The sequence below is a fragment of the Mobula birostris genome, chromosome 7, assembly GCF_030028105.1.
Source record: "Mobula birostris isolate sMobBir1 chromosome 7, sMobBir1.hap1, whole genome shotgun sequence".
NCBI lineage: Eukaryota > Metazoa > Chordata > Chondrichthyes > Myliobatiformes > Myliobatidae > Mobula > Mobula birostris.
The window spans coordinates 10,624,370-10,900,114 of NC_092376.1; the positions used below are offsets into that span (position 1 = coordinate 10,624,370).

Sequence of the window (275,745 nt, forward strand, 5' to 3'; positions counted from 1 at the left end):
CTTTCAAGGATTCTACACTCATGCTCTTAGTAGTATTTATTTGTTATTATTTAGTTCTTTTTGTATTTGCAGTTTGCCCTCTTTTGCACATCTGTAGTTTGTCAGTCTGTGTGCAGTTTAATTCTACTGTATTTTGTTCTACTGTGAATGCAAAATAAATGAATCTCAGGGCTGTATATGATGGTTGTATATGGTGACAAATGTATTTTGATAATAAATTTACCCTGAGATTGCCTGCAAACTTAAAAAGACAATAATCAGAAATTAAAGATGTTAAGTTGTAATTTACCTTCAGCTCTGTGAAATTTTCTCTAAAAAGTTAGACGTTTCAATGCACATGTGGTAATTGTGAACCAATTAGTTTAATTGTCATCAGGTTAACATTTCAGCTTTAAAACACTTCTGAACAAAATACTGGTCATTAGTTACATGGCAAAAACAACAAAATATGAATCAGAAAATTTGTTACAAATTCCACCATGGACAGTCCCAAGCCCAGCTGTGAGAGAAGGAGGGTAGGGCATAGGGTTAGCAACCCCATTGTGTAAAAGCCCAATGCAACAGAAACTCCAAAGACCTCATCCCTGGGAGAAAGAGGACCTTTGATGATTGGCTACAACTGGGACAACTTTAAATGCCAGCTTAGGACAGAAGACTATCAAGCTACTGTCAGCGGCCTATGCCCCAGTAGGGGTGATGGGCTTAAGTAAGAAAACTTTACTAACGTTTTGGGATTTCCCCAAATGCTCTAAGCCTCCCAAAGAGGAGATTCGAAAGCCACTAAGACCAGTCATCCACTCAAGAGTACAAAATAGTTTTTGCTCAGCACTGTAATCTTGTAAAACTCCTTGGTACAAAACATACACTATGGAAACAGCACTATACTAAGCATGTTGTACCACATTTACAGGTCAGGCAAATGAAGTGTCAGTGGTCAGTACAATACATGTATTACATTTCAACAGGTTAGCTGGCTGTCTTGTTTTCCTCCAATGTTAAACTTCCAGATGACCATTCATGTTGAGATGTAGCTTTTAACAGTTAATTATCAAGTTGTGTCTGCAAGACAAAAAAGCAGATAAAAAAATTAATATACATACTTTACAACTACTAATTAGAGACAATATTTTGGTAGAATATCCTGGAGGGATTGCCCAATGAGGCCAGGATAGTACAAGTTAGAAAACACCTCACTAGGATTCAGATTCATTTATCACATGCACATTGAAGTACAGTGAAGTGTGTTGCTTGTGTGAACAACCAACACAACCAAGGGGTGCACAGGGGGCAGCCTGCAAGTGGTCTCTCGGTAATCAGCGGGAATTGGAGGAATAGATACGAAAGCAGATCTTCGTAAGATACAAGAGGAGTATTGTTATAGTGGTGGAGGATTTAACTTTCCCCAATACTGAATGAAACTCCTTTAGTGCAAGAAGTTCGTGAGAATGAAAGGGTTAACACAAATTTTTTGGGGGGGGGGGGGTTCATGCTCAGGTTCGAGGAGTAATAAGTCTTGTTCCATCTGAGTAGCTCCAACCTGATGGTATTAACATTGATTTCTCCAACTTGTGGTAATTTTTATCTCCTCCCTCCTCTTCCATTCTCGTTTCACCTCCTCTCCTCACCTTCCCATCACCCCCCTTTGGTGTCCTCCTTCTTCCCTTTATCTATGTTTAACTCTCCTCTCCTATCAGATTTCTCCTCCTTTATCCCTTCACCTCTTCCACCTATTGCTTCCCAGCTTCTTTCATCACCCACCTCCCCGTTCACCTGGTCCCACCTGTTACCTGCCAGCTTGGACTCTTCCCTCCCCCAGCTTCTCATTCTGGTTTCTTCCCCCTTGCTTTCCAGTTCTGATAAAGGGCCAATCAATTGTTTATTCCTCTCCATACAGGAAAAATCATTGAAGTCCTGTACCCGTGAACTCTATTCTAACTTACTGAATTGTAGCACAATTTTGATCAGTGAAGCAGCAAGTTTAATTATTGACCAACTATTTCTCAACAAGGAAGATCAAAGGGAAAGTGACGTTGCCTCACCAACCAGTCATCTGGCTTCAATCCCAGCCTCCTGTACTGTCCATAAGGTTCTGAGTGCTTGAGATTCCTCCCACATCTTAAAGATGAGTGGGTGGGTAGGTTAATTGGCTGCTGTAGATTTTCCTTGGTGTGTTGGGGCAGATGTTAGTGATAGAATGTGGCTATAAAGAGGATTAATGTAAACGGGTGCTTTGTGCGCCAGCAGGCTTGTCCAGCATGCTCTATGACCATGACCCTCTGTGAAAACAACATAACAGAACAGTGGTCCTGGTAAAATTCCCAGGGCAATAACCTTGATAGGCCTATATAAGACTGGAAGTAGAGGGGATTTTTCCCATAGTGGAAGAGTCTACCTGTAAAACAGACTCAAGAGGAGGTTAATGGGAATGATCCCTGAAATAAAAGGGTTAACATACGAGGGACATTTGATAACTCTGGGCCCGTACTTGCCAGAGCTGGGAAGAATGAGGGGCGATCTCATTGAAACCTATTGAATACTGAAAGGCTGAGATAGAATGGATGTAGAGGGGATATTTGCTATAGTGGGAGAGTCTAGCATTGTAAGGCACCGCCTCAGAATACAAGCACGTTACTTTAGAACAGAGACAAGGAGGGATTTCTTTTGCCATAGCTGGTGAATCTGGAATTACTTGTCAAAAACAGTTGTGGAGACCACGTCATTGAGTATATGTAAAGCTGAAGTTGATAGGTTCTTGACTAATAAGTGTGTTAAAGGTTATGAGCAGAAGATAGGAGAATTGCATTGAGGGGGAAAATAACCAGCCATGATAGAGTGGCAGAGACCCAACGGGCCAAATGGCCTAATTCTGCTCCTGTGTCTTATGGTCTTATAATATGGACAAGACAACGGGTTCTGGAGAGGCAACTTCCCGCAGAAACAATTCAGATTTCTAGATCTTGGATACAGGGCCTTCAGCCCAACAGTCCACGTTGGCCATACTGCCTACCCAGCTAGTTCCATTTTTCTGCATTTGGCCTAAATCACTCTAAGCACTGCGCCTCCAAGTGTTTCTTAAATCAGGGGACCCAACCTTTTTTGCACCGCGGACCGGTTTAAGATTGACAATATTCTTGCGGAACGGCTGACCCGGGGGGGGGGGGCGTGCGTGTTGAAATAGGGTTAAACTCACCTCAACATGTCTTTTACAGTTAGGGTTGCCAACTTTCTCACTCCCAAATAAGGGACGAAAGTAGCAGTCAAATCCCGGGACACTTTACCCCAGGAAAGACTACCATGACCATGAAGCCTTGCGCGGCCACCTGTGTGCGCATGCGTGACGATTTTTTCCCCACAAGTCGGTTTTGCCATCATCTTCCCGACTATACTGTATATACATTATTTCTTTATATAGGCTGTGAATTTATCATATCATTCCTGCTTTTACTATATGTTAGTGTTATTTGGTATGATTTGGTAGGTTATTTTTTTGGGTCTGGGAACACTCAAAAATTTTTCCCATATAAATTAATGGTAATTGCTTCTTCGCTTCACGCCATTTCAGCACGAAAGGTTTCATAGGAACACTCTACCTTAGCGGGGGAAATACACGACAAACCAATTTAGCCCAATATACGGGATGTCCCAGCAAATACGGGACAGTTGGCAACCCATTGTTCAAGCTCAACAGTGCGTGACAGGGAATGAGGAAAGGTGCAGCTGACTCATATCGTTTCCTCGCGGCCCGGTGGTTGGGGACCGCTGTCTTAAATGGCACCTCCTCTGGCACAAGAGATTCTGCAGATGATGGAAATCTAAAGCAACACACACAACGTGCTGGAGGAACTTAATACATCGGAATATACCCACCACAGATGCTGCCGGAACTGATAAGTCCCACAAGCATTTGTCTGTGCTGCACACTTCCGGCAGCTCGATCCATATACTCACATGCTCTACACGAAGAAGTTGCCTTTCAGGTCCCATTGAGTTTCATAGTCACAGAACACGACAGCACAGAAACAAGCACTTTGGCCCATTTAGTCCACACCAAAGTACTGATCTGCCTACTCCCATCAACTTGCATCAGGACCACAGTCCTCCCGTCCATGTAACTATCCAAATTTCACTTAAATGTTAAAATTAAACCCTCATCCACCACATTTCACCAAGTGAAATTCCCCTTATGTTCCCCTTAAACAGTTCACCTTTCACCCATTAACCCATGACCTCTAGTTCAAGTCTCACCCAACCTCAATGGAAAAAGCCTGTTTACATTTACCCCATCTGTACCCCTCGCAATTTTGTACACGTGTATCAAACCTCCCCAAGTCCCAGCAACAGATTGTAAATTTTTTTCTGCACTCTTTCAATCTTATTGATACATTTTCTGTAGGCAGATGACCAGATCTTTCCCCTTTCATCCTTTATCTATGCTCCCTTATCCGGGGGAAAACACTTGCTGTCCTGCATAAACTTTTAAATATCCATGTTAGGTTGCCTCTTTGTCTCCTACGTCCTAAGGAGTAGTCAGGTAGCATGGTAGCGTAGCAGCGCTTTACCGTTTGGGGTTCTATTCCCGCCGCTGCCTGGAACGTGTCCCCCGGGTTCTCCAGTTTCTTTCCCGTACACTCAATAGACGTTTAGGATTAGTAGGCTGTGAGCACGCTAAGTTGGTGCCAGTAGCTTGGTGACACTTTCAGACTCCTTGCAAGATGACGCAGGCAACATACAGCAACGTTTTTCAGGCAGCTCAAAAAATTACCAGATACTCTACTAGACATGCTTCTGAACTGCCATCGCTGCAATCCACAGCCTGTGATTTCCCTTTAAGGGATGTACTTTGGAACTGTCTGAACGAACTGGCCACTCTATGATATCCTGGGGCCTCCAGACTCGAGAATGCAGATATGGCTGTGGCAGCCATGCTGCGAATGGATGCTGAATCAAGGCCCGACAGTGGAAGACAAACCTGCGCTTGATTCCATTACTCCACACTGATAAAATCATTGTGGACCAGGGCAGAAAACAAATAGGTGCTCAGCACTGTCTTTCTGTTTGACTTGTCTCCCTCTCTTCTCACGACTACCATCAGGAATCTTATCAGGTTCAGTATCAGCTTTTGCCTTGCAGCCATCAGGTTCCTGGTCTGGCTTCACTCGCCCCAGTGAACTGACTCTGCAGCCTGTGGACTCACTTCAGGGAATCTGCGGCTCAGACTCTCTCTTATTTGTTTACTTTAAAAAAAAAACTATTTGCACAATTTGTCCTCTTTCGCACGTTTGTCAGTCTTGGTTGTGTGTGGCTTTCTGTGAATTCTACTGTTTCTTTGTTTTGTGGGTAACTGCAAAATGAATCTCAATGTTGTATGTGGTATATGTACTTTGATAATGAATTTGAACATTGGGCAATCCTTGCTGGTTTGATTTGACACAAAATGACACACTTCACTGTATGTTTCGATACACGTGACAAAGGAAGCAAATTTTTGATCTTTCCAACTCAGGTCCTCTAATTCCTAGCAGGATGTTCAACTTATTCAACTGTACAGCTGTACAACCTGCCTTTAGTTACCTTCCACCCGCTAATGATTTACAAACAAACATTCTAAAGTGCTTGTAAGAAATGTACTCAACAAAATCAGACACGGAGTTGCATGGGTAGATCTAACAGAGAAGCCACAGAGGAGGGTTTAACCAGCATCAGAGAGCAGGAGCAGGTCTGCAGGGAGGAAACCGTGAATGATGCAGGTTTGGGTCATTTTATTGCTATCTCAGTGATTACAGAGATGAGAGGGAGCAAGGTGAAGGCAAGAGCAGGAGGGTTAAATGTGACAGCCAATGCGTCTCTGTGCCTGATGGTCTAAAAAGGTTTCTGCACTGATATATTTAGGAGTTTATACCTTGAGGCGTAGGAATCTTAGAGGTGACCTTAGAGGTGTATAAATCACGAGGGGCGGTCTCCTTATCCGATGTCTAAAAAGGTTTTTGCATGGAAACATTTAGTTTATTCCTTGGAAAGTAGGAGACAGTTTATAACATCATGAGGGGCATGAGTTTAAGGTAAAGGGGTAAAGATTTAATAGGAACTTGAGGGGAACTGATTTTTTCAAAAACACAAAGGGTGATAATGTATGTGGAATAAGCTGCCAGAGGAAGTGACTGAGCCAGGTACGATAACAACTTTTAAATGACACTCGGATAGGTACATAATGGAAAGGTCCAAACAGTGGTAAGTGGGGCTGGTCTGTCTGGGGCATCTTGGTCATTTGGGCTGAAAGTCCTGTTTCCATGTTGTATGACTGTGAACTCTCTATTGAACACAGATTCTAAATCTCCACCGAGAAAGCATGGCTAGAGGCTGATTTATACTTCTGCGTCAAATCGACGCCGGTAGCTGTGAACCCTACACAAAGCCTACGCCGTAGCCTGACGCACACCTCTCCCAAAATGTAACTATGCGTCACGGCAACGCAGACTGCAACAACTGTGATTGGTCTGCTTGGTAGCATCGCATTTCCTCCTACGCTGCAATAGCTTCCCATTGGGCGACTGAAGGGCAGGGAAGGAACTCTGGCTGCAATGCTTTCCATAAAGCTTTACAGAAATTATGGAGGACACATTTCGCTTTTACGAAAAAAGATGCTTGCTTTAAACTTGTTTACCCCAAGAAAGACTACTGCGACCAAAAAGCCTTGTGTGGGCAGGTGTGTACGCATGCGCAACGTGCCCGAATTGCAGAGCAACGCAGACACACCAACGCACAAGTATAAATGCTCACAACACGCGTAGGTCACTTGCAGAGGTTACGGCGTCCATTTGACGCATAAGTATAAATCAGCCTTAACTCAACACGCCTGTAGGTATACACAAGATATAGGAGCAAAATTAGGCCATCGAGTCTGCTCCGCCATTCCAGCATGTCCGATTTATTTTCCCCCCTAACCCCATTCTCCTACCTTCTCCCTGTAGCCTTTGATGCCCTTACTACCTACCTTTGCTTTAAGTATACTTAATGACTTGGCCTCCAAAGCCATCTGTGGGAATGAATTCCACAGATTCACCACCCTCTCACAAAAAATCCTCATCTTGGTTTTAAAGGAATGTCCTTCTATCCTGAAGCTGTGCTCCTTGATCCTGGACTCTCCCACTATTGGAAAACTGCTGTCCACATCCACTCTATTCAGGCTTTTCAATATTCAATAGGTTTCAGTGAGATCCCCTCTCAATATTCTAAACTCCAGCGAGTGATGGCTCAGAGCCATCAAACAGTCCTCATACATTAACCTTTTCATTTCCAGGATCATTTTCGTAAACCTCCTCAGCACTTCCTCCAATGCCAGCACATCCCTTCTTAAATAAGGGGCCCAAAACTGCTCACAATACTCCAAGTGCAGTCTGAACATTGCCTTATAAAGCCTCAGCATTACGTCCTTGCTCTTATAATTCTAGACCTTGCGGAAGTACCAAGCATATTAATAAATGTGCAACTGTAGATGACAGGTTGTGTAGTCCCTACAGGTCAAGTATAACATAAGCGCAATTTTAACCACCTCTGCTCAGTACCATTAACATTCAATCCTTACTACAAGTCTATTGCCAGGAAGTAACCAATAAACCATTAACTATTCTTAAACACTAATTTGTAAGAAATGGAGAGATACAGAGAACAATATCCAGCTGGCACCACGGTAGCGTAGCAATTAGTGCAATGATATTACAGCTCAGGGCGTCAGAGTTTGGAGTTCATTTCCAGTGTCATCGATAAGGAGTCTCTGTCCGTCCTCCCAGTGTGCGTTTTCCCCAGGTGCTCTGCTTTTCTCCCCAGAGTCTGGAGTTGTAGTGCTTAGGTTAATTGGTCACCGTACATTGAGGCACGATTAGATTAGGGTTAAATGGGGGGTTGCTGGGAGGTGCAGCTTGAAGGGCCGATTCTGCATTGTACCTCTAAGTAACAAAAATAAGCTGCAGATCTTTTACTGCCATTAATAATCAGTTAACAGCTTTAACAAGTCAAATAAGTTCTGATAAAATGTTACAAAATTCAGAGCAAAGTCCGGGCTTCCATCTGTATTCTTTATCCCTGGGTCAAACATCATTGAATTAATGCAGGCTGACCTTTGCTTTTACATCTTAATGAGGACTGACAAACACAGTTAAAATAGATTTGTCATGCATACGCTAGGTTTCAATTTCTCGAGGCAGATTTGGCAAGGAGAACCTTCAAGATCAGTGCTACATTTAGCAGTCTTCCTGCTTCAACCCGCGGTTCCTTCCTGCTTTAGGAATCCATTACTCGCCACATACATTCACGTTTTCAAAATTCGCTGTGGTGTGTTAGCGCGACATGCAATACTTCTCAAGAGGATTGTGGGAGTGAAGCAAGTGAGTTTCTGTAATTCCAAGGGTCATCAAGACATTGGATCAAGGGGGAGGTTCCAGACAAGCAGTGAAAGATGATGAGACATCACAGCAGCCGAGGAAGTGAAGGAAGGCTGCAGCAGTGAATCTTACACTCCACTGACCCTGACCCCAATCTGTCAAGGACCGTGTGGTGGCTACTCGTGCATCAGCACCCCCATATTAAACAAGGCACGTACAGACATTCCCCCTGAACAGAATGCACCCTAATATCCCAGATCAGCCTCTAGAGCCACCTGAAGACCCAATAGACACCTCCTTCATCATACTCGACTTGAGTGATCACATTACTACTGCATGCAACAAAAATGACAACCGTCAACAATTATACAGAATGTAAAAATGAAGTTTGAAGTACAGATATGGAGTACAATGTGCATAAATACCAGCATGCATTTACAATGTAAACAACATTATAAGAAGTGGTTTCAAGTGTTTACAGTGCAGTGGAGGGGTAATAGAGGGGGTGGGGAGGGCTAACGAGTGGTTGAACAGATAATGCGTGTGCGGGAAGAAACTTTTAAGATGGCGTGAGGCTTTTGTTTTAATAGCCCGATACTGCTTTCCATTAGGGAACTTCCAGAAAAGGCAGTTTGCTGGGTGCGTAGCGTCTGCAATGATTTTTCCTGCCCTCTTTGATGATAGTGGAAGATCACCATCATCCCAATACCCAAGAAGAAGATACCATGCCTTAATATGACTGCTCAGTGGCTGTGGGGAGACGCACAAAGTCCTTGCAGACAGCAGAAGGGACTGAACCAGTGTTGCTGGTGCTGTAATAGCACTGTTATGCTAGCACGCCACCCCACTGCCTGAATAAAATTTCCATGGAGAGCCCAACAATTCTTTAATTGTAGAATCCTGTGGCGACTAGGTGGAACAGGCTGTCAGGGAAAATTAGTCATAGTCATACTTCATTGATCCCGGGAGAAATTGGTTTTCATTACAGTTGCACCATAAATAATAAATAGTAATAAAACCATAAATAGTTAAATAGTAATATGTAAATTATGCCAGGAAATTATGAAATAAGTCCAGGACCAGCCTATTGGCTCAGGGTGTCTGACCCTCCAAGGGAGGAGTTGTAAAGTTTGATGGCCACAGGCAGGAATGACTTCCTATGATGCTCTGTGTTGCATCTCGGTGGAATGAGTCTCTGGCTGAATGTACTCCTGTGCCCAACCAGTACATTATGTAGTGGATGGGAGACATTGTCCAAGATGGCATGCAACTTGGACAACATCCTCTTTTCAGACACCACCGTGAGAGAGTCCAGTTCCATCCCCACAACGTCACTGGCCTTACGAATGAGTTTGTTGATTCTGTTGGCGTCTGCTACCCTCAGCCTGCTGCCCCAGCACACAACAGCAAACGTGATAGCACTGGCCACCACAGACGCGTAGAACATCCTCAGTATCGTCCGACAGATGTTAAAGGACCTCAGTCTCTTCAGGAAATAGAGACGGCTCTGATCCTTCTTGTAGACAGCCTCAGTGTTCTTTGACCAGTCCAGTTTATTGTCAATTCGTATCCCCAGGTATTTGTAATCCTCCACCATGTCCGCACTGACCCCCTGGATGGAAACAGGGGTCACTGGTACCTTAGCTCTCCTCAGGTCTACCACCAGCTCCTTAGTCTTTTTCACATTAAGCTGCAGATAATTCTGCTCACACCATGTGACAAAGTTTCCTACCGTAACCCTGTACTCAGACTCATCTCCCTTGCTGATGCATCCAACTATGGCAGAGTCATCCAAAAACTTCTGAAGATGACAAGACTCTGTGCAGTAGTTGAAGTCTGAGGTGGAAATGGTGAAGAGAAAGGGAGACAAGACAGTCCCCTGTGGAGCCCCAGTGCTGCTGATCACTCTGTCGGACACAGTGTTGCAAGCACACATACTGTGGTCTGCCAGTCAGGTAATCAAGAATCCATGATACCAGGAAAGCATCCACCTGCATCGCTGTCAGCTTCTCCCCCAGCAGAGCAGGGCGGATGGTGCTGAACGCACTGGAGAAGTCAAAAAACATGATCCTCACAGTGCTCGCTGGCTTGTCCAGGTGGGCGTAGACACGGTTCAGCAGGTAGACGATGGCATCCTCAACTCCTAGTCGGGGCTGGTAGGCAAACTGGAGGGGATCTAAGTGTGGCCTGACCATAGGCCGGAGCAGCTCCAGAACAAGTCTCTCCAGGGTCTTCATGATGTGGGAGGTCAATGCCACCGGTTTGTAGTCATTGAGGCCGCTGGGGCGCGGCGTCTTCGGCACAGGGACGAGGCAGGACGTCTTCCACAGTACAGGAACCCTCCAGAGCCTCAGGCTCAGGTTGAAGACATGGGGAAGTACTCCACATAGCTGAGGGGCACAGGCTTTGAGCACCCTGGTACTGATACCATCTAGTCCTGCAGCCTTGCTTGGGTTGAGACGTTTCAGCTGCCTTCTCACCTGTTCAGCTGTGAAGCCCACTGTGGTGGTTTCGTGTGGGGAAGGGGTATAGTCATGAGAGCAGGGTGGGGGGCTCTGCAGGGGAGAGTGGAATATGTGTTGGTTGGGGCCCAACAACAGATGACTCTTGTGGGGGATGGGCAGGGGCCACAATGTCAAATCTGTAAAAGAACAGGTCAATTTCGTTGGCCCTATCCACACTGCCCTCAGCTCCTCTGCTGCTAGTTTGCCGGAACCCAGGGATGGTCCTCATCCCCCTCCAGACCTCTCTCATGTTGTTCTGCTGGAGTTTCCACTCAAGCTTCCTCCTGTACCTGTCTTTAGCCTCCCTGATCCTGGCTTTCAGGTCCCTCTGTATTGTCCTCAGCTCCTCCTTGTTTCCATCTCTAAAAGCCCTCTTTTTAGTGTTCAGGATGTCCTTAATGCCCTTTGTCACCCGTGGCTTGTTATTTGAATAACAAAGGACAGTTCTTGTCAGAACATTGCAGTCCACACAGAAGTTGATGTAATCGGTGATGCACTCTGTGAGCCCATCAATATCCTCTCCATGTGGCTCACAGAGTGCCTGCCAGTCTGTCACCTCAAAACAACCCTGGAGCGCCTCATTAGCCGGTCGACTGCAAACAGACCAAGTTAGATAAGAGTTGAAATTAAGTTTAGCAGCTTTTACCAGTGATCAACATCAGCATCGTCGAACTGCCCAGCCTCCACCGGTGTGGCATCCACCTCCATCCCATCTGTAGGAGAATTAACAATGACACCATTAGAGCTGTGTAGGAACCTCAAGTAAATATACACTCCATGGCTACTTTATTTGGTATAGGAGTGGAATCCAGTGTGGTTTTCTGCTGTAGCCCACCTACTTCAAGGTTCAATCTGATGTGCGTTCAGAGATGCTCTCCTGCACACCACTGCTGTAAGAAGTGGTTATTTGAGTTACTGTCACTTTCCTGTCAGCTTAGTCTGGCCATTCTCCTCCAACCTCTCTCATTAATACAGCATTTTCGCCCACTGGATTTTTTTCGCACCATTCTATGTAAACGCTAGAGACTGCTGTGTGTGAAAATCCCAGGAGATAGTCAGTTTTTGAGATATTCAAACCACTCCAACTGGGACCATCAATCATTTCGCCGTCAATGTCACTTAGATCTTATTTCTCCCATTCTGATGTTTGGTCTGCAACAACTGAACCTCTTGACCACGTCTGCATGCACTGAGTTGCTGCCACAAGATATTTGCATTAGTGAGGTATACAGGTGTACCTAATAAAATGGTCATCTCACATAAAAGGAGATTGCTGGAAACACTCATCAGTCAGGTGACATCTGTGGAAAGATGGATCAGTACTAGCAGGATTTCAATCCAAATCATGAACATAGTCCAAAGATGTACTGAGTAGGTTAACTGGTCATCATAATTGTCATCTTGTGATTAGATTAGGGTTAATCGGGGTTGTAGGGCGGTGTGGCTCAAAACACCTACTCTGCGCTGTAATGTTAAATCAATGTTCTGAATGTACTTACTTACCCCAACCACTTCATCTGGCAACTCTACCATCCACCCTCTGGGAGACAAAGTTGCCCTTCAAGTTTCTATTATCCTCTCAACTTAAACCCATGCCCTCTAGTTCCTGACTGCCCAGTCTTGGGAAAAAGACCAAGTGCACTCACCTTGTTTATACCCCTGATTTTATAAAGATCACCTCAGTCTCCCATGCTCTAAGGAGTAAAATCCTAGCCTGTCCTACCACTCCCCATAACCCAGTCCCAGTCCAGGCAACAGCTTCATAAACCTTCTCTGTACTCCTATTTTAATAACAGTATTAATAACGCATTGATCAGAGTGTACTCTATGCAGTTTTGGGCCACTTATCTAAGAAAGGATGTGGACACTGAAAGCAGATTCTGAATGTACGTGGTGAATGAAGTCGATTCCTACAGCAGGAGGGAACCACAGGTTGAAGCAGGATGACAGCTAAATGTAGCACGGGTCTTTAAGGCTCTCCTTGCCAAACCTGCCTCAAAGGAAGCTGAAACCTAGCGTACGTGTGACAAATCTGTTTATCTGTGTTTGTCAATCCTCGTTAAGATGTAAAAGCAAAGGGTCAAGAGGAAGTTGATGAGAAATACCTTGGGGATAAGGGTTAACGTACGAGGAGTGCTTGATGGCTCAAGGCCTGTACTTGTGGGAGTTTCCAGGTTTCTGTTCCTTTTAGCTTATCTCACCCATTTCCCTTCTAAAGTGCATCATTTTGCATTTTCTAGATCCATCTGTTCATGTCATTAATTCCCCTGAAGCGTACCTCAACCCTCCTCAACGGTTGGGTTGAGTTGCTCACCAATCTTGGCAATTTACTTGCAAACGTTTTGTCACCATGCAAGGACACATCACTGAAGATGTCTCCTTGAATGGTGATGAAACGTTTGCAAGGAAGTTGCCAAGATTGGAGAATAACTCAACCCAACCATCAACCGCTCAAGCTACATATTTTCTGAATTATTTCCAACCTGATACCGTAAACACAAAATTCTGAAAATTCAGAGCAACACACATAAAATGCTCCAGGAACTCAGCATGTCAGGCAGCATCTATGGAGGGAAATGAACAGCCGACGCTTCTGGCCAAAACCCTACATCAGGACTCAATTATACTACCAAGCTTTGATCTTGAACATTAATCACTTCAAGAGGATTATAATAGAAAAGCATGGATGTAAAGCCTCAGCTTTATCAGGCATTGGTCAAACCACATGGGGTGTTGCCAGCAACTTTGGGAATCTCATGTGCTGGGATTGGAGAGGCTCCAGAGGAAAGGGTTAACGTACAAGGAGTGCTTGATGCCTCTGGGCATGTAATCACTGGAGTTTAGAAGAATGGGGGTGGGGTGGTATCTCATTGAAACCTATTGAATATTGAAAGACCTGGATAGAATGGACATGGAGAGGATATTTCCTATAGGAGAGTCAAGGACCAGAGGACACAGCCTCAGAAAAGGAGGATGTCCCTTTAGAAAAGAGACGAGCAGGAACTTCTTTAGCCAAAGGGTGGTGAATCTGTGGAATTCATTGCCAGAGAAATGTGGAGGCCAAATCATTGGGTAGATTTAAAGCGGAGGTGGATAGATTCTTGGTTAGCCAGGGTGTCAAAAGTTACAGAAGAGGGCAGAAAAATGAGGTTGAGAGGGTTATAAATCGGGCATGATGGAGCAAACCCGAAGGGCCGAACTGCCTAATTCTGCCTATCTCTCATGGTCTTAAATGATGCACCTTCCCACCCATTAAAAGTTTATTTCACCTTCATTGTCAACAGCCGAGTCATCTGTCCGTACACCAGCCATGTGGAAAACCTGCTGGGCGGCTGACTGAGCCAGCATGCCCTCGAGTCTCTGCAGAGTCGCCTGTCCCTCCGGGTTCAAGTGGGAGAAAGCTTCGTCATACGTGCAGAATGTGGGAATGTCACCCTGGCCTTGTTCTGTGGGGAATGAAGGCAGAATTAGGTGATTATGAGTTTCAAACAGCAATCAGAATCAGGCTTATTATCACTGTATTACATGATGTGAAATGTGCTGTTCTGAGGCAAGAGTACTGTTAAAAACATTAATTTCTTTAAAGTACAAAATAAATGAGAACACATTCCAGCTCCAGGGACAACACATTTCAAGTCCAGTCCAAAGTGCACAAAAACACAGCCGGTCTCTGTTTGCACAGAAGATTGTGGCAAGGAACCCAAGACTGAACTCTCTTTTTAAACTCACTAATCCTGTGTGATTAATTTCTTGCTCCAAGCTCAGTAATTAGCTTCACAAATATTCATCTTATCACTTCAATGCCGTGACCATATCAGCTCTTTGTGGAGCATTTCCTCATAACTGTAAAAATAGCATTTCTTACGCCAACAGACACTCAATTCCATTTTGAAAATTGCACATTTGTTTCCACCCAACAGTGAATGAATTCTGGATCAGAAATCAGCCCAGAATTAAGTAGTTCCCTCTTAACACTGACTCTTTAAAGTTTCTTCCTCTGTGGACACTTAATTAGTCATAGTCATACTTTATTGATCCCGGGGGAAATTGGTTTTCGTTACAGTTGCACCATAAATAATAAATAGTAATAAAACCATAAATAGTTAAATAGTAATATGTAAATTATGCCAGTAAATTATGAAATAAGTCCAGAATCAGCTATTGGCTCAGGGTGTCTGACCCTCCAAGGGAGGAGTTGTAAAGTTTGATGGCCACAGGCAGGAATGACTTCCTATGGCGCTCTGTGCTGCATCTCAGTGGAATGAGTCTCTAGCTGAATGTACTCCTGTGCCCAACCAGTACATTATGTAGTGGATGGGAGACATTGTCCAAGATGGCATGCAACTTGGACAGCATCCTCTTTTCAGACACCACCATCAGAGAGTCCAGTTCCATCCCCACAACATCACTGGCCTTACGAATGAGTTTGTTGATTCTGTTGGTGTCTGACACCGTCAGCCCGCTGCCCCAGCACACAACAGCAAACATGATAGCACTGGCCACCACAGACTCGTAGAACATCCTCAGCATTGTCCGGCAGATGTTAAAGGACCTCAGTCTCCTCAGGAAATAGAGACGGCTCTGACCCTTCTTGTAGACAGCCTCAGCGTTCTTTGACCAGTCCAGTTTATTGTCAATTCGTATCCCATTGAATTGTCTTCAGTTATTTGGGGTAGCATGGTAATAGAGCAGCTAGCACAATTGCTTTGTGCACCAGGGTTCGCTGATTAAGAGTTAGATTCCCACCACTGTCTTTAAGGAATTTTTACATTCTCCCCATGACTGCACGGGTTTCTTCTGGGTGCTCTGGTTTCCTCCTACATTTCAACGATGTACGGGTTAAGGTTAGTGAGATATGCGGATGCTACACTGGCGCTGTAAGTGTGGTGACTTTTGCAGGTTGCCCTGAGCACATCCTCCGACTGTGTTGATGTAAAATGATGCAGCTGATTTTTGTTTAGATGTGCATGTGATAAATAAAGCTAATCTTTCTCTTCTCTCTATTTGTTAGGCAGACGTAGATTGACTCTTAACAAACAAAGGGGTCAAGGATACTTGGGGGAGGGGGGGTCAGAGTTGAGGTAACCATCACATCAGACACATCACTATTGAATGGCAGAGAAGTTGCTTATTCCTGATCATGCAAATGTTTGCAAGTTCAAACTAATCCTTGCCTCTCCCAACTTCAAGCTTATTTGGCATCCATACATGAATACTGTCAAACAAAAGTGTTCTTCCATGACCAAAGTGCAACACGCAGTACCAACATACACACTCAGCTAAAGGCACATATAGCATATAAGATAACAAACGCATAGTATCAGTAAAATACAGTCACCCAAAAAGGTAAGTAGTCCAAGACAGAGTCCATGAATGTTGCAGAAATCTGCAGTCGACCACAATCCAGTTTGTCTTCTGTTGAGTGAACGCTAGGGGGACAGCACTGACTCCAGCTTCGACGTTTTGCCACACCGCCTCCGACGCTCCTCTCCTGGGCGAATGTAAAGACAACTATATGGCTTGAGGCCCAATCCTTGCTATGGCTGAGGCTACACAGCTCCCACACCGTCCGCCAATAAATCATTGAATCCGATTTGCAGCATTCCACATTAACAACGTCGAACAGGTCTTGCGATCACAAGAGCAGTGATTAAGATGACCCCTCACTGTTAGTCTCCACACTGCCTGTGTGCACCAGCTGCTCCAATGCCTCTCCAACGCAGGCACAATCTGCACCAAGTCCACCTCCTTCACTTTCTCTGCCAATAAGCAACTTGTTGATGGGGTCGACCTGCAGTACTTTAAGTTCTTAATGTCCAGCAAGGTCTTGCGATCAAAAAAAGTATGTTTAAAAAAGACAACACCTTTGGCTGACCGCGTAGAAGCTGCTGTGATCAAACACGCTGCCATGTTACCAAAACAGTAGAACTTCCTTAACCACCATTGATGTGTGAACTCAGACGAGGTAAAGCAGGCTATTTAAACATCTCTCTGAAATGTTGCAAATAAGCTGCCTAATTGGCTCAGGTGTTAGAATACAGGTCCTGGAAATGTACACCAAATTTACATCAGAGTTGGAACCTTGGTCCAGCCACTGCCACCTGGTGGTTGAAATCAAAATGTCCAGAAATCCAAATCACCCAAAAAAAAATCACTGAAACATTATGGCTCGTGGAACCTAGCAGGTCAGGCAGCATCTAAGGAGAGGTATAAACAGTTCATATTACAGGCCAAGTCCTGATGATGGGTCTCTGTCTGAAACACCAATTGCAGGAAAGGTATGGCCACATTAGTGGGATTGTATTACAGACCATCCAATAGTCAACAAGACTTGGAAGAGCAAATCTGCAGAGAGATAGCAGGCAACTGCAGGAAACATAAAGTTGTGGTGGTAGGGGATTTTAATTTTCCATACATTGATTGGGACTCCCATACTGTTAGGGGTCTAGATGGTTTAAGAGTTTGTAAAATGTGTTCAGGAAAGTTTTCTAAATCAGTATATAGAGGGACCAACTAGAGGGGATGCAATATTGGAACTCCTGTTAGGAAACGAATTAGGGCAAGTGACAGAAGTCTGTGTAGGGGAGCACTTTGGTTCCAGTGATCATAACACCATTAGTTTCAATTTGATCATGGACAAGGATAGATCTGGTCCTAGGGTTGAGGTTCTGAACTGGAAGAAGGCCAAATTTGAAGAAATGAGGAAGGATCTAAAAAGCATGGATTGGGACAGGTTGTTCTCTGGCAAAGATGTGATTGGTAGGTGGGAAGCCTTCAAAGGGGAAATTTTGAGAGTGCAGAGTTTGTATGTTCCTGTCAGGATTAAAGGCAAATTGAATAGGAATAAGGAACCTTGGGGCTCAAGGGATATTGTAACTCTGATAAAGAAGAAGAGGGAGTTGTATGAAATGTATAGGAAACAGGGGGTAAATCAGGTGCTTGAGTATAAGAAGTGCAAGAAAATACTTAAGAAAGAAATCAGGAGGGCGAAAAGAAGATATGAGGTTGCCTTGGCAGTCAAAGTGAAGGATAATCCAAAGAGCTTTTACAAGTATATTAAGAGCAAAAGGATTGTAAGGGATAAAATTGGTCCTCTTGAAGATCAGAGTGGTCGGCTTTGTGCGGAACCAAAGAAAATGGGGGAGATCTTAAAAAGGTTTTTTGCGTCTGTATTTACTAAGGAAGCTGGCATGAAATCTATGGAATTGAGGGAATCAAGTAGTGAGACCATGGAAACTGTACAGATTGAAAAGGAGGAGGTGCTTGCTGTCTTGAGGAAAATTAAAGTGGATAAATCCCCGGGACCTGACAGAGTGTTCCCTCGGACCTTGAAGGAGACTAGTGTTGAAATTGCGGGGGCCCTGGCAGAAATATTTAAAATGTCGCTGTCTACGGGTGAAGTGCCGGAGGATTGGAGAGTGGCTCATGTTGTTCCGTTGTTTAAAAAAGGATCAAAAAGTAATCCGGGAAATTATAGGCCCGTGAGTTTAACGTCAGTAGTAGGTAAGTTATTGGAGGGAGTACTAAGAGACAGAATCTACAAGCATTTGGATAGACAGGGGCTTATTAGGGAGAGTCAACATGGCTTTGTGCGTGGTAGGTCATGTTTGACCAATCTGTTGGAGTTTTTCGAGGAGGTTACCAGGAAAGTGGATGAAGGGAAGGCAGTGGATATTGTCTACATGGACTTCAGTAAGGCCTTTGACAAGGTCCCGCATGGGAGGTTAGTTAGGAAAATTCAGTCGCTAGGTATACATGGAGAGGTGGTAAATTGGATTAGACATTGGCTCAATGGAAGAAGCCAGAGAGTAGGGGTAGAGAATTGCTTCTCTGAGTGGAGGCCTGTGACTAGTGGTGTGCCACAGGGATCAGTGCTGGGTCCATTGTTATTTGTCATCTATATCAATGATCTGGATGATAATGTGGTAAATTGGATCAGCAAGTTTGCTGATGATACAAAGATTGGAGGTGTAGTAGACAGTGAGGAAGGTTTTCAGAGCCTGCAGAGGGACTTGGACCAGCTGGAAAAATGGGCTGAAAAATGGCAGATGGAGTTTAATACTGACAAGTGTGAGGTATTGCACGTTGGAAGGACAAACCAACGTAGAACATACAGGGTTAATGGTAAGGCACTGAGGAGTGCAGTGGAACAGAGGGATCTGGGAATACAGATACAAAATTCCCTAAAAGTGTCGTCACAGGTAGATAGGGTCGTAAAGAGAGCTTTTGGTACATTGGCCTTTATTAATCAAAGTATTGAGTATAAGAGCTGGAATGTTATGATGAGGTTGTATAAGGCATTGGTGAGGCCGAATCTGGAGTATTGTGTTCAGTTTTGGTCACCAAATTACAGGAAGGATATAAATAAGGTTGAAAGAGTGCAGAGAAGGTTTACAAGGATGTTGCCGGGACTTGAGAAACTCAGTTACAGAGAAAGGTTGAATAGGTTAGGACTTTATTCCCTGGAGCATAGAAGAATGAGGGGAGATTTGATAGAGGTATATAAAATTATGACGGGTATAGATAGAGTGAATGCAAGCAGGCTTTTTCCACTGAGGCAAGGGGAGAAAAAAACCAGAGGACATGGGTTAAGGGTGAGGGGGGAAAGTTTAAAGGGAACATTTGGGGGGGGCTTCTTCACAGAGAGTGGTGGGAGTATGGAATGAGCTGCCAGTCGAGGTAGTAAATGCGGGTTCTTTTTTAACATTTAAGAATAAATTGGACAGATACATGGATGGGAGGTGTATGGAGGGATATAGTCCGTGTGCAGGTCAGTGGGACTAGGCAGAAAATGGTTCGGCACAGCCAAGAAGGGCCAAAGGGCCTGTTTCTGTGCTGTAGTTTCTATGGTTCTATGGTTTATACCTCTCCATAGATCAGAATCAAGTTTATTATCACCGGAATGTGTCGTGAAATTTGTTAACTTAGCAGCAGCAGTTCAATGCAACACATAATATAGAAAAAAAAATAAGTAAATCAATTACAGTATACCTATATTGAATAGATTAAAAAGCGTACAAAAAGTAGAAATAATATATATTAAAAAAAGTGAGGTAGTGTTCACGCGTTCAATGTCCATTTAGGTTTGGCAGAGGGGAAGAAGCTGTTCCTGAATCGCTGAGTGTGTGCCTTCAGGCTTCTATACCTGATGGTAACAGTGAGAAAAGGGCATGCCCTGGGTGCTGGAGGTCCTTAATAATGAACGCTGCCTTTCTGAGATACTGCTCCTTGAGATGCCCTGGCTACTTTGCAGGCTAGTACCAAAGATGGAGCTGACTAAATTTACAATCCTCTGCAGCTTCCTGCTGCCTGACCTGCCGAGTTCCTCCAGCTTTTTGAGGGCGTTTCTCAGTATTTCTAGTATCTGCAGAATCTCGTGTTACATTAGCAACATACAGTATTGTGCATAAGTCTTAGACACATATCTATCCAGGGTGCCTAAAATTTTTGCACAATACTGCAGTAATTTTATGTATTGCACCGTACTACTCCTTTTAAAAAAACAACCAAGTTCATGACATATGTGAGTAATGATAAACCTGATTCTATTCTGAGTCTCTGTTGTGGACTGAGAAGGGGGCAGGGAGAGGGGAAGGAGCAGGAAGCACCAGAGAGACATTCTGTAATGATCAATAAATCAATTGTTTGGAGTCGAATTACCTTGCCTGGTGTCTCAGGGCTGAGCGTGTCTGCGCCCACACCACCCCCACCCCGGCACTCCTTCTCTGCCTTCTGTCCCACACCTCTCCTGTGGCACTCCACCCTCACCATCCCCAACAACTTTTGCTCCTGCGAGATTTACAAATTCACTCTCCACTCCAGACAAATGCAGTTCCGTGCAAAGGTCTTAGGCTCCCTAGCTATATATATGAGCCAAAGATTTTTAAACTGTACCGTAATTTATGTACACGTGAAAAGCAGACCACCCCATCAGTGTGTAGAATGAGCTGCCAGAGCAAGTGGTTTAGGCTGATTATTGTACAGTGACATTTGGATAAGTACATGGTTAGGAAAGGGTTAAAGGATGTCGAGCATAGAACATTACTGCACAAGGCAAACCCTGTGGTGACACTTGTGGACTGTCCCCAACACAAATTTGGACTGTAGTGGTCATTGATACAAATGTTATCTCACTGTGTTTTGAGGTACATGTGACAAATAAAGATAATCTTCATAATCTTTAAAATTATAAGGGGTTTAGTTGGGGCAAATGCAAGCTGGTCATTTCCACTGAGATAGGATAAGACCAGAAATAGAGATCATAGGTTAAGGGTGAAAGGTGAAATGCTTAAGGGGAATCTGAGGGGGAAATTCTTCACTCAGAGGGTGGTGAGAGTGAGGAATGAGCTGTGGGTTCGATTTCAATACTTGAGAAGTTGGGTGGGTACATGAATGGGAGGGGTCTGGGTGTAAGTCAATGGAATTAGGCAGAACAACTGTTCAGCATGGCCCCATGTTCTATGACTCTAAAACTCACTCACCGTGAGCCTCCACATCATACTCCTCTCCTTCTTCGTCATCCTCCTCGAAATCATTCTCCGAGTCCGTGTCATCGGGGTCTGGATGTAGAGCCTGGCAGTCGCACATTGCTGTGAACATCTGATCCACTGAAAAGGAATAGCGACATCAACTTGTGGCTAACTTAATTTTGACTAAAAATGCTCCAGTCATCCCCTCAGTCCAGGGTCACATATGGGTCAAACAAAGGTAAATGGGATTAGCTGAGTCCTGATGAAGGGTCTCAGCCCAAAACTTCAACTATTCATTCCCCTCCATAGATGCTGTCTGACCTGCTGAGTTTCTCCAGTATTTTGTGTGTTACTCTGAATTTCCACCATCTGCAGAATCTCCTGAGATGATGACCTAACTCAGAAACGCCAGCTTTCCATCCGTAGAGTCACAGAAACAGGGCTCTCAGCCCATCTAATCTGAGCTATCCGAATTATTATGCTGCTTAATCCCACCGACCCGCACCCAGACCTCCATACCCCCTCATCCATGTACTGGATTCAATCTCTCACATAAATATTGAAATTGAACCTGCATTCACCACTTCTGTTGACAGCTTGTTCCACACATTCACCACCCTCTGGGTGAAGAAGTTCTCTCAGGTTCCCCTTAAGCATCTCACTTTTCACCCTTAACCCATGACCTCCAGTTCGAGTCTCACCCAACCTCAGTGGAAAAAGCCCTATCTATACCACACCGAATTTTAAAGGTAATGAAGGTTAGCTTTGTTTGTCACGTGTACTTTGAAACGTACAGCGAAATGTGTCGTTTGTGACAACAACCACTACACTCAGTGGCGAGTGTGGAATGAGCTCCCAGTGCAAGTGGTGCATGCTAGCTTGATCTCAATGGTCAAGAAAGGTTTGGAGAGGTACATGATGGGAGGGATAAAGAGGGCTCTGGTCTGGGTGCAGGTCGATGGGAGTAAGCAGCTTAACCGGCTGAGCAGGAAATTGATGGGCCAAAGGGTCTGTTTCTGTGGTGTAGTTTTCTATGACTATGCGTCTCATTTTTCACCTTTAGCCAACGACCACTAGTTCAAGTTGTTTTACCATTCACCCCCCTCATTTCTATACTGGCCACCTCTCCTCGCCCAGCCCTGATGCAGGATTTCAATCCAAAGTATTCTCAACTCCTTCCCTACCTGACCCCACAGATGCTGCTCTCCCCATTGAGTTCCTCCAAGAGATTGTTAGCTGCAGCACCTTCAAGTGCATTACCACCACTGAACTGTTTTCTGAAGAAAAAGCACACACAGCTCTTTTCCTCACCTGACATTGCCATTCTGTGGGTCAGGAAATTAAACATTTTGTTGCTGCTGCTTTTGGGGAGGACACTCCCCTAAACTGTGAAGCCACACGATCTCCAGGTTACACAGAACGGCACAGCATGGACCTGACCATCCAGCCACAACATCATGCCCACCTTGATGCCAATTTATACTAAATGTTCTCCTCCTGTGCATCAACAATATCCCTGCATATTCATGTGCCCATAGCGGTTAGCACTTTGCTTTCAATTCCCGCTGCCCTCTGTAAGGACTTCATACCTTCTCCCCATGGGCTTCCTCCCACAGTCCAAAGCCATACTGGTTAGTAGGTTAAATCATCACATGGGTGTAATTGGGCATCACAGGCTCATTGGGCTAGAAGAGCCTGTTACCATATCTCTGAATAAAATTTAAAAACTAAATTCTACCAAACTGTCTGCATTCACTACTATCTCTGGTAACTCATTCCAAACTACCACTCTGTTAAAGAAAAAAACTTGCCTTGCACATCTCCTTTAAATTCAAACCCCCTCTGACCTTAAAATGTCCCCAAATTCTTGACATTTCTACCCTGGAGAAATGATTCTGTCTTTTGTATCTATGACACTCATAATTTTAAAGTTCTCTATCAGGTCTCCCCTCAGCTTCCAACGCTTTAGGGAGAACAACCCACATTTGTCCAACCTTCCCTTCTAATTCAGACAGCACCCGTAAAGCTCTTCTGCACTCTCTCCGCAGACTTCACATCCCCTAACGGGGCTATCAAAACTGCACGATACTCCAGGTGCCATAAATCTTCTTTACCACCTTAGCCACTTTCAGGGAAATGTGGACCTGGACCCCACAGTCCAAAGTTCCCTCTGCAATCTACCTCTTAAGAGTGAGAACAGCGAACTCACTGGCGTTCTGCATTCAGCTACACTGTGTAATGGGTTCAGGCTTCAGAGGTGGCTGTGTGAGCACCGAATTCATGACCTGGCCAAACCAGGTACTGGCACAGGTCAACACCCACAGTACTGACAGCCAAATGGAGTTTGTTTATTTATTTAGAAATACTGCATACTTACAGGCTCTTCTGGCCTGAGGCCACTCTGCCCAATAACACTCGTGATTAATTAACCTACTAATCAGTAGGTCTTTGGAATATGGGAGGAAATCCATGCAGTCATATGGGGCGAGGGGTGGTTTGCAGGAGGTACATTAGCAGTGGAAATTGAACCCAGGTCACTTGCAATGAAAGGTAATTTGATAAAGGCAGGGATAATAATTAGAATACTGCAGAGGGGCTGATTCAAACCAGCAAGGTCGAGCACAACACCAATGAGGAGAGTGAACGACACAACTGCTGACAGAATATTGCGCAGAGTTGGTACTCACAAGCTGTTTTGTCCACTGGCACAAATCGAACCTCTGTGATCGGGTCGGCCTCATCATCGTCCTCTGCCTCTTCACCATCAGATGCCTTTTCTTCCATATTTGCTTCTTTGTCATCTTCTGTCAATGTAGAGGTAGTTTTTACTTAAAACTGATCAGTTAAATTAACTTTACCCTTCATAATTCATCCCCTACAATTCCACTGGATAGATTTCCAGCAGGATGGCGAGGTGGCGATACGGCTCTACTGAAGGAGGTGCAGGGCCCTCCTTTCCCCCCCATTAGCCTGCAGGTCACCCTTGATGTAGCACCTGCTTAGCCCCCCACCCGGATCAGGGTCATGTGAAGCCATAGGAGCAGCTGGTGCATATCACAAGTCCTGGTTCTGCGACCGCTGATACCAAGCAGACAATCTCAGAAGAGTACTGATAATGGCTGGGGTCATCTATCTTGTAAAGACTCTGTCCTGAAGAAGGCACTTGTGTAGGGAAAATTCCCCAAGAAAAATCATGGTCAATGGAAAGACCATGATCAGCCATGTCACATGACACTGCACCCAACGATGATGACGACGACAATGACTTTGGTACTTTAAGATAGCGAGATTCTTTTTTGTCCCTGGTTATATGATAAGAATGAAAAGGTGATCGTGGGATGGCGAACTGCATCAGAAACACCAGAGAATTGGTCTTTCTTAACCACATTTGTGCATGCCACCAAGCCTCAATCCCTGCTGGAAACTTAACCTCTTAAGAACTTTTCCAAAGTTAAGGGCATCCTGAATTTGTGAGAGCAGTTAGTGTTGTATTAAAAGTTCAAAGTTTAAAGTAAATTTATTATCAAGGTACGTTTATGTCACCACATACTACCCTGAGATTCATTTTATTGCAGGCATTCACAGTAGATACGAAGACACATGATAGAATCAAAGAAAAGCTACAAAGACTGATAACCAACATCTGAAGAAAATTTGTTCAAACATAAAAAATAATAAAAACAAACAAATAAATAAATAAATAATACAAAGGACATGAGTTGTAGAGCTCTTGAAAATAAGTCCATAAGCTGTGGAACCAGTTCAGTGTCGAGGTGAGTGAAATTATCCACACTGGTTCAGGAGCCTGATGGTTGAGGGGTAATAACTGTTCCTGAACCCAGCAGTATGTGATCTGAGGCTCTTGAACCTCCCACCTGATGGCAACTGCAAGAAGAGAGCACAGCTTGTATGGTTGGGTTCCTTGATGATGGATGCTGCTTTCTTGTGGCAGCACTCCTTGCATATGTGCACAATGGTGGGGAGAGCTTTCCCCGTGACGGACTGTGTCCACTACTTTTTGTAGGCTTTACCATTCTTAGTCATAGGTGCTTCCATATCAGGCCGTGATGCAACCAGTCTGGATACTCTCCACTGTGCTTTTATAGAAGTTTGTCAAGAATTTAGAAGACATATTATTTCTACGCAAACTTCTAAGAAAGTAGAGGTGCTATTGTGCCTTCTTTACAGTGGCACTTGTGTGCTGGTCCCAGGACCGATCCTCTGAAACGATGAAGGGCTTTGACCCATAAGGAATCAAGGATCCTGCTTTAGGCACAGGTGGATAAGGTGAAATGGACACCAAAGATCAAAACAACTTTATTATCAAGGTACATACCATATATGTCACCATATACAACTCAGACATTTACTCTCTCAAGAAGGTGATACAGGCCCCTCAGGACCCACACCATCAGGTTCAGTAACAGTCATTTCCCCTCATCCATCAGGCACTTGAATCAGAGGGGATAACTTCACTGAACAGTTCCTACAACCAATGGACTCACTTTCAAGGACTCTTCATCTCAATATTTAATGCTTATTATTAATTTGTCTGTTTTTTTTTCCTTTTTGTATTTGCAGTTCGTCGCTTTTTTACGCAATGGCTGTCTGACGTCTTGGTGTGTGTGGTTTTTCACTGATTCTATTGTGTTCCTTTGTATAGACTGTGAATACCTACAAGAAGATAATCAGATTAAGCTGTTACTGCCAAGCTCCATGAGAACGACATTCATTGGGCTAATTCAAGGCTGCTTACTGACATTTCCAGTGCACAAGTGTAAAGGAGAACAAAATAACTGTTACTCCGAATCTGATGCTGACAAAAAATAAAATAAAGAACACAATAATAAAAAATATAGTATAAACACATGAGATAGCTTATATACAGAGATTTATTATTTTCTTTTTTATTTTGAGATACATCAAGGAACAGACCCTTCTGGTCCACTGAGCTGTGTCGCCCAGCAACACCTTTTTAACCCTAGCCCAATCACGGGACAATTTACAATCACCAATTAATCTACTAACTGGTATACTTTTGGAGTGTGGAGGAAACCAGACCACCTGGAGGAAACCCAAGATGGTGCCGGAATTTAACTTTGAAGCCAAGCTGTAATGTCATCACGCTAACCGTTATGCTACCGTGGCGGCCTTTGAGGTACGTGAAGCGAGATGCAGAGGTATCCATTCATAAGGTGACTGACAGGAAATTATATAGTCGTGGTGGTGGGATGGGTTAGTGGGTGGAGGCGAAGATCAGTCTTACTACTTGGGGAAAGTAACTCCTTTTGAGTCTGATGGTCCCGGTGTGGAAATAGCCTCCTCCCTGATGGGAATGGAACAAACAGTCCGTGAGCAAAGTGGGTGGGATCCTTCATGATGTAATTGGCCTTACATAGAAATCTATAGCACATTACAGGCTCCTTTAGCCCACAATATTGTGCTGTCCATGTAATTTACTCTAGAAACTGCCTAGAATTTCCCTAGTGCATAGCCCTATTTTTCTAAGCTCCATTTACCCATTTAAGAGGCTCTTAAAAGACCCTATTGTATCCACTTCCACCACTGCAGCCGGTACTGCATTTCATGCACTCACCACTCTGTGTGAGAAACTTACCCCTCATATCCCTTCAGTACCTATTTCCAGGCACCTTAAAACTACGCCCCCTCATGTTAGTCATTTCAGCCCTGGGAAAAAGCCTCCGACTATCCACAAGATCAATGCCTCTCATCATCTTATACACCTCTATCAGGTCACCTCTCATCCTCCGTCGCTCCAAGGAGAAAAGGCCAAGTTCACTCAACCTATTCTCATAAGGAATGCCCTCAAATCCAGGAATCATCCTTATAAATCTCCTCTGCACTCTCTCTCTATAGTATCCATATCCTTCCTGTAGTGAGGTGACCAGAACTAAGTACAGTACTCCAAGTGGGGTCTGACCAAGGTCTTACATTACCTCACGGCTTTTGAAATCAATCCGACAGTTGATGAATGCCAACACGCCATGTGGCTTCTTAACACTGTCAACCTGTGCAGCAGCTTTGAGTGTCCTATGGACACGGACCCCAACATCTCTCAGATCCTCCACACTGCCAAGAGTCTTAGCATTAATATTATATTCAGCGTTCAAATTTGACCTACTAAAATGAACGACTTTATACTTATCTGGGTTGAAGTCCATCTGCCACTTCTCAGCCCAGTTCTGCTTCCTATCAATGCCCTGCTGTAACCTCAGACAACCCTCCGGACTATCCACAACACCCCCCAAACCTTTGTGTCATCAGCAAACTTACTAGCCCACCCTTTTACTTCCTCATCCAGGTCATTTATAAAAATCACAGAGGGGTCCCAGAACAGATCCCTGTGGAACACTACTGGTCACCGACTCCATGCAGAATACAAAAAATCTACAACTACCCTTTGCCTTCTGTGGGCGAGCCAATTCTGGATCCACAAAGCAAGGTCTCCTTGGATCCCATGCCCCCTTACTTTCTGAAGGTGCCTTGCATGGGGAATCTTATCAAGTGCCTTACTGAAATCCATATACACTACATCCACTGCTCTACCTTCATCAATGCATTTTGTTACATCCTCAAAGAACTCAATCAGGCTCGTAAGGCACGACCTGTCCTTGACAAAGCAATGCTGACTATCCGTAATCAAATTATGTCTCTCCAAATGCTCATAAATCCTGCCTCTTAGGACCTTCAACAACTTGCCACCACTGAAGTCAGACTCACTGGTCTATAATTTCCTAGGTTATCTCTACTCCCTTTCTTGAACAAGGGAAAAATATTTGCAAACCTCCAATCCTCCGGTACTTTTCCCGATCCAATTGATGACACAAAGATTGTCACAAGAGGCTCAGCAATCTCCTCACTTGCTTCCCAGAGTAGCCTGGGGTACATCTCATCCAGTCTCGGCATCTTATCTAACTCAATGCTTTTCAAAAGCTCCAGCACATCCTCTTTCTTGATGTCTATATGCTCAAGTGTTTCAGTCTTGCTGTAAGTCATCCCTACATTTGCCAAGGTCTTTTTCCCTGGTGAATACTGAAGCAAAGTACTCATTAAGTAACTCCGCTACCACCTCAGACTCCATGCACACGTTTCCACTATCGCACCTGATTGGTCCTTTTCTCATCCTCTTGCTCTTCACATACTTGTAGAATGCCTTGGGGTTTTCCTTAATCCTGCTCACCAAGGCCTTCTCGTGGCCCCTTCCGGCTCTCCTAATTCCATTCTTTAGCTCCTTCCTAGCAACCTTGTAAATTTTCTAGAGCTGTAACAGTACCTAGTTTCTTGAATCTTTTGTAAGCTTTTCTTTTTTCTTAACTAGATTTTCTACATCCTTTGTACGCCATGGTTCCTTAACCCCACCACTCCCTGAACATTTGCCACATTTCTGCCGTGCGTTTCCTGAGAGCATCTGCTCTGAATTTATGCTCCTTAGTTCCTGCCTAATAGCATCATTTCCCCTTACCCCAATTAAATGTTTTCTCAAATTGTCTGCTCCTATCCCTCTCCAGCGCTATGGTGAAGGAGATAAAGTTGTGATCATTACCTCCAAAATGCTCTCCCACAGAGAGATTTGACACCTGACCAGGTTCATTTCCAAATACCAGATCAAGTACAGCCTCTCCTCTAGTTGGCTTATCTACATAGTGTCAGGAAACCTTCCTGAACACACCTAACAAACTCCACCCCATCTAAACCCCTTGCTCTAGGAGATGATATTAGGGAAGTTAAAATCTCCATTCACAACCCTATTATTATTGTACCTTTTTAGTGTTAGAAACAGATGGAGTCCAACTCCATAGATAGTCTGAACTTCCAATTACACTGGATTCCAATTAACTCTGCCAACAGTTAATTGGGCAGCTGCTTTCTTGGGACAAGTCTTAAAGAACAAAAAAACTAATTGAGAAAAGAGTAGGGATTCTTTTTTATTTGGGACATTGTGATGCTTGATTGGAAAAGGAACAGTTGCTAACTAGAATGAGTTGTGGCCATTAGGCACTACACCATGCTTAGAAGGAACAGTTCGTAAATAACTCAAGTTGTGTGTGCTTTGTGTTATGTTATCCATTTGGGCTGATGGATGCAGATTCAAAAAGCAGTGATTTTTGATTATTGTGCTTTTTTGTTTTGACACTATTTGTTGCAGGAAGGCAGCCCATTATCTGCACTAGATGTTTGCACTGATTTTGTTCATTTAGTCAATTAAAAGAACACAGCAGCATGCACTGGATGAATTCTTTTATCGATAACTACTAGGAACTAATATGCAGTTTTATATTGTTGTGATAGTATTGGTAATGTTCTAATTTCTTCTGTATTTTATTAAATACGCAATTTGTTACTCAGTTTAATTGTAGTTTGTCTTTTTTATACTTTTTAAACTATTCCCACGAAGCTTTGGCTAATTGGGACAGCTGCTTAATTATGCCAAAATGTTCTGGACCCGCTATGTCCCAGTTAACCAGAATCCACTGTATGTAGAAGAGGAGAGATAAAGCAGGAGACCTCCTACTCCGCCTGACTTCATTATTAAAAGCTAAGAAAGGCACATACTCACCCCCCAGCTTGGCATTCACCATCACATACAGGTGCTCCTGGGGATAAACCGTCACGTCCCGGGACACAGCATGCAGACTGATGGATGGATATTCCAAGGAGAATCCCATGCCAGATCCATCAAACCAAGACAGTCGACTGGAAAACAAAAACAGGACGAAAATGTGAATTAATAAAACTCCTGCAAACAGTTCTTTAAAAATAATGAGATTAAATTAAACTTTATTGTCATTGTGCCGAGTACAGATACAAAGCCAATGAAATGCATTTAGCATCTGACCAGAAATGCAAAGAATAGTGTTATTTACAAACTAACTGTGAATAAAAAAGTGCTACAGCACACAAATATAAAAGTACTGAGACAGTACAATATGGATGCAATACTGCTTAGTGCTGTGATGTGAGGTTCAGCAGGGTCACAGCCTCAGGGAAGAAGCTCTTCCTGTGCCTGCTGGTGCGGGAGCAGAGACTCCTGTAGCGCCTACCAGATGAGAGGAGAGTAAAAAGTCCATGGTTAGGGTGAGATGCATCCCTGATAATGCTTTTTGCCCTGCCCAGGCAGCGTTTATGGTAGATGTTCTCATTGGTGGGCAATTGGGTGCTGATAATCCGCTGGGAAGTTTTCACCACACGCTGGAGTGCTTTGCAGTCCGATACGGGATAATTGCCATACCACACTGAGATGCAGTTGGTGAGTATGCTCACAATGGTACAGTGGTAAAGGTCCGTCAGTATCCTGGGACAGAGGTGAGCTTTCTTCATGCTCCACAGGAAATAAAGGTGCTGTTGCGCCTTTTTGATCAGGATGGAGGAGCCTGTTCTGAAACTACCTGACACTGCAGATAGTCAGTTAGGTACCAGGAAGTACCAGAGAACCATTGCCGGGGCAAATCAAGCTCTCCACCAACCAGGACTCCGGGATCACATTCTGGAATTCCAACCATTCTTTTCCATGGAAACAGGCCTTCCAACCCAACTGGTCCATGCCAAACAAAATGCCCATATGTTCATGTTTGTCCCATATCCCTCAGGCGTTTCCTATCTATGGTGTTGTCTAAATGCTGTTAATGTGCATGTCTCAACTGCCTCCTTTGTCGGCTCATTCCTTGTACACACAACACTCTGCACGAAGAAGCTGCTGTTTGGAAATAGTAGACTACAAGACATAGCAGATATTCTAGACCAGCCTTTGTCAAGCAACACACATAAAAATTGCTGGTGAACGCGGCAGGCCAGGCAGCATCTCTAGGAAGAGGTACAGTCGATGTTTCGGGCCGAGACCCTTCATCAGGACTAACTGAAAGAAGAGATAGTAAGAGATTTGAAAGTGGAAGGGGGAGGGGGAGATTCAAAATGATAGGAAAAGACAGGAGGGGTAGAGATGGAGCCAAGAGCTGGAAAGTTGATTGGCAAAAGGGATATGAGAGGATCATGAGACAGGAGGCCTAGGCAGAAAGAAAAGGGGGAGGGGGGGAAGCCCAGAGGATGGGCAAGGGGTATAGTGAGAGGGACAGAGGGAAATGCCCCCCATCCCCCTCATACCCCATCCGTTATTTATTTATACACACATTCTCCCTCTGTCCCTCTCACTATACCCCTTGCCCAACCTCTGGGTTCCCCCCCCCCCCCTTTTCTTTCTCCCTGGGCCTCCTGTCCCATGATCCTCTCATATCCCTTTCGCCAATCACCTGTCCAGCTCTTGGTTCCGTCCTTCCCCCTCCTGTCTTCTCCTATCATTTTGGATCTCCCCCTCCCCCTCTCAAATCTCTTACTAGCTCTTCCTTCAGTTAGTCCTGACGAAGGGTCTCGGCACGAAACGTCGACTGCACCTCTTCCTAGAGATGCTGCCTGGCCTGCTGCATTCACCAGCAACTGTTATGTGTGTTGCTTGAAATTCCAGCGTCTGCAGATTTCCTCGTGCCAGCCTTTGTCAACCTTTTTTGCCGTGGAGGAACCCTTGAAATAATTTTCAGGTCTCAGGGAACTCTGCGTAAAAATTATTATATCTACAGCACATGGTATGTTAGCATGATCAATAAGTTGTAGAAATAATAATCCAAACATAATTGTCAATGTTCTTTTGAGTAGAGAATGAAGTTTTAGCCAACCTTTCTTGAAAAAAAGAGGCAGTTAAGCTTAGCTTACCTTTCTTGAACTTAATCTCTTTTCGACTGAATTAAATTGAATCTTTACGTTACATCTCTAAGTATGCAATCATTGTAATTTATAAAAAATAGAACAGTCAATGTAACATAGAATCAGTGTGAATTAAACAGTCTGCTGGCCTGGTGGAAGAAGCTGTCCCGGAGCCTGTTGGTCCTGGCTTTTATGCTGCAGTACCATTTCCCGGATGGTAGCAGCTGGAATAGATTGTGGTTGCAGTGACTTGGGTCCCCAATGATCTTATGGGCCTTTTTTTTTATATATACACACCAGTGTCCTGAATCATGGGAAGTTCACAACTACAAATGTGCTGGGCTGTCTGCACCACTCTCTGCAGAGTCCTGCGATTAAGGGAGGTACAGTTCCCATACCAGGCAGTGATGCAGCCAGTCAGGATGCTCCCAGTTGCAGAAAGTTATTTGGATTTGGGGGCCCATACCAAACTTCATCAACTGTCTGAGGTGAAAGAGGCACTGTTTTGCCTTTTTCATCACACAGCTGGTGTGTACAGATCACCTGAGGTCCTCGATGATGTGGATGCCAAGGAACTTAAATCTGTTTACCCTCTCAACCCCAGATCCATTGATGTCAACAGGGGTTAGACAGTCTCCCTTACTCCAGTAATCCACAACCAGCTCCCTTGTTTTTGCAACATTGAGGAAGAGGTTGTTTTCTTGACACCACTGTGTCAGAGAGTGATTTCTTCTCTGTAGGCCACCTTGTTATTGTTTGAGATAATGTAGTGTTGTCAGCAAATTTAATTAACAGATTAGAGCTGTGGGTGGCGACACAGTCATGGGTATATGGGGAGTAAAGGAGGAGGACTTAGTACATACCCCTGAGGGGCTCCTGTGTTGAGAGTCAGAGGGGTGGAGGTGAGGGAGCCCACTCTTACCACCTGCTGGCAATCTGACAGGAAGTCCAGGATCCAGCTGCGCAAGGCAGGGTCAAGGCCAAGGTCTCTGAGTTTCTTGTCATGCCTGGATGGAATGATGGTGTTGAATGCTGAACTGCAGTCCAAGAACAGCATTCTCACATAAGCATCCTTCTTCTCCATGTTTTCTTTCCCTTTCATAAATTTTCAAAACTCATAAGGCAAACATAATGAATTTCTGTTAAATAACTGGCTTAAGCCAAAATGGAATTTAATTTTTCTAAAGGAAGGCTTGGTAGATTTAATTTCAGTAAAGTTTGTAAATTGATTTAATGCTATTTACAACATTTGTTGTCACAATATCAGGATTTTCTCATGGAGTCAACTTTTGATGGGACCATCAGTACAGGTGCCAACACAGTCCTTCCAAGACATTCCTCTGTTTCCAGCTATGAAGACCAATCATCAAATATATCTTAGCCTTTGCTTGTTTCGGGCAGCTCTTTGCAACAGAAAAAAAGTTTTCTTTAATTTCACCATCATTTACAAACCTTTCAAATGCTACAACATGACATTTATTGGTGAAGTCTGTTGACTCATCAACCTGGATAGAGAAGCTGTTGTTTTTCAGTTTATCACAAATAACTCTTCAGCATCATGTGACGTCATCAATACGTTGATTTATCTTACTGTCCGAGAGTGAAACCTGTTCAATTTCTCATATTGCATCTTGCCCTACCATTTTACCCACCAAGCATCACTAGGTTCTCACCAACTGTGTGACTTTTCCTTTTCTGGTTAATAAGCTCTGCTGCTAAATAACTTGTCTCCTGAACCCTTCTACTGACAGTGACTTTACTAACTGTTTGTTTTGAGATTCCAATCGCCGTTTAAAATAATGAGCACTTTTACGTGTCATATGGCTGTGTTTTGTAGTCAAGTGTCTTCTCAATTTAGCTGGAGCCATTGCTGCACTTGTAAGTTGTTTGCCACAGACTAGGCACAATGAAATAGGACAGCTTGGATCACCAGTCCATGTAAAGTCCATTGTCAAGACGAACTTCTTTGTGCGTCCGTTGTTGCATGATAAGAATGGCATTATAAACTAAACTAGAAAACTGCAAACTACATGAAAACTTCACAATACAATTCACTTCTAACCTGCACAATTCACATTTTGCAACATTTACAACAAAGCCGCAGGCCAGCAGCTGAGTCATGGCGTGTAAAAATTCCATCTTTAGAATGAAAATTTCCCTCCAATTTTCTACTGCACTGGTAGAGTTCAATTGCCTTTATAGGGAGATTGGCAGGGAGATTAGCGGGGGCTACTGAGGTGACTTTAAACTAGAATGGTTGGGGGGTGGGAATCAAATTAAAGAGGCTAGGCGTGAGGAGGTTAGTTCACTACAGGGAGATGGGAACCAGTGCAGAGAGGCAGAGGGGTGTAAAGTGAGGGTAGAAACAAAAAGTACTATGGAGAAAAGTAAAAGTGGCAGGCCAACAAATCCAGGGCAAGCATTAAAAAGGGACACTTTTCAGCATAATTGTATAAGGGCTAAGACAGTTGTAAAAGAGCGCCTGAAGGCTTTGTGTGTCAATGCAAGGAGCATTCGTAATAAGGTGGATGAATTGAAAGTGCAGATTGTTATTAATGATTATGATATAGTTGGGATCACAGAGACATGGCTCCAGAGTGACCAGGGATGAGAGCTCAACGTTCAGGGATATTCAATATTCAGGAGGGATAGACATGAAGGAAGGGGAGGTGGGGTGGTGTTGCTGGTTAAAGAAGAGATTAACACAATAGAAAGGAAGGACATAAGCCGGGAAGATGTGGAATCGATATGGGTAGAGCTGCGTAACACTAAGGGGCAGAAGACGCTGGTGGGAGTTGTGTACAGGCCACCTAACAGTAGTAGTGAGGTCGGAGATGGTATTAAACAGGAAATTAGAAATGTGTGCAATAAAGGAACAGCAGTTATAATGGGTGACTTCAATCTACATGTAGATTGGGTGAACCAAATTGGTAAAGGTGCTGAGGAAGAGGATTTCTTGGAATGGATGCGGGATAGTTTTTTGAACCAACATGTTGAGGAACCAACTAGAGAGCAGGCTATTCTGGACTGGGTTTTGAGCAATGAGGAAGGGTTAATTAGCAATCTTGTCGTGAGAGGCCCCTTGGGTAAGAGTGACCATAATATGGTGGAATTCTTCATTAAGATGGAGAGTGACATAGTTAATTCAGAAACAAAGGTTCTGAACTTAAAGAGGGGTAACTTTGAAGGTATGAGACGTGAATTAGCTAAGATAGACTGGCAAATGACACTTAAAGGATTGACGGTGGATATGCAATGGCAAGCATTTAAAGGTTGCATGGATGAACTGCAACAAATGTTCATCCCAGTTTGGCAAAAGAATAAATCAAGGAAGGTAGTGCACCCGTGGCTGACAAGAGAAATTAGGGATAGTATCAATTCCAAAGAAGCAGCATACAAATTAGCCAGAGAAAGTGGCTCACCTGAGGACTGGGAGAAATTCAGAGTTCAGCAGAGGAGGACAAAGGGCTTAATTAGGAAGGGGAAAAAAGATTATGAGAGAAAACTGGCAGGCAACATAAAAACGGACTGTAAAAGCTTTTATAGATATGTAAAAAGGAAAAGACTGGTAAAGACAAATGTAGGTCCCCTGCAGGCAGAAACAGGTGAATTGATTATGGGGAGCAAGGACATGGCAGACCAATTGAATAATTACTTTGGTTCTGTCTTCACTAAGGAGGACATAAATAATCTTCCAGAAATAGTAGGGGGCAGAGGGTCCAGTGAGATGGAAGAACTGAGGGAAATACATGTTAGTAGGGAAGTGGTGTTAGGTAAATTGAAGGGATTGAAGGCAGATAAATCCCCAGGGCCGGATGGTCTGCATCCCAGGGTGCTTAAGGAAGTAGCCCAAGAAATAGTGGATGCATTAGTGATAATTTTTCAAAACTCGTTAGATTCTGGACTAGTTCCTGAGGATTGGAGGGTGGCTAATGTAACTCCACTTTTTAAAAAAGGAGGGAGAGAGAAACTGGGGAATTATAGACCGGTTAGCCTAACGTCGGTGGTGGGGAAACTGCTGGAGTCAGTTATCAAGGATGTGATAACAGCACATTTGGAAAGCGGTGAAATGATCGGACAAAGTCAGCATGGATTTGTGAAAGGAAAATCATGTCTGACGAATCTCATAGAATTTTTTGAGGATGTAACTAGTAGAGTGGATAGGGGAGAACCAGTGGATGTGGTATATTTGGATTTTCAGAAGGCTTTTGACAAGGTCCCACACAGGAGATTAGTGTGCAAACTTAAAGCACACGGTATTGGGGGTAAGGTATTGGTGTGGGTGGAGAGTTGGTTAGCAGACAGGAAGCAAAGAGTGGGAATAAACGGGACCTTTTCAGAATGGCAGGCAGTGACTAGTGGGGTACCGCAAGGCTCAGTGCTGGGACCCCAGTTGTTTACAATATATATTAATGACTTGGATGAGGGAATTAAATGCAGCATCTCCAAGTTTGCGGATGACACGAAGCTGGGTGGCAGTGTTAGCTGTGAGGAGGATGCTAAGAGGATGCAGGGTGACTTGGATAGGTTGGGTGAGTGGGCAAATTCATGGCAGATGCAATTTAATGTGGATAAATGTGAAGTTATCCACTTTGGTGGCAAAAATAGGAAAACAGATTATTATCTGAATGGTGGCCGATTAGGAAAAGGGGAGGTGCAACGTGACCTGGGTGTCATTATACACCAGTCATTGAAAGTGGGCATGCAGGTACAGCAGGCGGTGAAAAAGGCGAATGGTATGCTGGCGTTTATAGCGAGAGGATTTGAGTACAGGAGCAGGGAGGTACTACTGCAGTTGTACAAGGCCTTGGTGAGACCACACCTGGAGTATTGTGTGCAGTCTTGGTCCCCTAATCTGAGGAAAGACATCCTTGCCATAGAGGGAGTACAGAGAAGGTTCACCAGATTGATTCCTGGGATGGCAGGACTTTCATATGAAGAAAGACTGGATGAACTGGGCTTGTACTCGTTGGAATTTAGAAGATTGAGGGGGGATCTGATTGAAACGCATAAGATCCTAAAGGGATTGGACAGGCTAGATGCAGGAAGATTGTTCCCGATGTTGGGGAAGTCCAGAACGAGGGGTCATAGTTTGAGGATAGAGGGGAAGCCTTTTAGGACCGAGATTAGGAAAAACTTCTTCACACAGAGAGTGGTGAATCTGTGGAATTCTCTGCCACAGGAAACAGTTGAGGCCAGTTCATTGGCTATATTTAAGAGGGAGTTAGATATGGCCCTTGTGGCTACGGGGGTCAGGGGGTATGGAGGGAAGGCTGGGGCAGTGTTCTGAGTTGGATGATCAGCCATGATCATAATACATGGCGGTGCAGGCTCGAAGGGCCGAATGGCCTACTCCTGCACCTATTTTCTATGTTTCTATAACCGCCTGTGACAATCAATTCCACAGATTTACCAGCCTCTGGCTAAAGAAATTCCTTCTGATCTCTGTTCTAAAGGGATGCCCTTTTATTCTGAGGCTGCCCCTGGACTCACCCACTATAGGAAACATCCTCTCTGCTTCCACTGTATCTAGGCCTTTCAATATTGGACAGGTTTCAATGAGATCTCCCCCCCATTCTTCTACACTCTAGTACAGTGTGTACAGGACCAAAGCCATCAAAGGCACCTCTTACTTTAGCCGTTTCATTCCTGGGATCATTCTCATAAACTTCCACGGGACCTTATAGGCACAATCCTTCTTAAATAAGGGGCCCAAAACTGCTCACAATGCACCAGGTGCGGTCTGACCACTGCCTTATAAATCCTCAGCATTACATCCTTACTTTTATATTCTAATTTTCTCAAAATGAATGCTGAGCAATTATCAATATTTCTTAAAGCATCAAACAATGAGAATCAATATGGCACACGGTGCATATTGCAAAAATCAGCAAGAATAGGCAGACAATTGACCCAGTACCTGTCTCTTTCTTGGAGCAACCAAAAGATTCAGGCCTGCTGTCTTCTCCCCTTCTCACCTTAGGAAGGATTTTTGCGTAAGGCCCTCACCTTTCCACATTTCAGGCTTCAAAGACAACAATTTCTTTTTATACACATCTTGATGAGGGCCAGTGACCTCATGCACCTACCCCGCCCCCCCCCCCCCCACCGGGGCAAGTACAAGGTCGGACGTCTGTACAGGACAGATCCAGGGGCCCAAGGTCAGGTCAGCAGGTGCTGAGGAGGAAGACCTGTGATCCCCAGGGCCAAGAACTGCAGGCAGGAAGACTTGAGGACAAGGGTTGGCAATTCTCAATGGCGGAAAAGGATAGAAAGACATTTGCTTTGCTGTTGTGTTCTGTGTTGTTCTGCTGAACATTCTGGGCATGCTACATTGACACTGGAATATGAGGCAACACTTGTGGGCTGCCCCCATCACATCCTCAGACTGTGTTAGTTGTTAATGCAAAGAACGTATTTTACTCTATGTTTAGTTATACAGTACGTGACAAATAAATCTACTCAAATTAAGCATCACTCAAGAGCCAATTCTATGGGAACACTCAGCAAGACGCCCAGAAGTCAGAGGCAGGTTTTAAGCAGAGAGAAGTATGAAGGCAGTGAGGCAAATCCAGAGCTTGGAACCCAAATGATAGAAGACACAGCCACTAAAGGACATTGGGGGTATGATAATATCATTCCTGGGTGTTGGGGAAATATCAGAGTAAGAGAGGGCTACCTAAGATGGAGAGAATTTCCTTCAACAAGGACAAGCAGAGTCACAGAATGACAGAGAGAAGACTGATAAGATTATTACTTATATAAGATTATCACTATCACCAACGCCTTTGTTCAAAATTCAAAGCAAATTTATTATCAAAGTACATATATGTAACCATATACTGCCTTGAAATTCCTTTTCTTGCAGATATTTACAGGGAAAAGAAATAAAATTGAATTTTAAAAGCCTACAAAACGTAATGAACATAGACCAGTCCACCACAAGTGAACTTGGCCTTTTCTCCTTCGAGTGATGGCAGATGAGAGTTGACCCAATAGAGCTGTATAAGATGATGAGAGGCATTGATCGTGTGGAAAGCCAGAGGCTTTTTCCCAGGGCTGAAATGGCTAACACGAGGGGGCATTGTTTTAAGGTGCTTGGAAGTAGGTACAAGGAGGATGTCAAAGGTAAGCTTTTCACACAGAGAGTGGTGGGTACATGGAATGCACTGCCAGTGGTAGCGGTAGAGGTGGATACAATAGGGTCTTTTGTACTTGGAGCTTAGAAAAATAGGGGGCTATGCGAAAGGGAAATTCTAGGCAGTTTCTAGAGTAGGTTACACGGTCGGCACAACTTTGTGGGCCGAAGGACCGGTAATGTGCTATAGATTTCTATGTTCTATAAGCCCTCTCCACCATTGAGCACTTCTACAAGGAGTGCTATTGCAGGAAAGCACCATCCATCATTAAGGCCACGCTCTCTTCTCACTGCTCCCATCGGGAAGGAGGTACAGGAGTGTTAGGCCCCACACCACCAGGTTCAGGAATAGTTGTTCAACCATCAGGTCCTGAACCGGCGTGAATAACTTCACTCACCTCAACAGTGAACTGACTCCATGACCTACGGACTCACTTTTAACGACTCTTGTTCACAATATTATATGTTTGTTTGTAAGGGCAGTTTGTCTTATGCAAATTGGTTGTTTGTCTCTGTTGTGTGTGGTTTCTCATTGACTCTATTGTGTTTCTCTGTATTTACCAAAAGAAAATAAATCTTGAGTACTATATGGTAACATGCACATACTTTGATCATAAATTTACTTTGAAGTTATACATAAACAAAGACTAACAAACAACCATTGTGCAAAAACAAACTGTGCAAATAAACATAAACCCTATCCTCATTATATGCGTCTTCCGACAATGCAGATTCACAGTTATGCATCAAACCTATTTCTACCAACTTCTCCTTACATGCGTCCAAAACTCACAGTTATGTGAGGCTGTTGGGATGAGAAGCACCTCTTTCCCGCCAATACAAGTCACGTGCGTACGCCTCAGTCTCAACTCCCACCAGTCTCGCACTGGTTTTGGCAGTTTGCGGATGTGCGATCTTGTGTTCTCAAACTTTTGTTGTTATTATCTACAGTGCACTGATTTTGTGCTTGAAATATTTAACAATGCCTCCTAAGTGTTCTATGTCAAGTCCTGGGCCATCAGCCAAGCGGCAGAGAACAGCTTTAACACTTGGAAAAAAAGTTGGAAATTATAAACAGGGCCGCGTCAGGTGAAGGTAACACAGCTCTGGGACGCTACTTCGGCCTGGGTGAGTCCACGATCAGAAACATACAGAAAAATGTTGAGAAAATAAAAAGTGAATTGATTAATTCATCACAAGTGTCTTCAAAGAATGTTACCAAAGTGCATAACCCGATTATGACAAAAATGGAGAAAATGTTGAGTTTGTACATTGAGCACGAAACAAAGAAAAAAAACAACACTCAGCTCCAATCATCTTCGTGTGAAAGCTTTGGAAATTTATGGTTGCCTTTGTTCAGAGGCTAGTGAGGGAGTGTCAAGTGATATTGTGAGCTTTAATGCAAGTAGAGGAGGGTTTTCTAAGTTTGTTAATCATCACAGGCTTCACAACTTAGCTGTGCGTGGTGAGCAAGCTAGTGCTGACCACGAAGCTGCTGAATGTTATCCTGTGCAGTTGTGGGCTGTGATAGGTGAGTTAGGCATCACACCCAAGCAGGTGTTTAATGCAGACGAGACCGGGCTTTTTTGGAAGCGTATGCCGAAACGCACTTACATAAGCAAGGATAAAAAGACTGTGTCAGGTTTCAAGGCAGCAAAGGATAGGTTGACTCTGCTTATGTGTTCCAATGCCGAAGGAGACTGTAAGATGAAGCTTCCCTTAGTTTGCCATTCACTAAACCAGATGAAGCCCCTGGCAGAATTTTTTAAGGCTGCAGAACACTTGGCACAGATGGCGTTGTCTTGTGGTACTGCTTTTGTGTCGTATTGGTATGAAAATGTGAATAAATTACAGATAAATCATATTTAGGAAGCCCTCCAGAACGCATCCCTATTTTCTCCATTTAAATAATTATTCACATTATGCATTTTCCATACTATGTGTCGACTGCGAGGAACGTATCCCCCATATGTGAGGAGGATCGGGTGTACTGAGAACAGGAGCAGTAACGAGTCCTTGAAGGTGAATTCATAGCTTGTAGACTCAGTTCAGCGTGGTAAGTGAAGCTACCCACGCCGGTTCAAGGGTAATAACTGCTCCTGAACGTGCTGCATGGTGCTGTGAGACCCAAGGCTTCCATGCCTCATGCTGGTTGGTGGTAGCAAGAAGAGAACGCAGCTTGGATTTGGTGGGGGGGGTTGTGGGAGGGGTCTTTCACTCCAAGTAATATTTTATTCTTCCTATGTTTCCATTGACTCCCCCACTCTCCACCACATACCTACACTCAAGGAATAATTTAACTCACTGATGAACTACCAAGCATTCCAATAAACCATTTTGTGTGGGTTATGGATGACTTACAGCTTCTAACTGCTTTAAACTCCTTGTCATCACCAGCAGCACAGCAAATAGCTTGATCTATTATACTGCTGCTTCCTGATGTGTGGGAACAATTCAATTCCCACTGGCAGTACTATCTCATTCTGGCCAAACTTTTACGCAAAGTCAACTGAATGGCAAGCAGGAATCCCCATATACGAAGTAAATTTATTATCAAAGTTCATATCCGTCTCCATAGGCTGCACTGAGATTCATCAGACATGCACAGCAAATACAAAGAAACACAACAGAATCAATGAAAAGCTGCACACAAAAGATAGACAGCCAGTGTGCAAAAAGACATCAAGCTGTGCAACTACATAAGAAACATAAAATAATAATAATAATAATAAATGCCGATAACATGAGTTGCGGAGTTCTTGAAAGCGAGTCTGAAAGTCATGGAATCAGTTCAGTGTTGAGGTGAGTGAAGTTATCCACTCTGGTTCAGGAGACTGATAGTTGAAGGGTGATAACTTTTCCTGAACCTGGTGGTGTGGGACCCAAGGCTCCTGTACCTTCTTCCTGATGGCAGCAGTGGGAAGGAAGACAGCATGGCCTGGATGGTGGGGGTCCCTGATGATGGATTGTGATTTCCTGCAAAAACACTCGTGTAAACGTGCTCAGTGGTAGGAGGGCTTTCAAAGGCTAGGCTAGTGCATCTTTAATGCTACCATCCTTGCAATGATCCGCAGACTTGGAGAAAATCGTGACAGGATTTTGGTTACCTGGCACAGCAGAGGCCATTCTGCCTACATTGTATGGACTGTGAAATGAATCAGAGATGGGTAATCTCTGCCATTTTCGAAAACAGCCAGCAGCAGGCAATTAATTAATCTATCAATTAGTCATGGGATGTGAGTATCTCTGGTAATTCCATTCACTGCCTGTCTCTCAACCGGAGATACACTCAGCCACCACATTATCAGGTACAGGAGTGAAGCCCAGTGTGATCTTCTGCTGTTGTAGCCCATCCACCCCAAGGTTCAACGTGTTGTGCATTCAAAGACACTCTTCTCTACATCACTGTTGTATCAAGTGGTAATTTGAGTTAGTCACCTTCCTGTCAGCTTGAACCAGTCTGGCATTCTCCTCTGACCTCTCCCATAAACAAGGAGTTATCACCCACAGAAATGCTGCTCACTGGATTTTTTTGTTTTTCCACACCATTCTCTGCACACTCAGGAGACTGTTGAGTATAAAATTCCCAGGAGATCAGCAATTTCTGAGATACTCAAGCCACCCCGTCTGGCACCAGCAATCATTGCACAGGCAAAGTTACTTAGATCACATTTGTTCCCCATCTGATATTTGATCTGAATAACAACTGAACCTCTTGACCACGTCTGCATGCTTTTATGCATGGAGTTGCTGCTACATGATTGGCTGATTAGATATTTGCATGAATGAGCAAGTACACAGGTGTACCTAATAAAGTGGCCACTGAGCATAGATCTAACCTAATGAGGTGAATGAGGAAGGATAGTGGGCAAGACTAAAACCAGAGAGCACAGTCACAGAATAGAGCAGGTATTCCCAGCCTTTGTTATGCCATGGACCAACACTATTAAGCAAGGGGTCCGTGAACTCCAGGTTGGGAACCCCTGCCTTCAGGAACACATACTAAGCAGATGCCAGGTGGTACTTAAGGAGATGGCAGACCAGCTTGTTTTCCCACTTAGTTATTGTTAATCCAGCTTCCCTCAGCAGCCCACAATCTGCTGGAGGAACGCTGTGGGGGTTGGGGGGGGGGGGGGGGAGAAGAAAAGAAAAGAAAAATGGCATAAAGAAGATTGGGAATGCCTGTCTTCAGAGCATCACTCCTACTGGGACATAGGCCACCAACAGCAGCTCACCACAGTCCTCTGCTCTAGACCAGTCTTTCAAGTTGTCCACCATCTGCTGAGACCCAGGGATGAGGTCTTCGGAGCTTCTGTTGGCATTTCTGTAGCTCTGGGGTTTGATGGGACGAGGCTGCTAGCTCCACACCTAACCCCTCGTCTTTTGTAGCCGGGCTTGGATCCGCCCTGGTGGAGTTTATTTACTAGTGAAACTCCCTTTCTTCCTGTGCATCTCCAGAAACGGCTCATTAGCCCACGCTGGCAATCTCCCAACTCAGCACCAGAAACCAACCGCTCTCCGGCTTCGTACGTCTAGGGTATACGTACTCCGGTCCTGCCAAATCTGTGAAATGTCTCACCCACCCAAGCCCCGGCTTCTGTGAATAACAAAAAGTGCCCATTATAATGAAACAGTCAAATGTGCACAGGTCGGAGCTCAAATCTTCCAAAAGCCATATTCACTGATCTCCAGTAACTTCCGCACCTGGGCTGCATCAAATCACGGTTCCCCACCAGATCAAATCCTACAACCAGGTCTCTCTAGCATCTTCTCTCTCCACCTCCCGCCGAAACAAGACAAAAACTCCCACCGGTGTCTGGCACAACCCCCCCCCCCCCAGCCTTCTCTCCCGATTGGATGGCCCACATTCCTAAGCACCCCTTATCTCTAACAATAACCCAAACACTGTTAGCTGTGAAATCTTTACCAAGGAGTTACACTAGTTATTTGCATTTTCAACATGTTTGTTAATTTTATTTTTATTTGGAGATCAAGGGTGGACCAGACCCTTTCGGCCCTTCAAGCCACACCACCCAACATCCCACTGATTTAACCCTAGCCTAATTACAGGCCAATTTACATTGACCAATTAACCTACAAACCAACATGTTTTTGGAATGTGGGAGGAAACCACAGCACCTGGAGGAAACCCACGTGCACAAGGGAAACTCCTTACAGGCAGTGGCAGGAATTGAACTCAGGTCACTGGTGTTGTAACAGCATTACGCTAATGTTTTGATGTACATGTGACAAATAAAGCTAATCATTAAATCTTAAATCGGAAGGCAGGACCATTTACTGGAGTTACACCATCTCCAGGCTGCCCAGCAGAATGGAAATACAACATTTAAAGTTAAACAATCACCCATTTTCTCCTGCACATTGGGGCTATTGTTAACGAACTATACAGTCAGCACAGATTCCAGCAGCAAAGCACGAACCTGCTCCCCCGCCTCATAGCGGGAAAATGCTCTCTGGCATTGAGCTGCCAGAAATACACAAACTACACTCGGAGGGCCAGGGGGATCAACCAGGCAGCATCTGGGCCAGGACCACCAGACTCAAAAACAGTTACTTCCCATAAGCAGCAAGGCTGATCAACACCTCCACCCACTAACCCACCCTTTCACCTGATGAACAGACACTCGTGTCTAGCATCACTTTATAGACATACAATCAATGTATATAAGCGACCTTCGAGACATCATGCAGAACAACCCCTTCCGGCCGAACGAGCCGCACTAACCAGCAACCCACCCATTTAACGCTAGCCCAATCACAGCACAATTTATATTAACCAATTAATCTACTAACCGGTACTTCTTTGGACTGTGGGAGGAAACCAGAGCACCCGGAGGAAACCCACATACTCATGGGAAGGGCGTACAAACTTCTTACACACAGCATCAGAACTGGATCCTAAACCCCAATGTCCCAAGCTGTAATAGCACCTCACTCACTGCTACCATAGTCACTTATGGATTTATATTTATCATGTTCTTCATCGTTTTTTTGTGCTGCATCAAATCTGGAGTAATAATTACTTTGTTCTCCTTTACACTTATGTAGTGGATGCTACACTAACCTTTTAACCCACTCCACTTCCCTCCCACGCAGTCCATAACTCTCCATCTTTCTAAGAGTCTCTGAGATGTCCCTAATGTATCTGATTCTACCACCACCCCTGGCGAGGCATTCCACACACCCACCTCCCTCTGAGTAAATAAAACCTGTCCATAGTTGGAAAACACAAGAAAATCAATCACTATGACAACCGTGTCTCCACAGTATCTGGAGTATTGTAGTTCATTCTTGTTGGCCCAGTATAGGAGAGATGTGGAGGCTTTGGAAAGGAAGCAGAGGAGGTTCCAAGGTGCTGCCTGGATTAGAGAGTGAGTTAAAAGAATATCATTCAGGATCCCCATCACCCAGGACATGTCCCCTTCTCATTGCTACCACCAGGGAGGTGGCCCAGGAGTCTGAAGACTCACAACTCAACATTTCAAGAATAGCTTCTACCCTTCCGCTTTCTGAATGGACAATATATAACCAACCATATAACAATTACAGCACGGAAACAAGCCATCTCAGCCCTTCTAGTCCATTCTGAATGCTTACTCTCACCTAGTCCCACTGACCTGCACTCAGCCCATAACCCTCCATTCCTTTCCTGACCATATACCTACCCAATTTTTTTTTAAATGACAAAATCAAACCTGCCTCTACCACTTCTGCTGGAAGCTCGTTCCACACAGCTACCACTCTCTGAGTAAAGAAGTTCCCCCTCGTGATACCCCTAAACTTTTGCCCCTTAACTCTCAACTCATGTCCTCTTGTTTGAATCTCCCCCCACTCTCAATGGAAAAAGCCTATCCATGTCAACTCTATCTATCCCCCTCAAAATTTTAAATACCTCTATCAAGTCCCCCCTCAACCTTCTACGCTCCAAAGAATAAAGATCTAACTTGTTCAACCTTTCTCTGTAACTTAGGTGCTGAAACCCAGGTAACATTCTAGTAAATCTCCTCTGTACTCTCTCTATTTTGTTGACATCTTTCCTATAATTCAGTGACCAGAACTGTACACAATATTCCAAGTTTGGCCTCACCAATGCCTTGTACAATTTCAACATTACATCTCAACTCCTATACTCAATTGTCTGATTTATAAAGCATACCAAAACTTTCTTCACCACCCTATCCACATGAGATTCCACCTTCAGGGAATTATGCACCATTATTCCTAGATCCCTCTGTTCTACTGCATTCTTCAATGCCCTACCATTTACCATGCACACTACCTCACGATTCCTTTTTGCTCCCTGTTTGCTCTAATTATTTAATTTTTAAAATGCATTTCTTATTGTAATGTAGTCTTTCAAATTATGTGATGCACTGTACTGCAGCCACAAAACAAATTTCATGACGTATGCCAGTGATATTAAACTTGATTCTGATCAAGAGTATATAAAACTGATAAGGAACAATTTCTTAAAAGTGGGGAGGGGAAACCAGTTCTGCTGTTTGTAGAATTGAACCTGTATATACATCAGATTTTAAAATTTAATATTATTGCAGCTTATTTATACATAAGAATGTTTGTAAGTCTGACACGGTAGTGTAGTGTTAGCGTAACATTTACAGCATCAGAAACCCAGGTTCAATTCCTGTAGCTATTTGTAAGGAGAGTCTTCTTGCACCACCATAGCATGCCCACAACTTCCTAACCCCTACGCCTTTGGAATGTGCGAGGAAACTGGGCACCCAGAGGACACCCACATGGTCACAGGGAGAACAGTCAAACCCTTCACTGACAGCGGTGGGAATGGAAACCCAATTGCTGATCACTGCGGTTATAAAGCATTTCGCTGCTGGGTTGCTAGTTATTTTACTCAAACTTTTTGAGGGCAAATTGTAAAACGAGAAAGCAGAATTGGAGGAAGTAATGGGGGAGCAGATGGATGTCAGAGCTAAGTTTTTTTGTTTTCACAGAGTGGTCAATGTATGAAAAACACTGCCAGGGTGGTGATAGAGGTAGATACATTAGGGACAGTTAAGAAACTCTTAGGCACATAGATGAAAGAAAAATGGATGGGTATGTGGGAGGGAAGGGTTAGATTGATGTAGGAGTAGGTGAGAAGGTTGGCATAACATTGCGAGCGAAGGGCCTGGATTGTGCTGTACTGTTCTATGAATCATCATTTGTCTGTTATGTGCTGTGTTGTATGATGTAGGCCAGTGGTCCCCAACCACTGGGCCATAAGTTCGTGCTACCAGGCCGCGAGGAAACGGTATGATTGGGCAATATGAAACGATACGAGTCAGCTGCACCTTTCCTCATTCCCTGTCATGCACTGTTGAACTTGAACGCTCTCCCCCCCCCCCCCCAGCCCCCGGTCGGCCGGTCCGCTAGAATATCAATATTAAACCGGTCCGCGGTGGGCAAAACGTTGGGGACCCCTGATGTAGGCGATCATGCTCTTCCATCACCATAATTGTTCTTGGCTAATTTTTCTACAGAAGTGGTTTCCCATTGCCTGCTTCTGGACAGTGTCTTTACAAGACGGGTGACCCCAGCCATTATCAATACTCTCCAGAGATTGTCTGCCTGGCGTCAGTGGTCGCATAACCAGCACTTGTGATGTGCACCGGCTGCTCATACGACCATCCACCACCTGCTCCCACGGCTTCACATGACCCTGATCAGGTGGGGCGGGGGCAGGGAGGGCTAAGCAGATGCCACACAAATTAGCAAAGATTGGAACGATTCAGCAAAGTAACCAATTTTCTACAGATGTACTGTGGAGAATATTCTGACTACTTGCATCAGTATCTGGTACAGAAGGGCCACCGCACAGGAACGGTAGAGACTCAGACAGCTCCATCATGGGCACTAGCCTCTCCTACCCTTGAGGACATTGTCAAAAGTCACTGACTCAAGGCGGCGTCATCTATCATTAAGACCCCATCACCCAGGGCATGCCCTCCTATCATTACCACCACCAGGAAGGAGGTACAGGAGCCTGAGGACAGGTACTCAATGTTTTAAGAACAGCTACTTCTCCTTCATCAAAATTCTGAACAGACAATAAATCCATGGACAACACCTCACTACTTCGCTTCCTTCTACAATAATTATCTTTTTGATATTGTAATTTATATAAATTTTTAATGCCTTTGCTCTGTCCTGCTGCAAAACAACACATTTCATGACATACATCAGTGATAATAGACCAGCTTCTGGTTCTATTTTAGTTATATTGTAATTTAGTCAGACAACACTCAAGAGGCTGACAGCTGATTCCTGTCCCCATTTACCAGAACTGGCTGGAAGACACTCAATTCAGTTTAAATGATTTGAACGCTAGACTACGAGAGCGGTGGCAAACTTAAGACAAACAAAAGCACGCCAATTTGACAAACACCCACAAAAGCTGCTGCGTTGACAATGGTGAATGGCACCACGCTAGTTGGAGGGGAGGACTACAATGGGTAACACTGGCGTCCTCTGTGCATAGTCGACCTTCACCCCTCCCCTCCTCCAGGTACCTGCTCCTCGCTCACATTCCCCTCCTCCTCTCGCTTTTGCCCCCTTTCCCGCCCGAACACAGGAGCACTCCGGCTCAGTATCTGTTATGATAGAAATGTCTCAGCCGACTACCTCTTCTAACCCGGGGTTCCCAAAGTGGGCTCCACGGCCCCCTTGCTTAATGGTATCGGTCCATGGCATAGAGGTTGGGAGCCCCTGATCTAACCTCTCATCCTACTCCCCCTCTTTCCCCTCCCTATCCTCTTTCCCCATCAGCCCTTCGCCCTCCTCCTCCACCCCTCAATTCCCCCATCCCACCCTCTCTCCCTTTATGGCTTTCTTCTCTTTCTCCCTCTCGCCCTTTCCCTCTCCCACCCTCGCATCTCCCTACTCTTCCCCCAAAGACAGAAACACTCGGCAGGCCGAAGCACAGACCCCACAAACCCCTCACCTCTCGGCGATATACAGAGTGCCGGTGCCCAGTCCCTTGCCGTCCAGCACCGCCGCGATCTCGGGCTGCTGCAGGCGCACCCCCTCGGCCGGGGGAGGGAAACACTTCAGGAAAACCATGGTGCAGCCAACTCTCCCCGCAGGCCTAGCCCTCGGACTGGCGCTGCCTCTCTCTCCCCTCACCGCTCCATGCGGTGCCGCCTGACCCGGAACCAATCCCGGCATCACCCACCACCTGTAGCGCCACTGGTGCTGGGAGGTCTCAACCCATAAATTTTCTCCACTACAGCGCCGCCAGCGGCCGGGAGGCCTCACAATAATCCCATTTTTCCCCACCACAGCGCGACCCACAGCTGGGAGGACTCAGACCAACTCACCCCCACAGCGCCGCCCACGGCCGAGAGGAATCATTGTTGTAGTGACAAACATCTGACAACCATAGCGATACTAGCGGGTGGGAGGTGTCAATACAGCTCGTCGTACTAACACTAAGATTAATGAGTATTGAATCTAGTTCCACAGCCCTCCTCTCCCGTTACCATGCAATTTTTGTCCCTTTCAGATACCTATTCACCTCCTCTTTGAGCTTGACAACTAAATTTGTCTTCTCTGTTCAGGCCATAAACCATAAAATATTTTCTTCTTGTCACTGTTGGATCATTTGATAATGATAATCATTTTATGACCCCCAATTGTTCAGACTATGATAAATGTGAATACCTTCTCTCTGTCTAGACCAGACTTTCTCAACCTTTTTGCCCTGGAGGAACCCTTGAAATAATTTTTATCTACAGCTCATGGTACTTTAGCGTGATCAGTAAGTTGTAGCTATAATAACCCAAAAATAATTGTCAACGCTCTTTTGAGTAGATAATTAATTTTTAGCCAACCTTTCTTAAAAAAAGTAGTTAAGCTTAGCTTATGTTTCTTGAAATTGATCCCTTTCCTTTTCATAAATTTTTAAAACTCATAAGGCAAACATAATAAATTTCTGTTAAATAACTGACTTCAGCCAAAATGGGATTTAATTTTTCTACAGGAAGGCTAGGTAGATTTAACCATATAACCATATAACAATTACAGCATGGAAACAGGCCATCTCGGCCCTTCTAGTCCGTGCCGAACTCTTACTCTCACCTAGTCCCACCGACCTGCACTCAGCCCATAACCCTCCATTCCTTTCCTGTCCATATATCTATTCAATTTAACTTTAAACGACAACATTGAACCTACCTCAACCACTTCTGCTGGAAGCTCGTTCCACACAGATACCACTGTAAAGAAGTTCCCCCTCATGTTACTCCTAAACTTTTGCCCTTTAACTCTCAACTCATGTCCTCTTGTTTGAATCTCTCCCACTCTCAATGGAAAAAGCCTATCCACGTCAACTCTATCAATCCCCCTCATAATTTTAAATACCTCTGTCGTCCCCCCTCAACCTTCTACGCTCCAAAGAATAAAGACCCAATTTGTTCAACCTTACACTGTAACTTAGGTGATGAATTTAAATAAAGGTTGTAAATTGGTTTATTTGCAACATGAATATTTATTGACAATGTTAAATAGTAAAGTTACTAAAAACCATAAGCCAAAGCAACATGAAGAAAAATATAGCCTAAGACACAACTTTATACAAGACTTTGAAAAAACATAGGCTCAAATATAGTCCTAGCATGTGAAACCTATGCTTAAAAGTTGCTGGTGAATGCAGCAGGCCAGGCAGCATCTCCAGGAAGAGGTACAGTCGACGTTTCGGGCTGAGACCCTTCGTCAGGACTAACTGAAAGAAGAGCTAGTAAGAGATTTGAAAGTGGGAGGGGGAGGGGGAGATCTGAAATGATAGGAGAAGACAGGAGGGGGAGGGATGGAGCCAAGAGCTGGACAGGTGATTGGCAAAAGGGATATGAGAGGAGCCTAGGGAGAAGGAAAAGGGGGAGGGAGGAAAAAACCCAGAGGATGGGCAAGGGGTATAGTGAGAGGGACAGAGGGAGAAAAAGTAGAGAGAGAGAAAAAGAATGTGTGTATATAAATAAATAAATAACTAATGGATGGGGTATGAGGGGGAGGTGGGGCATTAGCGGAAGTTTGAGAAGTCAACGTTCATGCTATCAGGTTGGAGGCTACCCAGATGGAATATAAGGTGTTGTTCCTCCAACCTGAGTGTGGCTTCATCTTTACAGTAGAGGAGGCCATGGATAGACATATCAGAATGGGAATGGGACGTGGAATTAAAATGTAAACTCCCTTGTCCATTTGTTCCCCCCATCCCTCCCCACCGATCTCCCGCTTCTTTTTTGTAAGCGGAACAAGTGCTACACATGCCCTTACACTTCCTCCCTCACCAGCATTCAGGGCTCCAGACAGTCCTTCCAGGTGAGGCGACACTTCATCTGTGAGTTGGCTGGGGTGATATACTGCATCCGGTGCTCCTGATGTGGCCTTCTATATATTGGCGAGACCCGACGCAGACTGGGAGATCATTTTGCTGAACACCTACGCTCTGTCCGCCAGAGTAAGCAGGATCTCCCAGTGGCCACAGATTTTAATTCCACGTCCCATTCCCATTCTGATATGTCTATCCACGGCCTCCTCCACTGTAAAGATGAAGCCACACTCAGGTTGGAGGAACAACACCTTATATTCCGTCTGGGTAGCCTCCAACCTGATAGCATGAACGTTGACTTCTCTAACTTCTGCTAATGCCCCACCTCCCCCCGTACCCCATCCGCTATTTATTTATTTATACACAGACATTCTTTTTGTCTCTCTCCTTTTTATCTCTCTGTCCCTCTGACTGTACCCCTTGCCCATCCTCTGGGTTTTCCCCCCTCCCCCTTTTCCTTCTCCCTGGGCCTCCTGTCCCATGATCCTCTCATATCCCTTTTGCCAATCACCTGTCCAGCTCTTGGCTCCATCCCTCCCCCTCCTGTCTTCTCCTATCATTTTGGATCTCCCCCTCCCCCTCCCACTTTCAAATCTCTTACTAGCTCTTCTTTCAGTTAGTCCTGACGAAGGGTCTCGGCCCGAAACGTCGACTGTACCTCTTCCTAGAGATGCTGCCTGGCCTGCAGCATTCACCAGCAACTTTTATGTGTATTGCTTGAAATTCCAGCATCTGCAGATTTCCTCGTGTTTGCGAAACCTATACTTGTTTTTTTGCTGCACAAGTACTCAATTCTAGGTCGAACTTGAGATAAGCACACACAGGTTTCACCTTCAACTGAAATAAGATGATTTCTATCCATGCTCTTGATGCTTGTTAAGCAAGAAAAAAGCTTGCTCACAGATGTAAGAAGTTGAAAACTGCAGCAAAATATTCATTGCTTTCCTATGAATGGCAGGATAGGAATCCAGAACTTGTTCGGGGCAGGTCAGTAAATCTCATCTTGAGTGCATGATCAGAGCACATCTCACAAAGTTCTTCTTCTTCTCTCAAAGTCAAGTTTTCAGGCTAAGCAGAAGATTCAGAGAAAGGGTCCCTCACACAGTCATACACTTGTGTTGAAAGGGGGGAAAATATTGTTCAATTTTTGTCCTGCAGTTCTCTGGACCCTCCACAACTTCTCAATCAGCAGGAGTCCCTCGGCATTTTGTTTTATTTATTTTAGTCCTGATGAAGGGTTTCGGCCTGAAACGTCATCTGTTTATTTCTTATCATAGATGCTACCTGATCTGCTGAGTTCCTCTAGCATTTTGTGTATTTTTATTTATCTATCAGATCTTGGGGGCACTGCCTGAACAAGGTGGCACCTATCATCAAGCATGTCCTACATCCAGGTCATACCATCTACCCACAGCTACTCTCGAGAGGTACAGAGTCTGAAATTCCACACCACCAGGTCCAAGAACAGCTACTTTCTAACAACTATCAGGTTCTTGAACCAGCTACACAACTCCAATCGACCTGCTGCCTGGCCTGCTGAGTTCCTCTAGCATTTTGTGTGTGTTGGTCGAAATGTCAATGGTCCATTTCCCTCCATAGATGCTGAGTTCTTTCAGAATTTTGTGTCCTGTATGACAGAGAAGACGTTGGAATGTTTCCTGTGTGAATGGAGGGATATTTCTACAAGATAACGGCCTGGTTATTTAAAACTGAGGGGCATAGAAATTTCTTCTCACAGTGAGTGGCGGGTATCTGGAATTTCTGTCTCAGAAAGTTATGGAAACTAGTTTACTGGAAATATTTAAAGTGGTGGTAAATAATTTTTTGATTGAGTGACACAGATTGTGGCCTACTTTAGTTCAGCCATCTTGAATCCTGGGCAGGCTTGAGGGGCCAAGTGGCCTAATCCTACTCCTCCTCCTGCCCCTGTTTTCTGGTGTGACTTTTGGAAATATAAAGCCAAGGTCCATCTATCTTCAGATAACACAAAGTGAGAAAATCTGCAGATGCTGGAAATCTAAGCAAAACACACAAGATGCTGGAGGAACTCAGCAGGTCAGGCAACACCTATGGAAAAAAGTCCAGTCGATGTTTTGGGTCGAGACCCTTCATCAGGATCTGATAGGTCAGAGCCTGAAACATCGACTGTTTACTCTTTTCCATGGATGCTGCCTAGCCTGCTGAGTTCCTCTGGCATTTTGTGTGTGTTGCTTTCCTCAGATAAGTTCAAGTTCAAATTTATTGCCATGGGCATACCTACCCGAGGTTAGGTGCCATGACAACTAGCTTTTGGCAGCAGCAGCAAATCAGATATTTGATACGTATTCTGAATGATAAAAAGCAGGGGCATTCCCTTCTGTGCGGGAGAATATTTATCAATTGGTGAACAGCAACGGAAACAGATTATTTCTTCATCAGAGTCAGAAGCAGCTTTATTACCACTGATATATGTCACACAATGTGCTGCTTTGTACAGTGCAATGCTTAAAAATTACCAGCAGTTACAATAAAAAATGTATAAAAATAAATCATCGTCATTACTATTATGCGCCGTGTCGTATGACGTGAGCGGTCACGGTATTTCTGTGACTATGACTGTTCCTGGCAAGTTTTTTTTACAGAAGTGGTTTGCCATTGCCTTCTTCTGGGCAGTGTCTTTACAAGATGGGTGACCCTAGCCATTATCAATACTCTTCAGAGATTGTCTGCCTGGAGTTAGTGGTTGCATAACCAGGACTTGTGATATGTACCAACTGCTCATATGACCACCCGCCTCCTGCTCCCATGGTTTCACATGACACCGAAGGGGGGGGGGGGGAGGTGTTCAGCAGGTACCTCACCTTGCCCAGGCTGACCTGCAGGCTAGCAGAAAGAAGGAGTGCCTTACACCTCCTTTTGTGGAGACGTATCCCCTACTGGCAAAAAGAAAGGAAAATAGTGAGGTAGCTTCAGAAATCTGATGGTGGAGGGGAAGAATCTGTTCCTAAAACATTGAGTGTGTGCTTCAGGCTCCTGTACCAGTTCCCCTGAGGCAGTAATGAGGACGTGGCCTGGGTGCTTCATGATCACTGTGTCTCTGTCTGATATGGTCCTACTGCACAGGACCGAAAGAAGTTGCAGAAGGTTGTAAATCTAGTCAGCTCCATCTTGGGTACAAGCCTGCAAAGTACTCAGGATATCTTCAGGGCGCAGTGTCTCAGAAAAGCAGTGTCCATTATTAAGGACCTCCAGCACCCAGGGCATGCCCTTTTCTCACTGTTACCATCAGGTAGGAGATACAGAAGCCTGAAGGCACACACTCAGTGACTCAGGAACAGCTTCTTCCCCTCTGCCATCCGATTCCTAAATGGACATTGAACCCATGGACACGACCTCACATTTTTTTAATATACAGTATTTCTGTTTTCGTACATTTTAAAAAATCTGTTCAATATACGTAATTGATTTACTTGTTTATTTATTACTATCTTTATTTTTTTTATCTTTCTGCTAGATTATGTATTGCATTGAACTGAACTGCTAAGTTAACAAATTTCATGTCACATGCCGGACCTGATTCTGAAGCTGATCACATTTCTTGCTGTGCACTCCTCATTTACCATGATTCCTGTGTGCCCATTAATTGCACTCTGTTGCTTTAAGGTGCTTTGGCAGGGGTTTGAGCTAAACTAAGGATGTTTAAATCTTTATTTTACACTGCGGCTAAACTTCATCAGGTGTCTAACACTTCAGAACAGTCTGAATCACAGAAGATCCCATTGTTCTTTCTTCAAGCAACCCTCAGTAAAATTTAGGAATTATTGTTAAGCTTCGTTGTGACCAAATTACTTTGGGACGTCCCCAAGTGTCGCTACAGAATTGTAAGTACAACATTTTTTTTACTGTTCAAATGCACTGAAGGTGTCCCCTTCTGTTTCGAGGATGAGGGACGATCGCATTTATCAGCTGGACAGCGCGGTTTCCCGTAGTCCGGAAGCACCTGGCTGGGTCCGCTAAACCCGTTGCTACGAGCGGCCCTTAGCAACCGGGTGCTGGCGAAGCCTGCAGACGGAGTGGGTGGAAGTAACCGGGGACCCTGCTCGAAGTGTTCGGACGCTTCGAGGCTTTGGGGGTGTTACTGAACTCGCAGCGCCGTGGTGTGTGAGTGTGATGCGCTGGGCCGGTGTAGGGCCTTCTCCTCAGGGCTGGCGTTTGGGTCCCCCCACCCCTTCCCTTTCCTCCATGCTCCTTTCCTTTCCTCCACTCCACCCTTTCCCCTTCCCCACCCATTCCCTTTGCCCCCCTCCCAGATGTAACAAGCCCAACATCTCCCTTCTAGCCTTCTAATCCTGGCAACATCCTTGTAAGACTTTTCTGCACCCTTTCCAGTTTAAACCACGTCTTTCGTATAACAAGGCAATCAAAACTGTAGACAGTAATTCAAGTCGGAAGTCAAAGTCGAGTTTATTGTCATATACACTAGTACAAACTGATGTACTGAAAAAACTTGCTGCAATATCACAAGCACGAACGGCATTCACAAGTAAACATAATTTAAAGACAATTTTTTGCAGGAACAACACAGTTGGAGCTAAAACAAAGTGTAGCCTCACCAATGACTTGTACACCTGCCATTATGACTCCCACCACTATGTTCCCTTTTCCGACACCTTTTTGTGTCCTTGATGGTGGGTGTGCTGGTGTTGGTGATGTGTTGAGCAGTATTGACTACCTGCTGCAATATTGTTTCTGTAAGCAGCTTGTTAGGATGCTCTCTACTGCACATCTGCTGAATGATAGACAGTGCATTGAGATAGTAAAACGAAAACCAGAGTACAGAATATTACAGAGAAAATGCAGTGTGGTAGACAAATAAAACACAACAGATTTGGGAGAACAAGAATCCATCTTTAGAATCTTGGATGTCTTCAAGAGTCTGATAGAAGCTGTCGTTGAGTTTGGTGGTTCATTTTCTCAAGCTTTTGTATCCCCTGCCAGACTGCAGAGGAGAGGAGATAGAATGACTGAGGTGGGAGGAGTCCTTGATTGTTGGCTGCGTTTCCAATGCAGTATAGACTGAGTCAATGGAGGGGTGGCTGGTTTGTGTGATGGACTGTGCTGCGTTCACAACTCTGCAATTTCTTGTGGCCTTGAGCAGATAGACTGAGACAATCAGATGCTAGAACAGAATTAGGCCACTTGCGCCCCATCGAGTTTGCTCTGATGTTCCATCATGGCTGATTTATCATTCCTCTCAACCTCATTCTCCGGCTTTTTGCTTATAATTTTTGATCCCCTGACTAATCAAGAAACTATCAACCTCTGCTATAAATATACCCAATGGTATGGCCTGTACAACCATCTGTGTCAATGGATTCCATAGATTCACTGGCCTCTGGCTAAAGAAATTCCTCTTCATTTCTGTTCTAAGCAGATGTCCTTGTATTCTGAGGATGTGCCCTCTGGTCCGAGACTCCCCTACTGTAGGAAGCATCCTCTCCATGTCCACTCTGTCTAGGCCTTTCAATATTTGATAGGTTTCTATAAGATCCGGTTCAAATGAAGAGTCCTGACCCAAAAGGTTGACTGTCCATTTCCCTCAACAGATACTGCCTGACTCACTGAGTTCCTCAAGCAGCTTGTTCGTTGTTTCAAAATCAGGTTTATTTTCACTGTTTTATATAATGTGGAATTTGTTGTTTTGTGGCAGCAATACAGTGCAGGGACATAAAATTACTATAAATTACAAAATAAAATGAATAATGAGGTAGTGTTCATGGACTGTTTAGAAATCTGATGGCAAAGGCAAAGAAGTTGTTTCTGAATAACGATTTCCCTGTGTTTATACTGGAAGTCTCTATTAATAAAGCCCAGAATTGTGTATGCATTATTAACTATTTTCTCTTTTAATGAGTTAATGTATCATTGAAAGATCCTGTTTGAAAAGGCCACAGTCTATAATGGAGTACCAGGTTAGATTTTTTTGAGCTTGTGGGTCCAGAATCAGATTTAGCTTTAATATCACTGGCATACATTGTGAAATTTATAAAAAACTATAAATTACAATAAGAAATATATAGTGCAAAAATAGTGAGGTAGTGTTCATGGGTTCATTGTCCATTCAGAAATCTGTTCCTAAAACATTGTGTGTACGTCTTCAGGCTTCTGTACTTCCTCTCTGATGGTCGTAATACGATTCCCAGAATGAAAGTGTTAGTGTATGAGGAGCATTTGATGGCTCTGAGCCTGTACTCACTGGAACTTCGAAGAATGAGGGGAGGATCTCATTGAAATCTATTAAGTAGGTTTTCCTTTCAGTCAAGATGGCGCCTACGGTACAACACTTCTTTGACTGGCATATTCTAGATAGATTACGAAACCAAAAATTCCACTACTTTTTTGTATTTTACATTTGTTTTTCATCCTGAATGTGATTCTGGAGCTGTTGGAGCCTGTGATTGCAGTTTGGAGATTGTTTGGGTGTTCCAGTGCTCTGCAGTCTCCAAGATGATTCTGGTAGACAGACAATGTGTGGGAACCTCATGGTGAGAAGGCTGCGGGGCGCAAGCCGATGTTCAACTCCATTTCGCTGATTAAGACTTCCACTGTTTGCTGATTTAAAGAGACGAAGGAGATTGAAACATCAAGATGAATGCAGTATGTGAGCACTGGCTGCCTGCCTTTTGATCGCTGGTGGGATTGCTCTGCTACAGAGAGGAAACTGCCTTTTGATCGCTGTGCTACAGAGGGAAAGGCCTACTGCTGGACTTGGAGAATATTCAACACAGCCGGGTTTTCTGTGTTCGGGATATGGACTTGGACTATGGGGAATTTGGGGGTGAAGGCGCTTGTTCTGTTTTTGTATGTTTTTTGTGCGGGGAGGAGGATTTGGGGGTTGATCATCGTGCTGCCGTTCCTTTCTTTTCTTTCTTTGGTCCGTGGCTATCTGAAGAAGAAGAATTTCAGAGTTGCATACTTTGATAGTAAAGGCATCTGTTAGTCTTGCGAGACCATGGACCTGCGCCTGGAAGGTCTTCACTCTCCAGGGCGCAGGCCTGGGCAAGGATGTATGGAAGACCAGCAGTTGCCCATGCTGCAAGTCTCCCCTCTTCACGACACCAATGTTGTCCAAGGGAAGGGCATTAGGACCCGTACAGCTTGGCACTGGTGTCGTCGCAGAGCAATGTGTGATTAAGTGCCTTGCTCAAGGCCAGAACACGTTGCCTCGGCTGGGGCTCAAACTCACGACCTTCAGGTTGCTAGTCCAATGCCTTAACCACTTGGCCACGTGCCCACACGACCCCATACTTTGATAATAAATGAACTTTTGAAAGTTGAATATTGAAAGGACTAGATAGAGTGGACGTGGAGAGGATGTTTCCTATAGTGGGGGAGTCCAGGAGCAGCCTTAGAATAGAAGGAAAACAGCTATGAGGATGAATTTCTTCAACCAGAAGGTAGTGAATAAGCGGAATTCATTGCCACATCCAGCTGTGGAGGCCAAGTCACTGGGGATATTTAAAGTGGAGATTAATAGGTTCTTGATTAGTAAGGATGTCAAAAGTTATGGAGCGAAGGCAGGAGAATGGGACTGAGGACTGAGAAGGGTAATAAATTAGCCATGATGAAATGTTGGAGCAGATTTGATGTATTGAAAGGCCTAATTCTGCTCCTATGTTTTATGGTCTTATGGCCTAATGGTCTAAGAGGAGAGCACAGTCTGGTTGTTGGAGTGAGATCTGAACACTCAGACAGCTTGTCTTTCCCAGTCTCTTAATCTGAAGTTAAATAATTAGTAGCAATTCCATCTAGGTTTTAAACTATTTTGCATATGTCTGAATTAATTTACTGGGCTAGTTATCCAAAGGCCTGGGGTAATGATCCAAAGACTGTAGTAAAAGCACGAGGAATTTAAGTTCAGGGAGAAATGAGAAGTAATAATAAATAACTAATACCAGTAATCAAGCCAATGAAACTGCAGGGTTATTTGGTTAACCTTTTAAAGAAAGTAATCATTTTCCCTAGCTTGTCTTATTTCTGACTCAGAGCAAATGGTTTGGTACAGTAACTGCTCTGCCTAAGACCGCAAGAGAGTTGCAGATACAGCTTAGCACATTAAAGATACCAGCCTTCCCTTAGATTTGGTCTGCACTTCTTGCTCCCTCTGTAAAACAGAGACACCTCCCACTCCTTCCTCCTTCAATCAGGCAGAAGAGAGATAAAAAGATCAGCTTTATTTCTCGCTTGTACATCAAAACATGCAGTCAAATGTAACATTTGTGTCAGTAACCAACACAGTCCGAGGAGTTGGGGGTAGCCTGCAAGTGTCGCCATGCTTCCAGCACCAGGTCAACATGGCCACAACTCCTTAACCTGTACGTATTTGGAACGTGGAAGGAAACTGGAGCACCCGGGAAAACCTACAAACTTCTTACAAACAGTGGCAAGCATTGAACCGTAATCACTGATCGCTGGTGCCTGAAAGATAAATCACCCGGCTTGCAGACAGATCCTGCTTCATCTTTTTCTTGTAGTAAGATGGAGCCTTGGCCTCAATGTCTACTACATAATGGTCCTGCGTATTGTCTGCCAGTACTGTGTTTTCTCTGTATTCCCCCACATATTAGCCGTTTTTGTCTGGGGAAAAAGTCCCTGGCTGTCCATTCGATTATATGCCTCATCATCTTGTACACCTCTATCAAGTTATCTCTCATCCTCCTTCTCTCCAAAGAGCCAAGCCTTAGCTCACTGAACCTCTCTTCAAAAGACATGCTCTCTAATCCAGACAGCATCCTGGTAAATCTCCTCTGCACCCTCTCTAAAGCTTCCCCCAACCACCTTCTATTTAGGGGACCAGAACTGAACACAATATTCCAAGTGTGGTCTAACCAGGGGTTTTATAGAGCAGCAACATTAGCTCACGACTCTTGAACTTTCACCTTGTACTGGCATTCTGTGTCCCATTCATTCTTATACTGTACTTTTTTCTAAAGGATGAAGATGCCAGTTGAAGTGTCCATCTCACAGCATCACACTTCACATTGACGTGGCCCCTCAGTGACAGCGGGCACCACTTACCACTCAGCTCAAGGATATGGAACTTCAGTTACGTTTGGCAACACCAATGTTGCTATTTAGAGAGCTGAGGGAATTAAGAGAGATTTTCACAACAATGTTCATGATTCAAGATTGTTTGTTGTCTTTCTTCAGTACACCAATGTAAAGGGGAACAAAATGATTATGAGTCCATTTCTCTAGTGCAGGATAAAAATAACACAATAAGCATAAAGAAAACAATAAAAAACACAATAAATAAAAGCAATCCTATAAGACATGATGTACGAGTAGCTATTGCGCGTGGTCGTATAAATTTAAGATTAGCGTGTATACATAAACTGATTATACTTATATAAAGTGACACTAGGTGCAGGAGTATCTACGTGAGGTGACTCTGACAGGAAACAATAAAGTGACAATGTGATTCTTGGCAACAGAAACTCTTCTCGGTAGCAGCAGGCATATGGAAGCACAGTAGGAATGTGACTGTCTCAGTGTAGGTATGAAGTGTGGAGCGGAAGTGTGAAGTGGCAGTGCATTGGGGGAGGGAGGAGGTAAAGGGACCCGAGGACCTGCAGAGAGGAGTGACTGATGTGGATGTAGTGGTGCTGGTTGTGGGGTGGGTCCTGAATAGAGATTACCACAGACAGGAGGGACAGTAACCTGAGGTTATACTCTTGGGATAATCGGCAAAAAAAAGGGAAGAGTATTGAGACTCTTCTGCCTCTTCAGGTGGTTGGACCAGAGAGTAACTTTCAGAAAGGAATTAGATATCTGAAAACATTTTTCAATGGAATAGAATTACCAACATAAACAACAGGAATTATGCAGATGCTGGAAATTCAAGCAACACACATCAAAGTTGCTGGTGAACGCAGCAGGCCAGGCAGCATCTGACAAAGAGTCTGGGCCTGAAACGTCGACTGTACCTCTTCCTAGAGATGCTGCCTGGCCTGCTGCGTTCACCAGCAACTTTGATGAGAATTGCCAACATGATTGGTTGTGTGGACACTAACAACTGTATAAGACATCACGGTCCACTAAAGCATATACACAAGAGATTTGCAGATGATGGAAATCCAGAGCAACACACACAAGGTGCTGGTGGAACTCAGCAGGTTAGGCAGCATCTACAGAGAGGAATAAAGAATGACGTTTTGGGCCGAGAGCAAAATGTCAACTCTTTGAAACTCTCCGTACATAGGTGCTGCCTGGTCGCTGAATTCCTTCAGCATTTTGTGTGTTGCAGGCCACTACAAGGCTGTCCATATTATTGTCAGCTGGCACTAACTCTTAGAAGTGTAATATATTAAATGCACTCCTCTTCGAGTACTTACTTCACTTCTGTAGACTCTCCTGATAGAATCAGGGCTATACAACATGGAAACAAACCCTTCTATCTAATTTGTCCATCTTATCAATACATCATAGAAAACATTTCTATCTGTTTGCATCATGGCAACTGTCCACAAAAAACTGCACAGCTCAGCACCTCCCCTCCATGGCTTTGGTCTATTCTCAGTAAAGCAGACTCATCCACCCTGGACATTTTCTATTCTCCCCTCTCCCATCGGGCAGAAGATATAAAAGCCTGAAAGCACATAACACCAGACTCAAGGACACTGCTGTCAGACTCTTAAATGAACCCCTTATGTGATAAAATGGACTCTTGATCTCACAATCTACCTCATGATCTTTCATTTTATCGTTTTCCATACTATGCTTTTCGGTAGCTTTTATTCTGCATTATTGTTTTACCTTATGTACCTTGATGTACTGTGTAATGATTTGATCTTTATGAACAGTATGCAAGACAAGCTTTTCACTGCATCTTGGTACACGTGACGATAATAAACCAATACCAACAGTGAGCAAGATCCCATTTGCCTGCATTTGACCTTGAAGCTTTTCCTATCCAAGTTCATCTTAATGTCTTTATATGTTTTTTGTACGTGCTTCAACCACTTCCAGTGGCAACTCATTCAATATGTGCACCACCCTCTCTATGAGGAAGTTAACCCTCAGATCCCCTCCAAATTCTACACCCGCTTTCAGCCTAAAGGTAGGCCCTCCCATTTTTTGATTCCCTTTCTTTTTCAGATTCAGAGATACAGTGCAGTAACAGGCCCTTCTGGTCCAATGAGTCCAGACTGCCCAAGTACATCCAATTGACCAATTAACCTACTAACCTGGAATGACGGAAGAAACCGGAGCACCAGGTGGGGGTAGGGGGAACCATGTGGTACGAGGGAGCATTGTTCCCTCTAAGGCTACGTCCACACTAGACCGGATAATTTTGAAAACGCCAGTTTCGCGTAAAAACAATAGGCGTCCACACCAGGCGTTTTTGAAAATACCTCCGTCCACATTAAAATGGGTACTTGGGCGAATCTCCTCCTACTGGACATGCGCAGGACACATCTACAGAAAACAGGCAAAGAGGAAACGGTATACTATTTCCGTTTCCGCTGCGGCGTTGTGCTATTTCCATTGGTCAAAAACTAGAGTACCTACAACAACAGTGAAAGAAAGTTTTCAACGATGTCTTCGAGATCTTGTTTTCACCACATGATCAGGAAGGAGGTAGAGAAGGCTGAGGTCCTACTCCACTAGGTTTAGAAAGTTAATACCCTTCAACTATCAGGTTCCTTCTTCAGTCACCTCAACACTGAACTGATTCCGCAACCTGTAGACTCACTTTCAAGGACTCATGTTCTCAGTATTTTTTTGGTATTTGCACGATTTGTCTTTGTTGCCCATTGGTTGGTTGTCAGTCTTTGTTTATGTGTAGTTTTTCATAAATTCTGTTTTTTTCTATTTTCCTGTAAATGCCTGCAAAAAATGAATCTCGGGTAACATATATGTACTTTGGTAATAAACTTACCTTGACTTTGACTTCTGTTCCTGCAGTGGCCATGTTACACCTGACTTTCAGTGCCTGCGGGTTTATGGCCATTTACCAGCTGGGTGCAGCAGTTGCCCTGCACAGACACGGTCACAAACTCCTCGGCAAGATGCAGAACTACGCTGGAGCTTCTGGTGGAGCCATGGTCGCTGCCGTTCTGCTTACGCAACCCGAAACGTTAGAGGTGAGTGTGGAAGGTGGAACTCGCATCGTACCTCACCTTGCCTGGTGAAAGGTCGGAGGATCTCAGTGGGCAGGCAGCATCTGTGGGAGGGAGATGGACTGACAACTTTTCAAGTCGAGATCCTTTGTCTCCCACCCCACTTCATTTCACTTTACGCATCACAATTTGGAGGAACAACACATCCTATTCCCCCGGGTCATCCACTGCACACACAAGCTTCCCCCACTTACCCACCCCCACTGATCCCTTTTTGACACCATCTGCTATTCACCATTCACCTCTCCCCAAAAGTTCAAATTTCAAAGTAAATTTATTATCAAAATACATACAAGTTGCCATTTACAACCCTGAGATTCATTTTCTTGTGGGCATTCAGGGTAAATTGAAGAAGCATTATAGAATCAATGAAAGACCCCAATCGGTGTGCGAAAGATAACAAACTGTGGAAATACAAACGGGGAAAACAATAATAATAGATAGATGTGTATAAAGTGATGAGGGGCCAGCCCTTTAAACCTACCCCAAAATAAATCTAACCCTCCCATGTAGCTCTCTATTTTTCTTTCATCCATCTGACTCTCTAGAAGTCTCTAAAATGTCCCTAATGTATCTGCCTCTACCATAAAACCTGGCAATGCATTCCATGCACTTACCACTATTTCTATAAAAAAACCTACCTCGGACAACCCCCCCATACTTCCTTTTAAATCACTTTTAAAGTATACCCTGTTGTATTGGCCATTGCTGTCCTGGGGAAAAAGGTGTTGGTAGTCCACTCCATCTATGCCTCTTATCATCTTATACACCTCTACCAAGTAACCTCATCCACCTTCATTCTAAAGAGAAATGCCTTAGCTTGTGCAACCTTTCCTCACCAGGCATTTCCTTAGTCCAGGCAGCATCCTGGTAAATCTCCTCTGCACCCTCTCGAAAGCTTCCACATCCTTCTTAGAATGAGGTGACCCAAATTAAGCACAATACTCCGTGTCGTTTCACCAGAGTTTTGTAGAGTTACAACATTTATCTTGAGGTTCTTGAACTCACCTCCTCCCCAATTAATGAAGGGCAACACACGGTTTGCCTTCTTAACCACCCTGTCAACTTGTGTGGCAACTTTGGGGGATCTATCGAGGTGGATCCACGATTACCCTGTTCGTCCACATTGCCTTTAATGTTGTATTCTGCTGTTACCAATCATTGCTGAGAGAGTCTGCTGCTGAGGAAGTTGAGTATCCAGTTGCAGAGGGATGTACAGAGGACCAGGCCTTGCAGTTTGAAGATATTTCATGGGATGATTGTGTTCAACACCAACCTGTACGTAGGTGATCCTGTTGTGCAGTTGGTCTAGAGTGCAACAAACAGCTAGAGAAATCTCATCTGTTGTGGGGGTATTCAAATTGAAGTGGATCATGTCAGTGCTCACTGAAGTGGATTATGTCAGCACCTTCTGGTGATGAAATATCTCAGTATTTACAACTCTGATGTTTTTTGCAAATCCCTTTGTGTCTTTGTCGCTCATTGCTTCAAGCCTTCATTTGTGGTGCACAATTTCATTGCCCTGCTGGGTCAGGGTTTTTATGTTGCAGGCCTTTCTAAGCCTTTGCATTAACTACTTCTTCATAAAATACTCCTTGCTGCGCTGTAACAAAAGTAAATTAAAATTGGTTCCTTGTACTCTTCTGATTCTGCAGCAGGAGATATTTGCAAAGTAAGAAGGCACTATACACGTGTTATAGGTTATGAGAAATATATAACGAATAATGTTCAGAAAGAAAGTAAAATGTTTAATACAGTGGTAACAGAGACAAAAAAGACGTATCAACCAAAAAGACAAAGCTCAACTCACACTGTATATAGCCAGATGGATCTACAAGTGCCCAACAGCTTTTCCAGTCCCTCTCTCCCCCGTCTCTCCCCCCTCTCCCCCTCTCTCTCCCCTCCCCCTCTCTCCCTCTCCCCTCCCCTCTCTCCCTTCCCTCCTTCCCTTTTTCCCTCTCCCTCGCCCCCTCGCTCTCTCTTCCCCCGTCTCTCTCTCTCTCTCTTTCCACCCCGTCTCTTTCCCCTGTCTCTCTTTCCCCGTCTCTCTTTCCCCATCTCTCTTTCCCCGTCTCTCTTTCCCCGTCTCTCTTTCCCCGTCTCTCTCTCCCCCGTCTCTCTCTCCCCCGTCTCTCTCTCCCCCGTCTCTCTCTCCCCTCTTGTCTCTCTCTCTCCCCCTCGTCTCTCTCTCTCTCCCCCTCGTCTCTCTCTCTCTCCCCCTCGTCTCTCTCTCTCTCCCCCCTCGTCTCTCTCTCTCTCTCCCCCCTCGTCTCTCTCTCTCCCCCATCTCTCTCTCCCCCCCTTGTCTCTCTCTCCCCCCTTGTCTCTCTCTCTCTCCCCTGTCTCTCTCTCCCCCCGTCTCTCTCTCCCCCCTTGTCCCTCTCTCCTTGTCTCTCACTATCTCTCTGTCTCTCCCCTTGTTCCTCGCTCCTTTCTCTCTTTCTCCCCCTCACCCCTCCCACCTTGTCTCTGCCTGTGTGTGTCTCTCTCTCTCGCGAATCAAATTTAACTCTTTCCTTACAAGCTTGTCCCTTTGTCCAAGATTTTGATCAGCTGTACTTGTACATACTGTTTCAATGATGTTCTAATTGCTTCTTTGCCAACTGCCTTGGAAAGTTTAACTATGTGCAGTGACCGAGGCAAAGCTTCTGCACCAGGGTCTCTGACAGCTTTCTCTTTTGCTGTAATTTTCTCTTGTCTGTGACGGTGAGCCAGTGTATGCCAAGTACACTTCCTGAAGCACACATACAATGTCCATCAATGTTCTAACTAGCTTCATTCCCCCTCACCTATCTTCCCCTTCACCTGGCCTCACCTATCACCTGCCAGTCTGCACAACTTCCCTTCACCGTATCTTTTTATTTGGCTTTCCGCCCTCTTCCTTTCCAGTCCTGATGAATGGTCTTGGCCTGAAACATCAACTGTTTATTTCTCTACATAGATGCCGCCAGACCTGCTGAGTTCTTCCAGCATTGTGTGTGTTACTCTGGAATTCCAGCATCTGCAGAACCTCTGGTGTTTAACACTTCCTGAACTACTGCTCTGTTCAAAGAAAGATTTTGTTCCTCTGCACTTTCCCCAACTCCAGAATCAGCTTTGCAATTCAGTTAGCGACCTCATCCAGTCTTAATTCTACTCTTGCAAGTCTGAGTACTTTTGGGGTTTGTTCACTGTCTTCTGCGCTGGATATAATCAAGTAGATAATAGTGCATCACTCACAACACACTGGAGGAACTCAGCAAGTCGGGCAGCATCCATGGAAAAGATCGGTCGACGTTTCGGGCCGGAACCCTTCATCAGGACTGTAGGGGGAAGGGGCAGAGGCCCTATAAAGAAGGTGGGGGGAGGGTGGGAAGGAGAAGGCTGGAGAGTTCCAGGTGAAAAACCAGTAAGGGGAAAGATAAAGGAATGGGGGAGGGGAGGCAGGGAGGTGATAGGCAGGAAAGGTGAAGAAGGAATAGGGGAAAACACAATGGGTAGTAGAAGGAGACAGAACTATGAGGGAGGTGATAGGCAGCTGGGGGAGGGGGCAGAGTGACATAGGGATAGAGGAAAGGTGGGGGGAGAGGGAATTACCGGAAGTTGGAGAATTCTATGTTCATACCAAGGAGCTGGAGACTACCTAGACGGTATATGAGGTGTTGCTCCTCCAACCCGAGTTTAGCCTCATCATGACAGTAGAGGAGGCCATGTATGGACATATCCGAATGGGAGTGGGAAGCAGAGTTGAAGTGGGTGGCTACTGGGAGATCCTGTCTGTTGTGGCGGATGGAGCGGAGGTGCTTGACGAAGCAGTCCCCCAATCTGTGTTGGGTTTCACCGATGTAGAGGAGGCCGCACTGGGAGCACTGGATGCAATAGATGACCCCAACAGACTCACAAGTGAAGTGTTGCCTCACTTGGAAGGACTGTTTGGGGCCCTGAATGGTGGCAAGAGAGGAGGTGTAGGGACAAGTGTAGCACGTGCGCTTACAGGGGTAAGTACCGGGTGAGAGATCCGTGGGGAAGGACGTGTGGATCAGGGAGTCGCGGAGGGACCGATCCCTGCGGAAAGCGGAGAAGGGTGGAGAGGGAAAGATGTGCTTAGTGGTGGGGCCCTGTTGAAGGTGGCGGAAGTTGCGGAGGATAATGTGCTGGATCTGGAGGCTGGTGGGATGGTAGGTGAGGACAAGGGGAACTCTGTCCCTTTTGTGGTGGTGGGAGGATGGGGTGAGGGCCGAAGTGCGGGAAATGGAGGAGATGCAGGTGAGGGCATCATTGATGACAACAGAAGGGAAACCACAATCCTTAAAGAAAGAGGACATTTGAGACGTCCTGGAACGGAAAACCTCATCCTGGGAGCAGATGCGGCGGAGACGGAGGATCTGGGAATAGGGAATGGCATTTTTGCATGTGGTGTGGTGGGAAAAGGTATAGTTGAGGTAGTTATGAGAGTCAGTGGGCTTGTAGAAGACGTCAGTGGACTGTCTCCGAGAGATTGAGAAAGGGGAGAGAAGTGTCCGAGATAGACCAAGTGAATTTGAGGGCTGGGTGGAAGTTAGAAGTAAAGTCGATGAAATTGACGAGCTCAGCATGGGTGCAGGAAGCAGCACCAATGTAGTCATCAATGTACCGAAGGAAAAGTTGGGGAGCAATACCAGAATAGGTTTGGAGCACAGACTGTTCCACATAACCAACGAAGAGGCAGGCATAGCTAGGGCCCATGCGAGTACCCATAGCTACACCCTTAGTCTGAAGAAAGTGGGAAGAGCCAAAAGAGAAGTTATTGAGTGTGAGAACCAGTTCCGCCAACTGGAGGAGGGTAGTGGTGGTGGGGAACTGTTGAGGTCTATTATCCAGAAAGTAGCAGAGGACTTTGAGGCCTTCTTGATGGGGAATGGAGGTGTATAAGGATTGGACAGCCATAGTGAAAATGAAGCGGTCGGGACTGGGAAACTGGAAGTTATTGAAGAGGCATGGGATGTATCCGGGACGTAGGTGGGGAGGGACTGAACTATGGGTGACAAAATGGAGCCCAGGTAGGCAGCTACAAGTTCGGTGGGACAGGAGCAGGCAGAAACTATGGGTCTGCCGGGACAGTCAGGCTTGTGGATCTTGGGGAGGAGGTAAAACCAAGCGGTGCGGGGTGTGGGAATTATGAGTTTAGCGGCTGAGGATGGAAGGTCTCCGGAGTTGATAAGGGCGATGATGGTACGGGAGACAATAGTTTGATATTTTTTGGTGTGGTCCTGTTCCAGGGGTAAGTAAGAGGAGGTGTCAGAGAGCTGCCGTTTGGCCTCAGTGAGGTAGAGATCCGTCCGCCAGACTACTACGGCACCACCTTTGTCAGTGGGTTTGATGGTGAGGTTGGGATTAGTGCGGAGAGAGTGGAGGGCAGTGCATTCAGAGGGAGTGAGGTTGGAACAGGAGAGAGGAGTGGTGAAGTTGAAACGGTTGATGTCTGGGCGACAGTTGGAGATAAACAGATCGAGTGCAGGTAGAAGGCCCGGGCGGAGTGTCCAGGAGGAAGAGGAGGGTTGAAGACGGGAGAAGGGGTCCTCTGTAGGGGGAGGGGAATCCTTGCCAAAGAAGTAGGCTCAGAGACGTAGGTGACGGAAGAAGAGTTCAGCGTCATGGCGGGCACGGGACTCACTGAGGTGTGGACGGAGGGGGACAAAAGTGAGGCCCTTGCTAAGGACAGAACGTTCTGCCTCAGAGAGGGGAAGGTGAAGACACGGCAAGGGTTGGGGCTGGGGTCAGAGGAGGGTAAAAAGTGGGAGGTCTCGGGGGGGGTTGCGATGTTCAGGGAGAGCGGGGTTAGGGGAGAATGAGGGATCAGAGGAATGGAGGGGCGATGAGGGGTAGAGGGAAGGTTGGGAGTTGCGGGGAGGAAAGAGTGTAGTGAAGGAATCAGACGGGCAGTAGGCCAGCGGCAGTAAGAGCGGTTCCGGTCCGGAGAGGGTCGGGACCTCGGTCCGAGCTGGATCTAGAGCTGGGGGTGGTGCAGCCTGTAGCCTGCAGGGCCCCAGAGCTGAGGTCGGAGTCGGAGGTGAGTGAGGCTATGGCCCACTGGGGGCTGGTGCCCATGTCCGGGAGGCCGTGGTTCCAGTCGGGGTCGGGGTCAGAGTCAGAGGCGGATGGGTCTTCAGCCTGCCGAAGGCCTGAGAAGTCGAGGTCCGAGGGGTCCGGGCTGGAGCCGGTGGTTGTCGTCGGCTCCAGGCGGCGAGCTTGTGGTCCCTCTTGGACGTGAGGAAGGAGAAGAAACGGTTGGAGGCGGAGAATGAAGTGTAGGAGAGGTCAATGGCAGACGGTGGAGAGTGTGGCCTGAAGTGGTGGCAGAGAGAGGGACAGGGCCCGTATCCGGTGCTCCCGGTGCGGCCTCCTCTGCAGCGGTGAAACCCGACGCAGATTGGGGGACCGTTTCGTTGAGCACCTCCGCTCCGTCTGCCACAACAGTCAGGATCTCCCAGGAGCCACCCACTTCAACTCTGCTTCCCACTCCCATTCAGATGTGTCCATACATGGCCTCCTCTACTGCCATGATGAGGCTAAACTCGGGTTGGAGGAGCAACACCTCATATACTGTCTAGGTAGTCTCCAGCCCCTTGGTATGAACATAGAATTCTCCAACTTCCGGTAATTCCCTCCCCCCCCCCTTTCCTCTGTCCCTATGTCACTCTGCCCCCTCCCCCAGCTGCCTATCACCTCCCTCATGGTTCCGCCTCCTTCTACTACCCATTGTGTTTTCCCCTATTCTTCCTTCACCTTTTCTGCCTATCACCTCCCTGCCTCCCCTCCCCCACCCCTTTATCTTTCCCCTTACTGGTTTTTCACCTGGAACCTACCAGCCTTCTCCTTCCCACCCTCCCCCCACCTTCTTTATAGGGCCTCTGCCCCTTCCCTCTACAGTCCTGACGAAGGGTTCCGGCCCGAAAAGTCGACCAATCTTTTCCACGGATGCTGCCCGACCTGCTGAGTTCCTCCAGCATGTTGTGAGTGTTGCTTTGATCCCAGCATCTGCAGATTATTTTGTGTTTAAGATAATAATGCATCTCCTCTGTTCAGTGTTCAGGGCTGATCCTGAGCTTCCAGTCACTTGTGCAGAAATATATTTTGAACTTTGTATTTTTTGTAACCATTTGATAAAACCATAAGATATAGGAGCAGAAATAGGCCATTTGGCCCATTGAGTCTGCTTCACCATTCAATCATGGGCTGATCAAATACTTCCAGTCATCCCCACTCCCCTACCTTCTCCCCATACCCTTTGATGCCCTGGCTAATCAAGAACCCATCTATCTCTGCCTTAAATACATCCATAGCTTGGCCTCCACAGCTGCCGGTGGCAACAAATTCCACAGATTTACTACCCTCTGACTAAAGTAATTTCTCCGCATCTCTGTTCTAAATGGACGTCCTTCAATCCTGAAGTCATGTCCTCTTGTCCTAGACTCCCCTACCATGGGAAGTAACTTTGCCATATCTAATCTGTTCAAGCCTTTTAACATTCAGAATGTTTCTATGAGATCCCCCCCTCATTCTCCTGAACTTCAGGGAATACATCCCAAGAGCTGCCAGATGTTCCTCATAGGGTAACCCTTTCATTGATGTGACAAAATGGAGTGGACAATCCCAAAGTGCTAAGGTAATATGTTGCAATATATGTACATGGCTAAAGTAACAAGGAGATACCACAATAAATGTGCTTAGTACAGGAATACATGACTGCAAGCATGCAATGTACTGCAATTGTACAGAAATGAGGAAGTAACAGACGAGTCAACTGCAAATTGGCAGACTACAACAAATGTTTTGGAAGGACTGAGATCACTGGAAATAGTAACCTCATCTTGTTCTTATGTATTTCTGTGTTTATTTTGAGATACAGCAGAGTCTGGTGTGCCTTTCAATCATGGTTGATTTATTTTCTCTTTCAACCCCATTCTCTTGCCTTCTTCCTATAATCTTTGACACCCTGACTAATCAAGAACCTAGCAGCCTTCTCTTCAAATGTACTCAATGACTTGGCTTTGACAGCTATCTGTGGCAATGAATTCCACTGGTTTATCACCTTCTGGCTAAAGAAATTCCTCCTCATCTCTGCTGTAGAGGGATGTCCTTCTATAAAAAATGCTGGTGAACGCAGCAGGCCAGGCAGCATCTATAGGAAGAGGTACAGTCGACGTTTCGGGCCGGGACCCTTCGTCAGGACTAACTGAAAGAAGCGATAGTAAGGGATTTGAAAGTGGGAGGGAGAGGGGGAGATCTGAAATGATAGGAGAAGAGAGGAGGGAAGGGGTGGATCTAAGAGCTGGGAAGTTGATTGGCAAAAGGGATGCCAGGCTGGAGAAGGGAGAGGATCATGGGACGGGAAGCCACACTCAGGTTGGAGGAACAACACCTTGTATGGCCTGCTGCGTTCACCAGCAATCTCTGTGTGTGTTGCTTGAATCTTCAGCATCTGCAGATTTCCTGGTGGATGTCCATCTATTCTGAGGTTGCACCCTCAAGTCCTAGGCTCCCCCACTAGTCAAGAATTTCTTAGTAGCTAAGCCAAGGTGCTGGATGTACTTTGTGTTTGGCCCCAGTTTCATAACATAACGGAGGGTCACAACCTTTATTGAAAGACAAATTAAGATAAATGGCTATTTTTATATTAAAAATCCCTTGTCAATATTTTTAGTCATTCTTCATAATATTTAATATCAGAGAGCATGCACTTAGGTGAGAGGGATAAGTTAAAGGACAGGTGCAGGGCAAGATTTTTGGCACAGAGTGGTGGGTGCCTGGAATGCGGTGGTAGAGGCAGATATGACAGAGGTGTTTAAGAGGCTCCTCAGGAAGCGTCTTGAGTGCGCAAGAATGAAAGGATTCTTACATTGTGTAAGTCGAAGGGATTAGTGTAGTTGAGCATTTGATTATTAATTTAATTGGTTCAACGCACCATTGTGGGCTGAAGGGCCTATTCCTATACTGTACTGGTTTATGTTCATAGAATTATGTCACAGGAGCATGCCCTTCAGCCCATCATGTCTATACTTGCCTTCAATTAACTGTCTGATGATTGGAGATATTTCGAAGCAGTCAAAAACACCTAAATTATTAAAGAATGTCAAGTGCATTAATAAAAATTAAAATGCAGTACATGCACATCACATTAGTAAAGATCGGTTATTGATGGTGTAAGTTCCGCTATTTCCATTGGGAAATGGCGGAAAATGCCTTGGATGACAGAAGGCCAAGAGTGGGATCAGGTGTGGGGATTAATGGTTGTCATAGACTCATAGAGCATTACAGTAGGGAAACAGGCCCTTTGGCTTATCTAGCCCGTGCCAAACTATTATTCTGCCTAGTCCCGTCGATGCACTTGTACCATAGCCCTGCATACTCCCCCATCCATGTACTTAACCAAACTTTTAAATATTGCAATTGAACCCACATCCACCACTTCCACACACAGCTTGCTACACACACACACACACACACACACACACACACACCACCCCTCCACCCCGCCCCCCCCCCCCACAGTCCCTTACATATTTCACCTTTCATCCTAAACCTATGATCTCCAGTTCTAGTCTCATCCAACCTCTCGGAAAAGCCTGCTTGCATTTACCCTACCTATACTCATATATTCCACTATACCCCAGTTCCACTGCCTGTAACTTTGTTGCTGCTCACAGACCAACTCTTCCTTGTGGATGGGCCATGGAAGCGACATTGAAGTCCTATACTGGCAGAGGACAAGGGTGAATTGTTAAGGGATACGGGTTGACTACAGGAAAGTGGTATTAGGGTGAAGGAATAGTCCTGATCTTACTAAATACAGAATAGGCATGAGGGGCCAAATGCCTCTTATTTATTAATACCATAGGGCTTAGTCAGGGAGTGAGCATGAGCTGTGATCAGGACTTGGATCCCTGCTCCCATCCCCTATAAACATGCGCTTAATGAATGGAATGAATATAAGACCCAGGAGTAGAATTATTTCATTTGGCCCTTTGAGTCTGTTCTACCATTTGATCATGGCTGATTTATTTTCCCTTTCAATCCAACTCTCCTGCCATCTCCCCATAACCTTTGTTCTTACAAATCCAGAGCCTATTAACCTCAACTTTAACTATGGACGGCATGGAGGTGTTAGAGTAACACTACTACAGTGCCAGCAACCCAGGTTCAATTCCAAGAGTTCATTTGTTCTCCCTGTGACAGCATGAGTTTCCTCCCACATTCCAAAGATGTACATATGGTTTAGTATGTTAAATTGGTCACAAGGGTGTAATTGGGTGGTGCGGGCTTGTTTGGCTGGAAGGGCCTTTTAGTGTGCTGTATCTCTAAATAAAATAAATATACCCAACGACTTGGCCTCCAGAGCCGAATGCGACGATGAATTCCACTGATTCAGCACACTCTGGCTAAAGACATTCCTCCTTGTCTCCGTACTAAGTGTGAGACATGGTCTGTGTTTAAGCCCTGTTAGCTATAACTCTGATTTGAGACACTGACGTGTCATGTGCATCATCTCCAAGTATTGTAATCATGTCTTTCAGAATCAGGTTGGTTATTACTGACACATGACATGAATTTTATTGTTCTGCGGCAGCAGTGTTCCTTTATTCAAGTTATTTCCAAGTGTGTGATGCCTTGCCAAACCTACACTCAGTGGTCACTTTATAAGGTACACCGGTACACCTGCTCGTTAATGCAAACAACTGATCAGCCAAGTCAATAGACAGAAGTATTTACACATGGGCAAGTGGTTAAGTTGCTGTTCAAACCAAACATCAGAATGGGGAAGAAATGTGACCCAGGTGACTGACCGTGGAATGATTGTTGGTGTCTGATGCGTGGTTGAGTAAATCAGAAATTGCTGATCTCCTGGGATTTTCATGCACAACAGTTTACAGAGAATGGTGTGAAAAACAAAAAAAACAATCCAGCGAGTGGCAGTTCTGTGGACGAAAATACCTTGTTAATGAAGGAGGTCAGAGGAGAATGGCCAGACTGGTCCAAGCTGATAGTAAGCTGACAGTAGCTCACATAACCACACGTTACAACAGTGATGTGTGAAAGAGCATCTGTGAATGCAGAACAGGTCAAACCTTGAGGTGTATAGACTACAGCAGCAGATGACCACACCAGGTTCCATACCTGTACCTAATAAAGTGTCCACTGAGTACAACAGCATGTTAAAAGATTCTTGGTGATGAGCAGGCCACTCTTCCACACTCTGTGTAATTTTATTTAATGAGATGCAGTACAGAACAGGCCCTTCCAGCCCAATGAGCTGCAGTGCCCTGCATCTCTCATCTATTTAACCCTAGCCTAATCACGGGACAATTTACAATCGCCAATTATCCTATTAACTGGTATGTCGATGAAATGTGAGAGCAAACTGGAGCACCCGGAGGATCCATTTGTTCACAGGGAGGAATGTACAAAGCCCTTACATACAACGTTGGAATTGAACTCCAAACTCCGATGCCCTGAGCTGTAGAAGCATGGCACTAACTGCTACACTACCATGGTGCCTCTTCTTTCCGCTTCTGCAGGTGATAACATGCTGGTATTTGGTATAAAAGGCACTTTGCTGGCATATTTACAGTATGTTGTTCCTGGCATGACTCTGATTCTTGGCTCAGGCTTTGCTGGAACTGGGATGCAACACCACTTGTGTAGAACAGCTTATCTAAATTGGAGCTAAGGATGTGAAGGAGAGACTTTAATATGTTCAGAATCGTAAAAGGTGCAAAGGAACTAATTTGGAGCTGACACAGGTGCGTTTCAGAGTAAGACACACAAGGTGCTGGAGGAACTCAGCAGGTCAGCCAACATTTATAGAAATGAATAAACAGTCGATATTTCGGGCCAAAATCCTTCATCAGGAATGGAAAGGAAAGAGACAGAAGCCAGAATAAGAAGGTAGGGGAAGCAGAGGAGTACAAGCTAGAAGGTGAGGGGGAAGGTAGGTAGGTGGAGACGGTGGGATGGAGCGAGAGCTGGGGGTGATTGGAAAAGGTCAAGGGCTGAAGGAGGAGGAATCTGATAGGTTAGGAGAGTGAGCCATGGGAGAAGGGGAAGGAGTGTGGCACCAGAGGGAGGTGATTGGCAGGTGAGGAGAAAAGAAGATGTAACAGGGGACCAGAATGGGGAATGGAAGAAGGGAGAAGGGGGTAGAGGAAGGAGAAATTGCTGGAAGCTAGAGAAATATATGTTCATGCCATAAGGTTGGAAGCAACCCAGACAGAATATGAAGCGTTTCTCTTCCAACCCAGGACTGAAAAGGTTAACATATGAGGAACCTTTGATGACTTTGGGCCTGTACTCGCTGGAGTGTAGAAGAATGAGGGGGAATCCTATTGAAATCTTTCAAATGTTGAAAGGTCTTGATAGAGTGACAGGGAAGGAATGCTTCTTATGGTTGGGAAGTCTAGGACCAGAGGGCACAGCTTCTGGATAGAGGGACGTCCATTTAGAACAGAGAGAGGAAATATTTCTTTAGCTGGAGGGTGATGAATCTGTGGAATTCTTTGTTATGGACAGCTGTAGAGGCCAAGTCGTTGCATATATTCAAGGCAGAGGTTCTTGATTAATTAGGGCATCAAAGGTTACGGGGAGAAGGCAGGAGAATAGGGTTGAGAGAGATAATAAAGAAACCATGAAGGAATGGTGGAGCAGACTCAATGGGCCAAATGGCCTAATTCTGCTCTAATGTTTTGTAGTAAAACTGTTATGTATCCTTTCTATGGTGAATCGATGGGGACATCTCAAATTTCTTTAGCCCCCTGAGGAAGCAGAGGCTCTCTAGGCAGTGACATCAACGTGGCTGGATCTCTGTGAAGTGGATCTAGCTTAGTTGAGCACCTTGGTCAGCATGTAGAGAACTTAGAACTGAAGAGCTTGTTTCCGTGCTGTATGACTCTTTGAAATTGTGTTCAGTCTGGTTGAGATCCATGTGGCATCTTTTGATCAGTATTATCCTACAATGATTGGTAGTCAGGAGCTTCAGCATCTTTCTGTTGTGAAAGGCTTATCCAATCCGTTGTATGATCAGAATGAAGCTGTGTTTATTGTTCTTTCTTTTCCCACTCTCAGCAATGTAAAGAATTTACCTACGAGTTTGCCGCTGATGTCAGGAGACAGATGTTTGGAGCAATAACCCCTGGCTATGACTTTATGAAGCTTCTTAGGTAAGGAACAGGAGAGGACCATTCAGTTTGTTGGGTTGAATGGCCTATCCCTTTGCCTTGTGTGATGCACCCAAGATGCTGAGTGGTATGGTAGTGTAGTGGTTAGCTCAATGTTTTACAGCATCAGCGATTACTGAACCGGGTTCAATTCCTGCCACTTTCTGTAAGAAGTTTGTACGTTCTCCTGGGTTTCCTCCAGGAGCTTAAAGACTTAAGATTTGGGGTTAATAAGCTGTGGATGTGCTACACTGGTGCCTGAGGCATGATGACAGTTACAGGCTGTTCTCATCCTTGGACTGTGTTAGTCGTTGATGCAAATGCCGCCTTTCACTGTATGTTTCGATGAAAGTGACAAATGACGCTAATCTTTACCTCTAATATGCACCTCTGACAAATCACCTCTCATCCTCCTTCACTCCAGCTTGCTTAACCTATTATCATGACACCTTTATAGTCATCATCATCATCATGTGCCGCATTGTCTGACGTGGGCGATCATGGTCTTTTCATTACTATGATTGTTCTTGGCAAATTTCTCTGCAGAAGTAGTTTGCCTTTGCCGCCTTCTGGGCAACGCCTTTACAAGGCGGGTGACAATTGTCATTGTCAATACTCTTCAGAGATTGTCTGGCGTCAGTGGTCGCATAACTGGGACTTGTGGTGTGCACCAGCTGCTCATACAACCATCCACCACCTGCTTCCATGGCCTCACGTGACCCTGATCAGGGGGGCTAAGCAGGTGCTACACCTTGCCCAAGGGTGACCTGCAGGCTAGGGGAGGGAAGGAGCACCTTACACCTCCTTTGGTAGAGACGTATCTCCACTCCATCACCCAAAATCTATAATACCAGGAATAAATGGTTAGCTTGAAGTGAAAATGGTGAAGGCAGTTACAGATTTAATTTGCCTTGAATACAAATGGTGTGAGAGTGATGTGGGTTGTTTATTTCATTGTTACAAAAGGCCAGTTATAGTGGCTGTACACAATGAAGATGATTGGATAATTCCCCTGTAAATAGAGTTTTGCAACTGTGGTGACGTAAACCACTGGATTGAATTAACCTCCACTGTTTTCAAACAAAAATGTCCTGTTGTTACTGCTTTTTCCCTCCCTCCCCCCTTTAAGTAGGCTGCTTTGCAAGTAAACTGCTTTTCCTGCTGCTGTCTGTAAGGAGTTTGTATGTTCTGCCTGTGACCGGTGGGTTTGCTTCATGTACTGTGGTTTCCTCCCACAGTCCGAAGACTTATGGGTTATTTGGTTAATTGGCTGCATGGGTGTAATTGGGCAGCACGCGCTCATTGGGCTGGAAGGGCCTCGTGCTGTGCTGTATCTCTAAATACAAAACAAATATAAATCGACATTGTTTATCGTATGGTGGATTGCCTCCCAAGAGCCGTGCGCCCTGCTCAACTGAGACCTTGTTGGCTGATGAATTTTTGTGAATGAACATTGTTCATAAGATGGTAGAGTTCAGTTAGGCCAGGAACAGGCAGATTCTGTAATATGCTGTTTTTCCTTTCAAGGGAGGGCATGAGCTCAATACTTACAGCTGACGCACACACAAAAGCTCACGGCCGGCTCCATGTCTCCGTCACAAACGCCAAGACTCTAAAAAACTGTATGATCTCCTCGTTTCCTACCAGGGAGGATCTCATGACGGTAACTCAGTGCGTGGTCGGGTATTTGATCAATGAAAAGAAAATAGATATTTGCATTTAGGTTGGGCTGTTGAAAATCTCAAGTCTTGATGCTACATGTGCTCTAGAAAGAATGTAAAACTTGGTGGCACGGTAGCATAGTGGTTAGTGTAATGCTTTACAAAGCCAACTGTAAGATCAGTGTTTAATTCCCACTACTCTCTGTAAGGAGTTATACGTTCTCCCTGTGACCTCCAGAGGCTCTGGGTTTCCTCTAACATATCAAAGGCGTAGTGTTATGTTTAGTAAGTTGTGGGCATGTCTTGTTGGTTCCAGAAGCATGGTGATACTTGCAGGCCGCCCCCAAAGCATCCTCATTGACGTGAACAATGCATTTCACTGTACATCTCAAATTATATGTGACAAATCAAGCTAATGTTATCTTAATCTCAAAACAGAGAGCACAGAAGTATACAGCACACCACAGCATGTTGGTCCGTCATTAGGTTGCTATCAGTTTGGGTCGAGCTTAAAGACAGAGGGCATAAATCATTTGTGGGAATCATTTATGGTCCACTAGATATTGTTGTAATATTGGGTATGGTGCAAGTCCAACATATTGGGGGGAGGGTAGTGGGATAGTGCAGTCATCACGGGGGACTCCATTTATATGGAGATGGGACGTCAAAGTTGTAGTTATTCAAGACTGAATATTTTCAATGTCATTTCCGGTACACAAGTGTAAAGGAGAATGAAGTAATTATTACTGCAGATCTGATGCAGCATATAGAAAATGCATTAAGATAAAAAAGACAGTAATAAAAAGGTAGTAACTATAAATACATAAGATAGCTTATATACATTGATTATATGTACCTAAAATGACAGTACATGAGTAACTGTGACAGGAAATGATAAAGTAGTGGTGCTGGGGGCATGGAGGGGTGGGTTAGTAGGTGGAGGTGTTGATCAGCCTTGCTGCTTGAGGGAAGTAATTGCTTTTGTCTGGTAGTCCTGGCGTCAATGCTGTGCAGCGTCCTTCTTGATGTAAGTGGGACGAGCAGTCCATGAGCAGGGCGGGTGGGATCTTTCATGATGTTGCTGGTCTTTTTCCAGCACCTTTCTGTATACATGCCCTCGAGTAGGCTGATGCCACTGATGAGCTGGGCAGTTTCGACTACTTGTTGTAAAGCTTTCCTGTCTGCCACAGTGCAGTTTCCGTAATGTGGTAATGCAGCATGTTAGGATGCTCTCTGCTGCGCATCTATAGAAGGTAATGAGTATTGATGTGCATAGTCCAGCTCTCTTCAGCCTCCTCAGAAAGTAGAAGTGTTGGTGAGCTTTTTTGATTGTGTAGAATGCGTTCTGGGACCATGAGAGGTTGTGTGTGATGTGCATTCCTAGGAGTTTGAAACTGCTCACAGTTTCCACTGCTGTGCCGCCAATGAAAAGAGGGCTGTGAGTGGTGCGAGTTCTCCTGAAGTCAATAACCATCTCCTTTGTCTTATTGACATTAAGGAAGAGGTTATAAGATGGGAAATGAATTAATGGATTGTACAAAAGATGCTTTACTAGATCAATATGATGAGAATGCAGCCAAGGCAAAGGCTATTTTCTACCTCAGTTTCTGTAATGAGAAAGGGTTAATTGATAACCCTAAATACAAAATACTCTGCAGATGCTGGGGTCAAAGCAACACTCACAACACGGTGGAGGAACTCAGCAGGTCAGGCAGCATCGGTCCTGATGAAGGGTTCCGGCCCGAAACCTCGACTCATCGTTTCCATGGATGCTGCCCGACCTGCTGAGTTCCTCCAGCATGTTGTGAGTGTTTAATTGATAACCCTGCTGTTAAAGGATCTTTTAGAAAAGAGGGAACATAATATTTATGTTGAGTTTGAAAGCATAGTTCATCCTGAAACTAAGATCCTAAATCTAAACAATGAAAGGGGAAAAGTTTAAGGGGAACAATGAGTGGAAACTTCTTCACTCTGAGGATGGTGAGAGTGTAGAATGAACTGCCAGCCAAAGTGGTGTATGTGAGCTCAGTACAATATTTAAGAGGAGTTTGGATAAGTACATGGATGGTCACGGTGTGAAGTGCTGTGGTCTTGGTGTAGGTCAATGAGACTGGGCAGTTTAAATGGTTCGGCATGGACTTATTGGGCCAAAGGGCCTGTTTCTGTGCTGTACTTTCCTATGACACCATGAAGGTATAATGGTGGCTTGGTCAGTTTGCAGATGATACGAAGGTTGGCGAAGTTGTGGACGGTGTAGAAGATTGTTGAGGGTTACGACGGGACATTGACAGGAAGCCAAGCTAGGCTGAGAAGTGGCAGATGGAGTTCAACCCAGAAGAGTGTAGTGTTTAACTTTGGAAGGTCTAACGTGAAGGCAGAGTACAGGATTATTGGAAGGATTCTTAGCAGTGTGGAGGAACAGAGGAATGTTGAGGTCCATGTCCATAGATCCCTCGAAGCTGCTGCACAAGATGATAGTGAACGCAGCAGGTCAGGCAGCAGCTCTAGGAAGAGGTACAGTCGACGTTTCGGGCCAAGACGTTTCGGCCTGAAACCTCGACTGTGCCTCTTTCTAGAGATGCTGCCTGGCCTGCTGCGTTCACCAGCAACTTTTATGTGTGTTGCTTGAAATTCCAGCATCTGCAGATTTCCTCGTGTTTGCACAAGTTGATAGGGTTGAGTTCAGGTAACGTGAGGTAATGTTGCAATTCTATAAAACCCTAGTTTGACCACACTTGGATTATAGTGTTGAGTTCTATTTGCCTCAGTATAGGAAGGATGTAGAAGCTTTAGAGAGGGTGCAGAGATTTGCCAGGATGATTCCTAGTTTAGAAAACGTCTTATGATGGTAGGTCAAGCAAACTAGGGCTTTTCTCTTTGGAGAGAAGGAGGATGAGATATGGCTTGATAGAGGTGTATTCAGGGTCATGAGGCATAGCTCGAGCGGACATTCAGAGACTTTTTCCCAGGGTGGAAGTCACTGATGCAAGGGGGCATAAATTAAAGGTGTTGGGAGGAAAATATGAGGGTATGACAGAGGCAGTTTTTTTTTGTATAGAGATAGGTTAGTGCATGGAATGCTCTGCCATAGATGGTGGTCAAGGCAGTCACACTAAATCTAAAGGACTCTTAGATAGGCACATGGATGAAAGGAAAATTTGGGAGAGTAGGGTTAGGTTGATATTGGAGTGGTTAAAGGGTCAGCACAATGTCATGGGCCGAAGGGCCTATACTGTGCTCTAGTATTCTATGTTCCATATAACCATATAACAATTACAGCACGGAAACAGGCCATCTCGGCCCTTCTAGTCCGTGCCGAGCTCTTACTCTCACCTAGTCCCACCGACCTGCACTCAGCCCATCACCCTCTATTCCTTTCCTGTCCATATAGCTGTCCAGTTTAACTTTAAACGACAACATCGAACCTACCTCAACCACTTCTGCTGGAAGCTCATTCCACACAGCTACCACTTTCTGAGTAAAGAAGTTCCCCTTCATGTTACCCCTAAACTTTTGCCCTTTAACTCTCAACTCATGTCCTCTTGTTTGAATCTCCCCAACTCTCAATAGAAAAAGCCTATCCATGTCAACTCCATCTATCCCCCTCATAATTTTAAATACCTCTATCAAGTCCCCCCGAACCTTCTACGTTCCAAAGAATAAAGACCCAACTTGTTCAACCTTTCTCTGTAACCTAGGTGATGAAACCCAGGTAACATTCCAGTAAATCTTCTTTGTACTCTCTCTATTTTGTTGACATCTTTTAGTTCCATGAAACTAAAGGTACAAGTGGTTGATCACCTGGCTAAATATACTCCCTGTCTGACATCATGCTGTTTGACTGCTAGGATTTTAAAAAAATGCATAATTGGCAGAAAAAATTGTCTTCCCTTGTGACACAAAAACCGAAGAGGAAAAGAAATCCATCTGTAACTTACAGCAGAAATCAAGAATGATACCGAGTATATAACACATAGTAGATTCCGGTTAATTGAGATGAGTTGCTGTCATCTTCCTGTCAGCTTGAACCAGTCTGGCCATTCTGCTCTGACCTGTCTCATTAACAAGGCATTTTCACCCACAGAACTGCCACTCACTGGATTTTTTTTTGTTTTTTCTCTGTGAACTCTAAAGACTGTTGTGTATGAAAATCCCAAGAGAGCAGCAGTTTCTGAGACACTCGTCCACCCCATCTGGCACCAACAATCATTCCACGATCCATGTCACTTAGATCACATTTCTTCTCCATTCTGATGTTTGGTCTGAACAGCAACTGAACCTCTTGACCGTGTCTGTGTGCTTTTATGCATTGAGTTGCTGCACATGATTGGCTGATTAGATGTTTGCATTAAGGACCAGGTGTACTGGTGTACCTAATAAAGTGGCCACTGAGTGGATGCTCAGCTTGGAAATAACTTGAATCAAGAATTACTTGCTGCCTATGAAGAATGCTGCCGAATGGCCTACTCCTGCACCTATTTTCTATGTTTCTATGTTAGCAGAATGGAGTGATACCTCCCTCAACACACAACTTCCAACCACAGCATTAACCCACTCCCTCAAGTGACATGCTTAAACATAAAGTGCACAGTGAATCATCTCTTCTAATCATGTCCTGACGAAGGGTCTCGACCCGAAACGTCGACTGTACCTCTTCCTAGAGATGCTGCCTGGCCTGCTGTGTTCACCAGCAACTTTGATGTGTGTTGCTTGAATTTCCAGCATCTGCAGATTTCCTTGTGTTTGCGTCTTCTAATCATTATTTCATTATGTACTTTTACAAGTATATTAAGAGCAAAAGGATTGTAAGGGATAAAATTGGTCCTCTTGAAGATCAGAGTGGTCGGCTATATGCGGAACCAAAGGAAATGGGGGAGATCTTAAATAGGTTTTTTGCGTCTGTATTTACTAAGGAAACTGGCATGAAGTCTTAGGAATTTAGGGAATCAAGTAGTGAGATCATGGAAACTGTACAGATTGAAAAGGAGGAGGTGCTTGCTGTCTTGAGGAAAATTAAAGTGGATAAATCCCTGGGACCTGACAGAGTGTTCCCTCGGACCTTGAAGGAGACTATTGTTGAAATTATGGGGGCACTGGCAGAAATATTTAAAATGTCGCTGTCTACGGGTGAGGTGCCGGAGGATTGGAGAGTGGCTCATGTTGTTCCGTTGTTTAAAAAAGGATCAAAAAGTAATCCGGGAAATTATAGGCCGGTGAGTTTAACGTCAGTAGTAGGTAAGTTATTGGAGGGAGTGCTAAGAGACAGAATCTACAAGCATTTGGATAGACAGGGACTTATTAGCGTGAGTCAACATGGCTTTGTGCGTGGTAGGTCATGTTTGACCAATCTATTGGAGTTTTTTGAGGAGGTTACCAGGAAAGTGGATGAAGGGAAGGCAGTGGATATTGTCTACATGGATTTCAGTAAGGCCTTTGACAAGGTCCCGCATGGGAGGTTAGTTAGGAAAATTCAGTCGCTAGGTATACATGGAGAGGTGGTAAATTGGATTAGACATTGGCTCGATGGAAGAAGCCAGAGAGTGGTGGTAGAGAATTGCTTCTCCGAGTGGAGACCTGTGACTAGTGGTGTGCCACAGGGATCAGTGTTGGGTCCATTGTTATTTGACATCTATATCAATGATCTGGATGATAATGTGGTAAATTGGATCAGCAAATTTGCTGATGATACAAAGATTGGAGGTGTAATAGACAGTGAGGAAGGTTTTCAGAGCCTGCAGAGGGACTTGGATCAGCTGGAAAAATGGGCTGAAAAATGGCAGATGGAGTTTAATACAGACAAGTGTGAGGTATTGCACGTTGGAAGGACAAACCAAGGTAGAACATACAGGGTTAATGGTAAGGCACTGAGGAGTGCAGTAGAACAGAGGGATCTGGGAATACAGATACAAAATTCCCTAAAAGTGGCGTCACAAGTAGATAAGGTTGTAAAGAGAGCTACATTGGCCTTTATTAATCAAAGTATTGAGTATAAGAGCTGGAATGTTATGATGAGGTTGTATAAGGCATTGGTGAGGCCGAATCTGGAGTATTGTGTTCAGTTTTGGTCACCAAATTACAGGAAGGATATAAATAAGGTTGAAAGAGTGCAGAGAAAGTTTATAAGGATGTTGCCAGGACTTGAGAACTCAGTTGCAGAGAAAGGTTGAATAGGTTAGGACTTTATTCCTTGGAGTGTAGAAGAATGAGGGGAGATTTGATCGAGGTATATAAAATTATGACTGGTATAGATAGAGTGAATGCAAGCAGGCTTTTTCCACTGAGGCAAGGGGAGAAAAAAAGCAGAGGACATGGGTTAAGGGTGAGGGGGGAAAAGTTTAAAGGGAACATTAGGGGGGGTCTTCTTCACACAGAGAGTGGTGGGAGTATGGAATGAGCTACCAGATGAGGTGGTAAATGCAGGTTCTTTATTAACATTTAAGAATAAATTGGACAGATACATGGATGGGAGGTGTATGGAGGGATATGGTCCGTGTACAGGTCAGTGGGACTAGGCAGAAAATGGTTCGGCACAGCCAAGAAGGGCCAAAAGGCCTGTTTCTGTGCTGTAGTTTCTATGGTTTCTATGGTCTGATTTGTTCTGTGCACGTAGATGAAGATTACTTGGCAGAGTCTTAGGGGTGTGCAGAATATTTGGAAACCCTGGAAAATGTTGTGGCTAGAGGCTTTAATGAGGAAGGCGAGAAATGATATATATGAGGGTCAAGATGCTGATGTTCAGCGTAAAAGGAGGTAATTTTTATCATAAAGTGACTCTGATCATAACACTGCTTATTGTCTGCTATATCTCTTACTTTATTGCTCACCACTGTGATTTATCACCACTGACCTTCCCTTAACGTTAACAGATTCTTATAAATGTCATATTTTGTTCTACAAACAGTTTTAATTTAGATCCACCTGGGATATTGCAGATTAGATCTTGTCTAAAGTAAGAAAAATTGCTTTTATCCCTCTCTTGAACTAACCAGGATTGGAAAAAATATAGTTACTCAGGGGTTTATCAATAATTTCTAGAATAATTTATAATTATTAAACTACAAAAAAGCCAATGTTAACATAGGACATTACAGGCCCTTTAGTTCATAATGCTGATCTTTTAATCAACTCCAAGATCAATTCAACCCTCCCTCCTACGTATCCTTTCATCTTTCTATCATCTATGTGCCTATCTAAGATTTTCTTAAATGTCCCTAATATGCCTCCCTCCACCACCACTCCTCGCAGGATGCTCTACCTACCACTCTGTGTCTATAACCCCCCCCCCCCGCCGTATTTTCCTCCAATCACCTTAAAATTATGCCCTCTTGTATTAGCCATATCTGCCTGGGTAAAGGTCTCTGGCTGTCCACTCGATCTCTGTTTCTTATTTTGCACATCTCTGTCAAGGTTACCTCTTATTCTCCTTCACTCCAAAGAGAAAAGCCTTAGTTCACTCAACCTGTCTTTAAGCTGAGCGAGCTACGGCTGTCTATTCCAGGCAGCATCCTGGCAAATCTCCTCTGCACCCTCTGTAGAGCTTCTGCATCCTGTGGTGTGGACTGAAGAATTTGCTTCTGTGCTGTAGTGCTCTGTGACTCTGTGATCCTTCCTATAATGAGGCGACCAGAACGGAACAAAAATTTGCCCTGATGATCAGTCTCAGTCCGAGATGGTCTCTCCATAGATGCTGCCTGACCTGCTGAGTACCTCCAGCATTTTGTGTCTATACTTTAGATTTCCAGTATCTGCAGAATCTCTTGTATTAAAGGCTAATGACGGACTTTTTTCAATCCTGTTGCACTGTGTTTGGTCGTTCCACGCCATGTTTGGGTTCCAGGATATCAAACAGTCTCATCAAGCTGGTCCCGTGTGATCTCTGTGCTTTCATACCAATAGACGTTGTATGTGTCCTCCTTAGACTAGACCCCAGGACCTTGAGAAGCAGGAGAGGGTCTGTACAGTACTTAGAACAGCACATGAATCCTATCGGGGAAAGCAGTGAGACCAATGACTGGGAATAGGTTGGGGAATTGGAATTGGTACTAAGATATAGTGGAAAAGCTTAGTTTTTGCATGCCATCCAGACAAATAAGTACAGAGCACAGGTGCATTGAGGTAGCACAAGCAGGGAGTAAAAACAAAATGCAGAATATACTGCTACAGTTACAGTTAGGAGAAAGTATAGTGCAGGTAGAAAATAAGGTGCAAGCACTATGATGAAATAGAATGCAAGATAATGAGTTCATTGTTAATGTACAAGAGGTCCGTTCAGACTCCTCTGACTGTGGGATGCAGTGTCCTTGAGCTTGTTGGTGTGTGTGTGTGTGTGTGTGTTCAAGCTTTTATATCTTATGCCTGCTGGGAGGGGTAGGAAAGAGAATGTCCAGAGGGGGTGGGGTCTTTGATTATGTTGGCTGCTTTTCCAAGGCAGCAAAGAGTGTGGATAGCATCCATTGAGGGGCAGTTGGTTCCCATGACGGATTGAGCTCTACCCACAGCTCCCTGCACTTTCTCATGGTCTTGGGCAGAGCAGGTGTCTTGTGCCTCGATACAATACCTTTAGTGGTGTATGTAATGGAAATAGATACTGGGAAAGAGTTGGGAAAGAAAGAACAACTAAAGCTGACAGGGAAGGTATTACGGAATAGAACGTTTTAGCACAGCACAGGCCCTTCGACTCATGATATTGTACTGACCCTTTAACATAATCTAAGATCAATCTAACCCTTTCCTCCCACATAGCGTTCTAGTTTTCTTTCATCCATCTGCTTATCTAAGAGTCTCCTAAATGCCCCCAATGTATCATTCTCTACCACCATTCCATGCGCCTCCTTGAGGGCAATAAAACTAACTTGTGCACTTACCCAGTTTCCTTAATTCTGTTATGTCTCACTTTAGAACCAACTTGGAAATGTGGCGAGATCCAGCACGAAAACTGGCCTTTCAGCCCATCGAATCTATGCCAACCACGAACCACCCTTTTACATTTATCGCGTTCTTTGTTTTAGAAGTTTTATTTATTAAGATACAGTGCGGAGTAGGCCCTTCTGACCCTCCAAGCCACGCCGCCCAGCAATCCCCCAGTTTAATCCGAGCCTAATCACAGGACAATTTACAATGACCAATTAAAATACTAACTGGTATGTTTTAGGACTGTGGGAGGAAACCGGAGCACCTGGAGGAAACCCATGTGTTCTTGCGGAGAATGTACAAACTCCTTACAGGCACTGGCGGGAATTGAACCCGCGTCACCTGTACTGTGAAGCGTTATGAGTCATAGAGAACTAAAGCACAAAAACATCTAATGTGTGTTGAACTGTTATTCTACCCAGTCCCATTGACCTGTTCCTGGACCATTGCCCTCCCTCCCTTCCCATCCATGTACCTATCTGTTGTCTCTTAAAAATTGCACTCACCACTTCTGTGGCCAGCTCGGCTGTACTCAGATCACTCTCTGAGTGACGAAGTTCCCTTTCAGGTCCCCCTTAAACATTTCACTTTTCACCCTTAGCCTATGACCTGTAGTTCTAGTCTCACCCAACTTCTCCTGTCATTAACTTCAGCCCAGATTTTGCCCTGACATCCACAACATGGAAAATTTGTAGCAGATAACTAGCCCTCATATCTTTGTGGTGTGTGGGGAATCCAGAGTACCTGTAGGAAGCCCATTTGGTCATGGAGAGAACCTGGATCTCTGGTTCTGTGAGGCAGCAGCTCCATGGCACTTCTGGCCCTCTTACTTTATAAATTTTTTATAAGTAAACTTCTTCTATGTAACACACTAAATGCTGGAGGAACTCAGCATGTCAGGCAGCATCTATGGAGAGGAATAAACAGTCGGCATTTCAGGCTGAGACCCTTCGTCAGGACTGGAAAAGAAGGGGAAAGAAGCCAGAATAAGAAGATTGGGGAAGGGGAAGGATTACAAGCTGGCAGGTGATAGGTGAGACCAGTTGAGGGAGAAAGTGGGGAGGTGGGGAGAGGGAAACGAAGTAAGAAGCTGGGAGGTGAAGGCTGAAGAAAAAGGAAGCTAATAGGAGCAGATAGTGAACCATGGGAGAACGTGGAGGAGAGGAACTGGAGGGAGGTGATGGGTTGGTGAGAAGAGAAGGGTAAGAGGGGAACCAGAATGGAAATTAGCAAAGGGAAGGACCAGGGAGAAATTACTGAAAGTTAGAAGTTGATGTTCGTGCCGTCAGGTTGGACGCTACCCAGGTGGAATATGAGCTGTTCTTCCTCCAAACTGAGTGTGGCCTCATTGTGCCAGTAGAGAAGGCCATAGACTGACATAAAACCATATGATATAGGAGCAGAAGTAGGCCATTCAGCCCATCAAGTCTGCTCCTCCATTTCACTGTGGCTGATCCATTTCCCTCTTAACCCCATTATCCTGCCTTATAAGACCATAAGAGATGTTGGAATGAGAATTCATTATTCATTGTAATGGCCACATAAAGGAACTTCTTTGTGGTCATCATTATCATATAGGAAATAGAGGTTTACTCCCAGCAAGATCCCACAAATGTTTCACAGGGGAATTAAGCTTCTTAGAATGGTGTATTACCATATATTAATACCATTAGATATTCAAAAATCTGAATCTTTGCAGATTTGCCTTTGACACTCTATTTTTTTACTAGGTTCTACTTGCCAGCAGCTTTGTGCCACTCTACGCTGGGTTCAGGGCCGTGGAGTACAAAGGAGAAGTGAGTATGAAATTAATTAAAATAAAAAATGCTGGAACTAACCAACAGGTCAGATAGCATCTGTGGGGAGAGAAACAAGAATTAATGTTGCACATCAGTAACCTATCGGTAAATTGGTTTATTATTGATACTGTACTTTTAAAGTTAATTTCATAGTCATAGAACACTACAGCACAGAATCAACCCCTTCGGCCCACCTGTCCATGCCGAACTGTTAGTCTGTCTAGTCCCATAAATCTGCAACTGTGCCATAGCCCTCCACAGCCGTCCAATCCATGTGCTTGTCCAAACTTCTCTTAAGTGTTGCATCAAACCCACATCCATTTGCACTGGCAGCTCAATCCACACTCTCATCCCCTCTGTGTGAAGCAGATTCCCTTCATGTTCCTCCTAAATATTTCATCTTTCACCCTTAACCTATGACCTCTGGCTTTAGTCACATCCAATCTCAGTGGGAAAGGCTTCTTGCATTTATCCTATCTATACCCCCATGTAATTTGTATACCTCTGTCACATCTCCCCTCATTCTCCTATGCTCCAAGGAATAAAATCCTAACCTATTCAGCCTTTCCCTATAGTTTCGTCATATTAGTGTCTTAAAGGCAGAGAAAAGCAATAATGGAATGCAGAATAAAGTGTTACAGTTACGGAGAAAGTGCAGTGCAGATAAGTGCAAGACCTGTGCAGTGCAGTGAAGTGCAGTGACAAGGTAGATTGGGAGGCCTTATACTATGGGACTGTTCAGTAGTCTTATAACAGTGGGATAGAAGCTGTCCTTATGCCTGGTGGTACGTGCTTTCAGGCTTCTAAATCTTTTGCCACATTTGATAGTTATGATTATGAAGACACGTAGTTCTCTTTTATTGTCACTTAGTAATACATGCATTAAGAAATGATACATTATTTCCTCCGATGTGATATCACAAAACACAGGACAAACCAAGACTGAAAAAACTGACAAAACCACATAATTATAACATATAGTTACAAACAGTGTAACAATACCATAACTTGATGAAGATGTCCATGAGCACGGTAAAGTTCAAAGTTTCTCAAATGTCCCACATCTCACGCAGACGGGAGAAGGAAGAAAAACTCTCCCTGCCATGCCAACCACGATCCGACTCTGAGTCATCCGAAAACTTCGAGCTCTGATCAGCTCTCCGACACCGAGTACTGAGCGCCATCTCTGTCCGAACGATTCGACCTCCTTCTCGGTCGCCAAAAGCAGGCAAGGCCGCGGATTTTGAGGCCTACCCTCCGAAAGATTCCCGACCTTGCAGTAACGATGGCAGCGAACGGGCGTTTCAGAAATTTCTCCAGATGTTCTTCTGTGCTTTCACGTCCATTCTCCATCAAATCAGAAATTGTCCACGGCCCCTATTTAACAGATATGATATCATTTTTCACCGGAGGGCTGCGCACCCCCAGGTGCGCCGCCATCTTCTCCTCCCGATTTTGGTGGGGTGGAGGCAAAAAGAGATTGTCCAGCATACATCAGTACTGGAAAAGATTGGAAATGGAAGTTTCAAGATGCAGAGGAAGGGTGGGGCAGTGGAGAGAACACAGAGTAATGTCTGTGAATCAGTGGAGGTAGGTACATGACAAAATGGGTCATGGAGATGTGTGAATGAGAGTGGTACAGGCATCAGTGAATGGTGAACCTGTAGGTGTGGAGGGGGTGTAAATGGAGGATGATTAAATATGTGAAATTACTCACAGAAATGACGGGAGGAAACAAAACTTGTCAGTGCTAGCACTATGGGAAGTAAGGTTGAAATTGTTAGTGCTGAACTCCTTACACCAGAAACTGTAAATAAGCATCCAAACTGTGTGCAGCCTCCAGAGATGGACACTTGAGGGCAGTAGTGTAACAGTCCAAGCAGGAGTGACAGACAGAAGTTGCCAGAGTTGAAAATTATGCGTGGCTTTCTTTTTATTTATTTATATTTTTAAAATTTAGGTATCCATCCCTCCCACCCACCCACTCAACCAGAACAGGCCCTTCCGGCCCAACCTGCCGTACTGCCTAGCAACACACCTACTTAATCCCAGCCTAATCACGGGACAATTTGCAACGACCAATTAACCTACTAACTGGTACGCCCTTGGACTGTGAGAGGAAACTGGAGCACCCAGACGAAACCCATATGGTTCACGGGGAGAAGGTACAAGCTGCTTACAGGCGGCATCAGAATTAAACTGGAGCACCCAGATGAAACCCACACAGTCACAGGGAGAAGGTACAAATTCCTTACAGGCGGCATCAGAATTAAACTCTGAACTCCAGTGTTCCCTGAGCTGTAACCACTACGCTAACATGGTGCCCCGTGGGTGAGTTCGATGGTTGGAATGGGATACAGGCTGAAGTCACTGTGGCCGGCATTGCTGGTGTTTAATTCCTGAATACCAACCAGCTAATGAACATGAAGAAGCAGGGGTTAAATATTTGGAAGATCAGGGAATTGAGGGCTATGGGAAGCTGGTACAGAATAGGAATTGATGCTGGGGGCAGATAATCAGTGATTATAATGAATAATGGGACAGGCTTCATAATCAGAATCAGGTTTAATATCACTGGCATATGTTGTGAAATTTGTTGTTTTGCAGTAGCAGTACATTGCAATACATAATAAAAAAAATAAATGTGTGTATATATGTATGTGTTTACACACACACACACACACACGCACACACACACACAGCAAAAAGAAAAAAAAAACAGTTGGTGATGCAACCAGTTAGAATGCTCTCCACGGTACATCTTTAAAAGTGTGGAGGCCTACTCCTGCCTCTATTTTCTTTACCGGATGCACTAGTTCATAGAGCTATTCAGCATGGAAACGTATGCTTCAGACCAACTCATCCATGCTGACTGAGATGCCAATCTAAGCTATTCCCATTTGTCTGCATTTGACTATAGAACCATAGAAACTACAGCACAGAAACAGGCCCTTTGGCCCTTCTTGGCTGTGCCAAACCATTTTCTGCCTAGTCCCACTGACCTGCACACGGACCATATCCCTCCATACACCTCCCATCCATGTATCTGTCCAATTTATTCTTAAATGTTAAAAAAGAACCCACATTTACCACCTCGTCTGGCAGCTCATTCCATACTCCCACCACTCTCTGTGTGAAGAAGCCCCCCCTAATGTTCCCTTTAAACTTTTCCCCCCTCACCCTTAACCCATGTCCTCTGCTTTTTTTCTCCCCTTGCCTCAGTGGAAAAAGCCTGCTTGCATTCACTCTATCTATACCCATCATAATTTTATATACCTCTATCAAATCTCTCCTCATTCTTCTACGCTCCAGGGAATAAAGTCCTAACCTATTCAACCTTTCTCTGTAACTGAGTTTCTCAAGTCCCGGCAACATCCTTGTAAGCCCATATCCTTTCACCACTTTCCTGCTATGTACCTGTCTGAGTGTCTTTTAAATGTTACTATTGTGCCTGTCTCAACCTTTTCTATCTGTCTAAATGTCTTTTAAACATTGTAATTGTATCCGTCTATAACACGCCCTCTGGCAGCTTGTTCCATTTACCCACCACCCCCTGACTGGAAAAACCTGTATCTCACTTCCTCCTTCAATCTTTCCCCTCTGACCTTAAACCTCTGCCCTCTGGTTTTAGACTCCTGTATCTTGAGAAATAGTGTGTGACTATCTATCCTACCTCTGTCAAGAGCTTGCATAAAATGTCACCCCTCTGCCTCCTTGGAGCAAAGGAAAAAAGTTCTAGCATATTCAGACTCTCATTATAACTCAAACCTATCAGTGTAGGCATCGTTCTTGTGTATCTTTTCTGTACTTTCTCTTGCTTGATCACATTGTAGCATAACAATAATGATGTCACTCAATTTGGTCATGGCCTCCTCTTCTACCACGATGAAGCCACATTCAGCTTGGAGGAGCATCACCTCATATTCCGTCTAGGTAGTTCTAACCTGATGGCATAAACATCAATTTCTTGAACTCCTGGTAATATTTTCTTCTTCCCCTTTTCGTTCCCTCTTCATTTCTCCACTCTAACCTCTTGCCTCTTCTCCTCACCTGGCTATCATCTCCCCATGGTGCCCCACCTCTTTCCCTTTCTCTCGTCGTCCACACTCCCCTCTTAGCAGATCCTTTCCAACCGTTTGCCTTTTCCACCTGTCACCTCCCAGCTTCTTACTTCATCCCCCCCCTTCCCCACCCACCTAGCTTCACCTATCACCTTCTAGCTTATCCATCCCCCCAACCTTTTCCTTCTGGCATCTTCCCCCTGATGAAAGGTCTCAGCCCAGAAATTGACTGTTTATTCATTTTCATAGAATCTGCCTGACCTGCTGAGATCCTCCAGCATTTTGTGAGTAATGCAGCTTAACCATCGTATTGTATAGCTGTAACATGATTTCTCCACTCTTGTACTCATTGACTCGGCTGATGAAGGCTGTACTTTAGACTCAGTGTGGCACTCAACATTTTAGAAACAGCTTCTTCCCCTTTGCCATCTGATTTCAGAAAGGACGATATACCTATTTATATTTTATTATATTTTTATTTTTATATAGATTTCTTATTGTAACTTATAATATATTTTATTTATTACTCTGAGCTGCTGCTACAAAACAAGTTTCACAAAATATTTCAGTAAAGACTCAGCTTTTTAAGGTTAGATCGCATTTGGAGTATTGTGTAAAAGGTTGTGCTGGCATTGGAGAGGGTTCAGAGGGGTTTTCACAAGAATTACCGCTGGAATGAATGGGTTAACATATGAGGAGCATTTGTTGGCTCTGGGCCTGTACTCACTGGAGTTCGGAAGAACGAGGGGGGTGGGTCTCTTTGAAACCTATCAAATATTGAAAGGCTGAGATAGAGTGGATGGGGAGAGAATGTTCCCTAAAGTGTGGGAGTCTAGGATCAGAGGACACAGCCTCAGAAAATAATAAAATCCTTTATAACAGAAAAGAAGAGGCAATTTTTTTACCCAGAGGGTGGTGAATCTGTGGAATTCCAATATAGCTGTTTGTAGCAATGCAGGCCAAGTAATTGGGTATATATACAGTTGAAGTCAGAAGTTTACATACACCTTAGCCAAATACATTTGAACTCAGTTTGTCACAATTCCTGGCATTTAATTCTAGAAACCATTCCCTGTCTTAGGTCAGTTAGGATCACTACTTTATTTTAAGAATGTGAAATGTCAGAATAATAGTAGAGAGAATGATTTGCTTCAGCTTTTATTTGTTTCATCACATTCCCAGTGGGTCAGAAGTTTACATGCACTTAGGTTGGGAGGAGGGGACATCGACTCAGGCCATGAGAGGCCTGAGTCGGGCATTTTCAGGCCTTACAAGGCGCAGATTGGAAGTATGTGTGGGACGCCACTCCTCGCACAGACACGAGAGCAATGTGTGGTGGTTAAGTGCCTTGCTCAAGGACACAAACACGCTGCCACAGCTGAGGCTCGAACTAGCGACCTTCAGATCACTAGACGAACACCTTAACCACTTGGCGACGTGCCCAACACAGGTTAAGTCATTAAAACTCATTGTTCAACCACTCCACAGATTTCATATTAGCAAGCTATAGTTTTGGCAAGAAGTTGAGGACATTTATTTTGTGCATGACATGAGAAATTTTTCCAACAGTTGTTTACAGACAGATTATTTCACTTTTAGTTGAATATATCACAATTCCAGTGGGTCAGAAGTTTACAAACAAAATCTGCCAAGACCTCAGAAAAAAAATTGCGGACCTCCACAAGTCTGATTCATCCTTGGGAGCAATTTCCAAACGCCTGAAGGTACCACGTTCACCTGTACAAACAATAGTACGCAAGTATAAACACCATGGGACCACGCAGCCATCATACCGCTCAGGAAGGAGACACATTCTGTCTCCTAGAGATGAACGTACTTTGGCGGGAAAAATGAAAATCAATCCCAGAACAACAGCAAAGGACCTTATGAAGATGCTGGAGGAAACAGGTAGACAAGTATCTATATCCACAGTAAAACGAGCCCTATAGCGACATAACCTGAAAGGCTGCTCAGCAAGGAAGAAGCCACTGCTCCAAAACCACCATAAAAAAAGCCAGACTACAGTTTGCAAGTGCACATGGGGACAAAGATCTTACTTTTTGGAGAAATGTCTTCTGGTCTGATGAAACAAAAACTGAACTGTTCGGCCATAATGATCATCGTTATGTTTGGAGGAAAAAGGGTGAGGCTTGCAAGTCGAAGAACACCATCCCAACTGTGAAGCATGGGGGTGGCAGCATCATTTTGTGAGGGTGCTTTGCTGCATAAGGGACTGGAGCACTTCACAAAATAGATGGCATCATGAGGAAGGAAAATTATGTGGATATATTGAAGCAACATCTCAAGACTTCAGCCAGGAAGTTGAAGCTCAGTCGCAAATGAGTTTTCCAAATGGACAATGACCCCAAGCATACTTCCAAAGTTGTGGCAAAATTGCTTAAAGACAACAAAGTCAAGGTATTGGAGTGGCCATCACAAAGCCCTGACCTCAATCCGATAGAAAATTTGTGGGCAGAACTGAAAAAGTGTGTGCGAGCAAGGAGGTCTACAAACCTGACTCAGTTACACCAGTTCTGTCTGGAGGAATGGAACAAAATTCCAGCAACTTATTGTGAGAAGCTTGTGGAAGGCTACCCAAAACGTTTGATTCAAGTTAAACAGTTTAAAGGCAACGTTACCAAATTCAACCTAAGTGTATGTAAACTTCTAACCCACTGGGAATGTGATGAAAGAAATAAAAGCTGAAATAAATCATTCTCTCTACTATTATTGTGACATTTCGCATTCTTAAAATAAAATAGTGATCCTAACTGACCTAAGACAGGGAATGGTTTCTAGGATTAAATGTCAGGAATTGTAAAAAAGCTGAGTTTAAATGTATTTGGCTAAAGTGTATGTAAACTTCTGACTTCAACTGTATATAAAGTGGAGGTTGATAGGTTCTTGATTAGTAAGGGTATTAGAAGTTTAGGGGAGGAAAATGGAATTGGGAGGGTTAATAAATCTGCCGTGAGGGAATGGCAGAGCAGAAACAATGGGCTGAATGGCCCACTTCTGCTCTTATGTCTTATGGTCTTATAATAAATCTGATTCTGATTCAGTGGTGCAGGGATCTACTGTTTTCCAACAGTTCCACCAGGGATTTGCTCCCACTCAGTTAAAGAAAGGCCATGTCATACTTGCCAGTCTAAATAATTTATTCTAGCTTGTAGCTTGTACTGATCGAGTGGATTTTTTGCCTCCCCAGATCAATATGCCAACAGAAAGACCACTGCTATGAATGCTGCTCCCCTTCTCAAAGGAACAATGTTTCTGCTTCAAACCAAAATATACGATTGAAAAGTTATAAAAACAAGAAATTCAATCCTTTGAACAATATGGCCAATTATCAGGATACAAGATCAACATAGATAACACCTGACTACTTTTACATAACTATAGCCCACCAAGAGAAATTGAAAGTAGATATCCTTGGGCATGGCAAACAGAGTCTGTCAAATATTTGGGCATCATTATGCCAAAAGATTTGGAAAAATTATCAGCCTATATATAAAAAAATTAAGATATAACAAGATGGAACCTAATTCCTTTTCTTGGTCTCAGTTCAAGGATTGAATCTATTAAAATGAATATACTGCCCAGACTACTAAATCTCTTTCAGACCCTACCAATAGAGATTAACCAAAATCAAGTCAATGAATGGAACAAAATACTATCAAGATATATATGGCAAGGTAAAAGGCGTAGAAGTCGTCTCAAAACTTTGCAATTAGCCAAGGAAAAGAGGGGATGGGTCCTACCTTCTCTTAGAGATTATTATTTTGCAGCACAGGTGCAATCCATCATATGACGCTCAATGGAAAAACACTGAGGAGAGGATACTTTCCATCCCCATACGGGCAATTTTGGCTGATAACAACCTACAAAGTTACATGAATACTATTGATAACCCATGGGTGAAATGGACTCTTAAAATATGGAAAACTATTATAAAAGAATATAAACTAGAGAGAGACATTGCAATTCTTAAATGGTGTGCATATAACTCGGATTTTACGCTGAACAAACTGAATGCTAGATTTAAGGACTGGACAGCTAAAGGAATAACAGCTATTTTCAATATAATGAAAGAAGGAACTCTGTTCAGTTTTGAAATGCTCAAAGAGAAACATTTATTAGAAAAAAAAGAATTTTATCGATATTTACAGATGCGACAGTATGTTAATAGGATGATTAAAAATATAACCAAGGCAAGTACATGTTTGATAAGAGCTATTTAGAAAAGCATATAATTCAGACAACAGTAGTAGAATAATTTCAAGTGTGTATAAGGGTTTGTTAAATCCTAAAACACATTCGACTTCATACATTAAAACAAAATGGGAGAAGGAAGGAGGGATAATAATATCTGAGGAAGAATGGACAATAATATGGAGGTATCAATGGAAGTGTACCAGTTCACAGAAATGGAGGGAGTTCGGGTGGAAAAACTGGATATTTTATTACACCCTCTCAGAAATCCCATCATGATAGTAACCTCCCTGTTTGTTGGAGAAATTGTGGAAATCAAAATGCAAACCATTATCATATTTTCTGGGAATGCCCCATTATCAAAGACTATTGGAGTGGGATACGCAATGCCCTACAAGACATCTTTAAATGTGAAATACCCTTAGAAAGTAAGACCATATATTTTGGGTATATACCTCAAGAATATTTGAAAAGAGATAAATATTTAATGAATATACTGCTGGTGGCTGGTAAAAAGACCCGTACCAGAAAATGGTTATCACAGGAGAGCCCAACTTTAAATGTATGGATGGAAATTACAATGGACATTTACAAAATGGAGAAGATAACAGCATCTGTTAATCATAAGTTGGAACAATTTGATTCATATTGGGAAAAATAGTTTAACTACAGAACACCTCATAGGCCTGATTTTATTCTCACAAGTCAATGAATATGTTGTTAAAAAAAGATCACTCCCTACTTTGTACATAGTTTTCTTCTTTTGATTGTTCTTTCTTTCCTCTCCTTTCTATAAGTGTATACCTCAGATAAATATTATGTGGAGATTTGTGACAAATATGACCATATGATATATGTGTACAGTATCTGAAATACATCTTATGGAAAGTTTTGTTTGATGATGAACTTCAATAAAAAATAAATTCTGCAGATGCTGGTAGTCTTGACCAATACACACAAAGTGCTGGAGGAACTCAGTAAGTCAGGCAGCATTTGTGGAAGGAAATAAACAATCAATGTTGTTCTGTTCGCCATAAAAGATGGGACGTCCCAGTGGCTATCCATTTCAACTTGACTTTCCATTTCCATTCTGACATGCCTCTTCATGGTCTGGTCTGCTCTGCTGATGTGATGAGGCCCAACTCAGACTGAGGGAGCAAAACCCTTTTTCTGTTTGGGTAGCCACCAACCTGATGGCATGAACATTGATTTCTCTAACTTAAAGTAATATGCCCCACCTCTCCCTTCCTCTTTTACCATTCCCCAATCTACTTACCCTCTCACCCTTTCCCTTCTTCTCAGTTGCCCATCACCTCCTTCTGGCTCCCATCCTCCTTTCCTTTCTCCCATGCTCCACTGTCCTCCCTAATCAGATTCTTCCTTCTTCAGCACTTTACCTCTTCCACCTATCACCTCCCAGCTTCTTACTTCCTTCCCCCTGCCCCACCCACTGACGTTTCCCCTCAGCTGGTCTCATCTATCACCTGCCAGCTTGTGCTCCTCCCCTTTCCCCCACCTTCTTATTCTGGCTTCATACTCCCTTCCCTTCCAGTCCTGATGAAAGGTCTCGGCCAAAAAAGTTCTCCATAGATGCTGCCCAACTTGCCGAGTTTCTCCAGCATTTTGTGTGCATTGGAAAATTGTAACTTTTCACAAGTGGAGGTCACATTGCAAATAAGTAGCCTTATTTATTATTCTGTTCTATAAATGTGCTTTTTTTCACATTGGAACCTGTGTCAAGTCTGCTTTGCCAGCACCAGGTCTATTTGTCTCTGACAGGGACTGAGCAGATGGAGACACAATAGGGTTCTCTGGCATCAGCTGAGATGTTAAGTATGTATGTACGACACATTGAATGTGTCATGGTGGGGAAGGCCATCTTGGCATTCCACATCATGCAACACTTGTTAATATTGAAGGAAGGAGAGAACAGGCTACAGGGAATTGTATAAGATGCTGTTAAGACTGCATTTGGAGTATTGTGTTCAGCTTTGTTTGTCTTTGCTATCTGTAAGATACCATTAAACCATAAAGGCCCGAATCATTGTTGAGAAAGGTACCACCTATCCCACAATCACTTTGACCCACTACAGGAGGTTATAGGAGCATCTGGTCTAGAACTGCCAAACTGGGTGACAGCTTCTTCCCTCAGGTTGTAAGACTGATGACTACCCTGCCATCAGCGAGGTGTTGTCACTTGGACAGCGAGCTGTTTATCTGTGCTGCACACTACATGCATTTTGAATTATATTTTATTATTGGTGGGAATATTTTGTTTTATGTACTGTGTGTGAAGTATGTTTTGTGGGTGCGCTATGGCCTGGAGGAATGTTGTTTCATTTAGTCATATACATGCATAGTGTTGGCGTATGGCCAAGTGGTTAAGGCGTTCGTCTAGTGATTTGAAGGTCACTAGTTTGAACCTTGGCTAAGGCAGCGTGTGTGTCCTTGAGCAAGGCACTTAACCACACATTGCTCTGCGGTAACACCGGTGCCAAGCTGTCCTAGTGCCCTTCCCTTGGACAACGTCGTTGGCGTGGAGAGGGGAGACGCAGCATGGGCAACTACTGGTCTTCCATACAACCTTGCCCAGGCCTGCGCCCTGGAAACCTTCCAAGGTGCAAATCCATGAGACTAACAGATGCCTATATACATGCATAGTCAGATGCCAATAAACCTGAGTGCAAATGAGATTTGTGAGGATGCCACAACTTGAGGGTTTGAGTTATAGAGATTGGCCAGCTAAAAATATTCATTGGAGTGCAGGTGAATGGAGGAGGGGGTGATATTTTAGATATATAGTTCAAAGTAAATTTGAGGCAGGTAGAGTAATAACGTTTTAAAAACATTTGGACAAGTACATGGATAGGAAACATTTAAAAGGAAGAGGGCCAAGTGCAGGCAAGTAGGGATTAGCTTAGATGAACATCCTGGTAAACATGGACTTGTTCGGCTGAAGAGCCTATTTTTGTTCTGTGTGACTTTGTGTCTCACTCCAGTAGATCGGTGGGTTTGCATTGAGAACTGGCATACACTTGAGGGGCTGGTGGCCTCAAAAAGGAAAATTAGAAATTAAGCAACCAATTCCAGGCTCTCTGTACAACAGAAACAGCCTGCATTTAAGTTTTGCCATTAAGAATCAAAAGAAATATCTCAAGGTGTTATACAGGAGAGATGGCAGAGAAAATTTGATATTGGGTGTGTACGAAATTCAAAGAGTCAAATTATATTTATTATTGAAGTTTGTATGCAATTTATAATCCTGAGATTAGTCTTCCCATAGCCACAAAACAAAGAAAACCATGAAAGCCTTTCAAAGAAAAACATCAACCACCCCCCCACATCTGCAAAAAAAAAGAACAAATTGCATAAACGGCAAAAAAAAAGGAAATATATATAGAATATAAAACATCAAACCACAAAGTCAATGAAACAGTCCAGGACTGTTTAGCTTCAGCTCAGTTCAGTTCAATCTAATGCTGTGTTGTTCATTGACCTAATTAAAATTGCTATGTTAGATGGAAATGTGAAGACAGCAAATTAGTAAGTTCATCTTTAACCAGAGTCTTAAAATGGAAGAGGGAGAAAACTGGTGAAAGTATTTGAGTCTGGATCTAGATTGTTGAAGGCACATCTGCCAATAGTGGGACAGCACCACTGGAGGATATAAAACATGAATGATAAAAAATGGAGATCTATATAGGAAGGATTGATTTTAGATTAGCTTAAAAGATTGGTCCAATATTGTGGGTAAAGGGGGTCTATGTCACCAAAGGCACGCAAAGTTCTATAGATGTACCTTGGAAAGCATTCTAACTGTCTGCACCACTATCTGGCATGGGGTGGGTGGGTGGGGGGCTACTGCATAGGATCGAAGTAAGCTGCAGAGAGTTGTAAACTTAGTCAGCTCCATCATGGGCACTAGCCTCCATGGTATCCAGGATATCTTCAAGGAGCGATGCCTCAGAAAGTTAGCGTCCATCATTAAGGACCCCCATCACCCAGGTCATACCTTATTTGCATTACTAGTCATAGTCATACTTTATTGATCCTGAGGGAAATTGGTTTTCATTACAGTTGCACCTTAAATAATTAAATAGTGATAAAACCATAAATAATTAAATAGTAATATGTAAATTATGCCAGGAAATAAGTCCAGGACCAGTCTATTGGCTCAGGGTGTCTGACCCTCCAAGGGAGGAGTTGTAAAGTCTGATGGCCACAGGCAGGAATGACTTTCTATGACGCTCTGTGTTGCATCTCAGTGGAATGAGTCTCTGGCTGAATGTACTCCTGTGCCCAACCAGTCCACTACTACAAACAGAATGAAGTACAGAAGCCTGAAGGCACGCAGTTGGTGATTCAGGAACAGCTTCTTCCCCTCTGCCATCCAATTTCTGAATGGACATTGAACCCATAGACACTACCTCACTACTTCTTTATTTCTATTTTTGCACTACTTATTTAATTTAACTGTTTAATATATATATATATATACTTGCCATAATTAACAGTTTTTTCCTATTATTATGGATTGCATTGTATGGCTGCTGTAAACACAATAAATTTCATGACATATGTCGATAATATTAAACCTGATTCTGATTATGTACCAGAGAAAATATATCAGGAAAGGTAAAGCCCATAGAAAGAGGGCATCCCTAATTTTCTCTCAGGAGAAATTTAACTCCTCAGCAGGACAAGTTAAAGCTGGAATAGACAACAGGGCTCAGACAGAATCAGAATCAGAATCAGGTTCATTATCACTGATATATATTGTGAAATCTGTTGTTTTGTAGCAGTAGTACAATGCAATACATAAATATTACTATGTTACAAGAAGAATAATTAGTGCAAAAGAGGGAAAGTGAGGTAGTGTTCATGAGTTCATAGACTGTTCAGAAATCTGATGGCAGACGGGAAGATGCTGTTCCAAAAACGTTGACTGTGTTTTCACATTCCAGTACTTACGCCCTCATGGTAGTACTGAGAAGAGGGCATGTCGCGGATGGTGAAGATCCTTAATGATGGATGCTACCTGCTCCACTCAAAGTATATTTCCCAATCTCATGTTCTTCCCTCAATAAAGATTGCAGTTCCCCTGTGGAGGGAGAAGCCATGTCAATATTTCAGCTTAGAGATCTTTTGTCACAGCTAGGAGCTTGAATCAAAAAAGCACAGGAAGGAGGAGTGCAAAGGCAACCTCAGGAGAAGCTGAATGATATGATTGGCGGTGGTGGTGGTTGTGGCTGAGGGAGTGTTGTGAAAGTGTGTTAACCACAGCTACCTGTGACTGAGGTGAAAAAGAACAGAGAGAGAAACATTGTTGGGATTTAAGCTGCAGAACACAAAAAATTGTTGGAAATCTGAAATAAATTTAAATAATATGATTCTATTACTAAGCTGCATGTGATTGGAACCTGGCATTTACACTTTGATGGTGTGTTTTTGGACTGAGCGATCTGGTGGTTTGCCATCTCCAAGGGAGTTCGGTGAAGTTTGGAGCAGAGTGTGTGGCCTGAAGGCCTGAAAGTCTGGAGACGGGTCATGATCGACTCTGTTGCTTCTCTCCGATTGAGGCGTTGAGGGCGTGAGCCCATGATCGACTCCATTGCTTCTCTCTAATTGAGCCGTCCAGCAAGGTTGAGGCTGACAAGGATGAGACCAGAGGACAGACGGGTGTTCGGCAGCATCTGCCTGCTTTTGACCAGTCTTCCTCCCTCTCTTGCTAGCTCTGTCAGAGGAAAGTGCAGGAATCTTGGGATCCACATTTCGAGGATTGATTGGAGAGGCTGTGGACTTGTTTTCGGGGACTTTGGGGTTCATGTGCATGTGTTCCTTGATGCTATTTACCCTTTTTTTTGCTGTTTTTGAGCAGTTTCATTGGGGCAATCAGTGTGGTCTGGGGTGGGTCAGGAAAGAATACTTTGTCCAGCAGCCTGCAGTGGGCTAACAGTGCAATTCTGAACTGAACTAAACTGAAAACTTCTGGACTCCTGGTCTGATGTTTGATATTCTATATGTGCTTGTTTTTTGCCATTTGCACAGTTTGTTCTTTTTTCGTGAGTTGGGTGTTTGATGTTTTTTTGAACGGGTTCCATGGCGTTTCTTTGTTTTGTGGCTGCCTGCGGGAAGACAGATCTCAGATTTGTATTCTGTATACATATTTTGATAATAAATACGTCTTGAATCTTTAAATCTCTGAAAGCAAATGCTAGAAATGTCCAGCAGCTCAGTCAGCATCTGTGGAGAGAGTAAAATAGTGTTAAAAGTTCAACAAACAGTCTGCTGGAGGAACTTAACAGGTGGAGCAGCATAGAGTCATACTGCAAGGAAATAGGCCCCTTGGCCAAACTGGTCCATGCTAGCAAAGATTCCTCATTCAAACTTGTCCCTTGTACCAGCGTTTGACGCACAACCGTATAAACCTATCCAATCCATGTACCTGTCCCAACTGCTTTTTAAAAGTTATTAAGGTAACTTGCCTCAACGCTTTCCTCTAGCAGCTGATTCCACATATACGCCACCTTTTCTATAAAAAAAAGAGTTCCCCATAAGTTCCTGTCAAATTTATTTATTTATTGAGATACAGCGTGGAATAGGCCCCTCTGTCCCTTTGAGCTGTGCCATTCAGTAATCTCCCAATTTAATCCTATCCTAATCCCGGGACAATTTACAATGACCATTTAACCTACTAACCGGTACGTCTTTGGACAGTAGGAAGAACTGGAGCACCCAGAGGAACCCACTCGGTCACAGGGAGTGTGTACAAACTCCTTACAGGCAAGGCGGGAAATGAACTAGGGTTGCTGATACTGTAAAGCGTTGTGTTTCCCCTTCCGCTCACCTTAAACCTATGCCCAGTTCTTGATTTCCCCAACCCTGTGAGAAAGACTGAGTGCATTCTCCCTATCTATGCCCCTCAGGATTTTAAACATCACTATGAGATCAGCTCGAAAGTTCAAACTTCAAAATAAATTTATTATCAAAGTATATCATTATCTAGTCTGTGATTCATTTTCTTGTGGCCATTCACTGTAGATAAAAAGAAACACAATAGAATCAATAACAACACACACACAGACAAGCAACCACTGGCACAAGGCAAACTGTAGGTCAATGGGTACGTTTAATGTCAGAGAAATGTATACAATATACATCCTGAAATTATTTTTCTTTGCAAATATCTGCAAAAACAGAAGAGTGCCCCAAAGGATGAATGACAGTTAAATGTTAGAACCCCAAAACCCCCCTCTCCCACCAGCAAAAGAGCAATGGCGCCCTCCCACCGAGCACTCAAGCATGCAGCAAAGCATCAATAGAGACACAGACTTGCAGTACCCCAAAGACTACTCATTTACCCGGTAACTGGACTACCACAGGATCTCTTGCTCCCTAATAAGGGAAAAAGAGGTGGCCCCGTTTCACGGCGATGTTAAAAGTCTGTTGTGTCACTTTTCCTGAGCTCTGCGCTCCGAGAGTCGGCCTGAAGTCTCAGGTCTCTGGACACAGCCCATGACCAGCTGACCCACTCTTCCCAATGTTCCGTGTCCTCCCGCGACGTCACAGGGGCACCGGCCTTGAATCAGCCCGTCTCCATAGCTACGAAAATCCGGCACCCTGAAGGCATCTTCCAGGCTGCGTCCTTGGGATATCAAAATATCCTAAGTAATAATAAATAAATAAATAATATTGAGAACGTGAGTTGTAGAGTCCATGAAAGTGAATCCATAGGTTGTGGAATCAGTTCAGTTCAAAGTACATTTATTGTCAAAGTGTGTGTGTGTATATATATATATATACACCATATACAACCTTGAGATTTGTCTCCTTACAGGCAGCCACAAAATAAAGAATCCCAATAGAGGGGGGGGGCGTCACGTGATGATGTGGGATTGAGACGTGTAAATCCAGCTCTCCCGTAAAAAATCAGCAAAGTACCGTTTAAAGAAAGTAAAGTTAATAAATACTTTCCGAAAACTACTTATAAACTTCGTAAGACTACTCTACGATATGCCTCGTAAACTGCAACAGAAGAAGTCTGTTGTTGTGAAGTCGCCGCGAGATGGGAAGGAAAAAGGGCCTACTGCAGCGATGGAGCCTCGGATTCAGGTTGGATCTCCTTCGGAGGAGACGTATTTTATCTCTGGCGTAGAAGAACAGGGAGCAATGGCGGCGGTTGCGGTCTCTCGGAAGAAGATGCCGGAATTGCGCATGCGCAAATCGACACAACTTAAACTACAAGGACCGACGGCCACTGCAACTGAAAGTGACTGAGAGTCAGAATTGGATATCGCAGAGAATACAGATGAAGAAGAGGAGGAAGAACTGGAAGAGACTGGAAGTAAAGGAGACGACGGAGACATAAGAGAGGCTTTATTGTAATTAACGGCTGAACTAAGAAAATTAAGAACAGAGCTTAGAGACGTGAAGATTTGCTGTGATGAAGCTATGAAAAGACAGGATAAAATGGATAAGAAACTTCAGAAGGTGGAAAGAACAATGGAGCGTATTAATGATAGAGTGGGAAAAACAGAAAATGATGTGCTCGTCTGGAACAGAAAGAAATCGACTCTTGGAGAAAGTGGACGTGTTGGAAAATTTTAGTAGACATAATAATATTAAAATTGTTGGTCTTAAAGAAGGTATAGAGGGAGATAATCCAATAGAATTTTTTCAAAGATGGATCCCGAAAACCTGGCAAATGAAAGAGGAAGACTGATCAATTGAAATTGAGCGGATACATAGAGCTCTAAGACCAAAACCACAAGATGACCAATATCCACGATCAATTTTAATAAAATTCTTAAGATTTCAAGACAAAGAAAGGATTCTACAGGTGGCTGCCCAAGCTGCCAAGAAGAGAAAAGGGCCACTGATGATAGAAGGGAAGAAAATTTTTTTCTACCCTGACATAAGTTATGAACTTTTGAAGAGAAGGAAGAAATTTAATCCAGTGAAAAAAGCCCTATGGGATCACGGTTATCAATTTATATTGCGTTATCCTGCAACCTTGAAGATTTTTTTGACTGGTGGAGAAAAAAGATTTTTTGATGATTACCGGAAAGCGGAGGAGTTTGTGCGAGATTCTTTGAATATTCACCAGATACAAGAACAAACCCAGGGGAGCAAGATGGATTGAAGATGAAGACTCAATCAAGGAATAGGCCTGTTGGATTTTTAGGCGGATGAATATATAAATATATTATTAATTATATGAGGGAGGGGAAGAAAGGTTAAAATTTGAGGAATACTAGCTGGGAATAATGACATTAATTTCTTTTTCATTAATTTTTTGTTACGGGGGAGCTGGAAGAAACACTGACCAATCGCTACGTTATTCATGTGTGCAAATGTGGCAATAGCCACAACCCGCACAATGGAGGGTGGTAGTGTTGTGTATCTTTTCATTCACAACATTAGTGGGGGGGGTATTTTGTTTTTCCTTTTTTTGTATCTTATCTATCTTTTTTTTCTTTTTGCCTGGATGATTGGGAGGGAAACACATAGCAACATGGTGAAGTTCAAAGAGATTCCCCAGGGAACTATGAGAGTTGAGAAGCTAAGTAATGTTTTAGATATGATAAAGATCTTGGTTCTTTGGGGAAAGTAACAAATATATATTAAATTTATTTTTAATCCCATGGAGCATGTGGAAACCTTCCAATATTCAGGCGGTTCTTCTTTTTTTCTCTCTAGGTAGTAGTATATATCGGTGGGGGGGAGGGGGAGGGTAGATATTTTTTTTCTCTTGTATTTACTTTGAAAACTCAATAAAAAATTATGTATATAAAAAAAAGAATCCCAATAGAACTCATTAAAAATGCAACACTGTCAAACATCCAGAGAAGGAAAAACAAATCATGCAAACAATAAAAATCAGCAAATAACATTCAGAATTGAAGTTCATGGAAGTGACTCCACAGCCATGAAACCAATTCAGAAGACTGTTAGTTGCAGACCACAGCCTCAGTTTAGTGCAGAGTTGAGGTGAGTGAAGTCGCCCATGCTGGTTCAGGAGGAGCTTGATGGTTGTAGGGTCATAGCTATTCCTGAACCTGGACGTGTGGGACCTAAGGCTCCTGTACCACCTTCCTGATGGTAGTAGTGAGAAGAGAGTATGGCTTGGCTGGTGGATGTCCTAGATGATGGATGCTGTCAGTCTCATATCCCCTATGTGCTTAGAGTCTGTCAATGTTATAAGTTGCAGTATTACAGGCTGCCAGACTTTCATTAGAACTGGGAAACCTGGGAAGTCTAATTAACCAAAAGTGATGCTGAGTGTTTGTACTTGGGGAGGGAAGGTGAGCTGTGCCTAGGTTTTTATGTTGGTATCCCTTCAGTGGGGCTGGAATCCTTGTGGTGAATGTGCCATCACTGATGTTTAAGCATGATTCAAATTTGATGGAGCGCGACAGAAACATAAGCGAGACAGAAGTGTTGTGAAACTGAAACTTTGTGGCATTGGTGACTGAGACATATTTGAGGCCTGGGTAAACAGAGTTGGAAATGATTAAAAAAGATGTGCAGCCAGACAACTGCAGGGGAGGCTCGAAACACCAAACTGATAACTCTCCAGCCATGAATCCTTTTGGTTTGCAACATGCTGGGTTTTAGATTAATTACATCTTTAGATATGAAACCAAAAATAACAATTGTCTACACCAGAAGCCCAAAGCACTGGCATACATCAGATTAAATGGTTCTTTATCGGAAACTAAACTAGTTTACAGAATGTGCTTTTAGTGGTAGATTGTGAAACTAGATAACAGTAAGATCATCTAACTGAAACCCGGTAAGCATGGTAGTCAAAATATCCTTATACAATATTGTCCTCAGGTCTCTGTATGTTAAATGGAGAAGTGTTAGGACATATCTTACTTTCTGTTCTCCAGTGATATTTTCTTATGCCGCTGACATTTATTCAGTTTGCCTCAAGCAGCAGTTCTGTCTCTGAAAAGAAGAGAAAGACATCAAAGTTCAAAGCAAGTTTATCTTCAAAATACGTACATGTTACCATATTTGATTGAGTTTCATTTTCTTGCAGCCATGAGACAGGCACAGAACAAGCCGTTCACCCACGCCAGCCGGGCAGCATTCTATTTTACCCTAACTGCATTACAGGAAAATTTACAATGACCTATTAACCTGTAGCCAGAAAAGAGCATGGCCTGGATGGGGGATGTCTTAGATGATGAATGCTCTCAGCCTCCTACCCTCTAAGGAATATGTCCTCTGAGTCTGTCAATGTTATAAGGCAATGTCTTTGGACTGTGGGAGGAAACCAGAGCACCCCGAGGAAACCCACACGCTCATGGGAAGGGTGTACAAACTTTTTACAGATGGCATTGGAATTGAACTTCAAATTAAAAAGCCCTGAGCTGTAATAGCATCGCACTAACCAATACACTATGGCGGTGCCCTGAAGGTGTTTTAAAAAAAAGACACACTATAAAATTTCACAAAGAAACTCTGTATAAGCAAAGAATGGCAAACGACCAATCTGCAAAAGAAGACAAACTGTGCAAATATAAAAATAGTCCTGAGAGCAAGAGTGCTTGAAATTGAGTCTGTAGGTTGTGGAACCAGTTTATAGTTGAGATGAGTGACATTATCTGGGCTGCTATAAGAGTCTGATGGTTGTAGGGTGATAAGTGTTCCTGAACCTGGTGGTATGGGAATTATGATCAGCATTCAATTCCCACCACTTTCTGTAAGGAATTTATTCACTCTCCCCATAACCACGTAGGGTTTCTTTGGGTGCTCCAGTCTCCTGTGGCAGCAACTCAATGCAGACTTGGTCAAGAATTTCAGTTGTTGTTCAGACTAAATGTTAGAATGGGGAAGAAATGTAATCTAAGTGACTTTGATTATGCATTGATTGTTGGTGCCATACAGGGGGTTTGAGTATCTCAGAAACTGTTGATCTCCTGGGACTTTGATGCACAACGGTCTCTAGAGCAGGAGTTCCTAACCTTTTTTTTTGCCTTTGACCAATACCATTAAGCAAGGGGGTTGGGAACCCCTGCTCGAGAGATTACAAAGAATGGTGTGAAAAACAGAAAAAAACATCCAGTGAGCGGCAGTTCTGTGGGTAAAAACAACTTGTTAGTGAGCGAGGTTAGAGGAGAATGGCCAGACTGGTTCAAGCTGACAGGAAGGTGACAGTAACTCAAATAACCACGCATTGCAACGTTGGAGTGTAGAAGAGTACCTGACTGCACAACCTGTCGAACCTAGATGTGGATGGGCTTCAGCAGCAGGAGACCACGAACATACACCCTGTAGGCAATTTAGTAAGTACATGAGGCACCTAATAAGGTGGCCACTTGAGTGCATGTTTTGATAGACATATGACAAATTTTGCTAATCATCCTAACATGTTACTTTCTCCAAATGCCGCCTGACTTATATTTATTTTGTATCTCTGGCATTTGCAGGTTTTTTTAAAAAAAAAATTAATCTTGACACATTCTTGAAATGTTAATTTTAGTCTTGGATTGATGGCGGGCTGACCAACAGGCTTCCGATTTTATCCAGCGGGAGGACCTTTACTGTATCACCTTTCAGTGGCAAGTTGGACATATGCCCTCAAGATGAAGACCAAAAAAATCTATACATCACGATCGCAAAGCAAGATTTCATTGTGAGTACTTTTCAAAGTGAATGTGTTGCTAAGATACTGTGGGGACAGAAAAGTTTCCATGTCTCGGATGCTGATTTAAGTACTTTCTGCAGTTCAAATGCATGCATCTACACAATATGGTTATTTTTTTTAAAATAAGGTTATTTCCACCAACATAACTGCATAGATGATTCATTTGAGGTTGTATAGGTTCTGAGCTGGACTCTGATTTAACATCAGATTGAAGAACTATGACTGTGCTAAGGATGTTTCGCTTTGCTTTAGTTCAGAATCAGGGCTGGTATTAATAAACCGAATTTATTTGTCAAACTTCCACAGAATGCTGAAGCTACCCAATCTTGGAGCTTCAACATCTCTTAAATGTTGCAATCCAACACTTCTACTTGCATCTTGTTCTATACCCTCACCACCCTTTGAGTGAAGAGGTTCTCCCTCAGGTTCCCTTTAAATAGAATAGAATGGAGTCATAGAATATTACTACACAAAAATAGACCCTTTGTTCCATCTAGTCTATGCTAAACTGCTGTTTTGCCTAGTTCCATAGACTTGCACCAGGTATCTCCTAAATATTTCATCTTTCACTCTTGACCTGTGACTTTTAGTTCTGGTCTCACCCAACCTCAATGGGAAAAGCCTGCTTGCATTTACCCTATCTATACCCCTCATAATATTGTATACCACTATCAAATTTCCCCTCATTCTCCTACATTCCAGGGAAAAAAGTCCCATCTTATTCAACCTTTCCCTGCAACTCAGGTCCACGAGTTTCAGCAAACACCCTTGTAAATTTTCTCTGTTCTCTTTCAATCTTATTGGTATCTTTTCTGTAGGTAGGTGGTGAGAACTGCACACATTACTCCAAATTTGACCTCGCATCTGATACAACTTCAAGATGACAACCCAAAACCCCTGTGCTGTGCACTCTGGCTTATGAAAACTAATGTGCCTAAAACTCTCTTTTTGACCCTGTGACACAATTTTCAAGGAATTATGGATCTGTGTTCCCAGATTCCCAGATTAATTATTTTAACTAATTCTCACGCTCATCTTGGGCCCAGCAATCAGAACTGTTTGAACACTGTTCTCCTCTCTGATTGAAATTTGTTTTGGAGATTAGGGATGTAAATTGGATCTTATTGTGCCAATGTTTGTAGGTGGTAAACAGTCGTGACAAGACCTGATTTAGAGACCAACATTTGGTGCCCAGTGCATGCTAATCACACCTTATTTAAAGTTGAACTGAGTCATTTTTCAGACACGCTCAGGCTTAGAATGGGTCACTCTCCATTTTTCGTAATGGTGTCAAAAATAAATTGTGGCTTAGTGTTCCTCTATGCCACTTATTGAAAATTCACTTAAACAATTAACTACTCTATCCCAAAATCATGTGGGCTGGTAGGTCAATCACCCACTATAGATTGCCTCTAGTGTGGAACATAGAACATGACAGCACAATACCTGGCACACTAAGTTCCTCCAGCTTATTGTATGCATTGTGTGTTAGAACATAAAACATAGGACAGTTCAGCACCATACTGGCACCTCAGCCCATAATATTGTGCTGACCTGTTAATCTACTCCAAGATCAATCTAACTTTCTCTTCCTACATAGCTCTTCATTTTTCTATCAACCATGTGCTTATCTGAGAGTTTCTTAAATGTCCCTAATGAATCTGCCTCTACTAAGACCACTGGGCAGGATGTTCTACGCACTTACCACTCTCTGTATTCAAAAATGTACAAATGTACCTCCTATACTTTTCTCCTTGTCACCTTAAAATTATCTCCCCTGATATTACCTATTTCTGCCGTGAGAAAGTCTCTGGTTATCCACGATCTATGCCTCTTATCATCTTGTACACCTCTATCAAGTCATCTCTCTTCCTCCTTCGCTCCAAAGAGAAAAGATCTAGCTCGCTCAACCTATCCTCATACGATCATTTTGAAGAGGTTTTCCTGCCCCTTTCGTCAGAAGTTCTGTGAGATCCTTTCTCACTGATCCCCCTTTGTGATCATTGCTGCTCTCTAACCACACTATCAGCCAGATTTGCCATCACAGTGTTAAAATGGATGTTAGTTGGTTGATATGAACACGATGAGCCAAAGGGCCTGTTTCCCTGTGCTGTGCATTTCTAAAGCACGTAGAAGAAAAGACAGCTCATGAGCCCAGTACCCGAGTCTCAAACAGCTCATGGCAACAGTTAAATGTGGCGACTCTTTGTCTTTTCCTCTATTAGCTCCTGCTGTAGACATTGGACTAACTACGGATCATGGCATGAACATTGACTCCTCTAACATCCAGTAATTTTTCTTCCCTTACCCTTCTCTCTTCTTCTGGCTGCCCTCTTACCTCTTCTCCTCACTTGCCTGTCATCTTCCTCTGGTGCTCTTCTTCCTTCCATTTCTCCCATGGTCCAGTCTCCTCTTCTATCAGATTCCTTCTACTTCAACCCTTTTGTGGCTATCTGTAAGGAGATAAAGCTCAAGGTTATATAATGTATACATACTTTGTTGTTGTGTATATATAGGTTGTATATATATGTATGCATGCATACATACTTTGATAATAAATATACTGTACTTTGAAATTTTACCTTTTCTACCTATCACCTCCCAGCTTCTTACTTTATCCCCACCCACCTAACTTCCCCCTCACCTGGCTTCACTTATCACTTGCCAGTTTGTCCTCCTTCCCCTCTCCCACCTTCTTATTCTGGGTTCTTCCCCCTTTCTCTCCAGTCCTATGAAGGGTCTTAGCCTAAAACATCAACTCTTTATTCCTTTCAATAGATGCTGCCTGACCTGCTGAGTTCCTCCAGCATTCTGTGTGTGTTACTCTGAATCTATTTATAATGTTCCTTGCATGGGCAGCAGAGAAGATAGTTTGTCCTTCCCACGTATTCACCCATCTCTTCTGAATATAAATAATTTAATTTGTACAATGATAGGATGAATAGACACTAAACCAAACAACATTTTAATAATATGTATCCTCTACCCTTTTCTTTCCTGCCATTGCTCCCCACCCCTACCCACCCTCACTTCTGCAGTTGTCCGTCGCAAATTTTGTCAGGCTCAATCATGCGTTGTTCCCACCCAACCAAGAGAGGATGGAGTCTCTCTATCACAAAGGGTTCGATGATGCTCTGAGGTTTCTACGGAATAAAAACTACTTCCAGTAATTCATTGAATCTTGTAAACCTTTTTTATTTGGCATGGTGTGCATTGACACAAGCTATGAAAACACGGATTTAAACTCTTGATTTTATTATGAGGTTGTGAAGGATCTCAACTTAAAACGCCAACTGTCCATTTCCCTCCCCAGATGCTGACTGAGTTCCCTTACAGCTCATTTTAGACCATAAGACCATAAGACACAGGAGCAGAATCAGGCCATTCAGCCCATCGAGTTTTGTGATTTTGGTTTTATTAAGTAGAATTTTGAGATTTTGTTCTACTTGTATTTTTTCATTAACTACGACCATTCAATAAAAGCAAGGGTCACTGTTGAGCAAATCCACTAAAGATTTAGAGTCATAGAGCTACACCACACAGAAACAGATAAGATTAGCTTTATTTGTCACATATACATTGAAACATATAGCGAAATATGTCATTTGTGCCAGCAACTAGCACAGTCCGAGGATGTGCTGGAGATAGCCGGCGAATGTCACCATGTTTACGATGCCAACATGGCATATCTACAACTACTAACCCGAACTCATACGTTTTTGGAATGTGGAAGGAAACCGGAGCACCCCACACAAGCTACGTGTTCACAGGGAGAACTTCTTACAGACAGTGGACAGAATTGGACCCCGATTGCTGGCATTGTGAAGTGTTATGCTAGCTGCTGCAGCACCAGCACCCTTCAACTCTGATATTCTTTTTCTCCAGATAGTCACAAAACAAAGAAAAACCATGGAAGTAAGTTCAAAGAGAAACAGCAAACTCATACCCCCCCCCCAAAAAATAAAGAATGGCAACATGATCATCAACCTCCCCTAAACCCCACTCCCTTCACAAAAAAATAAAATAAGAACATGGGTCCCAAACCCCTCTCCCCGCACAAAAACACAACAAAAACATCAGCTCCCAAATCCCCCTCCCCACACAAAAAATATGAATGTAAGTGCAACTAGAGGTTGTTCATCCTTTACATCTTTTTTTGCTATCACAAAAACTGCTGGATACTAAGAACACCAAGTACTGCAGATCTACCACACTAGCAAGTTAGAAACACAGAAAACCTAGAGCACAATACAGGCCCTTTGGCCCACAAAGCTGTGCCTTAAGAATCAGAATCAGAATTGGAATCAGGTTTATTATCACCGGCATGTGACGTGAAAATTTGTTAAATTACCTAGGGTTACCCATAGCCCTCTATTTGTCTGAGCTCCATGTACCTGTCCAAAAGTCTCTTAAAAGACCCTATCGTATCCGTCTCCACCACCGTCGCCGGCAGCCCATTCCACGCACTCACCATTCTCTGCGTAAAAAAAACTTACCCATGACTTCCTGTAGTAAGGCGACCAGAACTGAGCTCAGTACTCCAAGTGGGGTCTGACCAGAGCCCTGTACAGCTGCAACATTACCTCTCGGCTCCTAAACTCAATCCCATGATTGATGAAGGCCAGTGCACCCTATGCTTTAGGTTACAGTGGAGCTGGACCTGTTGTGCACCGTGTTCAGCAAAGCAAGGAAGAAGGCGACAAGAGGCAGTGCATGATCAGACGGCTACTGCAGGACGTTTTTGTTGAGACCGCAAGACCCCATTAGACATTGGGAATGCAGAATACTGCAAGTCTAGTTCAATAATTCATTGGAAAGACTGATGGTGGGGTAGCTGCATAGCCTGGGTTTTGTACTGATCATGCCTTGTGGGTCACCTGTTGCGATAGCTGAGGAAGGAGGCGTCAGAGCTGGCTGTGTGCCAGTGGATTCCGTTCTGGGCTGGAGGCTGCACCCTGCCATTGGTGTTGTGCTCCAGTGTTTGGTGGGGGAAGACAAGCTGGATCGCCTTCGCCTGCGGCTGCACTGTGTGATATGAGGAACTGTTCTTCTTGCAGAAATATGGCTCCAGGACAACACCCCGTGCACCATCAATCTACAGGCCATGGCGTTCAGGGGCTGGGCTATATTACGTTTTAATATCTTTTTGTAACTGTATGTTCTGCTATCATAATTGTATGGTGGAATGACAATTAAATTTGAACTTGACTGTGGAATGATTGTTGATGCCAGACAGGGTAGTTTGAGTATCTCAGCAACTGCTGATCTCCTGGGACTTCTACGTACAACAGTCTAGAGTTTACAGAGAACAGTGTGAAAAACAAAAGACATCCAGTGAGCGGCAGTTCTGTGGGTGAAAGTGAGAGTGGTCAGAGAAAAATGGCCAGACTGGTTCAAATTGACAGGAAGGAAACAGCAAATCAAGTGCCACATGTTACAATAGTGGCGTGCAGAAGAGCATCCCTGAACACACATCTCTAACTTGAAGCTGACGGGCTACAGTGGCAGAAGATCATGGACAAATGCTCAGTGGCTACTTTATTTGGTACCGAAGCTACCTACTGAAGTGGCCACTAAGTATAATTAGCAGGTTAGGTACCAAAGAGAAACAGAGGTAACATTTCAGGTGAAGAAGATTCATCATAAGTGGGAAGGAATGAGAATGAAGTTAGAACGAAAAACAGCATGCAGAGGAAAATGCCCTCTGTTATAGGACTCTTGAACGGACAATAAGATGGACTCTTAGCCTCACGATTCACCTCATTATGACTTTGCACTTTATTGTTTACCTACACTACACTGTTTTGGTAGCTTTTACACTTTATCCTGCATTGTTATTGTTTTATTGTTGGACTGGAGGGTTATGGGGTGAGTGCAGGTCGGTGGGACTAGGTGAGAGTAAGAGTTCGGTACGGACTAGAAGGGCTGAGGTGGCCTGTTTCCGTGCTGTAACTGTTATATGGTTACCTTATTCTAGCCTAATATAATGATTTGATCTGTATGAAGAGTATGCAAGATAAGCTTTTCACTGTATCTTGGTACATGTGCCAGTAATAAACCAATACCAAAACCAATGCATGTTGCTATCATACCTGCCTCCACCACATCCTTTGGCAGCTCATTCCATGTGCACGCACTACCCCCAACATGAAGTGATCGCCCTTTGTCCGTGCTAACAAGGGAGGATATGGAGGTCTCCCTTCTCCTGCTTGAGATATTTACTGGGAGCATTATATACAAAGGGGCCAAAGCATTGTTGAGGATCCCTACCACCCATCCCACAATCTCCTTGACCCACTACCGTCAGGAAGGAGGTACAGGAAGATCAGGACTAGGATGGCCAGATTGGGTAACAGCTTCTTCCCTCTGTGAGACTAATGAATACCCTGTCACCACCGAGGTGTCATCACTAGGACAGTGAGCTGTTCACTGTTTACCTGTGCTATGTACTACATGCACTTTGAATTAAGCCTTATTAATTTATTTTTGGTAATATTTTGTTTTATGTGCTGTGTGTGATACATGTTTTGTGGGTGCACCGTGGTCTGGAGGAGCATTGTTTTGGTTTGGTTGTATAAATGTACAGTCAGATGATGATAAACTTGAACTTGAATTGGACTGGGGACAACTGGAAGCAACTGAAGTGTGAGTGAGGCAGTGAGTTCCATCACGCCTAGTATGAAGGGGATAAGTGAGACTGTAGGACCCGGCTAGTCTAGCTACTTCAGGGGTAGATCAGCCAGTTCGTAGTCATGGCTGTATTGCGACTGACGAAAACTGAGCCACATGGAAGCTGTAACTGGAATATTTGGAAGTCTTTATTCACACAACAAACCTCCAGGAGATTCTCATTCTCCGGACAAAATGTTTTATACTTTCTCGACACACCTTCGCTGACTCCATTTTCATCCTCCCTTCCACTCCTCGGACCTATCTCCATTTTGACACCTGACCCGCACTTTGTCAGTTATATATAGGCTCCACGAGCAATGATGGCAAAGCAGGCCACAGGAAGTAAAGAGATAGACGTAAAGGTTATCTTTATCTGTCACCCGTATATCGAAACATCGAGGCAGACAGTGAGATGAATCATTTGCGTCAGCAGTCAACACAGTGGAATATAAGCTGTGTGGAAGCCTGCAAGTGTTGCTATGCTCCTGGCCCAACATCGCACACCCACAACTTATCCTAATCCATACATGTTTGGAATGTGGGTGGAAAATGCAGTATCCAGAAGAAACCCACGGCCACAGGGAGAACATCCTTACAGACTGCGGCAAGGAATGAACCCCGATCACTGATTGTAATAGTGACTGCTGTAATAGTGTTATGACTGCTCTACTATTCACTCCTCCAACACCATTGTCAAATTTGCTGACGATGCCACCCTAATAGGTATATCAGACTGTGATGAGACAGCCTATAGGGAGGAGGTACAGCATTTGACAGAATGGTGTTGTCATAATAACCTGGACTTGAACATCACAAAAACCAAGGAGCTGATAGTGGGCTTCAGGAAATTAAAGCGCATTGAGCACTCTGCTCTGCACGTATACGGGAAAGAGGTGGAGAGAGTAGAGAGTTTCAAGTTCCTCGGTGTCCACGTCTCGGCTGACCTCACCTGGACTGCCCATATCTCTTATCAGGTGGGGAAGGCCCAACAGAGGCTCTACTTCCTAAGGAAGCTAAAGCATGCTCTCCTCCCTCATCACCTGCTGATCAACTTCTATCAGACAACTATAGAGAGCCTCCTGACGTATTGCTGTGCAGTGTGGTTTGCCAGCTGCACAGAACAGAACAGGAAGGACTTGCAGTGGGTGGTGAGGGTAGCAGAGCGGGTTATTGTCACAACATTACCCTCCCTCAGAGACAGTTATACTGGCAGACTTCAAAAGAAGGCTACTTGTATTTCAAAGGATCCTCCTCATCCTGGACATCACCTGTTTTCCCCTCTACCTTCTGGGAAGAGATACAGAGCATTAAGGACGAAAACAAAGAGACTCCTTAACAGCTTCTACCCACGAGCAGTGAAATGTATAACACCCCCTTCCCTTCTCCTGCCCCCCTCCTAAGATGGCGGCAGCTAAATGCATCACACGTCCAGGAATGGCAGGTGTGCAATAGTCCTGCCCCCCCCTATCCATATATTATTAATTTTGGACTGCACTCCTGAGGTTTTAGAGTTTATTTTATGTATATATTCTTTGTCATGCTGCAAAACGTTGAGCTGCTAAACTGTGTTTCATTGCTCCACAACAATGACAATAAAGATATTCTATTCTAACTACTATGCTGCTGTGCTGGCATAAGGGCAATGATGGGGAGCTTCATGTTCTATAAAGACTAAGTAAAGCTGGTTGAATGGTCTTGTAACACAACCTTGCACTCAACATCAGTAAGAGCAAGGAATTAATTGTGGACATCAGGAAGGGAAAGTAGAGGGAGTACACACCAGTCCTCATCAAGCGATCAGCAATAGAAAGGGTGAGCAGTTTCAAGTTCCTGTGTGCCAGCATCTCTGAAGATCTATCCTGGGGCCAGCATATTGATGCAACGACTAAGAAGGCAAGGTAGCAGCTATATTTCACCAGTGAAGAGCATGGGCCGATGGTATGATGCTAAGCTCAAGGACACTGAGCAGTTTAAACAACTCAAAAAGGATACCATCATGTACATAGCACGCATCAACAAGACTTTGCTGCCAGGAAAACTCAAGCTGTGGTGCTTCCAGTTGGTCATACTCCCAAGACTCATGTGGCCTTTAACAGTGTATGAAATCCCCATCAACAAGGTTGAAAAGCTCAAAAGAGTAATCAGTACACATGTAAAACAGTGGCTTGGACTTCCACAATGCTTAAGTCCTGTTGGACTGTACGGGAACGGCAAATTGGAATTACCAATTGCAAGTCTTGTGGAAGAATTCAAATGCACCAAAGCAAGGTTGGTCATGACCCTCACTGAATCTGAAGATACTGTTGTTCGAACAGTGGCCCCCCCATGTGGCAACGGGGAGGAGGTGGACCCCATCTGAAGCCATTCAGAGTGCTAAGTCTGCTCTTTGCTTCAGGGATGTGGTTGGCCAAGTCCAACATGGGAGAGCCAGTCTCGGGCTTGTCCCAAAAGGTCCTCAGTGGCACAAGGGAACATCAGTGCAGAAGAGATGGCTCGTGGTCGAGGAGTTGAGAAGACAGGAGGAGGCAGAGCGAAACGCCAGGGCCGTCTCAATGGCCAAGCAGGGCCACTGGACTAATTGGGAGAGACCGGAAAAGAGGAAACTTAGCTGGCATGACATCTGGGAGATGGAGGGATCTCGGTTAAGTTTTGTCATCAGTGCCACTTATGACCTCCTGCCCACACCCCAGAGCCTGAAACACTGGTGGGGAGAAGACCCCGCTTGCTCTCTTTGTCAAGCACCTGCATCACTAAGGCAGGATGCACCACGAGCCTCACCCAGGGGCGGTACACTTGGTGGCATAACCAAGTTCTCAGACAGCTGGCATCAATCTTGGAACAGGGGCGAATCATCACAAATGCTGTCCCACAAACATCGGCAGGAAATGTGCACATCACACAATTTGTACCAGCAGGCCAACCTCCAGAGCACCATATAACATCAAAAGATGTAAGCATTCTGCAGGTTGCTCGGGATTGGAAAATGGACATGGACTTGGAAAAAAAGATTGTGTTTCCCCCAGTCATTGCGGCTAAAGCACTCTGGCCAGACATGGTCCTGTGGTCCACAACAGCCAAGCTGGCATATGTTGTGGAGTTGACAGTACCATGGGAAGATGGTGTTGAAGAAGCTTATGAGAGGAAAAAGACCAAGTACTCTGAACTGGCAACTGAAGCTGCCCAGAATGGCTGGAAGACCAAGATTTTCCCTGTAGAAGTGGGATGCAGGGGATTCGTTGCTACATCTGTGAGCAGTCTATTGAAGAAGATGGGGATGAGGGATCACTCCCTCCAACAAGCAATCAAGTCCTTGTCAAATGCAGCAGAAGAAAGCAGTAATTGGATTTGGATTAAAAGGAAAGACAACAACTGGGCTTCAAGATGAAGACAGGAGGGTATGGAACTGAGGGGGGGTGTATCTGGGACTCCAGGTAGCACCGTTGAGCCCTCTGGAGATGTCGTGAGCTTATGAACGAAATGTCAAAGAAGGAGGGTGCCCACCTGATGACCCCGATGATGTACCTACCCTCCCTCCTGGCCACCACTCCAAACCCACTGCCAACATCGAGAGTGCCAACTTACCATAGGGATTGAAACATTGAGTCCTAGTAGCTCTACTCCTGGAGTTTGAAGAGATTTGGTATATCACCAAAGATTCTCACCAATTTCTACAGACATACCATAGAGAGCATTCTAATGAATACATCACTGTCTGGCTTGGAGAGGCCACTGCACAGATTGTAAAAAGCTGCAGAAAGTTGCAAGAGAGGAGATGGGTGTCTCCCTTCTGTTTGTGACAAAAGGCAAAGCCTCAAAAAGGCTGCACCCATCATTAAAGACCCCCGTCACCCAAGACATGATCTGTTCTCACTGCTGCCATCAGGGAGGAGGTACAGGAGCCTGAAGACACACACTCAACATTTTAGGAACAGCTTCTTCCTCTCCACCATCAGATTTCTGAATGGACAACGAACCCATGTATACTGCAGTTTTTCTTCCTTTTTGTTTGCACTGCTTATTTAATTTTTAATATGTTTTTTATTATATTTTATAGCTTTTTTGTTATTATGTAATAAACAACAGATTTCATGACATATGCCAGTGATATTAAACCTGATCATGCAACTAAATGAGCAGTAATCTTATTAAGGTTAAATTCACAGTGAGTGTAAGAGATAGATCCATATGTTGAGGAACCAACAAGGAAACCTGTTTTTTTTTGTATTGTGCAATGAGGTAAAGAGTGAATAATCTGATGGTTCCCGGGTTTAGTAATGAGTATTCCAAATATGATGGAATTTTCTCTAATGATTGTAGGACATTGACCTCCATCTGAAACTAGGTCTTCAGTCTAAATGAAGCTGAGGTATGAGTTGGTTGTGGTATTTGGGGAAAACCACATAATCAAAACAGTAATTATGTGAGCTGGTATTTAAAATATTTGACCTTTATTTCCATCAGATTTCAGAACAAGAAAATCGCTATCTTTTTCTATATGCGGTGTTGAAGGGGCATGAAGGAAATGGCAAGACATGGTTCATCTTCAATTAATAAATAAAACCAAAAAGTTTTCAACTTTCATTCTAAATATTCATAGCATGAATATTACCAAAATCAATTTAAAGAGCTGCACAGTTTTCAGGCCGTGTACAAGTTTCCTGCTCAGAGCAACGTTCGGTCTGTGCAGCCATAAACAACAATTAGAGGGAGCGTTGTCTGGAGGAAACCCATGTGTTGACTGGAAGAATGTACAAACTTTCCTACAGGGAACAGCGGAATTGAACTCTGAACTCCGACACCCTGGGTGTAATAGTGTAGCACTAGCCGCTTCACTGTCATTTTGAAGACACATCTATTGTTTCAAATGTTTGGATATTACATTATGAAAAAATGAATAGTGATTTAAAAAAACTGTGTTATTAGTCTGCATAGATAATAAATGAAATAAAACAAAAAAACCTTTGGAGATGTTACCTTCAGATTTATTTTGATAGCATTTATATTGTAATAGTTGCTGTATGTTTGTTTTCAATACGCTTGTTCAACTGTCTAGACAAAGCTGACGCTGCAGAGAAGAGGTGTAAATTGGTAACAGTGTATTGGGAAACTAGGTTAAAACGGAAGATAACAGACAAACAATGGCTAACGTCTCACAATTTACTATATTACCACAGATATCTATCCCTTTAAAGTCAATAGAAAAAGTGGTCCAACTGTAGCTGACAAGGGAAGTTAAACAAGGTGTTAGCTCAAAGAAAAAATGCTTACATGGTTGTCAACAAGAGTAGGAATACTAAGGTCTGACTCATAGTAAGATACTTGACAAATACACCTCCCACCCACCACCTACACTGACAGTCAACCTCCCTCCCCCCACTTATACTTATTCTACCTTAATAATGCTTTTTAAAAAAATTCTCCTCTTTCCCACTTTATTTACAACTTGTCTTATGAGGATAGGTTAAGTGAGTTAGGGCTTTTCTCTTTGGAGTGAAGGAGCATAAGAAGTGACTCAATAGAGGTGTACAAGATAAAGTGGACAGCCAGAGACTTACTCACAGGATAGAAATGGGTAATACTTGGTGGGGGGGGGGGGAATTTTAATGTGATTGGAGGAAATAAGACCATAAGATGTAGGAGCAGAATTAGGCTATTTGGCCCATTGAGTCTGCCCCACCATTCAATCACGGTTGATCTCTTTTTCCTCTCCTCATCACCACTCCCTGGCTTTCTCCCCGTAGCCTTTGTTGTACATGCCAATCAAGAACCTATCAATCTCCGCCTTAAATACACCTAACGACTTGGCCTCCACAGCTTCCTGTGGTAGTAAATTCCACAAGTGTACCACCCTCTAGCTGAAGAAATTTCTCCACATCTCTGTTTTAAATGGATGGCTTCTATCCTGAGCCTATACCCTCTTGTCCTAGACTCCCCTGCCCCAGGAAACTCTGTCTAGACCTTTCAACATTCAAAAGGTTTCAATGAGATCCCCCCTCATCCTTCTAAATTCCAGCGAATACAGACCCAGAGATATTGAACGTTCTTCATATGATAACCCTTTCATTCCCAGAATCACGTGAAACTCCTCTGAACCCTCTCCAATGCCAGCACATCTTTTCTTAGAAAGGAGCCCAAAGTGGTTCACAATACTCGAGGTGAGACCTCACCAGTGCCTTATAAAGCTTCAGCATCACATCCATGCTCTTATATTCTAGACCTCTTGAAATGAATGCTATCATTGAATTTGCCTTCCTCACCACTGACTCTACCTGCAAGTTAACCTTCAGGGTGTTCTGCACAGGGCCTCCTACATCACTTTGCATCTCAGATTTTTGGATTTTCTCCCATTTTAAAAAACAGTCTGCACATTTATTTCTTCTACCAAAGTGCATGACCATTGTATTTCATTTGCCACTTTCTTGCCCATTCTCCAAATCTGTCCAAGTCCTTCTGCGGCCTACCTGTTTCCTCAGCACTACCTGCCCCTCATCAATCTTTGTATCATCTGCAAGCTTGGTAACAAAGTCATCTATTCTATTATCTAAATTATTGATATAGAGCATAAAAAGAAGTGATCCCAACACCAACCACTGCGGAACACCACCGATTTTCCCAATCTACCTGCATGTTAAAGTCTCTCATGAGTGTCTTAACATTGCATTTTTTGACATGCCTTTTCTATTTCCTGTTGTAATCTCTAGTCCACATCCCAGCTACTGTTTGAAGGCTGTATATAACTGCCATCAGAGTCCTTTTACCCTTGCAGTTTCTTAACTCAACCCTCAAGGATTCAATATCTTCCAATCCTATGTCACATCTTTCCACTGATTCGATGCCATTCTTTACCAGCAAAGCTATGCCATCTCCTCTGATTACCCTCCTATCCCTCCGATACAACGTGTAACCTTGAGAACTCAGCTGCCAACTACAACCGTCCTTCTGCCCTGATTCAGCGATGGCCACCACATCATTCCTGACAATCTGTAATAGTGGGATAAGATCATCTTGCATTGAGATATAACATTTTGTGTACTGTATTTGCTACCCTTTTTTCGTTCTGCATCCCTAATGTACTGATACTCACTCAGCCGGCTGCAATTACGTCCTATCATCTTAACAGCCTGACTGCATGCTACCCTTGCTTTTTTACCATCTGTCCTATCCTGAGTCCCTTTACTCTGGTTCCCAACCCCTTGCCAAATTAATTTAACCCTTCCCCAACAGCTTTAACAAAACTGCCTGCCAGAATATTGGTTCCCCTTGGCTTTGGGTGCAACCTGTCACTTTTGTACAGGTCATACCTCCCCCAGAAGAGATCCGAATGATCCAAGAACCTGAAACCCTGCCCCTTGCACCAGCTTCTCAGCCTCACATTTATGTGTGTTGGGGGGCAATATCAAAGGTAATAATTTTACACTGAGAGCATGAGAGCCAGAGGTGGTGGTAGAGGCAGATACTTTAGTGTCTTTAAAGAAACTCTTAAAGGGCTCTTGCTGTCTTAATGCATCTTAACAGATCTCCTTTATATTTGAGTAAGGCTTGTTCTCTGCAATTGCTTTAAAAGTCAAATTAAACATGAATAATAGAAAAATAGAGGGCTGTGTAGGAAAGAAGGGTTGGACTGGTCTTAGAGCAGGTTAAAAGGTCAGCACAAAATCATGGGGTGAAGATGTAGCGTTCTATTAACTATGTGTTCTAGCTCCCACCTGCACACCAAGGGCAATTTACAATGGGCCAATGAACCTACCTGGGTGACGGGATGGAGATACGTCTCTACCAAAGGAGGTTAAGGCACTCCTTCCCTCCGCTAGCCTGCAGGTCACCCTTGGGCAAGGTGTAGCACCTGCTTAGCGCCCCGATCAGGGTGACATGAAGCCATGGGAGCAGGTGGTGGCTGATCGTACATGTGGTGCATATCACAAGTCTGGGTTATGTGACCGCTGACACCAGGCAGGTAATCTTTGAAGAGTATTGATAATGTAAAATAGGAACATAGAAAACCTACAGCACAATACAGGCCCTTCGACTCACAAAGCTGTGCGGAACATGTCCTTACCTGACGAATTACCTAGGGTTACCCATAGCCCTCTATTTTTCTGAGCTCCATATACATGTCCAGGAGTCCCTTAAAAGACCCTATTGTATCCACCTCCACCACTGTCGCCGGCAGCCCATTCCACGCACTCACGATTCCCTGTGTAAAAAACTTACCCCTGACATCTCCTCTGTACCTCCTTCCAATTAGCTTAAAACTGTGCCCTCTCATGCTAGCCATTTCAGCCCTGGGAAAAAGCCTCTGACTATCCACATGAAGGATGCATCTCATCATCTTATACACCTCTATCAGGTCACCTCTCATCCTCTGTCGCTCCAAGGAAAAAAGGCTGAGTTCACTCAACCTATTCTCATAAGGCATGCTCCCCAAACCAGGCAACATCCTTGTAAATCTGCTCTGCACCCTTTCTATGGTTTCCACATCCTTCCTATAGTGAGGCGAACAGACCTGAGCACAGTACTCCAAGTGGGGTCTGACCAGGGTCCTATACAGCTGCAATATTACCTCTCGGCTCTTAACCTCAATCCTATGGTGGATAAAGGCCGATGCACCGTATGCTTTCTTAACCACAGAGTCAACCTGTGCGCAGCTTTGAGTGTCCTATGGACTCAGACCCCAAGATCCCTCTGATCCTCCACACTGCCAAGAGTCTTACCATTAATACTATATTCTGCCATCTTTATCTGGGGTTGAGGTCACCAATCTTGTAAAGATACTGCCCAGGAGAAGCCAATGGCAAACCACTTGTGTAGAAATGTTTTCCAAAAGCAATTGTAGTCATGAGACATGATCACTACACCATACACTGCATCACAGGAAAGATGTAGAGGCTTTGGCAAGGGTGAAGAAGAGGTTCACAAGAACATTACACGACATATAATGATAATGAATAAACTACCAACCCACACAGTTTTTTGGGATATTGGAGGAAGCCAGAGGAATATTGACCAGGGTAAGGTGACATCAGGTGGCACCATGGAATCTTTTGCTTCCATTAAATGAGCAGAGAGATCTCACCAAAAAGACTACACCAGTGAACTGCGTGGACTAATTTTGTCTTTATCTTATGGTCTTATGCCTCTTGTAATTTATATCTGGTCTTCACTCGGCCTCCAGGAAAAACAATCCAACTTTGTTCAACATTTCTGTACAGATAATTCTCTCTACTCCATGAATCCTTCTTGTGAACTTCTTCTGCACCTTTTCCAAAGCCTTCCCATCCTCTTTGTAATGCAGAGACCGGAGCTGACAGATATACCTAAATCGGAGGATAGGAAAGATCTAGCAAGCTGAATGACTCCTCTCAAACCTGGTCTCTAAAGAACTTGCCAGCCTTAAACTTTTATGAAGTTGTTAGCAATATAAAAATAGAAATATTGAACTTTAGTCATAATTACTTTTAGCAATTTGACTTTTAAAGCAATACCAGAGAGCAAGCCTTACTCAAATATAAGGGGATGATGTTAAGATTCATTAAGACAGCAGGAGCCATTATTGAAGGACATTCCTTTACTATACCAGCCTTGAGGGTTCTAACATAGCCACAATCTAAAGGTCGCAGTTTTAAAAGGATGGTTTATCGCTGACTAATAAACCATCCTCATATGGATGGCTTTGTGGCCAAGTTTGCTGATGTTAGAAAGATAGTATTGAGAAGCAAGGAATCTGCAGAAGGACTTGGGCATTTTAGGAGAATGGGCAAAGAAATGGCTGATTGAATACAGTGTGAGGAAGTATATGGTCTTGTTCTTGGGTGGAACTATTTTTTCAGTGGAGAACAACTTCAGAAACCAGAGATGTAAGGGGACTCAGAAGTTCTTGCACAAGGTTCCCGAAAGGTTAACTTGCAGGTAGAGTCAGTAGAAAAGTTAGATGTCAAATGCAATGTTAGCATTCATTTTGAGGGCACTAGGATATAACGTTGCTTTATAAGGCATTGGTTAGACCTCACTTAGATTATTTTGAGCAGTTTTGGGCCTCTTATCTAAGAAAGGGTGTGCTGATATTGGAGAGGGTTCAGTGGAGGTTCATTGAAATGATCCCAGGAATGAAAGAGTTAACATACAGGAGAAGGAGTGTTTGATGGCTCTGGGCCTGTACTTGCTGCAGTTTAGGAAAATGAAGGGGCATCTCAATCAAATATTGAAATACCTCAATGGAATGGACATCAAGAGGATGTTTCCTATAGTAAGAGAGTCTAGGACCATTGAGCACAGTCTCAATATAGAAGGGTGTCCCTTTGGAACAAAGATGAGAAGGAACTTCTTTAACCAGACGGTGGTGAATCTGTGGAATTCACAGCCACAGATGGGTTGTGGAGGCCAAGTTATTGGGCATACTTAAAGCAGACATTGAGAGGTTCTTGATCAATAAGGGCAGCAAATGATACGGGGAGAAAGCATGACAATGAGGTTGAGTGTGTTAATAAATCAGCCTTGATTGGATGACAGACCCGATGGTTTGAATGGCCTAATTCTGCTCCTTTGTCTCACTGTCTTAAGGCCTTATGGACTGTTCATTTCCCTCCAAAGATGCCACGTGACCTGCTGAGTTTATCCAGCATTTCGGAGTGTTACCTGTAGTTCAAGATTTGTTCTTTAGAAATTGCACCACCTTTCTTTTGGAATGGAAACAACACAATGTTCATAAATTTCACTCCCCTCATTACATGATGGGAGAACTCAGGTTGCCTGAGAGACTGGAGAACCTGTGGTTATTCTCCTTAGAACACAGATAGTTAGGGAGAGATTTAAGACTTATTGGAACCTTTTTGAAAGAGCAAATAAGAAAAGGCAGAGGAGGTTCATGAGCATGATGCCGGGAATGAAAGGGTTACCATACCATATGAGCATGGATTGATGGCTCTGGGCCTGTGCTTCCTGGAATTCAGAAGAATGGGGCGGAGGGAGGGAGGATCTCATTGAAACCTATCAAATGATGAAAGGCATCTATAGAATGGATGTGGAAAGGATGTTTCCCATGGTGGGGGAGTATAAGACCAGAGGGCACACTCAGAACAGAGGAACATCCATTTAGAACGGAGATGAGAGGGAATTTCTTTAAACAGAGAATGGTGAATCTATGAAATTCATTGCCAAAGGCGGTTGTGGAGGCAAAGTCATTGGGTGTACTTAGGCAGAAATTGATGAATTCTTGATGATTCAGGGTATGAAGGAATAGGGGGAGAAGGCAGGAGATTGGGCTAAGTGGGAAATGGATCAGCCATGATGAAATGGTGGAGCAAACCTAATTCTGCTCCTATATCTTACGGTCTTATGGTCTTACTTTCATTGGCAGAAGCTCCTGCGTCCAGCAAAAACAAATTTACCTTAATTGCTGGAGGGAACCCACGTGATTCTGTTTATTTACTGCATGTACAGTGCCTGGTGCCGCCAATGGATTTAGAAGTCAGATAATTAGTTAAATGGAGATCTGTTCTTGGAGGTCCGTGTGTCGTAAAGGTGTTTCAATTGATTGCAGCAAAAATACTCCTGTATCTAGAAGGTCCAATTGCGGGTGAGTCAGTGTCCGGACAAAAACTACACCAGGAAGACCAAAGAACACTCCAAGCAACTCTGCAAAAAGGTTGTTGAAAAGCACAAGAAAGGAGATGGAAACAAGAATATTTCTGAGTTACTGAATATCCCTTGGAGTTAAGTCAATCATCAAGAAATGGGAAGAACATGGCATAACTATAAATCTGCCTAAAGTAGGCCATCCTCAAAAACTGAGTGGTGGTGCAAGAAGGGGACTGGTGAGGGAGGCCACCAAGAGACCTATGATAACTCTGGAGGAGCTACAAGCTTCACTGGCTGAAATGGGACTCTGACTTGGCCACTCCAGGACATTAACTATGTTGTTTTTAATCCATTCCTGTGTAGCTTTGGCTTTATGATTGGGGTCATTGTCTTGCTGGAAAACAAATCTTCTCCCAAGTCGCAGTTCTCTTGCAGACCGCATCAGGTTTTCCTCCAGGATTTCCCTGTATTTTGCTGCATTCATTTAAAAAGCCAGTGTGATTCAATGTTGTAAAACAATAAAACATGAAAACTTCCAAGGAGGTTGAATACTTCTTATAGGCACTGTACATTAAAGTATACGCTAGGTGTCCACTTTATTAGGTACATCTGTACACCTGCTCTTTAATACAAATATCTAATCAACCAATCACACGTCAGCAACTCAATGCATAAAGGCACTTGGTTGTATATAACAAGCAATCATTTAGAGTCCTGATGAGGGTGTAGGCCCAAAACATTGACTCTATTCTTTTCCATCAATGCTGCCTGACCTGCTGAGTTTCTCCAGCATAAACATAGAATAAAGACTAGTACAGCACAGTACAGGCCCTTCGGACCACAATGTTGTGCCGACCCTCAAACCCTGCCTCCCATATAATCCCCCACCTTAAATTCCTCCATATACCTGTCTAGTAGCCTCTTAAATTTCACTAGTGTATCTGCCTCCATCACTGACTCAGGCAGTGCATTCCACGCACCAACCACTCTCTGAGTAAAAAACCTTCCTCTAATATCCCCCTTGAACTTTCCACCCCTTACCTTAAAGCCATGTCCTCTTGTACTGAGCAGTGGTGCCCTGGGGAAGAGGCGCTGGCTATCCACTCTATCTATTCCTCTTATTATCTTGTACACCTCTATCATGTCTCCTCTCATCCTCCTTCTCTCCAAAGAGTAAAGCCCTAGCTCCCTTAATCTCTGTTCATAATCCATACTCTCTAAACCAGGCAGCATCCTGGTAAATCTCCTCTGTACCCTTTCCAATGATTCCACATCCTTCCTATAGTGAGGTGACCAGAACTGGACACTGTACTCCAAGTGTGGCCTAACCAGAGTTTTATAGAGCTGCATCATTACATCGTGACTCTTAAACTCTATCCCTCGACTTATGAAAGCTAACACCCCATAAGCTTTCTTACCTACCCTATCTACCTGTGAGGCAACTTTCAGGGATCTGTGGACATGTACCCCCAGATCCCCCTGCTCCTCCACACTATCGAGTATCCTGCCATTTATCTGCCTTGGAGTTTGTCCTTCCAAAGTGTACCACCTCACACTTCTCCGGGTTGAACTCCATCTGCCACTTCTCAGCCCACTTCTGCATCCTATCAATGTCTCTCTGCAAACTTCGACAATCCTCTATACTATCCGCAACACCACCAACCTTTGTGTTGTCTGCGAACTTGCCAACCCACCCTTCTACCCCCACATCCAGGTCGTTAATAAAAATCACGAAAAGTAGAGGTCCCAGAACCGATTCTTGTGGGACACCACTAGTCACAATCCTCCAATCTGAATGTACTCCCTCCACCACCACCCTCTGCCTTCTGCAGGCAAGCCAATTCTGAATCCACCTGGCCAAACTTCCCTGGATCCCATGCCTTCTGACTTTCTGAATAAGCCTACTGTGTGGAACCTTGTCAAATGCCTTACTAAAATCCATATAGATCACATCCACTGCACTACCCTCATCTATATGCCTGGTCACCTCCCCAAAGAACTCTATCAGGCTTGTTAGACATGATCTGCCCTTCATAAAGCCATGCTGACTGTCCCTGATCAGACCATGATTCTCGAAATGCCCATAGATCCTATCTCTAAGAATCTTTTCCAACAGCTTTCCCACCACAGACATAAGGCTGACTGGTCTATAATTACCCGGACTATCCTTACTACCTTTTTTGAACAAGGGGACAGTATTGGCCTCCGTCCAATCCTCCAGTACCATTCCCGTGGACAACAAGGACATAAAGATCCTAGCCAGAGGCTCAGCAATCTCTTCCCTCGCCTCGTGGAGCAGCCTGGGGAATATTTTGTCAGGCCCCGGGGACTTATCCGTCCTCATGTATTTTAACAACTCCAACACCTCCTCTCCCTTAATATCAACTCCAGACCATCAACCTCACTCATTGTCCTCACCGTCATTAAATTCCCTCTCATTGGTGAATACTGAAGGGAAGTATTCATTGAGGATCTCGCTCACTTCCATAGCCTCCAGGTACATCTTCCCACCCTTATCTGTAATCGGTCCTACCTTTACTCCTGTCATCCTTTTGTTCTTCACGTAATTGAAGAATGCCTTGGGGTTTTTCTTTACCCTACTCACCAAGGCCTTCTCATGCCCTTTTCTTGCTCTCCTCAGCCCCTCATTAAGCTCCTTTCTTGCTAACCTATATTTCTCAATAGACCCCTCTGATCCTTGCTTCCTAAACCTCATGTATGCTGCCTTCTTCCACCTGACTAAATTTTCCACCTCACTTGTCATCCATGGTTCCTTCAGCCTACCATTATTTATCTTCCTCACCGGGACAAATTTATCCCTAACATCCTGCAAGAGATCCCTCAACATCAACCATACGTCCACAGTACATTTCCCTGCAAAAACATCATCCCAATTCACACCCGCAAGTTCTAGCCTTATAGCCTCATAATTTGCCCTTCCCCAACTAAAAATTTTCCTGTCCTCTCTGATTCTGTCCTTTTCCATGATAATGCTAAAGTCCAGGGAGTGGTGGTCACTGTCCCCCAGATGCTCACCCACTGAGAGATCTGTGATCTGACCTGGTTCGTTACCTAATACAGTACTAGATCTAGTATGGCATTCTCCCTGTCAACCTGTCAACATGCTGAGACAGGAATCCGTCCTGGACACACTTAACAAACTCTGCCCCGTCTAAACTATTGGAACTAATTAGGTGCCAATCAATATTAGGGAAGTTAAAGTCACCCATGATAACAACCCTGTTATTTTTGCACCTTTCCAAAATCTGCCTCCCAATCTGCTCTTCGGTATCTCTGCTGCTACCAGAGGGCCTATAGAATACCCCCAATAGAGTAACTGCTCCCTTCCTGTTCCTGACTTCCACCCATACTGACTCAAAAGAGGATCCTGCTACGTTACCCACCCTTTCTGTAGCTGTAATAGTATCCCTGACCAGTAATGCCACCCATCCTCCCCTTCCCCCTCTCTCTATCCCTTTTAAAGCACTGAAATCCAGGAATATTGAGAATCCATTCCTGTCCTGGTGCCAGCCAAGTCTCTGTAATGGACCACCACATCATAATTCCATGTATGTATCTAAGCTCTCAGTTCATCACCTTTGTTCCTGATGCTTCTTGCATTGAAGTACACGCACTTTAGCCCTTCTACCTTACTGCCTTTACACCCTTTATTCTGCTTCTCTTTCCTCAAAGCCTCTCTATATGTTAGATAAAGCAGATATTTCCTTTGGTGGGACAGTCTAGGACCAGAGGATACTGCCTCAAATTAGAGGGGTGTCCACTTAGAACAGAGATGAGGAGGAATTTCTTTCGCCAGAGGATGGTGAATCTGTGGAAATTGTTGCCAAGGTCGGCTGCGGAGGACAGGTCATTGGGTGCATTAAGACAGAGGTTGACAGGTAATTGGTTGGTCAGGGTGTGTCAGGTTATTTGGGGAATGCAGGAAAATGGGGTTGAGAGGGAAGTAGATCAGCCACAATGATATGGTGGAGCAGTCTTGATGGGCTGAACGGCCTAATTCTGCTCCTATGTCTTATGGTCTTTATTTTGTGAGTATTACTCTGGATTTCCAGCATCAGAAGAACCTCTTGTTTTTAATAATTTAAAAGCAACTCCACACTGTCTGAAAGCTTTTACAGAATCATTGTCAATGGCCACTCTTTGCAGATATTTATTTTCTTTTTATTTCAAGATACAGATAAGAAGTGGGCTGGTTCCTGCCCAACGAGACCATGCTGTCCAACTACACTCATGTGACCAATTAACCTACTAGCTTGTGTGCTTTTGGGACATGGGAGGAAACCGAGCACCCAGAGGAAACCCACAGGGTCATGGGGAGAATGTACAGACTCCCGACGGATACTGGCAGGATTTGAACTTGGGTTTCTGGCGCTGTAATAGCGTTACACCAACCGCTACACTACCACGCTGGCCCAGTGTAGATCCCTGGGCACAGCCAAAGACATTGTCCATCTGTTGTTTATCTCTCCCTCTGCTTCATGTTCCTGAAAAGTGCCATGTCCTCGTATTCCTGAACGGGTGTCTCTCTGGTCTGTTCAGTAACCGTAGAGCTTGTATGTTCTCTGAAAGAATTGAGCTGTACTTCCCCTGGCCGTCTGGATGCCTCTGCAGTCACTGTGCCCTTGGGCTTCACATGAGAACACATCAGGATCTGCAAAGTATTTAATTACAGTCTCAGTCACGTGCTAAATTCAATGAAGCTCATCTTTCAGACAATCAAATGAGTTTATTAGTTTAAGATATGAACAAAATAAAGAGGAGAAGTTCTGCCGATGCTGAAAATCCAGAGCAACACACACAAGGTTCTGGAGAAACTCAGCAAGTCAGGCAGCATCCATGGAGGGGAATAAGCAGCTGGCATTTTGGGCTGAGACCCTTCATCAGTGCCTAACCTGCTGAGTTCCTCCAGCATTTTGTGTGTTGTTTTGAAAAAGGTAAGTTCAAGTACAAGTTTACTGTCATTCAGCTGGGTGCGCATGTATACCACTAAACCAAAGAATGTTCCTCGGGCACCAAGGCGTAAAACACAGTACATATATCACACACAGCACATCAAATAATATTGACACAATAATATTAACAGATAAGGTACTCTGTAGGTGTACAAGTTGGCATTCAGTGCATATACAACATAGGGTTAAATATACAACAGTAGTGTTGTGTTCATATTTAAAAAGATATTTATTTAAGGTGAGAGGGCAGAATTTTTAAAGCAAGGGTTCCCAAACTGGGGTTCACAGACCCCTTACTTAATGCCATTGGTCCATGACATAAAAATGTTTGGGAACCCCTGGTTTAAAGGAGACTGTATGTGCAGGGGATATATTTTTGTTTGAAATGGGTTGCTGGAAGCAGATATGGCAGTGGTGTTCACTGTTCCCGCTAACTTTTAGTAGTCAGTGTGTGCAAAAAACTTACGTTATGCAAATTTTTTCCCCGTGACAGAAGTATGTGCGCACTGAATGCACACATGGCACAGTTTATGTAGGTTTACAAAATATTTGACATAAAACGGCACAGAATAACAACAAAATAACATACATATTTAAGTCACTCAGTTATTTTTTCTCTCTCCTGTCTTTGGCATTTACCCATTCTTTGTAAACTCTATCTAGACTAATAGAACTTTCATCCAATTAATAGCTTTTGATTCTCATTAACATATCCACATGACAGTCACCTAAATGGTTTCTCAGCTTGTTTTTGAGTTGATTCATTCGGCTTAAACCTCGCTCACAGTCCAACTGGACGCAAGAAAGGTTCCCCCAATGTCCATCAACTGTGCAAGGTTGCAAAACTGTTCATTTTGAAGTACAAATGCCACCATTTGAGCAAAGTTTGAAATCGGTTTGGATTTAATTTTTTCTTGCATGGAAAATTTGAAGTCATTAAACTGTCTAACTATTACAATATTTTCAGCTAGAAAATCATGATATTTTAGATATAAGGCATTAACATGTTCATTGCCAAATGTGAAGTCACAATCTGCAATTGCAGAGAAATCAAAAGCTGACCATTCTTGTACCTCATCTTCAGGAAACCCTTCTTCTAAATGAACACAAAGATGATTTATAAAAGTCGACAGCGAACTTGTATCTACTGTGACGTTTTCTTCACGTTGTTGGCTTAGCAAAAGTTTAACTTTGTCACTCCACGAAACATTGTCTCCCTGATACTGCTTTCTTATCTTGTTATTTTTGCCTCACGCAAAATGAAGTGAATCACAGTGCAGCCGGTTCATCAAAGATGTCACTTAAAACCTGTAAAGCTACTTTGTATATGATGTTTATCAATTTCTTGTGACAGTATTTAGCCACAGGGTCATTTGACTGAGCTTTTTCAATAAAAACTTAGTAAGCTATCTACAGGATTTGAAACAGATCTTTGTAAGCTTTACGATATGAACACTGTCCGCCAAAGATGGCTGCCGCCGTGATGCAGCTGTACAAACCGGAACAGGAAAGGTGAGGTGATGTAAATTAGTGATGTGCATTGTGGTATTTGAAAAACCGACTAACTAGTTAACAGAAACGTTTAGCTAAAAGACTATTTTCAATAAGTATAATTATTAATTACTACATTATTTTAGGTGACTAACCTTTTGTACGTACATTAATTTCCTTTGTGCGCTGGTTGAAAAACGTGTGAGTGCGTGCACACACGCACAGCTTAGAGGGAACATAGGTGGTGTCTAGCAGCCTGTTAGACACAGGGAATGTGCAGGAAATGGAAGGATATGATTCACATACAGGCAGAAGTGAATCAGATTTATTGAGCATCACAGCATCATGTCTGACACAGACAATGAGTCTCTGTGCTGTTTTATGTCAAACACTGTTGTTAGATATGTTAGTGCCAAAGGATTACAAATATGCAAATTAAGAACAGGACTAAGCCAATTAGACCCTCAAGTCCGCTCTGTTGTATTGGCTGTTCTGATTGGAACCATGTCATAGAGTCATGGAGTGGTAAGCACTGAAACAGGCCCTTCGGTCCACCTAGTTCATGCTGAACTTTTAATCTGCTTAGTCCCATTGACCCACATGTGTACCATAGCCCTCCATACCCTTCCCATCCATGTACCTATCCAAACTTCTCTTAAACATTGCAATCGAACCCACATCCACCACTTCTGCTGGCAGCTCAATGCACACAATCACCACCCTCTGAGTAAAGAATTTTCCCCTCATGTTTCCCTTAAACCAGAATTTCCCAACGTGGGGCCAATGGACCCCTCGGTTAATGGTAAGGCTCCACGGCATAAAAAGGTTATGAACCCCTGCCTTAAACATGTCTCCTTGACCCTCCTTTCCTGTCGTCAACTCGTGTGCTTTCTTAAGAATCTATCTACCTTAAAAATAAGCAAAGTTTCAGTTTCCAGACTCTTTGGTGTAAAGACTCACAGTTCGCTAACGTTTTCAGGAATCCTTTCTGCACCCAATCCAGCATAATGATATCCTTACCATAGCCGGCCAACAAGATCTGCCCACAATCCTCCAAAGTGAGGCCTCACCAACATCTTGTATGGATGCATCATTATGTCCTAACGCTCACTGGTGATACTAGGAAGTATAATTACTAGGTGGTGAATTTGTGGAATTTGTTGCCACGTGCTGCCGTGGAGGCCAGGTCGTTAGGTGTATTTAAGGCAGAGATTGATAGGTTCTTGACTGGACATGGAATTAAAGGTTACGGGGAGAAGGCCGAGAACTGGGGTTGAGGAGGAGACAGAAAAGAAGGTTCAGCTGTGATTGAATGGTGGAGCAGACTTGATCGGCCAAATTGCCTAATTCTGCTCCTATGTCTTATGGTCTTATGAACTATATTTTCTACACACTGTGGTCACTTTATTAGGTACACCTGCACACCTGCTCATTAATGCAAATATCTAATCAGCCAGTCATGTGGTAGCAACTTGATGCATAAAAAACATGCAGACAAGGTCAGGAGGTTCAGTTGTTGTTCAGATCAAACATCAGAATGGGAACAGAATGTGAGGCAGTGACTTTGACTGTGGTGTGATTGTTGGTGCCTATTTAAGGGGAGGTTTGAGTGTCTCACAAACTGCTGATCTCCTGAGATTTTCACACACAACAATCTCTAGAATTTACAGAGAATTGTTCAAGAAAAACACAAAGAAACATCCAGGTAGCAGCAGTTCTGTGGGTGAAACACCTTGTTAATGAGAGAGGTCAGAGGAGAATGGCCAGACTGCTTCAAGCTGACAGCAAGGTGACAGTAAGTCAAATAACCACGTGTTACAACAGTGATGTGCAGAAGAGCATCTCTGAATGCACAATACGTCAAAGCTTGACGGGGTGGTTTGAATTACTCAGAAACTGCCGATCTTCTGGGATTTTCACATATAACAGTCACTAGAGTTTACAGAGGATGGTGTGAAAACCAAAAAAGACATCTAGTGAGCATCGGTTCTGTGGGCAAAAACACCTTGTTCATGGGAAGATCAGAGGAGAACGGCCAGACTGGTTCAAGCTGACAGGAAGGTGGCAGTAGCTCAACTAACCACGTGTTACAACAGTGGTGTGCAGAACAGCATCTCTGAATGCACAACACATTAAACTTGAAGAAGACAGGCTACAGCTGCAGAAGATCACAAACACGCACTCAGTAAACAATTTATTAGGAACCTCCTGTACCTAGTAAAGTGGCCACTGAGTGTATATGTAATTTACGTTTGTAATTTTAAAATTTTAATTGCAATATGTAATTTTTTATTTAAGGAGTATTTTTATAATCTATATAAGAAAATACTTTATTAATATATTATTTATCAAAGACACAGATCGAAAGATTAGTAAAATCAGTAAAATGGCAGGAGGAGAAGATGGCGGCGCGCCTGTGTGTGCGCAGCCCTCCGGTGAAAAATGATATCGTATCTGTTAAATAGGGGCCGTGGATAATTCTGATTTGATGGAGAATGAGCGTGAAAGCACAGAGGAACATCTGCAGAAATTTCTGAAACACCGGTTCGCTGCTGTCGTTACTGTGTGGTTGGGAATCTTTCGGAGGGTAGACCTCAAAATCCCCGGCCTTGCCTGCTTTTGGCGACCGAGAAGGAGGTCGAATCGTTCGGACAGTACTCGATGTCGGAGAGCTGATCAGAGCTGATCAGAGCTCGAAGTTTTCGGATGACTCAGGGTCGGACTGTGGTCGGGCATGGCAGGGAGAGATTTTCTTCCTTCTCCCGTCCGCGTGAGATGTGGGACATTTGAGAGACTTTGAATTTTTTTACTGTGCCATGGCTTGTTCTTCATCAAGTTATGGTATTGTTACACTGTTGTAACTATATGTTATAATTATGTGGTTTTGTCAGTTTTTTCAGTCTTGGTTTGTCCTGTGTTTTGTGAGGAAATAATGTATCATTTCTTAATGCATGCATTACTAAATGACAGTAAGAGAGGACTACGTGTCTTCATAATCATAATCATAATCATGTGTCATTTGTGTCGAGGACCAGCACTGTCTGAAGCAGCCCCAGAGTGTCAACTTACTTTTGGCACCAACATCTGACTAACCCTTACTAACCCACCAGCGACTGGGGTTCAATTCCTGCCACAGTCTGTAAGGAGTTTGTACATTCTGCCAGTGGACATGTGTGTTTCTTCCGGGGGCTACGTTTTCCTGTCATATTCTGAAGACGTACGGGTTAGTAAGATGTGGGCATGCCATATTTGCATGGAAGCATGGCTACACGCGCGGGCTGCCCCCAGCACACCCTCGAACTGTGTTGGCCGTTGACGCAAACAACCCATTTCACTGTATGCTTCAATTTTTCAATGTACATGTGACAAGTAATGCTGATCTTAAAGAAAAAGAACGTGTGAAAGTAATTGAATGTAAAGCCCTTTGAAGATGATTTTCAATTCAGAATGAAGAGGAGAGGGAGAGACACATGCCAGTCGCGACTGTTTCTTTTACAAATTTAAGAGACTACTAGACAGGTATATGGAGGAATTTAAGATGGTGGGTTATATGGGAGGCAGGGTTTGAGTACCGAAGGGCCTGTACTGTGCTATACTATTTTATGTTCTATGTTAAATTTAGTACAGATATGAGAAACACTACACATAGAAAACTGGGTGATTAATATACAGGCAATGACAGACACAGCGGAAATCTAACGATTCTCATTCATTGGCAGAGGAAACAGAGATGGGATGAGTTTTTTTTTATACACATGATCTCGTAACAGCTTCCAAAAGCTACATTCTGTAAAGAAAGCCAATCTGCAGGTGAACGGGGGCTCAGCAGGTGTGCGATGAACAGGATTGCTCTACCAAAGAGCTGGCTGACGCAGACACGACGGGCTGAATGGCCCGCCAACTGTGCTACATCATCAGTGGAGGCCAAGTTACTGAACATATCTACAGGCGGTGTTGCCTCAACATCCTTCATCAAAGATCCCCACCATCCACACCATGCCACCTTCTCACAGCAGGAGGTACAGAAGCCAGATGTTCTACACACTAGGTTCAGAAACAGCTTCATCCCTTCAACCATTCATTCCTTGAACCAACCGACGCAACCCTAATCCCTGCAGCAACACAAGGATCACTTAACACACATCAAAGTTGCTGGTGAACGCAGCAGGCCAAGCAGCATCTGTAGGAAGAGGTGGAGTCGACGTTTCAGGCCGAGACCCTTCGTCAGGACAAGGATCACTTGATCACTTTGTACGGCAATGAACTTCACTCTTGTTCTAATTGTGTTCTTTCTCGTAAAAATTATGTATAGTTTATACTTAATTTGTTTTTCTTGTGAGTGCTGCTTATATGATGCCCTGTGCCCATGATGCTCTGGCAAGGAAATTTCTCATTGCACCTGGGCAAACACGTATTTGTAACCATGACCCAATCTCTACACTTTAGGAATAGCTTCTTCCCCTCTGCCATCAGATTTCTCAATGGTCTAGGAACCCATGAATGGTCATGGTATGGTCATGCACTTTAGTAGAAGGAATAAAAGTGTGGGTTGTCTTTGAAATGGGGAGTGAATTCAGAAATCAGAGGTGCAGAGGGATTTGGGAGTCCTCATGCAGGATTCCCTGAAGATTATCTTGCAGGCTGAGTCAGCACTAAGGAAGGCAAATGCAATGTTATCATTCATTTCAAGAGGACTAGAATGTAAGACCATAACACATTTGAGTAGAATTCGGCCATTCAGCCCATTGGGTCTGCTCCGCCATTTGATCATGGGTGATCTCTTTCCCTTTCAACCCCATTCTTCTGCCTTCTTCCCGTAACCTTTCACACCCTGACTAATCAAAAATTCATCAACCTCCGGCTTAAATGCACTCAATGATCTGGTCTCCACAGCCACCCGTAGCAACAAATTCCATGGATTCACCGCTCTCTTGGTAAAGAGCTTCCTCCTCATCTCATTCCTAATGGATGTTGCTCTATTCCAGGGGTTCCCAACCTGGGGTCCATATCCCCCATGGTTAAGGGTAAGGTCCCATGGCTTAAAGGTTGGGAACTCCTGCTCTATTCTGAGGTTGTGCCCTCTGGTCCTAGACACTCCTACTAGATTCTAGTCCTGTATAAAAGCAAGGGTGCAATGCTGAGGCTATATAAGGTATTGGTCAGACCACATCTGGAGTATTGTGAGCTGTTTTGGGCCCATGACCTAAGGAACGATGTGCTGGTGTGGGAGAAGGTTGTGAGGAGGTTTATGAAAGCGATCCCGGGAATGAAAGGGTTAATATATGAGGAGCATTTGAAGGCTGTGGGCCTGTACTCACCGGAGTTTAGAAGAATGAGGCAGAATCTCATTGAAACCTAAATATTGAAAGGCCCTGATAGAGTGGCCATGGAGGGGATGTTTCAATTAGTGGAAGAGTCTACGACCAGAGGCCTCAGAATAGAAGAACATTGCTTTAGAACGGAGACGAGGAGGAATTTCTTTAGCCAGAGAGTGAACCTGTGGAATTCATTGCCACAGATGGTTGTGGAGGCCAAGTCAGGGAATATTTAAAGCGAACGTTGATAGATTCTTAATTAGTAAGCATTTCAAAGGTTACAGGGAGAAGGCAGGAGAATAGAGCTGAGAGGGAAAGTAAATCAGACAGTTGAATAGCAGAGAAACTAGATGGGTCAAATAGCCTATATTGATCGTATATGTAATGGCTAATTCCTTCCCCCCCCCCCCACAGCTGCTAGGCTCGACTCACTACGTTTCAAAAAAAGAACAGTGATTGTGATAGCTAAGTCTGATTGGCATTTGCCAACTGTCAGTTAAGGGGTAAGAGATTCAGCGGTGACCTGACAGGGGACCTTTTCCACCCACATGGTGGTGAGGATCTGGAACGTACTCCTGAGGAGGTGGATGGAGCAGAGGTGCAGACGGCTTTGAACGAGTGCCTAGAAGAACACAAGAATTGCTTAGGTATAGAAGGTTATGGAACAAGTACTCATGATGGGGTTAATACAGAAGGGTGCATCTGTTGGTAAGACCATAAAACCATAAGACATAGGAATAAATTAGGCCATTCAGCCCATCGAACTTTTCCCACCATTCTGTCATGACTGATTTATTATCCCACTTAACCCCATTCTCCTGCCTTCTCCCTGTAAGTCTCTTCCTATAATGAGAATTTAATTCCCAGAGTCATTCCTCTGGACCATCTCCAAAGCTTCCATATTTTTTCTCAGATAAGGGTTCAAAAGTGCTCACAATATTCCAAGTGCAGACTGACCTTATAAAGCCGCAGCATCACATCCTTGTTCTTATATTCCAGTCCTCTCGAAATGAACACTAATATTCCATTTGCCCTCCTTACCACCAACACAGCCTGAAAGTTAACCTTTATGGAATCCTGTACGAGGACTTCCAAGTCCCTCTGCACCTGTGATATTTAAATTTTCTTCCCATTTAGAAAATATTCTGTGCCTTGATTCCTTCTGCCAAAGTGCATGTCCATACAGTTCCCTGTGTTATATTCCATCAGTCACTTCTTTGCCCATTCAACCCTATCTATGACCTACTGTAGACACCCTGTTTCTTCAACACTACCTGCCCTTCCACCTTTTTTTGTATCATTTGCAGACTTGGCACGAGGCCATCAATTCTGTCATCCAAATGACTGGCATATATCTTGAAAAGAAGCTGTCCCAACACCGACCCCTGTGGAACACCACTATTCACCGGCATCGACTGAGTCTGCGGTGTGGACAAGTTGCGCTGAATGACTGTTCCCCTGCAGTGTGATTCACTGATTGTACGATTCTTTCCGACTGAAGAATGGGCCAAGAAGCGGCAGATGGAATTTAGTGCAGGGAAGTGTCTGGCCATGCAGTTTGATAGAAGGAAACACCCTGGTTTCCTTGGCTGCGTAAGTCTAGGGAAGACACCCTCAAGTCCCACCAAGCTTGTGAGATTGAGACGGTTCATCTCACCTGGTTTGTGTGGATGCTGCGGAATTTGCTACCCTGTTACAAATTAGTGCCACGGAATAACAGACAGCAGACTGCATACGATTAAAGGAATTATATTTATGAATCTCAACTTAAATAAAGGGTTAGTAAAGAATAACAAAAAGAAAAGGGCCCATTCTAATTAAACAGGCAAATGTGCACAAGTTGGAGCCCATCTTGAACTTCTCGGTCACTCACTCGCTGGGCCCTCGGTCAACATGAAAGCACACCAGCACCTTCCGAATGTCGCTCACAATCCACCTTGAACGAACGGGCCTCCCATCAGACCGTACACTACGACTGGTTTTCCCCATCTCTCATCGCCTCCCGAACAAAAGCCCAAGACCAACCTTATTGTCCCTCACCAAGAAAAACGGTCCCGCTAATTGGATGGCACACATTGCACATCATCCCTTGTCTTCAACAATAACCCAAACAGGCTGGAAGCAGAACAGCAGCTCTTACAGAGCGGCTAAATGAAATACCTGCAGCAGAACAGTAAAGATGTGAACCAGGGCATTACAGAATAAAGGAATAAACAGAATGCAAATTCAGAAATCAGAGGTGGAAGGGGCCAAATCATTGGGTATATTTAAAGTGGTTGATAGGTTCTTGATTAGTAAGGGCATCCAAAGTTATGGGAAGAAGTCAGGAGAGTGGGGTTGAGATGTAAAGAAATTAGCCATGAACAAATGGCGGAATAAATGCAGTGGGCTGTATGGCCTAATTCTACTCCTATGTCTTAATTATTGATTTATTTATTTGTTGACAAACAGCATGGAATAGGCCCTTCTGGCCCTTCAAGCAACACCACCCAGCAATCCCTGATTTAGAACATAGAACATAGAATAGTACAGCACATTACAGGCCCTTCAGCCCACAATGTTGTGCCGACCCTCAAACCTTGCCTCCCATATAAACCTCCACCTTAGATTCCTCCATATACCTGTCTAGTAGTCTCTTAAACTTCACTAGTGTATCTGCCTCCACCGCTGACTCAGGCAGTGCATTTCACGCACCAACCACTCTCTGAGTAAAAAACCTTCTACTAATATCCCCCTTGAACTTCCCACCCCTTACCTTAAAGCCATGTGCTCTTGTATTGAGCAGTGGTGCCCTGGGGAAGAGGCGCTGGCTATCCACTCTATCTATTCCTCTTATTATCTTGTACACCTCTATTTAATCCAAGGCTAATCACAGGAAAATTCACAATGCCAATTAACCTACAAACGAGTACATCTTTAGACAGTGGGAGGTAACCAGAGCATCTGGAGGAAATCCATGCAGTCACAGGGAGAACGTACAAACTCCTTTCAGGCAGCAGTGGGAATTGAACCCGGGTCGCCTGTAATGTAAAGTATTGTGTGAACCACTGTGCTACTGAGCCGCCCTTGGCATAGAAAAAGAGTGAGGGGCCAGGTTAAGGTTTAGAGAAAGGTATTTGGGGGAATTAGAGGTCAAGCTGAAGTCTAGGCCTCTGCTCTGCACTTGAAAACCAGTGACGTGAACCTGTGGCCAAGGTCTACTTCCTTTCCCCCCACAGGTGCTGCTCGACCCCCTAATTTTCAGAAACGAACGGTGATTGTGATGGCTAAACCTGACTGGTGCTTGTCAATTGTTAGTTAATGGGGAAGAGATCCAGAGGACATCTGAGGGGGAAAAGGTCCACCTATAGACCTCCTATGTCCAATGAAGACGAGTTCCCCGTCCCAGATCAGACGAAGGTTCCCAGAGCTGAAATGTTAACCAATTCTGTTTCCGCAGATGTGCTGCTGAGTTTTCACGGCATTTTTGCTTTACATTAGGGAAAAGAAAAGGTTTGGTTAATGATTTAGTGACAGGGCCTCCTTTGGAGTAGGAACAGAATAAATTTAGTAACAGCGAATATTTAAATACAATTAAGATATCAGATTAAACACATTTTACAGCAAAGCAGCACTTTGACAGCAGCAGCTGTAGAGTATTGCTTTTCCATTTCAACAACTTTACAAATCTTATTTTAGATTTGGCTGGAAAGATATTCCATATTTTCCACCTCATGACCTAGCCATTTGGCCCGTCATTGATTCACTGGGCAAGTCTGTTCCCCTGCTAATTTTCCCTGTAACTTATTCTCAGAATTCTCCCACAACCAACTAAGAGCCACAGGGATGAATCCGCCGTGGGGCGGCACGGTAGTGGAAAGATTAGCGTAGCACTATACAGAGCAGCTATCAGGGCTCACTTCCCACCACTGTCTCCAAGGCGTTTGTACGTCCTTCCAATGACTGCAAGGGTTTCCTGGGGTGTTCCGGTTTCCTCTCATGTTCCAAAGACGCAGTAAGTTGTGGCATTATGTATTGCGGCCGGAAACACTTGTGGGCTGCCCCCAGCACACCCTCGGACTGTGCTGGCTGCTGATGTAAGCAGTGTATGATGTACATGAGACAAGTAAACCCGCTTGCCTTGGCGATGTTGGAGGAAACCAGAGCATCTGGCAGAAGCTTAAGTGGTCACATGGAGAGCGTGCAAACTCTACATAGACAGCACCCAAGGTCAGGATTGGATTTGAGTCCCTGGAGCTCTAATGTCAGTGAACCCCTACTGGGCAACCCATATGAGATGGCATTTCTGGGCTAACCCAGTATATTGTGATCTACAAGGGATCTCGTTGAAGCCTATCTAATATTGACAGGACTCGATAGGATGTGGAGAGGATGTTTCTTATGGTGGGGGAGACTAAGACCAGAAGGCACAGCCTCAGAATAGAGGGATGTCCTTTTAGAGTGGAGATGAGGAGGAATTTCTTTAACATAGAACATAGAATAGTACAGCACAGTACAGGCCCTTCGGCCCACAATGTTGTGCTGACCCTCAAACCCTGTCTTCCATATAAGCCCCCACCTTAGATTCCTCCATATACCTGTCTAGTAGTCTCTTAAACTTCACTAGTGTATCTGCCTCCACCACTGACTCAGGCAGTGCATTCCACGCACCAACCACTCTCTGAGTAAAAAACCTTCCTCTAATATCCCCCTTGAACTTCCCACCCCTTACCTTAAAGCCATGTCCTCTTGTATTGAGCAGTGGTGCCCTGGGGAAGAGGCGCTGGCTATCCACTCTATCTATTCCTCTTATTATCTTGTACACCTCTATCATGTCTCCTCTCATCCTCCTTCTCTCCAAAGAGTAAAGCCCTAGCTCCCAGAGACTGGTAAACCTGTGGAATTCATTGTCATAGGCAGCTGTGGAGGCAAAGTCATTAGGTATATTTGAGGGAGAGGTTGATTGGTTTGTGATTAGTCAGGGCATGAAGGGATACGGGGAGAAGGCAGGCAGGAGATTGGGACCGAAAGGGAAAATGGATCAACCATGATGAAGTGGAGGAGCAGACTCGATGGGCCAAATAGCCACACTGCCCCACAACTCCTAAAAAAAACTCTTATTTTTACAGTAATCTAATCACAGAACAATTTACGATGACCATTTAAACCAGCCGGTACACCTTTGGACTGTGAGGGGAAACTGGAGGACCAGGAGAAAATCCATGCATCCCGCAGGGACTCCTTACAGAGGACACCAGGGTTGACTTCTGAACTCCGCTGTAATAGCGTCGTGCTAATGCTCCGCTACTGTGGCATTGAGAGTGCAGTCATAGAGTCATAGAAAAGTACAGCAGAGAATCAGGCCCTTCAGCCCATCTAGTCTGTGCCGTCTCATCAACCTGCACCCAGACCATAGCACTACATATGCCTGCCATCCATGTATCTATCCAAATGGTAGATTAATAGGGTGGGCACAGTATCGTGGGCTGAGGGGTTTGAAGAGTGATGGAATAATCTATGTTCTATATTTTGAATTCCATTATTCCTCTTTGCTACTTTGGCATAGTTATGTTATGATCTGTATCGATGGCATTGTAAGAACAAAGCTTTTCATTGTATCTCGGTTCATGTGACAATTACCAGTTACTCAATTGTACATCTGACATTTTGTATTGTGCTTACTCAATGCCAATAGGACTGAGGATCTGGTAACTCTTACATCAAACAAAATAAATCACTGTTTATATTTCTGGCCAACATCCTAATCTAACTCTGGAAGAATATATCAGTGTGTTTCAATGTTCTATTGATGTCGGTCCATGGCCTCCACTTGTGCTAAGATGAGGCCACTCTCAGGGTGGAGGAGCAACAACCGATATTTCATCCGGGTAGCGTCCAACCTGATGCCATTAATATCAATTTCCCCTTCTGGTAAAAGACTTCCCTCCCCCTCCCCTCTTCCTCTATTCCTCACTCTGGCCTCAACTCACCCGTCTATCACCTCCTCCTTCCCTTTCTCCTGTGGTCCACTCTGCTCTCCTATCAGATTCTTTCTTCTGGCCTTTTACCTTTCCACCCCAGCTGGCTTCACCCATCACCTTCCAGCTCTCCTTCTGCCCCTCCGCCCAGCTTTTTATTCTGGTGTTCTCCCCCTTCCTTTCCAGTCCTGAAGAAGGGTCTCGCTTGAAACGTCGACTGTGCATTCATTTTTCATAAATGTTGCCTAACCTGCTGAGTTCCTCCGGCATTTTATGTGAGTTACTCTGGATTTCCAGCATCCCCAGACTTTCCTGTGTTTATGATACTGACTTGCCTGCTGCTCGGCGGTCTAAAATACTCAAAGAGCAATGTGAACCGGATGTCGCTCAATGTTGTATTATGGGAATCAAAATGAAGTGAGAAATGTTAAGTTATATAAGGTAGAGAAATCTATAAGGCCGTGTCACTTGTGCTAAATCACAGTCCAATGATCACTGCGGCCTCTTTATTTTACCTAGAAAAGATAACAGAAAGAAAAGCAATGGGAATTAATGCCAAGGTGTTATCTCAGCAAGATGAGAAGTTGGGTAGCATGACAGTGTAGTGGTAAATTTCACACTCTTCCAGCTCCAGTGACCCAGGTTCAAATCCAACATTGTCTGTGTGGAGTTTGTATGTAGGTTTTCACCCGTGACCATGTGGCTTTCCTCCATGTGCTCTGGTTTCCTCCTATATTCCAAAGACATACGGGTTAGGGTTGGTGAGTTGTGGGCATGTCATTTTGGTGCCAGGAGCTGCCGCCAGATTGTCCTCGACTGTGTTGGCTGTTGATGCAAGCAACTCATTTCACTGTGTGTTTTGATGTTTCGATGCATTTGTGGCAAATAAAGCTAATATTTAATTTATAATCTGTCCAGATGAAAGGCCTCAGCCTAGACGTTGTCTGTCCATTTCCTTCCAGAGATGCTGTCAGACCTGCTGAGTTCCTCCACCTCCTTGTATGTTGCTTAAAGTTTGACAGCACCACTCAACACCATTGCTAGACCTTCAGCAAAAACCAGGAGGAGGGAACATATCACTCCTGTCCTAACTGCTCTGAGTTGGTTTCCTGTATCTTTTAGTATTGATTTTAAAGTTCTCTTACTTGTATTTAAATCTCTTAGTAGTCTGGGACTGGAGGACGTCACAGAATCGTTTTTGTTTTATAATCCTGCTCGAGCTCGCAAGTCTTTTTCTGCCAGTCCCATAAATTCAAACAATCTCCCTCAAAAGATAATTGACAGGTCAGGTTTTTTGGACTATGCTCCTAAACTGTGGAATTCAATATCCAAAACTATAAGAGGTGCAGACACAGTCGTCACTTTTGAACACCAGCTCAAAACCATTTATTTAACCTTGCTCTTATCTGACATCTTTTATTTTCATGTCTGCATTTTATCCCATCGTAAAGCGCTTTGAACTACATCACCTGTATGAAAAGTGCTCTATAAATAAGTTATTAATATTATTAAAAAAACAGTTTTGATAAATGCACACAAAATGCTGGAGGAACTCAGCAGGCCAGGCAGCATCTATGGAAAAGAGTATGGAAAAAACTTCTCCCCATAGATGCTGCCTGGCCTGCTGAGTTCCTCCAGCATTTTGTGTGTGTTGCACGGACTTCCAGCATTTGCAGTTTTTCTCTTGTTTAAATTTTGATAAATATTTTTTAAGTTACTCACAGCCAGAACCACCGCAGCAATGGTGACAACCATACTATAAACGTAAAGGACTGGGATAATAATCGTTTGTCTCGCCTCGGCGGGAGTCTCCAAAGTCACACATTGTTTTGATTCTGAAATGAAATCACAGGAGGTTTGAACAAAAGGAAAAATCTTTAGCTCACAGTGATCCTGGTTACTGTAACTTACCCCGAGTGCAGGTGGGCTGTGGGGCATCAGAGGGTAGTTGATGGTTGATCGCTCCATTGCAGAGGGAGTGTGGAATATTTAGGAGTGGGGGTGCAGATGAGGTTTGCCTGGATAGGAGGTGGGGGGGGGGGGAACTGAGCTCACATCTCCAGGTAAGTGCTGCCGAAGACCTTTGCACACCCTTGCCATTTCCAACATCCTTTGACTTACTAATTCGCTCTCCGCATCACATTCAGATACAGTCCTGTGCAAAAATCTTAGGCACCTTAGCTCCACATATGTGCCCAAAACTTTAGCACAGTACTGTACACTGGGGCAGCCTTCAAGTGCCACATGCTTCCAGCGCCAATATAGAATACCCACATATTTCTTATCCCAATCCGTACATCTTTGGAATGTGGGAGGAAGCTGGAGCACACAGAGGAATCCCACGCGGTCATGGGACGAACGCGGAACCTCCTTACAGATGGAGGCCAGAACTGAACCCTGCTCACTGGTAGCTGCTGCTGGATTAGTGTTGCGTTACATTATCCTGCTACCCATCAAGTATCTTGTTTAGCTCTATCAAATCTCCCCTCCTTCTGAGACGCCCCTGGGAATAAAGTCCTTGGACTTTTCTACTCACCTTGCACGATTAATTTGGTTCCGTTTCCAATTTGGCTCATGAGAGGAGGAGGCAGAGGAATGGACACCTCGCAAATATAAACTCCTGAGTCATTCAGAGTCAAGTTGCTTAACTCCAGGATGCAACAACGTCTGGACCGACTGCCAGAAACGTAGAGGCGCCTGTACCGCGGAGAGAAGGTCAGCGCGTTCTGTGGAGATGGTTCATCCTTGTACCAGTAAACATCCACCTGGGGTGGGCTCTTGCTGGAGTAGTGCGCCTCGCAGACGATTATGACTGTCGTTCCGACCGACGCGGTGATTTCCCTAGGGTGCTGTGACACGGACAATGTGCTGTCGCTACCTGCAAGGGCATTGGGAGAGCCAGGAAGATGGAACTGTGAGTTACCTTGTGGAATTTCTGAGTAAATGCTGCACATTTTTATTGGCAAGGGCAGTTGACATAGTTTAATCCCAAACGAGAGAAAATCTGCAGATGCTGGAAATCCAATCAACGCACACAAAATGCTGGAGGAAATCAGCAGCCCAAGTAGCATCTATGGAAAAGAGTACAGTCGCTGTCTCGGGCTGAGACTCTTTGACAGGACTGCTGAAGGGTGTCGGCCCGAAACGTTAACTGTTTGCTCTTTTCCATAGATGTTGCCTGGCCTGCCGAGTTCCTCCAGCATTTTGTGTGTGTTGGCAAAGTCTACATGGACTCAGCAAGGCCTGAGCAAGGTCCCACATGGAAGGCAGGCACATAAGGTTAGAGCTCATGAAATCCAAGGCAAGTTTGCAAGTGAGGTCCAAAGTTCAAAGTAAATGTATTATCTAGGTATTTATATGTCACCATATACTACACATTTTCTTGAAGTCATTCACAGTAGAATAAAGAAATACAATAGGATCAATGAAAGACTGCACCAAACAGGATGGAGAGACAATTAATGTGCAAAAGACAATAACTATGCAAATGCAAAAATAAAAAAATAAAAAATAAGTAAGAAATAAATATCCAGAACATGAGGCGAAGAGTTCTTCAAAGTTAGTTCATAGATTCTGGGAACAGCTCAGTAATGGAGCAAGTGAAATTATCTTCCAAAGACTGACAAACAACCAATGCACAAAAGAAGAAAATTCTCAAAAGATAAATCATAATAAATAAATAATACTGAGAACATGAGTTGTAGGGTCCTTGAAAGTGAGTCTATAGGTTGTGGAATCAGTTCAGTGCTGGGGTAAGTGAAGTTATCCACGCTGGTTCAGGACCCTGATGGTTAAGCGGTAATAACTGTTCCTGACCCTGGTGATGTGGGACCTGAGGCTCCTGCACCTCCTTGCTGATAGCAGCAGTGAGAAGAGAGCATGACCTGGATGGTGAACCCTTCATCAGGGTCTTGGCTCAAATGATCAGCTCTTTATTTCCCTCCATAGCATAGATGCTGCCTGACCTGCTGAGTTCTTACAGCACTTCTTGTGCGTTCCTCAAGATTTCCAGCATCTACAGAACCTTTTGTGTGTCTGTGATGGTGGAGTGTTACGTTTGTGACTGGAATCCTGTGACCAGTGATGTACCACAGGGGCTGGTACTGGGACTACTGACCATCGTGCTCATTAAAAATTTTAATTTGAATGTGGAAGAAATACTAAGAGGAGAGGAGATGACGGAGCAGACTCGATGGGCCGAATGGCTGACTTCTGCTCCTTTGTCTTATGGTCTTATGGATTGGTGGCGTTGTTGGTGGTGAGATGAATAGACTTAGGTAACAGGGTGAGATTGAAAGTGGCCTGGAGTGAAGGTAGATGCAACCTAATTTTATAAAGATAAAGATTAGCTTTATTTGTCACATGAACATCGAGACATACAGTGAAATGTATCATCTGTGTCAAATCAAATCTGCAAGGATTTTCAGGACAAATGTCACCATAGTTCCAGCGCCAACATAGCGTGCCCACAACTCACCAACCCTACCCTACCTCTTGGAACGTGGGAAGAAACCAGATCTCCTGGAGGAAACCTGCGACCACAGGGAGAAAGTACAGACGGTGGCGGGAATCAAACAACATTTGGTAATGAGTGGCACTGTTGATCGGTGTGCTAACCACTATGTCACCATAATTAATTAGATAGAATGGATATGGATGTGAAGAGGATGTTTCCTAAAGTGAGCGAGTCTAGCACCAGAAGGCACAGCCTCAGAGTAGAGAGACATTCATTTTGAAGAAGATGTTGATAAAAGTGTTTAGCTAGAGAGTGGCAAATCTGTAGAATCTGTGGCCATGGGGCTGTGGAGGCCAAGTCATTGGGTATATGTAAGGCAGAGGTTGATAAGTTATGGAGAAGGTAGGAGAATGGGGTTGAGAAGGAAATGGATCAGCCATGGTGAAATGGCAGAGTAGACTTGATGGACCAAATGGCCTCATTCTCTTATGGTCTTAATTAAATTGGGCAATTTAATCACAATAATAATATGTGAAGTGGTGCATTTTGTGATCGAGGGTAGGACCTACACCACGAATGGTAAGGCGCAGAAGAAATTCACTAAATCAGAGTCAGAATCAGGTTTATTAGCACCGACGTAGGTCACCAAATTTGTTGTTTTGTGGCAGCAGTACAGTGCAAGACATAAAAACTCCCACAAGCTGCAAATAAAACCAAATAGAACACAAGAGGAACAGTGAGGTCATGGTCATGAGATACAGGACCCTTCAGAAATCTGATGGCAGAGGGGAGAACGCCATTCCTAAAACGCCGAGCGTGGGTCTTCAGATTCCTGTATCTCCCTCCCTGATGCAAGTAAGGAGAAGAGGTTCAGACACAGGTTAATAATCACTGGCATACAGTACTGTGCAAAAGTGTTAGGCACAAATACACAGCTAGACTTTTGCACAGAACCGCAGTAATTTTATGTTTTGCACTGTACCGCTGACACAGAAGAAAAACAAATTTCATGACAGATGTGAGCGATGATAAACCTGATTCTGATCTGGGTCTCTACTGTGGACTGAGAGTGGGAAGGTGACAAGGAGAGGGGAATCATGATTGGGAAAAGGGGAAGGGAGAGGGGAGGAGGTGGGAAGCACCAGAGAGACAACCTGTAATGATCATTAAACCAATTGTTTGGAATTAAATGACCCTGCCTGGTGGCTCAGGGCTGGGTGTGTCCGTACCTGCGCCAACCCCCCGACACTCCATCTCTGCCACCTGTCCCACACCCCTCCCGTGGCACTCCACCCTCACCATTCCCAACATCCTTTGCTCCCGCCAGCTTTTCAAACTCGCTCTCTGCGTCACATTGACAAACACAGTACCGTGCAAAAGTCTTAGTCACCCTAGTATATATACAGTATACAGTACGGGGCTAAGACTTTTGTACTGTACTGTATGTCATGAAATGTGTTCTTTTGTGGCAGGTAGTACAGAGCAATACACAAAAAACTATAAATGATAATAAATATACTATCTATAAATAGTCCAAAAACTGGTGAGGTAGTTAGTGTTCATTGGTTGGTTCATCACTGTCCATTCAGAAGCTGAGGGCATATCCCGATGGCAAGAGTGCCTCATGGTGGATGCCACCTCCTTGAGGCAGTGCCTTTTGAAGATGCCCTCGATGGTTGGTGGGGGGGGGGTGGGTTGTGCCCATGTTGGAGGTGGCTTGGTACTCTGCTGCTTCTTTTAACCCTATGCATTGGTGCCCCCATACCAGCCGGTGGCAGCCCTCCAAGAAGATCACAACCTTGCTGTGGGGTTTCGAGGCTTGTGTGCCCCTCAATGACCCGGGGAGCTCTGTTGGCTGGAGTCGGGGCTTTTAAGCTTTGGCTCTTACAACCCGCTGGAGGAACTCAGCAGGTTGGGCAGCATCCGTGGAAACGATGAGTTGACGTTTCGGGCTGGAACCCTTTGTCAGGACTGTAGGGGGAAGGGGCAAAGGCCCTATAAAGAAGGTGGGGGGAGGGTGGGAAGGAGAAGGCTGGTAGGTTCCAGGTGAAAAACCAGTAAGGGGAAAGATAAAGGGGAGGGGGAGGGGAGGCAGGGAGGTGATAGGCAGGAAAGGTGAAGAAGGAATGAGGGAAAACACAATGGGTAGTAGAAGGAGGCGGAACCATGAGGGAGGTGATAGGCAACTGAGGGAGGGGGCAGAGTGACATAGGGATAGTGGAAAGGAGGGGGAGGGAATTACCAGAAGTTGGAGAATTCTATGTTCATACCAAGGGACTGGAGACTACCTAGACGGTATATGAGCTGTTTCTCCTCTAACCTGAGTTTAGCCTCATCATAGAGGAGGCCATGTATGGACATATCTGAATGGGATTGGGAAGCAGAGTTGAAGTGGGTGGCTACTGGGAGATCCTGTCTGTTGTGGCGGACGGAGCGGAGGTGCTCGATGAAGCGGTCCCCCAATCTGCGTCGGGTTTCACCGATGTAGAGGAGGCCACACGGGGAGCACCGGATGCAACAGATGACCCCAATAGACTCACAAGTGAAGCTTTGGCTCTTGGTAGGGTCACCCATGCCAAGCAGGTCAAAGGTAGAGGCCAGCCGAAGAGTCCTCCAGGCTTGGTGGGGGCTCAGGGCTTACAACTCTGACTGGTTAAAAAACCGTTGTTACGGAAACAGCAATGAAGAATCCTTCTATGCGGACAGCGATGGAGGATGTTCATTGCTCCGCTAAACGCCAGCGGTGTAACAGGCAGTAAGTAAGTACCAGGTGGTGATCCAACCGGTCAGAATGCTGCCTGGGACAGAATAGAAACATAGAAACATAAAAAACCTGCAGTACAATACAGGCCCTTCGGCCCACACGGCTGTGCCGAACATGTCCTTACTTTAGAGGGTTATGCATAGTCCTCTATTTTTCTAAGCTCCAAGAGTATGTCAATTGGATGAACAGTGTTTGATTTCCTTAGAGCAGAGCGGGAGGGAGCCTGATAGAGGCATACAAAGTTAAAGGAATAGATAGAATGGATGGTAACACAAAAAAAGCTCACAGCATCATCAGCATTATGAGCCATGTTGTATGATGAGGGCGATCATGGTGTCCAGAATTGCTCTGGGCAAGTTTTTCTACAGAAGCAGCATGCCATTGCCTTCTTCTGGCTGGTGTCTTTACAAGACGGGTGACCCCCAATCTCTTCAGAGATCGTCTGCCTGGCGTCAGTGGCCGCATAACCAGGACTTGTGATCTGCGCCGGCTGCTCATACGACCATCCACCACCTGCCCCCATGGCTTCACGTGACCCCGATCAGGGGCTAAGCCGCCCAAGGGGGACCTACAGGCTAGCAGAAGGAAGAAGCGCCTTACGCCTCCTTTGGTAGAGACATACCTCCACCCCACCACCCACCAGCAGAGATGTCAGAAACCAGAGGGTGTTGGTTTATACTGAGGATTAAGAGGATTAGAGGGAACGTGAAGAAGGACCCTTTAACCCAGCGGTACTTAGTTCGGGGAATGAGAGCAGTATCAGTGCCCGGGATCATGATGCTAAATGGTCTCTTATGTGTCATAACAAAGAGAAAAAAAGTTGAGAAATCTACTGTGAGGCAACAACCAAAAATAACTCTAAGGGACTTCAGAAAGATTAGCTTGCAAGGTTGAGAGGAGAAAGTGAGATTGTGACTTTACCTCCACAACCACCTGTGACAATGAATTCCACAGACTCATCACCCTCTCTCTGAAGAAATTCCTCCACATTTCTGTTCTAAATGAGCATCATTCTATTCTGAGGCTGTGCCCTGTGGACCTAGACTCCCCCATCATAGAAAACATCCTCTCCACATCCACTCTATCCAGGCCTTTCAATATCTGATAGGTTTCAATGAGATCTCCCTCATTCTTATAAACTCTAGCGAACACAGACCAGAGCCATCAAAAGCTCCTCGTGTGTAAATGGTGTCTGTAGTTGTAAAAGCATCACCAATGCTTCCACTTAAAATATTTTTTTAAATTGACCTTCACAGACACTATCTACAAATTTTGCTGCCTTGAAAATTTGCCTTGAAGAATCAAAGATCATAAACACAAGAGATTCTACAGATGCTGGAAATCCAGAGTGACACCCACAAAATGCTGGAGGAACTCAGCAGGCCAGGCAGCATCTGTGGAAATGAATAAACAGTCGATGTTTCTGGCTGAGACCCTTCAACAGGTCTCAATCAAAGGTCATACCTTTCCCATACATTCTGTCTTCTTTCCCCTCCTGTAGGGTAGAAGAAACAAAACCCTGAAAGTACATACCACCGGGCTCAAGGACAGGTGTTACCCCACTGTTATCAGACTATTGAATGGTCCTCTAAAATGACAAGATGGACCCTTGACTTCACAACTTACATCATCACATCTCTGCACCTTTTTGTCTGCTGGCACTGCACTTTCTCTGGAACAGTAGAACTTTACTCTGCATTCTAAATGGGTAAGTTGAGTTATTATTGTCACATACATAGAACATACAGCACGGAACACGGAACATGGAACATTGCGATACAGTACAGGGTCTTCAGCCCATGATGTCGAACCAACCTTGAAACCCACTCTGAGATCAATCTAACCCTTTACTCCTGCGTTGTCATCGTCGTTATGTGCCATGTCGTATGATGTGGGCAATCAGGATCTTTCCATAACCATGATTGCTCTTGGCAAACCTTTCTACAGAAGTGGTTTGCCTTCTTAGAAATAAAGAAAACCTACTGCACAATACAGGCCCTTCGGCCCACAAAGCTGTGCAGAACATGTCCCTACCTGAGAAATTACCTAGGGTTACTCGTAGCCCTCTATTTTTCTGAGCTCCATGTACCTGTCCAGGAGTCCCTTAAAAGACCCTATCGTATCAGCCTCCACCACCGTCACCAGCAGCCCATTCCACGCACTCACCACTCTGTGCGTAAAAATCTCCTGACATCTCCTCTGTACCTACTTTCAAGCATCTTAAAACTGTGTCTTCTCATGCTAGCCACTTCAGGCCCTGGGAAAAAGCCTCTGACTATCCACATGATCAATGCCTGTCATCATCTTATACACCTCTATCAGGTCACCTCTCATCCTCCGTCGCTCTAAGGAGAAAAGGCCGAGTTCACTCAACCTGTTTTCATAAGGCATGCTCCTCAATCCAGGCAACATCCTTGTAAATCTCCTCTGCACCATTTCTAGGGTTTCCACATTCTTCCTGTAGTGAGGTGACCGGAACTGAGCACAGTACTCCAAGTGGGGTCTGACCAGGGTCCTATATAGCTGCAACATTACCTCTCTGCTCTTAAACTCAATCCCACGGTTGATGAAGACCAATGCATCGTATGTCTTCTTAACCACAGAGTCAACCTATGCAGCCGCTTTGAGTGTCCTGTGGACTTGGACCCCAAGATCCCTCTGATCCTCCACACTGCCAAGAGTCTTATGATTAATACTATATTCTGTCATCATATTTGACCTACTAAAATGAACCACCTCACACTTATCTGGGTTGAACTCCATCTGCCACTTCTCAGCCCAGTTTTAAATCCTATCAATGTCCCGCTGACAACCCTCTACACTATCCACAACACCTCCAACCTTTGTGTCATCAGCAAACTTACTAACCCATCCCTCCACTTCCTCATCCAGGTCATTTATAAAAATCACGAAGAGAAAGGGTCCCAGAACAGATCCCTGAGGCACACCTGTGGTCACTGACCTCCATGCAGAATATGACCCGTCTACAACCGCTCTTTGCCTTCTGTAGGCAAGCTAATTCCGGATCCACAAAGCAATGTCCCCTTGGATCCCATGCTTCCTTACTTTCTCAATAAGCCTTGCATGGGGTACCTTATCAAATGCTTTGCTGAAATCCATATACTCTACATCTACGGCTCTACCTTCATCAATGTGTTTAGTCACATCCTCAAAAAATTCAATCAGGCTTTTAAGGCACGACCTGCCTTTGACAAAACCATGCTGACTATTCCTAATCATATCATACCTCTCCAAATGTTCATAAATCCTGCCTCTCAGGATCTGCTCCATCAACTTACCAACCACTGAAGTAAGACTCACTGATCTATAATTTCCTGAGCTATCTCTACTCCCTTTCTTGAATAGGGGAACAACATCCACAACCTTTCAATCCTCCAGAACGTCTCCCATCCCCATTGATGATGCAAAGATCATTACCAAAGGCTCAGCAATCTCCTCCCTCGCCTCCCACAGTAGACTGGGGTACATCTCGTCTGGTCCCGGTGATTTATCCAACTTGATGTTTTCCAAAACCTCCAGTATATCCTCTTCCTTAATATCTACATGCTCAAGCTTTTCAGTCTGCTGTAAGTCATCCCTACAATCTCCAAGATCCTTTTCTGTAGTGAATACTGAAGCAAAGTACTCATTAAATACCTCTGCTATCTCCTCTGGTTCCATACACACTTTTCCACTGTCACACTTGATTGGTCCTATTCCCTCACGTCTTATCCTCTTGCTCTTCACATACTTGTAGAATGCCTTGGGATTTTCCTTAATCCTGTCCGCCAAGGCCTTCTCATGGCCCCTTCTGGCTCTCCTAATTTCATTCTTAAGCTCCTTCCTGCTAGTCTTATAATTTTCTAGAACTCTATCATTACCTAGTTTTTTGAACCTTTCATAAGCTTTTCTTTTCTTCTCGACTAGATTTACAACAGCCTTTGTGCACCACGGTTCCTGTACCCTACCATCCTTTCCCTGTCTCATTGGAAAGTACCTATGCAGAACCCCACACAAATATCACATTTCTTCCATACATTTCCCTGAGAACATCTGTTTCCAATTTATGTTCCAAGTTCCTGCCTGATAACCTCATATTTCGCCTTACTCCAATTAAACGCTTTTCTAACTTGCCTGTTCCTGTCCCTCTCCAATGCTATGATAAAGGAGATAGAATTGTGGTCACAGTTCTCCTGGGCTCTACAAGACGGGTGACCCCAGCCATTATCAATACGCTTCAGAGATTGTCTGCCTGGCGTCAGTGGTCACATAACCAGACCTTTGATATGCACCAGCTGCTCGTACGACCATCCACCACCTGCTCCCATGGCTTCACGTGACCCTGACCAGGGGGGGCTAAGCAGGTGCTATGCCTTGCACAAGGGTGACCTGCAGGCTAGCAGAGAGAAGAAGCACCTTACACCTTCTTTGGTAGAGATGTATCTCCACCCCGCCACCAATCGTTTCCATGTAGCTCTCCATTTTTCTGTCATCCATGTGTCTAATAGTCTCTTAAATTTCCCTAATGTATCTGCCTCGACCAATATCCCTGACACTGCATTTCACGCACTCAACGCTCTGTGTAAAAACCCTACCTCTGACATACCCCTTATACTTCCCTTCAGTCAACTTAAAATTATGCCCTCTCATATTAGCCATTTCTACCCTGGGGAAGAATCCTCTAGCTGTCCACTCAATCTGTGCTTCTTATCATCTTGTACACCTCAAGCAAGTCGTCTCTCATCCTCTTAAACTCTGGAGAAAAAAGCACTAGCTCGCTCAACCTACCCTCATAAGAAATATTTTCAAATCAGGGCAACATCCTGATAAATCTCTTGTGCACCCTCTCATCCTTCCTCTAATGAGGTGGCCAGAACTGAACACAATGCTCCAAGTGTGATGCTCATTTTATTGTGTCCTCACAATTTCATGACAATAAAGACACAGTCGTTAAATTCGTAAATTGGAGAACTATTTTCGCATAAACAGAGATACAGTGAAAAGGTTGTCTTGCATACTGCCTATACCGCCAACAGTGCATTGAGGCAGTACAAGTTTAAAAAAAAAGCATGCAGACTAAAGTGCTGCAGAAAGTGCAGGCAAAGAACTTTGTAGCTTTGCAGAATCTCTTGTGTTTGTCATTCTGTTATTGTTTTCCGTTTTCTACCTCATTGCACTGCTGTAACACATGGATAGCATGCAAAACAAAGTTTTTCACTGTACCTGCATCAGTAGTTAACCACTTGATTGACTTAATTCTTGCCTCTGTATTGACCTGGATTTGTGGTGGCAAAAAAGAAATGTGAACAAGTAAATGATCAAAAGAATCAAAGCATTTCCCAGGCGGTATCAGAATTGGCCATTATAAAATAACGAAAATGTTGCTCATCTCTAGAAAAAAATCAGTTCCTTCACAAGTGACTATCTACTGATACTTATAAAAGTGTGGTCATGACTAAAGGGTACTATATCATACCATGTTCTCTGGCACACATTTTCTCGATACCACCTACAAATGACATTATTGCCACAACTGATAATTCATTCTGTCTCTCTCTTTCTCTCTTTCAGTCAGCCACTCACACTCTCTCTTTCTGTCTGTCTTTTCTCTTTCCCCTGTCTCTGTCTGTCTGTCTCTATGTATCCCGATCTCTATATCTCTCTTTTTCTCTCACTCATTCGCTCTCTCTCACTCATTCACTTTCACACTCATTTTGTCTATCTTTTTCCCTGTCTTTGTCAGTCTCTATCTATCCCGATCTCTATCTTGCTCATTTTCCTCTTTTACTCTCACTCATTCCTTGTCTTTCTGTCTATCTTCCTCCCTCTGTCTCTGTCTGTCTCTTCGTATTTATCCCGATCTCTAAATCTCTTTCTTTTTCTTTCATGCAATCTCTCTCACTCATTTACTCTTTCTCACTCTGTTGATCTACCTTTCCCCCTCTGTCTCTATCTATCCTGATCTCTATCTCTCTCTCTTAGTACACATTATTTTTCTCTCTCTGTCTACTTTTCTCGTTCTTTCTCCCGGTTTCTCTCTCTACCTCTGATTTTCTTGCAGTCCCCCTCTCTCACAGACAGAGAAAAACACAGACACCCATTCTGTGTAAATATGATCAAAGTTTCTCTCTATACAAGCTCCTCAGAAATTATTCTGCTTGGATAAATTCAGTAGTTGTTTTCATGAATGCTCGCCGTACTGTCGGCAAATCAACCTTGTTACATAAAATGCCATTCACTTACTGAATGAACGCCAGATAAATTTTAGCAATACATGCTGCTTTTTCTGATCACGGACAATGCAATGAGAAAGTTACTTGGCTTTCTGTGGCAGATTGCGAGAGGTGTCATCAAATTCGCAGTGTGACTTCTGGTTTTTATCTTTGTAGACTGTTCTTGAAAGTAGTGCCAGTTATTGTCTATTTTATACCCTCCGTCAGACAAACTCTATGAAGTTTAATACTACTGTGAGGCTGATAAGTAGGTGCTACACTTTGCCCAAGGGTGATTTGTCGGCTAGCAGTGGGAGCGGCCCCGACTGGATTCGAACCCGGGAACCTTCATTCCAGAGTCCAGCGCTGATGTCATTGCGCCAGCAGTCGGCCGCCAGCCATTTTTCGAATACCTAAGAGTGTCTAAAATGCCCCTAATGTACCTGCCTCACACAGACTCACCACTCTGTGTGTAAAGAATGTTCCTCTGACATCTACCAGTTCGCCTACCAGCCCCGACTAGGAGTTGAGGATGCCATCGTCTACCTGCTGAATAGTGTCTATGCCCACCTGGACAAGCCAGCGAGCACTGTGAGGGTCATGTTTTTTGACTTCTCCAGTGGTTCAACACCATCTGCCCTGCTCTGCTGGGGGAGAAGCTGACAGTGATGCAGGTGGATGCTTCCCTGGTGTCATGGATTCTTGATTACCTGACTGGCAGACCACAGTACGTGTGCTTGCAACGCTGTGTGTCCAACAGAGTGATCAGCAGCACTGGGGCTCCACAGGGGGCTGTCTTGTCTCCCTTTCTCTTCACCATTTACACCTCGGACTTCAACTACTGCACAGAGTCTTGTCATCTTCAGAAGTTTTCGGATGACTCTGCCATAGTTGGATGCATCAGCAAGGGAGATGAGGCTGAGTACAGGGCTATGGTAGGAAACTTTGTCACATGGTGTGAGCAGAATTATCTGCAGCTTAATGTGAAAAAGACTAAGGAGCTGGTTATAGACCTGAGGAGAGCTAAGATACCGGCGACCCCTGTTTCCATCCAGGAGGTCAGTGTGGACATGGTGGAGGATTACAGATACCTGGGGATACGAATTGACAATAAACTGGACTGGTCAAAGAACACTGAAGCTGTCTACAAGAAGGGTCAGAGCCGTCTCTATTTCCTGAGGAGACTGAGGTCCTTTAACATCTGCCGGACGATGCTGAGGATGTTCTACGAGTCTGTGGTGGCCAGTGCTATCACGTTTGCTGTTGTGTGCTGGGGCAGCAGGCTGAGCGTAGCAGACACCAACAGAATCAACAAACTCATTCGTAAGACCAGTGATGTTGTGGGGATGGAACTGGACTCTCTGAAGGTGGTGTCTGAAAAGAGGATGCTGTCCAAGTTGCATGCCATCTTGGACAATGTCTCCCATGTACTACATAATGTACTGGTTGGGCACAGGAGTACATTCAGCCAGAGACTCATTCCACCGAGATGCAACACAGAGCATCATAGGAAGTCATTCCTGCCTGTGGCCATCAAACTACAACTCCTCCCTTGGAGGGTCAGAGACCCTGAGCCAATAGGCTGGTCCTGGACTTATTTCCTGGCATAATTTACATATTACTATTTAACTATTTATGGTTTTATTACTATTTAATTATTTATGGTGCAACTGTAATGAAAACCAATTTCCCCCGGGATCAATAAATTATGACTATGACTATGACTATCTCCCCAATATTTTCCTCCAATTACCTTAAAATTATGCACCCTGGTATGAGCCATTTCTGCCCTGGGAGAACATCTCCAGCTGTCCAGAAGACCTTCCTTAAGACCAGTCTGCTTGTGAAAAGTTAAAAGCAGCTCATGTTAACTTCCCCCAACTCCGCTAAGAATGATCCTGCATTAACGATACAAGTACCATTGACCAAGCAACAGTGGCCAGAGGTAAAAAACAAAAAAGAAACAAATATTATTTCATGATAGAAAATAATTCTAAGGGAATACGACTATGGGTGTACAAAAGTATATTGTTATATAATAGCCCATATAAACCACAGTTTCCAGCCTAAGGCCCATGGTCCTCTCGGTTAACAGTCAGGGTCTCGGGCATAAAAACGGTTAGAAACCCCTGAATTGTAAATCACTTGATCAATTTATTTGTTAGCAATTAAATAAAATAACAAATCGTACAAAATATTGCTAATTTAATCAAAGCTAAATTAGAATTTGTTATATATTTTGATGTAATAGTGATGAAATTGGCATTTGGTAATTTGGATGAGTTAGTGTTCAGGTCCAGAAACTTTTCATATTTATGCTGATGATAGTGGGAAATAAATAGATAACGGACAAAGTACGGAGGAACCATCTACAGGCAAACAAACGAGCTTTCTTTTAAAATCCTAAGCTCATTCAATATATCTGGAAATATGCTTGAGGGACTTGTTAGAAGTAATTTGCAAATCAAAACAATTTCTTTCTCAGTTCTGAAGGTACAGAAATAAGTCCCACTGAGACTTCCAAACCAGCACGCATAGCTTGATTTACATTCGAATCTCACTGATTTCAAAGTTCAAAGTAAATTTATTATCAAAGTACATAGATGTCACTGTATACAACCTGACATTTTTTTTTTGCAGGAATACTCAATAAATCCATAATAGAATTATAACCAAAACAGGTTGGATGAAAGACCGCACCAGTTTGGACGTTCAACTAGTATGCAGAAGACAACAAACTGTGCAGGTACAAAAAGAAAGAAGAAATAATAATAAATCAATAAGCGATAAATATTGAGAACATGAGATGAAGAGTCCCTGAAAGTGAGTCCGTAGGTTGTGGAAATATTTTAGTGATGGCCTCTTTGTAACTTATGAATTAATTTGTAAATTGAATAAAAATCAAACAGATACAATAGTGAAAAAAAAATAGGATTACTTTTACCTGCTAAGCATGAGATTGTAGCCATGAATGCCATTAAGGAAAACATTGCCAAAATTATTTCCTCCTTCTGCAGTGAAACTTGCCAGAGCCTAAGAAAACTTGTGTCTCGGCCTCAGCAGTAATTGGTTAAACTGCCAAAGAACGGTGTGTGGTCAGCTATTTCCTTCAAAGGAGCAAAACAATTGGGTGTAGAAAATAAGATCTAATCTCACCAATTTGTGAATGCAATAGAAATTAAACAATTGCAATGGTGAAAAGAAGTTTGATTACTTTAACCAGCGAAGCATGAGATTGTAGCCTTGAGTCTGAGCAAGCCTATTGAAGAGAACATTGCCAAAAATATTTCCTCTTTTTTCGAGGAAACTTGCCAGCATCCAAAATAGATTGTGTCTAGACTTCACCAGTAATCTGTTAAACTATGTGAGAAAAAGAGTTGTAGATAGTTAGTTCCTTAAAGGACCAAACAAATCAAACATACAACCGGGAGAAATTCTTAATTATAACATACCTTATTCATACACGCACACTCACAAGTTATTGCTTAATAAGAAGATGATTTCTACCTTCTTTATTGCAAGCTGGCGAACTATTTCAGATCAGAGCTTTTTGTACTTCAGTGATACCATGAGCTAGAACTATATTCACCCACGTGTCTGTCCTGAAAACTGTTATCTCCTGTTTGATCGATGTCATTTGATTCAAGTGATCAAAAGAATGCAAAAGAAAAAAACCAAATCATAGTAATCAAGGAAGGATTATGTGCCAACACTGCTTAAAATGTCAAAAGACTAGCATGAATAGCTGTTTAATGAACCAGAATATAGTTGATCGGGTAACTATTGAATTGACTTTATTTCTTACATCCTTCACATACATGAGAAGTAAAAATCTTTACGTTACGTCTCCATCTAAATGTGCAATGTGCAATCATAGTAATTTATAATAATTTATAATAAATAGAACAGTCAGTGTAACATAGAGTACACTCAAATCAGCGTGAGTTCATCAGTCTGATGGCCTGGTGGAAGAAGCTGTCCCGGAGCCTGTTGGTCCTGGCTTTTATGCTGCGGTACCACTTCCCGGATGATAGCAGCTGGAATAGATTGTGGTTGGGGTGACTTGGGTCCCCAATGATTCTACGGGCCCTTTTTACACACCTGTCTTTGTAAATGTCCTGAATCATGGGAAGTTCACAACTACAGATGCGCTGGGCTGTCCACACCACTCTCTGCAGAGTCCTGCAATTGAAGGAAGTACAGTTCCCATACAGTTCCCATAGGCAGTGATGCAGCCAGTCAGGATGCTCTCAATGTTGCCCCTGTAGAAAGTTCTTAGGATTGTGGGGGGGGGGTGCATGCCAAACTTCCTCAACTGTCTGAGGTGAAAGAGGCGCTGTTGTGCCTTTTTCACCACACAGCTGGTGTGTGCACAGACCACGTGAGGTCCTCGGTGATGTGGATGCTGAGGAACTTGAAGCTGTTTACCCTCTCAACCCCAGATCCATTGATGTCAATAGGGGTGAGCCTGTCTCCATTCCTCCTGTAGACCACAACCGTCTCCTTTGGTTTTGCAAAGAAAGCATATGGTGCATTGGCCTTCATTAGTCAAAGTTCAAAGTTCAAAGTACATTTATTATCAAAGTATGTATACATTATATGACCTTGAGATTCGTCTCCTTGCAGGCACAAAACATAGAAACCCAAAATAACCCATAAAAAAAGACTATTGAACACCCAATGAGCCGAGAGAAAAAAAAATCAAATCATGCAGACAATAACCTCAAGCAAGTAACTTCCTGAACTGAAGTCCACAAAGACAGTCCAAGTAGCGCAGAGCCGAGTAAACGTCGTGGAGTAGTAAGCTGAATGGGTCCATCCCTCACCTCGGCTCCAACACCCTGACCTTTTCATGCTGGCCCGGCGTCTGAATCGATGTCCAAACATTGGGTTCAGTCGCCTCGATCCGCTCTGGGGCATGGACCCTGCTACCTTGATTCGGCCCGTATCTGACCTTTCTGATTCAGCCTGGTACTTAAATTGATCGAACCTTGGGTCTTTCTTGCTCTAGGCAATGGGCCCGCTGCCTCACCTTGCCTCGGTTCTGCCCCATTGAATTGCCTCCAAGTCCAAAAGATTGAGTTCAAGAGCCACGTGGTAATATTGGTCTAAAACAATCGAAGTCTGTCCATCCTCTCCATATTGATCAATGATAATGACAGAGTGGTACTCTAGACCAGCGGTCCTCAACCTTTTTTGCACTGCGGACCGGTTTCGTATTGACAATATTCTTGCGGACCGGCCGACCGGGGTGGGGGGGGGGTGGTTGGTGGTAGGGTTGTCAATGGACAACAGTAGCAGTCAAATACGTTGGGTTTGCCCGGAAAAAGACTACAATGACCATGAAGCCTTGCGTGGGCACCAGTGCGCATGCGTGTACGCTCTTTTCCTACGGATTGTTTCTGGCGATTCTGTTCGGCGGGGGCGGGTTGTTAATCACGACCGGAATATCGGTGGTAAGTGGCTAATACACTCAATTTCCTTTCTAAAAGGGTTTATCTAACAAATTTAATATTAAACACACAGCGCATATTTTCCTCGCATGAATATAGTGATAAGTCAATTATCAGGGGAGGACAGGGGAGCTTGAAGTAAGTGTTGAACGGACTTCCAGTAGAAGTGCTAGAGGCAGGTTTGATATTATCATTTAAAGAAAAATTGGATAGCTATATAGACAGGAAAGAAATGGAGGGTTATGGGCTGAGTGTAGGTCGGTGGGACTAGGTGAGAGAGTAGCGTTTGACACGGACTAGAAGGGCCGAGATCACCTGTTTCTGTGCTGTAATTTTTATATGGTTATATAAGTCAATAGCATCATAACATTTTAAGTAACGTTTAGATATTAAACACACAGCACATATTTTCCCCGTTTGAACATATAAAATCATTGCAACACACCAGTATCGCTGAATCAGTGGGAGCTCTGGGCTTATTTTCCTGCAACAAGATGGTGCCATTGAGGGGTGACGGGAGACAGCGATACTCGAATGGGGTTCCTTATGTCCAGTCTATTCCGCAATTTAGTTTTCGTTGCATTCATTGCAGAGATATGTTGGAAATGGAAGCAACGTTTTCAGTGCTTTCGTGACTATCTCAGGATTTTTAGCCTTGACTTTGATCCAGAATGCCGGCAGAGATGTTATATCAAACATACTTTTCAGCCCGCCGTCATTTGCAAGCTCAAGGAGTTGATCTTCTTCCCGCGCTGAAATGGATGACGCGTGGGTAATGACCTCGCGTGCGTAATGGCTCAACAGTGGGCGTGACAGGGAATGAGGAAAGGTGCAGCTGACTCATATCATCAAATCATATCGTTTCCTCGCGGCCCGGTACCGGTCCGCAGCCCGGTGGTTGGGGACTGCTGCTCTGGACCCACCAAGACAGATCACAAAGCACTCCAGTGGGTGATTAGGACAGCTCAGCACATCACTAGGATTAAACTACAGGATTAAACTACAGGACCTGGAGACAATCCACAACTTTCAATGCCTACAGCACGCTCGTAACATCAGTAAAAACCCATCCCATCCCAGACACTCTCTGTTCAATCTCCCGCCATCTGGTAAGAGATACAGAAACATCTTAGCCAAGACAATAAAACTGAAAAACAGCTTCTTCCCAAGGGCTGTTGTGCAGCTGAATAATGCTACACCCTGGCTTGCCAATGGCCTTTGAGTGTTATGGACTATCAAAGTCACTTGTTGCATGTAAATATGGTTTTTTTTTATTAAGCCATACCACACGCATTATAAATTTTTTTTTTGCACGGACTGGAGTAGCACCACAATCTCACTGTTTTGAGCAATAACAATGAAGTTATTTTCTAAAGCAACACACACAAGCTGCTGGAGGAACTCAGCAGGTCAGGCAGCATCTATGGAAGTTAATGAACAGTCTATGTTTCTGGCTGAGTCCCTTCTTCAGGACTGGATAGGAAGGAGAAAGATGCCAGAATAAGAAGTCCCATCTACTGTATGTGTTGTAGTGTTCTATGACTATATGACGTCTATGAGTCTGAAGTCCTATTAGTATATCCCGGGCTGGGGATTAAATATTCAAGCCATGTGGGCTGCCGCACTATCCTGCCAACAACAGAACAGAAACTATGCCATTGGCACCTTCTCTGTCCTGTGGAAGTCATTGAAAGGTTATAACCTTTCAAGCAATCTCATCGTCTTACATCAATGTGAGAGCCTGATTCATTCTGAAAAACACTGCTGTAGAAGTTTCCAAGAGCATCAACGTTCTTTGAGTGATACAAGGAAGAGTGAAAGCTGTAGTTGTGACCTCATTATTATCAAAACGGGGTCTAATACAGACGGGGAGCAAGGTAATGTTGCAGCTCTATAAAACCCTGTTAGACACATTGGCCAGAGGTAGTTTTTTTTACACACAGAGTGGTGGGTGTGTGGAATGCCCTGCCCAGGGTTATTGGTAAATGCAGATACATTGGAGACATTTAAGAGACCGTTAGATAGACACATAGGTGATGGGCAGATAGGCTTGCAAAGGCGGCTTTTGGCCCATTGGCCTTCATAAGTCAAAGTATTCAGTATAGCAATTGGGATGTTGTATTGAACTTGTATAAGACATTGGTGAGGCCAAATGTGGAGTATTGTGTGCCATTCTGGTCACCTGCCTACAGGAAAGTTCAAAGTACATTTATTAGCAAAGTACATATCTGTCACCAAATGCAGCCCTGAGATTCATTTTCTTGCGGGCATACTCAATAAATGCATAATCGAATAGCAACCATGACAGAACCAATGAAAGACCGCCCCGACTTGGGCGCTCAACCAGTGTGGAAAAGGCAATGAACTGCGCAAATACAAAAAGTAAGAAATAATGATAATAAATAAATAAGCTATGAATATCAAGGACTTGAGGTGAAGAGTCCTTGAAAGTGAGTCCTCAGGTTGTGTGTAAGTTAGCAATAAGATTGAAAGACTGCAGAGAAAGTTTACGAAGATGTTGCCGGGACTTGAGTACCTGAGTTACAGGGAAAGGTTGAGTAGGTTAGGACGTTATTCCCTGAAATGTAGGAGATAGACGGAATGGAAATTGAAGAGAACAAAAGTGAAATTTTCTGGTTTGGAAATAATAAAGGTGAAAGCACATTATCTAAAATTTGAGAGAGATTGCAGAGTTCAGACATTCTGAGGGTACTCTCATGGGTGATTTTATTCTTTATTTTAGAGATATGTCACAGTAACAGGCTTGTCTGGTTCAGTGAGCCCAGCTCTACCCACGTGACCAATCACTCTAAGAACCCACACCTCTTCGGAAAGCGAGAGGAAACAGGAGCACCCGGAAGGAACCTGTGTGGTCACAGGGAGACCATGCAAACTCCTTACAGACAGTGGTGGAATTTAACCTGAGTCGCTCATGCATTTTGCTAACTGCTATGCCACCTATCCATGTTGCAGATGCAGTTTAATGTGGATAAATGTGAGGTTATCCACTTTGGTGGTAAGAACAGGAAGGCAGATTATTATCTAAATGGAGTCAAGTTAGGAAAAGGGGAAGTACAACGAGATCCAGGTGTTCTTGTTCATCAGTCACTGAAAGCAAGCATGCAAGTACAGCAGATTGTGAAGAAAGCTAATGGCATGCTGGCCTTCATAACAAGGGGAATTGAGTATAAGAGCAAAGAGGTCCTTCTGCAGCTGTACAGGGCCCTGGTGAGACCACACCTGGAGTACTGGGTGCAGTTTTGGTCTCCAAATTTGAGGAAGGACATGCTTGCTATTGAGGGAGTGCAGCGTAGGTTCACAAGGTTAATTCCCGGGATGGTGGGACTGTCATATGTCGAAAGATTGGAGCGACTGGGCTTGTATACTCTGGAATTTAGAAGGCTGAGAGGGGATCTTATTGAAACATATAAGATTATTAAGGGATTGGACACGCTGGAGGCAGGAAGCACGTTCCCGCTGATGGGTGAGTCCAGAACCAGAGGCCACAGTTTAAGAATAAGGGGTAGGCTATTTAGAACGGAGTTGAGAAAAAACTTTTTCACCCAGAGAGTGGTGGATATATGGAATGCTCTGCCCCAGAAGGCTGTGGAGGCCGAGTTTCTGGATACTTTCAAGAAAGAGATGGATAGAGCTCTTAAAGATAGCGGAATCAAAGGTTATGGGGATAAGGCAGGAACTGGATATTGATTGTGGATGATCAGCCATGATCACAGTGAATGGCGGTGCTGGCTCGATGGGCTGAATGGCCTACTCCTGCACCTATTGTCTATTGTTTTCAAAAAGGCTAGTGTACATTTAGAGCAAGTAATGAGGAACACAAACAGCTCACAGGTGAATTGAACACAAAGGCAGTGAGATTATTTATGTTATTTTAGTTAGAGAGACAGCACGGAGCAGGCTCTTCTGGTCCTTCGAACCTCACCACCCAGCAATCCCTGACAATCCCGATTTAACCTAATCATTGGGCATTTTATAATGACCAATGAAACTATCCAGTACGAGGAAACTGGAGCACCTGGGGAAATCTCACACATTCCACGGAGAGGACTTACGGAGGATGCTGGAATTGAACTCTGAACTCCCACATCCCGAGCTCTAACAGCGTCGTGCTATCCGCTAGGCTACCATAGCATCCATAGTTCAGTTATATAGGAGACACCACACCAGGTGTGTAGAATACAACATTGGTATCTTCATTTAAAGAGAAAAGATGAGTGTTACTTGTCACATGTACACTGAAACATACAGTGAAATGCGTCATTCTGTGTCGAATCAAATCAGCGACAGCCTGTAAGTGTTGCCATGCTTCCAGCACCAAATTAGCAATCGTCGGCTTGTTGATTATTGATGAGCACTGGAGTGGGGAGTTACAGTGGGTGGAAGTGACCCAAGACATTGACTGCCCATCCCTCTCTATAGATGCTGCTTGATCACCTGAGTTTCTCCAGTGTTTTGTGTGTTGCTGGTATAAATGAGTATCTAATAGTTAGCACAGAACCAGGGAAATGAAGACCAGTGATCTGCTGTACCTTTCTATCCCTCTAAACCATAGTCCTGTTTCTGTGGATTCCACTTAGAATTGGATTCTCAGGCTTGTTGGACTGTGGGCACATGGGCACATCACCACCTGCAGTTTCCCCTGCCTGCCACACACTATCATAGAACATAGGACATATATGGCTTTCAGATGGAATGGCCTCCACAGAGCCCTGATCTCGACAGCATCGAGGCTGTCTGGGCATTATCAAGGATGCATCTCACCTGAACCATGGACTTTTTACTCTTCTCCCATCCGGTAGGCGCTACAGGAGCCCCTGCTCCCGCACCAGCAGTCACAGGAAGAGCTTCTTCCCTGAGACTGTGACCCTGCTGAACCTCACATCACAGCACTAAGCAGGATTGCACCCATATTGTACTGTCTCAGTATTTTTATATTTGTGTGCTATAGCACTTACTTTTTATTCACAGTTATTTTGTAAATAACACTATTCTTTGCATTTCTGGTTAGATGCTAACTGCATTTCATTGGCTTTGTATCTGTACTTGGCACAATGACAATAAAGTTGAATCTAATCGAATCTAATCTAATTAGTTGGAGAGACAGAAGCAAGCTACACAAGCAAAGTCTGCAGAAGAACCGTGGCAATTTCTCTGAGATGGTTGGAACAACCTACCGGCCGACTTTCTTATAAAACTGCACGACAGTGTACCTAAAAGAATTAGTGCAGCTTTAAAAGCAAAGGGTGGTCACACCAAATATTGACTAGATTTAGTTTTTTACTGTTTACTGCTCTTTATGGTATTTTTTGGATATTTAGAAACTTTTCATTTCATTATTTTTGAAAGCATCTTCACTTTACAGGATTTCTTTACATGTGCCTAAGACTTTTGCACGGTACCGTAGAACAGTACAGCACAGCATAGACTATTTGGCCCACCATGTTGTGTCGACATTTTAACCTACTCCAAGATCAATCTAATCCTTCCCTCCTACATAGCCCTCCATTTTTCTATCACCCACGTGCCAATCTATGAGTCCCTCACTGCCCCTGGTGTATCAATCTCCAACATTACCACTGGTTGCATGTTCCACATACTCACTACTCCCTGTGTAAAAAGAGTTACCTCTGATATCCCCCCTACCAAGGGTCTGATGAAGGGTCTCAGCCCAAAATGTCGATTGTTTATTCCTTTCCATAGATGCTGCTTGACCTGCTGAGTTCCTCCAGCATTTTGTGTGTGGTACTCTGGATCTCCAGCATCTGCAGAATCTTGTGTTTAGGATCCCCCCCCCCCCCAGTACTTTCCTCCAATCACCTCTAAATTATGCCGTCTCATATAGGCCATTTCCACCCTCTAGAAAAGGCACTGGCTGCCCACTCTGTCAATGCCCCTTATCATCTTGTACACCTCTCTCTCATCCTCCTTCGCTCCAAAAAGAAAAACCCTAGCTCACTCAACCTATCCTGATAAGACATGCTCTCTAGTTCCTAGGCATCTAGGTAAATCTCTAGACTCTCTCTAAAGCTTCCACATCCTACCTATAATGAGGTGACCAGAACTGTACGCAATATTCTAAGTGTGGTCTAACAATGGTTTTGTAGAGCTGCAATATTACTCTTGAACTCAGTAACACGACTAATGAAAGCCAATCTGCCACACACCTTCTTAAGCACCCTTAACAACTTATATGGCAACTTTGAGGGATCAATGGACATGGACCCCAAGATTCTTCTGTTCCTCCACACTGCTAAGAGTCCTGCTATTGACCCCGTACTCTGCCTTCAGGTTTGGCTTTACGAAGTGATTCACTTCACACTTTTCCAGATTGAACTCCGCCTGCCACTTCTCAGCTCAGCACTGCATCCTTTCAGCGTGACGAGAGGCCTAGGTGTCGACGCTAAAGACCCAAGTGCTGGAGTACCCGAGACTAGAATCGAGACACGATACCAGGCTAAAAAGGGAGCGGGGCTCTTGACTAGGTGTTTGGCTAGAATCCAAATGAGACAGAAATCCAAAATGCAACTGCAGACCGAACTGAAGTTGAGCTGATGACTGAGCACCAAACCTGAGTTCAAGTGCTCATTAAATATCAAAATCCTGGCGCCAAAACATGGCCATCGATTAGTAGAGTAGGCCTGAATCTTTAAAGGGACTGTGCCAGGTTACCACACTCTAGAAAATCGGAGTGTCTAAACCCCAGAAGCTGGCATGGTTGGGCGCGTATCATAACAATCCGTGTCCTGTTGCAACTTTCTACACTAACCACAACACCACCAGCCTTCATATCAGAATCAGAATCAGGTTTACTATCACTGATGTACTGTATGCCATGAAATTTATTGTCTTGTGAAGCAGTAAAGTGTAAAACGTATAAATTACAACACACTACAATAAATAGTGCAAAAGGCACTTTGTTCTGATGGCAGAGAGGAGAAAGCTGTTCCTAAAATGTTGAGTGTGGGTCTTTGGGCTCCTGTACCTCCTTTCTGATGGTATTAGGGAGGTAGTAATAAACAACATTCACAAAAAGTAAAAATTAAACCTACATTGTACAGAATTTTTACAAATAGGAACACTGAGAACGAAGACAGAATCCATTTTAGTACAAAGTGATCAGAGTGATCATGATGTTGCAAAACTGTAGTGATTAGAGTATTGCTACTTGGTTCAACAAATGAGTGGTTGAAGGGAAGTTGCTGTTCTTGAACTTGGCGGAGTGGGACTTCAGGCTTTGGTACCTCCTGCCTGATGGTAGCTGCGAGAAGGTGGCGTGGCCCAGGTGATGGGTATCCTGGATGATAAATGCTGCCTTCTTGAGGTAGCACTTGGTCTGGGTTCCACCAGTGGTGGAGAGGGTTGTGCCTGTGAGATGTTGGGCAGGGTCCACCATTCTCTACGGTTTCTTACGTTCGTGCACCTTCAAATTTCCACATCAGACCACAATGAAAGAGTCAGGATACTTCCAACAGTACACCCGTAGAGGTTGTTGGAGCATTCGGTGACATAACCTCCAGGATGTCCACGCACTGGCAGAAGATGGATTTACAAATGTGTCCTTTGATCCTTGAACCAAATGCTAATTGCAAAAGCTTCCTACTACCTACCTTCTCTACACCCTCTTCTCATTGCTGCCATTAAGGAGGAGATACAGGAGCCTGAAGACACACACTCAACATTTCAGAACAGTTTCTTCCCATCCGCTGTCAGATTTCTGAATGGACAATGAACTCATGTGCACTTATTTGCTCTCTTTTTGCACTACCTTTTTAATTTAATTTTTGTACAGTGTATATATTTATTACAGAAATTTATAGTTTTTTTATTACTATGTATGGCAATGTACTGCTGTCGCAAAACAACAAAGTTCACGACATATGCCAGTGATATTAAACCTGATTCTGAAGGTCTGAAGTTGACTTTGTTTCCTGGAGTGTCGGAGAATGAGGGGAGATTTGATAGAGGTATAAAAAATTAAGAGGGGTATAGATAGAATAAATATAAGCAGGCTTTTTCACTGAGGTTGGGTGAGACTACAACTAGAGGTCATAGATTAAGGGTGAAAGGTGAAATATTTACGGGGAACCTAAGGGGGAACTTCTTCATTCAGAGGTCAGTGCAAATTTGGAACAAGCTACCAGAAGAAGTGGAGGATGGAGATTTGATTGCAAAATTTAAGAGAAGTTTGGATAACTACATGGATGGGAGGAGTATGGAGAGTTGTTGACCAGCTGTGGGTCTATGGGACCAAGCAGGATAACACTGTGTGAACGGGTGAGTTATTTCCTGACGCAAGAAGAGCATAAGAACATATGAAGTAATTGGTAATTGGTTTATTATCGTCAGATGTACAGAAATACTTAGGAATTCTTTTGTGTTCACTCCATCCAGACAGATAATTCTATATGTAAGTACATCAAAGCAATATAAAGGGGGGAAAAAGAAACAAAATGCAGAATGTAGTGTTACAGTTACAGAGAGAATGCAGTGCAGGCAGACAAATAATGTACAGGGGCTGTGACGACGCAGACTGAGAGATTAAGAGCTCATCTGTAGTGTGTGAGGTGTCTGTTCAATAGTCTGGGTAGGAGCTGTCCATAAACCTGGCGGGATGTGATCTTGAGCTTTTGTACCTTCTGCCTGATTGGAGGAGGGAGTAGAAAGAACAAATGGGGTGAGATGGTCTTTGATAATTTTGGCTGCTTTCTTGAGGCAGTGGGAACAGGGGAAGCCATTTGGCCTCGTGTGGGATCCTTATCAGTCAGCAGGATCTTGGATGATCATCTGATGAAGTAGCTTAGTCCGAAACGTTGAATATTTGTGCCTCTCCATTGATGCTGCCTGACCTGCTGAGTTTCTCCAGCATTTTGTGTTCATGCCATCCAGACAGATCATCCCATACAGAAGGACATCCATGTACGAAAGGACAATAATACTAATGATGAACTCTTGATATCTCGGTCTACCTTGTCATGGATCTTGCACGATAAGAGCAATTGATGAAATTTACTTGGAACAAAGATCCCATAATGAATTTGAAGGATCAACAAATTCATCTCAATACTTCCATTTCCTCCCTTGCTGGTATACAACATAGAACACAGAACATTGAACATAGAGCATAGAACATTGAACATCGAGCAAGGAACTCGGAACATAGAACGGAGAACATAGGACACAGAAGACAGAACACAGAACAGTATAGGCCCTTTGGCCCATATTGTTGTGCCGATCTTTTAACCTACTCTAAGATCAATCTAACCCTTCTTCTCTACTTTTCTATCATCCACGTACCTATCTAAGAGTTTCTTAGATGCACCTAATGTATCTGCATCCACCCCTGGCAGGATGTTCTATGCATCAGCTACTCTCTGCATAAAGAACTTACCTCTGACACCCACCCCACTATACCAATCACCTTAAAATTATGTCTTTTTGCATTGGCCATTTCTGTCCTACCCACTGAATATATGCTTCTTATCATCTTGTACACCTCTGTAATGTCACCTGTCATCCTTCTTTGCTCCAAAGAGGAAAAAACTAACTCACTTAACCTATCTTCATCTGACATGCTCTCTAATCCCAGCAGCATCCTGGTAAGTCTTCTTTGCACCCTCGCAAAAGCTTCTAGACCTTTCCTATAACTTCCTATAATTTCTGAAATACCATGGGCTTTTACCTTGTTAAGCAGCCTCACATGTGGCACTCTGTCAAAGGCCTTCTGAAAATCCAGATACGCTACATCCACCAATTCTCCTTTGTCCATCCTGCTTGTTATTTCCTCAAAGAATTCCAACAGATTTGTCAGGCAAGACTTTCCCTGAAGGAAACTATGCTGACTTTGGGCTATTTTATCATGTGCCTCCCAGTACATTGAGACTTAATCTTTATCAATCAACTTCAACTATTGAGGTCAGGTCCTCTCTTCTACCTCCCTCCCTTCTTGAAATGTGGAGTGACATTTGCAATCTTCCAGTCCTCCAGAATCTAGTGATTCTTGAAAGACTGATAGTAATGCCTCCACAACTGCTTCAGCTGCTCCTTCAGAACTCGGGGCTGTAGTTATCTGGTCCAGGTGACTTATCTACCTTCATACTTTTCAGCTTCTAAATCATCTTCTACCCTGTGATACCCACCTCAGTGTCATTTTCAGAGGCTTGGACATGTACAGCCCCAAAAGAGGCCCTTCGGCCCACCTTGTTCATGCCAACCATTGTACTTCCCTGTGTTAGTCACATTCACCTGCATTTTGTCTGTAGCCTCCTGTGCCTTGGTGACTGAAAGTTTTCTGCCGATTCTCGAGTTGGGGAACTCGAAATAAAGGCGGCGCTAGGTAAGAGTGTAACATTGAAACTGCGACTGTTTGTCTCCCCTCCTGCTGTGGAAGGAGTGACCTCTCGCTCTCCCCTGTCAGTAATGGAGAGAGAGCCTGAAGGGTGTTGAACTGTTGGGACGAACAGTGGTTTTTATGAGGGGCATGCATGGTGGGTGGTGGGAATGCTGATGCTTTCTGCTGGGATAAGTGGGGGGAAGGGGAAGGGGAAGGGTTGACGCTGCTTTTGTGTGGGAGGGGAGAAGGGGGCTTTGGGGTTCTTATGTTTTTTCTGTCATTCATTCTTTGGGGATCTTCTTCTGTTTCGAGGATGCCTGCGGAGAGTGAGAATTTATCTGATATGTTCTGATACTAAGTGGAACACTATTGAACCCTGAACCATCAAACCATGGAAATACTTGTCTAAATATTTCTTTCTTTCTTTCTTTATTTAGAGATACAGCCCAACGAGCTGCACCACCCAGTACAGTAGCTTACCTATTCAACTCTTTGCCTAATCACAAAACAATTTACAACGACCAACAAACCCATCAACCAGTACATCTTTGGCCTGTGGGAGGAAACCAGAGCACCTGGAGGAAACCCACCCACACACACACGGGAATAACATACGAACTTTCTTACGGAGGATGCCAGAACTGAAGTCCGAAATCTGATGCCCCGAGCTGTAATAGCATCGTGATAACCATTTCTTAAAGTGTCGTACCTCCACCACTGCTTTGGACATCAGTTCCAGATTCCAACCGCTGTCCCTGTGATAAAAAAACTCCTCAGTTCCCCTCTAAGTGTGGGAGGGAAGAGCTAGATTGCTCCTGGAGTAGGTTAAATAATCGGCTGAACATCGTGGGCTGAGGGGTCTGTATTGCCCTGCAGTGGTCTATGTTCCATGTAAACCTGTACAATGAGTCAGTCTTTTGATTATTAATTTAGTTGGTTCAGCACAAAGGGCCTATCCCTGTGCTGTACCATTCTGCATTTTATGTTCTAATATAGGACCTTCAGCCCTCAGTATTGTGCTGGCCCTTTAAACTAATCCAAGATCAACCTAACCCTCCTACATAGCCCTCCATTTGTCTTTCATACCTGTGCCAATTTAAGAGTCTCTTAAATGTCCCTAATGTATCTGCAAATTTCATGACATGAAATGCATGCCCTCTGAATTATAGCTGCTAGCATGTCTCCTTCAGAATTGCGTCGTAATGTTGGGCTCAGGATAGGTGTTCAACGATATTGACACCCGGAAAGTTGAAGCTGCTCACCCTTTTTGATCTCCGATCCCTCAGTGAGGACTGATGTGTGTTCCCCTGACTTCCTCTTCCTGAAGACAACAGTCAATTTCTCGGTCTCACTGACGTTGAGTGCACGGTTGCTTCTGCAACACCACTCACCCAGCTCGTCCACCTCACCTCTGCACGCCTCCTTATCACCGCCTGAGATTCCGCTGACAAGTGTGAATGTACTCCCTTCCGCTACCTTCTGGTTCTGGTCCCTTTCTTTCCAGTCCCGATCAAGCATCACAGCCTGAAATATTGACTGTTTGTTCCACTGCATTGATGCTGCCTGACCTGCTCAATTCCTCTAGCATTTCGCGCAAGTTACTCAAGATTTCCATGGGAGTATATCAGCCACGATCGAATAGCAGAGCAGGCTCGATTCTACTCCTACGTCTTATGGTCTTAGTAGGGGCCCTAGAGAGTTCCGATGAGAAGAGGGATCTTGGAATGTGCACATGTAGTTAGCATGGTGAAAGGGATGCTTGCCTTCATCACCCTGTGTAATTTTGTTTTATTATATTTTATGTGCATGGTTAGGTCATTTCTGGGATCGCTGTGTTACCCCTCTATGACATTGCTCTGGAGAGGGGACTCACTACGCTGTTGCCTGAGTTGGAGGGTTTCAGTTATGGACCAGACATTGGACAGGCTGGAATATAGGCTTTCCCGCAACTGCGGAAGCTGAGTTATGGCTTGATGGAAGTACGTCCTCATTTTTCTGGAGCATCCTGTGCGGTTTCTGGCCACCTACCTACAGGAAAGGCATCAGTAAGTTTAAATTGTGCAGAGAAAGGTTACAAGGATGTTGCTGGGACTTGAGGACCTGAGTTATAGGGAAAGGTTAACTGAAACAACCACGCTTTACAACAGCAGTGTGCAGAAGAGCATCTCAGAATGCACAACGTGTCGAACCGTGAAGTGGATGCCTACAGCAGCAGAAGACCATGAACGTACACTCAAAGGCCAATTCATAGATACAGGAGGTACCTAACAGAGTGTCCACTGAATGTATTTCCCTCTGTACTGCACCAGAGTATCAGTTTGGCCGCTATGTTTCAGAGGTGTGAATCATGCCTAACACCTACATCACAGCTCAAAATTGAAAGTTCAGCTTATTATCAAAGTACAAATATTGTCGCCATGTACTACCCTGGGGTTCATTTTCTTGCAGACATTCAGAGTAGACACAAAGAAACACAATAGAATCGATGAAAAAATCCACATGACAAAGATGGACAAACAACCAGTGTGCAAGAGACCACAAATTGTGCAAATGTTTAAAAAAAAAGTAATAAATATCACGAGCATGAGTGGTAGGGTCCTTAAGAATGAGTCCATAGATTGTGGAATCAGTTCAATGTTGGGGTGAGTGAAGTTATCCCTTCTGGTTCAACAGCCTGATGGTTGAGGGGTAATAGTTGTTCCATGGTGTAAGGAGTTATCTGCAGCTGAATCAGTGGTGGAAAATATCAATGGATGTATTAGTTGGTTTACACAAATGGTTTGACTTCCAGGCAAAGAAGATCCAAAAGAGTAAATGCTGTCATAATTTCCATCTGACTTCTGAAGTCACTTTCTTGCTTCTCTGTAGGAAACCAGCACTAGGTTTGAGTCACAGCGTCACCGAGAGATTCAGCAGAGAAACAGACACCTCAGCCACTAACCGTCAACTCATACCTGACATTAATCCCGTTTTAAAAAAATTTCCCCTGCACACTCATCACCTCCCCTCTAGATTCTCCACACCAGGGACAACTTACACTGACCAGTTAACTGCCCAACCCTGATGGTCGCACCGTCGTAGGAAGGAAGTTGAGGCGTTGAAGCGGGGTGCAGGAGAGGTTTACCAGGATGCTGCCTGGTTTAGAGGGCTTGTGTTATAACGAGAGGTTTTGTTTTCTCGGGAGTGCTGGAGGCTGAGGGCAGATCTGATAGAAGTTTGTAGGATTACGAGAGGCATGGATAGGGTAGGCAGACGGTATATTTACCCCAGGGTTGCAATGTCTAATACCTGAGGGTACACTCTTAAGGTGAGAGGAGGCAATTTCAAAGGAGATGCGAGGGGCAAGTTTGTTTACGCAGAGATTGGTGGGTTCCTGGAATTTGCTGTCAGGGTGGTGGTAGAGACAGAAGCATTGGGGGTGTTTAAGAGATGCTTCAATGGGCACATGAATGTGAGGAAAATGGAAGGATGTGGACATGGTGTAGGCATGCACAATTAGTTTAGTTGGCCATTTAATTGCAAATTTAATTTTTTTTTCACAACATTGTGGGCTGAAGAGCTTGTTCCTGTGCTGTACTGTTCTATCTTCTATATATTTAGTACTGGAGATTTAAGGTGAGAGGGGTATATCTGGAGCAAGTGCTTTACACAGGGAGTGGTGGGTGACTGGCATGTGCTGTCAGGGTAGTGGTGGAAGCAGATGTAATAATGATGTTTGTGAAGCTTTTAGACAGACATGAATGGGCAGGAGATGGAAGAATGCTCCTCTCTCTCTCTCTCTCTCTCTATGGTGCTGAGGCTATGAAGACTGCCCCCACCCGGCTGGTGTGCTCTGTGCTCGCTAATATGGTGGACTAACACTGTGGCTTTGGGTTCAGAACGTTGTTGCTCGCTTCTGTTATTTGTCTGATTAGTGTGTTTCTTTTCCCTTTCTCTGAGTATCGGGTATCAGTCTTCATTTTTTAAGATTGGTTTCTTGCTTTGCAAGCAAACAAATCTCAGGGTAGTATAATTGATGCATTCTTTGAATTTGAATATGAATCACGCACAGGCAGAAGACCCATAGAGTCATAGAGATCCACAGCACGGAAACAGACCCTTTGGCCCATCTAGTCCAGGCTGAACTGTTAGTCTGCCTAGTCCTATCGAGCCACACCTGGACCATAGCTCTCCATACCCTTCCCATCCATGTATCTATCCAAACCTGTTACATGGTGCAATCAAACTCACACCTACCCCTTCTGCTGGTCCACACCCACACCACCCTCTGACTGAAGAACTTTCCCCTCAGGTTCCCTTTCAATATTTCAGCTTTCACCCTTAACCTATGACCTATAGTTCCAGCCCTTAGCAGTGGGGTTCCCAACCTTCTTTACGCCATGGACCAATACCATTAAGCAAGGGTCTGTGGAAACCCAGCTGGGGAACCTCTGCCTCAGTGGAATAAGCCTGATTGCATTTATCCTACCTCTATCCCTCATAATTTTGTATACCTCTATCAAATCTCCCATCATTCAAACTCCAGGGGGTAAAGTCCTAATCTAGTCAACCTTTCCCTCTAACTCAGGTCTTCAAGTGCTGGCAACGTCCTTGGTAAGTGTTCTCTCTACTCTGTAGTGGTAGAAGCAGATACGACAGTGGTGTTTAAGGGATAGACAGACTAATATGCATGGAATGGTGGGTAGGGGGGATATGGATCACATGCAAGTTTCACAAAAGTTAAACAATGTTTAATTCAACATTATGTTCAGCACAGGCCCTGAAGGGACTGTTCCTGTGTTGCACTGTTCTATGTTCTGCAGTGTTGCCATGACAATGTCCCAGAGATCTACAGCCTCCATTTTGGGTGAGAGGAGATTCCACCTCTCTTCCCTCAGCCAGATTTCGGACCAATATTTATCCTTCAATCCTAAATAAAAATCTGGCCTCTTTGGTTAGATTGGAAGAATGGGCAAAAAAGTGGCAGTGTTGAGAAATGTATGATAATGCATTTTGGTAAAAGGAACAATAGTGCAGACTATTATCTAAATGGGGAGAAGGTTCAAACATCAGAGGTGCAAAGGAACTTAGGAGTCCTCGTGCTAGACTCTCAAAAGGTTAATTTACAGGTTGAGTCTGTGGTAAAGCTGACAAATGCAATGTTAGCATTTATTTCAAGGGGAATAGAATATCAAAACAAGGAGATAATGCTGAGCCTTTATAAGACACTAGTCAGGCCGCACTTTGGAGTATTGTCAACCGTTTTGACCCCCATATCTCAGAAAGTATGTGTTGTCATTTAAGAGAGTCGAGGGGAGGTTCATAAGGATGATTCTGGGAATGAAGGGGTTAACATATGAGGAGCGTTGGGTAACTTTGGACCTGCACTGACCGGAATTTAGAAGAATGCGTGGGGATCTCATTGAAACCTACCAAATGTGAGAAAGGAGTAGATAGAGTGGATGTGGAGAGGATGTTTCCTGTGGTGGGTTATCCACAACTAGAGAGCATAGCCTCAAAATTCAGGGGTGAACTTTTAGAACAGAAGTAAGGAGGATCTTGTTTAGCCTGAGAGTGGTGAGTCTGTAAAATGCTCTGCCATAGACTGCGGTGGAGGCCAAATCCGTAGGTATATTTAAGGCGGAAGTCCATAGTTTCATGATCAGTCAGTACATCAAAGGATATGGCAAGAAGGCAGGTGTATGGGGTTGAGTGGGATCCGGCATCAGCCATGATGGAATGGTGGAGCAGACTTGCTCGGCTGAATGCCCCAATTCTGCTCCTATGTCTTATAGTCTTATGGTTATTTCCATTTGGGGGATGGCCTGAAGACAATGTGTAAATGCAAACTCCTTTATCTCTTTTGTGAAGAATCATTACTCAAAAATGTTCTCTCCCCAGAGCAAAGAGCACGTTTCAGACTAGAAGCGTCTCTGTAAGTGTGAAAACCACACAAGGTAATTTATTGCAAGTCTCCTCTGTACAAGTGTTTGAGGTTTACTGCATCTTTTTATCAGTTATTTCCATCAGAAGATTTAGCAATAAAATGTCTAAAATCCTTATGGTATTTTCCACTTGAGCAATGAGGAAGGTGAGTCAGATTGACCTACTCAGTCTAGACTATCACCAGCCATTTACCCGGTATGTGTAGGGACTAAGTCACTCAGCTAAATTTACACAAATGCTGGTGGAACGCAGCAGGTCAGGCAGCATCCATAGGAAGAAGCACAGTCGATGTTTTAGGCCAAGACTCTTCGAAGGGTCTCAGCCTGAAATGTCGACTGTGCTTCTTCCTATGGATACTGCCTGGCCTGCTGTGTTCCACCAGCATTTTGTGTGTGCTGCTTGAATTTCCAGCATCTGCAGATTTCCTCGTGTTTGCAGCTAAGTTTACTTTTGGTCAAGAGCAGAAGCTGTTGTTTTTCACAACCTGTGATTGTTTCCTATGATTTTCACACACAACAGTTTCTACGGTTTACAAAGAATGGTGTGGAAAACAAAAAAAAACATGTTTTTAATTTTCAAAATTTTTTTATTGAGTTACAGTGTGGAATAGGCCCTTCCGACCCTTTGTGCCACGCCGCCCAGCCATCCCCAAATTTAATCCTAGCCTAAAATTGGAGCAAGGGGAAATATGAGGCTATCAGGCAGGAACTTGAAAGCGTAAATTGGGAACAGATGTTCACAAGGAAATGTAGGGCAGAAATGAGGCAAATGTTCAGGGGATATTTGCGTGGGGTTTTGCATAGGTACGTTCAAATGAGACAGGGAAAGGATGCTAGGGTACAGGAACCGTGGTGTACAAATGCTGTTGTAAATCTAGCCGAGAAGAAAAGAAAAGCTTACGAAAGGTTAAAAAAAAACTAAGTAATGATAGAGATCCAGAAGATTATAAGGCTAGCAGGAAGAAGCTTAAAAATGAAATTAGGAAAGCCAGAAGGGGCCATGAGAAGGCCTTGGCAAGCAGGATTAAGGAAAACCCTAAGGCATTCTACAAATATGTGAAGAGCAAGAGGATAAGATGTGAGAGAATAGGACCTATCAAGTGTGACAGTGGAAAAGTGTGTATGGAACAGGAGGAAATAGCAGAGGTACTTAATGAATACTTTGCTTCAGTATTCACTATGGAAAAGGATCTTGGTGATTGTAGGGATGACTTACAGCGGATTGAAAAGCTCGAGTATATAGACATTAAGAAAGAGGATGTGCTAGAGATTTTGGAAAGCATAAAGTTGGTTGGATAAGTCACTGGGACCGGACAAGATGTACCCCAGGCTACTGTGGGAGGTGAGGAAGGAGATTGCTGAGCCTCTGGCAATGATCTTTGCATCATCAATGGAGATGAAAGAGGTTCCGGAGGATTGGAGGGTTGCAGATGTTGTTCCCTTATTCAAGAAAGGGAGTAGAGATAGCCTAGGAAATTATAGACCAGAGAGTCTTACTTCAATGGTTCGTAAGTTGATGGAAAAGATCCTGAGAGGTAGGATTTGTGAACATCTGGAGAGGCATAATATGATTAGGAATAGTCAGCATGGCTTTGTCAAAGGCAGGTCGTGCTTTAGGAGCCTGATTGAATTTTTTGAGGATGTGACTAAACACATTGATGAAGGTAAAGCAGTAGATGTAGTGTATGTGGATTTCAGCAAGGCATTTGATAAGGTACCCCGTGCAAGGCTTATTGAGAAAGTAAGAAGGCATTGGATCCAAGGGGACCTTGCTTTGTGGATCTAGAATTGGCTTGCATACAGAAGGCAAAGAGTGTTTGTAGACGGGTCATATTCTGCATGGAGGTCAGTGACCAGTGGTGTGCCTCAGGGATCTGTTCTGGGACCCCTTTTCTTCGTGATTTTTATCAATGACCTGGATGAGGAAGTGGAAGGATGGGTTAGTAAATTTGCTGATGACGCAAAAGTTGGTGGTGTTGTGAATAGTGTGGAGGGCTGTCAGAGGTTACAGTGTTACATCGATGGGATGCAAAACTGGGCTGAGAAGTGGCAGATGGAGTCCAACCCAGATAAGTGTGAGGTTGTTCATTTTGGTAGGTCAAATATGATGACAGGATATAGTATTAATGGTGAGACCCTTGGTAGTGTGGAGGTTCAGAGGGATCTTGGGGTCTGAGTCCATTGGACGATCAAAGCTGCTGCGCAGGTTGACTCTGTGGTTAAGAAGACATACGGTGCATTGGCCTTCATCAACCGTGGGATTGAGTTTAAGAGCCGAGAGGTAATGTTGCAGCTATATAGGACTGTGGTCAGACCCCACTTGGAGTACTGTGCTCAGTTCTGGTCACCTCACTACAGGAAGGATGTGGAAACTATAGAAAAGGTGCAGCGGAGATTTACAAGGATGTTGCCTGGATTGGGGAGCATGCCTTATGAAAATAAAACCTAAAGACCATAAGATATAGGAGCAGAAGTCGGCCATTTGGCCCAATGAGTCTGCTCCGCCATTCAATCATGGAATGATTCAATTCTTCCAGTCATCCCCACTCCCCTGCCTTCACCCTATACCCTTTGATGCCCTGGCTAATCAAGAACCTATCTGCCTTAAATGCACCCAATGACTTGGCCTCCACAGCCGCTCATGGCAACAAATTCCACAGATTTACCACTTTCTGACTGAAGTAATTTCTTCTCATCTCAGTTCTAAAAGGACGTCCTTCAATCCCGAAGTCATGCCCTCTTGTCCTAAAATCCCCTGCCATGGGAAATAACTTTGTCATATCTAATCTGTTCAGGCCTTTTAACATTCGGAATGTTTCTATGAGATCCCCTCTCATTCTCCTGAACTCCAAGAGCCGCCAGACGTTCCTCATACAGTAACCCTTTCATTCCTGGAATTATTCTTGTGAATCTTCTCTGAACCCTCAATAGGTTGAGTGAGCTCAGCCTTTTCTCCTTGGAGTGACGGAGGATGAGGGGTGACCTGATAGAGGTGTGTAAGATGATGAGAGGCATTGATCACGTGGATAATCAGAGGCTTTTTCCCGGGGCTGAAATGGCTAACACGAGAAGGCACAGTTTTAAGATGCGTGGAAGTAGGTACAGAGGAGATGTCAGGAGTAGGTTTTTTACACAGAGAGTGGTCAGTGCCGGTGACGGTGGTGGAGGTGGATGTGATAGGGTCTTTTAAGAGACACCTGGACAGGTATATGGAGCTTAGAAAAATAGAAGGCTATGGGTGACTCTAGGTAATTTCTAAAGTAATTACAAGTTTGGCACAGCATTGTGGGCCGAAAGCCTGTATTGTGCTGTTAGGTTTTCTGTGTTTCTATGTTTCTAAACACAGGACAGGAGATTCTGTGAGCCTGACAGAGATACCCGCATGGTGTGTTGCCTCCCAGGTGCCAGGCTACGGGATGTCTCGGATCGGGTCCAGAATATTCTGAAGGGAGAGGGCGAGCAGCCAGTTGTCTTGGTACGTGTTGGTACCAATGACATAGATAGGAGAAGGGAGGAGGTCCTGAAGAGAAATTTCTGGGAGTTAGGAAGGAAGCTGAGAAGCAGGACCTCCAGGGTAGTAATCTCAGGATTACTACCTGTGCCACGTGCTAGCGAGGGCAAGAATAGTCGGATCAGGCAGATGAATGCATGGCTGAGAGACTGGTGTAGGGGGCAGGGCTTCAGATTCTTGGATCATTGGGATCTCTTCTGGGGGAAGTATGACCTGTTCAAAAAGGACAGGTTACACCTGAACCCGAAGGGGACCAATATCCTGGTGGGAAGGTTTACTAGAGCTGTTAGGGAGGGTTTAAATTAATTTGGCAGGGGGATGGGAACCGGAATGGCACAGCAGAGGAAGGGGAAAACAGAAATAAACCTAAGATAGTGAGCAGTAAAGATGTCAGGAAAGACAGGCAGGTGATGGGGCAAATTTGTAGCCATTGGGATGAGTTGCAGTGCAATGAAGTTGCAGTGAAATGAAAGCGAAAAGTACCAAATACTGGTCTTAAGGTGTTATATTTAAATGCACGCAGCATAAGGAATAAGGTGGATGATCTTGTTCTACAGCTACAGATTGGCAGGTATGATATTGTGGCCATCACTGAGACCTGGCTAAAGGATGCATGTCTCTGGGAGCTGAACGTCCAAGGATACACGGTGTATCGGAAGGATAGGAAGGTAGGCAGTGGGGGAGGTGTGGCTTTATTGGTAAGAAATGATATTAGATCATTAGAAAGAGGTGACATAGGATCGGAAGGTGCAGAATCTTTATGGGTTGAGCTAAGAAATCGCAGGGGTAAAAGGACCCTGATGGCAGTTATGTACAGGCCTCCAAACAGCTGCAGCGATGTGGACTACAAATTACAACTGGAAATAGAAAAGGCTTGTCAGAAGGGCAGTGTTATGATAATTGTGGGGGATTTTAACATGCGAGTGGATTGGGAAAATCAGGTCAGCACTGGATCTCAAGAGAGAGAATTTGTAGAATGTCTGCAAGATGGCTTTTTAGAACAGCTTGTTGTTGAGCCCACTAGAGGATCGGCTGTCCTGGTTTGGGTATTGTGTAATGAACTGGAGTTGATTAGAGAGATTGAGGTGAAGGAATCCTTAGGAGGCAGTGATCATAACATGATTGCGTTCACTGTGAAATTTGAAAAAGAGAAGCCGAAATCTGATGTGTCGGTTATTTCAGTGGAGTAAAGGAAATTACAGTGGCATGAGAGAGGAACTGGCCAAAGATGACTGGAAAGGGACACTAGTGGAAAGGACGGCAGAGTAGTAGTGGCTGGAGTTTATGCAAGAAGTGAGGAAGGTGCAAGACAGATATATTCCAAAAAGGAAGAAATTTTCGAATGGAGAAAGGATGCAACCGTGGCAGACAAGAGAAGTCAAAGCCAAAGTTAAAGCAAAGGAGAGGGCATACAAGGAAGCAAAAATTAGTGGGAAGACAAAGGATTGGGAAGTTTTTAAAAGCTTACAAAAGGAAACTAAGAGGGTCATTAAGAGGGAAAAGATGAACTATGAAAGAAAGCTAGCAATTAATATCAAAGAGGATACTAAAAGCTTTTCCAAGTATATAAAGAGTAAAAGACAGGTGAGAGTAGATATAGGACCAATAGAAAATGATGCTGGAGAAATTGTGGAAATAAAGGGATCCTATTCTGGTTTGCTGCTGGCTACCAGTGGTGTTCCACAGGGGTCTGTGTTGGGGCCACTTCTTCTTATGTTGTACATCAACGATTTGGATTATGGAATAGATGGCTTTGTGGGTAAGTTTGCTGACGATACAAAGATAGGTGGAGGGGCTGGTAGTGCTGAGGAAACAGAGAGTCTGCAGAGACACTTGGATAGATTGGAAGAATGGGCAAAGAAGTGGCAAATGAAATACAATGTTAGAAAGTGTATGGTTATGCACTTTGGCAGAAGAAATAAACGGGCAGACTATTATTTAAATGGGGAGAGAATTCAAAGTTCTGAGATGCAATGGGACTTCGGAGTCCTCGTACAGGATTCCCTTAAGGTTAACCTCCAGGTTGAGTCGGTAGTGAAGAAGGTGAATGCAATGTTGGCATTCATTTCTAGAGGAATAGAGTATCGGAGCAGGGATGTGATGTTGAGGCTCTATAAGGCGCTGATGAGACCTCACTTGGAGTACTGTGGGCAATTTTGGGCTCCTTATTTAAGAAAGGATGTGCTGACGTTGCAGAGGGTACAGAGAAGATTCACTAGAATGATTCTGGGAATGAGAGGGTTAACATATGAGGAACGTTTGTCCGCTCTTGGACTGTATTCCTTGGAGTTTAGAAGAATGAGGGGGGACCTCATAGAAACATTTCGAATGTTGAAAGGCATGGACAGAGTGGATGTGGCAAAGTTGTTTCCCATGATGGGGGAGTCTAGTACGAGAGGGCATGACTTAAGGATTGAAGGGCACCCATTCAGAACAGAGATGCGAAGAAATTTTTTTAGCCAGGGGGTGGTGAATCTATGGAATTTGTTGCCACAGGAGGCAGTGGAGGCCAAGTCATTGGGTCTATCTAAGGCAGAGATTGATAGGTATCTGCGTAGCCAGGGCATCAAAGGTTATGGTGAGAAGGCGGGGGAGTGGGACTAAATGGGAGAATAGATCAGCTCATGGTAAAATGGTGGAGCAGACTCGATGGACCGAATGGCCTACTTCTGCTCCTTTGTCTTATGGTCTTATGGACAATTTGAAATGACCTACTAAGCTACCTACCAGTACGTCTTTGGACTGTGGGAGGGAGGTGGAGCACCCGGAGGAAACCCTTGCGGTCACACGGAGAAGGTACAAACTCCTTACAGGCAGTGGCAGGAATTGAACTCGAGTCGCTGACTCTGGAAAGCGTTGTGCTATCCACTATGTTACCGTGCTGCTCTGTTAATGGGAAGGTCAGAGGAGAACAGGCAGACTGGTTCAAGCTGACAGTAACTCAGATAAGTACGCCTTGTGACAGTGATGTGCAGAGGACCATACCGGAACGCACAACATGTCGAACCTTGATGTGGATGGGCTACAGCAGCAGGAGACCACGAACATACCTTTTACTCAATGTCCACAGGACCAAGGAGCTGATTGACTTCGGAAGGAGGAAATCAGAGTTTGAGGGGCTGGTCCTCATCGGAGGTGGAGAATTTTAGATCCCCGTTGTTATCGTTTTGGAGGATCTGTCCGGAGCCCAGCATGTAGGTGCAATTATGAAGGAAGCAATAGCAGCATCTCTACATCCTTAGGAGTTTGGGAAGATTCGACATTTAAAACTTTGACAAACTTTTATAGACGTACAGTGGAGGGTGTTTTGACTGGCTGCATCACAGCCTAGTTTGGAAACATCAATGCCCTGGAATGGAAGCTCCTACGAAAAGTAGTGGATACAGCCCAGTCCATCATGGGCTAAAGCCCTCCCCACCCTTGAGTACATCTCCACGTTGGCATTGTCGCAGGGAAGCAGCTTTCAGGGACCCCCACCTCCCAGGTCATGCTCTCGCCTCGCTGCTGCCATCAGGAAGAAGGTACGGGAGCCTCAGGACTCGCACCACCAGGTTCAGGCATAGTTATTACCCCTCAACCATCAGGCTATTGAACTGATGGGGATAACTTCACTCCATTTCACTCGCCCCAACACCGAACTGTTCCCACAACCTAGCGACGCACTCCCAAGGACGCTTCATCTCATGTTCTCGATATTTACTTCTTATTTCCTCTTCTTCTTTCTTTCTTTTTGTATCTGCATAGTTTGTTATCTTTTGCACACCGGTTGTACACTAAGCTGGAGCAGTCTTTCATTGATTCTGTTACGGTTATTAGGTTTACTGAGAATGACCGCAAGAAAATGAATCTCAGGGTTGTATATGGTGACAAATGTGTAATTTGCTAATAAATTTACTTCGAACTTTGAACTTTGATTTGATGGGCATGTTGTGGTAAACACATTTTCACTGTGTGCAGTTCACTAACCAAAGGGCACTGGTTCAGATAGATAAGGAAAGGTGATAAAGATAAGAAGATTTCTGATGCACGGTGTCAGATCTGAAACATTCAATTTTTCCTCTTTCCTGTTGTACTGACTGATCTGTAATTGTAATTGGTTTATTATCATTGCATGTTTATTATAGTCACAAGAATGGAATTGGAATTGGAATCTTTCTATCTATCTACAGTATCTATCTATCTATCTCTCCATCTGTCTATCTGTCTATTCATCTATCAATATGTCTGTCTATTTCTATCTATTTGTGTATCTATTTATCAATATATCTGTCTGTCTGTATGTCTACCTGTCTATTCATCGATCTACCTGTCTATTTATCTATCTACGGTACTGTGCAAAAGTCTAAAACGTCCTAGATTGCTTGTATGGATTCAGATGGTATGGCCTCCACAAAGCCCTGATATCAATGTCATTGAAGCTGTCTGGGATTACTTGGAGAGACAGAAGCAAGTGAGACAACCAAAATCTGCAGGAAAAACTGCAGCGTGTTCTCCAAGATATTTGGATCAACCTACCAGCCAATTTTCTTATAAAACTGCACAACAGTGTACCTAAGAGAATCGATGGAATTCTAAATGCAAAGGGTGGTCACACCAAATATTGATTTGATTTAATTTCTTTACTGTTTACTGCTCTTTGAAGTTTTGTTTTGATATTTAGAAACTTTTCATTTCATTATTTTTGAAAGCATCTTCGCTTTACGGTATTGTTTTACATGTGCCTAAGGCTTTTACACATTACTGCATCCATCTATAAATCTATCTATCTGTCTGAAGATTGAAGATTAGCTTTTACTTGTCACACGTACATGATAACATAGTGCGAAAAGCATCATTTACGCCAAGTCAAATCAGCGGGTGTTGTGCTGGGTAGCCCACAAGTGTTGCTAACATAGCAGGCCCACAACTCACTAACCCTGACCCATACACCTTTGGACTGTGGGAGGAAACCGGAGGCACCCGCAGGAAGCCCACGCATTGCAAGGAGAACGCACAAGCTGCTCCCAGTACAGCGGCAGGAATGGAACCCCAGTCTCACAGTTGGTGTGCTGTAAACCATTGAAATGAAATGAAACAAAATATCTTTATTGTCATTGCATAGTACAGTTGTCATGCACCAATGAGTTTGCAACTCTCATACTCAATGCTATAAAACAACAAATAAAATAAATAAACAAAATCAAGTAACCAGCCAGTACAAGCAACGTCCACAGCCATAAAACCAGTATTAAAGTAGCAATATAACAATTCATGGATGATGCTTGATCGATTGGTTCAGAGCAATTATTGCTCTGGGGAAAAAGCTATTTTTCAGTCTGGAAGTGTGGGCATAGAAAATCTTATAACGTCTGCCAGATGGAAGAAGTTCAAACAGATGATTGCATGGGTGTGTACTGTCCTTACAGATGCTTGTAGCTTTCCTTCGGCAGCGTGAGCTGTAGGTGTCCTCCAGGGCTGGGAGCTGTGTCCCGATGATCTTCTGTGCGCTAGAGACGACCCGCTGAAGTGCTTTCCTATCAGCTGCTGTACAACTGAGATACCACACAGAGATGCAGTACGTTAAGATGCTCTCTATGGTGCAGCGGTGAAAGGTCACCAGCACCTGTTCAGGTCGATTGCACTAACCACTATAATACCATGCTGCCCTCTCACACTACCTTGTCACCCTATCTATGTTCCTAAATATTTCGTAACTTACGGTAGTTTGCTATTTATCTATTTATTGAGACATGGCGAGGAGAAAGCCCTTCCGGCCCTTCGACCCACGCTGCCCCGAAACACCCGATTTGATTCTGACCTAATAATGGGACAATGTACAATGACCAATTAACCTACCAACCGGTTGGTCTTTGGACTGTGGGAGGAAACCGGAACACCCGGAGGAAACCCTCGTGATTATGATTATGATTATGAAGACACACAGTCCTCCTTTATTGTCATTTGGTAATGCATGCATTAAGAAATGATACAATATTTCTTCCGGTGTGATATCACAAAACACAGGACAGATCAAGACTGAAAAAACTAACAAAAACCACATAATTATAACATATAGTTGCAACAATACCATAACTTGATGAAGAACAGTCCATGAGCACAGTAAAAGGTTCAAAGTCTCTCAAATGTCTCACATCTCACGCAGACAGGAGAAAGAAGAAAAACTCTCCCTGCCATGTTCGACCACAGTCCGACTCTGAGTCGTCTGAAAACTTCGAGCCTCTGATCAACTCTCCGACACCAAGTACCGAGCACCATCTCTATCTAAATGATTTGGCCTCAATCTCGGTCGCCAACAGCAGGCAAACCCGGGGATTTTGAGGCCTTCCCACCAGAAGATTCTCGATCGCGCAGTAACAACAGCAGTGAACTTGCTTTTCAGAAATTTCTCCAGATGTTCCTCTGTGCTTTCACGTCTGTCTCCATCAAATCAGAATTGTCCACGGCCCCTATTTAATGGATACGATATCATTTTCACCGAAGGGCTGCGCACATGGCGCGCTGCTATCTTCTCCTCCACGGGGAGAGTGTAAAACTCCTTATAGGCAACAGCAGGAACTGAACCCGAGTCACTTGCACCGCTAAGTATTGTGGTAACCACTATGCTACCCTGTTCTGCCTGCGCTGTACTGCTGGCACAAATCTGTAAATTCTCTGACTAATGCCAGTGATAACAAACCTGATTCTGTTTCTGAACGGGAGTGGGTTTATTATTCTCACGTGTATAGAGGTACGGTGAAACGCTTGCCTTGTATCTGTTTGCACAGATCGCATATCTGAGTAGCCGGGGTTATGGTGAGAAGGCGGGGGAGTGGGACTAAATGGGAGAATGGATCAGCTCATGATAAAATGGCGGAGCAGACTCGATGGGCCGAATGGCCGACTTCTGCTCCTTTGTCTTATGGTCTTATGGTCTTATGGTTTTATCAATATCATCTGCAAACCTGTAGAAGGGGGCGGGAGCAGAATCTGGCCACACTGTTAACAGTGCACAGGGAGCAGAGTAAGGGGCTGAGGATGTAACCTTGTGGAGCCCGGAGGGATCCTAGAGGGGAAGAGCATGTGTCTCAGCTCATCGCCAGCAGCTGTGAGATAGAGAGCGCTCTGACGTATGGGTTGTTCCCAGGGACACACGCACAGACGAACGCCAAGTGTTGCTGGAAGATCAGCAGCTCAGCGAAAGACGGCCCGAAACTCGTCGGCCTGCCAGCACGTCAAGGTGTCTGCGGAGGAATGCTGCCGACTGGCGCGTTCCAAGCTGCGGGAGTACGTGCTGGGGGACACACTGAGGCTTGGTACCGCCACCGCAAGGGCTCAGCGGGGACGGAACACAGTGTAGGGTACTTCTGCAACTAGAGAGGAGAGGGCTGGGTAGCGTGAGGAAACCCCTCAATTATTGTAATAGAGAATCACCCTGGAGGGACACATGAATGACAGCTGTGCTATTGTTGTGTAGAAATGTAATCAAACACTACCTGAAAGCATTGACCATGAAGGCAAGAATGAAAAGGCATTGCATGGTTTATTCATGTAAATATTTTGTATTATGAATAATTTTATTTTGATAAAAAAGCCGATATCTCTGGGCCAGCGCTTGATGGAGTTCAGAAGGAAGGGGATGGGAAGGACTAATGCAGTGTTTGACCCGAATCACTGACGTTTCCATTCCTTCCCCCGCCCCCCCCACCACTGACTTGACCTGCTGAGTTCCTCCAACAGACTGCTTGGAGTTTAGACGGCAGCCTTGGTCAGCATGAATCAGTTGGGCTGAAGGGCCTCTTTCTGTGCTGCATGAGTGAGCTATAGGGAGCACACTGAAGCCTCTTTAAACTGGGGCTGAGAGGGGAATGGATCAGCCATGGACAGACCCGATGGGCCAAATGGCCTAATTCTGCTCCTATATCTTATGGTCTTATGCTCTTAAACAGTGGAAGGAAAGGACAACGTCTCAAACTTCCCTCCTTGATGATCCCCTCACAAAGAAGAGAAAATCTGCAGACGCTGGAATCCGAGCAACACACACACAAATGCTGAGTTCCTCCAGCGTTTTGTGTGTCTTGCTCCCGATGATCCCCTTTGGATATTTCCTGCCTCATCCGTGGCAGAGTTTGTAGTTCTCAAATTGCCTTCATCTCCACCTCAGCTTCCACAAAACCCAAGTGTAAGCGAGTCACCCTCGAATGTAACAGTCTACCTAAGAAGAAGAAAAAGAGATTTAATGGTTCATCTGTGAGACAATAATCCCGGTACTACGTCAGTGAGAGCTGCTGTGAAGCCTCTAATGTGGCGCTTCAACGCGGGACACTTTTACAAGGATGTTGCCGGTACTTGAGGACCTGAGTTATAGAGAAAGGTTAGGACTTTTTCCCCTGGAGTGTAGGAGAACGAGGGGAGATTTGCTGGAGGTATACAAAAATATGAGGGGTATAGATAGGGTGAAAGCAAGCAGGCCTTTTTCCACTGAGGTCGAGTGAGACTAAAACTAGAGGTCCTGGGTTAAGGGTGAAAGGTGAAATGTTTAAGGGGAACATGAGGGGGAACTTCTTCATTCAGAGGGTGGTGAGAATGTGGAACGAGCTGCCAGTGGAAGTGATGGATGCGGGTTCAATTTCAACATTTAAATGAAGTTTGGGGGTGGGATGGTGGTGTATGGAGGCCTATGGTCCAGGTCAGGACAAAGGGACCAGGCAGAGTAACAGTTTGACGTGGACTAGATGTTCTTTACTCAGAGGGTCGTCCGAGTGTGGAACGAGTGGAAGTAGTGGATGCAGGATCGATTTAATCATTGGATAAGTACTTGATGGGAGGGGTATAGGTGCAGGGCGATGGGACCAGGCAGAACAACAGTTCGGCATGGACTAGATGGGCCGAAGGGCCTGTTTCTGTGCCATAATGTTCTATGACTCTAATCTTCTGGGATTCTGGGATCCCCATCAGAAGTGAGAGAACCGTAATTGATATTGTATGTAAATTCTGAACCATGGGTAAGTGTTTCAGGCATAATAAAGCAGCATAAAAAGATATAATAATTACAAGTACAATATTAACTTGCTTCAAAAGCAACATGGGATATACTAACAGCCAGCGTATTTGCTAATTATACAAAAAAATCATCCTTCTGTTTGTTTAGGCTGAGCCTGGAGATTACTAGCCACACGCTCATATCAATCATTCACACTCACCATGCCTGTAAATCAAATACTTCATGAAAAAATCTTTGTTCTTTGAAGAAGTGATTTTGAAAATGAAATGTATTCACTCTGGTGCAGGTGATAATTTATATTGATCCCAGGTGATTTCAGGAATGTGTGGGAAGACGTGGAGCCAACTGCTGCCAATGTCTGTAGGGGATGTAAAAATGAACTATACCTGTCATAACTTGTCCAGTCTTTCATTTTCAATTTACATCAGGGCATGGGGAAGATCACAGAGTCTTGCACGCCTATGAACCCCTTCGGTCAGTAAAGACCCTCTCAAGTCTTCAAAGGCAGAGTTAAAAGGTACACACAGTGGCCACTTTATTAGGTACAGGAGTGGAACTCGGTGTGGTCACTGGCTGCTGTAGTCCATCCACTTTAAGCTTCGACGTGTTGTCCGTTCAGAGATGCTTGTCTGCATGCCACTGTTGTAACATGTGGTTATTTGAGATACTGTTGCCTTCCCGTCAGCTTGGCCATTCTCCTCCGACCTCTCTCATTAACAAGGCATTTTCACCCACAGAGCCGCTGCTCTCTGCTTGTTGCTGGTTTTTTTGCACCATTCTCTGTAAACTCTATGGACTGTCGTGCATGAAATTTCCTAGGAGATCAACAGTTTCTGAGATACTCAAGTCAGCCTGTCTGGCACCAACAATCATTCCACTTAGATCATATTTCTTCCCCATTCTGATGTTTCATCCGAATAACAACTGAACCTCTTGACCATGTCTGTGTGCTTTTATGCATTGAGTTACTGCGACATGATTGGCTGATTAGATATTTGCATTAACGAGCAGGTGTACAGGTGTACCCAATAAAGTAGCCACTGAGTGTATTTTAGTAATGCTTCACAAATCTTTACGGCAGAGGTTCTTAGCCTGGGATCCACAGACTCCTCGATTAATGGTAAGGATCCATGGCATAAAACAGGCTGGGAGCTAATGCTTTATGGTCAATATTGTACCTTGTGTATCTGTAGGCAGATAGCTAGGATTTTCTTTTTAGAAAGAGGTCCGGCTATTTCTGTACGGCAGGTTCTCTTTTCCATTCTCATGAGATGTGGCCAGGTCTAGCATCTATTACATTTATTAATCCAGCCCTGTGAGGCCAATTAATCAATCAGGCACACTGATGTGGGACTGGGCAGGCATTTGAGGGGAACTGGGCAAATTCTTCGAAGGGGAAAGGAAATTAGGGGGTAAGTGAGAGTGGATAAGGTGTAGGGCCACAGGGGAGATAAGAGGCTCTCTCTATTAGATGCCAGCATCAAACCATTTGTCAAATGGCCTCTTTTGGTGTCATAATATTGGCTGGGGATCTCCTTCACTGAAGACTATTAGTGAACCAAATGTGTTGTTACTGCAATCTTGTGGCTTCTCAGTTGCTCACACCTGGCCAGGTGCTTGAATTAAATTCCCTTGTGCTAACATGAGGTGACCCTCAGGGTGGAGAAGAAACACCTTATGTTGTGTAGCCTCCAACCTGTTGGCATGAATATCGATTTCTCTTTCCACTAAAAAAAATTCCTTCCCTCTCCCCTCTTCCTCTGTTCCCCACTCTGGCCTTTTACCTCTTCTCACCTGCCTCTCAGCTCCCCCTGGGTCCCCTCCTCCTTCCCTTTCTCCTATTGTTCACTCTCCTCCCCTATCAGCCCTTTACCATTCCCACTCACCTGGCTTCACCTATCTATTACCTTCTAGCTTTCCTCCTTCTTCTCCCTCCACCAACCTTTTTATTCTGGCATCTTCCCCTTTGCTTTCCAGTCCTGAAGAAGGGTCTTGGCCCGAAACGTCAACTGTTTATTCATTTCCATAGATGCCAGCTACTGAACCATGGAGGAATCTAAGGTGGGGGCTTATAAGGGAGGCAGGGTTTGAGGGTCGGCACAACATTGTGGGCCGAAGGGCCTGTACTGTGCTGTACTATTCTATGTTCTATGTTCTATGTCCATAATTCTTTCAAAGTGGCATCACAGGTAGATTGGGTCATAGAGAGAGATTTTGGCATATTGACATCCATATATCAGAGCATGGCGTACGGGTGTGGCATGTTATGTTGAGGCCAAGTTCGGAGCGTTGTTTGCAGTTCTGGTCACTTACTTACAGGAGAGATTTCAATAAGATTGAAAGAGCACAGAGAAGACTTACAAGGATGCTTGCTGGGACTTGAGGACCTGAGTTATAAGGAAAGGTCGAATAGGTCAGGAATTTATTCCCCAGAGTGTAGGAGAATGAGGGGAGATTTGACCGAGGTATCCAAAATTATTGGGGGAGGTATAGATAGGGTAAATCCAGCTGACTTTCCCCCCTGAGGTTGGGAGAAATTAGAACTAGAGGTCATAAGTTGATGGTGAAAGGAGAAACATTTGAAGGAACCTGAGGGAAAACCTTTTCACTCGGAGAGTGGGAGAAGGTAGAATAAGCTGCCAGCGAAAGTGGTGAACGTAGGTTCAACCATAACATTTCAGGGAAGTTTGGAGGGGCAAGGAAGGGAAGGGTATGGAGGGCTATGGTCCAGGTGCAGCTTAATGGAACGAGGCCGAAAACAGGTTGGCATGGATTAAATTGTCCAAAGACCTGTTTCTGTGCTGTAGTGCTCTGCGACTTTGTCAAGTCGATACTCTAACCCAGATGACAGGAGATTCATCCTCTGCCAGGGCACAGGCAAGAAGAGAAAGGAAGACGAATTTAAATTGAAACATCGAAACACGCAGTGAAATGTTTGATTTTGCATCTACGCCCAACACAGTCCAAGGATCGCGTTGGAGTGCAGCCAGCAAGTGTGGACACTTTTCCAGCACCAACGTAACATGCCTACAAATCACAAGCCCTGACCCACATGTCTTTAAAATGTGAGATGAAACCAAAGCATCCGGAGGAGACCCACGCAGTCACGGGGACAACATGCAGTCTCTTCGCAGATAGCGGCAGTAACTTATGATATAGTGACTTCAATACCGGCCACTTGATGTGAGGGATGCCTTGCAAGTCTTCAGTATAATTTCTCATGTAAATGAGGATTATTGGACACTGAGGAATACTTGGGCTCCTGTAGAGCCAAGACAGCAGTTTGATTTACGAGCCCCATATCAATGTGACTAGCGTAGTGTTTTATATTGACTGCTGGGACGATATTACAACTGCTCAGTAAATTAGTCAAAGCGTGAGCAAGAATACTCCCAGGGAGTGATAATGAAGTGAGGGGACAGTGTTGGGTGTATCCCTGACTCCGAAGGAGCCCTTTTTAACTGACTGCCTTATGTAGAGCCGTGAAGATAAATGTGGGTGTCTCACACAGCATTACTGCCCCCTTCTATGCTACCAAAAGCACGCTTGTGCTATTTCCGAAGTTCTCGATCCCAATCAGGGAGGAGGCTCCGTAGCGTCCACGCCAGGACGACCAGGCTCAAAAGCAGTTACTTTCCCCAAGCAGTAAGGCTGATCAACACCTCCACCCACTAACCCACCCCTCCACAACCCCAACCACCACTACTTTATCATTCCCTGTCAGAGTCACCTTATGTACAGACACTCCTCTGCCTAGTATCACTTTATGGACATTCAATCAATCTCTGTATATAAGCTGTTTCATGCACAGTCGATTCAGGGTAATTGGGCCATCAGTTAGTCAGGACAGCTGCTTATTTGGGATAACTCTTAAAGAACAATATAGCCTGGATTCTCCTCATTTTTTTGGGACATTATGTTGCTTACTGGGGACAGAAGACTGTTACCAAACAGATTCTAACTAGCGTCAGTCACATGCACGTGTGTGGCCATTAGATACCACACTGTGCTTAGAGAAAACAGTTTTTAAATAGTTCCCTGCTCCTGATTGCCACATTTTCACTTGGATGTCCAGTCCCTATACACCTCCATCCCCATCAGGAGGGTCTTCAAGCTCGTTGCTTCTTTCTGGGCAACTGACCAAATGAGTTCCCCTCCACCACCACTTTCCGTCTGGCAGAACTGCTCCACAACTGCATTTGTGTCAAAAAGCAGTGATTTTTGCCACTGATAGTTGGTAAGAAATAAGTAGTAAGATAATTTAGAACTGTTTTACTCAGTGCAGTTTCAAGCATTCAGGCCAGGAGTGTAAACGAAACAATTTCACTCCTTCAACAATTAGGAACTGTGAAGAATTTGAAGATATCAAAAATAGCCTTGAATGTTACAATGAAAATGAAGATTTGGAGGATGCAATCATCGGGAAAAGCATTGTATGAAGGCAGTCCAATATCTGACTAGTTGTCTGCATTGATTTTGTTCATTTACAGCCAAGCAAAAGAGCACAGCAGTGTACACTGGATGAATTCTTCTGTCGATAACTATTAGCAACCAACACACAATTTTATAGTACTGTAGTAGTATTGGTAGTGTTCTAATTTATTCCGTATTTCACTTAAACACATAATTTGTTATTCAGTTAAATAGTATTTTGTCTTTTTTACACCTTTTTAACTATTTACATTAAACTTCAGCTAAATGGAGCCGCCGCTTAATGGGACCAAAATGTACTGGTCCTGATGTGTCCCAATTAACCAAACTACAATGCATTTATATTTATTGTGCTTTTATTAGTTATTGTGTTCTTTATCTTAATGTGTTTTTTTTTAGCTGCATCAGATCTGGAATAACAATTATTTAATTCTCTTCCACACTTGTGTGTTGGAAATGACACTAAATAATCTTGAATCTTGATGGTCCCTCGAGATCTAAACCGGCTATAGAATTAAAAGAGTCATTTGGCTCAGAAAGTAAGCTCCACGGCTCAATATGTTGTGAAGGGGGATGTCAGAGATAGTTTTTCACAGAGAGTGATGGGTTCATGGAACACATTTAAGTTCAAGTTTGTTAATCAACTGTACACATGTATACAAATATAGAAACATAGAAAACCTACAGCACAATACAGGCCCTTCAGCCCACAATGCTGTGCTGAACATGTACTTACTTTAGAAATTACCTAGGGTGACCCATAGTCCTCTATTTTTCTAAGCTCCATGCACCTATCCAAAAGTCTCTGAAGAGACCCTATCGTATCCACCTCCATCAGCGCCACCAGCAGCCCATTCCACGCACTCACTACTCTCTGCGTAAAAACCTTACCCCTGACATCTCCTCTGTACCTATTTCCAAGCACCTTAAAACTGTGCCCTCTCGTGCTAGCCATTTCAGCCCTGGGGAAAAGCCTCCGACTATCCACACGATCAATGCCTCTCATCATCTTACACACCTCTATCAGGTCACCTCTCATTGTCAGTTAAATGAAACAGTGTTCCTCTAGGGCCAAGATGAAGAACACTGTAACACAGTCACACATGGCACATATAGTTATGATCCAGCACATACCATCACAAGAAAATGTTCGCACAAGTCCCTGATGGCATGCCCTGAAGACTGATTATCCATAGGCTGCTGTGCTGGAGCCATGTTTCTGCAAGAACAAACATTTGGCAGTTCCTCATCTCGCACTGGTTCAGCGGACGAAGGCACAAAGGCTTGTCTCGTGCTGGGTCATCTGCAGGCAATCCTGTTTGTTTTCCACAGTCCGCCGGGAGCAGCACCAACGAAGGGGCCAGCCCCCGACCCAGCATGGACTGCAACGCACCCAGCAAGAGTGCGCGAGAGACTCTTGGATAGGCATGGATGAAAGAAAAATGGAGGGCTATGAGGGAGGAAGTGTAGACTGATATTACAGCAGTTCAGCACGGTAACAGAGAGGTTAGCACAATTGATTACAGTGTCGGTGATCACCGACTGAGGTTCAATTCCCGTTGCTGTCTGTAAGGAGATTGTACATTCACCCCGTGACTGCGTGGGTTTCCTCTGGGTGCTCCAATTTCCTGCCACAGTCCAAAGATGCATGCGTTAGGTTAGCCACATTGGTGACAGCAGCATGGTGACACTTAGACCGTGTGGGCCATTGACGGAAAATGATGCATTTTTTTTTAGTTTAGATTATGAGGACACGCAGTTCTCTTTTATTGTCATTTAGTAATGCATGCATTAAGAAATGATACAATATTCCTCCAGTGTGATATCACAGAAACACAGGACAGACCAAGGCTGAAAAATTGACAAAAAACACATAATTATAACATATAGTTACAACAGTGCAAGCAATGCCGTAACTTGATGAAGAACAGGTCATTAGCACGGTAAAATGTTCAAAGTCTCTCGAAAGTCGCACATCTCATGCAGATGGGAGAAGGAAGAAAACTCTCCCTGCCATACCCGACCACAGTCCGACTCTGAGTCATCCGAAAACTTCGAGCTCCGATCAGCCCTCCGACACTGAGTACCAACCACCATCTCTGCCGAACACTTCGACCCCAGCCCCGGTCGCCAGCAGCAGGCAAAGCTGAGGATTTTGGGGCCTTCCCTCCAGAGATTCTCAATCGCACAGTAGCAGCGGCAGCGAACCGGGCATTTCAGAAGTTACTCCAAATGTTCCTCCGTGCTCTCACGGCTGTCTCCATCAAATCAGAATTGTGCACGGCCCCTATTTAACAATACGATATCATTTCACTGGAGAGGCTACGGGCGCTGCGTTGCGCCGCCATCTTCTCCTCCCTTTGACTGTGTATTTCAATTTTCACATTTCACTGTGTATTTCAGTTTCGATGTACGTACATGTGACAAGTAAAGCTAATCTTTTTTAAAAGTTTGGCAAAACAACATGCGCTGAAGAGCATGAACTGTTCTATGTTCTATTTATTTATTTATAGATAAAGCACGGTAACAGACCCCTTAGGACCAACGAGCCTGCACCACCCAATTATACCCTTGTGACCAAATGACCTACTCACCCCGTGTCTTTGGACTGTTGAAGGAAACCAAAGTTCAAAGTGAAATTTATTATCAGAGTATATACATGTCACCACATACAACCCTGAGATTCTTTATCTGCGGGCGTACTTAGCAAATCTACAGAACAGTAACTGTAACCTGTAAACATCAGGATCTGTTAACTTTAAGCAAATTGTGCAAATGCAGATATAAATAAATAGCAATAAATAACGAGCATGAAATAACAATATAACAGAATCCTTAAATGAGCATAGTTATCCCCTTTTGTTCAAGAGCCTGATGGTTGAGGAGTAGTAACTCTTCTTGAACCTGGTGGTGTGAGTCCTGAGGAACTTGTACCTTCTACCTGATGACAGCAGCGAGAAACGAGCACAGCCTGGGTGGTGAGGATCTTTGATGATCGATGCTGCTTTTCTACGGCAACATTTCATGTGGATGTGCTCAATGGTCGGGAGGGTTTTACCCGTGATGTACCGGGCCGAATCTACTACCTTTTGTAGGATTTTCTGCTCAAAGGCACTGGTGTTCCTGTACCAGACCATAATACAGTCAGTTAGTACACTTTCCACCACACATCTATGGGTTTGCCAAGGTTTTCGATGAACCTTCGCAGACTCCCAAGGAAGTTGAGGCACTGTCGTGCTTTCTTCGCAATAATATTTATATGATGGATCCAGGACAGGTCCTCTGAGATAGTGACAACCAGGAATTTAAAGTTACTGACCCTCTCCACCTCTGATCCTTCAATGATTACTGGCTCATGGACCTCTGCTTTCCCTCTCCTGAATTCTACAATCAGTTCCTCGGTCTTATTGACATTGAGTGAGGGATTGATGTTATTACACCACTCAGCCAAGTTTTCAATCTCCCCCTGTAAGCGGATTCATCACCCCCTTTGATACAGCCCACAACAATGGTGTCATCAGCAAACTTGTATATGGCGTTGGAGTTGTACAACCACAGTCATAGGTGTAAAGCAAGTAGAGCAAGGGACTAAATACACATCCCTATGGTGCTCCTGTGCTGATGGAGGTTGTGGAGGAGATATTTTCGCCAATCTGAACTGACTTGGGTCTGCAAGTGAGGAAATCGAGGATCCATTTGCACCAGAGCACCCAAAGGAACCCACACAGTCACAGGAAGAAAGTACAGTCCAAATTCCTTATGGATGGCAGTGGACTTGAACCTGTGATAGCATTTTGCTACCACGCCTCCCTGCTTCCTGTGATACCTCTATAAAAATAGGTAAGGGTCATTGGGGACATTTCAAATTTCCTTAGACTCTGAGGAAGTAGCGCACACAAAATGGTGGAGGAACTCAGCAGGTCAGGCAGCATTTATGGAGGGTAATAAACAGTCAATGTTTCGGGCCAAGGCCCTTCATCAGAAGAGTCAGTGTGCTATCTTATGGCATCTACGTGGCTGAATGAAGGCAGATAGTTGGTGGGATCTTGAAGCTTTCAGTCACCTCCACCACAGCCCAATGAGTACCAGCAGGGGCTTATACTCCGTACCGTTTCCTGAAGTTAATGACCAGCTCCACAGCGGACATGGAATTTAATATGAATAGCGACCATTCACAATGAAAGTAATCATGCTTATGTAACAAAAGGTGCTATCGTATGAGGAGGGTTTAATTGTTCTGGGCCTGTTCTCGCTGGAACTCAGAAGAATGAGGGAGCATCTGATTGAAACCTATTGAATGTTGAAAGGCCTAGATCGAGTGGATGTGGAGAGGCTGTTCTGATATTGGGGGAGTCTAGGAGGAGAAATGTATTTAGATAGAGAATAGTATTTCTGTGGAATTTGTGTTAACAGGAGGCTGTGGAGGCCATGTCATTGAGTATACTTAAGGCAGAGATTGATAGGTTTGTGATTACTCAGGGCATGAAGAGATATGGGGAGAAAGCAGGAGCTTGGGATTGAGAGGGAAAGTGGATCAGCCATGATGAAATGGTGGAGCAGACTCGATGGGCTGTGTACAAGGATATTATGGGATGGTATACTCTGGTATCTATTCAAGTTTAAGTTTATTGTCATAGGCATGCATACATAGGTGATAAATACCATGAAAATTAGTTTTTATTACAGTAGTGGCACAGTACCACACTGTTTTATTTTGAAGCTTTCAGTCATCTCCACCGCAGCCCAATGTATACAGGCAGGGGCTTTTCGAGTTGAAAAATGAGGACTGATGCCCTGAATTTGGAGGAGGATAGCAGTGTGTCCTGAGTTCAAGGCCCAGGGTTTAGATTCCTGTCATTAGCGAGTACTCGCGTCGTTACCAACGATCAAAGGTCAAAAGTTGATCAGAAGTTGATGCCGGATGACCGAAGCCCTGGGTCTCTGGGTCCACTGGGGAAGTCAAAAGCCTGGTCCACAAGTCCACGAGTTCACTCTGCGCTGGAGACTTTCGAGGTGGTTTTGGATTGAGGGCCTGTCTATACATGGGTGGGTGGAGGCAGGAAAGGGGCTTGTTTTGCTGTTGTTGTTTTGTTGCTGTCTGTTGTTGTTTGGTTTCTTCTGCTGAACACTGTGGGAATTCTATGTTGGTGCCAGCATAGCATTCTCACAAATCACTAAACCTATAGCACTATGTAGTAGTAGTGTAATTCGATTTTCTCAAAGAGTGCAGCGACTAGTCACTTGCGATAAGAAGGGTGCTACACAGGTGTTACATTGTAGCAGCCGCTTAGCCCCCCGATCAGGGTCATGTGAAGTCATGAGAGCAAGTGGTGGATGGTCATGTGAGCTGCTGGTGCACATCACAAGTTTTGGTTATGCGACCACTGACACCAGGCAGACAATCTCTGAAAAGTATTGATAATGGCTGGGGTCACCCGTCTTGTAAAGACACTGCCCAGAAGAAGGCAAAGGCAAACCACTTCTGTAGAAAAATTTGCCAAGAACAATCATGGTCATGGAAAGGCCATGATCGCCCATGTCAGACGACATGGCACATAATGATGATGTCATACGACACGGCACATAATGATGATGACAGTACTTAGGCACTCTAGATTTTTTATCTGGTTTCAGATGGTATGGCCTCCACAGAGCCCTGATCTTAACATCATCGAGGCTGTCTGGGATTACCTGGAGAGACAGAAGCAAGTGAGACAGACAAAGTCTGCAGAAGAACTGTGGCAAGTTCTCCAAGATGCTTGGAACACTACCAGCCGATTTTCTTATAAAACTACACGACAGTGTACCTAAGAGAATTGATGCAGTTTTAAAGGCAAAGGATGGTCACACCAAATATGGATTTGATTTAGTTTTTTACTAAATTTTTTGGATATTTAGAAACATTTCATTTCATTATTTTTGCTCCACGGGTGCTTTTACAGGTGCCTAAGGCTGTTTAACACTATTGTACATTGAAACACAGAGAAATATGTCGTTTGCATTACCAGCCTATCGACGTGCTGGAGGCAGCTTGCAAGTGTCACCCACCACACATTCCCGTGCCAACGTAGCATTCCCGCAATGCTTGGCAGAATAACGCAGAACACAACAAGCAATAAAACAAGCCCCTCTCCTCTCTCTCTCCCACCCACCCACCCACACACACATGCACACACAGACAGTCCACCAGCTCCAGGACAGGGTCCCAGGCCTCCAGTCTCCAGTCTTCGACTAATGGCTTTGACCTCTGGCCTTCCAATCGAGTTTTGGTATCCAGCCCCAGAGATTAACTCCCTGCAGAGACACTGCCTGACCTCCTGTCTTCCTGTATTTATTTCAAACAGTTTTAGAAAGAATTCTGCAGAGAACTAAAAGGCCTGTTTTACATTCCCAGCCAAGCCAATTAACATCAAAAAGGAAGAAAATACAGTGGGCTTTCTAAGTCGTCTGATTGGTCCCTATTATTCACAGCTTGTTCATGGGCATTAATTAAGTGGGAGATATGTTGAAGAGATTTGTGTTTCCCTAACAATCTTTCTCCTGACTGTTTTAGATTGATAACTGGACCCATCCGAGGCCAGAACTACTTGTGTCTCTGGAACGAAGTGTTACAGAGATTATTGTGAGACCTGTGTGGCCCCATTCCCTGACATATCTGGTCTCAATGTCCCTTTTATAGTGCAGGCAACATTCTGAACATCATACATCTTTGCAACCAGTCCATTTTCTTGACATTTTGACATTTTTTAACCCTAAATTCCTGCTGCTTGCTGACCTACACTGAGCCCCAGTCCTTTGACTTCAATGTTCACATCTCATGTGTTCAGATATCTTCTTAACCTCTGCAAACACTTGACCACGGAATCTGTAGAGGACTCTGCATTACACTGATTCCAAAGATAAAGACTACAGATTAGGTCTATCAGGAACATGGAATATAAAAGCACTATAGCACAGTGCAGGTCCTTTGGCTTCGGAGAGATTTAAAAGGAACTCAACCAGCAATTTTTTCACACATGGAGTGGTATGAACACGCTATGGAATGAGCTACCAGAGGATGTGATTGAGGAAGGGAACACGGAAGCGTAGTGGTCAGCTCAACGCTTCACTCTGTCGGTGACCTGGCCTACAAAATCCTACCTTGGCACCTCACCAGTAGGAGTGATACTGGCCGAGCGTCAGTGAAACATGGTGGAGATTCGTTCTCTGGCAGGTCTAACCTAGCCGTGAAGGTGATGTTCCATCAGTATACTACTAGACTAGATCTAGTAGAAGGATCGTGGCTAGCTAAGTCAAGGAAGTAAGCATGTCTTTGCTACTTTGTAGGTTATGCCTCTTCAGGCAAAGGCTGCACCCAACGAGGACACCGCCAGCAGAGCGTCTGATGGTGTCTGTGGCAGATGAATCCAAAAGGGTCAGTGGTACAGCCACCTTGGTGGCATGTGGAGGAACCAGAGTGCTGGTCAACGGAGGGCATCACTAGACTAGTTAGTTGTCACTGCGGGGCAGCTTCCTTATCTGCTCAGTCTGTTACACTCCTGTGTACCTCTGAGCATCAGATATGGAATCCCAGAGAGACCGTATGGTGGGGGCACGGCACCGTCTGTCTTATTACTGTGCAAGGCGTGAAAAACAGTCAACATCGAACTCGATGGACAGCCGAAGAGAAGAAGGAGGCCTGGCCTCAATTGCTGCTGCTCCCTGTAAGGAGTTTGTACGTTCTCCCCGTGACCATGTGGGTTTTCCCTGGGTGCTCCTGTTTCCTCCCACAGTCCAAAGACGTACCAGTTGTTAGGTTAGTTGGTCATTGTAAATTGTCCTGTGACTAGGCTCAGGTTAAATAGGTGAGTTGCTGGGTGGTGTGGCTCAAACGGCTGGAAAGGTCTATTCCATGCTGTATCTCAATAAATAAAAAAGAAACATAAGAAAATCTGCAGATGCTGGAAATCCGAGCAACGCACACCAAATGCTGGAGGAGCTCAGCAGGCCAGGCGGCATCAGTGGAAAAGAGTACAGTTGGCGTTTTAGGCCAAGGCACTTCATCAGGACTGGATTATTATTTATTATAATTAACATTATTTATTATAAATAATAAATAAATAAACGATCACGCTAACCCTTCCCTCCTACAGTGCTCTGCATTTACCATCATCCACATGGAAATCTAAGAGGAGTTTCTTCAATGTACTTAAAGCTACATCAAAACATACAGCGAAATGCATTGTTTTGCACCAAAGTTCAAATTTCAAACTGAGTTCATTATCAAAGTACATACAGTACATGTTACCATATACAAACCTGAGATTCGTTTTCCTGCGGACATTTACAGTAAGTAGAAGAAACACAATAGAATCAATGAAAAATGATCTCCAACAGGACAGACAACAACCAATGTGCAAGAGGCACCAAACTGTGCATATATAGAAAACAAGAAAAAAAACTAAATAATAATAATAATAAACAAATAAGCAATAAATATCAAGAAAATAAGTTGCAGAGTCCTTGAAAGTGAGTCCGTCAGTTGTGGGAACACTTAAGTGATGGGACAAGTGAAGTTGAGTGAAGTTTTCCCCTCTGGTTCAGGAGCCTGACGGTTGCGGGTTAATAACTGTTCCTGAACCTGGTGGTGTGGACCCTGAGGCTCCTGTATTTTCCTCCTGGTGGCAGCAGAGAGAAGAGGGCATGGGTCCCTGCTTTCCTGTGACAGTGCTCTGTGTAGATACGCTCCATGGTGGGGAAGGCTTTAGCCATGATGGACTGGGCTATATCCACTACTTCCTGTAGACTTTTCCATTCAAGGGCTTTGGTGTTTCCATACCAGGCTGTGATCCGAACAGTTAATATACTCTCCACCACACATCTATAGACCTTTGTCAAAGTTTTAGATGTCATGCTGGATCTTTGCAAACTTCTCAGAAAGCAGAGTTGGTGCCGTGCTGTCTTCGTAACGGCACTAAGGTGCTGTACACAGGACTGAGCCTCTGAAATGAAAACATCGAGGTGCTTAAAGTTGCTGACTCTCCACCTGACCTCTGATCTCCTGATGAGGACTGGCTCATGGGCCTCTCCTGCTGAAGTCAGTAATCAACTCTGTGATTTTGCTGACATTGAGAAAGAGGTTTTTGTTATGGCACCACTCAGCTTGTCTTAACAAGCAGCTGTACAGATGTACCTAATAAAGTGGCCACTGAGTGCATAATCCATCATTTGGACAGAATCATTTTGAACTTCCACACTATTTGACATTTCTTTTGAAGATTTTTTTTTCCTGGATTGCTTTGAGATTTTATGCCGCCAACAACTCATCTTAAGGTAAGATTCGCAAAGGTGGAACTTCCTAAAGGCTGACATTAGTATTCACCTCTGTATGGCTGGTAAGTGCAGGCAGGCAGATTTATTCAATTTGATGAGGCTCCACAGGGAGGGGATAGGCTGGAATGGAGAACTAATCCCCAGCAAATCTTATTAGTTAAAATAAAAGCAGGGAGATGCAATTACCTTTTTAGAATGATCAAGTGAGTGTGTGTGCGCGCGTGTGAGTGCGCGTGCATGTGTGTGTGCATGTTGTGTGTCTGTGTGTGTGTGCATGTGTGTATGTGTGTGTGTGTGTTACGTATCTGAGTGTGTATGTGTATCTGTGTGTGCATGTGTATGTTGTGTGTGTATGTGTATGTGTATGTGAGTGTGTATGTTTACGTGTGTGGTGTATGTGTGTGTTTCTGCCCCTGTGTGTGGTGTACTTTGTGCGAGATCAGTTAGACCATGTATCTGTGTGACCACACTGTATGTGTATCTATGGAATATTTGTGTATGTGTGTGTATACACATGGCTTTGTGTGTGTTGTGTATTTGTGATGATACAAAGATAGGTGGAGGGGCAAGTAGTGCTGAGGAAGCAGAGAGGCCGCAGGATTTAGGCAGATTAGGAGAATGGGGCAAATAAGTGACAGATGGAATACAGTGTTGAGAAGTGACTGGTCACGCACTTTGGTAGAAGGAATTAACGTTTTTCTAAATGGAAAAAAAATTCAAAGGGACTTGGGAGTCCTTGTGCAGGATTCCCTAAAGGTTAATTTGCAAGTGGCAGACATCCCACCCTGCAAAAACTCATTTCAGGGAGATAGCACCATCAATTTGCGGGAGACTTCCGGGAGAGGTGGGATGTCTGCTATAGAGTAGCTCCTCAGCAGCCAGCCAGCTAGTTTAAATAACATTAGCTATGCTAATGAACGAATGACACCTGTTAAACTCACCTCAACATGTCTTTTACAGTCTTAACCCACCATGGGCAATAGAAAAGTCACTGTTGCAAACAGTGCAGTGAGCAACACTGTCATTATTTTGACCCCTATTAGGCAGGCGTACACTTTAGTGTAGTCTGGGGTGACGTACGTTTTATATTTTTTTGGAACACTCTGCAATGGCACGCTCTCGCTCTTTCGTGGTCGCTCGCTTGCTTTCTCGCTTGCTCGCTCTCTCTCGCTAGCTCGCTCTCTCTCGCTCTCTAGGTCGCTCTCTCTCGTTCTCTCTCACGCGTGCACTCTCTCTCGTGGTCGCTCTCGCGCTCTCTCTTGCTTTTCTCTCGCTCGCACTCAAAAAAATTGATTTCCATAATATTGTATATAATTTGCGGGCATCAGGGAGCCACTACTAATATGCGGGAGACTCCTGGAAGTTCCGGGAGAGGTGGGATGTCTGAAGTGGTGAAGAAGACAAATGCAATGTTAGCATTAATTTTGGGAGGATTAGGGTTTAAAAGCAAAGATGTAATGTAGTTATATATCTACAGCCCTGATTTTATTGAATGGCGGGGCAGGCTCGATGGGCCAGATGCTTTACTCCTGCTCCTATTTCTTATGTTCTTAAAGGTTTATGAGGCCTGTTGAGGCCTCAGTTGGAGTAAGTATTGTGAGCAGTTTTGGGCCCCTTATCTTAGAAAGGATATGCTGAAACTAGAGTGGGTTCAAAAGAGGTTCACAAAAATAATTCCAGGATTGAATGGGTTATCCTATGAAGAGTGTTTGATGGCTTTGGGCCTGTATTCACTGGAGTTTAGAAGAATGAAGGGAGATCTCATTGAAACCTATTGAATGTTGAATGGCCTTGATAAGTAGAGTTGGAGAGGCTGTTTCCTATGATGGGAGAGTTTAATACTAGAGGACACAGCTTCAGAATAGAGGGGCATTCTTTTAGAACAAAGATGAGGATTTTCTTCAGCCTTTTCTACTCTTTGACTGTTCATGGAGGGTCAGGAAAACTTAGTAGGCATGTACACAGGTATCCAGTTGTGTAAATTCATGTGCTTTTCCGTTGAGACAATAAAGGTACTTGTTGGTAACTACAGATTCTATCTGTGCCTCTCTGTTCATTATTACTAAGGGGTAGATCCATGTAACAGTGAGTGTGTGTTATAATTAAACTTCAGCTTCTCCCTGTCATTCAGTTGATGTTATGTAGGTGACCCTGACTTACTTCTGTTCTGTTTTCAATAAATTGTGAGATTGTGACACGTGTTGGGCTGTGCATCTTCAGGAGTTCTGTTTATTGTTGACGTGGACTGTGTCCTTTGTCCAGTGACTCTTCAATTGATTCTCGTTGCCAAGGTGCCAGCCCGGCTACTGGGTATCTGACTGGGTCAGTAGCTACCCCCCCGCCCCCTCACCCCCCATGTCGTTGAGATGTGCTCATTCACCGTGGGAGAATCAGCTTCTCTTTGTCAACTATAATGCATACACACACAGCATGCAAACACACACACACACACACACACACACACACACACATACACACACACACACACATATGCACATACATACAAACACATATATACACACTCAGCACCCATATACACAAACAGACACGTGCGCACACACATACACATACATGCAAACACACAGGCAAACACACACACACACACACACACACACACACACACACACACAGCACAGACACATACACGCACAGGTACACACACATACACATACATACAAACACATATGTACACACATAGCACACATATACACAGACAGACATGCACACACACACACACACACACACATACATGCAAACACACAGGCGCACACACAGACACAGGCACACACACATACACATACATACAAACACATATATACACACACAGCACACATACACAGACACGTGCACATATACATACACATACATGCAAACACACAGATACGCACACACACAGCACACACACACAGAGCATACATAGAGACACACAGGCACCCACGCAAACATACACACATACAGTAGCATGCACATAGACATACTTTGTATATGCACAAGCATGTGTACATACACACACAGACATATATGCACAAAAATGTGCACACATATACGCACACAAGTGCATACACACATATATGCACATACACGTACACATAGACACACAAGATTCCACACACACATGCACAGCCACATACGAACATGCAGACACAAACACACAAGTGCACACATACACACAGACAAAACACCTTCACATTGATGTGTGTGCATGGACACATGGTACACTGTACATATATGAACTCATCACATGACGAACACAGGGACACACACCTGCACGGATACATTCCTATACACACAGCAACGGACACATATCAGAATCAGAATCAGAATCAGGTTTATTATCACTGGCATGTGACGTGAAATTTGTTAACTTAGCAGCAGCAGTTCAATGCAATACATGATAATACAGAAGAAAAAATAATAAATAATAAATAAAATAAAAATAATAATAAATAAGTAAATCAATTACATATTTTGAATAGACTAAAAAATGTACAAAAATCAGAAATACTTTATATTTAAAAAAAGTGAGGTAGTGTTCATGGGTTCAATGTCCATTTAGGAATCAGATGGCAGAGGGGAAGAAGCTGTTCCTGAATCGCTGAGTGTGTGCCTTCAGGCTTCTGTACCTCCTACCTGATGGTAACAGTGAGAAAAGGGCATGTCCTGGGTGCTGGAGGTCCTTAATAATGGTCACTGCCTTCCTGAGACACCGCTCCCTAAAGATGACTTGGGTACTTTGTAGGCTCGTACCCAGGATGGAGCTGACTAGATTTACAACCCTCTGCAGCCTCTTTCGGTACGGTACTGTACAGTAGCCACCCCCCCCCCCGCCCCAACCAGGCAGTGATGTAGCCTGTCAGAACGCTCTCCACAGTATGTCCATAGAAATTTTTGAGCGTATTTGTTGACAAATCTCTTCAGACTCCTAATGAAGTACAGCCGCTGTCTTGCCTTCTTTATAACTACATTGCTACGTTGGGACCAGGTTAGATCCTCAGAGATCTTGACACCCAGGAACTTGAAACTGCTCACTCTCTCCACTTCTGATTCCCTCTGTGAGGATTGGTATGTGTTCCTTCATCTTACCCTTCCTGAAGTCCACAATCAGTTCTTTCGTCTTACTGACGTTGAGAGCCAGATTGTTGTTGTGGTATCACTTGACTAGTTGGCATATCTCGCTCCTGTACGCCCTCTCGTCACCACCACATATGTGCAGACTTACAAGTGTCTGTACATGTGCTTACATGTACACAGTCACAGATACATACAGGCAAAGCATTCAACATGAGTATATATTTATATACAGTTGAAGTCAGAAGTTTACATACACCTTAGCCAAATACATTTAAACTCAGCTTTTCACAATTTCTGACATTTAATCCTAGAAACCATTCCCTGTCTTAGGTCAGTTAGGATCACTACTTTATTTTAAGAATGTGAAATGTCAGAATAATAGTAGAGAGAATGATTTATTTCAGCTTTTATTTCCTTCATCACTTTCCCAGTGGGTCAGAAGTTTACATACACTTTGTTAGTATTTGGTAGCATTGCCTTTAAATTGTTTAACTTGGGTCAAATGTTTTGGGTAGTCTTCCACAAGCTTCTCACAGTAAGTTGCTGGAAGTTTGTTCCATTCCTCCAGACAGAACAGGTGTAACTGAGTCAGGTTTGTAGACCTCCTTGCTCACACACGCTTTTTTCAGTTCTGCCCACAAATTTTCTATCGGATTGAGGTCAGGGCTTTGTGATGGCCACTCCAATACCTTGACTTTGTTGTCCTTAAGCCATTTTGCCACAACTTTGGAGGTATGATTGGGGTCATTGTCCATTTGGAAGACCCATTTGCCACCGAGCTTTAACTTCCTAGCTGATATCTTGAGATGTTGCTTCAATATATCCACATAATTTTCCTTCTTCACGATGCCATCTATTTTGTGAAGTGCACCAGTCCCTCCTGCAGCAAAGCACCCCCACAAAATGATGCTGCCACTCTCCAGCTTCATGGTTGGGATGGTGTTCTTCGGCTTGCAAGCCTCACCCTTTTTCCTCCAAACATGGCCAAACAGTTCAATTTTTGTTTCATCAGACCAGAGGACATTTCTCCAAAAAGTAAGATCTTTGTCCCCACGTGCACTTGCAAACTGTAGTCTGGCTTTTTTTGGTGGTTTTGGAGCAGTGACTTCTTCCTTGCTGAGCAGCCTTTCAGGTTATGTCGATATTGGACTCATTTTACTGTGGATATAGATTCTATCCATCCATCCAGTCGGAGCTTGTTCCATGTACTGTATGTACCAGCCCATGTGTGAAAATAATTGCTGATTGAGTTCCTATTAAATCTCTCCGCCCTGCACCTTAAACCTGTGCCCTCTCATTCTTGATTTTCTGACCCTTGGTAAAAGACAGAGTGCATTCATCCCTCTATATCCCACATTATTCTGTACCCACCTCTATAAGATCCACATTCCCTTAAGCCACTCAGCCTCTTCTCCATTTCAGAGTCTGTCAGCTTCCTCTAAGAAGGAATTCCTGCTCGGACTGGACGGATGGCTAGAATGAGTGATATATTCAATATGACTACAGAACAACACACAGGCAAAATGCTGGAGGAACTCAGCAGGTCAGGCAGCAGCATTGGAGGGGAATAAACAGTCGACATTTCGGGCTGAGACCCTTTGTCAGAATCTGACTATTTATTCCCCTCCAAAGGTGCTGCCTGACCTGCTGAGTTCCTCCAGCATCATGTGTGTGTAGCTCTAGATTTCCAGAATCTGCAGAATCTCTTGTGTTCAGGATGACTACATATCTTAGGGGCAAAAGGGCCCCTGTTCTGAAAAGACCGTGGGCGTTGAAAGTGAGTCTTACTAGAGATGCAGTCTGACCATCTTTCATTACCTGTGGAAAATATTCCATTGAGAGAAGAGTTTAATTTGATTTAAAAATCTAATTTCTGAAGTTAATATTTGCCCATAAATAATATAAAAATGATCAACGTTTCTTATATCCCCAGTAATTAAACTGAATACATCTGTTCCTTGCTTGAGGGTTGAAAAGTGTATCTGGAGGAGTCAAGGAGCTGTCAAATGCAGCAAGCCAGTGTGGCTTCTTAAACCAGGATTGTTTAAGACACAAGAGACTGCAAATGCAGGAAGCCGCAGCAACAAGAGAGATGCTGGAAGAACCCAGTGGGTCGGCAGCATCTGTGGAAGGAAACAGAGTGTTGACATCTGTACATGAATGTGAAGGGTCGTGACCTGAAACGTTGTCTCTGCATAGACGGTGCCTGACCTATTGAGTTCCTCTAGTACAAGATTTAGTATCCCCTTACCTTATCCAGACCATCACAAGCTGTAGAATTTGGGGTGGCACGGTATTGTAGCAGTTAGCATAACGCTTTGCAACGCTCAGAAATCAGAAGATTAGGGTTCAATTTCCATCACTGTCTGTAAGAAGTTTGTATGTTCTCTCCAGAACCACATGGATTTCCTCTGGGTGCTCTGGTTTCCTCCCAGGTTCCAAAGACATATGGGTTAGGCTTAGGAAGTTGTCTGCGTGTTATGTCAGAATCAGAATCAGGTTTAATATCACTGGCATATGTTGTGAAATTTATTAATTTTGTGGCAGCAGTGCAATGCAATATATAATAGTAGAAAATATATATAAAAGGAAAGACTATAAATTTAAGTAAGTATATATATAAAAATAGTGAGATTAAATAAGTAAAACAAAAATAGAAATACAAGTATTGAGGTAGTGTTCACGGGCTCAATGTCCATTTAGGAATCGGATGGCAGAGGTGAAGAAGCCGTTCCTGAATTGCTGACTGTGTGCCTTCAGGCTTCTGTACCTCCTTCCTGATGGTTGAAAGGAGAAGAGGGTATGTCCTGGGTGATGAGGGTCTATAATGTTGGATTCCACCATTCTGAGGCATCGCTCCTTGAAGGTGTCCTGGATACAACAGAGACTAGTGCCCATGATGGCATCGGGAGTGTGGCAGCACTTGCGGGCTGCCCCCACCACATCCTCGGACTGTGTTAGTCATTGATGAATTACACTCACAATCCAACTCGTTACGACTTGTCAACCTGCACTGCACTTTCTCGGTGACTGTGATACACGATTATGCATTCTGTTATTGCTTCCTGTCAATGCACTGTGTAATGAAGCTCAAAGTAAATTTATTATCGAAGTACACACTACATATATCACCATTTAGATGATGGAATAGATGTCTTTATTGCCAAGTTTGCAGATGATACAAAGATTGGTGGAGGGGCAGGCAGTGTTGAGGAAACAGGAAAGCTGCAGAAGGACTTGGACAGATCAGGAGAATGGACAAGAAAGTGGCAAATGAAATACAATGTTGGAAAATGCATAGTCATGGATTTTGGTAGTAGAAATAAATGTGCAGACTATTTTCTAAACCGAGAGAAAATCTAAAAATCTGAGATGCACAGGAACACCCAAAGGGTTAACTAGCAGGTAGAGTCGGTGGTGAGGAATGTTAACTTTCATTTCAAGAGGTCTAGACTACAAGAGCAAGGATGTGATGCTGAGGCTTTATAAGGCACTGGTGAGGCCTCACCTTGAGTATTGTGAACAGTTTTGGGCCCCTCATCTTAGAAAAGATGTGCTGGCATTGGAGAGGGTCCAGAGGAGATTCACAAGGATGATTCCAGGACTGAAAGGCTTATCATACAAGGAAGTTTGATAGCTCTGGGTCTGTACTTTCTGGAAATTAGAAGGATGAAGGAGGATCTCATCGAAACCTTTCGAATGTTGAAAGGAATTTTCCCATGGTGGGGAGTCAAGGACAAGAGGGCACAGGATAGAGGGGCATCCATTTAAAGCAGAGATGCAGAGAAATTTCTTTAGCCAGAGGGTGGTGAATTTGTGGAATTTGTTGCCACGTGGTGCTGTGGATGCTAGGTCATTGGGTGTATTTAAGGCAAAGATTGATAGGTTCTTGATTGGACATGGCATCAAAGGTTACGGGGAGAAGGCCAGGGGGTGGGTTGGGGGGTGAGGTGGAAGGGAACAGCCATGATTGAATCACAGAGAAGACTCGATGGGCCAAATGGCCTAATTCTGCTCCTATGTCTTTTGGTCTTATGGTCATATACAACCCTGAGATCCAGCTTTTTGTGGGCAATCACAGTAAATACAAGAAACACAGCAGAATCGATGAAAGACCACACCCAACGGGCCGAACAAACAACCAATGTGCAAAAAAAGTTACAAACTGTGCAAATTCAAAATGTGAAAAAAAGCAATAAATGTCAAGAAAATCAGTTGCAGAGTCCTTGAAAGTGAGTCCATCGGTTGTGGGAACAGTTCAGTGATGGAGGAGGGAAGTTGAGTGAAGTTATCCCCCTCTAGTTAAGAGCCTGATGGTTGAAGGGTAATAACTGTTCCATGGGGGCATGGGTCCTGAGGCTCTGTATCTTCTTCCTCATGGCAGCAGTGGGAAGGGAGCAGGACCTGAATGGTGGGGGTCCCTGATGATTGATGCTGCTTTCCCGTGACAAAGCTTTATGTAGATGTGCTCATTGGTGAGGAGGCTTTACTGGGCCGTATCCACTGTTTTTTGTAGAATTTTCCGTTCGAGGGCATTGGTGTTTCCATACCAGGCCATGATGCAACCAGTCAATATACTCTCCAACGCCCATCTATAGAAGTTTGAAAAAGTTTGACATGCTGAATCTTCACAAACTTCTAAGAAAGTAGAGGCAGTGCTGTGTTTCCTCATAAAGGCACTTATGTGCTGGACCCAGGACATGATAACACTGAGGAATTTAAAGTTGATGACCCTCTCCACCTCTGATTCCCCGATAAAGATTGACTTGTGAAACTCAGATTTCCTCGTCCTGAAGTCAATTTATCATCTCCTTGGCCTTGCTGACATTGAGTCTGCATGAACAGTACGCAAGGCAAACCTTTTACTGAGCCTTGGTACATGTGACACTAATAAACCAATTCCAACATGAATTGGATACAATGATAAACTTTGTTCTACATGCCATCCAAACAGATTATTTCATCACATCAGTAGCCCTTAAGGAGAGCTTCCAACTTCTGCTTACATAGGACCATTAAACGATTCCAAGTAGAATGGACCTTTGACCTCATTGTATACCTCATTTATGGTCCTTGCACCTTATTGCCTGTCTACACTGCACTTTCTCTATAAGTGTAACACTATATTCTGCATTGTTATTATTCTTTCTCAATATACTGTATAACAATTTGAGGTGTACGTACTTCTGCAAGAGAAGCTTTTCACCACCCCAGAACATGTACAGAATCTGTTGGATTCATTGCCACAGACAGTGGTGGAGGCCGGTCACTGGATTGACAGATGCTTGATTAGTAGAAGTGCCAAAGGTTCTGAGGAGAAGGGAGGAGAACGGAGTTGAGAAGGAAAATAAATCAGCCAATACCAAATGGCAGAACAGTCTCGATGGGCTGAATGGCCTAATTCTACTGCTCTGTCTTAATGTGCCAATAGTAAACCAGTACCAATACTATCACTATATTCTGCATTCTGTTATTGTGTTCCCCTTGTACCACCTCAATGCTCTGATGTAATGAAGTGATTTGTATGGATGGCATGTAAAACAAAGTTTTTCACTGTATGTGTGATAATAATAAACCAATTTACCAATATAATCTCACTGCTTTGGAAACCATGATCAGTTGATAAGGACCATGTAGGGAACCACAGAACATCTTTCTCAGTGTGAACCACCATAGCACAGTTGCAGATTGGCAGATATGATGTTGTAGGCATCACAGAATCATGCCTGAAAGGTTATAGCTGGGAGCTTAATGTCCAAGGATGCAAATTGTATCAAAAGGATAAGGAGGAAGGCAGAGGGGGGCAGTGTTGCTCTGTTGGTAAAAAATCAAATCAAATCATTAGGAAGAGCTGACATACGGTCAGAAGGTGTTGAATCATTGTGGATAGAGCTAAGGAACTGCAAGGATAATGTGTGTGTGTGTGTGTGTGTGTGTGTGTGTGTGTGTGAGAGAGAGAGAGAGAGAGGGAGACAAAGCCACTGGAGAGATGCAGCTATTAGATATAAAGTAGTCTTTTATTTGACAAAATGAGCCACTTTCTGAAGGAAAAGGCCTGTTTGACCCAATATTACATGACATTTTATAAGCTAAAGATCAAAGGACATTTCTATATTTACAATGCTTCCTTCGAATTACATCTAACTTTCACGCCTCCTTTGCACCCACACTCCAGACACCTAAAATGAATCAGCATTGTCTAGTTTTACAATTAACTGCTGTTCACAGCTGTAGGAACCTTTTGTCTAGGGCTGCATTTTAAATGTAATCTACAGTCCAGGTTCATGTTTGCTGGAGTTTGTTGCTAAAGATAATATTTTGCTATACACCCTAAATCCAGAATATGCCCTAACAACATGCAGTACATGGAAGGTGAGAACAAAATTCTGGAAGCCCACACCAGCTAATTTCCATTATTTATTTCCAGTGCATAGCTCATCGTTTCTGGGCCACTGTATTTGCGGCTCCTGATTGATCAGCCTAGCTTCTCATTAAAAATAATAACTCTAACTACAAGTGATGGAACTCATGAGTTTAATGGAAGTGGTTAAAACTGCAAAGAGTTTTTAACTGGCTGCTTTGCACATGTATTTCATCTGCTTCACAGAACAGTGGACAACAAAAATTTAATATAGGGCTTGCATTTATATAGCTTTCCCAGGCATTTGTAATTAATGAAATAATTTTGGAAGTGTCGTCATTGATGTAAATGAGATACTGTAAATGTAACCATCAATGAGCATATTGCAGGGGCCTACACACAGCAGAAAGATGAATGTCCATTTAACCTCCCTTTCTCAGCGACGTTGGGTGAATATTGGTAAAGGTACTGGGAGAAGTCTTCTGATCATCTTGGCATTCTACGTTCAGGTCTCACAGATGTACTGGAGAGAGGAGATTGAATCTTGTGTTAATAGCCTGCTTATGTGGCCCCAGCTTTACAGCTCCAGTTCTCTTGTACAATGGAGCACATCTAAACATGATGTTGCAGCTCAGTAAAACTCTGTTTAGACCACATTTGGAGTGTTGTGTTCATTTCTGTTCACCTCACTGTAGGAAGCTTTAGAGATAGGAGATTTACCAGGATGCTGCCTGGATTAGAGAACATGCCTTATGAGAAGAGGTTAAGTGATCTAGGGCTTTTCTCTGGAGTGATGGAGAATGAGAGGCTACTCTAACCTTGCTTAGTTTAGAGGTTGGAATACGCATTTCATATAGCATAATTATAGCATAAATATGCAGGTCGTATAGCATAATTGGCTGTTGCGGCATGTTGTTGAAGCTAGTGGAGATGCCTTCTCACACTCTCAATCCTGACCTCAAACGCTGTCTGCATGGAGTTTGCACATGTGCTGTTATAAAACTATGAAACTATACCCTAATATAAGATGGTCTCTGACCTCAAAATCTGCTACATTTTGATTATGTACCTTACTGTTTACCTGCACTGCACTTTCTCTGTAGCCGTTACACTTTATTCTGCATTGTGTTATTGTTTTACCTTGTTCTACCTAAGTCACTGTGTAATTAGTTAGCACGGTTTCCTTAAGGGGAACTCTTGCCTGACAAATCTGTTGGAATTCTTTGAGGAAATGACAAGCAGGATAGACAAAGGAGAGTCAGTAGATGCTGTTTGCTTGGATTTTCAGAAGGCCTTTGATAAGGTGCCACACATGAGGCTGCTTAACGTGATAAGAGCCCATGGTATTACAGGAAGGATACTAGCATGAATGGAAGACTGGCTGATTAGCAGGAGGCAAAGAGTTAAAATAAAGGGGGCCTTTCCTGGTTTGCTGTCGGTGACAAATGGTGTTCCTCAGGAGTCGGTATTGGGACCATTTTTTCACGTTATATGTCAATGATTTTGATGATGGAATTGATGGCTGCATGGCAAAGTTTGCAGATGATAGGTGGAGGGGCAGATAGTGTTAAGGGATCTGCAGAAGGACTTGGACAAATTGGAAGAAAAGTGGCAAATGGAACATACTGTAGGTGGTTTATGGTCACGCACTTTGGTAGAAGGAATAACGGCATCAACTAGTTTCTAAATGCAGAGAAAATTCAAATCTCAGAGTTGCAAAGGAATTTGGGAGTCCTCGTGCAGGACTCCTTAAAGGTTAACCTGCTGTTGAGTCAATGGTAAGGAAGGCAAAGCAATGTTCTCATTCATTTAGAGAGGACTAGAATATAAAAGCAAGGATCTTATGAGGCTTTATAAGGCACTGGGCAGATACATTTGGAGTATTGACAGCAGCATTGGACCACCTAGCTCAGAAAAGATGGCATTGGAGCGGGCCCAGAGGAGGTTCATGTGAATTATCCCAGGAATGAAATGGTTAGCATAGGAGGAGCGTCTGATGGATTTGGGCCTGTACTTGCTAGAGTTCAGAAGAATAAGGGGGGGATCTCATTGAACTGTCTAGGTCCAGAAGGCACAGCTTCAGAATAGAGGGACGTCCATTTAGAATAGAAATGAGGAGGAATTTCTTTACCGGAGGGTGGTGAATCTGTGAAATTCATTGCCACAGATGGCTGTGTAGGCCAAGTCATTGAGAATATTTAAAGCAAAGGTTGATAGGGTGTCAAGGGTTATGAGGAGAAGGCAGGAGAATGGGATTGAGAGGGATAATAAATCAGCCATGATGCAATGGTGGTGCAGATTTGATGGGCCAAATGGGCCAATTCTGTTGCTATGTCTTATGGTCTTATTTCCCTTGATCTTTTGGCACCAACGGGTAATTTATAGTAGGTCACTAGCCTACCAACCCACATGTCTTTGGGATGTGGGAGGAACCCATACGACCATGAGGAGAACGTGCAAACTCTACACAGACAGCACTGGAGGTCAGGACTGAACCCATGGCTGTAAATGCGGGGGGCAACAACTCGAACTGCTGTGGCCCTCCAATTAAACCTAACTCGCTTTAATTAGAAGATGAAGGCATGGTGAATGCAGTTATCACTTGGAATTGGAAATAGTTTTTTAGTGTCACAGGTACTGACATACAGTGAAAAGCTTTTGTTTGTGTGCCCCCCCCCCCAAGACTGATCATTCCATACCGTAATTGTGTAGTAAAATGGAAAGCAGAATGCAGAATGTAAAGTGGCCACTGAGTGTATGTTCATGGTCTTCTGCTGCTGCAGCCCATCCATTTCAAAGTTCGAGGTGTTGCTCATTCAGAGATGCTCTCCTGCTCATCACCGTTGTAACACGTGGTTATTTCCGTTACTGCTGAAGGGTCTCGGCCTGAAAGGTCGACGGTACTCTTTTCCATAGATGCTACCTAGTCTGTTGAATTCCTCCAGCATTTTGTGTGTGGTTATCTGAGTCACTGTCGCCTTCCTGTCAGATTGAGCCAGTCTGGCCATTCTCCTCTGACCCATATCCCATAAGCAAGGTGTTTTTGTCCACAGAACTGCTGCTCACTGGATGCTGTTTGTTTTTCTCACCATGCTCTGCTAACTCTAGAAACTGTTGTGCTTGAAAATCCCAGGAGATCAGCAACTTCTGAGATACATAAACCACTCCGTTTGGCATCAGCAGCCATTCCACGGTCAAAGTCGCTTAGATCGTACTTCTTCCTCATTCTGATGCTCAGTCTGAACAACAAGAGAGCCTCGTGACCTTGACTATATGCTTTAATGCATTGAGTTGCTGCCACATGATTGGCTGATTTGCATTAATGAGCAGGTGTACAGGTGTACCTTATAAAGTGGCCACTGAGTGTATGTGAACAACTTAGATGTCGTGATGAATGTGCTGCTGTTACAGAGAAAGTGCATTGCAGGTAGGCAAATATAAAGCAAAAGTCAAGACAAGTAAATTGGGAGATCAAGTTCATCTTCCAGCGTATGAAAAGTTCATTCATGAGTCTTATAACAGTGGGATAGAAGCTGCCCGTTAGGACACGCACCTGATTGCTCCAGCCTCTGGGGTTTAGATGCCTTAACTCTCTGGAATATGGATAGCTGGTGCAGCCCCTTTTAAGATTCACGCCCACCCCGCTAATTGGCAGCCATGTCTTGGCGCCAGGATTTCAATATTTAAAGAGCACCTGAGCTGAGGTTCACTGCTCAATTGTCAGATCAACTTTGGATTCTCGTCTAGTGTCCAGTTTCGAACTCTGTCCTCGTTTCAGTCTCGTATCGTGTCTCTGTTCTAGTCTCGGATGTTCCAGCTCTTGGGTCCTAACCACCTTTGCCTGGGTCTCTTGTCACAGTATGAATGAGCCTAACATGGACCCAGCCACAGTGAGAAAATTTCTAGACAGAGCCTGGAGATACATGACCTCCAGGTCACCGTGTGCCAACTATCACAAAAAGAGGAAGCCAGAGTCGCTTGAGTGAGGCTGTCTGTTGCTCTGCAGAGCCAGTCCACCATCCACTCCAGAGAGATTTGGCAGTGATCTGGACTCTTGCTGTGATTTCCTCTCTCAATGTTCATTGGTGTTTGAACTCCAGTTGTCCCGGTTCCCTGCGGAGCGCGGAAAGGTAGCCTTCATGATCTCTCACTGACTGGAAGAGCGCTGGCCTGGGCCATCGGGCATTGGGCGCAAAGGTCGGAGGTTTGCTCGGATTCGGAGGAATTCATGGACACCATGAAGAGGGTCTTCCATCGTCCTGTCGGAGCAAACCGAGCCTCAGACTATCTGATGAAGTTGTGCCAGGGTAGTTGGTCTGCAGCCAACTACATTGCTGAATTTCGGACTTTGACCAAAGAGAGTAGCTGGAACAGGCCATTCCGTAGAGGACTTAAGAGGCTCTGATCGATCAATCCATCCGCCTCAATAATTGTCTGATTCAGAGAGAATGGGACTACCTCAAGAGCTTGAAGAGGGCTAGACCTAGCTTGGCCTCAACGCATCACGGTTCCACTTCCCAGCCTTGGACAATGACCAGCCCATCTCCTCCTCAAGATCCTGCAGAGCCCATGCAAATCGGCTGCACAAGGCTCTCCATCGATGAGAAGTCCTGGGGTTGGAGTTGAGGTTGCTGCAATTACTGCAGGGAAGCAGGTCACCTGAGGGCAGAATGTCCAAGGCTGCAGTCATCAGGAAACTGCTAATTCTGTCCAATGTCAGGAGAACTGCGATGGTACACCCAGCACTCCCAACCCTACTGATTCTGCTGTCACGCTGAAGGCAGAGATCTCCTGGGGTAAGAACCGAGAAGAAGTGAATGCCTTTGTGGATTCTGGGACAGCTAGTAATTTTGTGGACTTGGGGACCACCCATCAGCTCAATATACCTCTGCAGGATGCCCGCAACAGTCCTGGACGGTTGTCCTGTAGGTTCCGGGCCAATCCTGGAGCAGACATTGGTTTTGCTGATGAGGATAGAGGAACATGTGGAAGGCATTTGTCTCCTTATCATCGATTCTCCTCACATACCCCTGATCCTCGGGCGCCCTTGGCTGCCCCAGCGTAACACTTCCGTGAACTGGAAGGAAGGGAGGATGATTGCATGGTCCAGTTGTTGCAAGAGAGTACGTTTGCGGCTTGGTGTTTCAACCCCCAGACTCTCCCGAGACCAGCGTCCGATGGTGAGGCAGGCTTTTGTTTGGGGTAACCTGGAGCCTTTGGGAGACCCAGTCCTACCTCCAAAGGCAGACAAGCCAGCTCTGGCCAACAGGATGGTGCAAGTCCTTACCCTGTCTTATCAGGGGTGCGCTAGAACCAGATAGAGAGTGTTTCTAGTTCAGGAGCAAGCTGAGGAGGCACTTACATTTACAGTAATGAAATGCTTTGAGAGGCTGGTTATAACTAGACCGAACTCCTGCCTCAGCAAGGAGTTGGTTGGACCCATTACAGTTTGCCTATCGCCACAATAGGTCACCAGCAGATGCAATCTCAATGGCTCTTCACATGGCCTTAGACCACCTGGACAACACAAACACCTACGTCAGGATGCAGTTCATCAGCTACAGCTCAGCATTTAACACCATCATTTCCACAATCCTGATTGGGAAGTTACAGAACCTGGGCCTCTGTACCTCCCTCTGCAACTGGATCCTCGGTTTCCTAACCAGAAGACCACAGTCTGTGTGGATTGGTGATAACATATCCTCCTCGCTGTCAGTGCTGGTGCACCTCAGGGGATGTGTGCTTAGACCACTGCTCTACTCTCTATATACACATGACTGTGTGACTAGGCATAGCTCAAATACCATCTATAAATTTGCTGACGATACAATCATTGTTGGTAGAATCTCAGGTGGTGACGAGAGGGTGTACAGGAGTGAGATATGCCAACTAGTGGAGTGGTGCCACAGCAACAACCTGGCACTCAACGTCAGTAAGACAAAAGACCTGATTGTGGACTTCAAGAAGAGGAAGATGAAGGAACACATTCCAATCCTCATAGAGGGATCAGAAGTGGAGGGAGTGAGCAGCTTCAAGTTCCTGGAGTCAAGGTCTCTGAGGATCTAACCTGGTCCCAACATATCGATCGGTTATAAAGAAGGCAAGACAGTGACTATACTTCATTAGGAGTTTGAAGAAATTTGGCATGTCAACAAATACACTCAAAAACTTCTATAGATGTACCGTGGAGAGCATTCTGACAGGCTGCATCACTGTCTGGTATGGAGGGGCTACTGCACAGGACTGAAAGAAGCTGCAGGGAGCTGTAAATTTAGTCGGCTCCATCTAGGGTACTAGCCTGCAAAGTACCCAGGACATCTTCAGGGAGCGATGTCTCAAAAAGGCAGCGTCCATTATTAAAGACCTCCAGCACCCAGGGCATGCCCTTTTCTCACTGTTACCATCAGGTAGGAGGTACAGAAGCCTGAAGACACACACTCAGCGATTCAGGAACAGCTTCTTCCCCTCTGCCATCTGATTCCTAAATGGATATTGAACCCGTGAACACTACCTCACTTTTAAAATATATATTATTTCTGTTTTTTTGCATGATTTTTATTTTTATTATTTTTTTATTTTTTCATTAATTTTTTATGCATTTCTGCAAGAAACCACAGAGAGAAAACCAAACAACAAAATGGAGATTTATACAGTGTGAAACAAACAAATCCAATATGTAATTCATAACAATAAGAAAAAAGCACCCAAAAGAGAATTATGTAAAATTAGTATCCACCCCAACCTCCCACTAAAAAAAGAAAAATCCAGGCCAACCATTTTGCATATAAAAGAAAAAAAAATTAATCGTAGCATTCAACCCCAGAGAACTGTAAATATATATAGGAAAAAAGAAAGTATAATGCCGACTACCAAAAGTATAATGTAAGTCACAACAAAAAACCATATAACTTACAAAAAAAAGCTGAAAGTAAGGGATTGTAGCATACAAAAAAAGGATAAACTTACCCTAAAGAAGAATTATGAAAATATTCAAGAAAAAGTCCCCACACCTTATGAAACTTTATGTCCGAATTGAGAAAAAAAAACCATAGAAACTACAGCACAGAAACAGGCCCTTTGGCCCTTCTTGGCTGTGCCGAACCATTTTCTGCCTAGTCCCACTGACCTGCACACAGACCATATCCCTCCATACACCTCCCATCCATGTATCTGTCCAATTTATTCTTAAACGTTAAAAAAGAACCTGCATTTACCACCTCGTCTGGCAGCTCATTCCACACTCACACCACTCTCTGTGTGAAGAAGCCCCCCCTATTGTTCCCTTTAAACTTTTCCCCCTTCACCCTTAAACCATGTCCTCTGGCTTTTTTCTCCCCTTGCCTCAGTGGAAAAAGCCTGCTTGCATTCACTCTAAAAATCGTGCAAAAAAACAGAAATAATATATATTTAAGTGAATAATTAATCTTTTCGAGGTCTAAACAGGCCATAATATCACTAAGCCATTGAGCATGAGTGGGTGGGGCAGCATCTTTCCACCAAAGAAGAACCAACCGTCTAGCCAAGAGAGAGGCAAAAGATAATGTTTGGCATCTATCGGACTCAAGTGCAAATTTACATCACCCAAGGTGCCAAAAAGAGCAACCAGAGGGTTAGGTTCTAAATGATAGGGTTGAAAAAACTTCTCTCCAGAATTTCTCTAGACTAGGACAGGTCCAATACATATGAATAAGGGAAGCCTCAGCTCCTTTACTCTTATCACAGACAGGACTAATATCAGGATAAAACTGCGATAATTTAGTTTTAGACATATGAGCCCTGTGCACAACCTTAAACTGCAAAAGGCAGTGGCGAGCACATAGAGGAGTTGAGTTGACAGATTTAAGAATTGAATCCCAAACAACATCAGATAGGGAGATATTTAGATCTTGTTCCCAGGCAGTTCTAATTTTATCGAAAGGGGCATGCCTCAAAATCACTAACTTATCCCAAATAGCAGAAATTAAACTGGGTTTGCATGATTTTTAATCTATTCAATATACATATACTGTAATTTATCTATCTATCTATTTCTTTCTTTCTTTCTTTCCTCTTCTTCTAGATTATGTATTGCATTGAACTGCTGCTGCTGCTGCGTTAACAAATTTCACGTCACATGCCAGTGATAATAAACCTGATTCTGATTCTGAATGGTGACAGCGGTCAGATGATATATGCCGGCATGTGAGGACCAATGGATTTCGGTGGACATTATGCCAGATCGCAGTCCTCAAGTTGCATCATGTTTTTGGAGGGCATTCTGTACGCTGATTGGGCAGTGGAGGCGCCAGAGATTTTTTCTTGCTGGTGCTACGGAGGGGCAAAGTGATTCAGTGATGGTACTGAGGGATGCACTGTATGGTAATATGTATTCGCAAGGCCAGATGCGAGGCGTTAAAGAGTCAGTTTCAAGCATTATGTGCCTACTATAAATGCCTCTGTTGATTCACAAGCAACAGCAATTGATAGATATAATATAGAAGTGAGCTGTTACAGTGTCAACGGCATCAGAGACAACCTGGGCTACACGGAGCATAAACAAAGAAACCAACAGAGCATCCGACCCACAGCACACAACGTGAGTCATGCACCAATCCCGCAATCAGCGTCAAATGCGTGCTTTTCAACTGAAAAACACAACACGAATCCACTGCTATTTGCATTACATAGACAGCAATGCCAAAAGATACACTGTTATTAAAGTCAAATAAGGCAAACAACAGATGCAAGGCTTTACCAGGAGTTGGACAAATCGTACTCTGACCATGCAATACCTCAATTAATTCGGCTACTGAATTTAAAACAAAAATCAACAGAATCACCGCTTGGAAGTCTAAGCAAAACCACTAGGCTTAATAGCAGTAAATGTAATATTTTAGGATTTGCAGGAAACATAAGGACTATGGGGTATCCACCACAAAATAATAACAATAATCAGCATTAGTCTTGGCCCAAATTTTTAAAAAATCAACTGCACTCACCACTGATGTTTTCAGAGAAGCACAATCCGTCTGTTGTTGTGATTGGTGGCGAAAGCATCAATGATTTTTTGGATGTCAAGTGCCTTGGTCCTCCGGCTGTTTATGGCCAACGGGGCCAAGTTGCTGTTCCGAGCATGGCCGCTGCTATTCCTTAGGTAGTTTTTGAGGTGTCTGAGGCAAGAGAAACTCTGTTCACATGAGGCAGATGTCACAGGCAGAGTCAGTGATATGCAGATTAGTTTGTATAAATCTATAAATGCATCGAGGTAGGGTCTCATTAGAGCTAGAAATTCCACTGTGTCATTCACTGTCTGTCTTTGCTTTTGTTTTGTTTCCAGCAAACGCTGAACCTGATGTAGCTCTGCAGTCAGGTTCACTTCAGTCACTCCATAGTATTGGGCCATTGGCCAAAGACAATTCTTGTCAAGGAAGAACTTGTGTTTGGGACTCAATGCTGAGACTCCAGTCAGAACACCCCGAGTCTCAATTGAGAACCGTCTTTTCATTTCAGTCGGAAGTCTGTCTGTAACAGATTGAAACAGTGCTTGCGAAGGTCATCAGAGGATGTGACACATGTGTGTTCAGTTTGGGCCTCAACAACAAAATCATGTAGGCAGCGGGGTGGCTGGGCCTGTCTCCTTTCATGTGGTCTGCTCTGTATACCAGCCTTGATGCACAGGTCCCTAGCTCTTGCCTGAATTTCACTCTATGATTCCTCTCCCCGTTTTGCTGAGAGTGCATCGATAACAGACTGAGCCAAGTCCACAGCGGATGAAATTTTCAAACTGGGAGATTGTAGCTGGTCTGACATGAACTTGGTGACTCAGAATAAATCCTCAAACAGAGTGAGAAGTAAAGCAAATTGCTCGTCAATCAGTCCATTTACAGCACTGGCCTCCGTTTTCCTCCGTGCATTTGGTTGACCCATAATATCCTGTAGTGTAGCTAGAATGGCAGGGAGTGATTTCCTTATAGCCCACAAAGCTGTATACTGCCATGCCCAGCGTGTATCTGACAATTTCTTCAACTCCACGGGTTGTGCAGTTGATTCCAGTTCTCTCTGTTTCTTCATGAAAAGATCGTGGACAACAGAGTTTGAAAAGAAGTTGTAAAGCAGCTGCACAGTTTCAAAAAACTCACCCGCTTGTGGTACGTTGCTCACAACATCCACTAAAACAAGGTTAAGTCTGTGAGCATGGCAGTGTATATATAATGCCTGCGGGACCTCTTTCCTAAACCTCTCTTGTACCCCGTCATTGCACCCGGACATCACTGCTGCCCCGTCATAACACTGACCTATGCTGTACACACGTTCTTATCAGTAACACACTGGGCGAGTGTCTGTTCAATGCTTTTAAGAAGCGACTCTGCGTCCAACCCTTCTGCTGGAGTGAAGTGCAAGAATTCTTCAAGCACTGTTTCGTTATTCAAATTCCGCACCACCACTGATATTTGCTCCTTTTTACTCAAGTCTTTACTTCATCCACCATGATGGCAAAATATCCAGCCCCCTTGATTTCTGCTCTTATCTGACGTCTGACCATATCTGCCATAATACCCATATTCATTTTGGATATCGTGATGGGTGTTTTTAGCATTTCCAGGATTGTCCTCTAATTTTTAGCTACAGTCTTATCGAACTTCCCAATTATACTGAGCAACTCAACAAATTTTCTCCTCTTGCCAGATCCACCATTCTCCCGGTGTCCTCACTGGGCAACGCCTTGGCACGCAGTATAGCGTAGAGATTCAACCACTGCTCTCATATACTCACCATTTTCTTGGACGATCTTTGCATGTCCTTTGTCAAGCAAATTTCCCAATCTTGAACCGGCTTGTTTTCTCAATCTGAATTCGGCCCATGCCTCGATAGCAAACTTATGAGCTGCACTTACATGGTGGGTTTTGAAAGCTGTTGTAGCTTTCCGCCAGTTGCGGTAACCGGTGACAGTGAAGGTAGACTCAGAATGGAACCCATGTCCCCCACACAGGAAATGCCTGCATGTGAAGCAGGACGTAGTATCTTTCGTGATCGAATATTCCAGCCAGGAGTACAGGTCAAACCAGCCATGAATAAAACTCCTTTGCTGATTGCCAAACTGTTGCGAAGGGTACTTTTTTGATGCTGGCCGACAGGGTCCTTCCTCAGGCTGCTGGCTAACATCACTAACAGTATTCCCACTAGCACTAAGAGCAGCTTCATCCATGTTCTCTTCCGAATCCCGCTCCATTTCTTGTTCCTCTACTTCACCCTCACACTCCTTCGATGAACTGCTGTTGTCCTCATCCCCACTTACTTCTTTCTGCATGTCACTTTCAATTAAGACAGGCTCAGGCTGAGACACCACTGATTCCTCTGGATGAGGTCGTTTTCTGACTAAAAATCGATCCATTTTTCAAGCCAGCCAAAATAATGCACGTGCCAGGCCCACGCTTGCTTGTAAAAGCACAATGTGCTCGTGTGGCATCCGTTAGTCTCGCGAGACTACGGATCTGCATCTGGATGTATACTAGCAATCTCTCGTGTGAGTGAGTCTGAGTGACATCACCACCTTAAGTGATCTTAGATCAGCTTAACTGATAATGAGGACAGCAACGGCAAGACATTGGCAATGAACGAATAAGCAGAAGTGTTGAGTAGATCTGACAGAGTTTATAACTTTATTGCTGCGTGGGTGCTATGGTAATTGGGGGCGCTGTTTCACTAGATCAACTGGAGAAACAAGCTGCATTCAAAACTATACAGAGAAATCAAAGCAGCTGCAGGTAATTTCTTGGTGGTGCTATGGTGGGGCTATTGCAATTTCTGCTGGGGCTATAGCCCCAGCTAGCACCACCTTAGCGCCGCCCCCTGTGATTGGGGCAACAGTGAGTCTTTCCTCTGGGTTTCACTTGCAGTCCAACATCTAGATGAAGCAGGTGAACCAGGATATGGAACAAATCCTAAGAAGTCTGGCCTGAGAAAAATCAGACGAGTGGTGTGACCTTTTGATGTCGGCTGAGGTTGCCCACAGCACTTTACAACATACTACGCACGGGATGTCCCCGTTTGGATGCTGATTTGGGTATTCTCCGCCATTCTTCTCTGAGCAGGAGTCTGAAGTTTGCGGCTAAAGATCTTGTCCAACACTGCAAGGAAAAATGGACTAGGACAAGGAAGATTTTGCTGGTCTCGACCCAGAAGGCTGAAATAAAGGCTAATCACAAGAGAAGATAGGACCCAATTTGCTGCCTGGGCAACAGGTCTGGCTGTGTACACAGGATTTGCCTCTCCAGGTGGAGTCTAGGAAGTTGGCACCTAAGTTCTTTGGACTCTTCGAAGTTTTCAAGAAAGTAAACCTGGTGGCTTATCCTGCCCAGCTCTCAAGACCCTCAAGATCAATCCCACCTTCTGCATCTCCATATTGAAACCCGTAAACACCAGTCCTTTAGCCCTACCACCATCAGCCCTGCCACCACCCAGGTTTGTTGCTGGGGAACAGGTTTCCACCATAAAAAGAATTCTGGATTCATGAACAATTTGCGGTGTTCAGCAATTCCTCATGGACTGGGAAGGATCTTGTCATAACGGGAGCGGACCCAGTTGCAAGACACAGACACTGAAGTACTAGGAACAGGACTCGGAGTGTCAAGAAAGCAAGGGAAGTGGGGAAGAAAGGACGCTGGACACTGACACAAGCCCTGGGACTCAGAACCTGGGTCTTGACTCGGAACCGGAACCCGGGTCTAGGTTAGGACCCAGGTTCCGGGTCCCAACCAAGACCCAGGTTCTGGGTCCTTGTCCAGGCTCTGGTTCCGGAGTTCCGTGTCACTAGTCCACGCTCCATGTTCCTAGTTCCTTGTCTGTGTTCCATGTTTCTTGTCCATGTCCTAGCCCGGGCCCTGCATCCTAGTCTCGTCCGTTATGACAGAACAGTCCAGCCCAAAATCAGAATCGTGTGCCTGCATTAAGGCAAGAGAAAACTGGAAAACCTGAAACATGGATTGATGGACCAGACCGTGAACCGGAATGCAGACCTCACAGACCAGACCATGACAGATTTGGACCCAAGGAATGGCGCTGGATACATGAAAGGGACATCTTGGACCCAGCTCTCATCCGTGACTACCATCATCGTCTCTCCGAGCAACCAGGGCAGTCAGGAGTCAGCAGTAGGGGAGGGGGTCCTGTTATGACATGCGCCCGAACACGCCAGCCTCTGGGGTTTAGATGGTTTAACTCTCCAGAATATGGATAGCTGACGCAGCTCCTTTATAGATTCAGGCCTGCCCCATTAATTGGTGACCATGTTTTGGTGCCAGCATTTTAATAAACTGAGGTTCGATGCTCAATTGTCAACTCAACTTTGCATTCTCGTCTAGCGCCTAGTTTTGAATCCTGTCCTCGTTTCAGTCTCGTATTGTGTCTTGATTCTAGTCTCAGATACTTCAGCACTTGGGTCCTCACCATCCTCACCTAGGGCTCTTGTCACACAATCCTTGAACCTTGTGGAATGTGTTTTCAAGGCTCTTGTATCTTCTGTAGGACAGGCGTGGGGAGAAGGAAGAATTTCAAAGGTGGAAAGGAGAATATCTAAGGTGGGAGGGATCCTTGATTAAATAGGCTGCTTTTTTGAGGGAGTGGGACAGTGGGAAGAGACTAGTTTGCATCCTGGACTGGGCTCTGCTCACAAGTCTCTGTAATTTCCTCCGGTCTTAGACAGCAGATTCCACACCATGTTGTGATGTATTTGGAGAGGATGCTTGCCATGGTCCATCTGTAAAAGTTTGTGAGAGTCGCTGGGGCCATTATGAATTTCTTTTACCCCTGAGAAAGTAAAAGCATACACGTGCCTTGTGCCCACAATTTAGATCTTTCTGCACAAGTTTCTCTACGTCTGTCCTATTAAAGCCTCCGCTTTGCTCCATTCACACAGAAGGTGGGGTTTCCTGTTGGCCACCAATATTAATTCAACTTCTCACCCTCATATTTCTGTCCGTGGCCTCCTCTACTGCCACGATGAGGCCACTCTCAGGTTGGAGGAGCAACACCTCATATTCTGTCTGGGTTGCCTCCAACCTGATGGCATGAACATTGACTTCTCTAACTTCTAGTAATTCTCTCCCTCCTTCCCTCCTCTTTTTTACTGTTCCCCATTCTGGCCTCCCACTCATCCCCTCTCTTCTCCTCATCTGCCCATCACCTCACACTAGTGCTTCTCCTTCCCTTTCTCCTATGGTCCACTCTCCTCTTCTGTCAGATTCCTTCTTCAGCCCTTTATCTCCTCCACCTATCACCTCCCAGCTTCACACTCACATCCCCCCCTCTCCCCCAGCCACCCAGTCTCATCTATCACCTGCCAGTTTGTACTCTTTCGCTTCTCCCCGCCTTCTTATTCTGGCTTCTGTTCCCTTCCTTTCCAGTACCGATGAAGGATCTTGGCCCAAGACGTTGACCCTCCATAGAAACTGCCTGACCTGCCTCGCTCCTTCAGCATTTTGTGTGTGTGTGTTGCTGTGTAACTGTAAAGTGGCTTTCACATTTCAATACTGAAGACTTCAGTGCCTTTCCTGTTAAATAGATAGTAATATCTCACTTCTGGTATCAATTTGAGTGTGTTCATCAGGCTTGTGTACTGGAGCTGAAACAAGATCAACAGGGACATTCTTTGGATGTCTACGTTATTACCCATTTGCAGTCTGTCAGATTCATTCTATTCTGGCTTGTTTCAAAGGTGCTTTTACAAACAAATATTCATAATCAAGGACCATTCCATATTTCAAACAGACAATTCTTTCTAGTCTGTGATTGATTTCTTCATGCAATATGTCTTTATAGTATGGAGATGCCAACCAGTGCGGAGATGAATGTATTGATCCTTCAAATTCATTACGGGATCTTGGTACCAAGTAAATTTCATCAATTGCCCATAGCAAATATTTGCAGCGCTAGATATTGGTGCTGTGGCTCGAGAGAACTGTAGTCATGATAGGGAATTCCATAGTTAAAGGAGCAGACACAAGATAGGACAACATTGCAGTCAGTGAGTCCTGACGAAGGGTCTCGGCCCGAAACGTCGACTGCACCTCTTCCTAGAGATGCTGCCTGGCCTGCTGCGTTCACCAGCAACTTTGATGCGTGTTGCTTGCAGTCAGTGAGATGAGTTGTAGAGTAACATGGGGACAAAATTGAAAAAGGGTAATGAATACAGGGCCGAAGATGTTATATTTGAATCTATGCTGTATATGGAATAAGATAGATGATCTTGTAGCACTAGTATGACATTGTGGGCATCACTGAGTCGCGGCTGAACGAAGATTCTAGCTGGAAGCTTAACATCCAAGGATACCCATTGTTTCAAAAGGACAGGCAAGTAGGCAGAGGGGTGGGTTGGCTCTTTTGGTAAAAAATGAAGTGGAATCCTTAGAAACAGGTGGCCTTGGATCAAAAGATATAGAATCCTTGTGGGTAGAGTTAAGAAACTGCTAGGGTAAAGTGACCGTGAATTGTATACAGGCCCCCAAGTGGTACCCAGGATGTGGGTTACAAATTTCAACAGTGAAAAGGCATGTAAAACAAGCAATGTAAAAATAGTCACGTGGGGATTTCAGTATGCAGGTAGATTGGAAAAAACAGGTTATTTTTAAGCTCACTAGGGGAAAGGTTATTCTAGACTGGGTCTTGTGTAAAGAATCAGATTAAGGTAGGAACTCTTAGGAGCCAGTGATCATAATATGATAGAATTCACCCAGTAATTTGAGAAGGAGAAGCTAAAGTCAGATGTATCAGGATTACAGCAGAGTAAAGGGAACTGTAGAGAAATGAGAGAAGCGCTGGCTGAAATTGGTTGGAAGAGGATACTTGCTGGGATGACGGCAGTACAGCAATGGCTGGAGATTCTGGGAGCAATTTGGAAGGTACAGCATCGATATATCTAAAAAAGGAGAAATATTCCAAAGCAGAATGATGCAACTGTGGCTGACAAGGGAAGTCAAAGGCACCATAAAAGCCAAAGATATAGTAGAGCAAAAATAGTGGGAAGTTAGAAGATTGGGAAGCTCTTAAATACCAACAGAAGGCAGCTAAAAATGTCATAAGGAGGAAAAGGATGAAATTTGAAGGTAAGCTAGCTAAAAATATCAAAGAATGATTGACTATGTTAAAATGTACAGCAGAATGGTGTCGACGAGACAGTTAAGGCAACATTTGCTATTTAATAAAACAGTCCACTGGTTGTCAGATGCTTTGTGCCAGCATATCTGTCACTCTAATATAGGGAAGTTGTGTGTGTGTGTGAGAGAGAGAAAGAAAGAGGGAGGGAAGAAAGAGAGGGGGGGAAAGAAAGGGGGGGGGAAGAAAGAGAGAGATAGATAGATATGGTCTACCACAAATCTATTATTACATCCCAAAAGTTATTTCTTCAGATATATAAAGAGTAAAAGAAAGGTGAAAGTAGATATCGGACTATTGTAGTGAATAAATTGCATGAATTGCCCTTATTGTGCTTAGCAAATATTTGTAGGGATTGAGATTTCCCTTTGGATCACGTTGAGGAGTCACGAAGATGGGTGTGTTGAATAACAGTGTGAGCTCTTACCTGAGATTATTACTCATATGGCCACTAAACGTCTTGAGTTCTGTAGCATCTTCATGACATCTGTTTACGCTTCTCACTGCCTCGGTAAAGCAGCCAACATAATCAAAGACCCCACTTGCCTGGACATTCTCGCTTCCCTCACCCTCTCCCGTCAGGCAGAAGATACAAAAGCCTGAATGTACATATCACCAGGCTCAAGGACAGCTTCTGTCCTGCTGTGATAAGACTATTGCATGTCCCCTCCTAAATTATATTGGTAAGTTGATTTATTATTGTCACAAGTACTGAGATACGATGATGATGTTTCACATACTATCCAAACAGATTGTTTTCTTACAACGGTGCATCGAGGTGGTGCAAGGACCCTCCGTTAAAAGAACATTGCTGCCATTCATAAATGCAAGAGATTTTGCAGATGCTGGAAATCCACAGCAACACACACAAAACACCAGAGGAGCTCAGCAGGTCAGACGGCATCTAGGGAGGTGATTAAATGCACAAACAACAGGAATTCTGCAGATGCTGGAAATTCAAGCAACACACATCAATGTTGCTGGTGAACGCAGCAGGCCAGGCAGCATCTCTAGGAAGAGGTGCAGTCGACGTTTCAGGCTGCGACCCTTCGTCAGGACTAACTGAAGGAAGAGTTAGTAAGAGGTTTGAAAGTGGGAGGGGGAGGGGGAGATCAGAAATGATAGGAGGAGACAGGAGGGGGAGGAATGGAGCCAAGAGCTGGACAGGTGATTGGCAAAAGGGATATGAGAGGATCATGGGACAGGAGGCCCAGGGAGAAGGACAACGGGGGGGGGACCCAGAGGATGGGCAAGGGGTATAGTCAGAGGGACAGAGGGAGAAAAAAGAGAGAGAGAGAGAAAGAATGTGTGTATAAAAATAAATAACGGATGGGGTACGAGGGGGAGGTGGGGCATTAGCGGAAGTTAGAGAAGTCAATGTTCATGCCATCAGGTTGGAGGCTACCCAGACGGAATATAAGGTGTTGTTTCTCCAACCTGAGTGTGGCTTCATCTTTACAGTAGAGGAGGCCGTGGATAGACATGTCAGAATGGGAATGGGATGTGGAATTAAAATGTGTGACCACTGGGAGATCCTGCTTTCTCTGGCGGACAGGGCGTAGGTGTTCCGCAAAGCGGTCTCCCAGCCTGCGTCGGGTCTCGCGAATTTATAGAAGGCCACATCGGGAGCACTGGACACAGTATATCACCCCAGCCAACTCACAGGTGAAGTGTCGCCTCACCTGGAAGGACTGTCTGGGGCCCTGAATGGTGGTAAGGGAGGAAGTGTAAGGGCATGTGTAGCACTTGTTCCGTTTATAAGGATAAGTGCCAGGAGGGAGATCAGTGGGGAGGGATGGGGGGGAACGAATGGACAAGGGAGTCGCGTAGGGAGCGATCCCTGCGGAAAGCGGGGGGGGGGAGGGAAAGACGTGCTTAGTGGTGGGATCCCGTTGGAGGTGGCGAAAGTTACGGAGAATAATACGTTGGACCCGGAGGCTGGTGGGGTGGTAGGTGAGGACCAGGGGAACCCTATTCCTAGTGAGGTGGCGGGAGGATGGAGTGAGAGCAGATGTGCGTGAAATGGGGGAGATGCGTTTGAGAGCAGAGTTGATGGTGGAGGAAGGGAAGCCCCTTTCTTTAAAATAGGAGGACATCTCCCTCGTCCTAGAATGAAAAGCCTCATCTTGAGAGCAGATGCGGCGGAGACGGAGGAATTGCGAGAAGGGGATGGCATTTTTGCAAGAGACAGGGTGAGAAGAGGAATAGTCCAGATAGCTGTGAGAGTCAGTAGGCTTATAGTAGACATCAGTGGATAAGCTGTCTCCAGAGACAGAGACAGAAAGATCTAGAAAGGGGAGGGAGGTGTCGGAAATGGACCAGGTAAGCTTGAGGGCAGGGTGAAAGTTGGAGGCAAAGTTAATAAAGTCAACGAGCTCTGCATGCGTGCAGGAAGCAGCGCCAATGCAGTCGTTGATGTAGCGAAAGAAAAGTGGGGGACAGATACCAGAATAGGCACGGAACATAGATTGTTCCACAAAGCCAACAAAAAGGCAGGCATAGCTAGGACCCATACGGGTGCCCATAGCTACACCTTTAGTTAAAGGTTAAATGGTCGACATTTGGGGCTGAGACCCTTCATCAGGACTGGAAAGTAAAAGGGAAGAAGCCAAAATGAGGTGGGGAGAGGAGAAGGAGTACAAGCTGGCAGGTGGCAGGTGATAGATGAGACCAGGTGAGGGGGTAGGTGGGTGGGGGGGGTGGGAAGGGTGGATGGACTAGAGTAGTGGTCGCTAACCGGTCAATCTTTAAGACTTTCCCAGTAAATCCCGGAAAAGATGAAAAATAAATACACATATACTGTTGTAATGTGAGCATTATAAAAATAAGTAATACTAATTAGGATAATGGTAATATAGCAATACTCCCGCTCCTGAAAGCTGTTTGTAAAGAGAGATTGTTTCTGGGTTGCGGGGTTTTAGTTCCATTCTTTCTGCCCAGTGCGCATGTGTGTATAGCTCCCCCGCCATGTGCCGCGGTAGAAAAGACCGGAAGTAAAACCCCGCAACCCGGAAGCAACCTGTCTTTACTAACAACTTTCCATAGTGGGAGTATTGCTATATTACCATTATCCTAATTTGTGTTAACTTATCTTTAAAATGCTCACATTACAACACTTCTCCCCCTTTAAATTCCAACATTTCCCAAATGTAAATAACTGGGAAAGAAAAAAACAGTGGTGTCATTATCTTGCGTACCTCTGAAACTTATACTAGTGTCTCAGTAACAGCCTACCAATACAAAACACCTGAAAAACGTGGCAGTTTCAACATTCAGTCTAACAAAGGAAATTGTCCATTCAAGTATTCAATCTGTCAGGAGGTTTGCGAGGGCGCTGTGCTGCAACAGATGAAAATTATGAAATCCAAGTACAGGAGCTGTCTTACTGACAAGACACCTTATAGACTGTCTCAGACTGGCTGTCTGTAGTTATGAGCCAAATTTCAGGGGAACTAGCAGAAAGTATTCAGCCCCGGTCATCACACTGAGTGCAACCGTCAATTTTTATTTATTTATTTTTCGTGTCCAAATAAAATAAAATAATGAAACATAGACTTAAAGGTGTTGTAATGTGAGTGTTATAAAAATAAATAATACTAATTAAGATAATGGTAATATAGCAATACTCCTGCTACAGAAAGCTGTTTGTAAAGAGAGATTGTTTCCGGGTTGTGGAGTTTTACTTCCAGTCTTTTCTGCCCAGTGCACTTGTGTGTGACTAAACAATTTAGTAGGTCGATCTTGCCTTTCACCAAAGCCAAGGTAGGGGATCTTGGGCTTAAAAAGGTTGGCGACCACTAGACTAGGGTATAGATGGTGCCAATGAACATTTGTAACTCTCCGTGGACTGCAGGAATTTGTACCAATATTACTCTTATATACAGTCTTTTTGAACTACTTTCACTGCAACCTGCAGCATGTCAATTTCTTCTTAACAGCAGACTATGAAATTACATTAATGATCTTCAGATCTCACGTTCAATGATTAAATACGGAGCAGTTAAGCGTGGCACCTTTAAGGGTCAACGCCAAGGCGAAGACTGAAAATGCAGCAGGAGAGGTGGGATTCAAACCAGGCTGAAGTCCAAAGGGATGAGGCCTCCTCTACCGACCATCTTGCTGGCAAACGCAGTCACTTGAAAATAAGATAAACGATCTCAGGGCAAGGCTGCTGTATCAGAGTTAGATGAGGCAATTGTTTGTTGCAATGAGATCTGGTTAAGAGTGAACGCACCGGATGCAGCTATCCAACCAGAAGGTCTTTCAATTTTCGGACTGGATCAGAACTCGAGTTCTGGTAAGTAAAGAGGTGGTGGAGTGTGTTTTGTAGTCAATTCTCGTTGGTGCATGGACTTTGGGGTCATGCCAACTTCTTGTTTCCCTGGCTTAGAACAACTAACAATTAAATGTAGACCATTTCACTTGCCTCTAGAGTTCTCATACACCGGTGTCTGATTATAAGCAAGCACTCGCAAAACTGCACAATGCTGTCTGTAAACAAGAAATGACCCATCCCGATGCATATCAAATTACAGTCGATGACTTTAACCAGGCCTGTTTGAAGAGAGTTCTATCCAATTATCACCAGCACATAACCTGTTGCACCAGAGGTCCCAACACATTAGACCACTACTACTCTACAATGAAGATGACCTATCTTTCCTCCCTGAGACCGCATTTTGGCAAGTTGGATCATTTGGCTTACTCCTGCTATCTGCATTCATACAGAGCCTAAAGATCGAGGCTCCAGAGATCAAGATAACCAAGAGGTGACCACCAGAGTCTGAGGAACGGTTACAGGATAGTCTTGAGTCAGTGGACTGGGCCGTGTTCAAGAACTCATCTGAGGATCTGAATGATTACACCAGGGTGGTTACAGACTTTATTAAAACAGCTGTGGATGAGAGTGTCTCCATGAAATCATTCCAGATTTTCCTCAATCAGAAGCCATGGATGAACAATGAAATCCAGAATCTGCTGAGAGCCAGATCAGAGGCATTCAAGTCTGGAGATCAAGAATGCTACAAGAGGTGCAGGTATGATCTCCAGAAAACCATCTCTTAGGCAAAGTGGGGACTCCAGACCAGACTGGAATCAATGAGGGATGCTCGACAGCTGTGGCAGGGTTTCTATGCCATAACCTCCATCAAAGCTAAGTCTTGTGACATACGGGACAGCAGAGCTTTGCTTCCAGATGGCTCAATTCCTTCTCTGCTTGCTTTGACCTCCAGAACAGGGAGGAACCATTGAACACCCCATGTCTCCCAATGATCCTTGGTCTCAGTATTTGAAGATGACATGCAGACCGCCTTCAAGAGAGTGAATCCAAGGAAAGCATCCAGTCCAGATGGAGTACCTGGTTGAGTACCGAAGACCTCAGGCTTCAATTGTACCAGTGCCCAAGAAGAGCATAGTGACCTGTCTAAATGACTATTGCCCAGTGGCACTTACATCCACAGTGATGAAATGTTTTGAGAGGCTGGTGTTGAAGCATATCAGCTCCTGCCTGAATGGTGACTTGGATCCACTCTAAATTGCCTACTGAAGCAACAGGTCTACAGCACATGCTATCTCATTGGCTCTTTGCACAACCCTGGAATTTTGGAATGGCAAAAATGCATACAACAGGATGCTCTTTATTGATTACAGCTTGGCATTTAACACCATCATCCCCTCAAAACTAATCAGTAAATGCCAAGACCCGGCCCGCTATACCCCCTTGTGCAATTGGATCCTGGATTTGCTCACTTGTAGTCCCAAGTCAGTTTGGATTGGCAAAAACATTTCCTCCACAATCTCCATCAGCACAGGAGCACTGCAGGGATGTGTACTTAGCTCCCTGCTCGACTTGCTTTACACCTATGACTGTGGCTAAGTACTACTCCAACACCATAAGCAAGTTTGCTGACGACACCACTGTTGTGGGCCGTATCAAAGGTGGTGATGAATCAGCATACAGGAGGGAGATTGAAAACTTGGCTGAGTGGTGTCATAACAACAACCTCTCAATGTCAATAAGACCAAGGAACTGATTGTAGACTCCAGGAGCGGGAAACCAGAGGTCCATGAGCCGGAAACCATTGGGGGATCTGAGGTGGAGAGGGTCAGTAACTTTAGATACCTGGGTGTCACTATCTCAGAGGACCTGTCCTGGATCCATCATATAAATATTATTAGCCAGTCAGCACACTTTCCACCACACATCCATAGAATTTTGGCAAGATTTAATATTTAATGTTTGTAATCCAGGGAGCGGGAAGCGCAGAATCAAATATCGCTGTGATGATTGTACGTTCTAGTATCAATTGTTTGGCGACAATAATGTAAAGTATAATATATAGTAAAAGTATAATATAATATAGGTTTTCGATGACATGCTGAATCTCCACAGACTCTTGAGAAAGTAGAGGCACTAAGAGTCTGTGGAGATTTAGCATGTCATCGAAAACCTTGTCAAAATTCTATGGATGTGTAGTGGAAAGTGTGCTGACTGGCTAAATTGTGGTCTGGTATGGGAACACCAATGCCCTTGAATGGAAGATCCTATAAAAAGTAGTGCATTTGGCCCAGTACGTCACAGGCAAAGACCTCCCAAACATTGAAAACATCTACATGAAATGTTGTTGAAGAAAGGCAGCATCCATCATCAAGGATTCCCACCACCCAGCTCATGCTCTCCTCTCACTGCTGCCGTCATGTAGAAGGTACAAAACCCTCAGGGGCTCCCACCACGGTTCAAGAACAGTCACGACCTGTCAACCATCGGGCTCTTGAACAAAAGGAATTAGCTACGCTCACTTAAGGACTCTGTTATCTTGTTATTTCATGCTCGTTATTTATTGCTATTTATATATACCTGCATTCTGCGCAGTTTGTTTACAGTTAACATATCCTGATGTTTTCAGTTACTGTTCTATAGATTTGCTGAGTCTGCCCGCAGAAAAAGAATCTCAGGGTTGTACGTGGTGACATGCATGTACTATGATAATAAATTTGACTTTAAACTTTGAACTTTGAAAACTACCTGCCCCTCCACCTATCTTCATATTGTCTGCAAACTTTGCAACAAAGCCATTAATTTCATCATACAAATCACTGATATATAATGTAAGAAGAATTTGTCCAACACAGATCCCCGTGGAATACCAGTAGTCACAGGCAGCCAACCAGAAAAGGCTCCCTTTATTCCTACTCTTTGCCTCCTGACAATCAGCCACTGCTTTATCCATGGTAGAACCTTTCCAGTAATGCCATGGGTTCGGAGCTCGTTAAGCAACCTCACACGTGGCACCTTGTCAAAGGCCTTCTGAAAATCCAAGCACACAAATCAAGTAATTTTCCTTTGTCTTTCCTGCTTGTTACTTCTTCAAAGAATTCCAACAGATTTATCAGGCAAGACTTTTTCTTGAAGAAACCATGCTGACTTTAGCCTATTTTTCCAAGTGCGTCCAAGTACCATGTGACCTTATCCTTAATAATTGACACAAACATCTTCTCAACCACTGAGGTCAGACTAACTGGCCTATAGTTTCCTTTCTGCTGCCTCTCTTCCTTCTTGAAGAGTGAAATGACATTTGCAATTTCCCAGTCTTCCGGAACCATTCCAGAACCTAGTGATTCTTGAAGGATCATTACTAATGCCTCCACGATCTCTTCAACCACCTCTTTCAGAAGTCTGGTTTATATCCCATCTGGTCCAGGTGACCTATCTACCTTCAGGCCTTTCATTTTCCCAGGAATCTTCTCTCAGTTATGGTATCTTAACACACTTTATGCCCTCTGACGTCTGGAGCTTCCACCATACTGATATTGTCTTCCACAATGAAGACTGATGTTCATCTGCTACTTTGTTGTCCCCCAATACTTCCTGTCCAGCATAATTTTCCAGTGGTCCAATGTCCACTCTTGCCTCCTTTTTATACTTTATGTATCTGAAGAAATGTTTGATATCCTCTTTAATATTATTGGCTAGCTTACTTTTGTATTCAATCTTTACCTTCTTAATGACTTTTTTTGTTGCCTTCTATTGGTTTTTAAAAGCTTCCAAATCCTCTAACTTTCCACAAACTTGTGCTTTATTATGTGCCCACTCTTCAGCTTTTATGGCGGCTTTGACTCCACTTGTTAGCTATGGTTATGTCATCTTGCCTTTTGAATACTTCTTCCTCTTTGGGATGTATATATCCTGTGCCTTCCAAATTGCTTCCAGAAATCCCAGCCATTCCTGCCAGTGTTCTTTTCCAATCAAGACCAACTCCTCTCTCATGCCTCCGCACCACTGTAATACTGATACATCTCACTTTAGCTTCTCCTTCTCAAATTTCATGGTGAATTTCATCATATTATGATCAGGTTCCCCTCCAGGTTCTTTTACCTTAAGCTCCCTAATCAATTCTGGGTCATTACACAACACCCAATCCAAACAGCCGATCCCCTAGTGAGCTCAACCTCTTAAAAGCCATCTTGTAGGCACTTTAGAAATTCTCCCTCCTGGAATCCAGCACCAATCTGATTTTCCCAATCTTCCTGCATATTGAAATCCCCCATGACTATTGCAACATTGCCTTTTTGGCATGCATTTTCTATCTCCCATTGTAATTTTTAGACCACATCCTTACTACTGTTTGGGGGTTTGTATACAACTCACACCAACATCTTTTTACCCTTGCAGCTCCTTAGTTCTATCCACAATGGTTCAACACCTTCCAACCCATGTCATCTCTTTCTAACAATTTTATTTTATTTTTTATCAACAGAGCAAGGCCATCGCATCAGCCTTCTTGCCAGTCCTTTCGATAAAATGTGAGTCCTTTGACATTAAGCTCCCAGCTATAATCTTCCTTCACCCATGATTCAGTGATGCCTGTATCTGAGAAACCCTCTGATATGTTAATCAGGCAGTTACATGTGTAACGTAGTTTGATTTTCAACTGGAAGAGAGTCTAAGGAGCTTTAGGCAAGTTGCAAGCATTCAGCTTTTGTGAGTATAAAGAACTAGAATCTACTCTGTGAGCATCAGGGTTATTGCATGAACTTCAAGTGGCGACAAAAAGCTGCCTTTAAAAGTAGATACAAAGACCAAAGCCCAGCTGGATGAATGGAAGGTCAAAAAGAAAGGAGTCAATGGAGATACAAAATAAGAGGATTCTTCAGATGATATTGTGGAGGAGGAAACCAAGAGGAAGAATCAGATTGTAAAGGGACCAATAGAAGGATTCAGAAGCGAATAGTCCAGTGAGCTAAATGCACCTTCCCAAGATCAAGATGCACATCCTAGAAAGGTGAGAAAAAGAAAGACAACAAGTTGAAAAGGAAGGAATTGAAGTAGTTGCAGAGAGAAAAGGAGAGGAAAATTGTCTAGAGCTCTCAGCACTACTTCCTGCAGTCTTAGAGTTGGCTCCTGCAGCCACCATGGAGGAGGCCCCAGAACCCGAGATTGCTTCACAGCCACAAGTCTCACCTGCCAAGCAGAGTGATTCCCCCGGTCAGGAAAGACATTATCCCACAAGAGTAAGATAGCACCCAGAACGATTAAGTTGTTTAGCCTGAACAGGACCATTTAAAATTTGCTATGGTGTGGGTGTCTGTATAGCAGTTGTATTATATAGTAAACTGTGTATATGGTTGAGATGTGTTCTATTTCGAGTTGAAGCTAAGCAGGGAGGAATGTTGTAGATTTAACATTTCAGTAATATTTGAGTAACATTGTACAAATATTGTTTGATGAAGCATTCTTGTTCCTTTAAATAATTCTTTATGGGTTGTATGTAGAAATACAGTAACTGAATCGCATCTGCCATGACACCACCACATGATACGTGCATGCCTCGCTTAAAACGAAGTTAGATTTGCAATCCCCGCTCCATCTTTTTCTTCCAATTAGATGTATGCTTTGGAGTTACAAAACATAACACTTGCATCCTCTGATTCCAGGTACGTGCGATCAACACTGGCACACCTCAGGGGTGTGTGCTTAGCCCACTGCTCTACTCTCTCTACACCCATGACTGTGTGGCTAGGCATAGCTCAAATACCATCTGTAAATTTGATGATGATATACTCATTGTTGGCAGAATCTCAGATGGAGACAAGAGGGCGTACAGGAGTGAGATATACCAGCTAGTGGAGTGGTGTCGCAGCAACAACCTCGCACTCGATGTCAATAAGACCAAAGAGCTGATTGTGGACTTCAGAAAGGGTAAGACGAGGGAACATGAACCAATCCTCATTGGGGGATCAGAAGTGGAGAGAGTGAGCAATTTCAAGTCCCAGGATGTCAATAGCTCTGAGAGTTTAACCTGGTCCCAACATATCGATGCAGCTATAAAGAAGGCTGTATTTCATTTGGGGTTAGAGAAGGTTTGGTTTGTCATCTGAAGCTCTTGAAAACTTCTATAGATGTACTATGGAGAGCATTCTGACAGGCTGCATCACTGTCTGGTATGGGGCGTGCTACTGCACAGGATTGAAGAAGCTACAGAAAGTTGTAACATTAGTCAGCTCCTCATCAGCCACAGTTGTCTACCCCTGCCATTTGAGAACAACTTCTTCTGTGGGACATATCTATCCTGTGCCTTGTGAACTATTCCTAGAAACTTCAGCCATTGCTGCTGAAAGAGGTAACAAAGGGTTAGAGAATGTTGAATCTTTGTGGGTGGAGTTAAGAAACTGCAAATGCAAAAAAAACATTATGGGATCATATATAGGTCTCCAAATAGTAGCCAAGATGTACAGGGTTGAGATTGCAAGGGGAGCTGGAAAAGGCACGTAATAAGGGTAATAACAAATATAATGGGGGACATCAATATACAAGAGGATTGGGAAAATCAGGTTGGTGTCGGATTGCAAGAGAGAAAATTTGTTGGAAGATGGCTTTTTAGAGCAGCTTATGCTTGAGCCTACTCGGGGAATGGCTACCTTAATTTGAGTGTGTGTAATAACTCAGATCTTATTAGGGAGCTTAATGTAAAGGAACCCTGAGGAAGCAGTGATCATAATATGATTGAATTCATACTGAAACTTGAGAGGGAGAAGCACAAGTCACAAGTATCAGTATCACAATGGAATAAAGGGAATTACAGAGGCACGAGAGAGGAGCTTGCCCAGGTGGATTGGAGGAGGATACTGGTGGAGATGATGGCAGCGCAGATGTGACTGAGATTTCTGGGAATAATTCACAGGGCACTGGATAGATACGTCCCACAGAAGAAGTAGTTCTCTAATGGCAGTGGTAGGAAACCGTGGCTGACAAGGGAAGTTAAAGACTGCATAAAAGTCCAGGAAAGGGCATATAAGGTAGCAAGAGTGAGTGGGAAGTTAGATGATTGAGGAATTTTTAAAATCCAACAATTGGCAACTAAAAAAGCTATAAGACTGGAAAAGATGAAATATGAAGGAAGACTAGCCAATAATATAAGATTCAAAAAACTTTATTGTCATTCTAACCGTACATCAGCTCTGCAGGGCAGAATGAGACAGCGTTTCTCAGGAGCAGTGCAATCATAACATAACAAATGCAACACTAAATAATAAACATAACAATAAATAGTAAAACACAACAGCCACATGTCAGTTAAAATCAAGTTATAAGTGTCCAGTGTAAGTTAAAAGTGTCCAAAGCAGAGTCAGGTAGAGCAGCTATTTAGCGGTCTGACTGCCTGTGGGAGGAAGCTGTTTAGTAGCCTTGTGGTTTTAGTTTTGATGCTCCTGTAACGTTTGCCTGATGGCAGAAGAACAAATAGTTCATGGAGAGGGTGTGAGGGGTCTTTAATGATGTACCGTGTCTTCTGGAGGCATCGACTCTGAAAGAGGTCTTGGACAGAAGGTAGGGAGACCCCAATAACCTTCTCTGCTCCCCTAACCACCCTCTGCAAGGCTTTTTTGTCAACAGCACTGCAGCTGGAGTACCAGGTTGTGATGCAAAAGGTCAGCACACTCTCAACCACGCCTCTGTAGAATGTGGTTAAGATGTTGGTGGGGAGTGATGCTTGTTTAAGCTTCCTCAGAAAGTGCAATCTCTGCTGGGCCCGTTTCACAATCCCAGTGGTGTTCCTGGACCAGGTGAGATTGTCTGAGATCTGCACCCCAAGGAACTTGATGTTTTCCACTCTCTCCACTGTGAAGCTGCTGGATACCAAAGGTTTTTTTTTAGTTTTATAGAGTAAAAGGGAGGTGAGAGTTGATATTGGACCACTAGAAACTGATGCTGGTGAGGTAGTAATGGGGGACAAAGAAAGACGGCAGATCAATGTAATGAGTACTTTGCCTCAGTCCTCATTGTGGAAGACACTAGCAGTGTGCCAGAGGTCCGTGAGTGTCAGGGAGCAGGAGAGAGTGCCATTGCTATTACAAAGGAAAAAGTGCTAGGCAAACTTAAAGGTCTCAAGGTGAATAAGTCACCTCGGCCAGATGGACTACACCCCAGAGTCCTGAGAGAAGTTGCTGACTTGACAATGTTCATTGTTCATGATCTTTCAAGAATTACTTGATTCTGGCATGGTCCCAGAGGACTGGAAGAGTGCAAATGTCACTCTACTCTTTAAGAAGGTAGAAATGGAAAAGAAAGGAAATTATAGGTCGGTTAGCCTAACCCCAGTGGTTAGGACAGTGTTGCAGTCTATTATTAAGGATGAGGTTTCGAGGTACTTGTCACGGTCCTGATCGGTTATTCCCTGGTTCCCTTTAAATTTCCTTTGTGTCATGATCAGGACCGTTGACTCCTTGTTTTCCTTTAATTTATTGTTTCCCCATGTTTCTTGGGCTCTGTAATTAAAGGCACTTGATTCTCAGCTGCACCAGCAGTATTTAGTGTTTGGCTTACAGCTACTTGCTGCTGGATTGTCACTGAAGCAAGTGTGAGCAAGAAACCTTGCTGGAGTGAGCCAAGTGACATTGCCAGAGCAAGTCATATCTTTTCCCTGAAGTGAGTGCTAGTAAGTCACCTCTCCTCACTAGAGCCAGCCTGCTAAGCTACCTTGCTGGAGCAGGCCCATCATGTTAACCTGCTGGAGTAATACTAGAGCCACTGGCTGTAGTTCCTGGGCCATGTCAAGGGCTTGCCACTACTTGGAGCCATTTCATGTCAAGGTATGAACTGTCTATTGTTGTGTGGTACTATCTCTTTGTGTCCTTGTTTCTACTGAGTAGGTCTGGCTGTTTTGCCACTACTGAGTTAGGAACTGTCTCCTTGTGTCCTTGTCTTTGCTGGGTAGGTCCAGCTGTTTGCTGCTACCCTGAGTGGGGAGCTGTCTCTTTGTGTTCTTGTCTCCACTGAGTAGGTCTGGCCAATTGCTGCTACTGAGTTGGGGAATCTTGTCTCTCAGTGTTCTGTCTCTAAAAGCAGGGTCCTGGTTCTATGTCTTGTGTCCAAGGAGGACTCTGGGCTCTGATGTCCTGAGTTCCAAGTCTAGGTCCTGAGTTCCAAGTCTAGGTCCTGAGTTCCAAGTCTAGGTCCTGAGTTCCAAGTCTAGGTCCTGAGTTCCAAGTCTAGGTCCTGAGTTCCAAGTCTAGGTCCTGAGTTCCAAGTCTAGGTCCTGAGTTCCAAGTCTAGGTCCTGAGTTCCAAGTCTAGGTCCTGAGTTCCAAGTCTGAGTCCTGCCATGCTTATTCCTGCTTTGGTCTTGCTTACTCCATCTCCCTCTGAACAATCCTTGCTTTCCTAGTAATGATTAATAAACTCTATTCTTGTTAACTCTACAAAATGTGTTTGTGTCCACCTGTGCTCTGTACTTGTGACAGTACTTGAAGACCAATGATAAAGTAGGTCAAAGTCTGCATGGTTTCTGAAAAGGGAAATCTTGCCTGATGAGTGTGTTGGTTATTTGAGGAAGTAACAAGCAGGGTGGATAAAGGAAAGGCAGTGGATGCTATCTAGTTGGATTTTCAGAAGGCATTTGATAAGGTGCTGCCCATGGGGGTGCTTAACAAGATAAAATTCTATGGTGTTTCAGGCAAGATACTGGCATGGATAGAGGAATGGCTGACAGGCAGGAGGCAGTGAGTGGGAATAAAGGAGGGCCTTTTTGGTTGGCTGCTGGTGACTAGTGGTTTTCCTCAGGGGACAGTGTTAGGACTGCTACTTTTCACATTATTTTTCAATGATTTGGATAATGGTATTAATGGCTTTGTGGCAAAGTTTGTAGATGATATGAAGATAAGTGGTGGGGTAGGTAGTGCTGAAGAAGCAGTGTGATTGCAGCAGGACAAATTGGAAGAATGGGCAAAAAGTGGCAGATGAAATAGTGCTGGGAAATGTATAATGCATTTTGGTAAAAGGAACAATAGTGCAGACTATTATATAAATGGTGAGAAGCTTCAAACATAGGTGCAGAAGGACTTAGGAGTTCTTGTGTTAGACTGTCAGAAGGTTAATTTACAGGTTGAGTCTGGTAAGGAAGGCAAATTCAATGTTGGCATTTATTTCCAGGGGAATAGAATATAAAAGAAAGGAGATAATGCTGAGCCTTTATAAGATGCAAGTCAGGGTGCACTTGGAGTAATGTCAACAGTTTTAGGCCCTATATGTCAGAAAGGATGTCTTATCATTGGAAAGAGTCCAGAAGAGGCTCTTGAGGATGATTCTGGGAACAAAGGGGTTAACAAACAAGTGTTTGGCAGCTTTGGGCCTGTACTGACTGGAACTTAGAATGTGGGAGATCTCATTGAAACCTAGCAAATGTTGAAAGCACTAGACAGGGTGGATGTGAGAGGATGAGTCCTATGGTGGGGGTATCTAGAAACAGAGGGCACAGCCTCAAAATTGAGAGGTGACCATTTAGAACAGGGGTAAGGAGGAATTTTTTTAGCCAGAGAGTAGTGAAGCTGTGGAATACTGCCACAGACTGTGGTGGAGGAAAAGTCTGTGGGTGTATTTAGGGCAGAAGTTCAGTTTCCTGATTGGTCAGGGCATCAAAGGATATGGAGAGAAGGCAGGTGTATGGTGTTGTGGGATCTGGGATCAGCCATGATGGAATGGTGGAGCAGACTCAATGGGCTGAATGGCCTAATTCTGCTCCTATGTTTTACGGTCTTGTCATGGGTACAAGCCACTGTAGTATCCAAGACATCTTCAAGGAGTGATCCCTCAAAGGCAGTGCCCATTATTAAGGACCCCCACCACCCAGGACATGCCCTCTTATTGCTATCATCAGGAAGGAGGTACAGAAGCCTGAAGGCATACACTCAGCGATTCAGGAACAGCTTCTTCCCCTCTGCTGTCTGATTTCTAAATGGATATTGAACCCAGAACTCTACCTCACTTATTATTTCTGTTTTTGCATTATTTTAAGTATTTAATATACAGTACCTACATATACCTTATTTATTTACACTTTTTCTGGAGCTCCAAAGCAAGTGCTCCTTAAACAGCCTCTTGAATTCTGGTGTGCATTTCCCTGAGCACATTTGTGATCAACTTGCTCTTCTAAGTCCTGAACTAATAGCATCATAGTTCTCCGTCCCCAATCAAAAGCTTTCCAGTATCATCTGCTCCTATCTTTACCCAAGGCAATGCTAAAATCAGGGATTCTCTCATCTTAATGAATGGCGGAGCAGGCACAAGGCCTATCCAAACTGTTTCTGACACCACGCTTCTATAGAGGCACAGTGGGGAGGGAGAGTATTCTAACTGGTAACATCAAAGCTTGGTATGGGAAAGACTATTCCCTAGAATGTAGACAATTGAGGTGAAATTTGATATAGGTTATATAAAATTGAGGGGTACAGACAGGGTAAATGTGAGCAGGCTTCTTCCACTGAGACTGGGTGAGACTGCAACTAGAAGTTAAGGGTGAAAGGTGAAAAGCTTAAGGCAAACTTGAGGGGAAACTTCTTCACTCAGAGGGTCATGAGTGTGGAATGAGCTGCCAGCATATGGTCCATGTGAGCTGGATTTCAGTTTGAGAAGTTTGGATAGGTACATGGATAGTAGGGGTATGGAGGGCCATGGTCCCAGTGCAGGGTGATGGGAGTAGGCAGGTTAAATGGACTAGATGGGCTGAAGGGCCTGTTTCTGTCCTGTATTTCTCTGACTCTGACTTTTTCTGTAAGATATTATGGTAAATATCACTGGGTCCAGGAACTGTTATTCCCTACAACTATCAGGCTCCTAAACCAGTCTGGATAACTTCACTCACCTCAATACCAAACTGATTCTGTAGCCTACAGACACACTTTCAAGGATTCCAGCTCAATTCACTTAAACCCTAGTGGACACATGGACACACACACTGCTGTTATAAGACAAGTTCCTCTGTATGATAAGATGGATTCTTGACCTCACAATCTACCTTGTTATGACTTTGCACTTTGTTTGTCTGCAATGCACTTCTTCCATTGCTGTTACACTTTATTCTGCAGTGTTATTGTTTCACCTTATTCTACGTCAATGCACTGTCATGATTTAATTTGTATGAATTGTATGTAAGATGAGCTTTTCACTTTATCTCAGTACATGTGACAATAATAAACCAATTCCAATATCAATTGACAATCTTTCTATCAAGTTAATTCTACCAATTAATATAATACATCAATGTCTCAAACTTCCAATAATTGAACCCCTTTTTACTCTTTCCCCCATTCCCATTTCCCTCTCATTATCTCCTCACCTTCCCATCACCTCCCTCTGGTGCTCCTCCCCCTTCCTTTTCACCATGGTGTTCTACCCTCTCCTATTGGATTCCTCCTTCTCCAGCCCCTTATCTCTCACCAATCAACATCCCAACTCTTTACTTCACTCCTTCCCCCTCTCCTAGTTTCACCAATCACCTACCACTTTGTGCTTCTTCCTTCCCACCCCACCCCTCCACCTTCTTGCTTGGACTGCTCATATTTTTTTTCCAGTCCTGATGAAGGGTCTTGGCCTGTAGTCAACTGTTTACTCTTTTCCATAGATGCTGCCTTGGCTGCTGAGTTCCTCCAGCATTCTGTATGTGTTGATATAATCTTTCCGCCCCATCCCTTAGAATGCTTATACACCCCAAGTTGGGACCCTCTGATATAACTGAATGATGGAACAGGGTCAATGGACTTTGACCCCTGACCCTCCCTCAATGAACCTTGACAGCATTAGTTTCTTAAGAAAATAAATTCTGATTGCCTCTGGAGATGCTGTTGTACCTGAATGGAAGCTCTAATATTTTTGGTTTTTATTGATCTAAGTGAGTCTTATTAACTTCTCACAGTTGTATTCCTGCTTTCCACAAAAGAATTCAACTTCATCCTAACAATAATCACTAAGTCCAATGAAGGGAAGGCTCATGATTTACAACCTCTCACAGTGTATCTCTTTGCTTATTTGTCAAACTGGTTATTATTCTGTCATGTCCCTTAAAATATTTAAAAACCACTTTCCTTCCTTAATGACCAACAATTGAAGTCTCTGTACCCCTGAGGCACCAATTCCAATAAAGAATAATCTTTTACTGTTGTAAGCATCAAGGTGATGGAGAATTAAATATCGACCTGAAATGAGGGGAAAAAAATATATAATATCAATATCGACAAACCAGCAGGCTAACTACACTGAGTGGCCACTTTATTAGGTACATTAATGATCAGGTGTAAACATCTAATCAGCCAATCATGTGGCAGCAACTCAATGCATAAGAGAATGCAGACATGGTCAAGGTTCAGTTGTTGTTCGGACCAAATATCAGAATGGGGGAGAAATGTGATTTAAATAACTTTGACCATGGAATGATTGTAGGTACCAGACAGTGTAATGCGAATATCTCAGGAATTGCTGCTCTCTTGGGATTTTCACGCACAACGATCTCTAGAGTTTACAGAGAATGGTTCAAAAACAGTCTAGTGAGTGGCAGTTCTGTTGGTGAAAACACCTTGTTAATGTGAGAGATCGGAGGAGACTGGCTCAGGTGTTTCAAGCTGACAGGAAGGCAACCGTAACACAAATAACCACACATAACAACACTAGTGTGCAGAGGAGCATCTCTGACTGCACAACACACCAAAACTTGAAGTGGATGGGCTACAGCAGCAGCTTTGTGGATCCAGAACTGGCTTGCCCACAGAAGGCAGAGTAGTTGTAGACATGTCATATTCTGCATGGAGGTCGATGAACAGTGGTGTGCCTCAGGGATCTGTTCTGGGACGACTCCTCTTTGTGATTTTTATAAATGACCTGGATGAGGAAGTGGAGGGATGGGTTAGTAAGTTTGCTGATGACACAAAGGTTGGGGGTGTTGTGGATAGTGTGGAGGGCTGTCAGAGGTTACAGCAGGGCATTGATCATCATGAAGTGTTTCGAGAGGCTTGTCATCAAGACCCTGCTGCCCCCCTCACTGGACCTCCTGCAGTTCACATATCATCCCAACTGCTCAACAGATGACACCATCGCCAGCACCCTCCACCTGGACAAAAAAGACACATGTTCGAATGCTGTTTATAGACTTCAGTTCAGCACTCAACACGATCATTCCTCAGCACCTGATTGGAAAGCTGAAATTACTGGGCCTGAACACCTCCCTCTGCAACTGGATCCTAGACTTCCTGACTGGGAGACCTTAGTCAGTCCAGATCGGGAGCAGCACCTCCAACACCATCACACTGAGCATAGGCCCCCCCCCCCCCAGGGCTGTGTACTGTGTGCTCAGTCCACTGCTGTTCACTCTGCTGACCCACGACTGTGCTGCAACACACAGCTCAAATCACATCAAGTTTGCCAATGACATGGCCACGGTGGGTCTCATCAGCAAGAACGACGAGTCAACATACAGAGAGGAGGTGCAGCAGCTAACGGACGGGTGCAGAACCAACAACCTATCTCTGAATGTGAACAAAACAAAAGAGATGGTTGTTGACTTCCAGAGGACATTGATCTACCACTCTCTGCTGAACATCGGCTCCTCCGTTGAGATCATTGAGAGCACCAAATTTCTTGGTGTTCACCTGGTGGAGAATCTCACCTGGTCCCTCAACACCAGCTCCATAGACAAGAAGGCACAACAGCAACTCTACTTTCTGTGAAGGCTGAGAGAAGTCCATCTCCCACACCCCCTATCCTCACCACATTCTACTGAGGTTGTACTGAGAGCATCCTGAGCAGCTGCATCACTGCCTGGTTTGGGAATTGCACCATCTCTGATCGCAAGACCCTGCAGTGGATAGTGAGGTCAGCTGTGAAGATCATCGGGGTTTCTCTTCCTGCCATTATAGTCATTTATGCTACATGCTGCACCTGTAAGGTCAACAGTATTGTGAAGGACCCCATGCAGCCCTCCTACAAACCCTGCTCCCTCTGCCATCTGGCAAAAGGTACTGAAGCATTCGGGCTCTCATGACCAGACTGTGCAACAGTTTCTTCCCCCAAGCCAGCAGACTCCTTAATACTCAGACTAAACTGATGTCTACATCACTCATTATTATATTGTAATTTGTCCTCTACTGTGCCTATTGTCTTGTTCATTATTTATTGTACTGCCCTGCACTGTTTTGTGCACTTTATGTAGTCCTGTGTAGGTCTGTAGTCTAGTGCAGTTTTTGTTGTTTCACATAGTCTAGTGTAGTTTTGTTGTTTCATGTAGCACCATGGTCCTGGAGGAACATTGTTTCATTTTTACTGTGTACTGTACCAGCAGCTTATGGTCAAAATGAAAATAAAAAGTGACTTGATAGGATGCAAAACTGAGCTAAGAAGTGGCAGATGGAGTTCAACCCAGATAAATGTGAGGTGATTCATTTTGGTAGGTCAAATATGATGGCAGAATATAGCATTAATGGTAAGACCCTTTGCAGTGTGGACGATCAGAGGGGGTCTGAGTCCATAGGATACTCAAAGCTGCTGCGCAGGTTGGCTCTGTAGTTAAGAAGGCATATCGTGGGATTGAGTTTAAGAGCTGAGAGAAAATGTTATAGCTATTTCGAACCCTAGTCAGATCCCACTTGGAGTACTGTGCTCAGTTCTGGTCGCCTCACTACTATGTAGAAACTATAGAAAGGGTACAGAGGAGATTTACAAGGATATTGCCTGGATTGGGGAGCATGCCTTATGAGAATAGGTTGAGTGAACTCGGCCTTTTCTCCTTGGAGCGATGGAGGATGAGAGGTGACCTGTCAGAGGTGCATAAGATGATGAGGCATTGATTGTGTGAATAGTCGGAGGCTTTGCCCCAGGGCTCAAATGGCTAGCACAAGAGGGCACAGTTTTGAGGTGCTTGGAAGTCAGTACAGAGGAGACATCAGGGGTAAGTTTTTATGCAGAGAGTGGTGAGTGCATGGAATGGGCTGCCAGTGACGGTGGTGGAGGCAGATACGATAGGGTCTTTTAAGAGACTCCTGGATAAGTGCATGGAGCTCAGATAAAGAGGGTTATGGGTAACCCTAAGTAATATCTAAAGTAAGTACATGTTTGGCATAGCATTGTGGGCCAAAGGGCCTGTATTGTGTTGCAGGTTTTCTATGTTTCTAAGACCACGAACATACAGTGGCCTAATGAAGTGACCTTCAGTCCTGACAAAGGGTCTCAGCCTGAAATGTTGACTGTTCATTTCCATGGATGCTGCCCGACCTGCTGAGTTCCTCCAGCGTGTTGTGCGTAATGAAGTGACTGCTGATTGTAGAATGTAGGAGTTTGAGAGGCTACCTGATAGAGGTATACAAGATCATGAGAGGCATCGATAGGGTGTAAGCACAGTCTTTTTCCTGGGGGGAGGGGTGCTAAAATCATTAGGGAATAGGTTTAAAATCAGAGGCGAGAGATTTTAAAAGGCGCACAGAGGTCAGTTTCTTCACTCAAAATGTAGTACGTATTTGGGATAAGCTACCAGAAATAATGGTTGATGGTAGCTTAGCAAATTGACCCTGGCATTATTTCAAATTCCAAATATACATTGCAAAGGCCTTCTAGATGTTCACACGGATAGTCAAGGTTTATTGGACTGTGGGCCAAACAAGGCAGGTTGGACGAGTTCACTAGGCAACACAGTTGAAGGGCCTCTTTCCCTGCTGTTTGACTCTGACTCAAACTGGTAGGTAGGTAGCAAATTAAACATGGAGTACCACACACAAAATGCAGGAGGAACTCAGCAAGTCATGCAGCATCTGTGGAGGGAATAAGTAATCGACGTTTCTGTCTGATCTGCTGAGTTTCTTCAGCATTTTGTGTGTGATACTCAAGATTTCCAGCACCTGCAAGATCTCTTGTACTTAAGAAATGCCTCTTTTCTTTCATCAGAATCAGGTTTAATATCACCCGCATATGATCTGAAATTTGTTGTCTTTGTGGCAGCAGTTCAGTGCAATACATAAGGACAGAAAAAAGTGAATTATGGTAAATATATTAAATAGTTAAATTAAATAAGTGGTGCAAAACTAGAAAGAAAAAAGTAGTGAGGTAGTGTTCATGGGTTCAATGTCCATTCGGAAATCTGATGGCAGAGGGGAAGAAGCTGTTCCTGAATCGTTGAGTGTGTGCCTTCAGACTTCTGCACCTCCTCTCTGCTATTCTGTAATAACAAAACTGCACTCATCCAGTGCCTTTAAAATGTTGCACAATGCTGCATTGGAGTATGATTATGAAGACGTGCAGTCCCCTTTTATTGTCATTTAGTAATGCATGCATGAAGAAATGATACAATATTTCCTCTGGTGTGATATCACAAAATACAGGACAGACCAAGACTGGAAAAAAAACTAAAAACCACATAATTATAACATAGTTACAACAGTGCAACAATACTATAACTTGATGAAGAAGTCCATGAGCACAGTAAAGTTCAAAGTCTCTCAAAAGTCCCACATCTCACGCAGACGGGAGAAGGAAGAAAAACTCTCCCTGCCATACTGGACCACGGTCTGACTGAGTCATCCGAAAACTTCGAGCTCTGATCAGCTCTCCAACACTGAGTACTGAGCGCCGCCTCTATCCGAACAATCTGACCTCCATCTCGGTTGCCAACAGCAAGCAAAGCCGGGGATTTTGAGGCCTTCCCTCCAGAAGATTCTGGATCACACAGTAATGACAGCAGCAAACTGGCATTTCAGAAATTTTTCCAGATGTTCCTCTGTGCTTTCACATCCGTCTCCATCAAATCAGAATTGTCCGCGGCCCCTATTTAACGGATACGATATCATTTTTCACCGGAGGGCTGCACGCGCGACGCGCTGCTCTCTCTCCTCCCGCTGATGTATCTGCGCACACACAAACTCAAAGCAAATCACAACAAAAACTCAATTTTCCTAATGGAGGAAGCAAAGGAAATGTTTAGCAGATGAGGCAGCATCCAGAATCAGAACTGGGTTTATTATCACTGACCAATAATTTGTTGCTTTTGGATGGACAAAGAGTCAGTGGATGTTCTATATTTGGATTTTCGGAAGGCCTTTGACAAGGTGCCACACATGAGGCTGCTAAACAAAATTAGAGCCAATGGTATTACAGAAAAGATACTAACGTGGAAAGATTAGCTGATTGGCAGGAGGAAGAGTGGAAATAAAGGGAGCCTTTTCTGGTCGGCTGCTGGTGACTAGTGGTGTTCCTCAGGAGTTGGTGTTTGGACCACTTTGTTATATATGAATGATTTGGATGATGGAAGTACAAATAACAAAATCTGCAGATGCTGGAAATTGAAACAACACACAAACTCCTTCAGCATTTTGTGTGTGTGTGGCTTGGATGATGGAATTGATGGCTTGGAGATGAATTTTGCAGATGATCCAAAGATAGGTGGAGGGGCAGATAGTGTTGAGGAAGCAAGGAGCCTGCAGAAAGTTTTAGATAGGGAGAATGGGGGAAGAAGTGGCTGATAAAATACAGTGCAGGAAAGTGTACAGTTATACACTTTGGTAGAAGGACTAAAGGCAGAGACTGTTTTCTAGATGGGGTGGAAACTCAGAAATCAGGTACAAAGGGATTTGGGACTCCTCATGTAGGATTCCCTGAAGGTTCTCTTGCTGGTTGAGTCAGTGGGAAGGAAGGCAAATGCTGATGATACAAAGATTGGATGTGTAGTGGACAGTGCAGAAGGTTTTAAAAGCTTGCAGAGGGATTTGGACCAGCTGGAAAAATGGGCTGAAAAATGGTAGATGGAGTTTAATACAGACAAGTGTGAGGTATTGTACTTTGGAAGGACAAACCAAGGTAGAACATACAAGGTAAATGGTAAGGCACTGAGGAGTGCAGTAGAACAGAGGGATCTGGGAATACAGATACAAAATTCCCTAATTTGCAGAAGGGTGGGATGGAGAAGAGGAGAGCTGTCGTCATTGGAGACTCTAGTCAGGGGAGCAGACAGGAGATTTTGTGGACGTGAGAAGGACACCCGCATGGTTTGTTGCCTCCCGGGTGCCAAGGTCTGGGATGTCTCTGACCAGGTGCACGGCATCCTGGTACGAGAGGGAAAGCAACCAGAAGTCGTAATACATGTTGGGACCGACGACATAGGCAGGAAGAGGGATGAGGTCCTGAAGTGAGTTTCGGGAATTAGGCTGAAGAACAGGACCTCAAGGGTGACGTTCTCAGGATTGCTGCCAGTGCTACGTGACAGAGATGGTAAGAATTGGAGGAGATGGCAGTTGAATGCGTGGCTGAGGAGTTGGTGCAGGGAGCAGGGTTTTAGATTTTTAGATCATTGGGATCTCTCCTGGGGAAGGTGGGACCTGTACAGATTGGATGGGTTGCACCTGAATGCGAGGGGGAGCAATATCCTTGCAGGTAGGTTTGCTAGCATGGTTCGGGAGGGTTTAAACTAATTTGCGAGGAGGATAGGACCCAGAGCGATAGAGCAGTGAAAGAAGTGCATGGAGTAAAGCCAAATCTAACATACAGAGAGGCTTTGAGGAAAGAAGCAGAATAAACGGTGTAAAGGCAGTAAGGTAGAAGGGCTGAAGTGTGTGTACCTCAATGCAAGAAGCATCAGGATCAAAGGTGATGAACTGAGAGCTTGGATACATATATGGAATTATGATGTAGTGGCCATTACAGAGACTTGGCTGGCACCAGGGCAGGAATGGATTCTCAATATTCCTGGATTTCAGTGCTTTAAAAGGGATAGAGTGGAAAAGGGGAGGGGGGTGGTATTACTGGTCAGGGATACTATTAGAGCTATAGAAAGGGTGGGTAGTGTAGCAGGATCCTCTTGTGAGTCAATATGGGTGGAAGTCAGGAACAGGAAGGGAGCAGTTACTCTACTGGGGGTATTCTATAGGTCCCCTGGTAGCAGCAGAGATACTGAGGAGCAGATTGGGGGGCAGATTTTGGAAAGGTGCAAAAATAACAAGGTTGTTATCATGGGTGACTTTAACTTCCCTATTATTGATTGGCACCTGATTAGTTCCAAGGATTTAGATGGGGCAGAGTTTGTGTCCAGGATGGATTCCTGTCACAGTATGTGGACAGACCGACCAGGGGGAATGCCATACTAGATCTATTACTAGGTAATGAACTGGGTCAGGTCACAGATCTCTGTGGGTGAGCATCTGGGGGACAGTGACCACTGCTCCCTGGCCTTTATAATTATCATGGAAAAGGATAGAATCAAAGAGGACAGGAAAATTTTTAATTGGGGAAAGGCAAATTATGAGGCTATAAGGTTAGAACTTGCGGGTGTGAATTGGGATGATTTTGCAGGGAAATGTACTATGGACATGTCGATGTTTAGAGATCTCTTGTGGGATGTAAGGGATAAGTTTGTCCCGGTGAGGAAGATAAAGAATGGTAGGGTGAAGGAACCATGGGTGACAAGTGAGGTCGAAAATCCAGTCGGGTGCAAGAAGGCAGCATACATGAGGTTTAGGAAGCAAGAATCAGATGGGTCTATTGAATATAGGGAAGCAAGAAAGGAGCTTAAAGGGCTGAGAGGAGCAAGAAGGGGGCATGAGAAGGCCTTGGTGAGTAGGGTAAAGGAAAACCCCAAGGCATTCTTCAATTATGTGAAGAAAAAAAAGATGACAGGAGTGAAGGTTGGACTGATTAGAGATAAAGGTGGGAAGATGTGCCTGGAGGCTGTGGAAGTGAGTGAGGTCCTCAATGAATACTTTGGTATTCACCAATGAGAGGGAACTTGATGGTGAGGACAATGAGTGAGGTTGATGTTCTGGAGCATGCTGATATTAAGGGAGAGGAGGTGTTGGAGTTATTAAAATACATTAGGACAGATAAGTCCCCGGGGCCTGACGGAATATTCCCTAGGCTGCTTCATGAGGTGAGAGAAGAGATTGCTGAGCCTCTGGCTAGGATCTTTGTCCTTGTTGTCCACGGGAATGGTACCAGAGGATTGGAGGGAGGCGAATGTTGTTCCTTTGTTCAAAAAAGCTAGTAGGGATAGTCTGGGTAATTATAGACCAGTGAGCCTTGTGTCTGTGGTGGGAAAGCTGTTGGAAAAGATTCTTAGAGATAGGATCTATAGGCATTTAGAGAATCATGGTCTGATCAGGGACAGTCAGCGTGGTTTTGTGAAGGGTAGATTGTGTCTAACAAGCCTGATAGAGCTCTTTGAGGAGGTGACCAGGCATATAGATGAAGGTAGTGCAGTGGATGTGATCTATATGGATTTTAGTAAGGCATTTGACAAGGTTCCACATGGTAGGCTTATTCAGAAAGTTAGAAGGCATGGGATCCAGGGAAGTTTGGCCAAGTAGATTCAGAATTGGCTTGCCTGCAGAAGGCAGAGGGTGGTGGTGGAGGGAGTACATTCAGATTGGAGAATTGTGACTAGTGGTGTCCCACAAGGATCTGTTCTGGGACCTCTACTTTTCGTGATTTTTTTTATTAACGACCTGGATGTGGGGTTAGAAGGGTGGGCTGGCAAGTTTGCAGATGACACAAAGGTTGGTGGTGTTGTAGACAGTGTAGAGGATTGTCAAAGATTGCAGAGAGACATTGATAGGATGCAGAAGTGGGCTGAGAAGTGGCAGATGGAGTTCAACCTGGAGAAGTGTGAGGTGGTACACTTTGGAAGGACAAACTCTAAGGCAGAGTACAAAGTAAATGGCAGGATACTTGGTAGTGTGGAGGAGCAGAGTGATCTCGGGATACATGTCCACAGATCCCTGAAAGTTGCCTCACAGGTGGATAGGGTAGTTAAGAAAGCTTATGGGGTGTTAGCTTTCATAAGTTGAGGGATAGGGTTTAAGAGTTGTGATGTAATGATGCGGTTCTATAAAATTCTGGTTAGGCCACACTTGGAGTACTGTGTCCAGTTCTGGTCACCTCACTATAGGAAGGATGTGGAAGCATTGGAAAGGGTACAGAGGAGATTTACCAGGATGCTGCCTGGTTTAGAAAGTATGCAATATGATCAGAGATTAAGGGAGTTAGGGCTTTACTCTTTGGAGAGGAGGAGGATGAGAGGAGATATGATAGAGGTGTACAAGATAATAAGAGGAATAGATAGTGGATAGCCAGCGCCTCTTCCCCAGGGCACCACTGCCTAATAAAAGAGGACATGGCTTTAAGGTAAGGGGTGGGAAGTTCAAGGGGGATATTAGAGGAAGGTTTTTTATTCAGAGAGTGGTTGGTGCGTGGAATGCACTGCCTGAGTCAGTGGTGGAGGCAGATACACTAGTGAAGTTTAAGAGACTACTAGACAGGTATATGGAGGAATTTAAGGTGGGGGCTTGTATGGGAGGCAGGGTTTGAGGGCCAGTACAACATTGTGGGCTGAAGGGCCTGTACTGTGCTGTACTATTCTATAACTCTATAAAAGTGGTGTCACAGGTAGATAGGGTCGTAAAGAGAGCTTTTGGTACATTGACCTTTATTAATCAAAGTATTGAGTACAAGAGCTGGAATGTTATGATGAGGTTGTATAAGGCATTGGTGAGGCTGAATCTGGAGTATTGTGTTCAGTTTTGGTCACCAAATTACAGGAAGGATATAAATAAGGTTGAAAGTGCAGAGAAGGTTTACAAGGATGTTGCCGGGACTTGAGAAACTCAGTTACAGAGAAAGGTTGAATAGGTTAGGACTTTATTCCCTGGAGCGTAGAAGAATGAGGGGAGATTTGATAGAGGTGTATAAAATTATGACTGGTATAGATAGAGTGAATGCAAGCAGGCTTTTTCCACTGAGGCAAGGGGAGAAAAAAAACCAGAGGACATGGGTTAAGGGTGAGGGGGGGGGAAAGTTTAAAGGGAACATTAGGGGGGGCTTCACACAGTGGTGTGAGTGTGGAATGAGCTGCCAGACGAGGTGGTAAATGTGGGTTCTTTTTTAACATTTAAGAATAAATTGGACAGATACATGGATGGCAGGTGTATGGAGGGATATGGTCTGTGTGCAGGTCAGTTGGACTAGGCAGAAAATGGTTCGACACAACCAAGAAGGGTCAAAAGGCCTGTTTCTGTGCTGTAGTTTTTCTATGGCTTCTAATGCTGACATTGATTTTCAGTAATCTTTCCCCTTCAGCCTGTAGAATGATTGCATTTCTTACTTTAATGGCGAAAAGATGTATTTTACAACATTGGAAGGAGATTAATGCCCCAACTACGTTCTTTTGGTTTTCTCAGACGATACTATGTTTAAATTTGGAGAAAATTAGAAGTAATCTTTATGATACTTCAGTTAAATTTGAACAGACCTGGAGACCTCCTATTCAACATTTTCATTTAATGTAATTATTTTTTTGCCCATATTTACATTCCCTTGCTTTTTCACAGTTTTTAATGGAGGTCAGGTTTGAGGACGTGATTGTTTTAAGTTGTTTAAGTCTACTTGTTACCTAGTTAGCCCATTGTTTTGCTTTATAGATTAGTTGCACGGTGGGTTTTTTGCGTTTTTTCTTCTCTTTACTGATATGTATGGGAAATTAGTATACTATTATATTACCTTGTTTTATATCTAAACTGCACTGTTTGTACTAACTTTTTTGTGTATTAATATCTTGCAAATTTTTATTGCAACAGTGTATTAGTGTCTACATGGTTTACTTGTGTACTAATTTAATAAGATTTAAAAAGAGAGAAAGACATTGATTTTGAGAGGATGAGTATATAAAAGCAAGGATCTTATGCTGAGGCTTCACGAGGCATTAGTGAGACCACACATGGAGCACTGAGCAGTTTTGGGGCTCTTATCAAAGAAAAGATGTGCAGGCATTGGAGAGGGCCCAGAGGAGATTCACGAAAATGATTCCAGGAACAAAAGGATAAAAGCATGATGTTTCTGGGTCTCTACTTGCTGGAGTTTAGAAGAATGAGGGGGCATCTCATTAAAACCTATCGAATATAAAGGCCTAGACAGAGTGGATGTGGAAAGGATTTCTCCTATAGGTGAGAGAGTCTAGGACCAGAGGGCACAGATTCAAAATAAAGGAAGATCCCTTCAGGACATTAATGAGGAGGAAGTTCTTTAGCCAGAGGGAAGTGAATCTGTGGAATTCATTGCCCCAGGCAGCTGTGTAGGTGAAGTCATATCAACCTTCACTTTAAATAAGTTCTTGATTAGTCAGGTCATCAAAGGTTACAGGGAAAAGGCATGAGTCTGTGTAAGGAGTAATAAATAAACCATGATGAAATGGTGAAGCAGACTCGATGGGCTGAATGGCCTAGTATTTCTCCTTTTTCTTTTATTTATTGAACTACTTTACAGCCCTTCAAGCCATGTCAGCCAGCAGCTTCTGACATAACCCTAGCCTCATCAGGGGACAATTTACAATGATCATTCCACCTACTAACTGAAATGTCTTTGGACTGTTGGAGGAAGCTGGAACATCCAGAGGAAACCCATGCGGTTACAGGGTGAAGGTACAAACTCCTTACAGACAGCATCAGGAATAGAACCCAGGTTGCTGGTGCTCAAGTGTTGTGCTAATCACCACACTACCGTATTTCCCTATGCCTTATGATCTTTTGGTTTTGTGCCAGCAGTGCAGTTCAAACCCATAAAATCTATAAATTACAAAAAAGGCGATAAGGCAGCGTTGATGGACTGTTCAGATATCTTATAATGGAGAGAAACGAGCTGTTCCTTGAATGCTGAGGGTGTGTTTTCAGGCTCCCTGATGGTAGTAATGAGGAGAGGGCATATCTCAGATGCTGACAGTCCTTAACGATGGATGCTGCCTTTTAAGGTACCGCCTCTTCAAGATGTCCTCGATGGTGGGGAGGGTTGCGGCCTATGATGGAGCTGGCTGAACTTGTGATCCTCTGCACTGGAGCATCCGCACGGTGTTGATGTATCCATGGAAAGAGAAACAGTTCAGATCTGAGTCTTCTGATGTGGCGTCCGGTGAATGATTCTGGCATTTTCCGTTCATAATGATAAGGAACAGCGGCACAGTGGTGTGGAGGTTAGCACAACACTTTACAGCAGTGGTCCACAACCACCGGGCTGTGGATCAGCACCGGGCCGCGAGGAAACGATATGATTTGGTGATGTGAAACAATGAGTCAGCTGCACCTTTCCTCATTCCTTGTCACACACTGTTGAACTTGAACATAGGGTTGCCAACTGTCCCGTATTAGCTAGGACATCACGTATGTTGGACTAAATTGGTTTGCCCCATATGGGACCACTCTTGTCCTGTATTTCCCCCGCTAAGGTAGAGCGTTCTTATGAAACTGTTCGTAAGCCAAAATGCTGTAAAGCGAAGAAGCAATTGCTATTAATTTATATGGGGAAAATTTTTGTGTTCCCAGACCCAAAAAATAATCTACCAAATCATACCAAATAGCACATAAATCCTAAAATAACACTAACATGTAGTAAAAGCAGGAATGATTAGATTATGAGGGACACTCAGTCCTCATTTATTGTCATTTAGAAATGCATGCACTAAACAACTGATACAATGTTCCTCCAGAATGATATCACAAGAAACACAGGACACACCAAGACTAAAACTGACAAAACCACATAATTATAACATATACTTACAACAGTGCAAAGCAATACCGTAATTTGATAAAGAGCAGACCATGGGCACGGTTTAAAAAAAAAAGCAAAATATGATAAATACACAGCCTATATAAAGTAGAAATAATGTATGTATAGTGTAGTTTCACTTAACAGAATCGGGAAGATTAAGCCAAAATCGATTTGTGAAAAAGAAATCGGCACGTATACACGTGCACGTCACGCATGTGCACACAGGTGTCTGCGCAAGGCTTCATGGTCATGGTAGTCTTTCTCGGGGTAAACACAAGTGTCCCGTATTTGACTGCTGCTTTTGTCCCTTATTTGAGAGAGAGAAAGTTGGCAACCCTACCTGAACACTACAACCCCCCCCCCCCCCCCCCGCACCCCTGTTGGCCGGTCCGCAAGAATATTGTCAATATTAAACTGGTCTGCGCTGCAAAAAAGGTTGGGGACCCCTGCTTTACGGTACCAGCCACCCTCTGCTGCCTGTAAGGAGATTGTAAGTTCTCCCCATGATTGCATGGGTTTCCTCCAGGTGCTCTGGTTTCCTCCCACCTCCCACAGTCCAAAGATTTACCAATAGGTTAACTTGATGTTTCAGGCTGAGACCCTTCATCAGGACTGGAAAATAAGATGAGTTAGAAAGTGGGGGAGGAAGAACCACAAGATGATAGGTGAAACTGGGGGGGGGGGGAAAGAGGGTGATTGGTGACAGAGATACAGGGCTGGAAAAGGGGGAATCTGATAGGAGAGGACAGAAGGCCATGGAGGAAAGAAGGGGAGGAACACCAGAGGGAGGAGATAGGCAGGTAAGGTGAGAGAGGGGAATGGTGAGGGGGTCTGGGGGCTTTTACTGGATGTTTGAGAAATTGATGTTCATGCCATCAGGTACAAGGCTACCCAGATGGAATATTTTGTGTGTGTGTGTTGCTTGGATTTCCAGCATCTGCAGATTTTTCTCTTGTTTGTGTCCAGTTGGTTAATTGGTCAGTGTAAATTGTATGATTGGGCTAGGATTAATGGGTGGGTTACTGGGCGGTGTGACTTGATGGGCTGAAAGGGCCTATTCCACACTGTAGCTCAATAAATAAATAAATTTGCTTTATTCGTCAGTGAAATACTTTGTGTCGTATCAAATCAGCAAGGATTGTGCTGAACAGCCTGCAAGCATTGATGCATTTTCAGTGGCAACATAGCATGCTCACAGTTCACTAACCCTAATCTGTACATCCTTGGATTGTGCAAACCCAGAGGAAATCCACACAATGACAGGGAGAACTTGCAAACTGCTTACAAGTGAACTATGGAAGAAAGGGAAGCAGGTGAGGAACCAGAGGTGATAGGAAGATCCTGAGGCTGGAGGAGGACAAGAGAAGGGATAAGATAATAACCAAATGGGAAAGGAAAAGGAGATGTGGGAGGAAGTAATTACCTGTTAAATGCTCCCAATGGCATGCAGTTCAAATAGCCTCTGACAACCAAGTTCCACCTCTGGCCTTCGCGTGTGGCTTAGCTACTAAATCTGGCAGAACTGTTTCTACTGACAGAAGAAGGGGCGAAGATGATTTATTGGTGCCTTAAAACTAGTTGCTTTGGGAAGATGGGGCTTGTCAGCCATGGTTGACAGCTCATCTAGGAGAAGGAAAACCTGATCACAAACCCCTACTGTCTTGCAGCTATACCCACTCATGGGAAGGCTTCAGGCGTAAACCTCGAGGGGAAAAATCTGGAGCTGGAGTCTCTAAGGCTCCATTGAGTTCAACGCTGCCTGGCAACTCCTGTAATGCCACTAGAACCAAGCTGTATCAGTGACTGCCGTACCTCTGGATTCATCAGCTGCATGGAGACAGGGAGCCACCTGCATGGGCAACAGCCTGCTCTCCCTATTGTACTGTCCTGGCTTGTGTATCATGTAGACAGTTGGGATGCAACACACATGGTTGACCCTGATCAACAGAGGGCCTTAAATACTGGAAGTTAGAGAAAGCAATATATATGCCATCAGGTTGGAGACTTCCGAGATGGAATATGAAATGTTGCTCCTCCAACCTGAAGGATTTCGGCCCAAAACATTGACTGTACTCTTTTCCTAGATGCTGCCTGGCCTGCTGAGTTCACTCTCCACGTCCACTCTAGCTAGGCCTTTTAATATTCAAAGATTTCAAATGAGATTTCCTCTCATTCTTCTAAACTCCAGTGAGTACAAACCGAGGGCCATGAAACAATCCTCTTTCATAAGACCTTAAGACCATAAGACATAGAAGCAGAATTAGGCTCTGCCATTCAATCATAGTTGATCCCTGTTTTCTTCCTTCTCAGCCCCACTTCCCGGCCTTCTCCTCATAGCCCTTTGATGCAATGTCCAGTAAAGAACCTTTCATTTCCAGAATCATTGTGGTAGCTCTCCTCTGGACTCTCTCCAATGCCAGCACATCCTTTCATAGATATGGGGCACAAAACTGCTCACAACACCGTGTGTTCTGACCAGTGCCTGGTGGCCATTGTGTTGATGAACTGAGCGCAATCAACAGAATGGAGTTGACAGGATGAATGGCGGGAGATCCAAAATTGAATGTTACAGCAGTCTCCGGGTAATCAATAATCATGTCTTTTGATAGTAAGAATCCCATTTGCTGTAGATGGATCAGCAGAAGACAATAGGTGCAGGAGTAGGCCATTTGGCCCTTTGGGCCAGCACCGCCATTCACTGTGATCATGGCTGATCATCCACAATCAGTATCCAGTTCCTGCCTTATCCCCATAACCTTTGATTCCGCTATCTTTGAGTGCTATCCATCTCTTTTTTGAAAGCATCCAGAGACTTGGCTTCCACAGCCTTCTGGGGCAGAGCATTCCATATATCCACCGCTCTCTGGGTGAAAATGTTTCTCCTCAACTCTGTTCTAAATGGCCTACCCCTTATTCTTAAACTGTGGCCTCTGGTTCTGGACTCGCCCATCAGCGGGAACATGCTTCCTGCCTCCAGCATGTCCAATCCCTTAATAATCTTATGTTTCAATCAGATCCCCTCTCAGCCTTCTAAATTCCAGTGTATACAAGCCCAGTCGCTCCAATCTTTCGACATATGACAGTGCTGCCATCCTGGGAATTAACCTCGTGAACCTATGCTGCACTCTCTGAATAGCAAGAATGTCCTTCCTCAAATTTGGAGACCAAAACTGCACCCAGTACTCCAGGTATGGTCTCACCAGGGCCCTGTACAGCTGCAGAAGGACCTCTTTGCTCTTATACTCAATTCCCCTTGTTATGAAGGCCAGCATGCCATTAGCTTTCTTCACTGCCTGCTGTACTTGCATGCTTGCTTTCAGTGACTGATGTACAAGAACACCTAGATCTTGTTGCGATCAGTTGCTTCCTTTATTCCAATAGAGGGCTCCCTGGCACTAGTGTTAGTGCTTGAATACTCAGCTCCCCTGAGCCATCGATTGAGAAATGCGCTCATTCATCTGTGTTTTGTGACCTACAACAAGAAAACCTGATTTTCATATGTTGCTGATCTGCAGATAAGGATTTATCTGAGAGACTGATTCTGAGATGTTAGTTGACTCATATTTCTTTCCCTACTTTTGATAAGCTGACAAAATTTAAAAGCACCAGTCGCCAGCATATCATTAAGCCAGTGATGCATTGGTGGCATTACCAAAAGATTAGAAGATATGGGGGCAGGCATAGGCCATTCAGCCCATCAAGCCTGCTGAATTATTTACTTTATCATAAACAAGGGAAAGTCTGCAGATGCCAGAAATCCAAAGCAACACACAAAATGCTGGAGGAACCTAGCATGTCAGTCACCATCCATGGACAGGAGTAAATAGATGACCTTTCTTGCTGAGACATTTCTTCAGCACTGGAGAAGGGTCTCAGCCTGAAACGTTGATTGTTTATTCATTTCTTGGCCTGAAACGTTTGACAGTTTATTCATTTCCATGGATGATGCCTCCTCCAAGAGGACAACTACCTTGTCATAGGGTTTGGAGGCTTGCATGCTTCAATGACCCAGGGAGCTAAGTTGGCTGGAGTCAGGGTCTTGTGTTTTGGATCTAGGTAGGGTCACCCAGGCCAAACAGGTCAAAGGGTAGAGGCTGGACTAAGAGTGGTCCACCAGTCCTCCAGGTTCAGGGGTTCAGCTCAGGGCTAACAAACCTGACTGGCTAAAAAAACAATTGTGATGGAAACAACAATGAGGTATCCTTCTATTCAGACAGAGATGGAGGACCTTCATTACTAGTTAGTATATAGATGCTGCCTGATCTGCTGAGTTCCTCCACCATTTTGTGTGTATTTATATTATCAACCCCATTCTCTTGCCTTCTCCCCATAATAAGCTGCAGGTAGTAGTGAACTCAGCCAGTGCACCACTGGCACATCCTTTCCTTCAGTAGGTAGTATCTATAGGAATTAATATGTCATCAATGATCCTCAAGATCCCCACCTTCCAGGCAATGCCATCTCCTTGCACCTACTGCATCTGGAGTATTGCCTTCTCCCCATACCCTTTGATGCCCTGGCTAATCAAGAACCTATCTATCTGTGTTAAATACACCCAATGACTTGCCTCCACAGCTGCTCGTGGCAACAAATTCCACATCTTTACTACCTTCTGCCTAAAGTAATTTCTCTGCACCTCTGTTCTAACTGGACGTCCTTTAATCCTGAAGTTGTGCCCTACCATGGAAAATAACTTTGCCATATCTAATCTGTTCAGGCCTTTTAACATTCAGAATGTTTCTGAGATCCCCTGTCATTCTCCTGAACCCCAGGAAATACAGCCCAAGAGCTGCTAGATGTTCCTCATATGGTAACCCTTTCATTCCTGGAATCATTCTTGTGAATCTTCTCTGAACCCTCTCCAATGTCAGTATATCCTTTCTAAAATAAGCAGCCCAAAACTGCACACAATACTCTAAGTGTGGTCTCACTAGTGCCTTATAATCGGTGATACTTTATTGATCCTGAGGGAAATTGGTTTTTGTTACAGTTGCACTTTAAATAATTAAATAGTGATAAAACCATAAATAGTAATATGTAAATTATGCCAGGAAATAAGTCCAGGACCAGCCTATTGGCTCAGGGTGTCTGCCCCTCCAAGGGAGGAGTTGTAAAGTTTGATGGCCACAGGCAGGAATGACTTCCTATGATGCTCAGTGCTGCATCTTGGAGGAATGAGTCTCTGGCTGAATGTACTCCTGTGCTCAACCAGTACATTATGTAGTGGCTGGGAGACATTGTCCAAGATGGCATGCAACTTAGACAGCATCCTCTTTTCAGACACCACCGTCAGAGAGTCAACATCACATTATAGAGCCTCAATATCGCATCCTTGCTCTCATATTCTATATCTCTAGAAATGAATGCCAACATCGCATTTGCCACCTTCACCATTGACTCAACCTTTAGGGTATCCTGCACAAGGACTCCCAAAGATACCTGCTTGTTAATGCAGATATCTAATCAGCCAATTATTTGGCAGCAACTCCATGCATAAAAGCATGCGGACATGGTCAAGGGTTTCAGTTGTTGATCAGATTAAACATCAGAATGGGGGAAGAAATGTGTTCTAAGTGACTTTGACCATGGAATGATTGTTGGTGCCATCAGGGTGGTTTCAGATTTCAGAAACTGCTGATCCCTTGAGATTTTCATGCAGAACAGTCTAGAGTTTACAGAGAATGGTGTGAAAAACGGGGGGGGGGGAACCCATCCAATGAACAGCAGTTCTGTGGTGAAAATGCCTTGTTACTGAGGGAGGTCAGAGGAGAATGCCCAGACTGGTTCAAGCTGACAGGGAGATGACAGTAACACAAATAACCATGCGTTACAACAGTGATGTGCAGAAGAGCATCTCTGACCACACACCACATCAAACCTTGAAGTGCAGCAGCAGATGACCATGAACATACACTCAAGGGCCACTTGAATAGGTACTAGATGTACCTAGTAAAGTTACTGTTAAGTGTGTATGTCAATGATAATTCTGATTCTGAGCATTTCCATCTTCTTCGGCTTTTATTTCAGTTTTCCAGCGTCTGTGGCTGTTTTCATTTTCAGTTGGTGAATCTGCATTGCTCTCTTTCCAAGGCCAAGTTACACTCTTGCAGGTACCTACGCAAAGCTGTCTGTTTTGGAGATCTGGATTGGTATCTGAATGACTTTATACTCTTGGAATGGGAGCCCTGAGGGCTTACACCTACAAAATGCTGGAGGAACTCAGCAGGTCCGGCAGCATCTATGGACAGGAATAAACTGTCAATGCTTCATACTGAGAATCAGTTTGCTTAACATTTTATGAAATGCAGAGTGAGAGCCTTGCCAGTAATTGGATTTTGATTGATTTAAGGCACCACGGCAATGTTGTGTTGAGGAATGAATAAATGCAAAAGCAGGTGGCAAACCAGCTTGTCCCAATTTACACAGGTCTATCGTTTAAAGTTCAAACCTTGTTGGAACAGGAACCCTGGAGTGGAACAGGTGGCAGGCTCCATATACAAACCCTTAAATCCTGGATGAGTGCAAAATGGTGCAGTTCATAGGGATGGAAAACTCTCCAAGATCCTGACCTTTGGCATAGTGGGTTACTGTCAACTGCACTCTGTGATGAACAGGGCTATCATAAGCCTGGTCTGATTCAATGCACTGATATGATAGGGGAGGAGTTGGTTGGAGGATCTGAGTAGAAATTATATTACTTGATAAGAATAGAGACATGTTCATAAGACATTAAGACATTAAGCCATTAGGCAGAATTAGGCCATTTGACAATTAGAGGCTGCTCTGCCATTCCATCATGGTCCTTTCAACCCCATTTTCCCCACCTTCTCCACTTACTCTACAAGAACTTATCAGCCTCTGCTTTAAATATAAGACCATAAGACTTTTTTTTCTTTTTTTTTTTCACCTGTTAGTCTTGCGAGACCATGGATCTGCGCCTGGAAAGTCTTCACTCTCCAGGACGCAGGCCTGGGCAAGGTTGTATGGAAGACCAGCAGGTGCCCATGCTGCAAGTCTCCCCTCTCCATGACACCGATGTTGTCCAAGGGAAGGGCATTAGGACCCAGTGTCATCGCAGAGCAATGTGTGATTAAGTGCCTTGCTCAAGGACACAACACATTGCCTCGGCTGGGGCTCGAACTCATGACCTTCAGGTCGCTAGTCCAATGCCTTAACCACTTGGCCATGTGCCCAAGACATAAGAGTAGATTTAAGCTGTTTGGCCTATCAAGTCTGCTCTGCCATTTGATCATGACTCATCCATTTCCCTCTCAACCCCATTCTCCTGCCTTCTCCCCATAACCTTTCAACTCCTGACGAATAATGAACCTATAAACCTCCACTTTAACTATATCCAATGACCAGAATCCACTGTACATTCTTTTGTTCATTGTGTGCTGTGTTGTACGACATGGGTGATCAGTCTTTCCATGACCATGATTATTCTTGGCAAATTTTTCTACAGAAGTGGTTTGCCATTGCTGCCTTCTGGGCAGTGTCCTTACAAGATGGGTGACCCCAGCCATTATCAATACTCTCCAGAGATTGTCTGCCTGGTGTCAGTGGTCGCATAACCAGGACTTGGAAATACACTGGCTGCTCGTAGGACCATCCACCACCTGCTCCCATGGCTTCACGTGACCCAGATCGGGGGCTAGGCGGCTGCTACACCTTGCCTGAGAGTGACCTGCAGGTTGGCAGAAGGAAGCAGCACTTTACACCTCTTTTGGTAGAGATGTATCTCCAACCCACCACCCTAGCATATATAGTACGTACTTTGATAATAAATTTACTGATTTTGACTTTGACACACGATGCCAAGTGGCTGTGATGCTGTTGCAGGCAAGCTTTTGATGGCACCTGTGCATACACACAAGTGTACATGTGGAAATGACACTGAATCATGGTTCTCACACGGCAATTGAAAGCAATTCCGTCTTTCAAGAAGTTAGGAAAATAAATTCTGGCACTTATATTGTGTCCTTCAACCATGTCCCGCAACAGTTTTAGCCAATTACCTACCTTGGAAGTGCAGTCTGTGTTATAATGTTCTTGTAGGAGTGGAGATAATCTCTTAGCTAATAAGAAGTTGTCAAATCTCCAATGACAATGAGTCTACAATTGTGCTCCAAGTTTACTCAAACTTCCAGTGTGGCTGGAGTGTGGACTCAGATGCAAGAGCACTGTTCCCTCTAAACTGTGCGGGCCCATAGCCGTGCAGTAACTGAAATGCTCCTCCGTACGTAGCCATAGGTGCTGTGCAGCTGGATTAATGGCAGACAAGAAAAAGTTTATGAAATGTGGAAGATCTTCTTTGTGCTGTATCTCATTATACCCTTCAATTAGTAAATAAAACCAAAATGCTGGAGGAACACAGCAGGACTGAAAGCATCTATGGAAGAAAGTACAGTCAATGTTTGGGGCCGAGACTCTGCGGCAGGACTGTAATCAAATCACAAACAAGAGAAAATCTGCCGAAGGGTTTTGGCCTGAAATATCCACCATACTTTTTTTCCATTGATGCTGCCTGGCCTGCTGGGTTCCTCCAGCATTGTGTTTCTATTGCTTGGATTTCCAGCATCTGCAGATTTTCTCTTGTTTGAAATTCAAAAGTATGTGATTTTTCAGTTCTCATTTGAAGTATTCATAGTATGCATATTACAAAAAAAAAAAATTTAAAGTGCTATGGCAACACACACAAAATGCTGGAGTAACTCAGCAGACCAGGCAGCATCAATGGAAAAGTGTAAACAGTCAACATTTCAGACCGAGACCCTTCCCCAGGACCCTTCAATGAGCCATGCAGTTTTCAGCCATGTAAAAATTTCCTAACCAGAGCAATTGCTGGTCCACACAGCTGTGAAAATAATGAGGAAATGTTGCCCAGGAGATTGCGGATGATGGCATTTGGAGGTTGATAGTGAAGCACCTTCAATTACTCCAAAAGACTGAGGTTTGGTAAAATACTGAAAGGCTTTTATTCACTGTACAATACGACCTCCACAGTGAGTTTCTACCCCCGGACTGAGGGGGAGGGGCAAGGCGAACACCTTTATACAGGACTCTGTGGGAGGAGCCACAGGGGCAGTCAGCAGAGGGGCGTGTCCAGACAGGTAACCGAGTTACAACATGTATACATGGTTTACCACATTCACCCCTCCTTTTTTAAAAAGAGTCCAGCGGGGTGAAGTGACTGACAATATTTACAAGAAGTATATTTACAGGTTAAGTCTATCAGGCGGTCGAGTCCGTTGCTGTGATCTACGTAGCACCGGCGATGGCGGTTGTGCTGGCTCCGGCCTGACTTCAGGTGCCAGCACGTTAGGCGTCGGTAATTCCTTGTGCGTCGTGCCTGGTATGGGAGTGTCATGTGGTGTCTGTATAGGGTTTGGGGTGCACGGTGTCTTGTAGGTACATACATTGGTGGGTACGGGGTCAATAGTCACCATAGTGTGTTCAGGATAGGGGCCTGGAGCTCCTGCGGGCGCCAGGTCACCGATGGAGACCGTGTCCTCCCGCCCATCAGGTAAAACCACGTAGGCATACTGGGGGTTCGCATGAAGTAAGTGAACCCTCTCGACTATCGGGGAGTATTTATTGCTCCTCGCATGTTTCCGGAGCAGCACTGGCCCCGGGGACGTCAGCCAAGTTGGTAGGGTGGTCCCAGTGGTTGACTTTCTGGGAAAAGAAAAGAGCCGCTCATGAGGGGTGGCATTGGTGGCTGTGCATGACGGGGAGCAGATGGAGTGGAGTGCCTCGGGAAGGACCTCCTGCCAGCGAGACACACAGTCCCTTTGACCTGAGGGCTAAGAGTGTGGCTTTCCACACTGTGCCATTCTCCTTCTCTACCTGTCCATTCCCCCGGGGATTATAGCTCGTGGTCCTACTGGTTGCAATTCCCCTAGCCAGTAGATATTGGCGCAGCTCGTCACTCATAAACGAGGACCCTCTGTCACTGTGGATATAGCATAGGTATCCGAACTTGCGCAGGGCTTTTATAACTCACGTGGTAATGGTGTCGGGGCAGGGGATGGCGAAGGGGAACCGCGAGTACTCGTCAATTACGTTAAGGAAGCACACATTGCGGTCGGTGGAGGGAAGGGGGCCCTTAAAGTCAACACTCAGTCACTCAAAGGGGCGGGTGGCCTTGATGAGTGGTGCCTTTTTGGGTCGGTGGAAGTGCGGTTTGCACTCTGCGCAGACTTGGCAGTCCCTGGTCATCATCCTGATCTCAAGGGAGTAAGGCAGGTTCCGGGCTTTCACGAAGTGGAAGAGCCGGGTGACTTCCGGGTGGCAAAGGTCTACATGCAGGGTGTATAGCCGGTCGATCTGCGCGCTGGTGCACATCCCCCGGGATAGGGCATTAGAGGACTCGTTGAGCTTCCCAGGCCTGTATGTGATGTCATAGTTGTAGGTGGAGAGTTCGATTCTCCACCTTAGAATTTTATCATTTTTGATTTTGCTCCGCTGCTGATTATTAAACATGAATGCGACTGAGCGCTGGTCAGTTAGCAGGGTGAACCTTTTGCTGGCAAGATAGTGCCTCCAGTGCTTTATAGCTTCCACTATGACCTGGGCCTCTTTCTGTACCGCAGTGTGCTGAATTTCAGGGCCTTGAAGGGTACGGGAGAAGATCACCACTGGTCTTCCTGCCTGGTTGAGGGTAGCAGCCAGCGCAAAGTCGGAAGCGTCACTCTCTACTTGGAAGGGAATGGCCTCATCCACCGCATGCATTGCTGCCTTGGCAATGTCCCCTTTTATGCGGTTGAAGGCCGCGTGGGCCTCTGCATAGAGTGGGAATGTGGTAGACTTGACCAGGGGGTGGGCCTTGTCTGCATAGTTAGAGACCCATTGGGCGTAATATGAAAAGAAGCCCAGACACCTTTTGAGGGCTCTGAGGGTATTGGGAAGAGAGTGTTCCAACAAGGGGCGCATACGGTCAGGGTCAGGGCCAATGACTCCATTCTCCACGACACACCCAAGGATACCAAGTTGGGTGGTCCCAAATACACACTTGTCCTTGTTATAGGTGAGGTTGAAAGATTTGGCCGCTTGGAGAAATTTTTGGAGGTTGTTGTCCTGATCCTGCTGGTCGTGACTGCAGATGGTGATGTAATCCAGATATGGGAACGTGGCCTTCAGTTGGCACTGGTCCACCATCCGGTCCATTGCCCTCTGGAAGACAGATACACCATTCGTGACGCCAAAGGGGACGCGCAGGAATTGATAAAGCCTGACGTCCGCCTCGAAGGCAGTGTAAGGGCGGTCCTCCTGACGGATGGGGAGCTGATGGTAAGCGGATTTTAGGCCTATGGTTGAGTACACCTTGTACTGTGCTATCTGATTGACCATATCCGCGATGCGGGGTAGAGGGTACGCATCGAGCTGCGTGAATCTATTGATGGTCTGGCTATAGTCCATCACCATCCTATTCTTCTCCCCGTTCCGAACAGCCACCACCTGCGCCCTCCAAGGACTTGTGCTTGCCTCAATGACCCCCTCCCTGAGCAGCCGCTGCACCTCCGACTTAATGAAAGCTCTGTCCCCCGCGCTCTACCTCCTGCTTTTAGTTGCCACAGGTTTACAGTCGGGGGTCAGGTTGGCGAACAGCGGTGGAGGAGGGATCCTGAGGGTGGAGAGGCCACAAGTGGTGTTGGTAGTGTGGCAGTTGGCATGATGTTGGGTGGGATGCGCTGGTCGGTGTGTGTGTGGTCAGTAGCGGGGTATGTGACATATCTCTACAAAACAGGGGATTTATGACAGTAATTGGTGGGAGGGTCCCATCATACTTC

At 44.2% G+C, this 275,745-nt stretch overlaps 3 protein-coding genes across 8 annotated transcripts; 1 reads left to right on the top strand and 2 right to left on the bottom strand.

The window, feature by feature from the left end:
- Positions 1-343: 343 nt before the first annotated feature.
- Positions 344-49,406, bottom strand: clns1a (chloride channel, nucleotide-sensitive, 1A). 2 transcript variants are annotated; one of them, XM_072262615.1, is made up of 7 exons: positions 49,182-49,406; positions 29,930-30,066; positions 24,039-24,155; positions 21,364-21,489; positions 14,152-14,328; positions 11,529-11,595; positions 344-1,059 (listed from the first exon to the last, which is right to left on the bottom strand). In XM_072262615.1, coding segments are annotated over exons 1-7 (849 nt in total). In that variant the 5' UTR covers position 49,406; the 3' UTR covers positions 344-1,058. The 2 variants fall into 2 exon arrangements, with proteins under 2 accessions (XP_072118716.1, XP_072118715.1); XM_072262614.1 differs by lacking the exon at positions 344-1,059 and having other exon boundaries at positions 11,525-11,595.
- Positions 49,407-55,539: 6,133 nt separating this feature from the next.
- Positions 55,540-128,769, top strand: pnpla4 (patatin-like phospholipase domain containing 4). Of its 5 annotated transcripts, none has more exons than XM_072262618.1 (8): positions 55,540-55,703; positions 63,510-63,688; positions 76,802-76,896; positions 78,421-78,556; positions 89,195-89,260; positions 110,030-110,182; positions 113,233-113,360; positions 128,403-128,640. In XM_072262618.1, the coding sequence occupies exons 2-8, from the start codon at positions 63,515-63,517 to the stop codon at positions 128,440-128,442; spliced, it is 792 nt and encodes a 263-aa protein (XP_072118719.1). In that variant the 5' UTR covers positions 55,540-55,703; positions 63,510-63,514; the 3' UTR covers positions 128,443-128,640. The 5 variants fall into 5 exon arrangements, with proteins under 5 accessions (XP_072118719.1, XP_072118717.1, XP_072118718.1 ...); XM_072262616.1 differs by lacking the exon at positions 128,403-128,640 and adding an exon at positions 121,328-121,665; XM_072262617.1 differs by lacking the exon at positions 128,403-128,640 and adding an exon at positions 121,328-121,664 and having other exon boundaries at positions 55,540-55,699.
- A 3,857-nt stretch (positions 128,770-132,626) lies between these two features.
- LOC140200638 (uncharacterized) lies at positions 132,627-176,930 on the bottom strand. The gene is made up of 4 exons (XM_072264209.1): positions 176,822-176,930; positions 148,713-149,054; positions 147,899-148,011; positions 132,627-133,112 (listed from the first exon to the last, which is right to left on the bottom strand). Exons 1-4 carry the CDS (start codon positions 176,928-176,930, stop codon positions 132,921-132,923), a joined length of 756 nt encoding a protein of 251 aa, XP_072120310.1. The 3' UTR covers positions 132,627-132,920.
- Between the last annotated feature and the right edge of the window lie 98,815 nt (positions 176,931-275,745).

Excerpts from the sequence above, each read along its gene's own strand:
- clns1a (XM_072262614.1), bottom strand. The coding sequence starts at position 49,405 with ATGCCGGGATTGGTTCCGGGTCAGGCGGCACCGCATGGAGCGGTGAGG. Across the intron at positions 14,329-21,363 it reads GTATGATGTGGAGGCTCACG|AACAAGGCCAGGGTGACATT; the intron begins GTGAGTGAGTTT and ends CATTCCCCACAG. Across the intron at positions 11,596-14,151 it reads CTCGGCTGTTGACAATGAAG|ATGGGATGGAGGTGGATGCC; the intron begins GTGAAATAAACT and ends ATTCTCCTACAG.
- pnpla4 (XM_072262616.1), top strand. The coding sequence starts at position 63,515 with ATGTTACACCTGACTTTCAGTGCCTGCGGGTTTATGGCCATTTACCAG. Across the intron at positions 63,689-76,801 it reads CGCAACCCGAAACGTTAGAG|CAATGTAAAGAATTTACCTA; the intron begins GTGAGTGTGGAA and ends TCCCACTCTCAG. Across the intron at positions 113,361-121,327 it reads CGGAATAAAAACTACTTCCA|ATTTCAGAACAAGAAAATCG; the intron begins GTAATTCATTGA and ends TATTTCCATCAG.
- LOC140200638 (XM_072264209.1), bottom strand. The coding sequence starts at position 176,930 with ATGCTTGATCGGGACTGGAAAGAAAGGGACCAGAACCAGAAGGTAGCG. Across the intron at positions 148,012-148,712 it reads AACCAAATTAATCGTGCAAG|AATCAAAACAATGTGTGACT; the intron begins GTGAGTAGAAAA and ends ATTTCATTTCAG. Across the intron at positions 133,113-147,898 it reads TTGCTGCGGTGGTTCTGGCT|ATCCTGATGTGTTCTCATGT; the intron begins GTGAGTAACTTA and ends AATACTTTGCAG.